Raw genomic sequence first — 288358 nt, forward strand, 5'->3', positions numbered from 1 at the left:
CCCAGATCACCCAAGTCATCATGCCATGGTCTCTAGACAAGGAAGTTATATATTCTGAGGGTGACACTGATTGCTTCCTCTGCCTTGTACAGGGCACTGAAGCTCGGGATACATCCTCCACCTCCAACGATTAGGCACTTCTCATTCCCTCCAACCTTGCAAGAAAATATTAAGGCCCCAAGGGAAATAGAGCCCTTGTTTCTTTCTTTGATCACTTTCCTCAGCTCAGGGTCAGCCCACTCTGTCTTCCTGTACTCTGCACCCAAATGAGGTAGCAATGACTACTGACTTGGTGCCACATGACAACAAGCAGCCCCCCAACCGTCAGCCTGTGCTGGATCTTTTGCTACTCTTTCTGGGTGTGCATTTGAACCCACTTCCTCTGGTTAGGGACTTCCCCATCTTACGATTCTTGGAAGGAGGCAGAGCCTGCCTCCCACTACATACTTGAAAATGCCACATTTACTCTCCTTTGCAGCTAGGGTGTTGGCACATAACCTAGACCAGTCACCCTAGATTTTGTCAGAGTTAGAGACAAAGAATCAGGGACACAGGCAGAGTCTCTCTCGTGGGCAGCACTAGCATTCACAGAAGGATAGAGCTCTTTGCAGGGCTACAGTGGTGAAAGCTGCAGACGAGTGCTCAGAGGTGCTGCAGTGGGCTCCTTACCAGACCAGTTCTGCAGCGTGGTTTGAGTGCTTGTTCCTGTCTGAAACCTGCTTCTCCAGACCACCTGCAGATTCTGGGAGCTGCCCAATATCCTTTTAATGAATTCTTTTCCTGCTTAAATCATCCAGAGTCAAATTCTGTTGCTTACAGTCAAAGATCTGGACTGATAGACAGCTATATCTCCTTCAAGAATTTGTTCTACTTCTGAGAAGCCCCTAAGGGCTTTTTTTGTCCCTAGGGAGAGTTGAAGGGGATTCTTTGTAGATGTCCATTCTGTTATGAATGCTAAAATTAGAAACAGTAAGTCTACCCACCATTGTCCCACAGTATCTCTTTTAGTATCAGTGAGCATATATGTTCTGAGCAATGTTGGAAAGCCCCTTTTAAAGATATTTTGCCCCAGCAAAAAACTTTACAACGCTTCTTGAAATAATTAGTTTCATGACATCCTTTTTATAGTAGACCTGATCTCTGTGAATACATTATTTTGAAATGGGTATTTAAAATGTGCTTTGGCAGGAACTAAATATTCAAATATAATGAGTTTAATTGATTATGAGTGTTTCTTTCGAGATGATGCAATAACTGCCTGGCATTGAGTCTGCTGCTCCAGAGTGCGCTGGCAGGAAGGCTTTCAAAATTTAGCTTGATACATTTGAAATCTGGTAAGCGATTGGTTCTCTCTCTAAGCTCTGGTACAGAATCTAGCCCTAAATGATAAGGTACTAACATTTCCCTAAAACCTGACCAAAATAGGGCCACCCCTTGCTAAAACTTTGAATTCCAGCCATGTGGGTCTATCTGGGAAGGCTCTGGGGTCCCCCCCCCCTTGCATGACTACCAGGACTCACCTTTCGTATTTATCTCCACCTGCTGTGCCCACTTCAGGACGGTCAAAAGTGGGCTGCACTTGGGTTTGTGCCAAAACTGTCTACAAAGGCTCTAAGCATCTGAGGCTTGGGGGGATGCATACCAAGTATATATGTGCTGGTAAAAGAATTTGGGGGGGTAAAGGAACTGTTCTATACCTTGATTGTGGTGGTGGTTATATGACTCTAGGCTCTGTCTAAATTCATAGAACTGTATACTAATAAGAGTAAATTTTATTACATGTAAATTAAAAATGAATTGAAAAATTTTAAAGAATATGAGTGCTATAATATCCATTTTCGTGAATTATGGCTGTGCAGTGGCACAGCATGCAGGCACAAGACCACAGTGGAAGACAATGTCTCCAGCTAATCTGAAAGTACTATGTGGCTATCAGTTCATGCTCAATAGCCACCTCAAACATGAAATTCTAAGACCTGTGAGTGACTGCCCTTTTTAGGGCCAAGAATTCAAATTTGTAAGGAGGGTAATGAGCATGGCTTTTTTTCAAGCTCCTACGGAAGGCTGAATCTGTTCCCCTTTTGTATTGCTATAGTACTATTTACTCCTAGACCCTAAAAACTGACATCTATGTGCATAATAACAGGCCTGGTAGAATCACTGAATGCCAGGAAAGCAGTTTGCACTGAACAACAGTCCACAGGATCCAAATCCCCAGTAATAGGACCAACTTTCCCTAAACGTTGTATGGAGTGGCTGGATTCCTACCATTCTCTTGCTTTGTTGGTGAAGCCCTGGTTTCATTCATCTGCAGTTGCTGTCCCACACAACTCTTGGTTGACCTCCTATCCTAACAGTTCCCGAACTCTCAACAGTTTAGAATTACCTGACACCAAGGACACCACCCAGACTAATTGGATAAGAATCTTTGGGGTGTGGAGCCCAAATAGCAGTAGTTTTTAAAAGCACTTCACGTGATGTCTATACTTCTGAAAGGGGGTGAGTTTCTATATCATGGACTGACAGGAACAAAGGAAAAAGAATACCGCAGACAAAGTGACTTAAACAACAGAAATTTATTTCCTACAGTTCTGAAGGCTGGAAGTCCAAGATCAAGGTATCAGCAGGGTTGGTTTCTCCTGAGACCTCTCTCTTTGGCTTGCTGCCTCTTCACAGGGTCATCCCTCTGTGCTCACTTGCCTCTGGTATCTTTGTGTGTTCTAATCTCCTCTACTTATAAGGACACTGTCAGATTGGATTAGGGCCCACCCTAACAGCCTCATTTTAAGTGAATTTCCTTTTTAAAGGCCCTATTTCCAAATATGGTCACATTCTGAGTTACTGTAGGGCTTCAACATATGAATGGAGGGGGTTATAATTCAGCCCATTACAAAGGAGAGGTTCCTCTAAGACTTCTCAAACTTTTTGTTATCTTAACCTCTTGGGTTTAATAGCCAAACCGATGATTCTTTGGGAGTATGGCTGCCTGCATCAGGGGGAGGAACTAGAGTTCAACAGGGCAGTCCAGGTTTCACCTTCACGAGACCATTCTCCCAGTACTAACCCCTGCTCCTCCTAGGACCAATGTTGGGCACCTCTGCTTTGTCTCCAGAAGGCTCCGAAGTGGATCAGAATAGGACATTAATCAAATTAACTCCAAGTTTCCTGCCACATCCTAGGCCATAAGGTCTATCCCTGTTGTATTTTCCCATCCTAAATTAAGCCCAGCCACATTGTCCAATACGGTTCACCAGAAGTTACACATTCAGCCAAAATGATAGCATTAAAATGTCCCAAATAATATATAAATGTCCTAGATTTGAACAATGTGAGATCTCTCCTCTTCTGAAATCCTTGGGAAGAAAATAAATTCCAAAATTACAAAGAAATTTAAGTCCAAAATCATTTCCTCCCCAATTTCTGTCTCTGCTCACTTTCAGCTAGAAGGATCTCACTCTGAGGTATGAGGAGAGTGTAAGTTCCTTTGGCAACTGCAAACTGGGCTGTCATCCCAGTTTGGAATAGGTGAAGTTCATACAGGACCTTCAAAAAAAGAATTAATCCAACTCCAAGATTCACATGTCTAAGAGTTCAAAAAGGACACATAAGATTTTCCCCACGCCAATGCCACATGTACAAACTTTAGATGAAAATAATGCAAGGAAGCAATCAGACAAACCCAGTAAGTGGAACACTCTGCAGAACCATTGGCCTGGTATCTTTGGTCAATCAGTATTATTAAAAATGGTGTCTGTGCTAGATTAAAAGAGACTTAAGGGGCATAAGGATCAGATGCAATGCATGGTCTGGATTGGCTACTGTTTTGGATGAAGCAGCTATAAGGGACATTTTTAGGTCATTTGGGGAAATATGAATATGATATGGGTGTTAGATAAGTTGAAAATTTAGTAAAATAGGAAAACAGGTTGATGACTGAAAAAAAGCAGGCTATAGAACAGTGTGTGTAGTAAGATCTCAGTTTGGTAATAAAATAAAAGCACGTATACACAAACACACACACACACACGGTGTGTGGGGAGAAACTGCAGGTTACGCACTAGGGTCTTACAGTGGTGATTTCTAGGTAGTGGAAATTTTACTTTTTTATCATTTATTATATTTCTGCTTGTCTATATTGTCTAATTTTCTACAATCCATCTGCACTGCTTCTGTATTAATAAAATGTTATTTAAAAGAAAAAATTCTTAGCCACAAACAAAACTCAGGCCTTGAAGCAGTTATCCCAAGCAGAATTATGTTGCTAGAAACTAGTACATAATAGTGTCCAGACCCACACTGTTGTCAGAAAGCAAGTGTATATCCGAGACAGTGATATCTGGAGGAAAGAAGGGTAACCATAGAAAATGTGAGAGAAAGAGGGGATCATCTTGCTTTCAGCCTCAATAGGAGGCAACTTAGAGTGTGTTAGTTGTCTAGGATAGGGTTCACAACCTCTCAATTTAAACTCTACTGGGATTTATCAAGAGATTAACAATGGCACTCAGTTTACCATACAAGGGAGAGTGGAATTCCATGTATGCTTACTGTTTCCTCTCTTGGAAAATGGCATTTGGGACAACCTGTCTTCTTGAAAAGTTAAGAGATATTCTGGGGTGGCACCCCTAATCCTCAGGTCATCATTGTTTCTGTTTGAAACCACTGACATCCCTGTTTAGAACCCCAAGCTCCTGGCATCCCAACATTGCCCTGAGGATGGGCTTGGTGTGCTGACCCAGCCTCCACACTCTTGTGAGCAGCTTCCTCCCTCTAAAGTAAAGTAAGCATAGCTCTGAGCCTGGTTCAGAATCTTGCTATAGGCGTTTCCTATTGCTGCCGAAACAAATTACCACAAAATTAGCAGCTTAAAATACACGTGTGGTCTCTTACAATTCTGGAGGTCAGATGTCCCACACAGGTCTCACTGGCTGATAATCAAGTGTCACCAGGCTTGTTCCTATCTAGAGGCTCCAGGGCAGAATCTGTTCGTTGCTCATTTGAGCTGTTGACACAATTCAGTTCCTTGCAGTTGTTGGACTGAGGTCCCCATTTTCTTGCTGGCTATAAAGTGAGGTTAACTACATTCCTCCTCTTGTGGCCCCTCCTCCACCTTCAAAGTCAGCAACATGGGTCAAGTCCTTCTCATGTCACATCTCTCTATCCCACTCTTCTTCCACTTTTAAAGACTTATGTGATTGTGATTAGACTGGACTCTCTCTGTTGTTGACCCCTGGAGAGCTCCTTTTTTTGTTAGTTTTCAAGTTCAGCTGTCCATTTTTTTTAACTTCAAAAATATTTTATAAAAATGTGGAACAAAGAAATGTGGAACAAATGTTTCAAATTCAAGCAAACTAAAAGATATAACAAAATGCAATGCATGAAACTTGACTGGATCCTGGTTTTTAAAAATGCTATGAAAAGACATTTGGGGGACAACCAGGGAAATCTTAATATGGCTTGGATGATATTATTAGATGATATTAAAATTTTATTGTGAGAATATTATTGTTCATTTCCTTAGGTGTGATAAAGGTGTTATATGTCAATTACACCTCAATAAAACTGGGCAGGGGGAAGAAAGAAATTCTGGATCTGGAAAAGCATCCACAGTTCAACAATTCTTATATACTTTCACCTCCCAGAATTGGATAATTCCACAAGGAAGTATTCTCCCATTAAAATCAATGTCTATTCCAGGCTTAACTCAATCTATTACTGTCTTGCCTCACTCTCTTGTTATGTGTTTCATCTTCCTTGTTTCTTTCTCTTGGAGTCCTAACCCCATACTTGTTCTGAACTTCTGCTCACAAGGACATGTCGTACCTGCTTCTCCACCCATAAATTTTTTGCCTTGAAACTCGTCTAAAATGCTTGAAGTAAAGGTCTCTATAAATGTATAAAATTTGAATAAATATTTTATATTGCTTCTAAGAAAAATAAAATAAAATGCTTGAAGTATTTTATAATGATATTCTTATCTCCCTTTCATAAATCAGTTCAGATGTTTTATATCCACGTAATATGGTATATAGTATTTTTCTATTGCTGTTGCAACAAATTACCACAAACTTCAAGGCTTAGCAATACGAATTTGTTATCTCACTGTTCTGTAAGTCAGCAGTCTGGATTGGCTCAACTGGTTTCTCTGCTCTGGGTTTCACAAGGCCATAATCAAGATATTGGCCAGCTGGGCTCTTATCAGAGGCTCTGGAATCTGTTTCCAAGTTCATTCAGATTGTTGTTAAAATCTAGTTCTATACTCTGGTAGACTTGAGAACCGTGTTTCCTTGTTGGCTATCATCTGAGGGTAGCCCTTAGCTCCTAAAGGCCCCTTTCCAGTCCTCACACATGGGCGCCTACATCCTACCCTTGGAATCCCTCTGATTTCTGCCATATCTCTCTTGCTGACAGCCAGGGTAGGTTCACTGCTCTTAAAAGGCTCACGTTATTAGATGGGGCCTACCCAAAAAATCCAGGATAATCTTCCTATCTTAAAGTCTGTACCCTTATTTACATCTGCAAAGTCCCTTTTGTCATATAATGTATCATATTCACAGGTTCTAGGGATTAGAGTGTGAACATCTTGGGGGGGTATATTTTGCCTATACTATGTGGGGGTTTTTTCCCAGCTGTTCTAAATATACTGTCTAGGGTCAGCTTTTGGAGAACAGTTTTCTGTGGGAATACCTCCTCATAGCATTATAGATCAGGACTCTTGTTGGTAGAGTAATTCCAGTGCATTTTTTTCTTCTCTATCTCTCCTTAGTTTCTTTGGGACCCAGACAACCTCTCTGACTTACTAACAATTAAAATATCTCTGTTTTCTAGTTACATCTTTAAGAACCTTTAGATCTGAGTGTACCTCCTTGTTCCCTTTCATATTTGTGTAGTTTGTTCTCCAAGATCACATTTTCCTAAGAAAATCTCTCTTTCTCCAGCTTAAATAGTATATCTTCTTAGATCTTTTTCTTTCACTCTGTCACTGATCTTGTTCTGATAGTAAGATCAAAGCTTATTTTTATTTTTTAATGTTTATTATGGGAAATTTCAAACATACACAAAATTAGAATACTGTAACAAGCCCCTATGAACAATAATGAATCGCTCAGCTTCAACAATTATCAACACTTTGCCAATTTCTTTCTTTTTTTTTTTTTGTATTTGCTTGTTTAATGTCTAGTACATTCCTTGATAGACTGTTAAATTCCACGAGAGTAGGGACTAAGACTGTCTTGGTCCCTCTCATAATCTCAGCATGTAGTAGGTGCTGACTAAAATGTGTTAAACGGAGGAAAAGCTCTTACCACCTGTACTATAATCTTCTGAGGGTTTCCCTCCGCCAGTAGGGGCTCCTTGTGGGCGAGGATCACATGTGATTCATCGTGTCTGACCCATACCCAGCACATATTTAGGAACCAAAAACAATGTTCTGACTTCAAGAAACTCACAGTCTAGCTGGGAAAGAGATTAGTTATCAATCATAGGGCAGGGCAGTAGCATAGTGGCTACGTTACTTATCCCCTCCAAGCCTCGACTCCCCACCTGTTGACGTTACTTCATGGGATCGCTGTGCACCTCAAACGAGCTGATCCACTGAAAGTACTTAGAACACGACTTGGCGCACAGTGAGTACTCGCTGAATGATAGCTTTTATTACAAGCAGAAAGCTCTGTGGCCGGGAATTCTGAGGGGAGTTCAGGGAAAGTGCTCCGCTGGTGCTAATTTATAATGACAATTACAATTTGAGTGTCAGGATCTGCTGACACTCCTTTGCGTCATCTCGTTCTACACAGGAAAAAATCGAGGCTCGGCAAAACTGACTCCCGGGCCGACCGCAGAGCCTGATCAGGGCCAGTGGGCTGGGCTGGGGCAAGGGATGGACCGCCATTCAACCCGGGAGGCCTCCAGCCTCAGTCCAGCCCAAAGATCAAACTATAACAATGGCACCCTCCCTGCCTGGGGAAACTTGCCCTTCTCACGCACCTTCCATGTTGGCCACAGATATCTCAGGAGAACCCTTTGCCAATTTAAATTCATCTATTCATACATTTTTTCTGGAATATTAAGCTAATCTCAAACATCATGTCATATCACTCACAAATAAATTAGTATGAAGCAATATTTTGAAAGAAATCCAGTACCTCCTTGATTTTGTGAGCAAACTGTATTCCTAGAGAAGGAGGTCTTTAAAGTTTTTTGCTTAGCCTCTGGAATTTTAATAATTTCAAGACATGTTTCTCCACCTCAATACAAGATGATGCTATATCCTATATATGGTAAGGGCTCCCATTTCTCTATCTGTACCTTGATAAAAAATCACCTGCTTTCCTAGGTTAAGCCCATAGTCTGGGTGTTTAAAATCCAAAGTCATGGTCGTGGCTCATGTCATTAGTAAATTCAGAGCCAACCTGAGACCATGTGGAGGTGGTGTATGTTTGGTGGGGTAAGTCTAGAAGTCTGTGGATGTGCCACAAAAATTCAAGAAGGCAGCTCCTCCAGAGTTTTTCCTTGCCTCTGGGACAGGATGCAATTCAAATCAAGATAGAGAAACAGCACTGATGGAATGCCACCTACTGAATGTAAAGATATAATCTCACTCCTTAGTACTCACCTGGAACTTAGCTACTTTTGCAATTAAAAGCCCCAGCCTATGGTCCTGGCTCAGAAATAGGAAAAGGGGAGCAAAAATTTTTCAGCCCTCTGATGCTGTTTTGAAGCTGCTTTGAGGTGAACCTCAAGAGGTACCAAAATATTATTTTCCTGATACCCTAATCCCTGTCTCTGCCACAAAAGCATGCACAGTCTGTTCTTGCTAGGGTTCACTTGGGCCCACCTGCTTTTAGATACCAGCCACAGTTGTAAGGTCAAAAACCTATGAGGCCTGTGCTTTCTAAAGCTGCTGTCTATTAGAAGCAGTTGTGTGCCTGCAGACGCCAATCATAATATAAACTTCTGCAAGCTCCCAAAGTCAGTGATGTGCATGGCCAGTGCTTTCTAAGGCCTACCCTTATGAAAAAAAAAAAAAGCAGCTGCAACACATGTGCATGCCAGCCACCACACTCCTGCAAGGAGAACTGTCTCCCTCAAATGTTACTCTAGATCTCAAAGGCCAGACACTGTATCCATTTCCAAAGTTTCTTGACCTGACCCATGGGATCTCTCTAAAGGTCCTATAATCAGTCCAATCTCTCCCTTTGAATTCCAAAGTAATTGAGATATATATATAGGAGTCAAAGAAGGATAGGAATATTGAGATTTACTGTTGACAAGACTGGTTTGGAGAATAAGTCTATGGCCTGCAGTCTGAATCAGGTTTTCAACTTTTTCATCCTAAGCCTAGACTTTTGCACCTTTCTGAGGGAATAGGTGGGTCTGTATAGCAGACCCTCACCCTGCTGAGCTCACCCTAGTGGGGATGACTACACATAGGGGCAGAGAGGAGGACACAAACATGCTATGAACAAGGGAGCTCTGAAAAATAGAGAGCAGGATGCTCAACAACCCTCGATGACATTTTGGAATCTCACCCAGCAGTCACTGTGGGGAAGAGGTGAAGGCGGGTGTAGTGCAGGGGGTGCTGAGGAGCTCTCTTCCTAATACTTCTGACAGGGCAAAAGTTTCTAGTTCAGGTGCAGATGGGAATACTAGAAAGGGAAATATTACATCATTAATAAATATGGTCAAAGGAGAAGCACCAAGAGAAGGGCTCCCTCCCCAAGAGGGCAGGGCTTTCTCCAGTGGCTTACATCCTCACTGCATGACTGGAACAAACTAGAACACAGTGATATGTAGAAATGGGTGCCCAGTGCTCAGGAGAAACAGTGTAACATACTGCTTTCATCCCATGAACATCTCTTAAGAGTCGTGCCTGATTACTGTGGCCATCTGGGAGAGAGAGAACTTTAAAGTCAATTTAAGCCCAGTTATTCGTGGTGGTTTTTTTCTTTTGCCCCAGATGGCAGAAGACATCAAGTCCAAATGCAAGACAGAGGATAAAAGAGAGCTTAAAACAGAGCTTGCAAACTGGTAGCCTGCTGAACAGACCCAGTCTACAGATGTGTTTGATTTGGCCTATAAGAATTAAAAAATATATTTTAAAGAACTTGCCAGCATATAAAAATTGGTAGAGTTCATATAAAAACTCAGATTTTATGGCTTCTCTGGAAAAGTCGGGAGATTCTGGCTACGTGGATGTGCATTTCTGTATGCCAAAATCAGCTGTACAAAGAAGCCATGCTTCTTTTAGGAAGAGGCACAATCTCCATGTAGGCTTTTGTGTGACCTGCCTAGCCCTTGCCTACATTTGAGCTTGTGATCGCCGATTTAAACTGACCAGCATCAGATATTGTTTGTGATCTGAAAGACATGCAAATCATCCATCTCCATAAGTTTTTAATCATGTCAGAGTGAGTCTTTGGCAATGTGGAGAGTGCCAGGGAGGTGTGTGGCAAGAATCTGACCATCCATCAGGAGGGGGAAGAATGAGAAGACATCTGTCTATGTAATGAGGATGGAGAGATTGTTATGAAAGGCAGGAGAAAAGGGAGCCACAGCCCGCAGTGTGGAGAAGCAGGCTAGGTTGGAGCAGGTGACAGCGGGAGTCAATTACAGCCAAGTGTTGCTAGGGCAACTCAGCCTTCATGAACAGCCTGGGGGCCTCTGGCCTTCTCACTGCTAAGGCAGCTGATTTAGGAGGCTAGAGCTCTGAGGTCAGGGAAGCTTATGAGGAAAAAGATAAGGTTGCAGAAGCATTGTCCTGAGGTTAGGGCTCAAGTGTTGGTAGTAGATACAGAGGGAGCCACAACGTCCCACACAGAGCCAATGGTGGCCACTCTAAAGGCCTCTGTAATTGAAAACCATTACATCTCCCCCCTTAAGGGCACCTTTTTCCAAACTATAGGTTGTAACACATTGGTGGGCTGTGAAGTTGATTTAGTGGGACAAGATCATAATTTTTTAATGAAAAGAAATAAATACAAGTTTTTAAAAAACAGAGTTGTATTACACACAGTAAATACTGTTTTGTGAAACGCTGGTTTCAGGTATGTGTGTGTGCATGTGTGCGCAGGTGCGTGTATACTGGGTTGTGATGTCGGATATGTTTCTTACTCTGTGAATTGAGCTCAGAAAAGTTTGAGAGCCCCTGCCACAGGCTAGAGTGAGTCACTGTGGCCAGCTGACTGTATGTGCCTAATTTGGCAAGTCTAGTGGATTTTTTTTCTCTTTTGTTTTTGTTTTTGCTGTTGTGAGCAAGAATGGCAGATGTAGGCCAATTATACCCTTCTAAAGAGGACTCTCCAGTATCAGAAAAAACACAGGTAATGTTGGGCCAGCTGGGAAACATGTTTTGGGGTGTGGCTTCTCAGGAGAGGCACAACTCCACCTGGCTGCTCAAGACTCTCCCTCCTGGGAGTGGTAGCACCGCAGGTGAGTATGCAAGTGAAGCCAAAAGGAGAGACTGCTCTGCAGTGCTGGACCCCAAATCTGTTTTTGTCTGGAATTTTCCAGGGTTCTAGGAGCAACATCGTTCTCATCATTTTTTGCATGGCCCGCACTGTTGGTACCCTACCCAATGGCCATACTTCACTTTACAGTCCCCATTTTTGTGAACATTTAGGGCAACCCTGTGCATCATGGGAGCTGGGATTCTCAAATGAAGACCTACCTACAAAATGCCAGCCCCCAATTTTTATTACATTCAAAAGGCATAACAACTACTCAGTCAACTTGTTATAAAAGTTTCCAAATGATAGACATAGAAGACAAAGGGGGAAAGGAGGGAGGGATAAATCAAGAGTTTGGGATTAACAGATACACACTACTATATATAAAATAGATAACCAACAAGAACCTACTGTACAGCACAGGGAACTATATTCAACATCTTGTCATAACCTATAATGGAAAAGAATCTGAAAATATACATAACTGAAATGTATATAACGGAATCACTTTGCTCTACAAGTGAAACTAACACAACATTGTAAATCAACTATACTTCAATTTTTTTAAAAAAAAGTTTCTAAATGTATAATCTCAATTTCTGCACCTAGCTGGTAACCAACAGTTTGCAGACTAGTACCAGGCTAGGGACCATACTGAGAGGGGCACTCGTCTGAGGCAACTAATCATGGTAATTCTATTTACCTTGCCAAATAGTTGGTTTCAGCATGGGCATGAGACATGATTTCTGGCCATTGAGCTAAGAGAGGATGTCTACTGGGGGCTCCTGGAAAAAGTTTCTCTTAGTCTTAATAAGGGACACATGACAGTTATGTTCTTTCTTCCAGCCTCTTGATGTTGGTATATGACCACGTGATGACTGAGTAGCTGCGGCCATCTCGGGATCATAAGGTGAAGGACCAATAGGCTGAGGATAGTGGTACAGGATGGAGGTAAAGTGGGTACTTAATGATGTTGTTGAGCTGCTGAATCACCTACTTTTGAATCCCTTCCTCTATGTATATATGGGAGATAATAAAATGGGCTTACTTGTTGATCCACTTTGTGTTGGCTTTGCTGTTACTTGCAACCAAAAGAATTCTAATTGATGCACCTTGCAGGACATGACAGGGTTAACTAGTCTGTTACAGAGTACAGAGGCCTAGCTGTACTTAGGATATTTTATTGTGAGCTTAGAATTCTCAGAAGAAATTGTTCAAATAAAAAATGGTTAAACAAAGCTGCAGTTGTGTATGGACTCACCAGACATAGCAGGTGTCATTCTAATTCTAGCATCATTTTTTTGTATTTTATTTTTTAATTAACATACAATAAATTAAAATTTTTGTGTATATAGTTCCATTTTAACACATGCATAGATTTGTGTAACCACCACTGTAATCATGATACAGAACAGTTCCATTGCCCCATAAAACTCTATCATGCTTTTGCTTTGAAGTCACACCCTCCCCCCACTCCTAACCACTGATCTTTTCTCCATCACTATATTTTTATCCTTTGAAAAATGTCATATAAATGGAAGTACACAATATGTAATGTTTCGAGATCATATTCCTTCATTCAGCACAATGCCTTTGAGATTGATTCAAGTTGTTGCATGTTCGTTTCTTTTTATTGTTGAGTAGTATTCCATTGGATGGATGTACCACAGTTTGTTTATCCATTCATTCCACAAAGGATATTTGTTGTTTCCAGATTTTGGTGATTATGAATAGAACACTTTAAGCTTTTATGTACAGGTTCTTTGTGAACATAAGTTTTTATTTCTCCAGGGTAAATACCTAGGACTAGGATTACTTGGTCATATGTTAAGTGTATATTTAACTTTATATGAAACTGCCTAATTCTTTTCCAGGGTGGCTGTACCATTTTTCATGCCTTCCAGCAACATAAGAGAGTTCCAGATGTTTCTGTATGCTTTTTTCTGAAAATTTTATAGTTTTATGATTGATATTCAGATCTATTAGCCACTTTGAGTTAATTTTCATACAAGGTGTGAGGTTTTGTTCAAGGTTCATTTCTTATACATGGATGTCCAATCTTTCCGATATCATTTGTTGAAAAGACTGTCATTTCTCCATTGAATTCTTTGCACCTTTGTCAAAAATCAATTGACCATATTTGTATGGGTCTATTTCTGTATTCTCTCTTTGGCTACATTGGTCCATATGTCTATCCTTTCTCTAATACCACACTGTCTTGAATACTGTAGCTGTATAGTAAGTCTCAAAATCAGATGGTGTGATTCCTCCAACTTTATCAATATTTTCACTATCATTTTGGCTATTCTACTTCCTTTGCCTGTCCACATAAATTTTAGAGTCAGCTCATCTGTATATGCAACAAATCTTACTGGGATTTTGATAGGAACTGCATTACATCTACAGATCAATCTAGGGAAAACTGACATCTTTAATATGTTGAGAGTTCTAGTCCACAAACATGGTATATTTCTCCAGTTATTTAGGCCTTTGGAGATTTCTTTCATCAGTGTTTTGCAGTTTTCAGCATATAGATCCTGCACATGTTTTGTTTGATTTTTATCTATTTCATTTTTTGGAGCTATTATAAGTAGTATTGTTTATTGCTAGTATATAGAAATGTGATTGATTTCTGTGTGTTGATCTTGTATTCTTGAACCTTGCTAAATTCATTTATTAGTTCCAGGGGGTGAGTGTGTGTGTGTGTGTGTGTGTGTGTGTGTGTGTGTGTGTGTTATTTGTGACTGTCTGTGTAGACAATCATGTCATCTCTGAATAGGGACAGTTTTACTCCTCTCCCTTCTTTCCTCTCCTCCCCCTCCCTAACTGCCTAGGATTAAGATGCCTAATTTGGAAGAAATATAAGAGTGGAGGATAAGTAGAGTTGTTATAGGTCATCTTCAAATTATTCAAGTTGCTTAGAAGTCATTCTACATGCAAGAGGGAGGGGATATGGGGATACATGTATATGTATAGCTGACTCACTTTGTTATACAGCAGAAACTAACACACCATTGTAAAGCAATTATACTCCAATAAAGATGTTTAAAAAAAAAGAGAAGTCATTCTACAACAAGATAATAGAAATACATATGCAGATGATATCATATACTATGAAAAATGATAAAATAATTAAAATTTTAATAATAAATATTATAAAAATACCAGTACTCCCATGTGCCAGGGATTGCTCTAATAATTGTACATAAATGAACTTATCTAGTAATCACAACGCTATCATATGGGTACTATTTTCCCCATTTTACAGATGCAGAAACTGTAAATGGCAGAGCTGGGTACAAACCCAGGTAGTCTGGCTTCAGCACTTGCATGCTTTACTATTACACAATGCAATATAAGATTCTAGAAGCGGACTCTAAGATATCTGGGAGATTAGCATTTAATAAAGGGGGCATTTCAAATGAATGAGTAAAATGTCAACTATTCAATAATTATGTAGGAACAATTGGATAGCCATTGGGAAAAATTAAAGTTGGAAATCTACATTTGTTCTGTACATCAAAATAAAACCTATATGGGACAAGTATTCAAAGGTAAAAATTAAAAGCATAAAGGTGCTAGAAGAAAACATGGAGAAAGAGTTTTATAATCTTGATGTAGGGAAAGCTTTTCAAAGTACAACACATATGCCAGCTATTATAAATGAAATGAACAATAATTTGATTATATAAAATATTTTAAATTTGTATATTCTAAGAAAAAAGTTTACAAGGTTAAATAACAAACTGAGGAAAATATTTGAGACAGGAAGACAAAAGGTTATTATCCATCATATAAAAAAGAGCTATTCCATTTTAAAATCTGGTTGTTTGAGGTTTTGTTGTTGTTGTATGAATTCTTTATATATTTTGGATATTAGTCCCTTATTGGCTATGTGATTTGCAAATATCTTCTCCCATTCAGTAGGTTGCCTTTTTGTTGTGTTGATGGTTTCCTTTGCTAGGCAAAGCTTTCTAGTTTGATGTAGTCCCATTTGTTTATTTTTGCTTTTGTTTCCCTTGCCTGAGGAAATATATTCAGAAAGATATTGCTAAAATCTATGTCAAAGAGTGCACTGACTCTGTTTTCTTCTAGGAGTTTTATGGTTTCAGGTCTTACAGTCGAGCCTTTAATCCATTTTTAGTTGATTTTTGTGTATGGTATAAAATAATAGTGTAGTTTCTTTTTCTTTTTCTTTTTTTTTTTTTGCATGTGGCTGTCCAGTTTTAACAACACCATTTAGTGAAGAGACTATCCTTTCTCCATTGTATATTCTTTGCTATTTTGTTGTAAATTAATTGTCCATATATGTGTGGGTTTATTTCTGGACTCTCAATTCTGTTCCATTGATCTATGTATCTGTTTTTCTGCCAATACCATGCTGTTTTGATTATTATAGTTTTGTAACATAGTTTGAAATCAGGGAGTGTGATACCTCCAGCTTTGCTCTTTCTTCTCAGGATTGATTTGGCTATTTGAGGTCTTTGTGTTTCCATATAACTTTTAGAATTTTTTTGTTCTGTTTCTGTGAAAATTTTCCTTGGGGTTTTGATAAGGATTTCATTGAATCTGTTTGTTTTAGGTAATATGGACATTTTAACAATGTTGATTCTTTCAATCCATGAGCACAAAATATCCTTCCATTTATTTGTGCCACTTTGGAAAACAGTATGGAGATTCCTCAAAAAATTAAGAATAGAACTACCATATGATCCAGCTATTCCACTTCTGGGTATTTATCCAGAGAATATAAAAACACTAATTTGAAAAGATATACGCACCCCTATGTTCATCACAGCATTATTTACAGTAGCCAACATATAGAAACAACCTAAGTGCCCGTCAACAGATGAATGGATAAAGAGGATGTTTTACATATATATATATACACACACACACCAGAATACTACTCAGCCATAAAAAAAATTAAAAAAGTTTACAAGGTTAAATAACAAACTGAGGAAAATATCTAGTAATCACAACATTTGCCATTTACAACAACATGGATCAGTCCTGAGGGTATTATGCTAAGTGAAATAAGTCAGACAAATACTACATGGTTTCATTCATATGTGGAATACAAAAAACAAACAAACAAAACAAAATAAATGAATAAACCAAACAAAACAAAAACAAACATGTATATACGGAACAGAGTAGTAGTTACAAGAGGAGAAGTGGCAGGGGCGAGTGCAAACTGGGTAAAGGGGATCAACTGCAGGGTGGTAAATGGGAAATAAATTTTTGGTGGTGAGCATGCTGGCATGTATTCAGAAGTAGAAATATAATGTAGTATGGATTAAACATATAATGTTATAGATCAATGTCACTGCAATAAAAAATTTTTAAATAAAAATTAAAAAAAGAGAACTATTCATAATCAGTAACAAAATACTAAATTCAATAAAAACATGGGCAAACAACACAAACAGGCTACACATTTGAAAAAGGGAGAAGAATACAAATGGCTAAGAAACAAATGAAAAGGTGTTCAACTTTACCAAAAATCAAAAACAATGAAAGCAATGACATATCACTTTGACATATCAGACTAACAAAGAAAAAATGAATGAAAATGCACAGCTTTGGCAAGGGTATGGGGGAAAATCACTCTCATACTCTGGTACTACAAATATAAATTTGTATAATTTCTTTTAGAGGGCAAGTTGGCAATAGCTATCCAATTGTAAAATGTGCATACCCATTGGAGCAATTCCATTTCCAGCATTTGTCTTACAGAAGTACATACATGTGGGGCTTCCCTGGCAGTGCAGTGGTTAAGAATCTGCCTGCCAATGCAGGGGACGTGAGTTCGAGCCCTGGTCCGGGAAGATCCCACATGCTGCGGAGCAACTAAGCCCGTGTGCCACAACTACTGAGCCTGCACTCTAGAGCCCGCAAGCCACAACTACTGAGCCCATGCGCCACAACTACTGAAGCCCACGCGCCTAGATCCCATGCTCTGCAACAAGAGAAGCCACTGCAATGAGAAGCCCACGCATCACAACGAAGAGTAGCCCCTGCTCACTGCAACCAGAGAAGAGCCTGCACACAGCAACGAAGACCCAACGCAGCCAAAAATAAAATAAAATAATTAAAAAAAAGAATTATACACATGTGCAAAGCTATTTACAAGGATGTTCATTTTAGCACTCTATAATAATGAAAAATCAGTAACAATCCAAAGGAGCACCCACCCCATGCAACTAATTTTTTAGAAAAGGTAAAGTTTTAAGTATTGATATATTAAGAAACCCATAATCTACTGTTACCTTATCCACTTATTTCTGAGGATCCTCAGGGGATTCTTATAGGGTGACTATTACTTAAATTAGCACAGCTTTGTAACCTGTAGAATGGGCATAATTGTAATAATTGCCTCATAGGGTTGTTTATTCATTCTTTCTTTCAAAAAATATTTATTGAATAGATACAAATGTTAGGTACTGTGCTAGGTGCTGGGGTACAAATATAAACAAAACAGACATAGTCCCTGCTCTCTAGGAGCTCACTGTCCACTATAAGGTGTATGTGTAGGGTATATGTATGTCTGTATGTGGTGGGGGGAACAGGCATTAATCACACAGCTGTACAACTGTCTTGGGTGCCTATGGAGTAAAATAGCAGAGTATCATGAAAGTGTATTACAGGCTTCCTTGGTCTAGTTTTTTGGGGGAGTGAGGGAAGGCTTCCCTGAAGTGATATTTGAATTAAAAAAAGATAGTGATGGACCAGGCACTTTGTACAAATGCTTACTCCAGAGATTAGTTAAAAAGAATAAGGTAGATGTATATACACTGACATAGAAAGCATGTCAAGAATACATTGTCAATAAAGCAAGTTGTAAAACAGATATAGCATGATTCTCTCCCTTTTTATGATTAAAATATCTATAGTATAATACATATATCTATCAATGTATAGATAGAAAAAGATCTGGAAGAATATATATCATACTAACAGTTGTTAACTCTATTTGAATAATTTGTTTGTCTGACATTCTGTAATCAGAAAAAAACCAATAAAGATGTATATACATAGGAGCAACAGCATTAACATTAGAAATGTTAGTATTCAAGGCAAAAAATTGTAAATAGGGTAAAAGAGATACTGATAAAAGATACTATCTACCAAGAATATCTTCCGTCATGAACATATATACCAAACGATATTCCATTAAAATATATAAAGAAATCAGAAAAACAGGTAAGTTATATTTTATAAGGTAACTTTTAAAAAAATGCCTATGCAACCCTTGCAAAAGTTGATCATGTACTAAGTCACAAAAGAAAGCATAATACATTTCTAATAGTAGGAATCATAAAAGTCACGCTATTGGACCACAGTGCAATACAACTAACTTCTAACTACAAAAACAGCCAAAAAAAAAAGTTGTCACTTCAAAAATCAAACAACACTTCTAAATAACTCATGGTCAAAGAAGAAATCAAAACCAAAATTATAGACTAGAAATTAATGAGAATGAAAGTACTACATATTAAGGTCAAACAGAAAAAATTTATAACCTTAAATGATTTTAGAAATAAGTAAGGAAGACTGAAAATGAATAAGCCACATATTTAATGTAAGTCATTTCAAAGGAAACGGCAAAACAAACTTAGAGAGAACTAGAGGAAGATATTAATAAATATAAAAGCTGAAAATAATTTATTAAGTAGAGAATAAGATGGGAGAAAGTGGTAGAATAGGAAAATAAATCTGAGAAATATGGTTTGATTGATGGATAGATGATAGCTATGTGATAAAGTATAGCAAAACATTAATGATAAAATCTATGTTGTGGGTATGCAGGTGTTCACTGTAAAACTCCTTCAACTTTGCTCCATATTTGAAATGTTCATAATTAAATAGATTAAAAACCTATTATCATCCAGAACATGAGTTTGTGAAACACTGCACTAGAAGTTTCACTAAACCAGTAGAAAGACAAAGATGTCCACTGTTGCCTCTATTTAACCTTTTTTTCCTAGAAATTCAATAAAACATTATATGTCAAGTAAATGCATATAGGAATTATAAATATGATAAGGAGGGGAAATCATTATCCACCTGGAAAACCAAAGAAAATGAACAGAAAAACTATTAGAACTTATAAGGAAGGTAAGTAAGGATGGCCAGTTACAAAAAGACATCCCATTATGCACGAAAAATATAAAGGGCTACTTCTAAATAGAGGTGGTAGTGAAGGGGAAGGGTGGTGAAACACGTCTTTCATGTGTTGCTCCGTGAACGGTACTTCCATAATGTTTGAATCTTTTACAACCAGAATGATTCACGTAGTTGTTTGAAAAGGGGAAAATAAATCTATAGTAGGCAGAATCCTAGAATGCCCCCTCCCTAGATTTCCCACCCTAATTTCTGGACTTTGAATGTGATGAGATAACTATGCCTATGATTATGTTACATTACCTGGTAAAAGAGATTTTGCAGATGTATTTAAGGTTCCCCTTAAAATAGGGAGATTATTTTGTCTTATCCCAATAGCCTTAATCTAATCACATAAACCTTTTAAAAGCAGAGGGCTTTGAGAGATTTCAAGCAAAAGAACGATTCAGTGTGCCAGTGCTGGCTTGAAGATGAAAGGGGACACGTAAGGAAAAATGTGAGCAGCCTCTAGAAGTTGGGAGCATGGGGCTCTCAGTCCTACAACAGTAAGGAATTAAATCCTGACAACAGCCTAAATGAACCTGAAGTGGATTCTTCTCCAGAGAACTCCAGATAAAAGCTAAGTCTGGGGACACCTTGATATTGGCATTGTATGATCCTAAACAGACAACTCAATCAAGCCCACCAGGACATCCGACCTACAGAACTGTGAGACAATAAGGTGTTGTTTTAAATGGCTAAATTTGTGGTAATTTGTAATGCAACTATAGAAAACAAATACAAAATACATTATATCAGCAAAACAATGATGTGTCCTCTATCAAATTTTCAAAAGTTCAAAATCTGTTAATGACCCAGTCATAAGGCAGGATAGGGAGATAACATCCCATACACCCCACGGAAATGTAAATCGGGAAAATCTTTCTCAAAGTACACTGAGCTATGCCTATCAACCTCTCCCAAAATGTGGATATGCTGTGCCTTATTGAAATTTATTGTAGTTAAATAATTATAGTGGTGAGGAAAGATTTTTCTAAATGTCCTTTACAGAATTGCTTATTAACAGTGGACAATTAGAAACAACATGAATATATGGCAATAGAAGACTAGTTTGTCAAATATAATATCCTACACCCATTTGATGAAATAAGTTTACGCAATATAAAGCCCAATAGGAATTCTTACAGAACTTTACCAGCTAATTTAAAAATTCATCTGGAAAAGAAAATGCACCAGAATAGCCAAGAAATTTGTGGGGAAAAAAGACAGAGGAGCTTGCCCTAGCAGAGATGAAATAATTTAAAGCTCAAATGTTTTTAAAAAGTATGGCATTGATGCTGGTATGGATTTTAGGACTATTGAACTGATGATTTACATTCAAACCCATATACATACTTAGGAATTTGGTTTTTATTTATTTATTTAGTTTTGGCTGTGTTGGGTCTTCGTTGCTGCGCGTGGGCTTTCTCTAGTTGTGGCGAGGGAGCTACCTTTGCTGCGGTGCATGGGCTTCTCATTGCGGTGGCTTCTCTTGTGGAGCATGGGCTCTAGGCACGTGGGCTTCAGTAGTTGTGGCATGTGGGTTCAGTAGTTGTGGCTCACGGGCTCCAGAGAGCAGGCTCGGTAGTTGTGGTGCATGGGCTTAGTTGCTCCATGGCATGTGGGATCTTCCCGGACCAGCGCTCGAACCCGTGTCCCTTGCATTGGCAGGTGGATTCTTAACCACTGCGCCACCAGGGAAGTCCCAGGAATTTGGTTTTTGATAGAGAAAGAATGATCTGTTTAATTAATGCTTAGGGCCCTATGAAAAATACTAATAAGTAATTAGTATTACAATGGAATAATATTCACCTATGAAACATACCATTGTTAGAACATTTAATGACTAAGAAAAATGTTTACCAAAAAAATTCCAGAAAATTGAAGAGCTAAATCTATAAAATTCTAAAATATTACAAGGAAATATAGAACAACGTTTCTAATCTTGGAGTAGAAAAGTCTTCTTATACAAGATTCAAAATGCAAAAGCCATAAAAGAAACCATTGATAAATTTGAATATGTCAACATTTAAAACATCTATACTCAAAAAGATCCCATAAGCAAAGTTTAAAAATAAGGAAAAGTCTGCAAAAAAATTTCCCATACCTGTAACAAAGATTTATATCCAGACTACATAATTTAATAAGAAGTCAAAAAATCCCATTGGAAGACAGATAAAAGATATGAACAGGCAAAGTCACCAAACAACAAAAGCAAATGGCCAAAAAATCATATGAAAATATTCCTTAACTTCGATAATAATCAGGGAAACACAAATAATGAGACATTTTTCAACCATCACATTGGTACAACATTGAAATGATTGGTTAATACCGGCATGGATAAAAATTTAGGGAAATGATTATTCTTATTCACTCCTGATGTAGGTGTAAACTGGGTCTTTCTGCATGGCAATTTGGCATTACCTATTAAAATTCCAAAAAGTGCTGTTTGAGCCACCTATTTTACTTCTTCATATTTATCTTACAGAAATATTTTAGCATAGCACTGTTAATAGTAATTAAAAAAGCACTGTAACAGTATAAGATTGAAAACAATTTTGTATCTATCAATAGGTTACTTATCAATAGTTAACTCTAGTACACTCATTCAATGGAATACTATGCAGTACGTAAAATGAATCAGGTAGATTTATATATATTGACATGGAAGGATCTTCAAGACATAGTAAGTGAATAAAGCAATTAGAACGATACATAAAATAGGATGCCATTTATATTTTTAAAAAGTAAAAAACACTGCTATGTATTTCTATATGTGTATATAAGAGGAACTTTACATTTTTCTGTTTTGAGTGTTTTGCAATAATGTATTCATTCATGTGTAATTAGGCAAACATTTTTTAAATGAAAAAAGAACAAAAACGAAACTAATTACATGTTAAAGAAAGGAATGCTTAATGTTGCCATTAAAATTGTTACAGGGCTTCCCTGGTGGCGCAGTGGTTGAGAGTGCCCCTGCCAGTGCAGGGGACACGGGTTCGTGCCCCGGTCCGGGAGGATCCCGCATACGGCGGAGCAGCTGGGCCTGTGAGCCATGGCCGCTGAGCCTGCACGTCTGGAGCCTGTGCTCTGCAACGGGAGAGGCCACAACAGTGAGAGGCCCGCGTACCGAAAAAAAAAAAATTGTTACAGACTAATATTTAATGGCATGACAAATATTCACTATTAAATAATAACATGCTATGATACTGTTTTTGTTTAGAACAATAAATACATATGTAATGCATAGAAAAAGGCTGGGAGGACATAAAACCAAAACATTAAGAGTGGTCCTCTCTATGTGGTAGGATTATAAGTTTTTAATCTTTTGGTATCTTCTTTATGCTTTCATATAATTTCTGAATAGTCTACAATTAAAAAAATAGAAACAACAGGTGTGTGCATGTGCGTGTAGGGGGATATTAGTTGAAATTAAGACTGCAAAAGGAGTGGGGCTGGCAAGAGAACTAAAGGGTGCTGCAGACTGAAATTAAAACTAGAGTTGTGGGGTATGTGGGATTTTAGAATTAGGAGTTGGGGAACTAGACTTTATGGGGCCTAGTAATTGACAATAGAAATTTAAGGGTTAAAATTAGGAGTAGAGACCATGGATTATTAGAATTAATTCAGATGCTGTGAGAGATTGTAATTAAAATCAAAGTCCGTATTAAATTAAAAGGTTTTTTGAAAACTATAATGGCAATATCGGTGAGGGTATGGGAATATTTGAATGAACTGGAATTCTCATATATTTCTGGTGGGACCCTAGCTACTTCATTTCTACAAATTTCTCGAGAAAAGTCTCAGAAATATCCAAATATTTAGTTACATCAAATTTCATACCTGTGTTATTATTTTTTTTTTTTTGCGGTACGCGGGCCTCTCACCGCTGGGGCCCCTCCCGCCGCGGAGCACAGGCTCCGGAAGCGCAGGCCCATCAGCCACCGCCCACGGGCCCAGCCGCTCGGCGGCACGTGGGACCCTCCCGGACCGGGGCACGAACCCGCGCCCCCTGCATCGGCAGGCGGACTCCCAACCACTGCGCCACCAGGGAAGCCCTTATACCTGTATTTTTTATAATTAAAAAAGACAAACATCGAGTCTTGGTTAAATAATTAGCATTACAATGGAGTAACATTCACCCATTAAAAATAGCATTGTAAGAATATTTAATGGGTCAATCTACCTCAAAGGGGCCTCCATAAAACTGAGATTATACACAAAATTTTATGTGTAAATATGTATATATTTGGCAGGCAGTGGATCCATTCATCAGATTCTCAATTTGGGGCATTAACCACTGCTTTGGAGGGCTGGAATTAGAACTGGAGGATACAATTACAGTTTTTATATCCTCTATGTCTCAAGAGTACTTCAGATAGTGCTTTTGTCTCTATACTTTACATGCGTTTTGTTAAAAATTCAAACCTTACCGAAGTATCTAGAGTTTCGAGTCAAAGCTCCCTTCTTCTGCACCCCAGAAGAAAAGCACGGTTAATAGTGGTAACTCCTACCTTTTTATTCCTATGCATTCACAGATGTAGATCCTCTATAAGCTCTTTGCCAATCGCACTGTCACCCCAAATAATACCAAGGAGAAAAAGAGAATGTTTATTGAGGTCTCACTACCTCCCTGAAGTAAGAGTTTTACCTGTGTAAACTCACTATGGTAGGCGCCCCCATCATCTCCCGCCCTCCACAGTGTCCCCGCTTGCCCTCTCGCCCCCCATTCTTCGCTAGGCAGCTGGAGAGATTAATTTTTAAACGTTAGTCACATCAAATCACGTCACCCTTCAGCGGTTTCCATCGTGCCTCGAATCAACTCCCAATTCCTTAGTGACCCTACTATCCTCTACGGTTGTGTTTGCTGGGCCTGGAGTACCTCAGGCGCGGTCCCCCGTAGGGGACCCGGCTTCACCGCGGAGGGAGTGCCCTCCCAGGGGGCAGGGGCGGGGCTTCTCGAGCTGGGGGCGGAGCCTCAGAACGAGTATGAGGAGAGCCGGAGGGGGAGGTTTTCGACGGAGGGCGAGCGAGGGGAGCAGGTCTGAAGCAGGGCCGCGGACCCGGCACGCTCCTGCTAGTGCCGCCGAGGTGAGCGTCTTCCTCCGGGCTGGGGGGCGGGCTCTGCTCTCGCAGCCGTCCTCTGCTCCTCGCTGGGGGATGTTCCCACGGGACCCTGCGCTGAGGCGCGGAGGTGGCGGCCTTGGGGAGCCTGCGGGAGAGGCTGGTGAAGGAACCCGGCGGCCTGCCTCAGCCCTCCCTCAACCCCGCCTTCTCTCCCCTCCCCCAGGCCTCGGCCGGCGCCAGTGAAGAGAGCTCGCCGCATCTTCGGGGGCAGCCCGGCAGCGGCCGGCAGTGCGGCGAGAGAGCGGCCGACAGTGGGGATGCGAGGTACCGGCATTAGTCGTGGCCAAGTGGCCCTAGAGAGGGAGTAAAGGCCGGGCCTTCGGCGTTTCTCTCAGGGGTTCGAGGAAGGCGGCCTCAGAGGAGGGGGAAGGTGAGGGGCTGGCAGGCAGGCTTCGCGGGTAACTACTTAGGCGTCGTATATGTAGGTTTTGGTATCTAAATGGTACTACACACACACGCGCGCGCGCACACACACACACACACACACACATTCATTTCGGCTAATTGCTTTTTAAAAACTTAACAATATGTCTTGTAGATCTTCCTATATCAGGGAATCTAAATTTATCTCATTTATAAACAGCTGAATTGTATGATTGTACTACAGTTTATTTAACTATTTCCCGATTGATGTACATTGGCTTGTTTCCCTTTTGGGGGAGGGAAGGGGCTATTACAAGCAATGCTATAATGAATGGGCTTGTGTGTGTGTGTGTGTGTGTGTGTGTGTGTGTGTGTGTATCATGTATGAGTATTTCTGTAGGAGAAATTCTTAGAAGAGTAATCGCTGGGTCAAAATGTTTATGCATTTTGAATTTTGATAAATTTATCCAAACTGCCTTCCCAAAAGGCTATACTAATTTACACTCTTCAATGTTGTGCGAGAATGCCCATTTTTCCACAGTTGTGCCAACACGAATTATCATCAACCTTTGTAATTTTGGCTAATTTAAAGGGCAAAAAATGGTATGTCATTGTTTTCATTTGCATTTCCCTGATTACTTGTGAAGTTGAACATATTTATTTGTACGATTACAAAACTAAATAGGCAAATATCGATAGTTTTCCTATCTATAAGCAGTAAGCATTTCGAAAATTTAACACTAAAAAAACCCCATTCGCAATAGCAAGAAAAAAGAATAAAAATACCTAGAAGTAAACTACAAAACTTTATTGAGGAATATAATGAAAGAACGTTTGCATACGTGAAGAAGGGGATACTGTGCTTCTGTATAAGAAGGCTCAATTTTGTAGTGATGTCCATTTTTTCTGTGTTGATTTATACAGTTCATGCAATTTCAATAAATATACCAAGTGTTTGGAACTTAATATGATTCTAAAGTTCATCCAGAAAAAATATGGCTAAACAACCGAGAAAATATTTTAAAGATAAGTAAAGATGGGGTACTCGTACTACCAGCTATTAAAATGTACTCTAAAGGAACATTATATAAATTAGAATAGACAGAACAATGCATTAGAATAGGAAAGCCCACAAATCGAGCCAGATTGGCTCCCAAGATTTATTGGAGAAACATTGTTGGCTAGACGTGGAAAAACTGCCATATTAAAAGCTTCAAGCACGCACTCCCCCCCAACCCCCACCCCCGCCTTGGAAGCTTGAATTTTTCCTGAGGGCAGACCTCTTTGTTTGGAGAAAACCACTTTATTGGATCTTTTGGTTATGCCAAGGTAAAGCCTCAGGAGTTAAAATTTGTGGCTTTGGAGCTAGAACTAACGATATGAGCCTTTAGTTAGATTAAGATGGATTCAGTAGCCTGCAGTGCGGCGAGGGAAGGAGTCTGGATATTATCGGTCTTAAAAAATTTTTTTTCCGATCTAATGGGCCAAAAATGTTATGTCATTGTTTTCATTTGCATTTGCGTGCTTATTGTGAGATAGAACGTCTTTTATGTGTTAGTCCAAAATAATATGTGATTCCTGGAGTTAGGTAACAATGGGAGATCTATTGCTCCTCTTCCAGCATGGAGTTTGGTTAATTGGTACAGCTCTGCCCGGAAGCGTGAGAATAAACAGGTTGACTTTTTAAATTTTCCTCAAGCACTAGGCTCTAGACACCTTAGATCGGGGGCGGAGGCAGTTTTCAGGACATGGCCGAGATTTGGCGCTGAGCTGTGTCATCGCGAGGTTTGGCAGCCAGCTCCGCAGTGGGTCGGAAACCTCGTGGTAGGCGAGATCCCTGCAGGACGGGAGGTTCCTCCCTTCCCCTGAAAACTCCCAGTCATTTTCATGGAGCCCCGCCTCTCTCCTTATTAGGAGCGTGCCCCAGGTCTCGCGAGATCTCGCATTTCCTAAAGACGAGGCGCGGGCGGCATCCTGCGGTGAAGTCGAAGGTCTCGCGGAGACCAAAACGTATTATCGCGATAGTTCTGATCGCGCATGCGAGAGCCGGCGGCGGCAGAGTGGCTCCGCCCCTTGGCTCTCCGTGAGTTTGTGCGTCATTTGCTTTTTGCTTCGCGTAGGGTGAGAACGGAGCCGTAGCGACTTCAGCTTTGGTGGGAGGAGGGGTCTGTGAAGGGCTGGGCTCAGGCTGTTCCCGTCGGGTAGAGGTTCTCGCGGGATCGCGCGGAGGCGGCTGCGGTTCGGCTACAGACTGCAGTAGCCGCGGAGGCGGCGGCAGCGTCTTCGGCTCATGCTGTTCCTAGCCGGTGAGTTCTCGCGGGAGCGGGGTTACGTTCTCTTGGAATCCGTTGGCGATGGCGGAGGTACCTCGGGTGGGGGGTGGCAGTGACTAGGGTCGGTTCGCCTGCTGTTAAGATGGCGGCGGAAGCTGATGTCTGTCCGGCCAGGACCCGGGACTGAGATGTTGGCTTTCCGCGTTTGTGACACCTCTCAGGTACCCGACGTTAAGGAGGTGACGATTGGCGAAAAGCCGAGGTGCCAATAAGCCGAACCTGAGGCGAAGACCACTCCGTCTCTAGTTGGTTGAGGCGACACCATTTCCCGGGCCTCAGCCGCGTGTGGGCCCGCCTTTACCCCACCAATCGGTCAACGCCTCCGTTGTCGCCGCCGCAGTGGGCGGGTTGGGAAGGGTGGGGGGCGGGAGTCCTGAAGTTCGTTGGGGAGTGGGGTGGGGGGTTAGATTTGGCAGCGGGGGAGATGGGACCAACCTACGATGACTGATTCCCTCCTCCTACCTTTTTGTGGGCTCGCCTCGGTTTTCCGCTCCTTCGGGGCCCAAATGAATCCTCTAGTTTTCTTGAGGTGGGCTGTACTTCCCCAACTCCCATGGTCTTTGAACTAAGATAGAGCGGGTCAAGCTTTGGTGCCTCTGACGTATTCCTTCCCCATTCTCCCCTAATTCCACCGTCCCTTTGAATCTTCCTCATCTACATGGATATTTGAGGCTCGTATTTAAGAGGGAGAGTCAAAGCTTTTTCCTGTCATCCCCTCCCCGGTCCTGCTAAGGCAGAGCTTAGCCCAAGTCTCCTAATCCGTCCCGCCCCCGCCCCCCCCAATTGATCCACTTGACACAGGCATTGACTAGAGACCCTTTCCTGTTCCCTGCATTTATTCCGTCTTCGTGGATGGAGTCATAGTAGCCTTCAAGCCTGTATGACCCTGATCGGAGCACAGGGCACTGATTTCTCCAACTCTGCTGCTCAACCATTTTTAGGTGGAACAATGAATGGGTTGGTGGTTGGATGATTGCAGTCTTTGTGACCTCTTCGTTCTCGGGGCCGTTAGCCTTTCCTTCCTCATAAACACCCACTCCTCTCAAAAAAGGGGGAAAAAAACTTCTAAAAAGGCTGTAGAGAATAACCCTCCAGTGAACTAACTTTTTGCTCTCCCCCCCCCGCCCCGCCCATCCCCTTTGCAAGCTTGGGAACCGCCCCTTTTCCCTGCCTTGCTCTGAGTTCCTGTGGCCTCTTGGTCTGGACATCTTTTTTTGCTGCTAACCACCTCTTACATGTTTCTCATGTAATTGTTAAGGATTTATTACTTCTTCTATTCCCCGCCCCCCCATGCTGTTTTTCTGGGAGCTGAATCCCCTAGAGAGAAAGGTAGCCTCCTGTCAGTCTCCACTACATTTACCCCCCCATGTACTGGAAAATAAAATAGCTTTGATAGATTATGTCTTGCCCCTCAATCATTGCCCTGTTCTACTTTTTTTCTCCCCCCCCCCCGCCATTCCACGATTACTATAGACAATTCCCTATCATTTGTTTCCTTTTTAGATTACATTGTTTTCTTTTAGCCCCAGAGTTGCGTATATTGAGGAGACACCAACATTTCCCACTCAAGGGAGGCAGCCTGGTATGGTAGAAATACTGTGTGCTTTGGGTTCACATCAAACTTTGTAACCTTGGGGAAATTACTTTTCGTATTCTCAGTTTTTCATCTGTATAATGGGGATAGTAGCTCTTAATAGTTGTTAGAATTAAACAATTTATAAAGTACCTGGCTTATGGTAGGCATACAGTAAATTGTGGTTACTTTTTCTTGGTGTAAAAATACGTTGGCAGATGCACCTGTGTCATATGGTAGTTTTATGACCTGGGAAAGGAGATTTTTGTTTAAAGAAACAGTTAAAGAACTGTAAATTTTTAGTATATTTCTAGGCCAGTCCTATCATTTTTGTATATTTCCCCCCCTTGTAAGCCAAACTTTTTATCTCCAGTGGTTTATTATGTTTGAATGTGATTCCTACCTATGTTTCTGGTCTAGGAGTTTTAATGCAAAATCACCTTCCTGGAATGACCCCTGGCCATAATGTTCCTGTCAAGAACCACACCCAGGTGTTCTGCCTTTAGGAAGGGATGTTTCGTCTCTTGCCTACTCCCTCCTTCCACTCCTTCAAAGTCGGTCTGTCCTGTCATTCACCCTATGAAAGTAATGAAATTTGGTGCTGTGCTTTTCACAGTAAGAAAGAGAACATCTGCTAGCTAGTTTTTAAGTGTTCCTACTGCTTTTCCCCTACCTCCTTTCTTTGGTCCCTCAGATCAGTGTGGGGATCTGTTATTTGGGCTTACCTGAGCAGGATAATTCTATCTGAGAGGATTTAGAAAGGTTGTTTGGGATACCAAGTTTCTTTTCCAAAGTGAATTACTGACAGTTCTTTAATACACTATCCCCTATTGTGTTTTTGCCATTTTATATTTTCTAATATTCTTTACTAAGTAGAAGTTACTGTATTCAATTTGGATGTTAGTTTTCCTTACTGTTTATATTTTAATTAGACCAATATTAAAATGAGTGCTTTTTTCTAATTACCTTGGATGGATGATGGGATTTGAAATAGGAATATGATGGTGAAAAGTTTACATAGGATTAAAATTTTACCATGGGTAACCATCTGTTAATTAACTATATGCAGACACTGGTTTTGCGCTTTAGGGTTTGCTTTATTTAGTTTGAGTGCTTTGGAGGTAATGTAATTTTCCCCCTTTTTCATGGGAGGACAAGAGATCGCTTTCTGTTTTGAGATTTTGCCTTGGTGTTTTTCACAGTGGGTCAAGTAGTGATTAGAAATTAAACCTTAATTTGACTTTTGTCATTCGGAACTAGAATAAATCTGGTAATGATAATCTAGGTGTGACCTCTAAAAGGTTTAATTTATTCTAGGTGGTCTCTGAGAAGGGAGGAAGGAGTGGCAATACCAGTTAAAAACTGTCTAAGGTTCAGTGGCAGAGTTCAACCTGAGTTTCCAGGGTGTTTATCATTTGTTTCCCAGTATGGCCAAAAAAGCATGTATGAAGGTGAAAAATAATTTATGTGTGCAGTTTTTTTCACAAAAAATTCAACATTGTTTTAGTGTCAATTCACAACAAGGATATAACTTCGTCTATAAAATAATCACTATTCCCTATAATTTCATTGGAATTGAGAGCTGAGTTTTCAGGGATGTTGTCTAAATGTCAGAAGAATTGCTTTAGCTTTGGTTCTGAATTCTTGTTGCTGCTCAAAGCAGGTCCTAAAAAATGAAAATTGTTATGTGAGGGTTATTGCTTAAGAAATAATAACTGTGATTATGTTTGAACGTTGATATAATGGTTAGCTCCCCCACACCCTAATAAATGTGTTGTGTATCTCTCCCCCTCCTTTTTTTTTTTTTGTAGGTCCTCCAGTAGTCTGACCTGAGTGGGTTAGCACTCCAGAGGAACCAGCAGACCAACTTGGTCAGGAAGGTTCAGGAAGCTGTTGGAGCAGTGTTGAGATTTCCTACCAGGATGAGTATGATTGGCTGTGATTTTAGGTTAGTTTTTGTGGATCTTTGTGGGTAGTATTTGTATTATACTTCCTGGAATGGAGATGGTGGGGGTGTATGTATTTCCATTCTGTAATTGAGATACTTTGGTTTCTTCCATTGTCTGGATCTGATGTGGTACTGGCTGTTTCTTGTGTTTAAATGGAGCTCATTACTAAATTAAAATTTAAATGAATTCTGTCTGTACATGATTTTTTAAGTCACTCTAAGAATCATTCAAAAAATAAAATTGCAAGATACTATGTCTAACCAATTTTTTGGAATTTTTCGAACATATAAAAATTGGATAATATAATGATCCCCCTGTGTACCCATCACCGGCTTTAACAGTTGCCAACTTGCAGCCATTCTTTTTCATCTATACTTCTACCCACTGAGGCCCCTTACTCCCTACCCCTTGGATTATTTTGAAATAAACCCCTGCTGTTCTCTTTTTATTTGCAAAATATTTGTATCTAAAAGATAAAGGGCTCTTTTAAACATCAAAACCATTACCACAACTCAGAAAATTAACTGATTTTTTTTCTTTTTCTCACTGTATTGCACTGGCTAAGACTTTCAGTATGATAAAAAATTAACTGATTTTTTAAAATATCAAATATGAAGCTAGTGTTCAAGTTTTAGTTTGAATCAGGATCCAAAGAAAGTCCATTTATCACAAAGGAAGATTGATATCTTTCTTAAATCTATTTTAATCTGCAGGTTCCCTCCCTTTTCTTTTTCTTCCAATTTATTTGTTGAAGAACTTACCCTGTAGAGTTTCCCCCACATTTGGTGATTACATTCTCAAAGTGGTATCTAACCCATTCTTACTAAATTAAAGACCCTGGAGGACCCCATTATAATGGAACAATGGCAGTAATCTCCTATATCCCAGTTGGAGTTGATACTGCTGGCCTAGGCACTATCCCAAAATAACTAGTCATGGGTTCCTTTTTCTGTGGCAGAGTCTGATTTAATTGATACCTGACTTCAGTTCCATGTCTTGGCCCTGCTTACTGCTCCACATGAAAAGTAGGCCTCCTTGTGGAAGAAGCTAATGTTTCCTAGATAATGACCTGATTGTGCCTTTGGGGTTTTTCATCATGGTTTCAATTTCCTTAGGTAGTTTAGCTATTTTTATACTATCTTATAATGTTGCTTTTTATTCTTTTGATGTTGGTATCTCAGCTGCTCTGACCCATAACTTCTAAGCTTTTAAGACTTAGTGATGAGTTCCTCTGGCTGTAATACAGTTTTTGAAATGGCAATACTAAACAATTTTTGAGAGCTTCCACTTAGACATCCTGATTTTCAGCTATTATACACAACTGTAGTTTTCCTGTGGTTATTTATTGTTTCATTTTATTTCTTCTGGAAATGCTGTTCCCCCAACATAGAGTCCTTTAAACTGTTCATTTCTTTCCTTGTTCAGCATTGGCCATCGTAGGATCTACTGCATGTCCCTTCCATGGTCAAAACCTGAGAATGGAAGTTGGGCACATATGCTCCAGTCAGCCTTTGACTTAAGCACACGTTGGGGGCAGAGCAAGGCCACTTGTGCCTACCTTTGAAATGAGAGTGATTACAAGTTGAAGGGGCAGAGAAGGTTAGAGGTCATGAATGAAAGTTTCTGAGGCATTTAGATGCAATATGATTGTGAATCATCAGTGCTATGGATCATGAGTTCAGGCTTTTCAGTTCTTTGTTCATTAATGGAGAAATCAGATCCTTAGTTGTAAATTGACTAGGTATTAAAGAAGTGATTTCTTGGGAATTACAGTGAAATCCATTTGTTCAAGAAAAGAATTTGAGCACATTATGTATAGTGATTAGTCATTTACCCTTGTCCTGAGTTTTCTGTAGTTAGGAAGTTTGAACAATATCGCTTAAACCTTGTAATCCTGAGTTTGTGAAACTAGGATAACTAGAGTTTTGGGAGAGAGCTTTGCACACAGTAGACATTTCAATATTTGAATTGTTTCCAGAATTACAAGTTTACAATGGAAATCTATTGCTGCTTTTCCCTTTTGTTGTGTGTTTTCAACCGTGGATTCAGAGTATTACTGAAATGCCAGAATTGGTTGCTTTGAATATATTTGCCTTTCACATTCTACGTTACCTCTCTTGCAGTTTGATTAAATTGTTAAAATCTGATGTGTAGCTGTAATCATATTTGGCTGCTTTACAGTGATCTCACTATCTGTAAAGTTGACAGTAACAAGCAATTGGGTGTTTTGCTATATTGTTCTCTGACTTGTTTCCTCAATGACCGGTTATCAGATGTTTATATGTTAATGTCAGGGATAATTCAGCTCAGATTCTTTGGAAGCCCTCTCATTTGATGTGTCATAAGGGTTGAGTTGCTAAAACGTGATGTACTTGTTGACCAGCTTGGTATAGAAACACTTTCAGATAGTGAAGGAGTGGTTCTCTCTGAGTAAAACAGCTGTAGGTTTTGTTTGAGCTGTTAACCTGAGCATTTTCAACTTTTAGTTAAAAGTTTTAGTCATTTGGCTTTAAAAATTACAGTGGTGACATGGATTAGTTCCAGAATGTGATTTTACAGAAAATTGGAATTTCTTTCAACTTCTTATTAGTATATCTTTAAATGGAGATTAGTATTGTAGATTGATTCAGTTTGGATTGCTGACTGGACTAGGTGAATGTGAAAATTCTTTTTCAACTCTGAGATTCTGATTGTATAATCTTAGATATTGAAAGAAAGCAGTTTTTCCTTTTCAGTAATCTTTAAGTAGTGACTGAAAGGGACAAGGAGTAGGGAGATGCAAATTATTCTGGAATGACTTCTTAGTATAATCATTTAGACTTTAAAGATTGGTAAGTGTGAACATACTGCCATGAATTTATGTACCATCTTTAGCATAACACAAATTTTAAGTCCTTATAATTAGGTACCAAGATAATTGCTCTGGAAATACTTGGGTATATTGTATTTGGTGGCTGCTTATATTTTGGAACACATTTGGAAGATTGCTTTAATGATTACTTATTTGCTACAATTATTTTCTTATTTTCCTGTCTTTATAGCGAGGTGTATTTTTCCTGGTCTTTGTTTTTTGTTTGTTTTTCTGGCCACACCGCGCATCCTGTAGGATCTTAGTTCCTTGACCAGGGATTGAACTTGGGCCCTTGGCAGTGAAAGCGTGGAGTCCTGCCTAACCACTGGACCACCAGGGAATTCCCGTCTTTGCTTTTTTTGTTTGTTTGTTTTTAAACTTCCCCTACTAATTTTCTATTACTGCATTCTGCTGATTGAATTCTTATAGGTGGAAAGAGCTTTCAGCACAGTGATGAAGAACGTAAACTCCCTGGGTTCAAGTTCCAACTCCATTGCTTATCAGCTGTGTCATCTTGTGAAAATTACTTAACCTATGTGCCACAGTTTTTAATCTATAAAATGGTAATAATAGTGTTACCTACCTCATAGGGTTTTTGAGAAGTTTAGCTGAGTTAATGCATATAAAGTTCATAGAACAGTAGTTCTGAAACTTTAGGGAACATCAGAATCACCTAGAGGGCTAGCTAAAACACAGATTGATGGGCCCCATCCCCAGAGTTTCTGATTCTGTAGGTCGGGGTGGGGCTAGATTTTGCATTTCCAACAAGTTCCCAAGGAGATGCTGGTGTTAATGGTCAGGGAACCAGTAGAATAGAACAGTGCTTGGCACAAAGTGTTAACTTTTTATTCAGGACTACTTTCCCAGTCCCTGAGTAAAACACTTGACTCTTCAGTGCTGATTAGTACTGCCTTCAGCTAGAAGCAGTTTTGAAATCCTTCATTGCAGTGGTTCTCAAAATGTGGTCCCCAGATCAGCATCAGCACCATCACCTGGGAACTTGTCAGAAATGCAGATTCTCAGGCTCTGCCCCAGTTTTATTTTTAAAGTGTGTCTTGACTTAATTGGGGTGTCTTAGACTTTTATTAACATCTCTATTGAGGTATAGTTCACATACCATACAATTCATCCATTTAAAGTATACAAGTGGTTTTTATTTAGTATGTTCATGGTTGTACAACCATTACTACATCAATTTTAGAACATTTTCATCATCTTTAAAGGAAACCCAGTGGCCATTAATCACTCCCCTTCTCCTTTCTCACAACCAACCACTAATCTATTTTATGTCTATAGATTTGCTTATTTGGGGCATTTCATACAAAATGGAATCTTACTATATGTGGGAAACTTTAATTAAAAGTTTAATTAAAGTTTAATTAAAAGTGATTAAAATGTTTTCCTTTTATTGTTAAAAAAAATAGAAAACAAATATGGAAAACTATCCCCAAACAAATATATGGTTTAATAAATTATCTTAAAGCACTTTTGTTACTACCACCCAAGTCAAGAAATAGAATTTTGCCTGTCACCCTAGAAGTCCCTCCATGTGCCCATCCCCATCACAGTATCCTCCCTCCCTCTGGAAAGTGACTACTGTTCTGACTTTATAGTAGTCACTTCTTTGCATTCTTTTATGGTTTTAATCATACAAGTGTGCATCCCTGGACAGTGTAATTTGTCCATTTTTAAAAACTCAGTTTGTCTTTTAAGTATCTGTAGCTTCCCTTTCTTCCTTTTCTTTATACTTTGTCTATTGACAAACTCAGGCCATTTGACCTGTAGAATTTCCCAGACTGAATTTTGCTGATTGCATACTCAGTATAGTTCAATATGTTCTTCTGTCCTCTATATTTCCTAAAAATTGATAGCTACATCCAGAGGCTTTATAAATTCAGATTCATTCCCTTTGGCGGTGGTGTGTTCATTTACATTTGTTAGGTTGTAGTGGTGTCTTGGATTTTTTTTCTTTTTGATGTTAACAGCCACTGCTGCCCAAAGCTTAGATCCATTATTAATTCATTGAGAGTTGCAAAATGGTGTTTTAACTCTCATTTTCTTTTCATGTATTGGCTGGAATAATTTATAGTTTATATAAGAAAGGCAGAATAAATGCTCGGGTTTTAAATTTTTTTCTGGCAACTTAACTAGTTCTGTCCCTTTGGACAAGTTAACTTAACCTATCAGTTGCTTCATCTGGGAAAAATACCTTATTTATGGGTTTATTGGGGTTAAATGTGAAAATATAAGGTGTTAGTATACTGTAGGTGGTTAAGTATATGGTAATTTCTTTAACATACTATTTCACTTAACCCCTCTGACAGCTCAAAGATGGGCAGTCACAGTGGTGAACTGATGGCCAGTTAGCACAGCCTGTCTGGATCCTTCAAGTCTGTGGTTAAGGAGGAATGGTATTTGTTCTTTGATCATTTGGGGGCTAAGTCTCTGGCCAGTGATAACTGAACGTTCCACCAGAATAGTTTTTTGCTTTGCCAAGCCTTTGGAGTCACATTCATACCCCCTGAATGGTCCTACCCAGTCTGTGGTGGTGTGCAGTACATTGATTGCCTTGATCTCCCACCCTCCAGCTACACAGCCCCCTAGTGTTTTAGTTTGTTCAAGGTTCTCCTGTAACCTTAGTAACCCATGAGTCTTCCTAATGGTTATCAGTATCACCACTATTAACATACTTGAGTAGCACTTTTTAAAATTTTTATTTATTTTTGTTTTTGGCTGTGTTGGGTCTTCGTTGCTGCGTGCGGGCTTTTCTCTGGTTGTGGCCAGCGGGGGCTACTCTTCGTTGCGGTTCATGGGCTTCTCTTTGCGGTGACTTCTCTTGTTGCGGAGCACGGGCTCTAGGTGCGTGGGCTCAGTAGTTGTGGCTCGCAGGCTCTAGAGTGCAGGCTCAGTAGTTGTGGCGCATGGGCTTAGTTGCTCCGTGGCATGTGCGATCCTCCCAGACCCAAGGCTTGAACCCATGTCCCCTGCATTGGCAGGCACATTCTTAACCACTGTGCCACCAGGGAAGCCCTTGAGTAGCACTTATAACATTTCATATATTGTATAAAATATAGCATATGGCACATAGTAAGGCCTCAATAAACTGGAAACCATTGTTGGTTTTGTTGTTATTGTTGTTAATATTATATCTTCTTTTTCCCTCTCACATCTTACTTCTCTTCAGTTCAACAAGCATTCTCTGAGTGTTTCTAAGTACAAGGAGCTAGGGACATACATTAGTATAAGAGAAGAGTATAAACCTGGATATATCCAGTATCATTGTTATAGATGCCTCTCTCTTTGTATCTATATCTGCTGCCATGTTTTACAGGGACTAGCTTGACTACTCCAGCTTAGAGTGCCTTGCAGTCTGTTGACCTAATCTGGAGCTCCAGTTCCCTGCTTCTCAAATTTCCTTAACTGTCTTGGTGAGGCCAGCCTTAAAAGGAAGTATAGTCTGGAGAGGTATAGATGTCACTTGAATACAACCTTTTACATAGAGGATTTTAGATTTTTGCTTTTTAAAAGTAAAGGCAGACTGCCTGCATGGGTGAATTCACATATCTACCTCTAGCAAAACAAATTACCAGTGGCGGTAGTCTTCTCCATGTCCAACAGAAGAGCTGGATAAGACCCTTATATTTGGTATTGTCTACATCAAACTCCTTATTTTATAGGCACAGGTTTTGGGGAAATGACTTGCCCAAGGTAACATGGCTGCTTAGGGGTGGAGTTGGCCATTGAACCAGGTTATCTAGTTTGGTATGTTTCCACTATGCTGTATCTTTCCTTGAAACTGAATTTATTATCTGTATTTCTAAATATGCCAGCAGGTGTCATCCATAGAAGTGCAAAGTAAGTGGCCCCCTTCCTATAAGAAAGTTAACCCAAAAAATGGAGGAAATTTAAGGGAGTAGAAAGGTAAATGAGAAAGTCAGAAGTTCAAAGAAGGCTTAGTTTCTTTTGCCCTTTTGACTATGGTTATTACTTTTCAACATAAGGTCAATTTGGAGCTCTTTCATGGGACAATTTGATTTGGTTGCATGTTTTCATGCATATTTATGGATGCTATAAATCTATAGATGTGACTAAATTTCCTGCTTGTAAAACTTTCAAATTAAAGTGATGTTTTCTAAGCTCATCTTTTTTTCCCTTCCTTTTCAACTGTTTTAAATTATAAAAGTGACGTTTGCTATTAAAAAAAAAGATTCAAACAAAATAAACATTTCAGTTAAAAATTAGTACCCCCCCACAAATGATGGTCTCCTTTTATATCTGTTAACAATGTGTACATATTCTTTTATAGCTTTAACGTTTACATACTATGCTTATCCATTTATGTACTATACGTATTTTTATACATTAGAATACATGGCTGGACTCCATTCTTTTTAATGGTTGCGTTGCATCCCAAAAGCATGAATCTGCTATAATTTCATCATTCCCTGTTGTTGAGCCTTGGAAATAGAATTCATCCTGAATCAAAGGGTGGTACCCATTTAATTTTTTGATAGGTACTGCCAAAATGACCTCCAGAAAGGCTATATAGAATTGCCATTTCCACCGAAGTGTTTGTGAGTGTCCTTTTCTCCACCTACATTTGCCAAAACAAGATACAGTTGGTCCTTTTAATTTTAACCAGTCTGTTGAGCGAGAAATCACATCTCCTTGTTTTGATTAGCATTTTTGTAGTTACTAATAAGGATAAGCAAATGTTTATATCCTCTGCAAATTACAAGTTCCCTTTTACTTGGTTTTCAATAAGATTGTCTTAGTGAGTTTTGGGTGTTCTTTGTATATTAGAAATATTAACCCTTTATTTTTCCTGTTGCAGATATTTTCTATGGTTTGGAATTTTTATGTAGTCAAATTCTTTTGTTTATGGTTTCTAGGTTTCACATCTTTCTTGGGAGATCTTTTCTTTGCCAAGATTACAAGAATAATTCCCTGCGTTTTATCTTCTAATACTTTTTTTTTTATTTTTGCGGTACGCGGGCCTCTCACTGTCACGGCCTCTCCCGTTGCGGAGCACAGGCTCCGGACGCGCAGGCTCAGCGGCCATGGCTCACGGGCCCAGCTGCTCCATGGCATGTGGGATCCTCCCGGACCAGGGCACGAATCCGTGTCCCCTGCATCGGCAGGTGGACTCTCAACCACTGCGCCACCAGGGAAGCCCCTTCTAATACTTTTTTTAAAAAAATTTATTTATTTATTTTTGGCTGTGTTGGGTCTTCGTTGCTGCGTGCAGGCTTTCTTTAGCTGCAGCGAGCGCGGGCTGCTCTTCGTTGCAGTGTGCGGGCTTCTCATTGTGGTGGCTTCTCGTTGTGGAGCCTGGGCTCTAGGCACGCGGGCTTCAGTAGTTGTGGCATGTGGTCTCAGTCGCTGTGGCTCGTAGGCTCTAGAGCGCAGGCTCAGTAGTTGTGGTGCATGGGCTTAGTTGCTCCGTGGCACGTGGGATCTTCCTGGCCCAGGACTCGAACCCGTGTCCCCTGCACTGGCAGGCGGATTCTCACACACTGCGCTATCAGGGAAGCCCCTAATATTTTTTAATAGTTTTTTTTAAGTTGGAATTTGGCCAAGTAGCAAACTGGGTTGGTTACTTTTTGCTCTATAGGTTTTGAGAATAATTCAGGTTGTTCATGTTTAATACCTTTAACATTTGTCTTGAACTGAAGGCATAGTGTTATAGACAGTGTTTTAAGGGATCTTATTTATTATATTTCCATTTTACACATGTTTGAGGCCCAGATTGTCCTAAAGTCACAAAGTCAGTTTGTGTCAGGGAACTAGAGTGCCTTTGCATACTATTCTTACAGTTTTAGCAAACACCTTTCAGTTATAAATGTTTTAAAGCAGCAGATTGTTCACATTGTCTGGTTTATTTAAAGAACATTGGAAATGACTGTGTGCCGGGCTGTATGTAGTGGTGTTTAAATTTACTCAAACAGAGCCAGTTTAGTCTATATGTTGGGACATAATCTTTTTTTCTAAAGGCTTTGTTTTAAAGCTTTCTTATCAGTGAACTAATTTGATCCTTGTAACAAACCTGTGAAGTTGGAATTGTTCTCAATTCTGAAAGGAGTTTGCTGCCATGTTGATAATTGCTATAAATAACTTATTAACCATGTAAAAGAATCTTTGTTCCTTCCAAATTCATTAAAAGTAGCTCAGAATAGTTGAGGTACACTTAAAATTTTTGATTCTTAAGTGGCATGGCCCGAACATTATTTAGTAGACTAACCTTTGGAGAACTATAACTAACTTGAGAGTGAGACCTGGAGCTTCCTAATCTTGTCATCAAAGTTAAGTTTATGTCCGTAATTAAGGCAGACAGTTTGGAGATTAATAAATACTTTATGTTCTTCATATGCAGATAACATGTAGAAAGGCTGGGGAAAAAAACAGCTCTTTTTGGCTCTTGATCGTGTGTGTGTGTGTGTGTGTGTGTGTGTGTGTGTGTGTGTGTGTGTGTGTGTGTGTGTGTGTGTGTGTGTGTGTGTGTGTGTGTGTGTGTGTGTGTGAGATACCCAGCATAAGACTGCTGCCCTTAGATTAATCTGGAGCTAAAAGAAATAAGACATAATAATATGGCTTACTCTTCGCCAGGCACAATCCTATGAGATAGACTGTGTTGTTTATTTTACAGAGGTTACTGACTTGGAGTAACTTGTCTGAGATTATACACCTAGTAAGTGGAATTTAAGCCCAGCTTGACTCCCAGGCTTTTCCATTCTGTTGTTGTCCTCTATTTCACTTTTACTTTCTTCCAAGTAGTATTCCTCAGTTTCTACTTTTAAATTTAAAAAAATAATAATCCTCACGTATGGTAGCAGATAAATAGTAAGTTCTCTCTTCCCGTCATATAGATATATCTTTTGTCAGAATATTTTAAGGCATTAAAACCTAGCTTTTATTTAGAAATATACTTAATCTAACCTTTTTATGAAAGGATTGTGCCTTTTCTACCTGTCTTCAGGATACAGAACTAGAGTATTTTATCCAGGAATACAGAATTCCCCCTTACATAGAGGAGGTTTAATTTTAGAGATGCTGAATATTTCTTTATAAACCTAGGGACATGAGAGAATTGGAGCTGAATAATGCACAAGGGTTGGAATTCTGTTTCTTTGGTTTCCTGTACTGTCTTTATTGTATCTGACAGTGGCCTGTCATGTGGCTTTAAGGGAAATACCGTACGCCTGTGTTTCATAAATGAAAGTGAAAACACTGTAGTGGCTAAGCACACAGTGTCTTGGAGATATTTCTGGGGGTGATAGTTCCTAATGTTTTTCAGGTCACAGATCTCTTTAAGAAGCCAATGAAAGCTATCAACTATCTTCTCAGAAAAATACCCACATAGGTGCAAATTTTCCATAGAATTTAGGATTTTTGTGGTGCTCCCTCAATATAGGACACAAAGAAATCTAAAGATTTCTCCAGGTGTCATTAAGAGGATGTCCAAATTGCTGTTGTTTGTGCTTATATTTCCTAGTGTGTGTGTGTGTGTGTGTGTGTGTGTGTATTTTTTTTCCTAGACCAAAGCATTATGCCCAAAGGTGAAAGCTGGGCTAAAATTGTTTCACTTTCGCTAAAGGTGTACTCTGCTTTATGCAACTTTAATCTCTAAAAATCCAAATTTTTTTAAAAAGCAAGAAGATTATGGTTGGTGTTACATAAGGATTTATCCTATGTAGTGTGTTGATTTTGTAATTGGTTGTGTTTCCAGCTTTGCTTTGACCACTAGGAAGCTGTAATTTGTATGTTTTGTGTACTGGCTTTTTGTTGCTTTTATATTACGATTGCTTCTAGTCTTCCTTTTTCTCTGATTTACACCTGACCATCTCATAGCACCTATCACAATGCCCTGCATGTAGCATATTAATAACTATTTGTTGAGTGAAAGATGAAGATTGAATGAGTTTTATAAATTGGTTTTCTCAGTTGAAAATGTCACTTTAAAAAAGTGTTTAAAGTGATTTGGAATTTTTAGCTTTTTTAAACATTCACTGGGTAGTCATTCATTCATTTATTAATCTACTAAGTGACAGTTCCTATGCTGGCAACAGGAATGCAAAGATAAATAGAATCCCACTCATGCAGAACTCACTCTAGTGGGGAGACTGACATGTAAATAAAGAGAGGTGTGTTGATTGAGGGTATGTGCAGGATACAGTGGGGACACAAAGGAGAGAGTGATCAGTGTTACTCTGGGGGAGGGGATATCTGAAAAAGCTTGACAGAGGAAGTGACATTTAAGCTGAGCTCTAGGGAATATATGCAGGGAGCAGCCATTTTAGCAGAGAGAACAATCTGAGTCAAGGTATCAAAGGTCTTGAATGGTAGGGAAACTGTAAAAACTTGACATGGTTAAAGCGTGGGGAGCCAAGAGGAATATTATGTAATGTCATGGCCCTGGTAAGAGAGGTAAGCAGGCACTAGGTCCTAGAGGTCTTGGATACTGGTTAGGTAAGGAGTTTACACTTGATGTTGTAGGTAGATTTTGAGTTTGAGGGAGATTGCTCTGGGAGCAATGTGGAGGATGGAATGGGGGAATCTAGCAAGATAAAGTCTTAATTTAAAATATTTCTAATTTATGAGATTTTCAAACATACACAAAAGTTTGCAAACAGTATAATGAACCCCCATGTACCTGTTACCCAGCTTCAACAGTTGTCAACACATGGCTATACTTATTTATATCCCATTCCCTCCCCCATTATTTTTAAGCATATTCCTAAATGAATCACAGATTGGCAAAGCATAATTAACAATATATAACAAAGTGGCTCTCAAGTCTGGCTGTGCAGCCAAATCACCTACACAGCTTGAAAAAAAAAGTTCCCACCTCTTATCTATTGAGTCAGATATTTATATGGCCAGACATTTTTCATTTTCAAAATAAGCTAGAGTTGAGAACTCCAGATTTAATTTTTAAGTAAATTATTTTAAAGATATTTTAAAATTAGCATTGACTTCTGATGGATGTGTTTTCCTGAACTCACTGAATGCTGCCTGTGGCTCTTCTGAGTGAAGATCATCTATTAGATAGTGGCAGGCTTTTGTGTGGTTAAGTTGTTGACAATTCACTAGAGCATATTAGTTTAAAGGCTGATGTCTTAATTTTCTGTTAGAGGTGGGCAAGACTGAGAAGTACTTCCATCTTTGAAATTGGATGTGATGAGATAGGGAATAATCCATCATTGTTACAATTGATATTTTGCACCAAATCCAGCCACAAGTAAAGATGGGGATGGGAGACAGAGCATTCTTAAAGGGTAGACTAAGATTATTCCAGAGCACCAATTTAAAATGTGTAGACAAGGAGTCTCTTCCTCTCCTCCTTAATAAGCATAACTTTCACACAGGCATTGCCGTTTTTTATTTTTTTTTCTTAGGAATGCTAGGAAGGGAGGTCTCCTTGGCATGCTGCCATTTCCTCTCTGCTGGCAAAACTGATTTACAACTTTGGTGAACCCTATTTGTTGCCTGAATTCTTTTGATGCCAGTTTCTCTCTCTAAGTAATTGGGAGTAATGACCAGAAGGATAACTCCTGGATCTGCAGCTTCCCAGGACTGTAGGGTAGAGGACGTGTAGGGGATGACTTCTCAGTCATTGGAGGTGATGCTATTCTCACCTCCAAAGTCAGTGTTGGAGGTTTCAGATTCTTCCTCCTCGGTATCCCTGCCCTTATTTTGAGTATACTGCAGTGCAGAAAAGCACCAAGAGCAAGCATGAAAACTTATCTGAGGTATAGTGTTTTCAGATTTTGAGGGAGAGACCCTGTCGACGTATTTCTGCAGATAATTTCCAGATTTGTCTTGGGTGAGGAAAGGCTATACCTCATTTGCTTTATTATTACATCTTACTATCAAATGTCCAATAAAATCTAGGTCAGCAGTTCTCAGGGTCATATTTTATGTGGCCAGGGACAGGGATATCGGTGTCTGTAGGAGGGGTGTAGCGGGGTGGACTGTGCATACATTTTGTGTACTGCAGAGTTGTGGAGCAAATTTGGTTTGAATCTAGGTTCTACCACTTACTGGGTATGTGGCTACTCTTGGTCTCAGTAAACCAGGAATGATCTTCATCTCCAAGGTGTTATAAGGATTAGAGATAATACATAATAGGTGGTCAGTAAATGTTATCTGTTGTTATTATGGTGATAAATGGGTTCTCAGAATATTTGGTGGGTATTAATGTAAATAATCAGAAACTAGACTGGATGGAAAGGCCTGATAATCAGGTGGTGTCCCCTTGTCCCCTTTTACAAATCAGTCAGTGTGATGTCTCTGTCTCTAATCAAATGGTCAATAGCAGGCTGGGTTTCAAGATTCAGCTTGCTGTTTCCTGACATGATGGACGGTCTGGGCATTTCTCACCCGAATTTACTTTCAGAGACTGCAGAGAGGCAAAAGGCAAATATAATTAAGTATTTTGCTTTGTAGGACGTTGGAGTTTAGTATTCTCTAAAGCATTACTTTAAAACCACCATAATGCTTTTCCATGATTTCAGTGGGAATTTTAGGCTGATTTTTGTTTTGTTCTTTTTGTTTTTCATTTAATTAGCCAATATTTATTGTTTCCTGTAGGAGCTTAGTGTACAGCTAAGCTGTGAACAAAACAAATAGGGAAAATGCCTTCATGGAGCAGACATTCCCATGGGTAGGCTGACTCTGATTCATCCACACTCCCATACGTGTGTGCAGCATTTCTTAACCTACCAATAATAAACCAAATCAATAAATACTGAATGCTTGCTGTGTGCCATACTTCAGGATTAACCAGCAAGAGGTATAGGAAAGAGGCTCCAAGAGCCAACAGCAGCCAATCCAAGACATTTGTTTAGAGAATATTTTTCTTAATTTGATGCATGCCCTTTGGCTCAGGGGCCACTGTTTTCTACCTTAAGAAAAATTGTACAAAAGAAAAATTCTCATTATAAATGGATACATGATTATAGAAAATTTGGAAGGCTCGGAAAAGCATGAAGCATAAATAAAACTGTGTTATCCTGCCACCTAGAGGCAACCACTGATAATGTTGTATATTTCTTCCCTTCCCAAGGTTGGTTGGTTGGTTGGTTGGTTGGTTGGTTTTCTTCCTCACGCTGTGGCATACATTTTCTCATTAATGTCAGGGAGTGATAGGTACAGGGTATAGTGTGAGCTTGTAGGAGGGACACTCAGTCAAGTTTTAAGAGATTAAGAAGAGGATTGTCCTAATTCTGGTTAGTACTATTTCTGCTGTTGAAAACCCACGTAAGTGTTCACTATGTTAAGGTGAAATAGTGAGATTCTAAATAGTCCCCTACCCTCAACTTTCTTAGGGATTTTCTTTCCATTGTCTCCTTTTCCTCTCCCTTACCCCTCTGCCTTTCAGTGAGACCCCATAATTTTCTGCTTGTATTTACAATCAGCCTTTTCAAGAGTGTTCTACACATGCCATCTATATTGCCGCACTTCTTATTGATTCCTTGACTCATTCCAGTTTGACTTCCTTTCCAACCACGCCACTGGAACTAATGCTTGTCAAGTTATCTCTAGTCCCAATTTCAATGGACATTTTCTTGGACATACCTCATTTTGACATTTGACCCAGTTGATCAGCGTTGCCATCTTGTGTCTTTCATGATGCCGTGATGAACTAGTTTTGCTTCTACCTCACCAGCCTCTCCTTTGCTGGATTCTCCTCCCATGGCTTCAAGTACTGTCTGTATGCTTACAATCACAGATTTTTTTTGTCAGTGCATACTTCTTTCCTGAACTCAATTCTATAAATATTTGCATATCTATCACATGGAAGATGCTGTGCTAGATGCTGAGAGCTTAACACTGTAGAAAATCAAACCAGTTACACTAATTGATACTTGCAATGAGAGAAATAAGTAGGGTTACTATCATTAAAAAAAGTAACAGACAGCTTTAGGCAGGTTGCCTTGGGAAGCCGCTTTGGGTCTTAGTTTAAAGTCAACTTATCAAATAGAACTAGGTGTGGGAAGAATGAGTGTGGAGCAGAAGCATTCCAGTAGGAATAGCACCTGTAACGGTCTGGAGGCCAGAAACAATTTAGAGTGTTCCAGAAACTAAACGGAAAGACTAATGTGGTTGTGCAGAGAGGAGATTGGAGAGAGTTCCAGGAGCCAAATCATGCCAGGGCCCTCTGGGTCATGGTTAGAATTTGGAAATAATTGTAGGGAAAATGTTGAAAGGTTTTAAGCAAGGAAGTAACGTGAGCTGATATATGTTTTAAGAAGATTACTTTTGCTGCTGTCTGGAGAATGGATTGGATGAAAGTGAGTATGGAAGTGGGGAGATCCATTATCCATATTTCACAGTTGAGAAAACAGAAGTGCACATACGCTGATTTGTCCATGCTCATACAGTGAGTAAGTTGATAATAGCAGGGATTCTAACCTGGGTTTCCTGGTTTGGAGCCTGTGTTATAATCTGGTGCTTCTCAAACTTTAATATATGATCTTATTAAAATACAGATTGATTCTTCACGTCTGGGTGGGGCCTGAGATTTTGCATTTTTAATAACTCCCAGGTGATATCAGTGCCGCTGATCCTTCAACCATACTTTGAATAGTAAGGCTAGTCCACCACTGTACTCAACTGCTGTTGACCCAGATTTGGAACTATAGATGTCCTCTGCCCTTAAGCTAATTTCAATATTGAAAGTCATTCTAAATTTGATCAACCGGAGGTGATTACTACAGAGTGAGTTACCCTTTAAAGAGTGACTTCCCTCAGTGTATTTTAATTGTACCCTCTTGTCTTGATGTAAACCCTATAAAACCAAGATTCCAACTTCAAAGATAAGTGAAGTTGGGGGGAATGAAGGAGTGAAAAAAGAAATGGTTAATTAAATGGAAGTATTTAAGTGTAATGGTAATCGCTACAGATGGTGATTCATAATAATTCATTAGTTTTCTGAAAGTTGATCTTTCTAACCTGAGTTTAGGAAGAAATATTTATTATGTGTAGAGATTGTTTGGTGCACAGAGTTCTGGTCTGACCCAACAAAGGCAGTAGGCTATTTCCAGGGATTTGTTTAGAATTAACTTCTTTTTGTTAGAAACTTGTTTATGTAATGGGATTTTCATCTGTTTAACTTCTAAGCATTAGGTAGAACTCATTCTCTAGTTACTGTTCCATCATTAGTGAGATTGATAATATCTCAGCTTTTCACCTTGTGTCCCAGCTTCCTCTCTTACAATATTTTTTTTGAACAATAGGATCCAACAGTGTAGAGGAATTTATCACAAATTTGTATTTTCATCTGCAAGCATTTATTGTTGTAAAACTAGTAAATAAAGTGAACAGCATGTTATTGAAGCATGGACTTGGGAGTCAGAAGGGCCTGGATTTAGATCTTGGAGCCAACATTCACTAACCAGGCAAGGTTCTGAATTTCTCTGAGCCTCAGTTTTCTATCTGTAAATGGGGAAAGAACTTGGCTTGAATGGTGAGGATTGTAGGAAAGACAAATATGAGGCCCCTGAGCAGCATGTCTCAAAGTGTATTCTTTGGGATTCTTAAATTGGACTCTCAGTAGATGCCACCTGGAGGGAAAATGTTTCTGTGTCCTATTAAGTTTCCTTTACCCGGGATTTCTTGGAGCTGTTAGTAATGTCAGTCAGCCATGTGACTGTCCTAAAGGAAGAGAAATTTGTAACATTTCCTAAATTACTGGAACCTAGTCTTCATGGAGCAAGATGCTCTAGAATGCTTTGAGAAACACTAGCCTAAGTATTATCTGGTTTGTAGTGGGCAATCAAAAAGTATTCTCCCTTCCTTCTGTGAAACCAGCTTAGAAATAGAACAGGAACAAAAAAGACTTGAATTTTCTTAATTGATGTCTCACATATCTTCCTAATTGATATCAGGCAGTGATATCTTTCTTTTTTAAACTACAGGTATTTCTTGCAACAAAATTATAGAGGCCAGGTTAACATTGTACTTGTTATGGGAACGTGTGCTTGATCATTCATTTGTTTTGGCTTGTTTTTTTTATTTGGGTGTCTATCATCTGAATCTGTTTATGAAAAATTTGGAACCTGAACAATGTGGAAACTGAAAAAGCCAAATGCACTTGCTCTCCCAGAACCTTGACAGCTAGAGCATAGGCATGGGACCTCAGCTTGACCAATCAGATGCTCACACTTGGGACAGTGCATCTAGAGCCACTGATGCAAATACCTGAGACCATTTAGAAATCATACTGCCACCAGCAGTAGCTTCTAGGCATCCAGAGTCCGGTGTTGGCAGCATAGGCACCCCCAACTAAGCTGTGTCTGTGGGAGGTCTTTGGCTGTAGTTCCAGGATGCCTAGCTTCCTTGGTTCTGTCTGTTTTCTGAATGTGGATCTCTAAGCTTTCCTATTGATTGCGTGAGCTATCAGTTACCCTTCCAGTAAATCACATTTTTGCTTTAGTTAGCCAGAGTCTATTGTTTTCAACCCAAACCCTTGAATGGTACAGAATAAGTCAAAATAGCTTTAGTTAAAGTGAGATACATATTTGTGTGAAGATTTGCCAGTGACTTCATCTACATTTTTTTAAACCAGTAAAATCGTTGTGAGTTGGTTATTTGCACAAGTTTTAGTCTGTGCTCTTGGTCTGGAGGATTTTTTTTTATTGTTGGGTTTTAAGAGTTCTTTATATATTCTAGATAGTATGTATGGTTTGCAAATATTTTCTCCGAGTAGATTTTATAGTTTTACATTTAAGTCCATCATCCTTTTTTTTTCTTTTTTGAGATGTAATTGGCGTTTAACATTATATTAGTTTCAGGTATACAACATAATGATTCCATATTTGTATATATTGTGAAATGATCACAATAAGTCTAGTTAACACCCATCACCATAGTAACAATTTTTTTCTTGTGATAAGAACTCTTAAGGTCTGCTCTTAGCAACTTTCAAACATATAATACAGTATTAACTATAGTCATCATGCTGCACGTTATATCCTCATGACTTCTTTGTTTTATAACTGGAAGTTCGTGCCTTTTGACTACCTTCATCTGTTTCACCCACCCCACCCCCCAGCCCCTGCCTCTGGCAAACACCAATCTGTTTCATGTATCTATAAGTTTTGTATTTTTGGTTTTTGAGGGTTTTGTTTGTTTGAGATTCCACATATAAGTGAGATCATACAGAATTTGTCTTTTCTCTGTTTGGCTTATTTCGCTTAGCATAATGCCCTCAAGGTCCATTCATGTTATCGCAGATGACAAGATTTCCTTCTTTTCTGTAAGACTGAATAATATTACATTTTATATATCTTTAATATATATAAAAACATAAAATGTGGTGTACATTTTATCTGTCTACAGCCACATTTTCTCTATTCATCCATCAGTGGACACTTAGGTTGCTTCCATGTCTTAGCTATTTTAAATAATGCTGCAGTAAACATGGGAGTGCATATATCTTTTCAAGTTAGTTTTTTTCATTACCTTTGGATAAATATCCAGAAGTGGAATTGATGGATCATATATTTAATCTTTTGAGGAACCTCCTTACTGTTTTCCATAGTGGCTGCACCAATTTACATTCCCACCAGCAGTGCACAAGAGTTCCCTTTTCTGCACATCCTTGCCACATGATCCATTTTGAGTTAATTTTTATATAAAATATGAGACTGAGGTCAGAGTTCATCTTTTCGCCTATAGATGTCTACTTGGTCTGGCACCATTTGTTGATAAAAATATCCTTTGATTGTCTTGCTTTTTCACCTTTGTCAAAAATCAGTTGGGCATATTTGTGTGGGTCTATTTCTTGGTTCTCTATTCTGGTCCATTGGCATATGTGTCTATCCCTCCTCTATTACTGTGTATACAGTCTTGACTACTGTAGCTCTGTGTGTGTGTGTGTGTGTGTGTGTCTTAAAATTGGATAGAATGATTCCCTCTCCTTTTTCAAAATTGTTTGAGCTATTGTAGTTCCATTGTCTTTAATATGAGTCTTCTTAGTCCATGAACATAGTGTATCACTTCATATTTTTAGGTCTTGATTTTCTAAATCAACATATTGTGGTTTTTAGCATACAAGGCCTGTACATGCTTTGTTATTTTTACGCCTAAGTATTTCAATTTTTTTTTGAGCAATTATGAGCGGTGTTGTAAAGTTTTGAGTCCACATGTCCATTGCCAGTATACAGAAATATGATTGATCTGTGTATGTTTACCTTGTATCCTACAACTTTGCTGAGATCACTTGTTAGTTCTGCGGAGTTTTTTGTAGACTCCTTGGGATTTTATACTTAGATAATCCTTTGTTACCTGCAAATAAGGACAGTTTTCTTTCTTTCTGATCTGTATACCTGTTACTTCCCTTTTTTTACCTTATTTCAGTGGCTAGAACTTCCAACACTGTGTTGAATGAAACTGGAGAGAGCAGACCTTCTTTGCTCCTAATTTTGGAGGGAGAGAATTCAGTGATTCGGTTTGTATGGTGTTGGGGCTAACTGCTACTTCCTGTAGCTGAGGCAATGTAATAGCCTTCCACAAATGACTACAGCCACAATGATGTGACAGTCACTTGCTCTAAGTAATTGGTGTGAGGTTTTGTGAGACAAAGCAAACCTGAGAGTAAGTGTACAAGTAGCTCACTTATAGTTTCCACTACATGTATCAAATTGTTGCCAGGATCCTGTTGGCCTCATTTTAGATATTTGGAGGTTGTTGGCAGAAGGCATCTTGCTTATTTTCTCTTAGATGCTGAGGTAATTCTTTTAAAAAGTAATCTGGAATCATATACCTTAAATGTGAACTTTAGAGGGGAAACATCTTTTTTTCTTCAGGAATGATCCCTACAGCAACATTTTAGAATATATTCTGGATTTCGTACCAACTCTTTCTGAATGCCCATTGGTTGAATGGATGCCAGCCATACAGACAAATACATGTTATTTCCAAAATACCGAGCATGTTGGACTAACTCTAGACCAAAAGCTGCCTAAAATTTATACTTGTGCTTGGTCAGCTTTATATTATGCCAGCCTTCTTGGAGGAGGGACATTGACCCCCCAGTGACTACTGTATAGCAAATACATTATTATAGGTAAAGAGCCCTGCAGTTCACCTCTTCCTTTGCATATGTGCTAGTTGCTAATGGAGGAAACCTTTATTTCTTCCTGTGCCTTGGCCGGAGCATCTTGATGGACCTTAGTAAAATGATTGTGTTCTGTGCTCAGGATATTTCTAGTGGGAATCTTATACCTCATTTTCTAATGAAAAAAATAAAAGTATTTTGTTTCCTTTGTTCTTATGACATAATATATCTTTATGGGTTAAAACAGTAAAAGATACAGAAAAGCACAGGTAAAACAATTCATACATAATCCTTTTGGTTAGATTAAATTAACATTTTGATGCATACCCCTTCTAAGCTGTTTTCTTTAAACATGGGTTTATACTATTTAATGTGTTTTGTAACCTTTTTATTTCACCAGGAACAGCTTTGCTGTTATGTAATTGTGTGCAGTGTTTTTAACAGCTGTGTAATAGTCTGTTTTAAACCAACCCTATTTTGGATATTTGATCCTTTTCACTTCTTCACTGTTATACATGGTCATGCAGTATGGATTCTTGTTATTAAATATTTATATACATTCTTATGATTTTCTTTGGGTAAATTCCCGGAAGTGGAATTGCTGAGTTTTCCAAAAAGCTGCAGGATATGGTGAATTTTTCCATCCTGAGGTGTGTTAAAACATTTTACTCTTACTTTCAAGTATGAGTTTGAGAGGTCAGGGTGGGGGGCATTTTAATTTTGGCTTAAGTTGGTTACAGGCTTGTGTAACTTGAATGTGGGCCAGTTTTATTTGGAGAGATTGTTTACCACTCCTTACCTGGTATCTGTGCCTCTGAGTTGGCCTGCATCATAACTCCAATTTTACTTTAAACATTTTGCATGCTCTTTGTTCTATATTGTCTATGTCCAAGCATGTAGAGCTCAAGCTTGCAGCTTTAAGTCTCACTTTTTGGGGAATTTCTTTTCAGATCATAAAACAGAAAATCGAAAACATGAAAGTAGACAGGACTAAACTGAAAAAGACACCTACTGAGGCTGTAAGTATCCAAAAGTTTGCCTGTTTTTTCATTTCAGAAAAAAATCTTTGCCGTCAGTTCACTCATATTGATCTTCCAAATATATCATCACTTATACACACACAGTGCAGTAAAACAGCAACTTGTCTTGAAACAGTCAAATTTTCTTTTGAACTTCCCTTGGTTAAAAAGGTGAATAAGCTAGTGATCAGTGGAGAGTGAGCACTAAACAGTTTATAGCTATATGTACCTGAAGTAGGCTGTCTGGCTGCTTTTTCTGTGCATTGAAAGGCAGCATGGTATAATGGAAAGAGCAAGTATGGATTCAAATTCTGTCTGTATTTGCGGGATCTTTCTCAATTTTGTTATCTAGAAAATTAAAATGGTAACACCTTTCTCACTAGATTTCTTGTGAGGCCAGTGTTTTAGCTTTCTTTATTACTGATTCTTAATCATACAGTTCAGCTTAACCTATATTAACCTGTGTATTGGATGGCCATGTCAGTTGATCCTCTGTCAGCAGTAGAAATCCCAGCTTCTGTCCAATATTCTATTGGCCTGCTTAAACTGCATTCTGAAATTAAGACAGTATTGTATTGTTATGACACTCCCATAGACCCCATGTGCTGTAGTTCAAGGAGCACAAGCTTTGGAATTAGACATGGGTTTGAATCTTACTAGATTTTTGTGTCTGAGAGTTAACTTACCTGGTTTCCACAGCTGTAAAATGGGGTTGAAAATTCCTCCCTCCTTGATGTGAGGCAGCTGCTCAGCAAAGTATCTGGCACATAATTAGTTGGTTCATTTTCTAAATACAAGCCACTTGGCTTTTTAAAAACTGTAACTACCTGGCAAGTATCACCCAAGGGTATCACTATTGATATTTATTCCAGTATTGCATGGGCAGTTCTCCTGCCCTTTTCATTCAGTGTTATACTAATGAATATGAGAAGTGCTGTCTTCGTACATCCTCTCCAGCATTGCAGATTATCTTTTAAATTTTTGTTAATAGGTGGAGAAAAAATATTTCACTGTTCTGATTTGTATGCATTAATACATATATTTCCACATTTATTGGCCTTATATTAGTTGTCTGCTCATGCTGTTTTATTTTGTATTTGACGTTGTAACGTCAGTTTCTTATTGAATATGCCATACATATTGAGTATATTCATTTTACATACCTGTTAATTTCCTTTTCATTTTGTTTTTGATATGTTTTGGCATCTAGAATTTTCGACAGTTAACATACTCAAATTTTTTGGAAACTGAAGAGCAAAAAGAAAACTTGCCTGAAGTCATTTAACTTCCAGGATAATTCAACCCTGTAGATAATCAGAGAAATTCAATTTCTTTTTCTTTTACCTAGTAGATTGTTAGAGATTTGTTGTTGGAGTCACACTTATGTACAGATTCCTGGCTTATTTCAGTTAGCATAATGCCCTCAAGGTTCATGCATATTGTCACAAATGACAAGATTTCATTCTTTTTTTATGGCTGAATAGTATTCCATTGTATATATGTACCACATCTTCTTATCCATTCATCGATGGACACTTGGGTGTTTCCATATATTGGCTATTATAAATAATGCTGCAGTGAGCATGGGGGTTCATATATCCTTTCAAGTTAGTGTTTTCATTTTCTTTAGATGAATACCCAGAAGTGGAATTGCTAGATCATATGGTAGTTCTGTTTTTAATTTTTTGAGGAACCTTCATACTGTTTTCCATAGTGACTGCACAAGAAAGATATTTATTGATCACTTTATGTATCGGCAGCTGTGCAGAGGATTTTTTCCCTAGATTTGACATCTTTATTGGAGCAAATCAATATAAACCATGGCAGTTGGTATGCAGCCATTGAACTGGCAAGTGCTTTGTTTTGCACTACGATGAGTAAGGAAAATCACACTCAGTTTGCATTTATGCAGCAGGGACAAGATGGTAAAGATATACTTTTGTCCCTGGTGCCTTCTGCAGACTACAAGGTCCATAGGGATCTTGATACTCCTGATAAAACAACGCGGTGCTGGTACGTTAAATTGATGCTGTTATGCTAACTGGGGCTTGTGAACAGAAAGCACAAACACTTTAGATGCCTTAGGCATGTGTGCCAGAGAGTGCCCTTTGAAGGTTGAGGGCCTGCCACGTCAGGAAATTTTCTAGGGGTTCAAAGCTCTGGGAAGTGTCAAAATTTCCCTTCTAAAGTGAGAGACATGTTTTTGCACCTTGTACCACACACCATGAAGAAAGAGGAACAGTGTATGGGGTGCCTCTTTGGATTTTGGAGCCAGCATGTATTACATTTAGGCATGCTGTTTTGATCCATTTACTGGATAACTTCTAAAGTGATAGTAGTGTTTGGATCTAGAGAAGACTGCAGAAGGTTCAGGCTATGATGTAAGCTGCCCTACTCCGTGGACATTATGGCCTAGTAGATCCAGGTGTCTGACTTAAGTGTCGGCCAAAGATGCTGTGGGATGCCTCTGGCAAGCCCCAATAGGAGAATCACAGCTTAAGACCTAGGGGGTAGAGTTTGGCCGTGCTATTCTCTGCCAACAGCTATTCTGACATGCAGAAAAGCAGCTTCTGGCTTGCTACTGGACCTTGATAAAGACTGAATGCCTGATGATGAGATACCAAATGATTACAGGACCCAAATGTTTGTCATGAACTGGGTGTTATCTAACCCACAGAATCATAAAATTGGATCTGCATCGTTGCAGTCCATTAGAAATTGAAGTGGTATATTTGATAGTAGGCCCAGGTAGGTCCAGAAGGTACAAGTGAACTGCATGAGCAGGTGGTTCACACTCCTTTGTTATCTGTTTCTACTACTTCACTACCTCTCCCTCAACCTGTATGACTTCAAGGAGAGGAAGAAAAAGTGCAGGTCTGGTTTGTTGAAGGGTTTTATGCCAAGAATTTTGCATGCCTTTAATTACCACAGAAATTTGAGATAGATCTTAATAATGCTTACTTTAGAGAGAGAAAAGGTTTCAGACTTAGCTTAAAAAAAATTTGCCCTTAAGCCCCTATTGTTCCACGTTCCATTTTGGCTGCTGAAAATGCCCCTAGTTTAAATCTCACAACATTGCTGGGTAAATAGGTCACGTTAAGTTCATTTTGCAGAAGAGGATGCTGAGTTTCAAAGAGGTAGCTTACCAACTACCTAATTCTAAAGTCCATGCTCTTTGTAACAGTAAGCTGTCTTTCAGTATTTAAGCTCCTATTATGTGAGATAAGTGCTTTATGCAAACACTTGAGCTTCACATTTCCAAGGTGGTTCTTAGGTCTTTTTTCTGGTAAGAAAACTGGCTAAGAGGTTGGATTTGCTCATGATCAAACAACTTTGTAAACATCAAGCGAAAAACTGAACCCAGATTTGGTTGGTTCCAAATCTAGGCCCATTCCTAGGATACCATACTGCTTTACAGAGTCAAAGAGCAAGTGTAATCACTTCCAGCTGCCATCCATTAGTAGCAGCATCTCTGTCCCAGTCTCTATCCCCCCCGCCACCAGCTCCACTTTTGGAAACTTACTATGAACTCTGAATCCACACCTTGTTACCTGACAAACAGGCCCTTTCATCAGTAAAACAGAGCAGGAATATATGGAAATGGAAACCCCAAGTAAGAATGGAGTCCTAGTTTTACACAGTTCAGAAATTCTTTGCCTCCTATAATTGGACGGTTTAATGTTGCAGAAAAATATAGCTAGTGCTAATCTTCACCTTTGTGAATTCACTAGGGCTCCTCAGTGTTCCTCTAATTGAACATTTCTTATCAGGCATTCTGGTTAACTTTCAGACTATGATACAGATTCCTTCATTTTGTTTTTATTGATATTTAGCTTGTTTCCTTTATTTCTGTTGTCTGTACACTTCCAAGTAGTTTGTCTACATCTACAGGTTCATCCAGGTTTTAAAAAAATACACAGATGGATTGTTTCATTATAAGATTTCTGTATTAATCTCAAGTGATCATCTGGCAAATTTCCACTTAAGTAGTGCGTTCTATCAAAAGTTAAATCATTGAGTGTGTTGACATAAGGGTTTTTTTTTCCTATTCTTCCTTGTTGTGTCTCCCTCATATTCCAAAACACCCTTTTGTGAATACCTGTTTGTTTTTCTCAGCCTGCAGACTGCAGAGCCTTAATAGACAAACTCAAAGTTTGTAATGATGAGCAACTCCTCTTGGAACTGCAGCAGATCAAAACATGGAACATTGGAAAGGTATGTAAACCCATACTCCCAAAAGAGAAACCAAAATGAGGTAGCCTCATTCAGCAATTACTTAATAAGCATCTAGTGTGTGTCTGGCACAGCTCTAGACCAGTAATTTTTAGCCTGTGAATGGTTGCCAAGGAAATTTTGAAAGAAATGTAAAAGGAAAATTTTGCTAGTCAAGGATGAAGAATGTTTATACAGGTGATGATAAAGAATCTCAACCACAAAATTCCTTTAGTTTGACTGACAATATGAGTTTGAGATAGTCTCAGGATTTTTACTCTTAGCTTAAAAGACTCTTCTTTAGATAACTCTAAAAATGAGCACTTCAGATAAAGTAGATTCTGGCAGGGAAAGTCCTTGTGTTTTTAGACCTCAGAGGTAGCCAGAATTCTCCTTTTGAAGACCTAGCTGTAGGAGTTTTGTGGTGTCTCCCGGTGTTAGCACATGTATGTTTTTTGTTTTTTGTTTTTTGCGGTACGCAGGCCTCTCACTGTTGTGGCCTCTCACATTGCGGAGCACAGGCTCCAGACACGCAGGCTCAGCGGCCATGGCTCACGGGCCCAGCCACTCCGCGGCATGTGGAATCCTCCCGGACCGGGGCACGAACCCGTGTCCCCTGCACCGGCAGGCGGACTCTCAACCACTGCGCCACCAGGGAAGCCCTACCTTATTCTTATATCTTCCTCTTTCTCTTCCCCTCTCCAGTGCGAGTTATATCACTGGGTGGATCTGTTGGACCGCTTTGATGGAATTCTGGCAGACGCTGGACAGACAGTGGAGAATATGTCATGGATGCTCGTGTGTGATAGGCCAGAAAGAGAACAACTGAAGATGCTTCTCTTGGCTGTGTTGAACTTCACAGCCTTGCTCATTGAGTACAGCTTTTCCCGGCATCTGTATAGTTCCATAGAGGTAGGAGAGGTTCAAGCCTATGTGATCTGTTCTTAACTAGAATTGTTCACGTCCAGAATAAGGAAATTGTTCTTTCTTTCTGATGATTCTTTCCTTTCATTATGGAGTTCTGGGGTTTTCAATGTCAAAGACAATGGTAGGATGTTTCTTGGCTAAAGATACCCTTCACAGGGTTGATGGGAAGGTTCTTTATTGTCACCTTCACCTTGCCTTTTAAGATTTAAGGAATTAATGAGAATGTAATGCATGTATTGATGTATTCTTGGGAATTTACAGGAATTGATCTTGGTCCCAGGTTATCAGAGCAGCCCCAAATTACTTTTAAAATATTAGACATAATTTGATTTCCTTGACACATTACTGCACTTACTGCTTTTCTTTTAGTGTGCTTTTTAATTTCTTCTCCCCCTCCCCAAAATGTATATTAATAGCATGCTATGTATTCTGTTTTTTTTAACATCTTTATTGGGGTATAATTGTTCTACAATGGTGTGTTAGTTTCTGCTTTATAACAAAGTGAATCAGTTATACATATACATACGTTCCCACATCTCTTCCCTCCTGTGTCTCCCTCCCTCCCACCCTCCCTATCCCACCCCTCCAGGCAGTCACAAAGCACCGAGCTGATCTCCCTGCACTATGCGGCTGCTTCCCACTAGCTATCTACCTTACGTTTGGTAGTGTATATATGTCCATGCCTCTCTCTTGCTTCATGCTATGTATTCTTAAAAAGTAAAGTGGGCACAGGAATTAGTGAACTTTTGAATTGGTCAAAAATCAGTATAAGAAGAAACTCTCTTCCTTTAGCCTAACTTTAGAGTTTTTATCACTTGATTTAGTGCCCTGTTGTTATGTGTTACTTTTCCTAAGTCTTCATTAAAGAAACAGAATCAGAACAAACAGAAAGTAAATGGTTTAAGAAGAGAAGTGGAATAACTGAATTAAAGACCTAGTGCCTAAAGTTTTAAGTAGGGGATGGCTAAGCAGTCTGTTGAAGATGAAATAGATAAGCTGCAAAAGGAAATCCATAGCCTTCTGTGGATAATCAGCAACCAGAAATACTTTGGTTCATTTCCAGCTAAATTACATACTGATTTTAACACTAACCAAATGTTTCAATATATTGGTGAATTTTGATTGTATTAAAAAGCAAAAATAGTTACTCTTGGGTTATTGTTACATACACTGTATTGTAACAGTCATAGGTGCCACCAGCTGTTGTTATTTTTAGTTTCTATATGAAGAGCCCTGTGTTTTAATTAATTCCAATTTTGTATTTGTTGTAAAGGATACAGAAGGAGCATAAAATTATCTTAGTCTATACTTTTAGTCTAGTTGGAAACTTAATGTTCTTGAGTTCTGCTATGTATTAGAATATATTACATTTGTCTCTTTTGTAATCTGTTTCTTCCTGTGGAGACACCTATGTAATTTTGAACTGTTCACATTTTTTAACTTAAATTGGACTTTCTGGCTTGCTGCCAGATTGTAAGCTGCTTGGGCATAAGGTTACATGTTGTAGGTGCTCAGATATTTATAAATTTTTTTTGTATTGTTAAACTTCTTGATAGCTTTATAAATCCATGGCATTTCAAGTTTTCAAGGTCTTGTATGCCTGATACCATGAACTTGCCCCCCCCCATTTTTGTCCCCTGTAGCATTTGACAACTTTATTGGCTTCTTCTGATATGCAAGTGGTGCTGGCAGTCCTCAACCTTCTGTACGTATTTAGCAAAAGATCAAATTATATCACACGCCTTGGATCTGACAAGAGAACCCCACTGCTAACCCGGCTGCAGCATTTGGCAGAGGTGAGTCATGGGTGAAGAGTTGGAAGGACACAGAAGTTGGACCCTGTTATTCCTTTTCACAGGTGTTTCTTGCAGTGTCAAAATGAATAGGAATCCGTAAGTTAACTTTACTGGCCTAATTGAGTAGAACTATTGGGGCCCATTTAACTAAGTTACCCCCAAATCCTAGGAAGTATTCTCAATTTTATGAAGTAATTTTGAGGGATTTCATGAATCTCTGCTCACAAAGAGAATCTCTCTTTGTTCAAAAATGGCCACTTCTCTTCTGGAAAGAAAGTTTAGAATCCGATTCTACTTGGAGGGAAATATTAGCTGCAATAAAAGATCTGGATTTTGAGTCCTGGCCTACCTTATTAGCTCTGATAGCAGTTTTCTCATCTGAGAATTTAGTTATATCTACCTTAAGAGTATTTTCAGAATAAAATAAAATGTAGGGTTCTTAGTGCTGTGCTCAGTAATTGGTCTGTGGTGGTAATGATTGTTAATTGAAGGCAAAAAAGCTCATGTTAAATTCAGCTTAGTCAAACTATTGTCCAGTGTTTGTAGAGGCAAACTGATAATGCATACTCAGGTTTGAGAGAGGTAGCCATTGCTAGAAAGCTTTCTTGGAAGAAAGTTGGTAGGGCTAACTTTTTAAAAGCTGAATAATAAATGGTTACCTCACAAGTCATACAACTCAAGTTTCAGGCTATTGTTAGGTGCATGGTTACTTTAAAATCATTTTTGTGTGATTATAAGTGTAACATGTATTGCAAAAATTCTAGGATGTATAGGAAAGTATAAAGAGAATGTTAATCACCTGTTATTCATCCAGATGGAGCCTCCCTTAGAATTTGAGCATATTTTCTTGGATTTGCAAATACAAGATTTTTTTTTTTTTTTTTTTTTTTTTTGCGGTACGCGGGCCTCTCACTGTTGTGGCCTCTCCCGTTGCGGAGCACAGGCTCCGGACGTGCAGGCTCAGCAGCCATGGCTCACAGGCCTAGCCTCTCCGCGGCATGTGGGATCTTCTCGGACCGGGGCATGAACCCGTGTCCCCTGCATCAGCAGGCGGACTCTCAACCACTGCGCCCACCAGGGAAGCCCCAAGATTATTTTTAACCATTTTCTCACGATAGTTTTTTAGTGACTCAGTTAACCCAGTGATGTGAGCCAGTTGTGACTATGCACAGATATTAGTGAACTGCAAATGTAGCAGAAGTTCTCCAGGAAGACTTGAATCAGTTAAAAGCCAGTTGGTTGATTTTTGTGAGGGTCTGGGTACACTGGTTCTCAAACTCGAGCATGCATGAGAAAGAGTCGATTTATTAAAGCATAGATTAGTCTCCCTCCCCTGTCTGCTCATACCCCTTTACCTCAATTCCTGCAACCCCCATTTCTGATTCAGTAGGCCTAGGGCAGAGCCCAGTAATGTGCATTGCTAATAAGTTTCCAGGGGATGTTGAGGCTGCTGGTCCAGAGATCACACTTTGAGAACCATTGGTTTAATCTATCCTATTGGGCAAAGTTACAAAATCTTACCAGATTCTTATAGTTCCATCTCAAAGGCATCTAGACCTTTTCCCTGATACCTGAATACATACCCATTCTTGAGCAAATCCCATCTAGTGAGATGGTGTCAAATATGACATGGTTGATATAAATGTTATTTATTGGGTGTCTACTTAATTGCCAGGATCATATGGTAACTGTGGAGTAGGTGAGGACGATGAGATTCAGAAGTTATATTATTTTTAGGAAAAGCCCATGGGCTTTTAGCCCCTGATAAAGTGTAAAATGTGATAACTGCTGTTTGTAGAGTTGATTAAGCATGGTTTATGTTCCAAACCTGGGTGTCAGCCTGAGACCCAGCTCCTTGAATCCACACCCAACTCTTCCACTTGATAACATTCAAGAAGTATATGGCTAATCCTGTGCTGGATATAGTATAAAACATGTTCTTTTCTTTAAAAAGTTCACATAGTAGTTGAGAAAGTGATATAGGGGCATAATTAAAAGGACAAAGAACTAGTTATTCTTAGTACTAACTAATAAGTACCCTTGAATCTTAAACATTCCATAGGTTTATCTTGTTGGCTGCAAAACAAACATAATAAAAATATGTGCTTAGTATTTAAAAATTTTGGAAATGTACAGAAGAAAATTTATCATAATTATGTGTCTACTCTTCACATTTTGGTACATTTTCTTAGTCTTTATGCATATTTACATAGCTGAATGCATATAGTATATGTAACTTGATATCCTACTTTATTTACTTAACATACTAGCATCAGTGTTTTCCCATATTAACTTTACATAATTTTGTAAGAAATGTTTCTTTGTATTTAATAATGGTTATATCTCAGAAATGTCACAACATCACAGACTTTCATGAATCAAGTTTGGCTTGACATGGTCTTTTAAGGATCCCAGCTTACCACAACTTTCTTATCGTAGGCACTTGATTTTTATTAGATTACAAAAGATAGATTTAGTGGTGACAGTAATAGTTGAAATATTCTAAAAAACAGTTAGTTGTGACAACAGAAGAAACAAAAGGAAAATAATTGTGGAGATACATAGCCTTTCGAGCTTATTCTGCCTTGCAAATTCAGATCCTTGGTTTGACTTACCTGTCACCCCTATGTGGCATCAAGTATTTATATATCCCTTGTCCTCACAGTTTTCAGCAAATTCCATGTTTCTTCACTGGAAGTCCTGGGAATAGCCAAGAAAATATTGAAAATGAAATGAGGAAGTACTCTTCCTATTGGGTATTAACTTTTTTTATAAAGCTAAAAGTAATTAAAATAGTGTGGTAATAACAGTGGAAAATTTCCAGAAATGGATCCAATGTGTAAGAATCACTAAGCTTAATCATTTTTAGCTTTTGATACAAAGTGAGAGATGTGCAACTAACTGTTCCTTTTACTTGAATACTTAGAGGCCCTTGTAAGTTTATTAATTGACCTAATTTCAGTATTATTGTGTCTCAGGGAACAGAGAGGCCTGAGGAGAGGGAGAGAGATGGTAGAACAGCCAGTCAGTGGAGCAGTCAGAACACATTTTTTTTTTCCATTAAATTTGCCATCTTGTATGGGCATGGTTCATGGCACCCCAAAATAATGACAATAGTAATAACAATGATCACTGATCACAGATCATCATAACAAATATAATAATGATGAAAAGGTTTGAAATATTGCAAGAATTACCAAAATGTGACACAGTGACATGAAGTGAGCAAATGCTGTTGGAAAAATGAAAAAACCAGTAGACTTGCTCAATGCAGGGTTGCCACAAACCTTCAGTTAAAAAAGCAGTATCTGCAAAGCACAGTAAAATAAGGTATGCCCCTGTGCATAGGCTCAATTTTGAGGTAAAGATCAGAGAAATCAAGTAACTTGTTCTGGTCGTTATTGAAGATGAACAGAATAGCTGTCTTAAATCTTTCCCTTTTCACTGGTTCCTCCTATATGTATATTTTAATAGTTTTTTTTAAATTAATCAATGTACTTTTTGGCTGTGTTGGGTCCTCGTTTCTGTGTGAGGGCTTTCTCTAGTTGCGGCAAGCGGAGGCCACTCTTCATCGCGGTGCGCGGGCCTCTCACTATCGCGGCCTCTCTTGTTGCGGAGCACAGGCTCCAGACGCGCAGGCTCAGTAGTTGTGGCTCACGGGCCTAGTTGCTCCGCGGCATGTGGGATCTTCCCAGACCAGGGCTCGAACCCGTGTCCCCTGCATTGGCAGGCAGAGTCTCAACCACTGCACCACCAGGGAAGCCCTATATGTATATTTTAAAAGAACAAGCTTGAGAGAGCAAGAACATACTTTTTTTTTGGTCAGTGTAGCTAAAGGTTTGTCTATTTTTGTTGATATCTTCAAAGAAACAAATTTGGTTTAGCTGATTCTGTTTTTCTATTTTGTTTCATTTATCTCTGCTCCAGTTTTACTATTTCCTTCTTTATGTTTGCTTTGGGTTTAGTTTGCTGCTGTTTTTCTAGTTCCTTAAGGTAGACTGTTAGGTTACTGATTTGAGATCTTTCTTTTTTAAATGTTGTAGGCAATTAACAGCTGTAAATTTCCCTCTAAGCACTGCTTTATCCCATAAATGTATCCCATAAGTTTTGATATGAAGTGTTTTCATTTTCATTCATCTTAAGGAATTTTCTAATTTCCCTTTTGATTTCTTCTTTTACCCATTGGTTGTTAACAGTATATTGTTTAATTTCTATGTGTTCGTGAATTTTCCAGATTTCCTTCTGTTACGGATTTCTAATTTCTTTCTGTTGTTGGAGATGATACTTTGTATGATTTTATTCTTTTTTAGAAGTTTCTTAAAGTTTGTTTTGTGGCCTAACATATGGTCTATATGGGAGACTGTTTTGTATGTACTTGAGAAGAATGTATATTCTGTTGTGGGGTGGATTGTTCTATATATATGTATATATCTGTTAGGTCTAGTTGATTTAATGTTCAAGTCTTAGTTTTCTTGTTTTTTGTCTAGTTATTAATGTTTTCCCTGTGTATTACAACTGACATCTTCATTAATGAAAAGTTAGTTCAAATTAATACCAACTTAGTTTTAAGAGTAGACAAAAACTTTCCTCCTATATAGCACTTTCCTCCCACTGTATGTTGTTGCCACAAATTACATTTTTATATATTGTGTGCCCATTCAACATAGATGTAGAATTTACTTTTTTATGTAGTTGTCTTTTAAAACACTCAGAAAAAAAGGAGTTACAAACCAAAAATACATTAATAATGCCTTTTATATTTACCTATGATATTAACTTACTGGTGTTCTTAATTTCTTCATATGGAGTCAGGTTACTGTGGTGTGTCCTTTCATTTCAGCCTGAAGGACTCCCGTTTAGCATTTCTTATAGGCAGGTCTGCTAGCAACAAGCTCTTTCAGCTTTTATCTGAGAAAGTGTTAATTTCTCCTACATTTATGAAAGATAACTGTGCCAGATATAGAATCTGATTGGCAGTTATTTTCTTTTAGCACTTTGAATATGTCTTCCCACTGCATTCTGGCCTCCATCGTTTCTGATGAAAAATCAGCTGTGAGGATCCCTTGTACATAACAAGTCACATTTCTCCTGCTTTCAAGATTATTCTCTCTGTCTTGGCCTTTGACAATTTGATTATAATGTGTCTTTCTGTGGATCTGTGTTGTTTTATCTTGTTGAATTTCATGGAGCTTCTTGGATTTATAGATTCATGTCTTTTGTCAAATTTGATGTTTTGGCCATTATTTCTTTAAATAATCTCTTTGCCCCTTCTTCTGTCTCTTCCCCTTGGACTCCCATTATGTATATGTTGGTATACTTGGTGAAGTCCCACAGATCTCTTAACCTCTGTTTACTTTTTTTTCCCTCTATCTGCTCTTCAGACTGGGTAATCTCAGTTGACCTGTCTTCAGGTTCATTGATTCTTTTTTTTTCCCACCTTCCAATATTTATTTTCAAATAAATTTGTCAGAATTTTTATAAAAGTGATGCATGTTCAGTGTTGAAAATTAAGAAAATACAAAAAAGTATAAAGAAGAAAATAATAATAATCCTCAACCACCACCATGTAGAAAAAATAACTAACATTGTGTTTCATATGCTGCTTCCCCCCCCCCCATGTAACCTATGGTGAGTATTTTCCCACAGCATTAAATATTCTTTGAAAATACTATTTTTAAAGTCTTAGCTTCTGAACCACCCTCCTGGTCCTCCATTGTTGCCCTTCTATGTCTGCTTGACTGGTGCCTCCTCTTCTGCTGCCTCTGAGTGTTAGAGTGGCCCAGGGCTCCACCCCAGGCTCTGTGTCTTATCCAGCTATCAATACATTTTGCCTAGGTGATCTGATCCAATTTCATGGTTTTAAGGACCATTGACTCCAAAAATTGTATGTTTTCCTTGAACCTCAAACTTGTATATTTACTGCCTTCTCAAAATCTCTCCTGGATATCAATTGTAATGTGTATAAAATCAAACTTTGACCTCACCTCACATTTCTTTCCCCCAGGCTCAGTCCATTCCAGATAACTGGCACCCTTGCTTTCCTGGACAGTGGCAGGCACACTCTTGCTGCAGGGCCTCTGCACAGCTACATCCCCAGTTGTCTCTATGGCTTGCTCCCTTATCTTCTCTAAGTCTTAAGAGCCACCATCTCAGTGAAGTCTTCCCTACCATCCTGTTTTAAAATTAGAACACCTACCGTACTCCCTATTACACTTTTCTTCATTTTTTTCTGTAGCACATATTACCACCTAACGTTATATATATTTAATTAAGTTCATTGATTCATTTTTCTCCCTGCTTACATCTGCTGTTGAACCACTCTAGTGAATTTTTCATTTCTGTTATTGTGCTTTTTCAGCTCCAGAATTTCTATTTGCTTCCTTTTTTATAACCTCTGACTTTTTATTGACATTCTTTGTTTGATGAGACATCATTCTCATGGTTTCCTTTAGTTCTTTTTATATGATTTCATTTAGCTCTTTAAGCATATTTAAAAAAGATGATTTAAAGTCTTTGCCTACTAAATCCAGTGTCTGGACTTGCTCAGGAATGGTTTCTATTAATTAATTTTTTCTGGTTTTATGGGGATATAATTGAATTAAAGCATTGTGTAACTTAAAGGTATACAACATGATGATTTGATACACTTAATATATTGCATAGTGATTACCACAGTAGAAGTTTGTGCGATTTGACCAACATCTCCACATTTCCCCCAATCCCCAGTCCCTGGCAACCACCATTCTAACCTCTATTTCTATGTGTTGAGCTTTTTTAGATTCCATGTATAAATGATACCATTCAGTAGTTGTCTTTCTCTGTCTGATTTATTCACTTATTAGAATGCCCTCAAGGTCCATGCATGTTGTCACATAAGGGGAGATTTCCTTCTTTCTTGTGGCTGAACAATATTTCATTGTGTGTGTGTGTGTGTGTGTGTGTGTGTGTGTGTGTGTATGTACAGCACATCTTCTTTATCCATTCATCCATAGACACTTAAGTTGTTTCCATACCTTGGCTAGTGTGAATAACTTTATAGTAAATATGGGAGTGCAGATATCTCTTTGTCCTGATTTCCTTTCTTTTGGATAGATAGCCAGAACTGGGATTGCTGGATCATATAATAGTTCCTTTTTTGAGGCACCTCCATACTGTTTGTCTTCTGTAGTGGCTATACCAATTTATATTCCCACCAACAGCGCACAAGGGTCCCCTTTTCTCCAAATACTCACCAATACTTGTTATCTCTTGTCTTCTTGAAAATGGCCATTCTATCAGGTGTGAAGTGATATATCATTGTGGCTATGATTCGCATTTCCCTGATGTCTAGTGATGCTAAGAACCATTTCATGTAACTGTTGGCCATTTGTATATTGTCTTTGGAAAAATGTCTATTCAGTTCCTCTGCCCATTTTAAAATCAGATGGTTGGCTTTTGTTATTGTTATTCAGTTATATCAACATGAGTTCTTTATATTTTGGATAGTAATTTCTTATAAGAAATTACTAAGGTTTGCAGATATTTTCTCCTATTTTGCAGGTCGTCTTTTCATTTTGTTGATTGTTTCTTTTGCTGTGCAGAAGTGTTTTAGTTTGATGCAGTTTGCCTTTGTTGCTTTTGGTGTCATGTCCAAATAATTGCCACCAAGACCAATGTTGGGGTGCTTTTACCCTGTGTTTTCTTTTAGGAGCTTTATGGTTTCAGGTTTTATGTTGAAGTCTTTAATTTAGGTTAATTCTTTTTTTTTTTTTTTTTTTTGCGGTACGCGGTCCTCTCACTGCTGTGGCCTCTCCTGTTGAGGAGCACAGGCTCCAGACGCGCAGGCTCAGCGGCCATGGCTCATGGGCCTAGCCGCTCTGCGGCATGTGGGATCTTCCCGGACCAGGGCACAAACCCATGTCCCCTGCATCGGCAGGCGGACTCTCAACCACTGCTCCACCAGGGAAGCCCCAAATTTAGGTTAATTTTTTGGATGGTATAAGATAGGGGGTCAAATTTCATTTTTCTGTGTGTTATCCAGAAAACTGGTTATCCAGTTTTCCCCAGCACCATTTATTGAAGAGAGTATATTTTCCTCATTAATTATTGTCTCCCTTTCAAATATTAGTTGACTATGTGAAGATTTACTTCTGGGCTCTTGATTATGTTCTGTTGGTCTGTGTGTGTTTTTAATATGCTAATACCATACTGTTTTGATTACTATAGCTTTGTAATGATGTTTGAAATCAGGAAGTATGATACCTGTAACTTTGTTCTTTCTCAGGATTGCTTTAGTTATTTGGGGTCTTCTTGGTTCCATATAAATTTAAGGATTGTTTTTCCTATTTCTGGGGAAAATGTCATTGAAATTTTGATAGTTATTAAAATCTGTAGATTGCTTTTGGTACTGTGGACATTTTGATAGTATTAATTCTTCCAGTCCATGAACATAGGATGTTTGTGTCTTCTTTAATGCCTTTCATCAGTGTTTTATAGTTTTCAGTGTACAGATTTTTACCTCCTTGGTAAAATTTATTTCTAAGTATTTTACTGTTTTTTATGCTATTGTAAATGGGAATGTTTTATTTCTTTTTCAGATAGTGTATGGAGATGTGACTGATTTATGTATGTTGATTTTGTATCCTACAACTTTACTGAATTTAATTCTAACAGTTTTTTGGTGGAGCCTTGAGGGTTTTCTATATATAAGATCATATCATTTGCAAATGGAAATAGTTTTATTTCTTCCTTTCTGAATTGTATGCGTTTTATTTCTTTTTCTTGCCTAATTGGCTCTGGCTAGTATTTCCAATACTGTGTTGAATAGGAGTGGTTAGAGTGGGCACCCTTGTCTTGTTCCTGATCTTAGAGGGAAAGGGTTCACCCTTTCATCCTTGAGTATGCTGTTAGCTGTGGGCTTGTCATATGTGGCCTTTATCATGTTGAGGTATGTTCCTTCTATACCCCATTTTTGAGTTTTTATTATGAAAGGATGTTGAATTTTGACATTGCTTTTTCTGCAACTTTTGAGATGATCATGTGATTTTTGTCTTTCATTCTCTTAATGTGGTATCACACTTACTGATTTGCATGTGTTGAAACATCTTTGCATCCCAGGGATAAATCCCACTTAAATCGTGGTGTATGTTCCTTTTAATATGCTGTTGAACTTGGTTTGCTGGTAGTTTGCTGAGGACTTTTGCAAGTTTGTTCATCAGGGATACTGGCCTGTAGTTTTCTGTTCTTGTAGTGTCCTTATCTGGCTTTGTTATCAGGGTAATTTTGGCCAAACAATGGTAACTTTTCAAGCAATGAGTTTGGAAGTGTTCCTTCCTCTTCAATTTTTTGATAAAAGTTTGAGAAGGATTGGTTATTCTTTAAATGTTTGGAGAAATTCACCAAGGAAACCATTTGGTCCTGGATTTTCTTTTTGGGGTATTTTTTGATTACTGATTCAGTCTGCTTACTCATTATTGGTATATTCATATTTTCTATTTCTCCATGATTTTGTTTTGTTAGATTATATATTTCTAGGAATTTATCCAATTCTTCTAGGTTATCCAGTTTGTTGACAGTTTGTTCATAGTAGTCTCTTGATGATCCTTTGTATCTGTGGTATCAGTTATAATGTCTCTTCTTTTGTTTCTCATTTTATTTATTTGAGTCTTCAGCCTTTTTTTCTCAGTGTAGCTAAAGTTTTGTCTATTTTGTTGAGTAGTTTTTTTTAAAAGAACTCTTATTTTCATTAATCTTTTCTGTGTTTTTTCTAGTCTCATTTATTTCTGTTCTGATCTTTGTTATTTCCTTTCTTCTGCTAACTTTAGGCTTAGTTTCTTTTTCAAGTTTCAAGTTGAGGTATAAAATTAGGTTTATTTGAGATCTTGTTTCTTAATGTAGGCATTTATTCCTATAAACTTCCCTCTTAGAACTGCTTTTGGTGCATCTCATTCGTTTTCATGTGTTTTGTTTTCATTTTCATTTGTCTCAAGATGTTTTTAATTTGCCTTTTGATTTCTTTTGACCCATTGGTTGTTCAGTAGTGTATTGTTTAATTTCCACATCTTTGTGAATTTTTCCAGTTTTCTTCCTGTTACTGATTTCCAGTTTCATACTGTTGGGGTCCAGAAAGATACTTGGTATGATTTCTATCTTAAATTTGCTAAGACTTGTCTTGTGACCTATCATATAATCTATGTAGGAGAATGTTCCATGTGGGTTTGAGAAGAGTGTGTATTCTGCTGTTAAATAAAATGTTATACATATGCCTACTAGGTCCATTGGTCTAAAGTATAGTTCAAATCCAATGTTTCCTTCTTGATTTTTCTCTCAGTACAATCTAGCCATTGTTGAAAGTGAGATGTTGACATCTCCTACTATTATTGTATTCTCTGTTTCTCCCTTCATATCTATTAATATTTGCTTAATACATTTAGATGCTCCAACATTATGTCCATATAATTTACAATTGTTATATCCTCTTTGAATTGACCCCTTGATCATTCTATAATGACCTTAATTGTCTCCCATTACAGGTTATGAGTTAAAGCCTGTTTTTTCTGATATAAGTAGCTATCCCTGCTCTTTTGGTTTCCACTTGTGTAAAATATCTTTTTCCATCCCTTTACTTTGAGCCTATGTGTGTCCTTAAAGCCGAGGTGAGTCTTGTAGGTAGCATATAGTTGGATCTTGTTTTTTTTTCCATCCAGCTACTCTATGCCTTTTGATTGGAAAATCAGTCCATCTACATTTGGAGTAATTATTGATAGGCAGGGACTTAGTAATGCCATCTTACTAGTTCTTTTTTTGTTGTTTTGTATTTCCCTTGTCCCTTTCTTCTCTTGCTGCCTTTCTTTGTGAATGATGGTTTTTCATAGTAGTATGCTTTCATCCCCTACTGTTCGTCTTTTGTTGTTTTGTACTTCCCTTGTCCCTTTCTTCTCTTGCTGCCTTTCTTTGTGAATGATGGTTTTTCGTAGTAGTATGCTTTCATCCCCTACTGTTCGTCTTTTGTGTATCTAATCTAGGTTTTTGCTTTGTGGTTACCATGAACCTTACATAAAACATAGATATAATAGTTTTGGGACTTCCCCTGGTAGTGCAGTGGTTAAGAATCCACCTGCCAATGCAGGGGACACGGGTTTGATCCCTGGTCCAGGAAGATCCCACATGCCGCAGAGCAACTAAGCCCGTGTGCCACAACTACTGAGCCTGCACTCTAGAGCCTGCAAGCCACAACTACTGAGCCCACGTGCCACAACTACTGAAGCCCACGTGCCTAGAGCCCATGCTCCTCAACAAGAGAAGCCACCACAGTGAGAAGCCCACGCACCGCAATGAAGAGTAGCCCCCACTCACTGCAACTAGAGAAAGCCCGAGCGCAGCAGCAAAGACCCAATGCAGCCAAAAATAAATAAATTAATTAAATAAATTTATTTTTTAGAAAAAGATATAATCGTTTTATTTTAACACTGATAACAACTTAACTTTGCATCTGAAAAACTTTACTCTTTTATTCCCGTTCCATTTTATGTTTTTGATGTCACAGTTTACCTCTTTTTATATTGTGTATTCATTAACATTATTTTAGCTCTTATTTTTTTTTTAAATTTTGTCCTTTAACCTTTATCATCCATGGATGATTGTTTAAGACAGTGTTCTCCTCGGGCTCTCAAACAGCTGCTGAGAGTGGCTACAGCTGGTTCACAGGCCACTGCAGGGTCCACAGCTGGGACTGAGGTCTGTATGCCTCCTCCCAGGTCCCTTTGCATATGAGGCTGGTTTCCACAGCTCCCATAAAGGCACTTTTCTCCATGAATGGATGCCAAATTGTTGCAGGGGTGGGGGGTGCAGTGAGAGACATCTTATTTGGCCATCTTGCTGGCATCACTCCTTATGTTGCTATAATGGGCATTTTGGATATTATATGTGGCAACTCTGGAAATCAGATTCTCACCCCTCCCCAGGGTTTGTTGTTACGATTTGTCGTTGTTTGTTTAGACTTTTCTGAACTGACTTTGTAATTCTCTGTTTTGTGTGGTCATTGAAGTCTCTATTCTATTAGCTTAGTGGTCAGCTAGTTTTATTTGCTTTAAACTCCTGGAACTGAAATATCTCCGTCTTTGCCAGTGGGGTCTGTGTGTATGTTGGTATCTTCAACGTGAATACTCACTGTCTTCAGTACTCAGGAAGTTTACAGCTCTGACTTAGCCTTCACTTCTGGCTTGCATAGAGCCTGATGTCAGCCAGAGATGTGGGAACTTAGTGCTTTCTCAGGTCTTTTCTGAGAATGTGCCCAACCTTGGGCATACATGTGGCCTTCTAGATTCCCAGGAGTGTGTGGAAAGGGCTTTTCAAAGCCCTTATTCCCCAAAGCATTGCACGCCCCAGCCTTTCTTCCCAAGCTTTTCAGTTTGTCTGTTATTTACCCCAATTGTATGCCTCTCCCAGGGGACTAATGCACTTACTCTTGAATGTTTTCAACAAGTGCCCGCCCCACCCCTGGGAGAGTTCAGAATTAGGCAAAAATGATGGATATCTCAAACGCTGTTGAAAATGCAGGCTAGTTTTTAAGCAAGATTGTATGGCTGAGGTTTTGGATTTGGAAGTCAATAATAGTGTACAGTTGAGCCATTCTCCCCTATTACCTTAAGGGCTAGTACTTGTTGATGAGTTTTTTAGACTTTGTGGTGGCAGAGTATAGTAGTAGTAAGCAATGCAGAATCTTCTACTTTGCACTTTGGCTCATGTCAAAAAGTAAGAAACTGGAGAGCATGTAATTCCACCCTATGTGAGAGGTGAGCAGGCTGAGCATGGAAAGCACAGTACAGTACTGAAGACCCAATGGATCAAGACTGACCTTTCAGCAAGCCTGACTGCAGGCATATAAAATACATTTGCTTGCAGGAGCTGTTCATGTTCTCAGTAGCATCCTCACAGAATAATGAAATTGATCTCATTGGAGAAATCACCTTTAGGCAGACCATCTTGCCTTGAGTCTTACTGAAGTTCTTGCTTCTCTTTGCTCCCTCTTTTTGTTTGACTTTAACATTGGATGTCTTCTCAACACTGTGTTCCAGGCAGCCACATACTCATAAATATTTTATACACAAAGCTACCTTAGGCACTGTTTTAACACTGTCTTTTCTCTTTTTCCAAGAGCTGGGGTGGAAAGGAGAATGGCTTTGGACTTGCAGAATGTTGCAGAGACTTGCATATGATGGTAAGTGACTCTTTGGGATATGGGTGTCTTTTGACAGAGCTGTGCGTGATCTGTTTTTGAGCCTTACTTTACAATGAATATATGGTATTTAAAGTTGCCACTTCACATCAAGACTTTTGAGGAACCTGAGATCAATTGAGATATAGCATACCTTTTCTAGAAATGCTTGGGCTCTCAATGTACTGGTGGTAAATGAAGAATCTCAGAAACAAAGTATATGATCATACCCATCTCTTGAGTAAGAAACTGCGTTTGGTGAGTCAGTTTGAAAGTGATGAAAAATCCCAGAAAGTACACTTCCTTGTACTTTTTTTTTTCTTTTTTCTTTTTTTCTTTTTTTGTGATACGCGGGCCTCTCACTGCCGTGGCCTCTCCCGTTACGGAGCACAGGCTCCGGACGCGCAGGCCCAGCGGCCATGGCTCACGGGCCCAGCCGCTCCGTGGCATGTGGGATCTTCCCAGACCGGGGCACGAACCTGCGTCCCCTGCATCGGCAGGCAGACTCTGAACCACTGTGCCACCAGGGAAGCCCCTTCCTTGTACTTTTTCACTGGAACTATCAGAACTCTGGGCAGTCTGGCATGATTTAAGAATGGCTGCTTGGAGAACAGTTCTGCCATTTTGGTTATTGAGAACTTGTAGTGTTCTGTGTGTTTTCCATGTTTACCCCTCATGCCTGTCCTGCTCATACCTTTAACCCATGTTTAGACTATGAACTCAGGCCATCCTCCCCTCTGCTTTGATATGTTGCTGTAGAACCACAAAGCACAACTGGATTATTATGATACAATTCCATGCCAAGAAGCAGCTGTATTTTCCAACAGATGTACTGTTTCTTTTATCAATTTGTCATGTATAGGACAAATGGCTGCAGTGAAATTTAGTATATTTATCTTAACAAGCCTTTTTACCCCTAGGAGAATGGTTCTTTTTCTGGTCACAGAAAACTACAAATAGAACAAATTACTTTCCCACCTTAGCTGGTATACTTTCTTTAGTGTACATTATATGAGTGGATATTGGGTAATATGAGAGGTGAATGTTGTCTGTTTTAATAATCAAAGCTATATAAATCTTAAAGGGTATTCAGTTTGGAATTCTAATTCTGAGAAAATTATTTTTCATCTTAAAGTTTAGTTGATTAATTCTGAGACTCCTTATGTATATCAAGCTTGTTCTTGGCCACTTGAGCAAAACAGTATGACATAACTCTACTAGGCTTGCGTGATGTCTGTTACCCATCTTGGTCTCAGCCTATATTAAGAAATCATGCATTCTTTTATTTATTGATATTTGGCATGTCATAGGACTTTGAAAACTTTGTGTACTTTGAAAGGAAGTAATACATATGCATGTTAAAAAATTCTAAGAGTATAAAGGGGTATACAGTAATTCTCCATCCCCAGAGGCAACCACTGCTACCGGTTTCTTTCAAAGATACGCTTTAATGGACATGCTCTTGCAGTCTTACTTTTTTTTCATGTTGCTTTTCTAGAGTTAAATAGGATTTGTTGTCAGGGTCTGGTTTATATTGACTTGGTATCTACCTGTGCAGAAAAGCAGTTGGATATCATGAGAAATGATGTAGGATGGTATGGAAAGGAGTATTTAAAGAATTATGAAGGTAGGCCCATGAGGCATAGTTTGAATAAAATATTTCAAAAGGTGATTATATTCACTGAGATTTCCATAAGAGTGTTCTTTTCCATTCTCGAACTGGTACCTAGACCCTTGTATTTGTCCTTCATCCTTGGATTCTTATTAATTATTCGGGGCAGACTTGCCTCTCTTTTTCCTCTTGAGAATAGCTGCAGTCAAAATTGATCTCTTGAAAGAAAGAACAACTGATAACTTGAGTTATCAAGTAAGGAATATGAAAGCTTTTAGAGCTCTGGGCTCCACCCTCCTGATTCTGTGTTGTTACAAGACATCTGAGCTCTGCTAAAACAAGGAGTGAAGGCACTGTAGCTGCTGACGACACTGCTCATTCTGCTGTCACACTGGGTTGGACAAGTGGCTAAGTCCGAGGGAAGATTTAAGAGAAGATGGTATCTCATTCTTTCATGTGCTTTATACACAGAAATACCCACCCAGTGCAACTACACTACACTTTGAATTCTATGCAGACCCTGGGGCCGAGGTCAAAATCGAGAGAAGGGTGAGTCTCATTCACACTTGTTCTAATAAAGTCAGTAATCCGTAGCTGGGGTCAACTTTTCTAGGACTCCTCAGTAAAAAGAGGGAATGATGTTGAGCTACGTTGCTGCCCTTCCAAGCTAAATATATCCAGCAGCTTCTCAGGAATAAGTGTTCATTGTTTGCCCAGCTCTGATAGGTTTGAATCTTACTTACGTTGGAACTGCCAAAAGACAGGACTCTGTTTATGTGGCACTGTTAGGACTGGTGTATTTTTCTCAGTCTCAGTTGAGAATTCCACTGTTTGGTATAATAGTCTAGGTAGTGATCGGCTGAACTTTCTCTACTTAAGCCAGCCTGCAAGAAGTCTATGTATTGCTTACAAGGTCCTGCTTCAATTTTCTGGACATTGCATATTCTTTGAGGAGATAGCAAAATTCACTTTGGTTTAGAAGTGGCCTAGTGAACAAGATCTTTTTTTTTCCTTTCTACTTAAAATATATAATAATAATAAATAATCTTTCTAGATTATTGGTGCCTTGAGAACAGCTCTAATGCATATTTAGAAAGAAACCATTTACATGGATTCACTCTACTGTGAATACAGAGGCTGTAGGTATTAAGTCAATACAGGTTAAAAAGGGATAAGGAAGAACATGAAATGTATCTGGCTATGTGCATTATATATTTAATCTACTGGTTTCAAAGAGGCTTTGCTGAAAATATATAAAATGAACATTTGGGGGGATTCTAAAGAATATTTTGATTTTTGAGAGCATTCAGTTGAGGCTTCAACCTAGGGGTGACATCTTGTTTTTCAGATAGCTCTTGCAGTCCTATGGCAGGGGGAAGCTAAGGTATACAGTGACTCCTAACAACTCTCCTATCTTTTTAATTTCAGACATCTAGTAACACACTACATTATATTCACATAGAGCAACTTGACAAGGTAAGAGGAATCTTTGACTATGGGTTAGTTCTTAACATTTGGTTCACTTTTTGTTCCTAACAGTTTTTTTTCTAATGTAGATTTCAGAAAGCCCTTCTGAAATCATGGAATCTCTTACCAAAATGTACAGCATTCCTAAGGATAAGCAGGTATGATATGTCTTAAAAATATCTAAAGGGTGTGGTTGTTATCCATATAGATCAGTGATATGTGCTGGGGCTGGGATATAGCATAGCAGAAAGAATGGAGTCAGACAGTGGGCAAATTAGCCTCCGTGGGCCTTAGTTTCCTCATCTTTTATGAGGCCAACACTTAAACTGACTTCCTAGGTCCTGGTGAGACTTTGAGGAAAACAGAAGCAGCCTTATTCACCATGAATATCTAATAAGTGGTGGTAGCTCAACACTTTGGATACCAAAGAAGAAAATGTTTAGTTGTGTTATTTTTTTCTGCTCATTGTAATGGTGATCAAATATTTGATTTGATTAATAACAATCAGAACTCTTGCCAAATGTCAAGTAGCCCTGTGAGTAAGATTTAGCCCTTCCTCAGAAAGTATAGTCACCTTTTCCATTGGTTTCCTAATTTAGGTCTTATGTCTCTACAGATGCTGTTATTTACACACATACGGCTGGCCCATGGCTTTTCTAATCACAGGAAGCGATTGCAAGCTGTTCAGGCCAGGCTGCATGCAATATCTATATTAGGTAAGAGAATAACACCCTATAATTAACAGGCCCTGGTTAGGCAGTTTAGACTTGATTTCCTTTGAACTTCATCTGTCTTTGTTGCTATGGGGCTTATTGTATTTACCTAGGTGGCAAGTTAAATTGTAAAATTGCCAGCATTCCTAGTGTTCACTGTATTCATCATCCTTGGGCTCCTTAATGTTGGATCAGAAAGAGGATATGATTGACATATATCACATAGGTTTAGTCTTTATTTGGGTGGGGGGGTTTTTGTTTTGTTTTTCTTAATGAGTGTTCAGATAGTCGTCTTCCTCTGGGCCCTATTTTTCCTCTTGCCATTTCATCTTCCTCTTCTTTGGGAGTATAATTTTGAAATTCATTAAATAGTACTGTGCATTTTACTTTTAACTGTAGGGTGGTACAGTGGAAAGCACACTGGTTTTGAAATTAGTCCTGGGCTTTCGCCCTGACTGCAGTTTATTAGGCACCTGTTTATCCTTTTGGCCTCAGTTTCCTCATTTAATAAGTATTTTATAAGCTGATCTGAGGATTAAATGAAAACCTGTAAAGTACCTAGCACAGGCCAGGCACATAGGTATAAAATGGTAGCTCCTGTTAATATTACCATCCTTCATTATGTAATTACTTGTTTTTCTACTCTTTAAAACTATGAGTTCCTTGAAATGAAATTCCTACTATTCTATTTGTATTCATACCTAGCATAACATACCTAGCATAACTTCTGGTATGTTAGTGGGTACCCAGGAAATGTTTGTTGAAAACTGAATGTGCTCAAATCCCATTAGTTTGCACTTCAGGAGACTGTGTTCAGTATTACCTTTGTGTGGGATTTATTGGAAGTAGATTACATGCATTCTCTCAAATTTTACTACAGTGTCCTACAAGTTTCTGATTTAGTCTGCAATAGTCCATAAATTCTGTTCTTTACAGTTTGTATAAGTGTTTCCAGTGTAAAACAGAAACACATGAAGAGACTAAAATGGAAGTCCTGGGTGTAATAGAGTTATCAAGTAGTGATGTTATAAAATATTAATTCTTCATTCTCTTTTGATTCCTGAAAATCTTTGCCCAAGACAATATCATTAATAGGAGAATCTGTCAGTTTGGTGGGTATTTAGAGCTTATCACTGTGTTTGATCCAGTCCTCTAGAATTCAGTGATTCTGCCCTCCATTGCTGGTGGGAAGGGAGTCCTTCCCCAGAACCAGTAGGTGCCAAAAGGTTTGTCATTGGGCAGTGGCTTGACCACTGCCTTCTTGCCTAAAGTGTTTATTTCTCCTTTTGCAGTGTATTCCAATGCCTTGCAGGAGTCCGCAAACAGTATCTTGTATAATGGGTTGATAGAAGAGTTGGTAGATGTCCTTCAGATAACAGATAAGCAGCTTATGGTAAGTATTTATTAATATTTTCCTGTGTATATCAGGCTCATATGTATTTATCTGATTTTTGGTTTTTCCCAGAGGTTAAAATGAACCCCGAGAGGGAAGCTTAGCCCTTTCCTCTTTGGATATTTTGCTGCAAATTTAACAAACGCAGGATTTTCAATGTTATTCTCAACAGACCTCCATCTACTCCAAGCAATTACCAGTAGAATAACTTAAATTTTAGAGTGGGTATTAGCAACTTGGTTCAGTCATCTACTTCTTATTTAACACATCCCATGTTTACTTTCTGTTTTCAAAGGAGATTAAAGCTGCTTCTTTACGAACATTAACATCAATTGTCCACCTGGAGAGAACTCCCAAGCTCAGCAGTATTATTGACTGTACTGGAACTGCCTCCTACCATGGATTTTTGCCTGTACTTGTGCGGAACTGTATCCAGGCCATGATTGGTAAAGTTTTGGTGGTTATTGTCCTAGCCACCAAGAGGAACCCTACCCTTTGCTTTGTCTGCCTTTGTTTAGCATCCTGCCAACTTAACACCAAATTCTGAGCTTGTTCTTTCTCTCTCTCTCTCCACTTCCCTTGTAGATCCTTCCATGGATCCATACCCTCACCAGTTTGCCACTGCTCTCTTCTCTTTTTTATATCATCTGGCCAGCTACGATGCTGGTGGCGAAGCCTTGGTCTCCTGTGGAATGATGGAAGCCTTATTGAAGGTGCTCTACTTGTTTTAAAAAATACATTTGTGGGGAAATCAACTAAGAGGGTACAGAGTTGTGAATGGTTTGCAGTGAGAACAGTTAGCATAAGAAAGCTTAACCCAGAAAATGTTATACTTAATTTCTCAAGTTTGGCCTTCTAGTTATCTTCATTAACAACTTTTAAGAGCAGCTATTTCCATTATTTAGAATTGCTCATAGTCCAGCATGATGTGATAGGAGGCCCTGGGTACTAATTAAGATATTGACACATCTTATCGTGACCTTAGGCATGATAGGCTTTGCCATGTGCCTGGGCACTGGGCACCAGCTCTTTTCTCCCTGAATATTTTACTTAATCCTGAAAGGTAATTTATGTCCCTATCACCTCAGGAGGTTGAGTCTCAGAAGTGATAGAGCTATCATTTGGCAAGCACCAAAAATCAAACATATATTTTTTTCCTTCTATACCATGCTGCTTCTCTGAAACCCTAGACTGCATGTTTCCAGAAGAGCACATTATTTACAGCTTTGTGTCTTTTCATTTGATTGGTTTTACCTTTTTCTCTCCCTCATAGGTCATAAAGTTTCTTGGTGATGAACAGGACCAGATAACATTTGTCACCAGAGCTGTCAGAGTGGTTGACCTCATCACCAATCTGGACATGGCAGCTTTTCAATCCCATAGTGGACTTTCTATCTTCATTTATAGACTTGAGGTATACAAGGAGCAGTTCGGAGCACTTTGCATATACTTGTATGTAGTGAGAGCTGAGCCTAGGAACTATCCTTATAACCCTAAAGAGCCATTTTATCCCTCTTTTGTTTTTAGAAACCAGTTCTGTAATCTGCCTGTGATATTCTTTTGTTATAAATATTTTTAATCTCCGTTATTTATGTAGGATTATCTTACTGTTTTCCCCTTGATCGTAGCATGAAGTGGATTTGTGCCGAAAAGAATGTCCTTTTGTGATCAAGCCAAAGATCCAGAGACCCAGTACTACACAAGAAGGAGAAGAAATGGAAACTGATATGGATGGTAATTAAGTTACTATAAGCATTGGTTCATTATCTTCTTTTTCCCAATAAAGTGTGAGCTCCGTGAGATCAGGTTACTGTTTTGTTCACTGCTGTAATCTCCAGTAGTGCCTGATACGTATATCATAAGTGTTTAAATATGTGTTAGGGAAAGATAAGGAGAATGTAGACACTAAAATGGGACCCTGTGAAACTACCTGGCCATTTTGAGAAGGAAAGGGAGAGGTGAAAAAGTTGTTGGGTAGGGAACAAATTTTAAATCATAAAATCTGAAAGATAGAAGACAAGGTATTCTTAATCTTGGGGTGCATCAGGTAAGTCCATTTTTAAAACTTCCCCCAGTTCGTAGCTCTTAATAGTACCAAAAATAAAAAACTTCCACAAAACAGCTTTCTTAGAATTTAATCTTATCTTGACCCAGGATGTCATTACATATATCTGTTATCATGCTAATAATAAAGGTATTAGAATTTTTATAATGCTTTCATTCTTTACACTAAATATACCTAAGTTTTCATTCCTTTTTTTCCCGAACACAATTAACTATGTGCATTGCTGCCCCTAGAAGCCCCTTTACCCAATTTCTATCTCTAGTCTACAGTGGGTGACTTGGCATTTGAGGTAATGGGTGTGGTCATGTGGTCCTGAGTGCTGATTAAAATGTGACATCTCCTAAATGGTGGTGTAGAAGACAATTTAAAGACTCACTGTTCACTATAAATCAGTGGTTGTCAAACTTTAGTAAGCATAAGAATAAATTAAAGTGCTTGCTAAAATAAAGATTTAGTGCAATGCTTGATTTAGTAAGTAAGACCAGGAAATCTACATTTTTAAAAACTAATCTTGGTGATTGTGATATACTCGTAGAGAAAATTGTATATTCACTGAAAAGCAGGTTAGAAAACCATGAGTTTGTGTTTCCTGTGTATAAGTAGGCACATGTATGTATGTTTGTGTATGTATAAAAAAGATCAGAAGAAAAATCCACAGTTGGTTGAATCCGCAGATGTGGAACCTCAGATATGTAGGGCTCACTATAAAGTTATATGCAGATTTTTGACTATATAGAGGGTTGGGACCCCAACGTTTGTGTTGTTCAAAGGTCAACTGTATTTTCATTTTGGGTTTCAATATTCTAATCCTTCTCCATTTTGATATCATTCATCTCACCTTACGGAAAAAAATTGTTCTCAAATAACCTTCTCTTTGGTGGTGCCTTTTATTCTAATTTCTTTATCATAACTTTTACTTTAGTTGCAGATGTGACTATGGAAAGTAGTCCCGGCTCATCCATCCCTATGGAGCACCGGCTGGATGTTGAATTAAGGGCATCAAGTTCCAGCAGCACTAGCATCTCCTCTGGCCCTGGCCCTCGTCCTGGTATGTAGACGTGGAGAGACACAGCCGATAACAGTGATTGAATTACTAAACTAGTGAAGCAAGGTGCTTTGGGGGAGCTTAAGCAGTACATTTGGAGGTTTGCTTCTTATGACTGTGACTGTTACTTTGCCATTCTGGTATTCATTTTCTTGTATTAACATTTATTTCATAGCATTTTATAATTTTCCAACTATTCATACTTTGATTATTTTATCAAAACATCCATGTTTGAGGGCAGATAATATTCAAAATAGTAACTGAGGATCAGAGTTAATCTTTTTACTTTGTAATTTTTCTTTTTTACTTTAGACTTTTAATTTTAGTATAGGTTTTGTGTAGTCCTTGGTGATTTATTTTTTCCAGTTTTAAAGCTTAGGTAAATGTTCTTCCCAACATCCAGAGATTTCTCTTCGCATGTCTGCTAGTGTTGCTATAGTGCATGTGGATCTAAAAATTTGTTTTATGTACCTGCTCATTGTACATAATGGTGAACCAGTATAATCCTCTTTCTCCCTTGCCAGGAGTCCAGTGTATTCCACAACGAGCCGCACTTCTGAAATCCATGTTGAATTTCCTCAAGAAGGCCATTCAAGACCCTGCTTTCTCAGATGGCATACGACATGGTATTTGATTCTAGATACTTTCTGGAGGGGTGTTTGACTCTCTCAAAAATTGGTCCTTTTCATACTTTTTAGGAAAAGGCCATGCCATTTTGAATAGCTTTTAGTCCTTTAGTGTCACTTTTCCTAGACCTAAGGATTGTTCGTTCAACTATTTAATAATGATTCACCTATTTTTTTTCCTTTTCCAGCTTTTGAATCTGTGTTCACTTCCAGCCTGCTACCCCACTCTGTCTCTCAGTGTCTGTATTCTTTTATTCTTTGACCTACTGTTAAAAGGTTATTGCGTGGACAAGGAATAAATAATAGAATATTAGGAGGAGACAAGTGGAGGCCATTAAATTGGAATCAACATAGACTTTGCCACCGTGTGGTATATGTAATATATTGATCCATCATCCCCACCCATCAAACTACTACTGGTCTCATCATATTCTTCTTGATGTTTGCTTTTCTCTTAGTGATGGATGGTTCTCTGCCTACCTCCCTGAAACACATCATCAGCAATGCAGAATATTATGGCCCATCACTTTTTCTCCTAGGTAAGTGGAGTTAAATTTGTTCATACCAAGCTGGAATAACCTAGCAGTGTTCTCTGTGTGTTTTATATCCTTGTAGAATTTTACTATCCACATTTGTCCACTGTGTGATTATGTATCTTTCTAGTTGGTGATGAAATAGAGAAAGGTCAGAGTCCAGTTTCAAATAAATATCCATTTGCAGTGTATTGTGTCGGGCAAATGTGATAACTACTACACTACAGAACTCTTTTTTGCAGTGTATTGTGAATCATTTGTAATCAGTAGTATTATTGTACACTTGGATTTTTGTGCTACACTTACATTGCAGGTGTGATAGGAAACATGTCTTTATTCAATGGTTAGTCCCTAACCTTGGTCTAAAAAGCCCAATCAGAATGGTTTCCATTCTCAGAATTAAATGTCAGACCTGTAAGCTATAGTATAGAAAATTGTTTCTTACTGTAGAAAATTGTTTTGGAACCTGTGGGTACTTTGTAGTTACTTATAGAAAATGTCCTTGCATTTTGACATCACCACTACTTTGAGTATTGCTGTTGTTAAAACCTCATATTTATTAACTGGCATTTATTGAGTGCCATACATATTCAGGACAATACACGAGATGTATATGCTTCTAGAATTCTCCTTAAAACTGCAAAGGAATTTAGTGGGAGGTGTAGAAATAGAGAAAGCCTCCTTGTACCAGTAGCACACATATTTTAATACTTTGGGGTGTCTAGAGGGGGAAGTTTTGGCTACTACAGACTCAGATGCTTAACTGCCTTGCCGAAGCAATTTAGGAGTTTTTTTGTTTATTAACTTTGTATCCTGTGACTCTACTAAATGCTTTTTATTTTATTTTATTTTATTTTTTGTTCCTGAACTCAGAGGGGAAAGCATTCAGTCAGTATTTCACCATTAAGTTTGAGGTTAGCCAAAAAAAAAAGTTTGAGGCTAGCAGAAGATTTTGTGTTGACTGTTTTGTTCCTCTTGATCAGGTTGAGGAAATGTTCCCTTGTGTTACAGCAACTCCATTTTGACATGGAGAGGCTCCCTCCCAAGGTTAGTTTCAGGTGGAAAAACTCCTGACAGTAGTCCTTTGGTATGATCAAAAAAGGATTTGTTAACACAGTTGGAGAAGTCCCAGGTCAAGGGACAGGGAAGGATGGCTCTCTTTGGGAGAAAGCCCCAGAACAGAGAAAAGCAAGTGCACAGGCCTTTATTTATAAAGGGGAAGTTTAAAAGGCAGCAAGAGGATACATGTTCTTGTGGGTTGGGGTGGGGAGCAGGTGAGCCCTCTCAAGATGATGAAGGAAGCAGTAAATGAGACTTAGAGCATAAAAGCAAACGTCAGTGTAGGTCAAAATTCCTTCTTTAAAGTCTTGATTCATCCCTGGCGTTTGAATTAGCATAACAACCTCCCAGGTTCCCTGTAAATAAACTTGTACTTGAAAGGGACCAGATTTGCAAAGCCAGCCCAAAGTAATTAGTCCGGCAATTATTTTAGCTCCATAAATAATAGTGTAGAGCCTTTCACCCCAGGCAGAAGGAGATGGCCAGGAAAAGAAATTAATGGGGGTTTGAGAATCTCTTGGAGTATTTTAGTAATATAATTGGCTGTTTTGGTTTGTTATTTTATTTGTTGAACTATTCTGGATATCTTCCTATATTATTAACCCACATGCAACAGGAGGTCCCCTTCAAGGCACAAGCTCCACTTCGAAATACCAGTAGGTAGTTTAATGTAATGTATTATCAATTGTCATAGCAAATAGATTGCTTTGTCCCTCATTAAGGGCTTCTAAGACCTGAGTTGTTTGGTTTATGTGGTCGGCCAGGAGTTATGCCATTATCTGGGTAGCCTCTATGAGATGAATCTGTTACAGAATTAAAAAGACCTAAACACCTTGTGTCTATTACACCAAAGCTGGTGATGAGGCCAAATATAATAGGTAAAAAGATGTCTCAGTGCTCCCTTTTGTAGCCAGTTGATGTTGCAGCCTAGGGGGAGGGCATGAAGGGGAAGTCAGTGAGGAAGCACCTGGTGAGGTTGTGGTGTCCTGCTGCAACAATTCCATGCTAAAACCCACCAAATAAAGATTCTGACTCCTTTCATATCCTACCTCTGGCTCTTCTACCCCACTTTTATACCCAGTTGTGTCCCCTTTAACTTCCTCAACTGCCTTTTCTTCTCTCTCACCTCCTGTCTTAGCCTTGCCACATTTTAATCTGTTCAAGTCTGCATATGCTCTGTTCCTAGCCTAGCTGACACTAGTACCAACATGGTTATTGTGGACTCCTTAACTGGAGAGGGTGACAGGTAGTCAGTATGAATATTGAAGACCTCCAGAGCAGCAAGAGTTATTTGTATAAGTGGTTGCGTCTCCTGGGGCACCTGGTAACATTGCTGGAGGTTTAGTGCTCAAGTGACATTCTCTGTTACTATTACAAAAAATGTTGTCCATCAAGTTGAGGAAGAAGGAAATGTGGGGTCGTCATAGGGGAATAATAGAGAGTGAAGTATGAGACTGTCCGATGAGGGGAAATCAGCTCATGGGGCCATGGAGTTGTGATGAGTATAGCAGCAGATATGGGACCAGTTAACATTTGAGGGTGTCAGCATCGAGTCTGGGACTATCAATTATGCTGAAATCATTATCTAGGATGCTGGGTTGATGGGAGTCCTGGCCTAGCCCCAAAACTTTGATGGAAAGTTTTATACATTGGAGAAGTACTTAGAGAAGTGACTGAATATCAGTATTCCTTTGTCCCCAGGAGTTATAATGTAATTTCTTACAGGAAAACTGTGGACTGATTGAATACCCCAAACAAGTGAAGTCACAGCATAGACAAGAAAGGGCCCAAGGAGTTTGGCATTGAGCTGGAGTGGTAGAATCCCAGACCCAGGCCAGCCAAATGAGGCATTGCCAGGCCAACCAGAGTCTGGCATAATGTTATGCTAGAATGTTGCATAATATTTTCAACCCTGTGGTCTCCGGGCCTTGGCATGCTAGAGGTGCCTATATATTATAGGGGCCACGGGCATTGTTATCCCAGATTATGTAGTGGTTTCTCAGTCAGTATCTCCGTAATAGCATGGATTCAGAGCTAGCATCCTATTTAAGAGTGTTGGTACTGGGAACTAATTTAAGATCTTCCTTTCCTCTTTGGAAGAACCATAAAGTTGTAGACGTGGGGCCAGCCAGGCACCAAGACCTCCATTTCCTGCAAAGAGGGATCTCCAGTTAGTGAACCTTTAAAACTATTGGGTTAGCCAAAAAGTTACTTCAGTTTTTAAGTAAAAATAAAAGACATATTTTTCATTTTCACCAAGAACTTTATTGAACAACGTATTCACCCTTTTGTTCTACTACCTTCTGCCATTTTTCAGGCAACTTCATAATTCCATCTTCCCAAAACATTTTATCTTTTTGAACAAAGAACTGTTCCAGGTGCCTTTTACGGTCTTCCAGAGAACTGAAATTTTTCTATTAACAGAATTTTGTAAAGACCAAAATAAATCCGAAGGTGCAGTATCTGGTGAATACGGCGGATGAATCAGAACCAGCCAAGCTGTAACAATTTTTGCCTGATCATCAAGGAAACATGCAGTCTTGCATTATCCTGATGGAAGATTATGCATTTTCTGTTGACTAATTCCGGATGCTTTTCGTCGAGTGCTGCTTTCAGTTGGTGTAATTAAGAGCAGTACTTGTTGGAATCAATCGTTTGGTTTTCCGGAAGGAGCTCATAATAGAAGACTCCCTTCCAATCCCACGATATACACAACATCACCTTCTTTGGATGAAGACTGGTCTTTGGTGTGGTTGGTGGTTGTTCATTTCGCTTACCCCACGATCTCTTCCGTTCCACATTATTGTAAAATGTCTACTTTCATTGCCCGTCACAATTTGTTTAAAAACAGAACATTTTTGTTAGTTTAAGTAGAGAATCGCATGCAGAAATACAGTCAAGAATTGTTTTTTTGCTTAACTTATGTGGAACCCAAACATCAAAGCGATTCACATAACCAAGCTGGTGCAAGTGAATGTCAGTGCTTGATTTGGATATTTTGAGTGTGTTGGCTATCTCCCGTGTGGTATAACATTGATTGTTCTCAATTAATGTCTCGATTTGATCTCTATCAACTTCAACTGGTCTACCCGACCATGGAACATTCTTCAGCGAGAAATCCCCAGCATGAAACTTTGCAAACCACTTTTGACACGTTCATCAGTCACGGCACCTTCTCCATAAACTGCACAAATCTTTTTTTGCATTTCAGTTGCGTTTTTACCTTTCTTGAAATAATAAAGCATAATATGCCGAAAACATTGCTTTTTTTCCCTCCCATCTTCAGTATTAAAATGGCTACACAAAAATTCACCAATTTTGATAAGGTTTTTTTTTAATGCATGCTGATAGGACAGCTGTCACAATACAGTCTAACAAAATTGTTTCGAATTAAGTTAAAGACAGCTAAGCTACTAGAGCCATCTTAACGGAAGAAAAACTGAACGAACTTTTTTGCCAACCCAATATATTGGGCAAGGTCTTTGGCAGAGACCTTTCTCGTGGCATACAGAATAGTCTGTTTGGGAGTGTGAGGGCCCTCAATTTCCAGTGAATCCCAGTCTATTATCCACTCTCTGTGTAAGTGCCAGTCTATATATTGCACCAGGATCAAAAAGGGAAGGGGTCTTTAAGTGAGGGGGGATTTTCTTTGGGATCATAGATTCATATATGGGGAATGTCCCCTTTTGTGGCCAGAAAAGGGAATGGAGAGGTCCTCATTGCGTTTAATTAGGATGCCCTATGAATTAAAAGGTTAAGAGTTCAGAATAAAGTGGGCAAAAGAGAGACCCATTTAGGAGACCATTGTCCATTTTGTAAATTTAAGAGAGCATCCTTGAGTAGGCCATTATGTTTCTCTGTTAGCCTGCTGTCTGCCAACAGTAAGACAGATTGGAAGCTCAAGTGATGCCTTGTTTTTACAGCCCATGTCCAGACTGAATGAGCAGTAAAATATGTACCCTCATCAGAGTCAGTGTTACCAGGAAGCCCAAAGGGAACTAACATTTTGTGAGGTCTATAATAATACTATTGTTAGCAGTAGCATGACAGGAAGGATAAACCAAGATCAGGCCTGTCTTAACAATCAATCTTTGTTGAGGGCATAGCAATTTGCGCCAGCATATTGAGGCAGTGGCTTAACAAAATGAATTTGCCAGTCAGAGAAGGGGTGTTCATTCCTTGGTATGGATTTCCATTGGCCATAATGCCAATGACAGGACAGGACACAAAGACCACAATGAGAGGCCATAGTTTGGGCTAAGGCCAGTGTCATGGGGATGCCATGGTGTTTAGCCCATATTTAAGGGTCTGGGGACTGCAGTGACTGGACATCTCATGGACCCACTGAACCAAGGACAGGTAGTAATATCTGAGCTTATTTAAAAAGTGTGAGCAAGTTAGTCAGCTGTGGCATTAAAATGAACTTCTTCCCTGGTGGCCTTAGCATGAGTTGAGACACAAAACTTCAATTGTAATATGCAAAGTATGAGCAGTAATATATCCCCAATGTGGAAGGCCCCATAGGGCATGATCCTGAATGGGATAATTACTTTGAGCCCATTGACCAGAAATAAACAGTGAGGCCATTAGCTACCACCCAGGAATCTATAAACATGGAAAATGGACATAACCATTATTGAAGTGTGTTCTCCAGTGCCAAAATGACTACAGTCAGCTCTCAAGTTGAGTTGACTCTTAAGTCCCATCCTTTATCAAGAGTGACGCAGTCAAGGGGTGGAAAGCAGCAACTCTCCAGCAGGCTCTATCACGTGTGATTGCCATCCATAATATAAATGAAATCCCCTTTTTACTGGATTTTCTACTCAACAAAGGTATGTCCCTGTGCTTTTATGTCCTATTCCAAGTACCCTAAACAGTCTTGAAAACCAAGGTCACTTGGTTAGGTAAATTATCTGCAGGACAAAAGCCTGAGGCTCTAAATTCTTGGTGCTTTTTTCATATTCTGAATCTTAATTTTCTTACTCCTCTTTTTTGTAATTGCTATCCTTATATTGTTTTATCGACATCTAAACTTTTAAAATCCTCTGCCAAAATGGACAAAATAAGACCATTAGCTTGCCTTAACTTCACTTCTTTTTCAGCATTCTCTTTGTTTTCTTTTTAGTAACCCTTGGCTTTCCCTCTCTTCGATGCATTTTTTAATTTTGTTAGAGTACCTCTTTGGGTAATCTTTAGGGTGTTATACTTCCTTTAAGAAGTTTGTGGACGTTTCTCCACTGTCTTATGTTACATATTGTAAATAACCATGTTGTTAAACTGGTTCTTGTTCCTTTGTAGGTAACTTCATTTTCTCTTTACCCTTGAAGTTCACAAACTTTACCAAGATGTATTCATTTATTTTATAAATTTACTTATTTTTTTGTTTTTTGTGGTTTTTTTGGCGGGGGGGGGCGGTGGTTGGCTGTGTTGGGTCTTCATTGCTGTGTTCAGGCTTTCTCTAGTTGCAGCGAGCGGGAGCTTCTCTTCGTTGTGGTACGCAGGCTTCAGTAGCTGTGGCACACGGGCTTAGTTGCTCCGCGGCATGTGGGGTCTTCCCAGGCCAGGGATGCAACCCGTGTCCCCTGCATTGGCAGGCGGATTCTAAACCACTGCACCACCAGGGAAGTCCCTACCCAAGGACTCTTAACATTGCTGATGGTATTTTTAAATTGCTGAAAGGGCTTTTTAGAAGACATTTTGTCCATTTTTTGTCCATTATTAACCACTGCGCCAATAGGGAAGCCCTACCAGGATGTATTTAGTTTTATTTCTTTTCATTGTTCCCTCATAGCACTTGGTTAGGCTCTTTTAAAAATCTAAATATTTTTTCCTGCTTCAGGGAAATTCCTTTGGTTCCTTTTAACTTACATGTTCTCTCCTGGAAACCCTATGGTTTAGCTAATTAGACTACCATATTGATCTCATGTCACTTACTTTCTGAGAGAATTTCTTTATCATCTTTCAAGATGCCTATTGCATTGTCAAATCTTTAATTCCTTACAAATGTTTTTGATCGCCAACTATTACCTTATTTTTAAGAGACCCTTTGTCTTAGATTATTGCTGTTTTATGGGTTTTGTGGTTTCTAGAATTTTTTTTTTTTTTTTTTTGCGGTACGTGGGCCTCTCACTGCTGCGGCCTCTCCCGTTGCGGAGCACAGGTTCCGGACGCGCAGGCTCAGTGGCCATGGCTAACGGGCCCAGCCGCTCCGCGGCATGTGGGATCCTCCCAGACCGGGGCACGAACCCGCGTCCCCTGCATTGGCAGGCGGACTCTCAACCACTGTGCCACCAGGGAAGCCCTAGAATTTGATTTTAATCATAAATTTTTTAAGAGTTGTTTCTTTTAGGAGTTAGTTGCTTGGTTCCATCTGGAACTAATTGGTTTTAGTGTGTTCATTCGAATTCTTAATCATCTATTAATTTTAAAAGAGGGCTTAAACTGTCCCCGTTGCACAGTAGCATTATGACATAGCATTATATTAAATAGTTAGACCTCCTTAAAATAACAGACTTGATGTCTTAGTAACCTCTAATAGAACACTAATTTTAGTTTATGAATACTCAATTTTAATAGCTCCTTAGAATTTAGACATTTGTACGAATGGAAGTCTATTGAAGGGTCTATCATACACCAATAGAAACCCAAAAAAAAGGACTTAAATTTTCCATAAGTTTATAGCTCATCAGAAATACCAAAGGCCATTGACAACTGTTGGTCCCAGTAATTGTCATATATCTGCCATTTCAATAGCATTTGATGAGAGGTGCTCTGTTGACCATCATGAACTGAAAATCCTCTGGTTTCTTTTAGATCTCAGGCATCAGCAATTATGAGTTTGTTTTATACATGGTTTATGGATATTGTACGTGCATGTGCCTTCCTTGTCAGGTTTTAAAATGAAACTTTTAAAAATCTCATTAAATGAGTTAGGAAGCCTTGTTTTAATTGCTCCTAGAAGGTTTAATAACACTCACATCTAAAATTGTTGGCTTGGTTCCTTTCTGTTACTTGGCAGTATTTTTTAAAAATTCTTGTAATGGTCTAGTCTGCTTTGCTATCATTTCTTGATAGTCGATTTTTATGACATTTTCTTACAAAAGCATTGCACTTCATTGTTAACACGCAGTTTGTAAAATTTTATTTGTTCTGAATCCAGTTAAATCTCTTTTTTTCATTGCTAATATATATTGCTCTCTTTATTAGATTTCCCTTAAGTTTGTAAGCTTTTTCAGTCTTTTCAGAGGGCTGGTTATTGGTTTTAATTATTTGTGCATTTTGCTTGCAATTTCACTAAATTCTACTTTCTTCTGTTTTTTCTAGTTTCTCTTTTGTTTACTTTTTAATGAATGCATTAATGCTGTACTGTTTTCTCTTGCATAGAGTTTTTTCCATATTCTTTTTGCCATATTTGCATTAATGGTAGTCTTAAGGCACGTTTGTATATACTGTCAAAAATTGGTCAGATTAATACGCAAGGACTCTTTTTTTTCCGCGGCATGTGGGATCTTCCCGGACCAGGGATCGAACCCGTGTCCCCTGCATTGGCAGGCGGATTCTAAACCACTGCACCACCAGGGAAGTCCCTACCCAAGGATTCTTAACATTGCTGATGGTATTTTTAAATTGCTGAAAGGGCTTTTTAGAAGGCATTTTGTCCATTTTCATCAGTAAGTTTACATTCACTTTAACCCAGCAAACACACACTGCCATCTTACATTTTTTCCTGCTTAAGCAGACAAAAAAGGGTATATTTTTAGGTTTATCAATTCTCACCATTATGGACTGGTTTATATGCATGGTGGTACATGTATTTAGTAGAACAGTATGCAGCCATTCAAATTGAATGAGTTGTAGTGACGTGGGAAAGATAAAGGAGATTATATGGTGCATATTACAATTGAAAAAACAAGTTAACCTCATTCTTATCAAAATATGCTCATAAAAATCTTGAAATTTTCAGGTTTTATTTATATATTTTTTCTTAAATTTTATATATTTAAGGTGTACAACATAATCTGATATACATAGTGAAATGATTTCTACAGTCAAGCATTATCTCCTCACATAGTTTCCCTTTTTTGTGTGATGAGAGCACCTGAAATCTACTCTCTTAGCATATTTCCACTACTCATTACAATATTACTAACTATAACTGTCATGCCTATACATTGCCCCATAAAAATCTTGAAGAGTAGTCACTAAATTCCTAATGGTGATCAATCTCTGATGGGCAATATTAGTACTTTTACTAAGCTCATGCACGCGATTAAATTGTTGTACATTGAGCTCTGGGTTTGTTTTTTTTTGTTATTTTGTTTTGTTTGAGCCTTTGAAGTTTTGCTTTTAATACCTGTGAAGAATCTCTCAGTTTCTTATATCTTTCATCCTTTTTTTAGCTACTGAAGTGGTGACTGTGTTTGTATTTCAAGAACCATCATTGCTCTCCTCACTCCAGGACAATGGATTGACAGATGTCATGCTGCATGCACTGCTGATCAAAGACGTGAGACCTTTCTGCTGATCTGTAAAGAATGTTCCATGCATACCCCTTTCCATAAAATATACAGACATATACACACACACACTTGAAAAGCAGTCTTATGGCATGAAAATCCTATCTTTTGTTTTCTACGTGTAGTATTGAAATTATTGGAGGGTGTGGGGAAGGGATAGTTAGGGAGTGTGGGATTGACATGTACACACTGCTGTATTTAAAATGGATAACCAATAAGGGCCTACTGTATAACACAGGGACCGCTGCTCAATATTCTGTAACAACCTAAATGGGAAAAGAATTTGAAAAAGAATAGATACATGTATATGTATAACTGAATCACTTTGCTGTACACCTGCAAACTATCACAACACTGTTAATCAACTATACTCCAATGTAAAATTAAAAGTTTTTAAAAAAGAAAGAAACCTTTGGACCTGGTCATCAAGATCCGTTTGATCTCTCTGTGTAGTACCCCTGGCCAAAGTTTCCTAACTTTGTACCTGGACTCTTTCAGATGTCTTCAAGCTCACTTTATTTTCTCTCTAGGTTCCTGCTACCCGTGAAGTCCTTGGCTCCCTCCCAAATGTATTCAGTGCACTCTGCTTGAATGCCCGAGGTCTTCAGTCATTTGTACAGTGTCAGCCTTTTGAACGTCTCTTCAAAGTTCTTCTGTCTCCAGATTACCTCCCAGCCATGCGGAGGAGGAGGAGTTCCGATCCTCTAGGTAAGTAAGGATTTGCCTTTAAATAAATAATTGGTTGGCTGTTGTGCCAAGAGTTAGGTGATTATCAAGCCACCAGTTGGCAAGGAAACCCTTCCTTGACCTCACTTCATCATGTGTCTGGCTAGGTGTGCTAAGCTTAATGGGAATTATCACCATATAGTCTATTGCAGGGAGAAAAGAATACTTCATCCTTAACCTCTGCTTATAATATTTCCATGCTTCTCAACAGTTCACTGTTAAATGTACTGTTACAATGCTGGTGAGAAATAGGTATTAGAAAACCAGCAGTAGATTTTCAGGTCCACCATCTAGTCTTCAGCAACAGGAGATCCTGGTAATCTTCTGTTCTAATATCCAAGTCCCTAAGATAGTCACAAATTAATAGATTTCCTTCTCAGTGTATTTGAGACCAGATCATTGAGGTGTAGCAAGAAGGAGGGGTTCCAGAAAGAATCCAGTTTTCAAAAATGTGCTTTGTCACCACTGTAGCATTTTAGCCACTACCATTCTTTACCGGGGCAGTCAGGGTTAATGGTTTATGGTTCTTTCGTTTCTCGTTCTCTCTTCACCCTACAATACTAGTTCAGACCTTGACAGTAGAGATTACTACGGTAGAATGTAGCATACATGGTTACTTTAAAATGTGTTTACTAGACTGATAAATTTCTTTCCTCCTCCCCAGTGATTTGGTTGCAGAGGTTGGTGTGAATTCATTTGAGAAAGCATGGCATTAGAAAATCACAACAACCAGTTCAGTTTCTTCTTTCCTCCTTACATTGGCACCAAAAAAAAAAAAAAAAATAGCCCAAGCTCTATTTTCTTCAGTCTTTCTAACAATTCCATTTTTGACTTTAAGGGGATACTGCCTCCAACCTCGGGAGTGCTGTTGATGAGCTCATGAGACATCAGCCAACCCTCAAAACAGATGCAACGACTGCGATCATCAAGGTGGGAAGTGATACGGCTGTGACCATGGGCATGAGAGAGCAGTGAAGTGGGAGTTTTTAGGAAAAGGCAAGACCTACTGGAGGTCATTTGGATTCTTAGACTGTGCCTATAAGAGGATTATTCTGCCTCATTTTCTCCAAGTCCTTGGGTTGGTCCTTTACCCCACCCCCCAAAAAAGTCACTTAAGTATTGCTTTCTTATACAGGATATTAAGAAGTTGCCAAGGCTTAGCTTCTGTTTGTAAAAGCATATTACCCTTTCTAATCTTTGTTGCTTGGTTTTTGTTTTGGGTTTTTTTTTTTTTCCACATTTACTAGCCCTGCCGGTTGCCTCTTAGGATTGTTGAAACTGGTAAATGAGTTACTGGTGGTTGGTGAATTAGAACATGGGGTCACATCAATCAGTCAGTCACTTAACAGCCATGTGACCCTGAAGAAGTTATTTAACTTCACAGAACTTCAGTTTCCTTGTTTGTAAAATGAAATTAATGACTATATTCCAGGAATAGTGTATATAAAGTGTTTTGGCACTTCTGTATATAGCACATAGAAAGTGCTCCAAAAATGTTAGTCATCTCCCCATTCCTTAATTACTAATAAGTAATCTTGTTTCCTTTGCCTTTCAGTTACTTGAAGAAATCTGTAACCTTGGAAGAGACCCTAAATACATCTGTCAGAAGCCATCAATCCAGAAGGCAGATGGCACTGCCACTGCTCCTCCCCCAAGATCTAATCATGCTGCAGAAGAGGCCTCTAGTGAGGATGAGGAGGAAGAGGAAGTACAGGCCATGCAGAGCTTTAATTCTACCCAGCAGAATGAAACTGAGCCTAATCAGCAGTAAGTGTTCACAAGACAGGTTCTCTAGCCTTGTGATCTTGAGCATGTTGTTTTCATCTGTAAAAATGAGGGAGTTGGATTAGATCCAGTTATAAGGTTCTTCTGGCCCTAAATGTCTGTAATTTATCTTTCTTTGACCCTTGTGTGTCGTTTGTGCTTTGGTGTTTGTTTTGGTTGCTTTAGCAAGCTTTCTTTTTTAAACGCTGTTCATGAAATTCAATCAGAATTCAGTATATCAAATTAAAAGGCCTTCTTCAGAGGATTTCCCTTTGTTGATTTGGTATTCCATGTCATTGACTGCTTGATTGTTTTCCATAAGTGAGCATACATTAAACACATTGCACTTTTGAAGCCTATCTCCTAAGAAGTTCTTAAGAGTTACAGGGATTTGTTGTTGGTTGGTCTCTGTTTTTGTTTATTTCATCTGTTCATTCCAGATACATCAGAAGGCTTTGGAATGTACTATATGATTGTAACTAGGCACAGTAGATTTTCCTTCTATTTATTTGAGGTTTGTTCTACATGAAAATTGATTACCTGGATGGTGAGATGGGGATGGGGGGGTGAGCTTAAAGACTGCTGGTAGACCTGGTTCTTCGAGCTTACAGTGTTCGCATGCAAGGGATGAAAAGCAACTGCTGTAGCTGTAACTCTTAATCACCTTCATGCTCGAAATGGGCATGATCCCTCTGGACAGTCATGCATTCTTTAATAAGTGCTCTTTTGGTGTATATATAGAAGTAGTTCTGAGAAAAGCATGAGCATTTTATTTAGGTGTGGATTTGAATGGGTTTGAGCTCATCTCAAAGGGTGGCTTGAGACTTAAGAGAAGATTATGGTGGAGTAGACAGCAGGAGCGAAGGTCTAGAATCCAAAACAGGTATGCCCTCTTGGAACTCTAGAAAGTAATGAGCCTGTTGGTGTGAATTTTTTGGAGGGGAGGCATTACGTTTTAAGTATGTTGCTTTCTTGGGCAGATATATTTTCATTGTCTGAGAAGGCAACCCTGCCTTCATCTAGCACCATCTTCTGTTTTGATTAAAATGTTGTCTTTCTGAGAGGAGGTGTTTTAGAGTGCTGGTAGTAACATAGTGAGTTCAATTTGTATAAACTGTCAAGCTGTTCACTTAAGTTTGTGCACCTTTTGCTTGTATGTTGTGTGTCAATAAAATGTTTACACGCGCACACACAAAAAATGTTCTCTTTCTGGAAAAGGAGGGTACCCTAAAAGAAAGCAGGACTTTATTTGCAAAGGAGTCGGAATCTTAGTGCTTTTTTGCCACATCCTTGATTGTCAGCCGTCCTGCTGGTATAGGATTCCTGTTCCTGGCTACAAACTAGGGATGGATTTCTTGAATGTTAGTTATGGTGGTGGTTTTGAGTCAAGCTGTGTACATTCATCTGCATATAACTTTTCTACCTGGATTTCTTAATACCTTTTGTCTAACATGCCCAGATTTTAAGCTGCCTTGGTAAATTGACATTTTCTCAAGCCCTCATATGTCTTCACTCTGCATGCTTTTCTTGGAATATCATGAGTCACTGTATATTCTATTCATATTTATCCCCCATCCCCAAATTATCTATCTCCTTCTTTTCCATCTACCAGATTCCTACAAGTCTAGCTCAAATGTCTTATTCTTGTTTTTTTTTTTAAAGTTTATTTATTTATTATTTTTGGGTGTGTTGGGTCTTCGTTTCTGTGCGAGGGCTTTCTCTAGTTGCAGCAAGCGGGGGCCACTCTTCATCGCGGTGCACAGGCCTCTCACTGTCGCAGCCTCTCTTGTTGCGGGGCACAGGCTCCAGATGCGCAGGCTCAGTAGTTGTGGCCCACGGGCCTAGTTGCCCCGCAGCATGTGGGATCTTCCCAGACCAGGGCTCGAACCCATGTCCCCTGTACTGGCAGGCAGATTCTCAACCACTGCGCCACCAGGGAAACCCAAATGTCTTATTCTTAAAAGAACTTTTTTTAACCTCTAAATAGGAAGTTCATCTTTTGTGTTCTCCCAACAGTTTTGTTAAAAATCATTTATATATTCTAATGGTTTCCCCCACTAATCTATATAGTTCTCCAAGGCAGGAACAATGTCTCATTCAACAGTGTATCCCGATCACTTTGTTTATAGTAGGTAATCAGTTAATAACTGTTTATTTATTGAGTTGATAAAATGAATCAAGAGTATTAGATTAAGGAGTCCCTGAGTCTTAAATGCCAAGCGATCTGGGCCTAATGAAACATGAACAAGAATGAAGAAATAGTTAAAATCTAGACCCACAACATTAATACTGTATCATAGTATTAGTCATATGTAGCTTCTAAGCTGCAAAGGACTCTAATAGTTGCTGTTCCATGGTATTGATGTTCTTCTGCATGGTCTGGGTGTTCATCAGCACCTCATTCACATAACATATCTAAGAATCTCACAAATATTGACACATGTACTTTTCCACTTCTGCCACCTTCACAAGCTTCAATTGGGTCATTACGTGGATTATTAGGGCTGGAAGGGAACACAAAAGACTATCTAAACTCAACCTACATTTTGAAAGCCACTACCTATTATAGGTAAAATTCTTTTATCTCCTTATCCCAGGTAGTTGTTATGGTGGGAGTTGCTATGTACTTTCTGCCAATATGGGAAAGTGGCTTTGAAAAATTTGCAGTGTGTGCCACCCCTCTCCCCAAAAGTCTTGTTTGTATCCTTCCCCCACCCAACGCAAAATTCTTCAATGGGACTCCCGAACAAATTCTGGTCTCCCATGCCCACATCTGTTTTCCAATGCCTTAAATACACACATGAGTAATTTTTTCCATTAATTTTAATTGAGGTATAATTCCTATACAGTAAATGGTACAGATTTTAAGTTTCCTATTTCCCTACCCTAAAATGGGGCAGCTACCTATCTTATTTCTGTCATTCATAGAATAAGTTTGCCTGTTCTGGAACATCGTATAAATAGAATAAACGGAGTCTTATATGTATATCATATCTAATGTATGTACTTTCTTGTTTCTGGCTTTTGTTGCATAGCGTATTTTTGAGATTCATCCATGTTGTGTCTATCAGTATGTTGTTTTTGTTGCTGAATAGTATTCCACTGTATGAATATACTACAGCATTTATCCACTCGCCTGTTGACGAAGTTTTGAGTTTGTTTTTTTTTCCAGACTAAGACAGTGTTCTTCTCCCTTGGTTTTGTCCCCAAAATCAGCAGCTAGCATTGAGTAAAATGATTGATTGTATTTGATCTTGAGACACGTGGTTTTGTGCTACAAATCTGCAATAAGGAAACTTAGGCATTACAGTCTATCCCAAATACATGGAGTTCTGTTGTACATTCAAAGGCATTCACCACAAGTAGTTCTAAATACTTGGCTTTTGGCCTCTTTCTTCTGCCTTCTGAATTGTTTGAGCTCAGCAAAACTGATATTGCTGGGGGTGAATATACTTGCCAGTAAGTAACCAAGGTTTTCAGTTGGGGCACCATGGTTTATTTTTGTGATTGATTCCATTTATTTTGCCTAACTTAACCACCTACCCTGAACAACTTGAAAGAAAATGGGTTATATATATCCATGTGGTCTTTGGAACTTGAATAGCAACTGTCTGGGCTTTAAAGGCATCAAATGCAGAGAAGCAGTTGTTCCCTGAATTGTGGCCCACTGGGAGGGCTCTTTTGCCAAAGGCAGCTGTGTCTCCTCAGGAGTGGTAAGAGAGACCTGATTTTCCTCCCCCCACTCCACCCCACCCCCGAAAAACCCCAAAACATGAGATCTGTTGTCCTGTACCCGTGTACTATGACGCTCAATTGGAATCCTTCTCCTCCACATCTGATTAAGGGCTCCAACATCATAAATACCCATGTAAAAGTGACTAGAGTTAAAATTAAGTTTGGGAATGTGTGTCTGTTTTGGAGAAGGCGGCGAGGCGGCAGTTTTTAATTTGACAGTTAAGATAAATTTGTTTCATTCTTCATGGAAATGCAGTCTTTCATTGTTTCAAAGATGCTATGGGTCAAAGTTTCATATCAGGTTAGGATTAGAATGACTTTTCTTAAAACCAGTGGTAGGGGGATTTCTACTGAAGAAAGTTGATCATTTTTACTATTCCTATATGATGCCCTGAGCCTAGAAGCCAAAAAGATGAGGGTGGGGAGAAAAGTGGTTACTGAACAAGTTCATTCCTGGAGTTTAAGAACCACTGTTGGTTTGTTTTCTCTCTTGTTCCCTCCAACTTCCATCTAGCAAATGAAGAAAGTACATTTCATGATGGTGCTTTGAGTCTTTACCATTATATTTGGCTTCTGCAAAGGGGCAGGTATCTCCCTGGGCTTAGAGCCATACCTGTACTTCTTAGCTGTAGAGATGGATCTCTTGAGTTCTTCCCAAGGAAGTGCAGTCAAGCTGGGGCGGATAATTGGTGTAAGTAGCAGGGAATGTGGCAGTGGTTCTGCGGAGGAAGTTTACAGTCAGGGAAGGGTTTGCAATCTTCCCATGGAATCATTTCACTCCTGGCTTATGTATAGGTCCTCCCTTTGTACAAAGTTCTTCCCCAGATTCTTCATTGAGCATGTTCACAACATCCTACCCAAGCCCTAGCTCGAGATATTTTAGCTCTAAAGCCATTCGTCATGCCTCTCCACTCTCTTTGCCTATTGCCTAGTCTCTGTTTTGCTGCCACATATCCCCATGCCTGGCAAACCTTTGTTCACATTTTATCTTGCTCAGAGACGAAATTATTTTTTGCCAATTTTTCTGCCTTCTCCCCCTACCTCTCCCTTCTTCTATCTCTGCCCTTTTCTCCCAAATTTCTCCCAAGGGCCTATATCTAAAATGTTCTTATTCAACTCAAGTTTTGTCCTTTTCTAGGGTTTATCTTTTAGGTAGATTTTGTTTCATTTCAATATACTTTGTGGGGTTTTTCCCTCTGTTTATTTCTTACAAAAGCCAAGGTGTAGCCATTGGTCTAAAGGCTGCATTTTCTGCAGCTAGGGCATTATTGCAGCCTTCTTATCTTCAATGCATCATTGAAGCATCTGAAGCAGAAGGACCTGATCACAATTTTGGGGTCGTTCAGGAAAAGGTTGTTAGAGAAGGAGACCTTGGGTGTTGCCTTCATCTTTGACCAACTTTGACTTTTCTGAATGGTTTACCAATCTAAGCATGGAATCTTGACCAAAATTAAATTCCATTTCCTGCTCTCTATAACATTAAATCTGATGCAAGAACACGGTAAGATGTTTATGTATTTGTTTCTTTGCCTAGCTCCTTTCTTCAAGCAAATATTTAAATAGTCTCTTAATTGAACATGCTTATTTTTAGTATTTTCATATTGATGAATTCCTCCTATAATAGTTTGCCTAAAATAGAATAATTTCTTTTGAGATATGTATAAGTGCTGAGTTTGTGAAAGCTTGGTTTTTCCTTTTGTGCTCTCAACCTACTCAGGCTAGGAAAGCTACCTTCAGAATTGATTTCAGCTCTTTTCTTTTTCCTTCTTTTTTTTTTTTCTGTGCTATATACTAAAGGCTATAAGTCTAACTGAGAAAGGACTAGAATTTCACGGTTTCCTTTTCTTCGCTTTGTTCTCTTGCATTGGTATTGTGAATTTCTGTGAAACTCACTCTTTTCTCCCTTAACAGGGTTGTTGGTACAGAGGAACGTATTCCTATTCCCCTCATGGATTACATCCTTAATGTGGTAAGATTAATGGTAGGGCAATCTGAGTAAAGGTGTGTGCTCTTCTGGAAAATGTGTGGGGTTACCAAATAGTCTGATGACTTGTGTTTATTTTCACTGGGGCCCTTCAAGTGCAGAGAGCAGCGGGGAAAGATGTATAAACCTTGTTCTGTGTGATTTGCCAAAAATTAGCTAACAGTCCCTTTTTTAATATTCCCAATTTTCTGTTCATTCCCCTTTGGAATCGAAACAGAAGGAGAATGGGCTTTGTTAGACCAGTCCAGTATTATGTTCTTTGAGTGCATCCCAGCATATTTTTTTCCCGTTACTTGCCATTTTTTCCCATTAACTTCTCTTTTACCAATAATAATAATAATAATAATGTGGTGTTTTCTTTTAACTTCTGTGTGTCTCACAGGAAAAAAGGAAGAGTTTGAATTTTCCCAGAGTTATTTACCTATAAGGGGAAGCCCATTTAGCATTTGTTCTAGCCCAGTAAGCACTTCCAGACTTCCAGAGATGGTTTCTCTTTTGCCTGTGTGTTTGTTTCCCGTATTTTACTTTCTTACCCTTACAAAATGCTCTGTTTAGTCTGAATCACTTCCAGAGTTCTAGATTTCATTTGCATTATGAGCACATTTGAAGAAAAGTATCCGTGATGTTTGCTTCTAGGGGAGAGGCAACACATTATCTTTAAGAATCATTAAATGAGCAAATTAAGAAATTAGACCTGATTCTGCCACTAATTCATGGTGTGGCCCTGAGCAAGTCATTTAACCTCTCTGTGCTTCTCAGATTATGTGACTTTAGGTGTGGCTGAAAAGATACATTGGGAAGAAGTTGTAATTCCTTATTTTCTGGATGTTTAGGGGTCATTTCATATACCTATTACTGCTTACCTGAGGTTTTGATATTCTAGAAAATACTGATTTCATGACTATAAGGTTACCCCTGTCCTAATTCCAAGCTGGCATTTTAGTTCCAAGTGTCAGGCTCTAACTTTTTTTTTAAATTTTTATTACCTAGATGAAATTTGTGGAATCTATTCTGAGCAACAATACAACCGATGACCACTGCCAGGAATTTGTGAATCAGAAAGGACTCTTGCCTTTGGTTACCATTTTGGGTCTTCCCAATCTGCCCATTGACTTTCCCACATCTGCAGCCTGTCAGGCTGTTGCAGGTGTCTGCAAATCCATATTGGTAAGAAGCATCTGGCCGAATATTTTCATTTCTTTTAGAAATCAATTTTGCAATACTTCTGTATACGTGTTTTTACTGTGGTCTCCCCTTCAACTAAAACATAATGAAGAAATTGGCGGTTATGTACTGTAAGTGGATTTTGTGACTAATAATAGTGTGCTACGTTATTTCTCATTGAAAAGTCAAAGTGTTTGTTCTTTGTTCCTGAGTTTGGTATATAGTTCTAACATATGAGTTTTTTGGAAGGGAAAATAAATCTGCAAGAAAGCTTTGGAAGTGGGTTTTAACACAGTCTGGTTTGTTTAGCCATGTATTTTTTTTTCCTTTCTCAGGCTTGATAGTTGTGTATTTTAAGCATGATTGACCTGTAGTTCATTGCTCAAATTTTGCCCAAAAATGAAGTTGCTTTATTTAAGTAGTGGTAAAAGAGATATAACATGATATTTACCGCTTTAACCATTTTTGAGTGTATAGTTTAATAGTGTTTAGTACATCACATTGTTGTGAAACCCATCTCCAGAACTCTCTTCCTCTTGTAAAACTGAAATTCTGCACCCATTAAACAACAACTTTCAATTCCCCTCTCCCTACCAGCCCCTGGTAACCACCATTCTACTTTCTGTCTGAATTTTGACTGTTCGAGGTATGTCATGTAAGTTGAATTCATGAAGTACTTGTCTTTCTATGACTGGCTTAATTTGCTTAGCATTTTCTCAAGATTCATCCATGTTGTAGCATATGTCAGAATTTTCTTCCTGTTTTAAGGCTGAATAGTCCAGTGTATGTTTAAACTGCATTTTGTTTATCCATCCATTCATTCATTGATAGACATTTTGGTTGCTTCCACTTCTTATGAATAGTGCTGCTACGAACATGGGTGTGTTCTCCAGACCCTGCTTTTTTGTATGGTGAAAACACTTAAGATCTACTCTCTTAGCAAATTTCTAGTATATAATACAGTATTATTAATTATAGTCACCACGCTATACATTAGATCCCCAGAACTTTTTCATCTTATAACTGAAAGTTTATACCCTTTGACCAACATCTCTGCAACTTCCCCCAGCCCCTGGCAACCACCGTTCTACTCTCTGGTTCTGAGTTTGACTTGAAAGTGAAATCATACTCAAGACTCTGCTTTCAGATATTTTGGTTATCTACCCAGAAGTAGGATTTACTAGATCATTTGGTAGTTCTGTTTTTAATTTTTTGAGGAACTGCTATACTGTATTATTCACAACATCTCTACCATTTCACATTCCAACCAGCAAAGCACAAGGGTTGATTTCTATGCGTCCTCACCAATACTTGTTATTTTCTAGTTTTTTCATACTAGCCAACCTAATGGGTGTGATATGAGATCTCGTGGTTTTCGTTTGCATTTCTCTGTTGATTAGCGATGTTGAGCATCTTTTCATGTGCCTGTTGGCCATCTGTATGTCTTCTTTAGAAAAATGTCTGTTCAGGGCCTTTGCCCATTTTTTTTTTTTCCCGGAACAGTACATTTTATTTGACAACAAACTCCCCAGTTTGTCTCAGTTGTGACATATAGATGGCTTTAGATTGCTTTTTTGGTGGTCACCCATGCTGAACAAGATTTTTCAATCTTCCAAACAACCAAGGCTCAGAGATTCTGCGTATCACTTCAGTTCACAAATCCAAGTGTGTCCTCCATTCATTGGAGCATTTTGGCATAGATTCCCTTTGAGGTAGAAGGGTGAAGATTCCCTTTGAGGTAGAAGGGTGAAGAGATGAAGCCGTTCCTCCAAGTTTAAAGAGGTAAGGTGTTGCTGGCTGGTGCTTCTCAGAAGGCTGGCACATCTGTGTGTTTCTTGCCTAATTCTTCTCATTGGCCTGGAGCCTCTCTTCACTCTTCTCTAGATAGCCTGGCACTATTTTTTCCCCTCAATTGCCTGATGCTTTCCTTCTCTCATCAGCCTAGAGCTTCTGAGGAAAAGGGAGAGCCCATTTTTTAATAGGGTTGTCTGTTTTTGTTGTTGAGTTGTAAGAATCCTTAATATATTTTGGATATTAATCCCTTATCAGATAAATTATTTGCAGATTATTTTCTCCCATTCCATGAGTTGCTTTTCACTCTGTTGATAGTGTCATTTGATGTGAAAAAAGGTTTTTATTTTGATGAAGTCCAGTTTGTTTTTTGTGGGGGGTTTTTTGTTGTTTAGTTTTTGCTTTTTACTTTTCATTGCCTGTGCTTTTCATGTCATAACTAAGAAATCACTGCCAAATCCGGTGTCGTGCAGCTTTTATCCTATGGCTTTTTCTAGGTATTTTATAGTTTTAGCTCTTATATTTAGGTCTTTGATCTACTTTGAGTTAATTTTTTGTATGGTGTAAGGTAAGGTTCAGTTTCATTCTTTTGCATGTGGGTATCTAGTTTTCCCAACACTATTTGTTGAAAAGATTGTCCTTTCCCTATTGTACCCTTGTTTTGGCAACCGTGTCAAAAATCATTTGACCATATATGCAAGGGTTTATTTTGGGGCTCTCTGTTCTGTTGGTGTTGATGTCTGTCTTTATGCCAGTACTACACTTTTGATTACTGTAGCTTTGTGGTAAGTTTGCAAATCTGGGGATGTGAGACCTCTAACTTTGTTCTCTTTTAAGATAGCTATATCTATTTGGGGTCCCTAGAGATTCTGTATGAATTTTAAGAGAGATATTTCTGTTTGTGCAAAAAAGCCATTGGGATCTCTGTAGGAATTGGATTAAATCTGTGAAGCTTATTTATTAGCTGAGTTGTGCAATGATAAGTAATTTCTGCTAAAAATCAGAAATCCAATTTCTTGCGGACTTGGAAAGATCCATAATTGTGACATCTGCATTTGATATTTTATTCTGCTTTCCTTTTTGCAAATATTTAATTAAGTGCTATTTATGAGAGAGAGGGGGGAAAGGGCTGCTCCATCTTTATCCTACCTGTAAGATACCGTGTGAGGGTGGATAGATTTATTTAAAGCCATAGGAAAAGCACATAAGTTCTCCTATCTTTGAATGGCAAGTGATAGTGTTCACTGTCAAGATTTTTCTTCCTACTCAGAAAGAAATTGCAGGGGCCATATAATACTTGAGTTGTCTCCAAAATAAAATGCCTAGCTGATGCCTATCCTAGAATTGTCTCTCTTATTGTGGTAAGAAAAAAACATTTGTAATAGTGGTTCATTTCCATGCTTTGGAACCTTGCCTAATAACATTGCTCCCTGTTGTGCAAAATTTGGAATTAATCTTACAGCATGGAGTCCTTGCTGTAACAGTAGTCCAGTTTGGCCATCACAATCTTTTAAATTTGATTGGCCTACCACCTTTGAAAGCCTCTCATTCAAGAGAAGTAATGTGTTGCTCTAAAAGGCGTTTAGGTATGTCATACCTTCGTTCATGTTTTGGCTTCACCATTTACCAGGTGCAAGACCATGGCCAGGTCTGAAATTTGTGAGACTTGTCTTCCACTTCTTTCACTGTGACTATTAAGACATGCATATGAAGTTCATTGTACATTAATGCTATAATTATTCTTCTTATTTCAGACACTGTCACATGAACCCAAAGTCCTTCAGGAGGGTCTCCTTCAGTTGGACTCCATTCTTTCCTCCTTGGAGCCCTTACACCGCCCAATAGAATCCCCTGGGGGCTCAGTGTTGTTGCGAGAACTGGCTTGTGCTGGCAATGTCGCTGATGCTACCCTCTCAGCTCAAGCCACACCTCTACTGCATGCGCTCACTGCTGCCCACGCCTACATCATGATGTTTGTTCATACTTGTAGAGTTGGACAGGTAAGAATTATGTTGGCTTAAAGTCGGTAAAATACCTAGGGTATATACGTGGCATCTTAGTGTACTTAGAAGCAGTTCTACGTAGGCGAGCTGCTGGAAGAACAGTTTTAGGGTGAGTTCTTTTGGGTGGATGACTTAAATTTATGCTTCAAGTTGCTGTCTAGTTTCACTTCCCCTTAGTATTTTTTTCATTGGAAGTTGGGTGACCATATAACTTGTTTTGTGAACTGGACCTTCTTGAGAGTGAAAGAGATTGAGATAAATACAGGTATTAATAGATCTGTAGCATCCATATAGGCCTTAGGGATGTATAGTCACCCCTTTTAGCAGACAAGGCTCAATTGGATGCTCATCTGACCGTATTACTTCCTAATCTTTCTACAAATGCCTGTAGGCTTGATAATAAGATGGCAAGAAGGAAATGTGACCACAGAACATTTAAGTTAATGGTGATTAACAGATTACTAAAGATTTCCTAAATATCAAACCTTATGTTTGCACTCCATGTGAGGATCCTCTTATGGTTCCAGAAAGTTGAAGTTTGGGGGCGGGGGGGTTTGTTTATTTGTTTTTTGAGTGCTCACAGTTTTGCCACCCTTAGTTGTCAAGTAATCAAGTCTAAAGATTATTGGTGTCGTATTTTTAGCAGCCCTGTTTTATGCTGTTGAGCTAGGAGTGTGTTCTTTGGATCAAATTAAGTGAAAAGCACAATTATAAACTATTTAGAAAATAATTAAATTACACAGAAAAGCTTTAGGGACTGATTTGATTGATTGATTGAAATAAAGAAATAAACAGGAAATAACAAGCCCCCTCACCATCTAAAAAAATTGGTAAGCTGCCAATGAGTCTATAAAACTGTTTCTTCCATTTAGAAGAACAGAGTTGCCTGTGACTCCTGTTTTTCACTTTACAAAGAAGAAATGAGAAGGGATGTTAGAGACATATTGTAAATATTGTACAAGAATACCCTCTGGAACTATGATCTCTTAAGTGTGGAAATTTTGATGAAGTACACAACTCTGAGAATAGTAAGGAAGGAAAAGTAGAATCCCTTATCCCTTGTAAATAACTAAAAGTTGATTTTGAATATAAATGTTCAGAGGGCATCCCAAAGATCACCTTTTTTACTTTGGCTACAGAGTGAAATTCGTTCCATCTCCGTAAACCAGTGGGGCTCTCAGTTGGGTCTGAGTGTTCTGAGCAAGCTGAGCCAGTTATACTGTTCCCTGGTGTGGGAAAGCACTGTCCTTCTCTCCCTGTGTACCCCAAACAGGTAAGGAAATGGTCATCTCTTTTACTATCTCTGTTGTCTTTGCTAACAGAAAAACTAAGCTTAGTGAGCCTGGGGTATTACTTTGGTCAGGGATAGAAAGGTAAAGAGTTCAGAGGCCTCCTTGTCTGTCTTAGTTCATTCGGGCTGCTATAACAAAATCCACAGATTGGGTCCTTATAAACAACAGAAATTTATTGCTCAGAGTTCTGGAGGCTGGAAGTCTGCATGGTTGGGTGAGGGCTGTCTTCCACATTGCAGACTTCTCATTGTATTCTCACATGGCAAAAGGGACTAGGAATCTCTCTGGAGCCTCTTTTATAAGGCAGTAGTTCCATTCATGAGGATTCTACTCTTAAGACTTAAGCACCTACCAAAGGCCTTACTACTAATACATCTCATCAGACATTAGGATTTCAGCATTTGAATTTTGAGGAGACACACATTTAACCAATAGCATTGTCCTTCCCACTTATAAGCCAAAGGACTTCCTTACAAATGTGTCATCTTTGACCTGATATCTCAATTATGCTGTGTCAGCATGGTGGGTGTTTACAGTTTGGTCCTGTTGTTAGCCAGATATAAAGAGTTGAGTTGGAAACCTGTTGAGTACTACCTCAGGAATTCCGTCATTGCAGATGTTTTATTAGGTTAACTTACCTGCTATAGGAGGGGGATAGTGTCAGCCAAGCAGGTCAGAGACCAAGCACAACATTAAAAAGATGAGTTATCAGAGGTTTTTTTGCTCACTGTTTCTCTTCTTGCAGCCTGCCATCTGGGTGTGAATTTGGTCAGGCGGACATGCAGAAACTGGTTCCAAAGGATGAGAAGGCAGGTACGACCCAGGGCGGAAAAAGATCAGGTAACTCCAAGAAACTAAAATCCTAGCCATTAATTCTCTTAAGTTCTGTCTGTCTCTGTCTTTATAGGTCTATCATCTGTAGTCTTCAGTTTTTTCCATTCATTAATTTTTAATTATTTATTTTAAAATTAAACTATTTTCAGTTATTTTTTCTATTAAAAAATACATACCCACAATGATAAAAATTAGAAAATGTAGTAGAAAGAAGAATCACCGATATTTATACCACAAAAAATATTTTGGAAATATCTGCTAATCTTTTTCCCTGAAGGTATGTTTTATTAACATAGTTGTGATTATCTTAGATGTAATATTTTACAGGTCTCTCTTCACTTAATATTAAGTGCCATGTAAAGGTACCATGAATTAACCATTCCCTGTTAAGTTTCTAATGTACTATTTTGAAAACTGAACATCTTTATATGTAGTTTTTTTGAGAATGTAAGATTGATTCTTAGAAATTACAGTAACAAAGATTATAGTGGGTCTTTAATTTTTTGTATGCTTATTTTTCAGAAGCTTAATTTCTTACGTTAAAATGGTAAATGACTATTCTAAGTGGCTGTGGAGCACTTTAGACCCACACTGTCCAATATGGTAGCCACCAGCCACGTGTAATGTGGCTATTTTACATTACTACTTGTAATGTGGCTAGTACAACTAAAAAACTGAATTTTCTTTCTTCTTTGCTCCCTCGCTCTCCCTCCTTCCTTCCTCTTGTCCTTGTGCGTGCTGCCTCACACTCCCCCCCACCTCCACCCACCACCCACCCCTGTCTGTCTGTCTCTCTCTCTTTTTCTCTCTCTCCCCTCTTGTTAAGCGGAGGGTGTTATGGGTTGAATTGTGTGCCCGCCCCCAAAAATTATATGTTGGAGTACTAACCCCCAGCACCTCATAATGTGACCTTATTTGGAAATAGGGTTGTTGAAGATGTAGTTAAGATGAAGTCATAGGTTGGATGGAGAAAACTGAATTTTTATTAATTTTTGTTGTTGTTGTTTGGGGTTTTTGTTTGTTTTTTGCGGTACGCGGGCCTCTCACTGCTGTGGCCTCTCCCATTGTGGAGCACAGGCTCCGGGTGCGCAGGCTCAGCGGCCATGGCTCACGGGCCCAGCCGCTTCACGGCATGTGGGATCTTCCCGGACCAGGGCACGAACCCGTGTCCCCTGCATCGGTAGGCGGACTCTCAACCACTGCGCCACCAGGGAAGCCCCTATTAATTTAAATATAACAACTATTAACTCTATTCAGTTGTTGGAGGACTTTTAAGTATGTTTGGAAAACTTGGGTATGTGAATCTTTTTTTCCCCAGTAAATTATATGAAATATAAATATAGATCGATTAATGAAAACTTAATGTCTGTATTGAGATGCTCTGTAAGCATAACACTGATACCTGTTTTTTTAAATACTTAATTTAAAAATGTATGCTCAGTCATTTTTATATTTGATTACATGTTAAAATAATTTTATTATATTGGGTTAAAGTATTAAAAATTATAGCTGTTTTTTACTTTTTAAGTGGTTACTAGAGATTTTTTAATTACATATGTGGTTCACATTATATTTCTCTTCGACAGTGCCATTTTATAAAATAGCTTTTATGTTATATTACAATAGAAGTTGCAAAATGCAGTAAGCAGAAATTATATTGGGTGGGCCAAAGAGTGCCTTCATTTTTTGTTTTAAGTAAAAATACAAGACACATTTTTCATTTTCACCAAGAACTTTTTTGAACAACGTATGCACCCTTTTGTTCCACTACCTTCTGCCATTTTTCATGCAACTTCATAATTCCATCTTCCCAAAACTTTTTATCTCTTTGAGCAAAGAACTTGTTCCAGGTGCCTTTTACAGTCTTCCAGGGAATTGAAATTTTTTACATTAAGAGGATTTTGTAAAGACCGAAATAAATGGAAATCCGAAGGTGCAATGTCTGGTGAATAGGGCAGATGAATCAGAACTTCCCAGCCAAGCTGTAACAGTTTTTACCTGGTCATCAAAGAAACATATGGTCTTGGATTACATTGATGGAAGATTATGCGTTTTCTGTTGACTAATTCTGGACACTTTTCGTCAAGTACCGCTTTCAGTTGGTCTAATTGGGAGGAGTACTTGTTGGAATCAATCATTTGGTTTTCCAGAAGGAGCTCATAATAGAGCACTCCCTTCCAGTCCCACCATATACACATCACCTTCTTTGGATGAAGACCGGTATTTGGTGTGGTTGGTGGTGGTTCATTTCGCTTGCCCCCACGATCTCTTCCGTCCCACATTATTGTACAATATCCACTTTCATCGCCCGTCACAATTTGTTTAAAAATGGAACATTTTTGTTACGTTTAAGTAGAGAATCGCATGCAGAAATACAGTCAAGAATTGTTTTTTTCGCTTAACTTACGTGGAACCCAAACATCAAAGCGATTCACATAACCAGGCTGGTGCAAAAATGAATGTCAGTGCTTGATTTGGATATTTTGAGTATGTTGGCTATCTCCCGCGTGGTATAACATTGATTGTTCTCAACTAATATCTCGGTTTGATCGCTGTCAACTTCAACTGGTCTGCCCGACAGTGGAGCACCATCCAGTGAGAAATCTCCAACATGAAACTTCGCAAACCACTTTTGACACAATCAGTCACAGCACCTTCTCCATACACCGCACAAATCGTTTTGTGCATTTCAGTTGCGTTTTTACCTTTCTTGAAATAATAAAGCATAATATGCTGAAAATGTTGCTTTTTTTCCCCCTCCCATCTTCAGTATTAAAATGGCTACACAGAAATTCACCAATTTTGATAAGTCTCTTTTTAAATGTGTGCTGATATGACAGCTGTCACATAAAATCTAACAAAATTGTTTTGAAGGAAGTTAAAGACAACTAAGTGCTACTGGAGCCATCTTATGGGAAAAAACGAACGAACCTTTTGGCCCACCCAATACAATCTTCTGACCGTAATGCAGCAAACCTAAAATTAATAAAAGTAGCTTTTCTAGAAAGTTTTTTTCTCCTATACTCTGCATCAAGGAGAAAATGAATTTGATAAACTATTAAGAAAACAGTGAAGATAATTCTGTGTATAAAAACCTATCACAGAGATAAACCCATGCACATATGGTCACCTTATCTTTGATAAAGGAGGCAAGAATATACAATGGAGAAGAGACAGTCTCTTCAATAAGTGGTGCTGGGAAAACTGGATAGCTACATGGAGAAGAATGGAATTAGAACACTCCCTAAGACCATACACAAAAATAAACTCAAAATGGATTAAAGACCTAAATGAAAGGCCAGACACTATAAAACTCTTAGAGGAAAACATAGGCAGAACACTCTATGACATAAATCACAGCAAGATCCTTTTTGACCCCACCTCCTATGAGAAATGGAAATAAAAACAAAAATAACCAAATGGGACCTAATGAAACTTAAAAGCTTTTGCATAGCAAAGGAGAACCATAAACAAGATGAAAAGACAACCCTCAGAATGGGAGAAAATATTTGCAAACGAAGCAACTGACAAAGGATTGATCTCCAAAATATACAAGCAGCTCATGCAGCTCAATATCCAGAAAACAAATAACCCAATCCAAAAATGGGCAGAAGACCTAAATAGACATTTCTCCAAAGAAGATACACAGATTGCCAACAAACACATGCAAGAATGCTCATTAATCATTAGAGAAATGCAAATCAAAATTACAGTGAGGTATCACCTCATACCAGTCAGAATGGCCATCATCAGAAAATCTACAAACAGGGCTTCCCTGGTGGTGCAGTGGTTGAGAGTCCGCCTGCCGATGCAGGGGACGTGGGTTTGTGCCCCGGTCTGGGAAGATCCCACATGCCGCGGAGTGGCTGGGCCCGTGAGCCATGGCCGCTGAGCCTGTGCGTCTTGAGCCTGTGCTCCGCAATGGGAGAGGCCACAACAGTGAGAGGCCCGCGTACCACAAAAAAAAAAAAAACTACAAACAATAAATGCTGGAGAGGGTGTGGAGAAAAGGGAACCCTCTTGCAATGTTGGTGGGAATGTAAACTGATACAGCCACTATAGAGAACAGTATGGAGGTTCCTTAAAAAACTAAAAATAGAACTACCATATGACCCAGCAATCCTACTACTGGGCATATACCTTGAGAAAACCATAATTCAAAAAGAGTCACGTACCACAGTGTTCATTGCAGCTCTATTTACAATAGCCAGGACATGGAAGCAACCTAAGTGTCCATCGACAGATGAATGGATAAAGAAGATGTGGCACATATATACAATGGAATATTACTCAGCCATGAAAAGAAATGAAACTGAGTTATTTGTAGTGAGGTGGATGGACCTAGAGACTGTCATACAGAGTGAAGTAAGTCAGAAAGAGCAAAACAAATACCGTATGCTAACACATATATATAGAATCTAAAAAAAAATGGTCTTGAAGAACCTAGGGACAGGACAGGAATAAAGACACTGACATAGAGAATGGGCTTGAGGACACGGGGAGGGGGAAGGGTAAGCTGGGATGAACTGAGAGAGCGGCATTGACATATACGCACTACCAAATAGATAGCTAGTGGGAAGCAGCCGCATAGCACAGGGAGATCAGCTTGGTGGTTTGTGACCACCTAGAGGCGTGGGATAGGGAGGGTGGGAGGGAGGGAGACACAAGAGGGAAGAGATATGGGAACATATGTATATGTATAACTGATTCACTTTGTTATAAAGCAGAAACTTACACACCATTGTAAAGCAATTATACTCCAATAAAGATGTTAGAAAAAAGGTATGCTTAAAAATTGTATTGAGATTGCTAAAGATAGAGAAAATGATAAGGAACTAATAAAAAAAGCAAACATAAGTTTTGAAACAACAAATAAGGATTTATATGACAGCTAATTATTGTATTGTGGAGGAAGGGGACAGAATTAATAAAATATACACGAAAATGGATGAAACCAAATGTTAGAATCACAAATTTTGTCAGAGTCTTAAATATACCAACTTTAAGTCAAGGAAAGAATAAAATAATTTACTAAAAACCAAGAACGAAATTAGACTCACAGTCAAAGAATTGCCTTGCATAACAATTTAGATACATTTTTTCCCAGCAGTTTCTTTCACACATTTAACAAAGGTGTCTTCATTTCCACATAGTTTTTCCAGAATATTACACAGAAAATTTGATGTGTTTTATAGTTTGCCTAATGCTGATTCTTAGGTCAAGAGCACACGCCCCCCTCCAGAAAAGACTCATCTCACATTCATATACAAAAATCTTAAATTCTAGGAAATATATTTCTCCAGTGGTAATCTGTGATGTCCAAATTGAGTTTATTAACGAGCTCTAAAATTCTAGCAGGGTGTGCGCCTTGAGTGCATGGGGTCACCACACACACTGTAGTTTATGTGAAGTTTCTGGGTCATGCAGTGTGCCTACAGTCTTCCAAGGTAGTCCTTGAAAGTTAAGACTTTTAACATGCTCTCATTGGAAGATGTCAGTGTTAGCTACTTAGAAGGACTCCAGGGAAAGAAGTACAGTTTTGTGGTTTTTTCTTTTCAGATTTAGGAAGTTGTGGACACTTAAAGAGTAACAAGCACTATAGATAGCTCTTTCTTTGGACTCTTCAGAACAAGGAACCAGGTGAGTGCTGGCTCAACATGGTCTTATTGCTCCCCTCTTATGTCTACAGATGGGGAACAGGATGGAACCACTGGAAGTATGGATGCTTCTACCCAGGGCTTGTTGGAAGGCATTGGGCTTGATGGTGACACGCTGGCTCCTATGGAGACAGATGAACCTACTGCTTCAGACTCTAAGGGCAAATCTAAAATTACACCTGCCATGGCTGCCAGAATCAAGCAAATCAAGCCGTTATTGTCAGGTGAGTGATTCTCTTCCTTCTGCTCCCTTTTAGAGCCTGGTATGGCTGTATTGTTTCCTTTAAGGAAGTTTTAAACTTGGTGGCTCATTTTCAGGTGTCTGCCATGTGACAGGCTCTGTACTAACTGTTAGGGATACAGAGATGAGAGAATCGCTTTCTGAAAGCCAAGTCTACCCCTCCTTTTCTTCCTGCTCACTCTTCTACTACTGCAAATAACCTCTGCTCCTACCGTTTCCCTGAAATGTCTCACCAAGGTATCTGTAACCTCCTTGTTGCTAAGTCCATTGGATACTTTTCAGTCCACTTCTCACTTTTCCGCAGCATGATGGTTGACCTATCACCTCCTTCTCAAAATACTCCTTTCTTGGCTTTTGTGGTATTAATATTAAGCCCTCCTGCTTTCCTGTTACCTGTCTGGCTACTGCACTCAGTCTCCTTTTCCTTTCTCTGTCCCTCAGATGTAGCTGGCAAGTGACATAGTTGATCTGTGTTGTAGTAGTTACTTTGCCAGCTCTGTGGAGACTACAGTAATATGATGCAAGACCACATTAAAGATGTGCACTGGGGACTTCCCTGGCGGTCCAGTGGTTGAGACTCTGCACTTCCACTGTGGGGGGTGCAGGTTCAATCCCTGGTCAGGGAACTAGGATTCCGCGTGCTGTGTGGTGCAACCAAAACAGTGAATAAAGATGTGCACTGATCTGTCTTTGCCATCTTTTGCCCCTTAATGTAAAATCAGTGGGGAGCCTATTTTCTATGTTCTGTACCTCTACCAATTTTGTACATTTGCCACTTTCTGACACCTTAATGTGAAGGAAAATGTAGACAACTCCTGGGAATTGGGGGCTCTGCCCAAAAGCAAGCAAAACTTGGCCTTTGGTGTTTCCATTTGTTACTTTAAACCCCCTTGAATTTTATGTTCTGTTTTAACTTGTTTAATTCTGCTCCTTTGTTTTAATTTGAAAGTCTACTGCCACTTTCCCCAAATTGAAGGAAAACTGACCATCCAAGAAGATACTAATGTTTATCTCCCCTTTCTTTGTTAGACCTCTGTGACCTTGGCACATTCTGGGGTTTCTGTGTGGGCCCAGCCCATGCTTTTGATGTCTGTTTCTCTGTGGTTACTGGCCTTTTGTTTTTCTCTTTTATCCTTGCTGACTACCTTTGAGCCACTTTGCTGTCTGTTCACTTGAAAACGGTGGTGGAAAAGTACAAACTTAATGTGTACATGCATTAGGCTTTCAGAGTCTAGGCCCACCCAACCTCCAGCCAGGCAGTGCGAGTATCTGTAGCCTGATCCCTCATTAGGATTGGGAGATCCTAATTTGGGTGGATTGGGAAAAAGAAGAGACCTGTTCCTTTCTTCTTATGTTGTATATCTCAGAGCTTACTGAGTTTTTGGGGTACGATATGTGGCACCAGTTCAAGTAGAGCCTATTTGTTTACAGTGGGTTCATATATACATGTATATAATTAAGAGATGTGCTTTGATTCAGACCTGAATCGTGATGAAATAATGTTTATTTCAGGCATTCTGTGACAGCGTTTTCATTTGTGATTTTAAGAGTAATAAATATTCACTATAGAAAAAGTACAGAGAAATGTTTTAAGGAAAGCAAGGAAATTACCCAAATATAATGTGTTTAGATATATTTTCTTTCCCTTTTTCTGTACATCTCCTTTACATGTTTATATTTGGATTCTGCTTTTTTTTTTTTTCTTTCTTTTTTTCGTTACGCGGGCCTCTCACTGTTGTGGCCTCTCCCGTTGCGGAGCACAGGCTCCGGACACGCAGGCTCAGCGGCCATGGCTCACGGGCCCAGCCACTCCGCGGCATGTGGGATCTTCCCGGACCAGGGCACGAACCCATGTCCCCTGCATCGGCAGGCGGACTCTCAACCACTGCGCCACCAGGGAAGCCCCAGGATTCTGCTTTTTTGGTTCAGCAGTATATACCAAAAAGCATCCTACAAAGATGAAAATTTGAAATACTTGTAATCTACCTAACACCTTACAAGATTTTTATAAGAAGACCGCTTTTTAAGTTTTTATGCTTTTCCTAACAATCTTTTTTCCTTTGGGGACCATACATTTAATGTTGTGATGAGACGTTACTAGTATATTACAGATGTTCTTTTCTGGTCTAAGTTGTTAGCATTTTTGCCATTTTTAAAGTTCTCTGTAGGCATTTTAAGTGACTCCATAATTCAATACATAGATATATCATTTACTTAATAAGTTCATATTGTGTATTGCTTTCTACAAAGGTGGTTTCAGTTTATATCTCCTAACAGTGTGAGTGCTTATCTTGTTTGTCTTTCATATTTATTATATATTGAATGCCAACATACTTCTCTGTCTCCTGCCTTCAAAAGAGGCATTTATTCCCTGTGGAGCTTCCTTTTCAGATATCATATGTAGAGACAAGTCCAGGCGTTCCATAGAATGTTTGAGTGGGAGGGAGTAGTCAGTCATTAAAATGTATTAACAGTAATGTGTCTGTTATAATGAAACCATTCTGAAAGTACTATACAGCCTTATTCTGACTTTTGGGTTCCAGCTTCCTCTAGATTAGGCAGAGCACTGGCTGAGCTATTTGGACTCCTTGTTAAACTTTGTGTGGGGTCTCCTGTCCGCCAGAGAAGGAGCCATCATGCTGCCAGCACCACCACAGCACCAACACCCGCTGCTCGATCAACGGCCTCAGCTCTCACTAAGCTCCTCACAAAGGGCTTATCTTGGCAGCCTCCACCATATACACCTACTCCACGCTTCAGGTGAGGTTCCGCTTGAGATGCAGAATCTAATTGGTTCCTTCTCCACTTGAATGTAGAGTGAGCCACTGAATTAGAGGACTTGGAGGTCCCTTGTTTTACTCTTAAATGTGTACCCCAAATACTGTTTAAGCTACTTGTTTTGGTTCTGCCTAGTCTAAGATATAGAAATTTTAAAAGCATTTGTAATCAAACTGCATTCCAATAACCTCGTATTTACTAGTAGGTGGGAACTGTCACCCTTTTTTGCCTTAGAAATTTTTTTTTTTTTTTTTTGCGGTACGCGGGCCTCTCTCTGTTGTGGCCTCTCCTGTTGCGGAGCGGACGCGCAGGCTCAGCGGCCATGGCTCACGGCCCCAGCCACTCCGCGGCATATGGGATCTTCCCGGACCAGGGCACGAACCCGTGTCCCCTGCATCGGCAGGCGGACTCTCAACCACTGCGCCACCAGGGAAGCCCTGCCTTAGAAATTTTAATATCCAAACTAGTCACCCAGTGCAATATTAAATTTTACTTTTGACTTTTACTTGAATTTCCCATCGCTTCTGTGTCTGCCTCAGAGAAGGTTAACTTTTTGCTTTTTCCCTCTTCCAGGCTGACATTCTTCATCTGTTCAGTTGGTTTTACATCCCCAATGCTGTTTGATGAGAGGAAGTATCCCTACCACCTCATGCTGCAGAAATTTCTCTGCTCTGGAGGCCACAATGCTCTTTTTGAGTAAGGATCATGTTGCTTTACAGAGAAGCATTGTTTGGAGTTTGGTCTTTTCTGTGTGCCTTAGCAGCCCACAACTTTCTAAGCCACCTATCCTGTGACAGTGAGATACATAGAGACAGCCATTGGGTATACCCTTTCACGTTTCAGGAACTAACTGTATGTATCTCCATCTTCCTGGAGGGTGTGATTCAGCCTGTCCTAGGAATGTTTGTAAGGGTCTCTGTTTTTCTTCATTTGGCTTGTAATGTCTGGTACATATTTTTCTAATAGACTTGTCCTTTGCTGCTGTTTCTCTGAATATGATCATTTTTCTGCTTCTTTTGATCAGAAGATTCTAAGCTAAGTTTCACTTTGGGGTTTTTGTTTGTTTTGGCTTTAAAAGTAAAGCTAGAAGTGGTAGTAATTTTGCCATATATGCGTATAACAAATATATGTCAATAATATATCAATAAAGCTGGAATAAAAACCCAAATAAAAGGTAAAGCTCTGTATTCAACATCTTGTAATTACCTATAAGGAAAAAGAAGTTTTTATATATATATATAACTGAATTGCTGTATACCAGAAACTAACACAATATTGTAAACCAGCTATACTTAAAGTAAAAAAAAACGGGGGGGGGGGGGTAAAGCTAATAAATGTTGGACAGACTGGAAGCAATAGCTCCAAGAGGAGGGACTGGGAAGCTTTCGAATGTGTCCCTTTCTCTCCCAATCCCCAATCTAAAATACTAATATTCTATCTCTATACTTTCTCTTATTTGAATTTAGAACATTCAATTGGGCTCTGTCCATGGGAGGCAAAGTTCCTGTTGCAGAGGGATTAGAACATTCAGACTTACCTGATGGCACAGGAGAATTCCTAGATGCCTGGCTAATGCTGGTGGAAAAGATGGTGAATCCCACCACGGTGCTTGAATCTCCACATTCACTGCCTGCCAAATTGCCTGGAGGTGTTCAGAACTTTCCACAATTCAGTGCCCTCCGCTTCCTTGTGGTAACTCAGAAAGTGAGTAGTTAGCATTCTAAAACTAAGAGCAATTTCTCATGCCAACTGGGTAGCTCCCACTCTGTTTTGTCCTCCTTAGTGAAATAACTCGATTCGGTAGAGAACCACTGGCTCCTACTCCCAGATAGGGCTGCCTTGCAGAATGGGATAGAGACCACTTGATAATTTTCTGTGGTGTAAACATTTGAACTGTAAACTTCAGATTGGTACTTCCAGGTTGGGTTAAATGCCCCTTCTCTGTACTTCCTTGGGCCCCCCCAACCTCAGTACTGCCTAGGATTTTGTTGTTGGCACTGACTGTGGAAGGACCGTCTCATAAGTCTTTGACTTATTCTTCCTGGGGTTTTGAATTGAGACAAAATGATCTTTACACAGCCTTTCAAATGACTTACAGGCAGCCTTTACTTGCATCAAGAACCTGTGGAACCGGAAACCCTTGAAGGTGTATGGTGGGCGAATGGCTGAGTCCATGCTGGCCATCCTGTGCCACATCCTCCGAGGAGAACCTGTCATTCGAGAGAGACTGAGCAAAGAGAAGGAGGGGTCTCGAGGAGAAGAGGATACAGGACAAGAGGAAGGTGGCTCCCGCCGGGAACCTCAAGTCAACCAGCAACAACTACAACAGGTGGGGTTCTGGCCTCACACTCCAGGATCAAGACTTTGCCCCGGAGAGTATACTGCTTGTGGGGTTTCTAAGTTTCTTAATGCCTGGTCCTGTTAGGGGATAGGTTTAAATTTGTTCCCTCTTTTACTCTTTATTTTTTTCTCTTGAGAAAGCTGGAGAATAGTTTCAATACTCCTAATAGGTAAAAGATTTGTGTCCCCCCAAGCATATTGTTTAGTATTAGAAGTCTTTTACATATTCTCAGTAGGCTGTGGTTGCCATGTTCTTTGGAGGCAAACTGTCCTCAGCTACTTTCTCATTAATCTATAAAGAGAAGGGATATTGTGGCCCAAATTTATTTTCCATCAAGAGCTTTCGGAAACCTTAGTCACCTACAAAACTTTTGTTTTCATTTTTAAATTTTAAAATATTGGAGGCTAGAAGTGTGGGGGGGGGTGCACTTAGATCCTCACATTTCAGTCTCAAACAGCATTTAGCATACTCCTCTTGCAATTTGTGTGTATGTATGTGTTCTCTTTATATCTAGAGTCCTGTTCAAACATGTCTTCTATATGTACATGCAACTTTTTTTATTATAATAGTTAAAAGTGCTCACTTAAAGAAAAGTTAGAAATATAGCAAAATACGTTTTAAAGGCATTCTTAATATCACCACACAGAATAGTCATGTCCTTTTTTTCATCACTTAGTTCTATGCCTAATTTTTACATAGTAACATCATACAGTATGTAGGCTTATACTGCTGTCGTTAAGAAAATGGGTCTTTTTTACTTCTTAATCATTCTTTTACTGCTGGATATGTTGATTTTCTTATTATTTGATGTTGTAAAGCTGTGATGTATAGTTTCTTTTTCTACAAATTTTTCTATGCATCTCATGATTATTTCCTAGTTGTAGATTTCCTGGGTCAGTTTTTCAGGCTCTTGTTCTGTTGCCAGTTTGTCTTTAAGAAAAGTGGGACCCAGTTTTGCTTCTGTGTGTGAGTCTCAGTCTTTGAATTAGAATAATCTTCCTAATGATAATAACCATCTAGGTGAATTTTCTTAAAGGATGGAACTGAGAATCACCTTGGCTCCTTGCCTCAATGTGTAGCTCTGTGTAAATAGTATGGAGGCACCAGGCAGAAAGGATCATTCATGTTATCTAACTGCCTTACCTTATAAATGTTCTCAGTTCATATGAAGTTAGGAAAACTTGTTTACATCTTAAAAGGATTCCTCTTTTTAAAATGCATTTGGATTTCTCTTTTACCATGGTTCTGAGATCCTGCCTTCTTTTTGTAGCTCATGGACATGGGCTTCACAAGAGAACATGCCATGGAGGCCCTGTTGAACACCAGCACCATGGAGCAGGCCACAGAGTACCTTCTAACCCACCCTCCCCCGATCATGGGAGGAGTTGTTCGGGTGAGTTGGCTCAGGGGCTCTAATCTTTCATGGCATTGGTTTGGCTGCTGATGTGCTTTACTTCTCCGTGCCGAAATTTTCTTTGTATGCTAACTCTAATAGCTCTAGAATATAAGGAGCAGAAGCTTTCTGTCTCCTAGTCATGCAAATTACTGGACTTTGCAGAGGAACTCTTAAATTATGCATAATCAGAAAGTAATAGGAAGGCTCTCTTTTGTGAGATGCCAAATAGGTGGTCACATTGAAGCTCCTTTCCTATATTTAATTTTGTTGTGATTTTTCCCTCTCGTTCTCATAAGTGACCAGGTAAGCCTAATTGAGTTTGACTCTAGAGAGCAGCATTCAGAGCCCCTTCTCTTCCTCTCTAAAGCTTGAACACAGGATGTCTGGTTCCTTATGAGTTGTGTGTGTAGTTCCTTGGAGTGTGTGTAGTTGCTGGAATTTCTGTTGTTGCTCTTTAGGATCTGAGTATGTCTGAAGAGGACCAGATGATGAGAGCAATTGCCATGTCTCTGGGACAGGATATCCCAATGGATCAAAGGGCAGAGTCACCTGAGGTAACTAGGAAACGGGGCTTCCAAGAGGGTCTGACACATTAATCTTAGTATTTCTATGAACATTCTGCTACTACTGCAGAGTAATTGGTCGAATTAAAGTGTAAACAAAGACATGTGTGAATACTCATTCATCCCAACCTTGCCATCAGTAATCTACATTACATTGACCTGAAGCTTTAAGTGAAACAGATGAAGCATTAATATTTATTGTCAAATAAGAGGCCCAAAATGTCCTTGGTAGTACCCATTAGGCCAAACTTGGCTGTCTTTATTACCTAGGAATCTAGGTAATAATTACTTCAGTTTACCATACCTGCAGAGAATGCAGCACAATGTCTACCAATGCTATTTGTGGGGGGTGATGTAGGATGATGCACATAAGTTGCCAGTGCTTTGAGGATTGGAGGTGTCCTTCGCCTGTCTTGCCTTAGCCTGTGTGGCTGCCCTCATACTCATTGCCACACTAACGAATGTATCACCTGCTTGAGGAGAAGGTAGAGAATATTCATATGGTAGGGCAGATACATTTTTAGAGTCTTCTCACTTTCTTCCTTCCCTGCCTCCAGGAAGTTGCTTGCCGGAAGGAGGAGGAGGAACGGAAAGCTCGGGAAAAGCAGGAAGAGGAAGAGGCTAAATGTCTAGAGAAGTTCCAGGATGCTGATCCATTGGAGCAAGATGAACTCCACACTTTCACAGACACCATGTTGCCAGGCTGCTTTCACCTTCTTGATGAGCTCCCAGACACAGTGTACCGGGTGTGTGATCTGATCATGACTGCAATCAAACGTAATGGAGCAGACTATCGAGACATGATTCTGAAGCAAGTAGTCAATCAGGTAAGTTCTCCAGGGGCCAGAAGAGGGGAGTATGTAAAATGGTTTTCCTGCCATCTATCAAAACCTGGTTTCTTTTTTTATTTTTTTAATCAGTATCTTTGCATTTTATCTGATATGGATGTATTCTTTCTTTGAATTCTGTAGATCTAGTAATCTAGCTCTTTCTTGAGTGTTTTCCTGCAAAACATGAATTAACTGCTTCACACACAAAATATCTTTGAAAGAAAAAAACAAAGCTCTCTTTTTCTAGGTATCTCTTCTTAGATTCATCTAAAATGTCAAAAATGTCTCTCACTCTTGAGCCAAGTTAGGCCCCCTGGCCTAAATAAATGTTTTTCCCTCTCCTCCTATGCAACAACCATTTTGACAGATGAGTCCCCATCCTAATGAGTAGTTGTGACCTATTGTCTTTTTTTAAGCAGTATTTTTCCTCATTATGAAATTAATGTATGCTAGTTGTTGAAGTAGAATAAGAAATAAATTACCCTAAATTCCCACATAGCCAGTTAGCATTTTGGCTTTATTTCCTTTACTATTTTTTATGATTTATGTATTTAAATCATTGGAATCTTGTTTTATATATTTTTTTAAGTTTAGAGACAGAGGAAGAAAGTAAGTATTGTATGTAAACATAGCTTTAGTGTATGGAAACATCACAAGAGTAAAAGGCAAACTGAATAAACCTTTTTTCTTCCCCCCACAAGATATGACCAATGTTTAGTTATCTTTAATCTATATTAAGAGCTTATAGAAGTGATTTTAAGCAAACTAAAACCTTAATAGACAAGAGCAATTACATAAAATTCATTACAAGAAATTTTTAACATGCATACTAAAGCAAGACCAATGTTTCTAACTGGGATTTTTGTTTTCTGTTTTTAATGATAATTCTGGGGCGGGTGTAGTGAAAGATTTTAAGTTGGTAGAACCTTTGTGGGATTGACTCTATATATGCACCAGAAAATTTTTTAAAATATTCATTTTCTTTAACTTCTAATTTAGACTTCTTGTAATCTAGCCTAAGAAAATAATTTTTTAGAGGCGCTCCTTTAGTAGCATACATCTTTTGATACAGACACCCTATAGTAAATATGTTCATATTTACCCCCCTCCTTCAGTGAATGTATTAGAGGTGGAGGGAGTATTTTACAAGGTTGAGAATGTTTTGACATACCTCATCATACTCAATCTACAGTTCTTGACTTGGCCACTTTTCTGCTTTCCTAGGTGTGGGAAGCTGCTGATGTATTGATCAAAGCCGCTCTTCCCCTGACAACGAGTGACACAAAAACAGTGTCAGAGTGGATCAGTCAGATGGCCACCCTGCCCCAGGCCTCCAATTTGGCTACTAGAATCTTGCTTTTAACACTGCTTTTTGAGGTAAGATTTAGACCTTTTGGTCCTTGTGATTCATTCATCAAAGAATCATCAAACACTTACCATTTGAGACATTGAAGAAGGTAGAGAGAAATGTAGGACATGTCTGCATTTCATAGCCTACAGCTTCTAATAGACTTTAATGTACACAATTAAGTACAAAATACAGCATTCTATGCCACGTGAATGGCATAAACAGTTTTATCTGAGTTCGGGGGGGGCAGTATGCATCACTTCTGGATAATGAGAGAAGGGCTTCTCAGAACAAATGTTAATTGAATTGGGTCTTAGAGGATTGGGGGATGGGGTGTAATTATAAGAGTACTTAGAATGACTATTAGCAGTTAAGTTGTGGAATATTTTTGGCTCCTCTGAGGAAAACAAGCAGCCAAAAAGAATGGGGTAGGATGTGGAAATTTGGTAATAGGTGTCAGATAGAATCTGACTCTTCTTTCCTACCTGGTCAGTCAGCAGATTATTTGAGGTAAAGCATGGCTTGGCCAGGACATGTTCTTGTTCCAGCCATCATAGGAATTAGGAGGCACCTAACCTTGAACAAGTGATTCTTCATTCTTAGCTTATCATGTTTAATGGTAAAACCTGGATTTAATGGAGTAAACCCTTATAGCAACTCAGGAGTTAAGTCCAATATATGTGTCAGTCTGTGTGTCTAGTCTCAGGGCTTTCCTTTGTGATAAAAGTGGTGATTCTTATTATATAGCACTTGTGAATAGATACTTGTGGGAAATGTTGCAAAGTACTGAATGCTGGGGGTCCCCCAAAACATTACAATATAAAGAAATCACTCATGAGCCCCCCTTTTTTAAAAACTCACAAATGACAGCCTAATATTTTTCTTCTAGTCTTTTTTTCTGTACATTTAAACAGTTGGGATCAGAGTATTTAGAAAGTTTTGTATTCTTTTCTCTCAGTATTATGTTACAAATATTCTCCCACGTCATGTATATATTATTCCATTTTTTTGATGTCCCCTAGTTTAAATAACTACCTATTGTCAGCCATTTAAATTACTTCCAGTGATTTCCTGTTACATCAGTAACACTTTATGTAGCCCTTGTAAGGGGAACCATTAAGTATGTTGCTGTGTTTAATTATTCCATCTTCCTTGGAAGGTTATAAAGGTTCTCTGTAAATCAGAAGCTTTTCAACTAGTGTAGGTAACAGTTCTTAATGATATTAATGATGCTAGTAACAGTTTCCATATTAAGCACATACTAATGTACCAGCCACTGTTTTGGCACAGTGTATCACAATTACCTTGGAGATAGAAATTATTCCCTTTGACCCTTGAGGAAACCAAGGCCTAGAGAATTTAAGTAACTAATCTCGGACCACATAGCTGGTAAGTGGTGGAAATGGAATTTGAATTCAACCAATTCTATTAGCGTTCGCTCTTATGTTCTATACCATGCTAATCCTTGATACTGAGTAGAAGCTGGTATTTGTTTTATTTTTTTTCCTTTGATTAATCAATCAGGAGTTGAAGCTACCTTGTGCTTGGGTGGTTGAATCTAGTGGCATCCTTAATGTCCTAATCAAACTCTTGGAAGTGGTTCAGCCCTGCCTACAGGCCGCCAAGGAACAAAAGGAGGTCCAGACCCCAAAGTGAGTGACCCTGTAATCTCTCTTGTTTTCATTTCTATTGCCCTGGGGATTTGGGCCCTCAAGCTTAGGGCTTGAATCAGGGAGTTTTCTGGGTCATGTACGGGCCAAATCTTGGATACCTTTTGTGGTTTGAAAATTGTGAGGTACCTGATGAAATCAAGATAAATTTTCCCATGTTGTGCAGGTTTCTGGCTTGCCCAGAGTAAATCATGTTCTCCTGTTTTAGGTGGATCACCCCAGTGTTGCTTCTGATTGATTTCTATGAAAAGACAGCCATCTCCTCAAAAAGGAGAGCCCAAATGACTAAGGTACGTAATATGGTGTATGTGGTGAGCAGAACAGCTCAGCTTCTTGAGGCAAGAATAGACCAGAAGAGAATATGGGATAGTGGTAAAAAAAAAAAAAAGTAAAGCTCTCTGATCAAGGCATAAATCTCTTGAGGGATCTTGATAGCTAGAGTTTTCTTTTGAATTGGGAGTTAGAATTTTTTTTTTTTTTTTTTATGGAGCTGCTGGCTAAAGGGTCTAAGAACTTACCCTGGAAGTAAATGTTAAAGAAGTGTTCTGTCTCCAGAGGAGGAGTGGCTCTTCTTTTATGTGAAGGACTGAGTGTGCAAGGATTCCTCCAAAAGCAAGTGCTCCTTATACGCAAATTATATACGCCACATCATCTTAGTACCTTCCCAGAAACAGAAGTTTTGCTCCAGTACATCTGAAATGTTTACCTTTTGTGGAAAATAGTTGGAAACAAAAGGAAAGCAGAGCATCACAGGATAAGGGTATTTATAGAGTGTTTTGTGCCTATGGAGAGGCTTAGGAATGCGAGGGTTAAGGTATATAAAAACTTCTCTCTTGGTTTGCAAAACATTTAAAATGTCCAATATATTTCTTTTTCTTGGGTTCGCTTTAGCAATGAACACTGATGAAATTACTATTCCTTCTAACAATCAACCTTGTAAGGAAGTACAATGAAACTTTGTGTTCTTGTATTTAGTACCTACAGTCCAACAACAACAACTGGCGCTGGTTTGATGACCGCTCTGGACGTTGGTGTAGTTACAGTGCAAGCAACAATAGCACTATTGATTCCGCCTGGAAATCTGGAGAGACAAGTGTGCGTTTCACAGCAGGCCGAAGAAGATACACTGTCCAGTTCACTACAATGGTGCAGGTACATGCTCACTCAATGCCATAAACTTGGTTGAAAAGAGGGGAAGGTGCTGAGTATGCCTTTCCGTTTGCTTCTTCCTGAACCAGCAGTCCTGTTATAAGAACAGTATTACCACTCCTAAATGGGGTATAGTTTTCAGAGAACTGAGTCTTCTTACAGCCATGTGTTAGGCCATGAGTCTGTGGCAATTTGATACTGTCCCACCTGGAAATGATTTTAAGTGTTCAGTCAAGGATTAGGGAGTGGTTGGGGATGGAGTCTGCTCTATTGGAAAGTTTATAATTTGCTGTAGGGTCTTGTGTATGCCACTTTTCTTCTGAGGACCTTCAGGCTTTCTCTCTGTAAATGATAGGGGTGGGATAAATTGCCAAGGTTCCTTCCTGTTACAGCATTTTGCTACAGAGTTCCAGCTCTCCCACCCCCCTTACAATTCTTTTTCCAGTAGAGATGTTTTTGCTTGAATTCCTAGGTTAATGAGGAAACAGGGAACCGGCGCCCGGTGATGCTGACACTCCTGAGGGTACCACGGCTGAATAAAAATTCTAAAAACAGCAATGGGCAAGAACTAGAGAAGACATTGGAAGAAAGCAAAGAAATGGATATCAAACGTAAAGAAAATAAAGCCAATGGTATGTACTTTTAGTTGTGAATCTTTCAAGGAGTGTCTTACACAAAGCTAGTGTGCCTTTATGGCTTAAATTCTGGCCAGATTTCATCATGAGTGATTTCTTATCCATCAGATTGCTTGGTGACTTAAAGATACACAGTCCTCTTTATGTGCCTTTTCATCTGGTCTTTGAATTGGTATTTGGTCTGTTTCTCTTAATAGGACCTTAAGAGGGAGAGGATGGGAGGAAATGTCAAGTTAACTGTCTGAACACTTACTTTCCCATTTATAGATACCCCCTTGGCCCTAGACAGTACAAATACTGAAAAGGAGACAAGCCTGGAAGAAACAAAAATTGGGGAGATCCTGATCCAGGGCCTGACAGAGGATATGGTGACTGTTTTAATCCGGGCCTGTGTGAGCATGCTAGGGGTCCCTGTGGACCCAGACACTTTGCATGCCACCCTTCGCCTCTGCCTGAGGCTCACCCGAGACCACAAATATGCCATGATGTTTGCAGAGCTGAAGAGTACCCGCATGATCTTGAATTTGACCCAGAGTTCAGGCTTCAATGGGTTTACTCCCCTGGTCACCCTTCTCTTAAGACACATTATTGAGGACCCCTGCACCCTCCGCCATACCATGGAAAAGGTGAGTTTTTCTGGTGTCCGATGCTGGTTTAGCTTTACATAATACCTTGTTCTCCTTGCTCTCAGAGCAGATAGACTTCCGATTCTTCATCAAGTATATATAGCTAGGTGTTACAGATGATATGCTCTGCCCAGCAAAATTTCCCAACTGTGTGCTCAGGTGCTTGCTTAGGTATGGTAGGTCACTCATTATCCCATTGAGTGACATTTAAAAGGTACTAGAAAATACATTTTTTACCCTTAAATTTACTATAGTGATAGCTCTTATCTAGAAAGTCCTCTCTAGCAATATAGGTTTCTTGAACCAAAACTTTTTTTTTAACATCTTTATTGGAGTATAATTGCTTTACAATGGTGTGTTAGTTTCTGCTTTATAACAAAGTGAATCAGCTATACATATATCCCCATATCGCTTCCCTCTTGCCTCTCCCTCCCTCCCACCCTCCCTATCCCACCCCTCTAGGTGGTCACAAAGCACTGAGCTGATCTCCCTGTGCAATGTGGCTGCTTCCCACTAGCTACCTATTTTACATTTGGTAGTGTATATATGTCCATGCCACTCTCTCACTTCATCCCAGCTTACCCTTCCCACTCCCCGTGTCCTCCAAAACTTGTTAATAAGGAACTAGGATACCCTCTACCAAGTTCATGTTTTAAAGGTCATTCTCTTATAGGAGTACTTCACCCAAGAGCCTGTTTTCCAAACGTTGTGTTTTGGGGTTGTAAAAGTACAGTTGACTCTTGAATAACACAGGTTTGAATTGCACAGTTCCACTTATATGTAGATTTTTTTTCCAATAGTAAACACTATAGTACTACCACAATCCACAGTGGGTTGAATCCACAGATAAAGAACCTCAGATGTGGAGGGCCACTGTAAGTTATTCGTGGATTTTCGACAGCATGGAGGGTTGGTGCCCCAACCCCCATGTTGTTCAAGGGTCAGCCGTAGTAAAATTTTTGGAATGTTTATGACTGTGATAAGCTCTTTACAAATATGCATTGTGCACATGAGAAAACTGAGGTCTATTTGTTTATTTTAGGAAACATATAAAGCAGTAGAAGAAATAACAAAGCAGTTAGAAAAATAAAAACCTTTATGTCATCAACTTTAAGACATCAGCAGAGGGATTGGGGGCTAACATCTCACCAATAAGGCTTTTTCTCCACAGTACTTTTACAAACTCTTTCCTACTTCTTTCTCAGCAATCATCAGGTGAATGCTACTGACTTCACTTTCAATTTCCTCTCTTGGAACATTGTTTCCCAAGTTGATATATAGTGTTGCTATTTGTATTTTTGTGCATAGCTTTGTCACATTTAAGGTCGTTTTTCTTATAAATGCTTAGAAATTGGATCAAAAGGTATATATTGTTTTTTAGCTTGCTTGCCAGAAAGGTGGTGCCGCTTCATACTTCTATGCGTATATGAGTATATATCTCACATTCTTCAGACAGTTCTTCTTTAGCCAGCCTGTTTGATTTCACCTGACATGAGCAAAACCAAAAGGGCTGTTAAAGACAGCATGTACACTGATCCAGGGTCAGGAGACAGCCCAACAGAGAAGAAACAACTATATACAGACAGGATTCTGACTTAAAAACAAACATACTTAAAATGTTTAAAGCTTATACAACTTTTTAAAATGCTATGAAAAAATATAGGTTCTTTTTGGATGACAGAAAACTTTGTAAGCTTAAAGGCAATTTTATTTGGGGGTGTGGGAAACAAAGGAAGATCAGTGGCAGGTTTAACGTATCAAGTAGCAAAATGTAAATGCTTGATAATGTCCATTGCAGGTACGGGTGTGAAGAACCAGGCATACTCTTACTTTTGGTAGGAGTGGAAATTGGTGCAACCACATTGGAGGGCAATTTGGTACTGTCAGTTTAAGATATCCTTTGACCTAGAAATTCTGTGGCTAAGAATTTATCTGATAACTAAAGTCAAGTATGCCAAGTACATATACAAGAATGTTCACTGTAGAATTACTTGTAATATCAAGACTAGAGATCTAATGTCCAGCAGAGGACTGAATAAACGATGGCACATAGTGGAATTACACTTTTCTGTATTTAAAAAATGGGAGTTATTTTACGATTGCAGCCTGGCAGGCAAGATGTAGAAGTTGTTAGGCTAAACGGAAGAGCATGACCAATTTGGTAAGAAAAGCATTGAGTCCAAAAGATTTTTACCTTTATGAACATAATTCACAAAGCAATAGATCGTGGAAAATACAGTGGAACTATTTTCTTTATACTTTCCTATACTTTCCATGATTTAACAAGTCATTTTATGAGAACAAAAGCATGACAATGTCTAAGCCCTGTGGTATCAAAGCAAACAGTCCATAAGTAGTTTGATATCTCCTGGCTGTCATTATCCAAGACTGATTATTGACTTTGAAACATAAAGAAAGCATTTAATTTTGTTCTTATATACTAAGTGGATGTCAGTATTACATATTTTTAGAGTTTGAACCATTCTGGTTTAAAATCGGGATGGCATTTGGGAAGGCTAGGAGCTAGCACTTAAATTTGGGAGCCATAATCTGGATGATCAATGATCTATATACGTTACCCATTTTATATAAAGGTCACGTATCATCTAGTCTAATAGTTGATAATTTTGGGGGTATGCTGAATGCTGTAACTTTTCTTGTAAGCCACATTTTTTGAATTGGGAAGGAATAGGACCTGAAAGACCAAGTGTATCTTTCTCCCAAAGATCAAAGGCTGTCATCCACTGTCTTGAGGCAGAACTTGGTTGGTATTTTAATCCTTGGTAGCTCTTCCTGGAATGCAGTTGTGTTTTAGAAAGTGGTCTTTAATCAGCAGTGTTCTCCCTTTCTTTACTAGGTTGTTCGCTCAGCAGCTACAAGTGGAGCTGGTAGCACTACCTCTGGTGTTGTATCTGGCAGCCTCGGCTCTCGGGAGATCAACTACATCCTTCGTGTCCTTGGGCCAGCCGCATGCCGCAATCCAGACATTTTCACAGAAGTGGCCAACTGCTGTATCCGCATTGCCCTTCCAGCCCCTCGAGGCTCAGGAACTGGTAAGTTTACCCTTCTCTTAGCCTTTGAGACATTGAGGTCTGTGGCTTAGTATAACTCCAAAAATTTTCTGTGAGGAAGCCTATAACTTGGAAAACCTTAGGCAAGCATTGGGACATTGGCTGGTTGATCAAGTGGGTCAATTCAGGGGTAGTTCAGTAGCTTCTCTGGTCCTTGCCCTGTGGTAATTCCTGCCAGAGATTCCAAGGACTCATTCAGTCTAGTCCTTGCCTTCAAATAACTTAGCTTGATGTGACAACAGTGAATGTAAACAGTGAATGGTTTACAGATAGAGTGATAATTGAGGGACAAATGGACATGTGACTTATGTGATACAGTAGGAAGAATCACAGTGTATTCTTGCCAAAAATGTTTGACTTATAATTATGAGGAAACAATTAGATAAGTACGAATTGTGAGACATTCCATAAAATGACCTAGACTCTTCCAAAATATTAATGACGTGAAAGGGAAAAATGCAAGGATCTCCTAGATAAAAGGAGATGAGAGAAAACCACCAACCTTGATGGGATGCTGAATCTAGATAAAGGAGATTTGGAGAAGTTAGAACAGTTACTATATATTAGATAATATAATTGTATCTGTGTTAAATTTCTTGGGTATTATGGTATTCTGGCTATGTAGAAAAATATCCTTGATCTTAGATGCAGGTAGACATATTTAGGGGTGGACAAATGGTGATTCTAGATGAAAAGTATATGGATTGTTTTGTACTAACCTTTCAACTTTTCTGTGGGGTTGTGGGGCTTTGGGGTTTTTTCTGTTTGTTGGTTTGTTTGTTTTTTAAATTAAAAGTTGGGAAAGGGGGCTTCCCTGGTGGCGCAGTGGTTGAGAGTCCTCCTGCCGATGCAGGGGACACGGGTTCGTGCCCCGGTCCGGGAAGATCCCACATGCCGCGGAGTGGCTGGGCCCGTGAGCCATGGCCACTGAGCCTGCGTGTCAGGAGCCTGTGCTCTGCAATGGAAGAGGCCACAACAGTGAGAGGCCCGCGTACCGCAAAAAAAAAAAAAAGTTGGGAAAGGGACTACTTATTTTGGCAGCCCCACCCTGGCTCTGTGCTGGGCATTTCTCATGTATGGTCTCCTTTAATCCTCAAATTTTCAAGAATGAGAAAATTGAGGTTTGTTGAAATAATTTGGCCATGATCCTATAACAGAACTGGATTTCAAAACCAAGTGTCCCCAACTCCAAAGCCTATACTCTTTTTTTCTTTACTATTTGATATTGCTGTATGAAATCCTGTGGGATTTAGGGAAGGTAAAAGCCAGATTTTCTAGTAGACTACTTGAACATTGTTTGGAAGTGGCCCCCCCGCTTCTGAGTCTTTATCAGTAACCAAATGTAGGTACCCGTTCATTATTAACTAATTTTTCCCTGTCTCACTTTGGCTTAGCTTCAGATGATGAATTTGAGAATCTTAGAATTAAAGGCCCTAATGCTGTACAGCTGGTGAAGACAACCCCTTTGAAGCCCTCACCTCTGCCTGTCATTCCTGATACTATCAAGGAAGTGATCTATGACATGCTAAATGCCTTGGCTGCATACCATGCTCCAGAGGAAGGTATGTAACTAGCCCACCTGAGGAGGCTGGGCACTTTGTTTAGGTCACTTCAGCTAACTCATGGCTTAGTGAGTACTCAAGTATTTGCCCACTCTCTGGGAATCAAGATGAATAAGACACATAGTCACTTCTCTGAAGAAGTTAATAGTCATACAGTATGAATGATAAGGATAAGGAGATTGCCAGAATCTTTTGTATGAGAGTACATCCCATACAGAGGAAAGAATGAACAAAGATTAAAAAGGAGAGGACTTCCCTGGTGGCGCAGTGGTTGAGAGTCCGCCTGCCGATGCAGGGGACACGGGTTCGTGCCCCGGTCCGGGAGGATCCCACGTGCTGCGGAGCGACTGGGCCCGTGAGCCATGGCCGCTGGGCCTGCGCGTCCGGAGCCTGTGCTCCGCAACGGGAGAGGCCACAACAGTGAGAGGCCCGCATACCGCAAAAAAAAAAAAAGGGAGATAATAAGCAGGTTGAGCAGGTTGAAAATAAAATACCAAGAAGTCTCCAATGTTTTCACTCTCAGAAACAAAACATAGTTGTTGCCCAAAGATCTGGGAACAATATTAGAAGGTGTGGCTAGGCTTCCTGACCTCTGAGACCACCATCCCTATCTTTTGTCCTTAGTTAAGGTGCTGCTTTTAAGTATTGGGAAAGTCATGAATGAATTGCCTGGAACTCAAGTTCCATTCCAGTCAGATCCTTCTGGATTTTATTCAGGACATACTTATTTGATAGGTCCCACAGAATTGCCAAAAGTTGATGAATAGTGCATTTAACAAGTCAAGAAAATCTGAGTCTTTACTTTAGTGCTTTTCATCCATACATTACTCTAATCCTTATAGAGCTCCTTGCTTTACCCCACCTCCTAAACCCTCCTTCCCCCCAAAATAATAATAATAATAATTTAGCTATATATAGCAACCATTTATTGACCTCTCACTGTACTAGGCAAAATGTCAGGTATGTTCACTTAAGCTTAGTAGTGACAGCTAAGGACAGTGAGGAGAGTAAATTGCCTGTGGTCACAAAACTAGTTACAGAATGAGGCTTTCAACCATGCTCTCTCTACATTTCTCATTCTTAAATCAAAGCCTAGCAATATTACCTTGTAAACACTTGTAGCAACTTGGAGCAAAATTGACCAGGCTACCAGATGGTCATTAACATTGCACAGTCTAAAGAGTTTTGTTTTTATTTTTCTAGCAGACAAATCTGATCCTAAACCTGGGGGTATGACTCAAGAGGTTGGCCAGCTCCTGCAAGACATGGGTGATGATGTATACCAGCAGTACCGGTCACTTACCCGTCAGAGCAGTGACTTTGACACACAGCCAGGATTTTCCATTAATGTAAGTCAGCTCCAGCCTTCTATCTGCCTTCTCCCTTTTCAGTACCTACTACGGGATATAGGGTTATGCCAGGGATATTTCAAAGGTATTAATTTTGATGTATCTATAAATTATCTGTTGCCTCAAAATGAAGATCGGGTTGTCCCTGGGATTTTCTTTTTTCTCCTTGGATTAGAAATGTTTCTTTAATTCATTTTTCATTCTCATCTTCCCCCGTTCCCTTTCCCCTCAAGCTTCCAGTCGCTGTTTATAATGATGGCTTCCCACGGATTATAGTATACAGAAGGAAAAGGTGGTTAAAAGATAAAGAGAGTCTATAACATTTACAGCCAGTACCCTGAAAAGGAGTCCTGCCATTTGGGGACAACTCTCTTTGAAATTAATAATGGCTCAGGAGTTTTCTTCCTCCATAGAGTCAGGTCTTTGCTGCAGATGGTGCCTCCACTGAGACTTCCACATCTGGGACAGCCCAAGGAGAAGGTAATGGTTTGCTTTTCTCTTGTTCTTATTTCTTGAGAAGACAGCTTGAAGAAACAGAGTGTCCTGGGCAGACAATAGGGGAATACAGGCATAATTGTCACGTTTACTTGCGTAAGTGAACTTTCTCGGGGGTGAGCACAGCGTTCTGTAAACAAAAGGTCCATCCCAGTTATCTGAGACCAGATTAAGTCTTTATATTCTTCAGGAATTCAGGAATACATGCAGATCTCCTTAGAGCTAGCAGCTCAGGACTGTAGGCCCCATTGCCACCAGCTCTAGAAATTACAATGCTTTCTTTAGGGTCTTCAGAAGACTGCCATTTGATTGCCCCAGTGAGAGCTGGTGCTATAGGCACAACAGTGATGTTAAAGAGTGTCCATTAATGACCCAGAGCCAAGTAAATCAAAGACCCTGGGCCCAAAAGCCAGCTTTCTATATCAACATTTCACGTGTGCCTACGTTTTCTTATTGGGATCTATTCCATTTCATAGTATATGGCATCCTGGCCCTGCACCCACTCCTCATTATATGCCAAAGTTAATGGAACTTGCCATTAAAAAGAATGAAATTTGCAGCAACATGGGTGGGCTTCGAGGGCATTATGCTAAGTGAAATAAGTCAGACAGAGAAAGACAAATACTGTATGGTATCACTTATACATGGAATCTAAAAAAATAAACTAGTAGGACTTTGCTGGTGGCGCAGTGGTTAAGAATCCTCCTGCCAATGCGGGGGACATGGGTTCGATCCCTGGTCCAGGAAGATCCCACATGTCGCAGAGCAACTAAGCCCATGTACCACAACTACTGAGCTTGCACTCTAGAGCCCACGAGCCGCAACTACTGAGCTTGCACATCACAACTACTAAAGCCTGCGCGCCGCAACTACTGAGCCTGCGTGCCTAGAGCCCGTGCTCCACAACAAGAGAAGCCACCACAATGAGAAGCCTATGCACCACAACAAAGAGAAGACGCCACTCGCCGTAACTAGAGAAAACCCGCGTGCAGCAATGAAGACCCAACGCAGCCAAAAAATAAATAAATTTTTAAATATATGTGTGTATCTTTAAAAAACTAGTAAATATAACAAAAGAGGCAGACTCAACAGATACAGAGAACAAACTAGTGGTTACCAGTGGGGAGAAGGAATTGGGGAGGGATGGTATAGGGGGTAGAGGATTAAGAAGTACAAACTATTAGTTATAAAATAAGCTACAAGGATATATTGTACAACATGGGGAATATAGAATAAATAAAGTTAATGGAACTGTAACTTAACTAACCCAGTAGTGGTTGCTGTGGTAACATCCTTTAGTTCTACTCTTTAAACCTCTCCGTATATTTCTTTTGGTAGCGTCCATGCTAGCTTATAGAACTTTGGTGCCAGTGACACTATTCTGGCTACAAGATTTATATGGTTGATTCTTACTTTCTAGCAGTTTCAACAGAGCCCATTGGCTACTTGCCAAGAATTAGAGAAATGTCATGTGGAAGCAATTCTAATGAGACCTTTCAAGAGCTCCTCCTTGACAGGAAGGATCTTTGAAATCTAAGTTGAGATGTACTTAATGCCAGTTTAGTCCCTGGAGGATAAGCTTAAAAGGCTAATAATTGGTAAAATATTGGTTAACTCATTTTGGTGGACTTACTGCTCATATGTAGTGTATAGTGTGGGTGATGGTAGTATCATTCAAGGGAAGCATCATTGCCCACTATGTGGCAGACTATAGTAGACACCAAAATGAATCAGACTCATTCCCTGCACTTAAAGAATTTTGTCTAGTGAGGGTGACATGCAATGCTTTTAGTACAAGATAACTGCTGGAATGGAGGCGTGCTGGGATAAGATATAGTGGGCACGTGATAATGATAGCATGTCAGTATGCCTGGATGAAGCAGGAAAGCATTTATAGAGGAGATCATCTTTTGAGCTTAGCTAGATTAAGTAAATGTGTGCCACACAGACATGTGGGAAGAAGAGGTAAAAAGTGTATACAAGGCATGTTTGGAGAACTACTATTAGTACAGTATTTCTGGAACATAAAATGTATAAGAGGAGGGAAATGGCGGAAGATGTGCGAACAGTTGGGTAAAGCCTGTCTGTTGTAACTATATCTGTAGAGCACATCTGAGACCTGTGTCGTATTAGCTATCTGTCTTTCCACTGCAGTAGGAGGAGGGCATTCAATTTGTACTAGTGGCCTGAAGTATCCTTTCCACCTAAGACTTGATTTTGCCAATATTCCAGTGTGGAATTGAACCAGTGTTTGCTCTTTCTCAACAGCTTCAACTCCGGAGGAGTCTCGGGATGGGAAGAAAGATAAAGAAGGGGACCGGGCGTCTGAGGAAGGCAAGCAGAAAGGCAAGGGCAGCAAACCGTTAATGCCCACCTCCACTATTCTTCGGCTTCTGGCAGAGTTGGTGAGATCCTATGTTGGTATTGCTACCCTGATTGCCAACTACAGCTATACTGTGGGCCAGTCTGAGCTGATCAAAGAGGTAAGATTTCTAATTTCTGCTTAATATTTTATACTGTTAATCATTTGGATACCTGCTATGTGTTGGATGTTTTGCTAGGAGCCCGTGCATGCTAACCCAGTGATGAGAGAGGCAGAGGCCTCTTAAGACACATTAAAGAGCTAGGCCTTTTTTTCCATGATGTGGAGCCATCAGGCTCATTTGCAGGGAGTGAGTTGATGTAGTTTGTTAATTTGTTTTGTAGAAAATCACTTGGTCTGCCTTATTAGAGACTGCAAAAGGCAAGGTTGGAGTCAGAGAGACCAGTCAGGACGCTGATATAGTAGTCTAGGTAATACAGGACCTTGATGAAGTTGGTGGGGGAAATGAATGAGTTGAAGAGATGTTTTAACAGTAGAAATGGACGAGATGGGATTTGGAGGATAAAGGTGAAATCAAGGACTCGAGAGATGTTTCTTGTTTTGTTTTTTTTATTCCTTTTGTTAGGGGAGGAAATGGTTTGAAGAGAAAATATAGAATTTGAGAGGTATCTGTGGATCACCTAGGTAAAGGTATCTAGGAGACAGGAGAATAAATGAAGTACACAGTATTGGAGCTTATCTTCCAGATGTACTCACACCTGTGCAAAGACACCTGATGTGGTAATAGTATTGGTAATAAATAGAATATAAGAAAAGCCTAAATGTTCATCAGTAGAGCATGGGAAAGAATGAAGTCATATTTTATATGTCCTGATACAGAATTATCTTCAGGTTGGATTTTTCAAGTGAAAGGACACTTTAAGAAACCATATCATGTTCCCATATATGTAAAAGGGGTACCCAAGGAGGTTTTTTTCATAAAGGAGACCTTGTTTTGGAGGTCACATAGTTATTTTATGGTTAGTAAGCAGTAAAGGGTGTGAGAATGGAACAGGGGCAATAATGTTGCAGACAAAGAATCTATGACAGCAGCTGCCATTTTTTAAGCTATTTTTATCTTAATGCAAACTTTTAAAATGCATACAAAAATACACAACTCCTAAGTGATTCACCAGTTAATTTTTCTTGGATGACTACCACTAAATTCAACATTAGAAACTCCACAAAAACTAATCCCACTCACACCTTTGCACATCTCCCCTTCCCCTTTGAACTTCCATAAGGTCACCATTATCTTGTGTTCGTGAATTGGGTTTGTGCTTTATATAAGTGGAATCTTACAGTATGTTCTGTGTCTGGCTTCTTTTGCTTAACATGTTTGCAACTACATCTTTGTGTGTAGTTTTAGTTTATTTTCATTGCTGTATAGCATTCCATTGTGTGAATGTAACACAGTCTTATCCATTCTAGTGCTTATTGACAGTTGGCTAGTTTTCCTTTTGGAAGTATTAAAAGTAGTGCTGCTACAGTCACTCTCATACAAATGTCTTGGTACATACATAAGTTCGTGTCTGTGTGTGTATTTATACACACACACTCAACACACGTTCATACGTGAGTTCATATATTTCTGTTGGGTGCTATGTGCCTAGGAGTGGAGTTGCTGGTCTGTTCAGCTTTAGCAACTGATAACAAATTTTCCAGAGCAGTTGTGTCAATTTATATTATCACCAGCACAGCATATGGGTGTTTGGATTATTTCACCTCCTTGCCAATACTTGGTATTCCTGTTTTTCATTTTAACCATTCTAGTAGGTTCATACTGGTATTGCATTGTGGTTAAAATTTCCCTGTCTTTATTGGCCATTTGTATATTCTTTTTTGTGAAGTGTCCAAGTCTTTTATTCTTGTTTTCTACTGAGTTCTTTATATATTCTGGATATAAGCCCTTTATGGAATGTGTGTATTAAGTATACATTAGGCGTTTATTTCAAAGCTTATACTCATTTATGCCAGTTGTAGTTATAATAGCATACTTATGGAATAAGACACTTAATTGCAAATTTATTAAGTATCTGCTTTAATATGTATCAAGTCACCCACTTACTGGTACTGGGTACTCATAGGTGCTTTATAGATACTATTGATAATCCTCACCTCAGCACTGCAAGGTTGTTGGTATTGCTCCCCTTAACAGAGAGAAGAGAAGGCTCAGAGAGGTCAGTAACTTGCCCAAGGCCACACTTCAGAGTAGCAAGACTAGGATTAGAGCCCAGGTCTCTGGTTTCAAATCCAGATTCCTTCCACTCAGTCATGGTTGCACGAATCCACTCAGTTGCCCAAATTGCAAGGCTTTTTTTTTTTTCAGTTTTTACTGGTAATGTTACACTTTTTTTCAGAAAACTGTTTTAACTTTGTATTTTATTCACTACTGGGAAATTTTTATTTCTAATAGTTAACAGGGTCACCTTATCTTACTACCCAGAGCCTAGAATTCTTCAATGCATTTTTTAAAAATATTTATTTATTTATTTGGCTGCACCGGGTCTTTGTTGCAGCACACGGGCTCTTTTAGTTGCAGTATGTGGGCTCTTGGTTGCAGCATGCAGGATCTAGTTCCCTGACCAGGGCTCGAACCCAGGCCCCCTGCATTGGGAGCTCGGAGTCTTAACCACTTGACCAGCAGGGAAGTCCCTTCAATGCATTTTTTAAATTGAGGTAAAATGCACATAAAACTAAGTATCTTAAAGTATACAGTTGAGTGGCATTTTACATTCAGTGTCGTGCAACCATCATCTCTATCTAGTTCCAAAATCGCCACTGCATTTTGATCCAAAATCTACTTGAATGACAACAGAACTAAGTTTCTTTCTAAGATAAAGAATTATCAGGGCAGAAATCATTTTTAGAGGGGGAGGGAAAGTCTGACTTAATTTCCTTCCCTGTTATTGGGCCTTTTTTGATATTTTAAGTAACACTGCATTAACTATTTCTGCATATCCATATCTGTGACTGTGCTGTGTGTTTCTCATTCAACCCCTGCCAATTTTTAGCCCAGGGTCCTGGGCACATTGTAGGTTTCAGTAAATACTACAATTTAATTAGAAACGGGAGTAATTGTAGCACTGAATTAGGGATCAAGGTTTGAATCATCGCCATTGACTTAAGTTCTTTGGCAAGCCACATTTCTTTAGGCCTCAGATTAATGAAGATGTGTAAGCTTGTGAAAAATGAATGGAATTTGGAAGCATAAACTCAAGATTTGTTACTCACTTGGCTTGCACCTTTAAGTCTTGGTTTTTTCGTCTATAAAGTGGGCCTGATAATCATTGACTGGATGACTCCAAGGATCAGTTCTGTATGCGTGTACCTTGTTGATGTGCAAACAGTATGGCGTAATTGTGCTTGTGAGTAAATGTCACGATTAATGACTTTTCAGGACTGCAGTGTGCTAGCTTTTGTCCTGGACCACCTCCTCCCACATACCCAGAATGCAGAAGACAAGGATACACCTGCCCTGGCCCGCCTATTCCTCGCAAGCCTGGCTGCCGCAGGGAGTGGCACAGATGCCCAGGTGGCCCTTGTGAATGAAGTAAAAGCAGCCCTGGGAAGGGCACTGGCTATGGCTGAGAGTACAGAGAAACATGCCAGGTAAAATCCGTGCCTGACTTAGTGCTAATAACCAGTAGCATCCCCTAACTTCATTCTTGTCCCATGGATTCCTTGCATTTGAACAAGAGTTCTGGTCATCCTGGCACTGTACATTCTCTGGTTCTCTCAGATAGTTCTAGTGCTACCAAATACCCAAAGTACTAATGACACTTGGAGGAGGTGGGTAAACGGCTTAGAGAAAACAAAGGGATGTTTTCATTATATTTCTAGGGTCTTCAAGTAAGAAGTTGAGGGGGTTATTCAACTTTACTTTTTCAAATTATGTTTAAAGAAAATGAAGAATGCCTCCACCCAGGGAGTGAGTTCTTTCTTACTTGTTTAGATGTTACTTCCAGAAGGAAACACAGAAGAAACCAGGAGGGTTATCTGAGGCAAGTTAGTGAAGACGTGGCCTAAGAATGGGCTGTATTCACGTGATAGAGATGTCAAACTTCTCTCCTAGGCTTCAGGCAGTGATGTGTATCATCAGTACTATCATGGAGTCCTGCCCCTCCACCTCCAGTTTCTACAGCAGTGCAACAGCCAAGACTCAACACAATGGCATGAACAACATCATTCGACTCTTCCTGAAGAAGGGACTGGTTAATGACCTGGCCAGAGTGCCTCACAGCCTGGACCTGTCCAGGTAAAATTATTCCTGACCTCCAGCACCAGGCTTTTGCCCTCTTCTTAATCGTGCTTCATACTTGTCCATTTGCCTAGTATTTCATGTATCCTTGACAGATAAGTAATTAGCAGCCAGTGTGATAGGAAGAGTTTGGATGTAGGCGGGAACCTGAGTTCTTAGTATTGTTGCTTTTAAGCAAGGCACTTTCCTTTCTTTGGGCCTTAATTCTCTCATTTGCCACAAACTCATGAGTTGGTCTGTATCAGTAGTTTTTTCCCAAGCTTCCCCCCTCTTAATTATTGTAAGAAGATTATTATGGACCTTGTATTACATCTGGTTATGTCCTCTGAGTCTCTGTTATTCTAATACAGGTCCTTAATTTTTTTAATCTTCATTTTATTGCTGTTGTTCATGAACAAATTTATTGAAGTGATCAGACCTGTAGAATGTTTTCCTAGATTTGGTCCACTTGGTTCCACGAAGTGTAGTTTAACTTGTTGCTTTTACTCCCTGTTTGCTGTAAGCTTAGAGGTAGAGGCTTAATGGAGCAATTTAAACATTATTTGGCTAGGATATATCATAGATGATGATGTACATTTCATATTGTATCATGGGGAAATGCATCTCTTTGAACTACCATTAATCATGATAAGATTGACCACTAGGGTAGAGTGATAATCATCATTGTACTGTTATATTTTCCTCCTTCTTACCAGAAAATAACAGTGTTATTACTTCAGCACTGTACAAATGTCTAGTTCCCTATCAACCATATACCTAATTAATGGTCTTAACACCAGTTGATAATCCTTGCCTGTGTCTTTTAATTTCTTAGAGGATTATTGATGACAACTTTGTAATTTCTGTCATTCCTTCTACATTATTAGCTGCTATATTTCTGTGATTCTAGCTCCAGTTCAAGAGGGAAAGTTGGTTACCCTATAATACAGTTCCTACTAAAAAGCCAGGATAAAAACTTAATTTTTTCCCTTCAGTCACCAATTTTCAGAGTAAAGTCAAAAATGGATTAAACTCCACCTCAAATACGAGCTCTGGCTTTCTATTTTCTGTGTAGTATTATGGACTCATGAATTTTCCTTGATTTTTAAAATCTGATTGAATTACTTGGATCACTACAGTTATCCTTCTCTTCATGCTCATTCTTCATGTTCTTTTTCATTACACCTTTGGGCTTGTGGGACCTCTTCAAACTGACTTCTTTGTTCATTTGATAACAACCTCATCAGTTTTTTTAAATGTTTAAAAATTTTGAGCTCACAGTATAATGAGCACTATATGTCTCACCTAGATTAACCAGTGGTTAGCATTCTGTCCTATTTGCCTTAGTTCCCCCCCCTCCTCTTTTCGTGAGGTAAATCATTTGAAATTTGTTATAAACGTGATGCTTAACCTCTGAATACTTCAGCATGTGTCTCCTAAGAACAAACATTCCATTACATAGCTAAAATACTGTCATCACCTCTAAGAAGCTTACCATTAATATAATAATACTCACTATGTACTTCATATTCATCTATCTCCAATTATTCCAAGAATGTCTTTATATCCCGGAGGAGAGTGTGTTGATCCAGGATCCAGAGAGCATCATTCATTGTATTTGATTGCCACGTGTCTCTTATTTTTTTGACATTTGACTGTTTTGAAGAGTCCAGAAGGTCGAATGTCTTATAGAACATCCCATAGTCTGGATTTGTCTAATTGCTTCCTTATGGTTAGGTTCAGGGTAAACTTTTTTTGGCAAGAATACTACATAGGTGATGTTTGCCTTTTTCAGTGCATCACATCAGGAGACGCATAATGCCACTTGGTCCCATTATTGGGTGATACTAAGTTTGATCACATAGTTAATGGTTAGAGTTCCACTTTGTATTAACAAATTATCCGTGAGGTGATGCTTTAAGTTCACGTGAAGATCACGTGAATATCCTATGCCCTGAAGATTTTTAACTCACTAGTTTTAGCATTCACTAGTGGTCTTTACCTAGATCACTTAACATTGCTGGTTGCAGTGATAGTTTTCTGATTCTCTCATTCCTGTTTATTAGCTGGCATTCTTATATAATGAAGACCTTTTTCTGCCTGCATTTGTTTCCCTGTGGCTGCAGATTATATTTAATGTGTTATAATCTATTACCATCATTATTCTTTTTGATGCTAAGGTTTGGCCTGTGGTAATGACCCCATTAATTCTTTAAAGCCTTCTTGCTTTTGAAGGCCTTCTGGCACAACAAGATGTCTCAGGCTCACCTTGTACCTTCCATGTCCCATTCCTGGGATCAGTTGTTACTCTGATGAGCCTTGGTTCCTTTTAGTATGGATTTCTGTGCTCAGTTCATCTCTGTATCTTCCTTTATCTCAGTCCCAACATGGCCAACACAGTCAATGCTGCTCTGAAGCCTTTGGAAACACTTTCCCGGATTGTGAACCAGCCCAGTAGCCTTTTTGGCAGCAAGAGTGCTTCTAGCAAGAGCAAGTCTGAGCAGGATGCCCAAGGAGCTGCTCAAGACTCTAATAGCAACCAACAGGACCCAGGTAGGGAATCAGCCAATGGACTGGAGAGCTGGCCGGGTGGGTGTAGTTATTTTATGGGCATGGCATCACAACTGTTCTAGCTTGGTATTGTTTCCCTGGGAACTTGCTGGCCTTCCACAGATCTGTCATAGTGGCGTGGGAATCTGCCCCACAAAGAATTCCTTAAAATTGCAGCCTTATTTGGCTATCCTCACACGTAGCCTTGTCTTTTCCTTTGTCACCCATTCATGTATTCTCTGAGAACTTGTAAATTTGCCCAGGGAAGGGACCTTACTGTCTTACGCTTGTCTCATGGTGCCCTGCACATAGGCACCTTTTGATTATTTTGCTGGTTGGTTGATTGTTTCAGGCGAGCCTGGGGAAGCAGAAGTGCAGGAGGAGGATCATGATGTCACTCAGACAGAGGTGGCAGATGGGGATATCATGGATGGGGAGGCTGAAACCGACTCAGTGGTGATTGCTGGGCAGCCTGAGGTGCTCAGTTCACAAGAGATGCAGGTAGGGAGGCAGATCACCCAGCATACCCCTGTTGTGGTGCTGAACCAAACCCCCAAGTGGTGTGGGTGGGTGAGTACTTTAGATCCTTGCCTAAATTCATTTGTCTATTTTGCAGAGGAGCACAGATGATAATGCTTAGTAGATGCTCAGTAAATGTGTTTGAATTGTATTAAATGAGGGGTGGGTGCAGAGCCAGGATGCCATATACTATCTATAAAATGGAGTAGATCCCAACAAGAAAACATAGGCATGGGTGAAATGTTGATATAGAAAGCTGGCCTGAGCCCTTTGGGCCTAGGGTCTTTGATTTACTTGGTTCTGGTCATTAATGGACGCTCCTTAACATCACTGTTGTGCCTATAGCACCAGCTCTCACTGGGGCATTCAAATGGCAGTATTCTACAGACCCTAAAGAAAGCATTGTAATTTCTGGAGCTGGTAGCAATGGTAAGAAATGGGGCCTACAGTCCTGAGCTGCTAGCTCTAAGGAGATCTGCGTGTATTCCTGAATTCCTGAAGAGTATAAAGACTTAATCTGGTCTCAGATACCTGGGATGGACCCATTTGAAGGGCAGTCTGAGTGTGGATTGGCAGCACGTGGTAGTTGCTGTGCTCTTAGCACCAAGTGTGTGGTGTTTCTGTAACATCCTCTGTCACATATTATCCTAGAAATATATGCCCCCTTGCTGGCTTTTTTTAGGGTTGAGCACCAGCACAATGATAGACTTGTGTGCATCCATATATATGTTCTATTTCTCTCCAGGTTGAGAATGAGCTGGAGGACCTGATAGATGAGTTGCTTGAGAGGGATGGCGGATCTGGGAACAGTACAATTATAGGTGAGAGCCCCAGAACTGAGTATAGCCTCTTCCTTTGCCTCAGTCTCTCTCGGGAGGACCCTTTTTCTCATCATCTGCTTGCTCAGCTCTGCCTAAGGGCTCATAGCCAGCCTAGATTGCTGCTTGTCTTGATGTTGACAGTCTTACAGATGAGAAATTCACAAGCCATCTACAGACCTGTGGCTGGTCTGAAGTGTTGCCTGTGTCGGGGAGGTGGAGGGGGTGGCCATCAGTATAGATAATACATCAGGCACATCATAGAGGCCTAGAGGAGGCTACAGGCACATCAAGAGTGTTTATTCATGGAGGCCTAGAGGAGGCTATGGAGGCTGTAGGGTGAGAAAGTACTTTCCTTTCAGTTCTTCAGTGAATCCAGGAGCTTTCTGCCTCTAAGTCTCAGTAGTGTAAAAAGAGTGATCATTCCCTAAGGATCTTTTACAACTTTTACAGCTGAGTTGTAAAAAAGTTGCTTTTTACAACTCAGGAAAAACAGCAAAGGTACTCTACTGTCACCTGGCTCCAAGGGTATGTTACTTGTTTTTATTTTATTGATGAAGAAAATCAAAGGATAAACAGAAGTAGACATGTATTCTTAAACTTGACAAGGCTTTTTCACACCCATTATCCTCTGTGGTTTCACAGTTAGTGGGATTGGCAGGGCAGATGTGATCATCCCATTTTACGTATGAGGAAACTGAGACTCAGACAGGTAAAGTGACTGGCCAAGCTCACCTAGCTAGTCAACAGCAGAGAACCCAGGTCTTCCTCATCCAGAAAAATAGTGGATATCTGCTGGGTGTACATAGCTACTTTAGGCCCACCCAATCTGGAAAGGGAAGTCCTCTGTTGTTCAGTGAAGGCTCTGCTCTGTAACCTTCAGTGAGCAGAAGTGGAGAGGATGAATCACAAGAGGACGTGCTGATGGATGAAGCTCCTTCCAACCTCAGCCAAGCTTCCACCTTGCAGGCCAACCGAGAAGGTGAGAGTGCCGAGGCCGGAAAGGCCTCCCTTCTTGCCCTGCACGTCTGACAGACACTATACTAGGGTTTTCCTGGAGGCAGCTGCCCACATGTGCAGAATAAGGAAGCATCTGTCTGCATGCGCTGACATACACCATCCACTTTATCCTCAGCCAGTTTTTCAAATAACATGTTAACTACTGCTTGCCCAAAAGTTTGTCACTTCTTACTTGGTTCGCTTTCTTCTCACCCACCTGCTATCATCGCTCCAGATTCCTTCTTACCAACAGGATGCAGTCAGTAGCAAAGTAGGGCTGGAAAGGCAAGGGGGCACCAACAGACTTGGCCAAGTCCTAGACCATGGCTCCTCAAGCACCACCCTATAGCCAGCCTCCACATTCAGCCGCATGGCTCAGCATATTGATGCATTGGTTGGCACTCTCAGGAAATCGGGGCTGGCTCACTAAGTCTGTACATCACCCCAGATCTGGTTCTTCCTCTCCTAGAGTCAAATACCCCATCGCCTTCCCACTCAATCTGCTGGCCTGCACAGTAGCCTGTTTTCTAGCTACTCAGTATAGTCCTCCAATGTGCTCCCTTTGTTTTAGATTCCATGAATATCCTGGACCCTGAGGATGAGGAGGAGCACACTCAGGAAGAGGACAGCAGTGGCAGTAACGAGGATGAGGATGATAGTCAGGATGAAGAGGAGGAGGAGGAGGAAGATGAGGAAGATGATCAGGTGAGGGGGGACTGTGTTTGGGTTGGTTCAGACGTCCTCTTCCATGGGAACACACAGCTGGAGAAAACCAACAGTCTGGGTTGCTAGCCTCAACGCCTCCCTCCCTCATGTGCAAATGTGGCCATGACACCAGACTTCAGAAAATCCTTACCTCCAGCAATTCTCCATCTCCTATTTTCCCCTTAAGGAGGATGATGAAGGTGAAGAGGGAGATGAAGACGATGACGACGATGGCTCTGAAATGGAATTGGATGAGGATTACCCTGATATGAACGCTTCTCCCTTGGTCCGATTTGAGCGCTTTGACCGGGAGGATGATCTCATCATTGAGTTTGACAACATGTTCTCCAGTGCTAGTAAGACACAGGGGCTCAGCTGGGTTTTATCTCTTGCTTCTTATACCCTGAACTAGAGCAGCTATCAATCTGATACAGAAAGCACCTCTTTTCTTATGCCAACTTCCTGGGGCAAGGGATATCTGAATCCATCTCTCTCAGTAAGTGTATACCTAGAAGGAGGAACTGTGAGAGGCTCCTTTTGTTCTCTCCACCTCAGTAAACAGGCAGCCAGCCATTTTAGAGCCTGGACAACTTGATGATTTGCTTGAATTAAAAAAAAAGTGAGACCAAGGCTGACTGCATCAGGCACCCATGTGTACGCTACAGTGATAGGGCAATCACTAATCCTTATGTCTGTAACACTGGATCTTGAGAGTTTGGGTAGACACCTTTGAGCTTGGCATTGGGGAGTAGATTTGAACACATTCACTCTGTTCATCAAAAATGCATCTTTTCGGAGGAGAGAGTGAATCTCTTCTCTCTTCCCCCATCAACGTCAGAGTTCCCTTTTAGCATCCAGTTCTTAAAACCAAGCTGTCTTGAGAAGGCAGGTCTTTACTCCCAAATCACAAGCATGATATAGCAGAAAACACTGAACTGTTCTGGTCTGTTGTCTTGGCCAAGTAGTCTCTTACCTCTTTGAGCCTCAGTTTGTCACCTTTGAGCCTCAGTTTGTCACCTGTAAATGAAAAATGTGAAAAGAAAAAAAAAATGGGGTGGATTACATAATTTTCAAGATACTTTCTATTTTGTGATTTTCTTTGCATTTTTGTGATTTCCATCAATCTTCCTTATTAAGTTGAGCCTCTGTCCATTCAGCAAATTGAACAAATATTTGAGGAGTGCCTACTGTGTCCTAGGTGCTAGGGATACAGCAATAAAAAAGAAAACAATCCTTTTCCCTCATAGGAGCTTATGGTCTATTAGGAATTATGAGTCAGCAGGCATTACATTGTAGTATGGTAAGAAAGCACAGAGTAAAGGGTTTTTAGACCCATTTGTAGAATCAGAAAAAGTGATATCTAGGCCAAAAACAAAAGTGCAGGTGAAGAAGGGGGAGAGGAGTCGTCAAGGTGGAGAGAACAGCATGTTTCTGAGGGGCCTACAAGCATCACTGTGGCTTAGTATAGAGAATGGATTGGGAGCAAGTACTATTTAGGAGGCTGTCGCAGTATCTAGGTGAGAGATGGTGGCATAAGCCATGGTAGTGTCAGTGATCGTAGATAAGGCGTGGGAATGAGGGAGAAAGGACAAAGCTCAGGTTTCCGTGTGAGGAAGTAAGGCCCAGGAGACATGGTTCTGCTTGAACAACCACAGAAGAAATTTCTTTTTGGCACTGACCCCTTCACATACTGTCCTTGCAGCAGACATCCCCCCATCCCCAGGAAATATCCCTACCACCCACCCACTGATGGTACGCCATGCAGACCACAGTTCCCTGACGCTGGGCAGTGGCTCTTCTACAACGCGTCTCACCCAGGGCATTGGGCGCAGTCAGAGGACCCTGAGGCAGCTGACGGCCAACACAGGCCACACCATTCACGTTCACTACCCTGGGAATCGTCAGCCCAATCCTCCTCTTATACTCCAGAGGTGAGTTACAAGGAAGATTGTTGGGCTCAGTGAGCTTCAGCATTGTCTTGACCTGGGGGGATAATGCTCTTGTCACACACACAGATAATGTATTTGTTCTGTTTCTTTGTGGATTATATGTGCAGCCTTTGGGAGAATACCAAATTGTATAACATGTTTTTCTGCTTAAGTGTCCTGTACATACAGTCAGCAGTCACTAAGCATCTCATACGCCAAACACTTAGCACTTAAGATATGGTCAGGACAGGATCCCTGCCCTTTAACTTAGAGTTTCTCCCACTAGGGAGAAACAATTTTAGAAGTGAAAGGAAGGAATATAGTTATCATAATGGTCAATGCACAGACGGTAGTGGGTGTATAAGAGAGATACTATACCCTAACACAGTGCCTGGTATTATCAGTGACGCTCACTCTGTTCCAGGAACTATGGAGTAATATGCAACCTTAGCCCAAAACAAGTTTGCAAACTGATGGAGTAGTTAGAAAAGTAACTAAGACTTATGTGCAATATGATCAGGTCCATAATAATGTCATGCATTTCGTAGAGGATACAGAAAGGATCTCACAATAACAGTTTGCAGTGTCCCTGTGGATGTACAGTGACCATGGTACCCCACCATCACCCTACAGGTTGCTTGGTCCCTCTGCTGCTGCTGACATCCTTCAGCTGAGCAGCAGCCTTCCCCTACAAAGCCGAGGCCGGGCCCGCCTCCTAGTGGGCAACGATGACGTCCACATCATCGCCCGGTCTGACGATGAACTACTGGATGACTTTTTCCATGATCAGAGTACAGCTACCAGCCAAGCAGGCAAGTTTATGTGGTGAAAGAGAGGGTAACGTTTGTCTGGTTCTTTTTCCCTGCTGAGGGAAAGCAGAACAGTATCTGCCCTGCCTGGAGAAATCCCATTTTATAGGAACCAGAACCACTCAGTGATTTAGCCAAGGGCAATAAAAACCGTATTATATCTGGATACCTATGATGTTCCAAACCTTGTGATAGACATTGGGTCCTGTTAGGGAAATACTGCAATTTTTGGATCAATTGATGCATGACAATGCCAAGAGTCTCACTCTCCTTTGTTTCTCTACAGGGACCCTGTCCAGCATCCCCACAGCCCTGACCCGTTGGACAGAGGAATGCAAAGTTCTTGATGCTGAGAGCATGCATGACTGTGTTTCAGGTGTGTGGCAGTTTGGTTATCAGGGCAGTAGTGAGTCTTCCAGGGCTGGGACAGTGCATGGAAAGTTGTTTCCCTGGTTCTCTGTGGCCCCAAGCTCTGCCTCTTGGCTTTCTCCCCCACCTCCCCTGAGCAGCCTCCGATCTTTGCTTCTTTGGTCCAGTTGTTAAAGTGCCCATTGTCAATCACCTGGAATTCCTGAGGGATGAGGAGCTGGAAGAAAGGCGGGAGAAACGCAGGAAACAGCTAGCTGAGGAAGAAACAAAGATAACCGACAAAGGCAAAGAAGATAAGGAGAACAGGGATCAGAGTGCACAGGTGATTCCCAAGAGCTGGGAGGATTCATCTTTGGCTATGTCTGCCTTAACTTTCCCACGGTTTTAGCATACATGTGGCTGGCCCCAAGAGTCATTGAAGATTCTAGGACGTTCACACTGAAACTGAGAAATGATCCACTTCAAATTCACTGTACACTTGAATGGTTTTTAGGGGAAAAGAAATCAAACCCAGAGGGAAAATTGTTTCTCCGGTGTTTTGCTGGGGAAAACTGGAGCCAGAACCAGAGCAGCTCCTGACTCACCAGTTACACTATACAGTCTCTACTTTCAGTGACTACAGCTAGACAAGAACAATGACCTTGACTAAGCCCATGCTCTTAATGGTTCAATTCCGTTTCGGTGGATTGCCTTCTTAAGTGTCAGGGAAACCTTACCAATATGATTCCATTCCAACATTTGAATAAGTTGGGCTTAGGCTTCAGATCAGAGAAAATGTTCCTACCCTGAACCCCATGACCACATGTCATTTTCTAGGGCTCAATTTGTGAAATCTCTAACATGATTTTGGTTTTTCTGAAACTTCTGGAACCTTGAATAGTATAGCTTTGAAATAAATGAAGTAAATGCTGATAAAAATACGAGGAAACTAAAAAACTTGAGTGAAAGACTTTATTATACCGCACTCAACAGGGCATCAGATTTAAAAGGATATTGTAATGTTCAATTAATGATAACAAGCTTGATCTAACAAATATACCTTTGTATAGAACTTTTGCCTAATAAATAGTAACATTGTTTCAAGCACATGTAAAGGGATAGGAAATAAGCCTGGCATATGATTGAAAAAGCCAGAGTGTACAAAATGAGCTCAAGGAAGGGAAATATATATAGATGAAACTTTTAAGAATTTCTTGCTTATCTCAACGATTGTGTTCAGGTCATGTCCTATGTCCAAGCCCATCTCCAATGTGGTTTTTATTATCCTTTCCTCTCCTTGTTTAGTCAGCCCCCTGACAGTTTCTCCCTTGTCCCCAAGCAATCCTTGAGCATGAGTATGTATTAGAGAAACTGGAGGTATGTTTGCATGCTCAAGTGCCCATCTTCCATCCAGGTCATATGTGTCATATGTGGGAGATGGCAACTATTTTAAAGTTGACCTCTATCTCATGTGCTTGCAAAGTCCCACATTGGTCTGTCCCTTTTCTTTGCAGTGTACTACATCTAAGACAAATGACTCCACTGAACAGAACCTCTCAGGTAACTCTCCCTCCCTTTTCCCCTTCTTGCTAATTGATTGGTTTTTTATCCTGACCCAAATAGCTGGCCCAAGTGGGCTGAAGATGAACACTGGTGCTCTGTGGGATGAGGTAGTAGATTGTATAGTTTTAGGGTCATACCCCATCTTGGAGATAACTATACAGTCTACTGTCTTTCCCACGGTGGTGCACTTCCCCTCCGACGTGCTGTGTTTTTAGGTTCTCATTCTGATTATGCTGTACTGCGTTCTGGCATGTGTAGTGAGGCCATGTGTCCTGTCCCCTTTACTGACCCCCATGGTGTGGTGCTTAATGAGAACACCTGATGACAGTGGTTCCTAAATGCTAGTCCTCAGTGGAAATGAACAGAATAAGGGAGGTTTAATGAGTTTTTCAAAAAGCCGAGTTTGTTCAATTTAAAGGACTATTATAAATTACAGAGATTATGTATTTCCTACTTTTTTGGTATCAAAATATTTTTATTAAATGATATTAATGGGATTTTTTTCTTGGCTAAATTAAAAGTTGGTGATCCTGTGTTAGTCTCTTGTCTCTTTATTTTTTCCTTTTTCTATAAATTTCGTGGGTCTGTGGAATCTAAAAGTCTAATAATGTTGCCTTGAGCAATCTGCTTTTGGGGAAGGTAGCTCGGTGGGCTAACTGGTATTACTACTATATGCTTTCTATTTCTCCTAATTTTCCTAACGTCAGTAGCCATTTTGTGATTCTAATAACTGGTCCATATGGTATTATATGTCTCCCCCACCCCTATTTCCTCAGAACTTTCTTCTGCTTCCCTATACCTTCTGTCTCCTTTGGCACTTGAGTTGGGAAATAATTGTACCAAAGCCTACACAGTATTTTTAAAGCAGTGAAAGAGGGTAGGTGTCCTGGTGCCCTGAATCTGGTAGAAGGTCTTTGAAAGGGTCTGTCATCAGGTAAAATGGCCTTTTGCCTACTGCCCTTGCTAGAGGATTCTGTTCATGCCGGGGTGAGGTAGTAAGTTGTATTGTTGTGGGGTAGGGATTTTAAGCCCCAATTAGAAGATAACTATACAACTTACTACTTTCCCTGGTGTGTTGCATATTCACATTTAGTCTTAACACCATTGCCTCCATCAGACAGAGTTGTAGATGTTCCTTGGATAATCAGGACTGCAAGAAAAGGGAGGTGGAAGGGGACAGGTGGTATTTAGGGTGAGGCAAGTATTATAAAGTGACTTGAACTCTCCCCCTTCCACCCAGGGCACAGAATGGATTTAATTCATAGGGATCTACAAAGAGTCAGATCTTTTGGTTCTTGGGACTAAGATAGCACTGTGCCTTAGCCCTCATCCTGAGTATACCAGAACAGCCACGAGCTGTTCCTAGGAGCAGTTGGTGACTGGGGGGAATCCTGCATCACTGACTGAGTGGGATACTTGTCATGCCACATGTGCTGATTGATTGAGTGGCTCCCCCGGTCCTTGGCTGATTGCCTTTTAACAACCCCATTGTCGTTCTTTCCGAGAAAGATGGGACTCCCATGCCTGAAAGCTACCCAACAACCCCATCTTCAACTGATGCAGCTACATCTGAGCCCAAGGAGACCCTTGTCACTCTGCAGCCCTCACAACAGCAACCAACACTGCCACCCCCACCAGCCTTGGGAGAGATTCCTCAAGAGCTGCAGTCCCCGACTGGAGAAGCGGGAAGCTCTACCCAGCTATTGATGCCTGTAGAGCCAGAGGAATTGGGTCCCACAAGGCCAAGTGGAGAAGCAGAAACAACTCAGATGGAGCTATCCCCAGCTCCCACTATAAGTGAGTAGAATTTCAAGGTTTGCGGGTAGGGGTAGAACGGGGGAAGAATGGACATCTTTGTAGTTTCTCTTTACTCTCTTACTTTAGAGAATTTCTAAAGTAGAAGCTCAAGCCCTCATAGTAGGGTCTCACATTGCACATTACCTTTTTAGCTAAAGTTGAGGTTTCTTCTCTGTGTCCTCAAGTGATTATATATACATCGGAGTGTCTTAATGATACTAGTGATGGTGCCAACAGTTTGAGGTGATCACTCTGTTCCTGGCTATCATGCCATGCTTATTTTATTATTTAACTTCTTTAAAAAACAATCATCCAAAGTAGAGGGTGTTATCTCCATGAATAAACTGAAACTCAGAAGTGAAATAATTAGCCCAAGGTCACTCAGTAAGTGGTTGAGCTGTGATTAAAATCCAGATCTGTGTAACTCTGAAGCTTGCTTTTCTTAACATTTCCAGGAATGGGCAAGCACGTGACCGCACACTTAGCAGCTCTCCCATCCTGGCAACACCATTTATCTCATGGCACTATTTCCCACTGGTTTGAAATGGGGCCTCAAAATTCTTCTCAGCAGTGTTCCAACAGGGTAAACAAGCCTGTTTGCCGTTCCTGCTCTTTACTATACTGCCTGTGACGTGCTCTGGAAAAACCTTAGGGTGTAGGGGGTTTTGCCTTAAAGGAACCTTGTTTGTTTAGACGAGCAGAACCAAAGAGCTTGTGTAAATGATGCCTGCAGGAAATCTGAAAGTGACAGGATCCCTTACCTTGGGTGCCTAGAGAAGATGTTTCACAGGCATGCTTGGAACACCATAAATGTTCAACAGATAATAGAAAGGGCTTGAGATGAGTTTTTTAAAGCAAATGAGATTGAGGGGGGAGCATCAGGCCAGCGTGAAGTGAAGGTGAAGAAGTGAGAAGTCTGATCTGGCTGCTTCTTAATTCAGCCTCCCCCTCTTCGAAGCAGAGATCTAACCTCTCCATGTGACTTCCTCCTAGCCTCTCTTTCCCCAGAGAGAGCTGAAGATTCTGATGCTCTGACAGCTGTCAGCAGTCAACTGGAAGGCTCTCCCATGGACACCAGCAGCCTGGCTTCCTGCACCCTGGAGGAAGCTGTGGGTGACACCTCAGCACCTGGCAGTTCTGAGCAGCCCACAGCAGGCAGCTCCACTCCTGGGGATGCCCCACCAGTTGTGACAGAAGTGCAAGGCAGGAGTGATGGGTCAGGGGAACCTACCCAGCCCCCTGAGGACAGGTAAGCACTGTGTGAGTGAGAGGAGGGCAGGGTGTGTTGGTGGGTATTTCAAGCCACGTTCATACTTAGTAACCAGTACACATGCTTTGTATACTGGGGAAATCAACTTGGCTTCTGTGAGAAAGGGGGTACTATAGGAATATTTTATAAGTGGGAAAATATAATACAGAGAACCTGAAAATGATTTCCTTTAGCTCTACCCCTGCATCCTCTGAGAGTTCTTCCACCAGAGATTCTGCCGTGGCCATTTCTGGAGCAGATTCCCGGGGAATCCTAGAAGAACCACTGCCTTCAACAAGCAGTGAAGAAGAAGATCCTCTAGCAGGTGAGCTTCATGTGTGCTCAGGCCATCCTGGGGCTGTTTAGGCTTCTAGTAACCCTTGGCATGGAAATGCCCACCAGTCGAACCGTTCCATCCAGATGGCGGGTGGCATATATATGGGGGGAGGGCCTGCAGTAAGAGGAAGCTGATGCTACACAATGGAATGAGCCCAGGCCTTTGGAGTCAGACTGATCTTAGCTCAAATCCCCTCTCTGCCACCTCCTACTTTTGGGACCTGGAGCCATTAACTTCCCTGATCCTCATTGATACTGAGAGGGTGATGATAGCTACATGGTGGGGTCTTGAAGGTTAAGTGACAGTGCACACACAGAACTTGGCATATAACAGCTGTTCTGAGCCTAGGGAAGGGTGGGTGGGCCTTCTCTCTGTCCCCTGTGTCCTTGGCATGAAATGAGGACAGAGAAAGCTGGTCTCCCTCATCCAAGGCCATGGGTTTCTTTGATCCAAGTACATCTTTAGGCTTCAGTAGAAGTGAGAGTCCCTTCACATCTTGCATATCCCCTCAGGTATTAGTCTTCCCGAAGGCGTGGACCCCTCTTTTCTGGCCGCTCTCCCTGATGACATTCGCCGAGAAGTTCTACAGAACCAGCTGGGCATTCGTCCACCAACGCGGACTGCCCCCTCGACAAATAGCTCAGCTCCTGCAGTGGTGGGGAATCCTGGTGTGACCGAAGTGAGCCCTGAGTTCCTGGCTGCCCTGCCTCCAGCCATCCAGGAGGAAGTATGTGAGCGGGGGGGCTGGTGGTGCCAGGCTACCTGGCTGTGGGTATGCCCCCATTGACTCTTCCTGCTCTGTAGGTACTGGCACAGCAGAGAGCTGAGCAACAGCGACGGGAACTGGCACAGAATGCCAGCTCAGACACCCCCATGGACCCTGTGACCTTCATCCAGACTCTGCCCTCAGACCTGCGCCGTAGTGTCCTAGAGGACATGGAGGACAGCGTGTTGGCCGTGATGCCACCTGACATTGCAGCTGAGGCTCAAGCCCTGAGGCGAGAGCAAGAAGCCCGGCAGAGGCAGCTCATGCATGAGCGGCTTTTTGGGCACAGCAGCACCTCTGCACTCTCTGCCATTCTTCGAAGCCCGGGTACAGAGGGAGGCAAGTGGGAGGGCTCTGGAATGTCTGGCTTTGGCCACATGAGACTCTTTGTTCCCCTTTGTATTACTTGGACCCAGCTCAGCACACACCCCCTCCCCAATTTCAGTTTCCTTTTTCTTTCCTTCCAGCCTTCACCAGTCGCCTGAGTGGCAACCGTGGGGTCCAATACACTCGGCTTGCCGTGCAGAGAGGCGGCACCTTCCAGATGGGGGGTAGCAGCAGCCATAATAGGTACCCTTTGCCTGTCTTTTTTTCCTTGCCATACCACCTTCCATGTCTACTACTAGTCCAACTCCCTTTATTTATAGGTGGAGAGGCTGAATGACCTCTCTAGGATGTTTACTTGAATGAATTGGGGAAGCCAGATCTTTGGACTCCCCCTTCAGAAAGCCACACTTCTGGTTAGTGTAGCTACTGTAGACCATAATCACAAAGTAAGGTAGGCAGGCAGCAGGCTCTAGCTGTGGTTACAAGGAAAGCCACCTGCCTCCCACACAAATAGGAAAACAGTGAGAACCGCTTGCCTTGAGATTACAATATCTAGGCTGCAGAAGAGTTCATTATTAACGAGGCCAGAGCGTAGAGTGATGAGTCCCTATTCAGCAGGCAACCTCCTGGTAGTCTATAGAAAGTCAAAGTAAGCATTGTGTCCTAGGACTTTATGGGCAGTCCAATTTTAGCAGTTGATACAGACCTGGGCTGCAATCTCTGCTCTCTTCTCAATCGTTGTGTGATGGTAGGACAAGTCACTTAACCTATTTGAGCCTCTTGCTCATCATCTCAAAATTGGGTGGTTCTCTAGTCTTTACAGGAGCCCCATGAGGAAGCTGTTACAGATATTGTAGGGTGTCTGGAACATAGTAGGCACTCAAGGAGACAGCTGTTGTTACTATTAAGAATCCTTAAGAGTCCTTGGACTGGACACCCTCCCTGCTCGAGCCTCCTGGATGTATCCAGCTCATCCCCCTCCCTTAGGCCTATGCCTGATCCCAGAGCTCTAGCCGAAGTATTACCCAGAAACCATGCTCTGTTCCAGGCCTTCTGGCAGTAATGTGGACACTCTCCTACGCCTCCGAGGACGGCTCCTCCTGGATCACGAAGCCCTCTCTTGTCTCCTGGTCCTACTTTTTGTGGATGAGCCGAAGCTCAATACTAGCCGTCTACATCGAGTACTGAGAAATCTCTGCTACCATGCCCAGACCCGCCACTGGGTCATCCGAAGCCTGCTCTCCATCTTGCAGCGCAGCAGTGAGAGTGAGCTTTGCATTGAAACACCCAGGCTCTCCTCAAGTGAGGAAAAGGGCAAAAAGTCAAGCAAGAGCTGCGGGTCAAGCAGCCATGAGAACCGGCCCCTGGACCTGCTACACAAGATGGAGTCTAAGAGCTCCAACCAGCTTTCCTGGCTCTCAGTATCCATGGATGCAGCCCTAGGCTGCAGGACTAATATATTCCAGATCCAGCGTTCAGGGGGGCGCAAACATACTGAGAAGCATGCAAGTAGTGGCTCCACTGTCCACATCCACCCCCAGGCTGCTCCTGTTGTCTGCAGACACGTTCTGGATACACTCATTCAATTAGCCAAGGTGAGGAGCTTGGAGGAACCCAACTCCTGGGGATGGAAGATGGTTGTCAGCCATAGTGTAGTGAAATCTGAACTCTGAGGGAGCTACCAGGTCCTCATCATTGGTGCTGAGGCCTGTATTGTTTCTGGGAGGTTGTCCAGTAAATAGTTTTGTGGGGTTTTTGTGTTCACTCTTCACAATTTTTATGCATTGTCTCATTCAGCCATCAAACAACCCTCAGTGGTCTGCATGGTTCCCATTTTACAGATGAAGAACCTGGGATACAGAAATCTTTAGTGGCTTTGTCATGTGGCTAGTAAGTGATGGAGCTGGCTGGACCTAGAACTTAATTCAGTCCTTTTTTTATCTTTTTTTTTTTCAGTCCTCTTTTTCATAAGCTTTGCTGCCATTTGTTGAGGGCCTGCCTTATACCAGGCACTATGCAAAATGCCTGGTAATCTCAACAATTTTGCACAGCCGTGTAGGTATCCTCCCCATTTTGTAAGTATAGAGATAGATGTTCAGAAAAGTTTGCTAATCGTCTGTCTCCCTACAGAGCTTTTGTTAGTTTCTCTAGGCTGCTTCACAACATCAGTTGGATAAAACTCCTATGTTACATCTCTCCAGTGTTACTAAAGCTGTCCAAAGGAGTGGAGAGTCTAGGAGCCAGTTGTCTTTCCTTGTCACAAGACATTTTCTGTGTAGACCTCCTAGACCAAGCCTGTCCTTCTTTTCCTGGCAGGTGTTTCCCAGCCACTTCACACAGCAGCGGACCAAAGAAACAAACTGTGAGAGTGATCGGGAGAGGGGCAGTAAGCAGGCCTGCAGCCCATGCTCTTCACAGTCCACGAGCAGTGGCATTTGCACAGACTTCTGGGACTTACTGGTAAAACTGGACAACATGAATGTCAGCCGGAAAGGCAAGAACTCCGTGAAGTCAGTGCCAGTGAGCGCTGGTGGTGAGGGGGAAACTTCCCCATACAGCCTCGAGGCCTCTCCACTGGGGCAGCTCATGAACATGTTGTCACACCCAGTCATCCGCCGGAGCTCTCTCTTAACTGAGAAACTCCTCAGACTCCTTTCTCTCATCTCAATTGCTCTCCCAGAAAACAAAGTGTCGGAAGCACAGGCTAATTCTGGCAACAGTGCTTCCTCCACCACTGTTGCCACCTCAACCACATCTACCACCACTACCACTGCTGCCTCCAGCACACCCACTCCCCCTGCTGCAACCACCCCTGTCACTTCTGTTCCGTCCCTGGTTGCTGCCACGACTGTATCCACCATTGCTGTAGCCGCTTCAACCACAGTGACTACCCCCACGACTTCTACCACTACTGTTTCAAGTAAGTGTGGATATAGGCTGGGAGCTGTGGGGTGTGTACACCCACCTCACCCCCAACTCTGCCCCACCCAGGTATTCCTCCCTAAATGACAGCGATCAGCGTGGTTTGTGTTTGTGAGAGCCAAATGTGTTAATTCTCACCCTCATTGGTCCAAGTTCTCTCTCTCCATTTTCCCCTCCCTCCCCCCTCCACCACTCCTGTGGAGACCACTGAATGTGGCTTCCCCTAGGCTAAGCTCAAAAAGGAGGATGGGGAGAAAGTCCCTGTCTTTAAAGAATCCCCAGTCTTTCTAGCCTAGTTGAGGGAGCCAGTTCTCAGAGGAAGCAGTTCAAGAGCAGGCAGGATACAGTGGGAATCAGGGTAGAATCAAGTAGCCAGGCCACCCCAGGAAGTGAAGGGAATGAGCCCTGTGGCACACTAATAATCATTTGAAGAAACAGATTTTGAAGGAAGGGGGGCTTTCAGAGGGCCCTCTGATGGTAGGGGAACAGTTGTGAGAAATATCTGGGATTCTTTGTCACTTTAGAAGGTACAGTCATAAGAGTCCTTGGTATCCCAAGTCATTTGGATTTGGCTATGTGGGGTGGATCTTCATTTTCACTACTTTTCCATTTTGAAGCCCTGGGCAGTGCAGCGATTGGCTCTGCCACTTAAGTCTCTGGCATGTGAGTTTCAGAGGCTTACAGTGTTCTGTTTCCTCAAAGCTTCTACTACTACTAAGGCCAGCAAATCTCCAGCGAAGGTGGGTGATATCGGCAGCAGCACAGACTTTAAGATGGTATCCTCTGGCCTCACTGAAAATCAGCTCCAGCTCTCTGTGGAGGTGAGTCCAAGCTCTTCTGACCTCCCTCTGGTTGGGGGAGAAAGAGTTGACTGGGGTAGATAATGTTTTAATTCTCAAGTTGGGGTTCACCCCATCTCCTTTCTTTTTCCCAGGTGTTGACATCCCATTCTTGTTCTGAAGAAGGCCTAGAGGATGCAGCCAATGTGTTACTGCAGCTCTCTCGGGGGGACCCTGGGACGCGGGACACTGTTTTGAAGCTGCTACTGAATGGAGCCCGCCATCTGGGTTATACCCTTTGTAAACAGATAGGTAATAATAGGAGTAAAGCACCCTGTTTTTCTGAAACCTTCCACTTAGGTGTCATCTCTTTATGGAAGCCTTCCCTGAACCCCCAGGCTAAATCAAACTCCTCTATGCATCTGTAGCACAGCCCCATGAGCTCTTCTGTCACAGCACTGAAAATACTAGGTTGTCATCTGTTTTCCTCTGCCCAGTTCTCTGAGAGCAGGGCTGGTCTTCTCTCTACATTCCCAATCCCCGGCACACAGCTGGTAATTGGTGCTTAGTGAAGGAAAATGAGCACCCATAGGACCGACATTGCTTTTCCATTCTGGGCACTCATAAGAGCCCTATGATGAGCCTGCTGAGGCAGTTCGCCACCTCAGAGATGCACCTATGCTACATTCAGGCTCGGGAATTGAAAGAATAATACCCTCTGCCTTTGTGCAGTTTTGAGGGTACAAAAATTCTAAGAATACTTGCAAATTATCTAGTTTCAGTCTTCCTGTTTCACCAAGAAGAAAACTAAAACCCAGGTGACGGGGTGATTGAATCAAGGAGTGGGGCCAGATTTGCTTTCAGCATAGAGACTCTCTTTGCTCTCTCCCACCTCCCATCCCAATCATGGGTCTCCCTAGATCTCAACCACCTGTGTAGTTATCTCCTTCTCACAAACATCCCTGGAGCTGAGGTGATAAGAGAGTCAATTAAACTGTGTGACCTAGGATCTTCTTTGTTGCATGAGAATTACAGAGTTCTTCCAAAAGAGGCCTCTGATCTTTCTTGACTGCCACCATTTATTCAACATCCATAGGTTAGGCAGTATCCTAGGCACTCTGCTAGACAGTTATCTCCTAATTCTCAAAGCAGCCTTGTGAGGTTAGGCAGTATGAGCCCCATTATTAAGATGGGTAAGCAAATTGGGAAAGAGGTTAAGCAATTTGCCTGAGATTACCACAAAAACCTAAGAAGTTTGAGAGGTATACGGGCTTCAAAAGAGATACTTTTTCCCCTCTGCACTGAGCTGTTATTTCTTGTAGATTCAGCAAATTCTCAAGGCCAGATAAACCAGTGGCCCCTGAGCAGTTAGTTGATCTGTGAGCACACATAGTAAAATGAACAGAGCAAAATTTCTGCTTACTCCAGGTTCAGTGCAGCTGAGCAAAGCACCTAGGAAGTTTTCTTGGAAAGGTTTGGCTTTTCACTGCTTCATTAGGGAAGTCTCTGAACACTTGCTGGCTTCTCTGCCTGCCCAGGAACCCTTCTGGCTGAACTACGGGAATACAATCTGGAACAGCAGCGGCGAGCCCAGTGTGAGACCCTCTCCCCTGATGGCCTGCCTGAGGAGCAGCCACAGACCACCAAGCTGAAAGGCAAAATGCAGAGCAGGTAGGTGGCAGCTGCCCATTTGGCTGTGGGGTTGGGATCAGGGACATTCTGAAAAGTGGCTCTTCCTGGCTTCCTGGTTATTTTTTCCCTCTTCACTGGACAGATTTTGTTTCTGTCCTGTACACACCCGGCCCTCTATTTCCTACTTGTGTGATTTTCTTCTGAGATTCCTTACCCCCTGCTTGACACAAGAAAGCCGTGCCTGCTGTGGGTGTTGATGCTTTGATGCTCTCAGTATACGCAAGCCACCTCTACACTCTCCAGGTTTGACATGGCTGAGAATGTGGTAATCGTGGCATCTCAGAAGCGACCTCTGGGTGGCCGGGAGCTCCAGTTGCCTTCTATGTCCATGTTGACATCCAAGACATCTACCCAGAAGTTCTTCTTGAGGGTACTGCAGGTCATCATCCAGCTCCGGGACGACACACGCCGAGCTAACAAGAAAGCCAAGCAGACAGGCAGGCTAGGTATGGAACTGGGGTGTCCAGTTGAGGGGCAAGGTTGGTGGTGGAAAAACAAGAGACCCTGGAGGGCAGGACTTAATGTCATGTCTCCTTCCTGTTTGATCTTTTCTAAGGAAAATGATGATCCTATCTTAAAATGTTGGTGGCTGCATTCTGTATCTCACTCAAGCCGTCTACATAGGAAATTTCACTAGGGCAAGTGGGAATTAAAGGGGAGTGGAAATCTGGCAAGGAAATTGGGGACAGATCTTTTGGTGAACAAGATTTAACTCACTGAGTTTGTCTCCTCTCTGCGTCCTTGAACACTCTTGGCTAAAATATTGTAGCCATGTTGCCTCAGCTATGGCATGCCAAATCCAATGTCTTTCCCCCTGTCCCGCAGAACTCTCTCACCTGCCACCATCCGTCTGCCCAGCCCCATGTCACCTGCCCTTATCTGTAAAGGTAGTTCTTAGTGCCTTACGATGAGCATTCTGAGACTGCCTGAGCTTAAAGCTCAAAGGCAAGGTGCCCTGTGGTGGCCCAGGAGATGGGAGAGAATATTGAGCATTCTCTCTTTCTACAGTTTACATCTTACCTTCTTTTTTCTTTCTCCCAGGTTCTTCCGGTTTAGGCTCAGCTAGCAGCATCCAGGCAGCTGTTCGGCAGCTGGAGGCTGAGGCTGATGCCATTATACAAATGGTACGTGAGGGTCAAAGGGCGCGGAGACAGCAACAAGCAGCAACGGTTAGCATGATGCCTGTGGCCCCTCATTCATTTGCCTCTCCTCCCTCCCCCACCACATCATCAGTGGGGTTTCATTGCCCTTACCTTGTATGCTTTTGCATTAAGTTTGCTATATGAATGCTTCTGGGCAACAGGGTTACTTTCTCTTGGTGCTTTCTTTACTGTTTGTTTATTGGTTTGGTTTGGTTTGATTTAAAGCTTGGCCATCATACCCCACTCCCAGCTATCCAGTCAACAGTGGCGCTTTTGCAAACTGCATAATGCTAAGTGTCTGGGTTCTGAGGGGATTCATGATAAAAGATTTTTCGGTCTCATGGAACAATGCAAGTACCTCAGAGACACGTCAGGAATCCTGCCCTTGAAAGTCCCCCAAGCTTGGTACACATCCCAAACAGCCTCTTCTGGCTATGGCTGATCCCTCCACCCTGGTCTCTGCCTCTATTCTTCATACTCCTTTGGCACCCAGGCACTTGGGCACTTTTAGGAGGAAGCCTTTTCAGGTTCCTAGGTAGTCAGTTCATTGTTGGGATCTCAGCACAGAGTGGCTGTAGGGAAAGCCTGGCATCATGTATATATGCTGTGGCACTCATTGTTTTCCTGTCCTTGTAACAACATGCAAGTTGCCTTCCCAAGACCCGGGAAATAAGAATATCTTGAGGCCTATTTTTTCTTTGTCTGTAATTACTATTATACAGTGTGATTTCATTGAGCATGCTGGGAACAGCCTAGAATTTAAGGGCTGTAGTTCTGGCAGGGTAGAAAGGGATAGAGAACTATTATTCTGGAGTATTTTTTCTGCCTAGTCTCTTTCCCACACCTGATAGGACAGATGTTGGCTTTTTTAAAAAGCCAATCCCACCCATCAAAGATTGCACTAATTCATTGCCGTTATTTCCCCTTTTGTGAGCAAAAAGGAACAAAGAGTAAACCTACCTTCTGCCCATCTGAGTTTTATATATAGGTATATATACGTGTGTAAACTGTCCCTAGAAGTCTTGAAGTCCAGGAGGATGGTGCCTGACTGGACACAGGCCTGGAATAGAGTGGAGGCAAATGGGGCATCCAGGGAGCTCTTTGCAAAAACTTGCTAGCTCAGGGTGGAGGACAGCAAAGGAGGTGGGAAGGCCATTGTTTTGTCCTGGAGAGCTACCTAAGGAAACTTCTTTCCATATGGGAAGACATGGGAGGCTTCTTTCCAAGCTTATGATATGTGAGAGATTGTAGGACAGCCTCTCGCCTGTCCCTGAGGAAAGCAGAGTTGCACCCTTTATGTGACTTTGTCTCCCTTTTATCCAGTCGGAGTCAAGCCAGTCAGAGGCATCTGTCCGAAGGGAGGAATCACCCATGGATGTGGACCAGCCATCTCCCAGTGCTCAAGATACTCAGTCCATTGGTCAGTACTACTTCCCATTTCCAGCCCAACAAAAGGGAGAACCAGTCTTCATGGAATGGCTGCTGGATCCCCTCCTTCCAACATACATAAGCTCAGTGTTTTCCAGTTTGTTCAAGTGAACCCTGGTTTCTGTATGTTGATAGGCCGGTACCAATCAACTAAGATCACTAACCATCACCACCTGGTCCTCATTGGAGAATCATAGCACACACTGCAATTTCTGTAGTAAAGAAACAAGAAACTGTGATGATACTGTGTGGAGACAGCATACGTTTGAGTCTTGTCTCCCCATTTACTATCTCTGGGACCTGAGGCAAACCTCTCTGTTTCCTCATTTAAAATAGGGATATTCATAGTTAGGATTGAGTTAACACGTGTATATATAGCATTTAGAGCAGTACCTGGCACACAGTGGATGCTATTATTATCAGCATTTCTCAAGGTTAATTTCATATAGAATGCTTTTTGGCACCCTTTTAACACATTCCTGTGGGATAGTGTTGTCATAGGACATCCAGTTTTTAAAATATATTAAATCATTTAATAATCCATAGGTTTTCTGGGAGCTAGTAAGGCAATGAGAAGACCAATGCTGTCTGGTAGAATTTTCCTTCAGTAGCCGTTAGCTACATGTAGCTATTGAGCACTTGAAAAGTGTCTAGTGCAACTAGACAAACTTTTTCTTGTATTAATTTTATTCAGTTTAAGTTTAAATGCCATCCAGTATAGGACTAGAGCTTGCTTTCAGATGTCACTCAATTACTCAGTGGCCAGTGGACCAATTTACTTGATCTGTCTAATGGCCTGTGCATTTGGTCTGAAGGAAGGAAAAGCCTCAGGGGCTTCCCAGTCTCTCCTCTCTGTGCCCACTAGGCTCAGATGGAACTCCACAGGGGGAGAAGGAGAAGGAGGAGAGGCCACCTGAGTTACCCCTGCTCAGCGAGCAACTGAGCTTAGATGAGCTGTGGGACATGCTGGGAGAGTGCCTAAAGGAACTGGAGGAATCCCATGACCAGCATGCGGTGCTAGGTGAGTTGTGGCCTGAGGGAGAGCCCAGGTCCGCTGATCTGCTCTGGGGCCCTTTCTGCCAGCTTAATTTTCTTCCTTCCAGATTACTCTTCTCCGTCGGATCTCCATAATAGGAGTTTAAAGAAGAGGATTTTTTTTCTCTGACTTCATTGTCAGAAAAAAGACTAGCCTTCTCTTTTGGTAGCTGGTATCTTTTACTTTTTAGACCGGGGGAATCTTTATAACTGGTTGCCTATCCCATTTTTCTCTGGAAGCTCTGACTTCCTCTGTGGCACCATTATATTTCTCCTGCAAGTTTTCTTTACTTTTTCATGTAGTACTTTTGAAATTTGATTATGAGGGGGGAAGAGGTTTGTATGTTGAAGTTTATAAAGTAAATTGTCACTATCCTATCGTTCCTACCCCCAGTACTACAGCCTGCCGTCGAGGCCTTCTTTCTGGTCCATGCCACAGAGCGGGAGAGCAAGCCTCCTGTCCGAGACACCCGTGAGAGCCAGCTGGCACACATCAAGGACGAGCCTCCTCCACTCTCCCCTGCCCCCTTAACCCCAGCCACTCCTTCCTCCCTTGACCCATTCTTCTCCCGGGAGCCCTCGTCTATGCACATCTCATCAAGCCTGCCCCCTGACACACAGAAGTTTCTTCGCTTTGCAGGTACAGAGAACTCTTAGGCCGCCAAATGTAGAAGGCTTCATTTTTTTTACAGGGTCAATTCATACATTTTGTTCTTAGCTGATTTGCAGGGTGAGAGAGAGAGAGAGAGAGAGAGTGAGTGAGTGAGTGTGTGTGTGTGTGTGTGTGTGTGTGTGTGTGTGTGTGTGTGTGTGTGTGTGTGTGTGTGTGTGTGTGTGTGTGTGTGTGTGTGTGTGTGTGTGTGTGTGTGTGTGTGTGTGTGTGTGTGTGTTGGAAAGTGAGGCTAGTGAGGTAGGGACTGGATCTGGAAGTCCTTGTGTGCCACACTACGTTTTTTTCCCCTGAAACAAGGAAGAGAGAGTTGCTGGCTGGTTGGCTTTCATTCATTCTTCTGAGACCCGTGATGTGCTGATTCCTGCTGTCCTTTCTCCCCCCAGAGACTCATCGCACTGTGTTAAACCAGATCCTACGGCAGTCCACCACCCACCTTGCTGACGGGCCTTTTGCTGTCCTGGTAGACTACATTCGTGTCCTCGACTTTGATGTCAAGCGCAAGTATGTGCCCTGGTGTTGGGGGGATGGGAACTCTCTAAATGGTATCTCCTCTCCCAGAAAGGAGCCAAAATTTCTCCTGGGATGATGTTTTCAGGGAAAGAAGTTTCCCTTGGTGGCAGCCCTTAGAATGGTGCTGGGGGGTCGGGGGGCGGGCAGAGACTCATCTGTGCCATGGACAATCATTGTACCTAAATACTCCTTGGCCTTCTCCAACCCAGTCTCCATTCTTCATCAGAGAAATGCAAGCCTTTGTTTAATCACATGATTTCTAAAGTCCCGGTCCTTCCTTTGGGGTAATACAGGAGGTGTAGGTAGCCACAGCAGGGCTCGTGGGGGGGCGAGCCTCCACAACACTCCTGTCATTTTTTACTCTTCTCTTCCTTCCTGTGCACCTACACATGCTTACCTGCTTATTGCAGAAATTCCATGCCATAATGTCTGTGGGCCCCTATTCGATGGAGATGGGAAAAATTTAGAGTTGGTAGTGAATGACCTGCCTCTCCCAAACACTGGAGGGATCAAAGTGTCTGGAGGATGAGGGGAACATCACTGCGGATCTTCATCCTAATCAGGCAAACAAAAGTTTACTCTGCCACTCCTAATCTTACTTTCCTTCCTTTCCTACCTCCCAAGATATTTCCGCCAAGAGCTGGAGCGTTTGGATGAGGGGCTCCGGAAAGAAGACATGGCTGTGCACGTCCGCCGTGACCATGTGTTTGAAGACTCCTATCGTGAGCTGCACCGGAAATCCCCTGAAGAAATGAAGAATCGATTGTAAGAGCCCAGAGCAGAGAATAAATAGGATGGGAGGGTTGGGACCCTCCCTACGTGGTAGTGAAGGCTTACTTGGGGCCCAAATGTGCAGGGGAACTTAGGGAGGTGCTGCCCTCCCCAGTAGGAATTCCTAAGAGGAATCCAGCTTAGATAATCTCACTGAACTGTCACCCGTCTTCTCCACCCAGTCTCCCAGCTACTCCTTCACAATCGCTCTCTCAGGTCATGCTATGCAAAAGAATGGATTTGTCCTGGGCTTTCTGCACATCCCTGTTTCTGCTCTCTTATACAGGTATATAGTGTTTGAAGGAGAAGAAGGGCAAGATGCTGGAGGGCTCCTGCGGGAGTGGTATATGATCATCTCTCGGGAGATGTTTAACCCTATGTATGCCTTGTTCCGTACCTCACCTGGTGATCGGGTCACATACACCATCAATCCATCTTCCCACTGCAACCCCAACCACCTTAGCTACTTCAAGTTTGTCGGACGCATCGTGGCCAAAGCTGTATATGACAACCGCCTCCTGGAGTGCTACTTTACTCGGTCCTTCTACAAACACATCTTGGGCAAGTCTGTCAGGTGAGGATGTGGCACAAACCTGGGACTGTCTTCAGTCCTGGAAATCTGGTCCCTTTTCTTGTGTCCCATCACTAGGCTGCCTGTCCTCCACCCCAACCCGTGACCCTAATTTTGTTTATCTAGATATACAGACATGGAGAGCGAAGATTACCACTTCTACCAGGGCCTGGTTTATCTGCTGGAAAATGATGTCTCCACACTAGGCTATGACCTCACCTTCAGCACTGAGGTAGGTCCGGAGATCCTGACCATAGCACATCCCAGCTAGTCTAGGAAACCCATTATGGGGTTGTCCTTGAACTGGCATTGGATAACCTCTAATGCTTCTAAGGAAGCATCTTGATGTCTTAAGTCACATTCCCCGTTCCCCATCTGGCAGAGAACAGTGGGTATTTGCATGAGATGGCACAAACAGAAAAACCAGAATTTGTAAAACAATCCAGGCTGTTTCCTAGTTTCCTCTATATTTTGAAAAAATGCTCTAGTACATTATTCTTCATTCCCAAAGTCAGTTCACTCTAGAAAAATTGTACAAATAGACATAAATGAAAAACAAATTTCAAGGTTACTCTTCGCCCAAATTGCTTTCCATAAAGATTCTGTTGTGTTACATTATGTATGTTATCCATGCCCTTTTCCCTTTTACTATTGATAGTTTCCGTATGTTTTAGGACCAAACCCTTGGCCTTTCCCTATTAGGGATTTATGAGCTCATGAGAAAAGTCACTGTTTTTTATGACCTTGCTTCATCTCCTTGCCCAGGATTCAGCAAAGAGTTTAGGGTGTGTTTCCAGGTATCTATGTAAGTTCCATCCTAGACCAAGCCTGATTCATATTATTGGTTTTGGGTATTCTAGGTCCAAGAGTTTGGAGTGTGTGAAGTTCGTGACCTCAAACCCAATGGGGCCAACATCTTGGTAACAGAGGAGAATAAGAAGGAGTATGTACACCTGGTGTGCCAGATGAGAATGACAGGTAGGGGAAATGTCCGTTAGACCCCCTAGTTGCTCAGTATGGGGCAAGGTCAGGCCTCACTCATTTCACAGACATTGTTTCTTCTCTTCCCCTATGCCAGCCACAAATGCCTTGCATAAAAGGAGTCCAAAAACCTGACCAAAAAATATTTCCCTTCATCCACCCTCATATGGGGGCCTAGAAACAGAGTGGTAGGTGAGGTAGGCAGATCAGTCAGCATCCTGCCAGATTGGGGATCTCTGACCTCTAACAGTTGTATGAGTTCAGATGCCACGTGGCTTGTTGGTTCTCTCCCCAGGAGCCATCCGCAAACAGCTGGCGGCTTTCTTAGAAGGTTTCTATGAGATCATTCCAAAGCGCCTCATTTCCATCTTCACTGAGCAGGAGTTAGAGCTGCTCATATCAGGACTGCCCACAATCGACATTGACGATTTGAAATCCAACACTGAATACCACAAGTACCAGTCCAACTCTATTCAGGTGAGCTGCTGCTGGCATCCCTTCCTGTATCCTTAAGCAGTGTTAGTTTATATGACACCAAATAAACCAGTACTCTTAGGGGAAGGGAGTTTTGAGTGACAGCTTACCTGTACCTAACTCTTCACTCTTCTGGAGTTTCAGTTTTCAGGTGATCTCCTTGCTCATCTTGTGAATGGAGGAACTGAAACCTGTCTCACAGAAGAGACTTGCCTAACATTCCAAATCCCATCCCCCTTTCTTCGAAGAACTCTCTACCTAACACTGGCTTCTTATGTTCATTCCTGTAGATCCAGTGGTTCTGGAGAGCATTGCGTTCTTTCGATCAAGCTGACCGTGCCAAGTTCCTCCAGTTTGTCACGGGTACTTCCAAGGTGCCCCTGCAAGGTTTTGCTGCCCTTGAAGGCATGAATGGCATTCAGAAGTTTCAGATCCATCGAGATGACAGGTCCACAGACCGCCTGCCTTCAGCTCACACATGGTAAGAGGAAGGCTTTGTTCTCCTTTTCAGCATTTAGATTGAATTTGCATATTTGCTACTTCTAGGCCCCTACCCGTGGTCAGGAGCGCAAATCTGGCCCCGGGTACCCTGGACCTGGGGTAACTCACAATTTGGTGGGTTTTGTGGAGAAGATGATATTTGAGATGAGAAGCTGGCCCAGACTCACAGTGGGGCTGGGGTGACATTGCAGGTGAACACTGCCATGTGAGAACAAGGTGTATTCCAGGGCTCAACGTAGCCAGAGCAAGGAGTTGCACGAGCAGAATGCTAAAGAACTCGGCAGGGGTGACCAGTGACCCTGAATACCTCCTTGGAGCTTTCATGTAGGGCCGTGGTGTTTAAGGAGGAGTGACAGGGTCAGATTATGTTTTAGGTGCCTGGTGGCCAGTATTGGGGCCAGATTAGAGGAGGGCAGACAAGGCTAGGACAGGATTGGGAGTCTACAAGCAGAAGTCAAGTGGGCACCATGGGAACACAGATTTGGTTATCATCTTTTGTCATGAATTGATCTTTCTTCTTTCCCTAGTTTTAATCAGCTGGACCTGCCTGCCTATGAGAGCTTTGAGAAGCTCCGCCACATGCTACTATTGGCCATCCAGGAGTGCTCTGAAGGCTTTGGGCTGGCCTAATAAGGCCCCGCCCACCACTGTGGGGTTTTTCTACCATTGTTGGACCTGGGAATGGGGGGAAATGGAATAATGAAAACAAAAAAGAACCAGAAAGAAAATGTCAAAAACCAATAAGTGAAAATCCACCAACTCACCATGTGTGTGTCCCAGCTGCCCCATCTTCCCCAGCGCATACCCGTTCCCCCTTTCCTGCTCATTCTCTCTCCCCGCTCCCTTTTTCTCACCTCCTCTCCCCGTTCCATGCCGTCCAGGATCCCTCACCCATGTATTGAAAAGGCAATAGCCTTTACAGGGACCCGTTTGTCCCAACTGTTTGAACAGTGTGCTCCTCAGATTCTGTGTTCAGAAGGATTTGCTGCATTGAGACTTGAAACCTTTGGATAGGGGAAAAAATTATATATATATATATTTTTTTGTTCTGTTTGCATTTCTTAATTTGTGCTTGGAATGTGTTGATGTGCACAGCTAATGATTCAATGCGAGACAAGATTGGCGTCTGTGTTGTGGAGGTTTCAAATAAAGAGCACTCTTCATAACTCACTTTTCACAATGGAGTTTTTTTCAAGTTTAAAAAGAAATAAACCCTCTTGAGCACATGTTAGATGGCTGGAGAAGAAATCCAGTGGACTCTCCAGAAAGCCATCTCTGTCACCACATGGGTGCATCCTCCTCCTTCAGAGTCATCAGGAACTGGGGGGATCTTTTTCAGAATGGGATCTGCACTTGGGGGTGGTGATGGTGTTAGAGATTGCAGCCAAGGACAAAGCATCGCCTTGCTCTAGGGGAACAAACCAGCAGGTTGTAAGAGAATTCACTCAACCCAACTGAAGGTTCTATTTCCTGAGCCTTTATAACAGTTTCAAGCCTGGAGCTCAGTTTAAAATTTTGATTTCATTTATTAATGTTTTAGTTTATTTCTAACAAATTTTATAAGCAAATAATTTGACTAGCTCCCCAGAACAGTCTTTCCATCCTTTTTGGTTTTGTTTTGTCATCTGCTTGTTTGCCAGTCTGTTCACAGATCGCCCAACAGTCTTTTGTGGTTTTTTTTACTCCATCCAGCACTTAAAGTTGATCTAAGGACTTTGATGGTTCCAGCCTTCAAAGAAAAAAGTAATAAAAGTTCAGTTAGAAAAATAACCTCAAGTGGTACTTGCTTTGTGTGGTTTTTCTCATTCTCCAAGGCTCTACTTCTCTTTTCCCCTTGACCATGTCCCAAAGTGTGGATCTAGGAAAGCAGTGGTGTGTCTGTCCTTAACCTGATCCCTTTGTCCTGATGCAAATGGCAGCTAATCTTTTTTTTTTTCCTTCCAATGTTCACACTTGTCTGTTCCTGGCCCTCCTGACCACTGAGAAGACAGATGAATCAACCCTGTCCGGCCTATTGAGCTTCTAGTCAAGGGATAGAGACAGATCAGTTCTGAAGGGGATCTGGGTGCCCAGCACAAGTACCTGGTCTAGCCTGGGAGATCAGGAAAGGCTTTCTATTGTCAGTGGCATTTGGGTTGAATCATAAGTCTGTGTGAGAGTGAAGATTAAGAAGAACAGGGTAATCTAGCTCAATGCAGCAAGAGTCCAGTTGATAGGGCAAGGCTTGAGCAAAGGATAGTGGCCTGAGATGAGGCTGGGAGTCCACCAGGGCTTTAAAATAAAAGGAACAAATAAGCAGAAATACAGTAGAATTGATCAATACACTTAAGAACTGGTTCTTTGAGAAATCAAAGTAGAATAAAGCTCTGACCATTTAAATTTGAAAGGGGTGCAAGGGTTGGGAGTCGGGTGTGGAAGTTCGGAGTACAGATGGAATAATCCTGAAGGAAATAAATGAATCTAACTCAATGGCATACCACAAAAACCTAATGTGACTGAGTATGATTTGCCTATGGGATATTCATCACCTCAATGTCAAAAGAGAAAAACCTTTTGACAGTAGATGAAAGGCATTTGCCAACAGTAACTATTCCTGGTAACTTGTAAAGATACTACCTTGATAAGGTAGCATCAGACCAACAGTCAACATCACACTGCAAGCATAAAGTGGTCAATTATCACCATTAACACTGTTCTGCAAGTTCTAGCCATTTCCATAAAGCAGGAAACAAGGTATAGCTGTTGAAGAGAAACTATTTTGCTAAACCAAGAGAATCAAAAGTTATTAGAGCTTAAGTGAGTCCAGCAAGAGGCCTGGTTATAATGAACAAAACATTCGTGTAAACATTTATTGTCCAACAAGTATAATCTGATAAATTAATATAAAGAAATCCTATACAATAGTAAAAATATCCATTGCATATATCAACATACACAATCTCAAAGATAAGCAAAAATGTATGAGACCTGCCTGTTTAAAAATTGCAAAACAATACTACATACATGTGTACCAAGAACATGAAAAACCACATGTATGAAGAGTATGGAAGCCCATGCATAAGTATGACAGTACTGCATGATGTTCAGGATGAGCTATGGGGGACAAAAGGGGATGCAGTTGGGAAGAGGTACATTACCCAGAGGGCTTAAATTAAATGTTTTATTTCTTAAGCTGGGTGGTGCTGGGTACATAAGTATTTCTTATAATACTATAATACTTTATAACTTTTCTACACCTGAGGTATTTCAAAGTAAGTTTTTTGAGATGGACAATTTAATAGTTCCAAATGAATTTGAGGCAGGTATCAGGGAAGTCAATAACAGGCCTAATTCTACGTGAAGGCTAATTAATAGCTGCTTTCATGATATGATTAAACATGTCTCTTTTTGCCCCCTAATAATTCCCTCCACTGATGTGTGTGTTACAATTACTACTGGTTATCTCCTTATTAAAATAGTCCCCTTTTCTTATAATTAGGGTGACCATATAACTTATCATCCAAAGTTGGGCAAATTTTAAAATAAAAAGGGTGTTATTAATTATGCTGTGGGACTTCCCTGGTGGTCCAGTGGTTAGTACTCCATGCTTCCATTGCTGGGGGCGCGGGTTCAATCCCTGGTTAGGGAACTAAGATTCCTACATGCCACGTGGCACAGCCACCAAAAAAAAAAATTATGCTGGGCCACAAGTGCAAACAAACCCAGATAAACTGGGATGTATGGCTCTATACTTATGAAACATAATATGTCTTGGCTGGAGAAACAATTATTACCCAACATAAACATTTTTACTGAGCGCTTACCATGTACTGACAACACTGAGAAGTCACTGCTTTCCAAAAACTCACTGAAGGGAAGGGGTTAGGTGTTGGGAAAGTTCAGGGAGCAATGGATACACAAAGACTCGATAGGCAGGGGTAGCAGGATTAAACATTTTCTCAAATACAAGCAATGACCAGTTAGAAAACAACAGGAAATAGATTCCCTTCACAACAGTAACATAAAATACCTAGGAATAATCTTAAGAAGCAGTGTTTGGGATCCATGTGAAGAAGGATGCTGCAAAACTCGTGTGAGAAGCATAAAAAGAGGCAAATAAATGAACAGGCTTACTGTCTTCATTTGCAAGTATAGCTGGCCTTGAGACTTTGGAAAACAGACATGCTAAGCAAGGTGGAAGCTGAAATGAGCAGACCTGACAGAGAATGGCTTCAAGCCATGACTATTCAGTGTGCTATGGTCTACTGTAAAGAGAAAATGAAGCACCAAGAACCAGTTGGGGAAGGAATAGCTTTGTCAATGTTAAGTTTGGGAAACTTGCCTAAGTATTGGAAGGGGGAGAAATAGAAAGTTTGCTCTGCAATTCACACTAAATAAATTCCAAATGGAAGATTCAAGTGTGAAAAACGTGAACTTATTTTTGGGGGCAAATAACAAGTGATCTGGGATATGGAAAATCTAACACTAAAAACTACAAAAGACATTATAATGGAAAAGACTGATATATTTGACTACTAAAACATTGGCAACACCACGAGAAGAATTAAAAAGCAACGGCAATCTAGGAAAAAATACATCTCTAACAGGCAATGGGTTAATCCTTACTGTATATATATTTTTTTATTTACAAATCACTAAGAGACAAACTCCCCAACAGAAAAACATCCAAGGACATGAAAAGGCAATTCAGAAAAGAAGAAACACAAATGACAGATGGCCAACAAACACAATGAAAAGATGCTCAACATCACTATTATAGAAATGCAAATCAAAACTACAATGAGGTATCACCTAACACCGGTCAGAATGGCCATCATTAAAAAATCTACAGGAACTTCCCTTGGTGACTCACTGGTTAAGAATCTGCCGGCCAATGCAGGGGACACGGGTTCGATCCCTGCTCTGGGAAGATCCCACATGCCGTGGAGCAATGAAACCTGTGCGCCACAACTACTGAGCCTGCGCTCTAGAGCCCGCGAGCCACAACTACTGAGCCTGTGTGCCACAACTACTGAAGCCCGTGTGCCTAGAGCCCATACTCCACAAGAGAAGCCACCACAATGAGAAGCCTGCACACCACAACAAAGAGTAGCCCCCACTCACCGCAATAAGAGAAAGCCTGCACGCAGCAACGAAGACCCAACGCAGCCAAAAGTAAATAAATAAATAAATTTACTAAAATAAATAAATAAATAATAAAAAAAAAACCTACAAACAGAGACCTCCCTGGTGGTCCAGTGGTAAAGAATCTACCTTGTAATGCAGGGGATGAGGGTTCAATCCCTGTTCAGGGAACTAAGATCCCACATGCCTCGCGGCTACTAAGCCCACCCACCACAACTACTGAGCTCGTGAGCCTCGACTAGAGAGCCTGCGTGCCACAAACTACAGAGCCCATGTGCTCTGGAGCCTGCACGCCACAACTAGAGAAGAGAAAACCTGTACGTCGCAACTAGAGAGAAGCCCGCGCGCCACAACAAAAGATCCCACATGCCTCAACGAAGATCCTGTGTGCCGCAACTAAGACCTGATGCAGCCAAAAATAAACAAAAACATTTTGTTTAAATCTACAAACAATAAATGCTGGAGAGGGTGTGGAGAAAAGGGAACTTTCTTGCACTGTTGGTGGGAATGTAAATTGATACAGCTACTATAGAGAACAGTATGGAGGTTCCTTAAAAAACTAAAAATAGAACTACCATATAACCCAGCAATCCCACTACTGGGCATGTACCCAGAGAAATCTATAATTCAAAAGGATACATGCACCCCAGTGTTCATTGCAGCACTATTTACAATAGCCAGGACAAGGAAGAAACCTAAATGTCCATCAACAGATGAATGGATAAAGAAGATGTGATACATGTATACAATGGAATATTACTCAGCCATAAAAAAGAACGAAATAACACCATTTGCAGCAACATGGATGGACCTAGAGGGTATTATGCTAAGTGAAATAAATCAGAGAGAAAGGCAAATATCGTGTGATTTCACTTATATATAGGATCTCAAAAACAAAACAGACAAGCAAAACAAAACAGAAACAGGGACTTCTCTGGTGGTCCAGCGGTTAAGACACCATGCTTCCACCGCAGGGGGCAAAGGTTCGATCCCTGGTTGGGGAACTAAGATCCTGCATGCCTCACAGCGTGGTCAAAAAATAGGAAAACAAAAAACAGAAACAGACTTACAGATAACAGAGAGCAAACTGGTGGTTGCCAGAGGGAAGGGGGGTGGGGGTGGGGGTGGGGGGGTGGGGGGGTTTGGGCGAAATAGGTGAAGGGGATTAAGAGACACAAACTTCAACCTAGAAAAATAAGTCACAGGAAACTAACATACAGCATAGGGAATATAGTCAGTAATACTGTAATAACTTTGTATAGTGACAGATGGTAACTAGACTTAACATGATGGTCATTTTGTAATGTATTTTAGTTCCTGACCAGGGATTGAACCTGGGCCCTCAGCAGTGAGAACTCAGGGTCCTAACCACTGGACCACCAGGGAATTCCCTATCTGTATTATTATTATTGTGGTGATGGTGGCGGCGCTGGTGGAGGCAGTAGCAGCATTTTTGCTGTCTTTTTCATGGTGAGCATGTATTTCCACAATTAAAAATAAACAGCCTCGTCAAGAATATACAATGGAGAAAAGACAGCCTCTTCAATAAGTGGTGCTGGGGTCTTCCCTGGTGGCGCAGTGGTTGAGAGTCCTCCTGCCAATGCAGGGGACACGGGTTCGTGCCCCGGACCGGGAAGATCCCACATGCCGCGGAGTGGCTGGACCCGTGAGCCATGGCCGCTGAGCCTGTGCGTCTGGAGCCTGTGCTCTGCAGCGGGAGAGGCCACAACAGTGAGAGGCCCGCATACCGCAAAAAAAAAAAAAAAAAAAAGTGGTGCTGGGAAAACTGGACAGCTACATGTAAAAGAATGAAATTAGAACACTCCCTAACACCATACACAAAAATAAACTCCAAATGGATTAAAGGCCTAAATGTAAGGCCAGACACTATAAAACTCTTAGAGGAAAACATAGGCAGAACGCTCTATGACATCAATCACAGCAAGATCCTTTTTGACCCACCGCCTAGAGAAATGGAAATAAAAACAAAAATAAACAAATGGGACCTAATGAAATTTAAAAGCTTTTGCACAGCAAAGGAAAACATAAGACGAAAAGACAACCTTCAGAATGGGAGAAAATATTTGCAAACGAAGCAACTGACAAAGGATTAATCCCCAAAATTAACAAGCAGCTCATGCAGCTCAATATCAAAAAAACCCCAAAAAACCCCATCCAAAAATGGGCAGAAGACCTAAATAGACATTTCTCCAAAGAAGATATACACATTGCCAACAAACACATGAAAGAATGCTCAACATCATTAATCATTAGAGAAATACAAATAAAAATTACAATGAGGTATCACCTCACACCGGTCAGAACGGCCATCATCAAAAAATCTACAAACAATAAATGCTGGAGAGGGTGTGGAGAAAAGGGAACCCTCCTGCACTGTTGGTGGGAATGTAAATTGGTACAGCCACTATGGAGAACAGCATGGAGGTTCCTTAAAAAACTAAAAATAGAACTACCATATGACCCAGCAATCCCACTATTGGGCATATACTCAGAAAAAAACCATAATTCAAAAAGACACATGCACCCCAATGCTCACTGCAGCACTATGTACAATAGCCAGGTCATGGAAACAACCTAAGTGTCCATTGACAGATGAATGGATAAAGAAGATGTGGCACATATATACAATGAAATATTAGCCGTAAAAAGAAACGAAATTGAGTTATCTATAGTGAGGTGGATGGACCTAGAGACTGTCATACAGAGTGAAGTAAGTCAGAAAGAGAAAAACAAATACCGTACGCTCACACATATATATGGAATCTAAAATTTAAAAAAATGGTTCTGACTAACCTAGGGGCAGGACAGGAATAAAGATGCAGACGTTGAGAATGGACTTGAGGATACGGGGAGAGGGAAGGGTAAGGTGGGACGAAGGGAGAGAGTGGCATGGACTTATATACACTACCAAATGTAAAATAGATAGCTAGTGGGAAGCAGCCACATAGCACAGGGAGATCAGCTCGGTACTTTCTGACCACCTAGAGGGGTGGGATAGGGAAGGTGGGACGGAGACGCAAGAGGGAAGAGATATGAGAATATATGTATATGTATAGCTGATTCACTCTGTTATAAAGCAGAAACGAACACACCATTGTAAAGCAATTATACTACAATAAAGATGTTAAAAATATATAAATAAATATAAATAAATAAATAAACAGCTTTGGGACTTCCCTGGTGGTCCAGTGGTAAAGAATCCGCCTTGCAATGCAAGGGATGCGGGTTCGATCCCTGGTCGGGGAACTAAGATCCCACATGCCACGGGGCAACTAAGCCCGCAGGCCACAACTACTGAGCTCACACACCTCAACTAGAGGCTGCGTGCCGCAAACTACAGAGCTCACGCACCCTGGAGCCTGCACAACACAACTAGAGAGAGACAACCTGCATGTCACTAGAGAGAAGCCTGCACTCCACAATGAAGAGCCCTGTGCCCCAATGAAAGATCCCACATGCCTCAAAGAAAATCCCACATGCTGCAACTAAGACCCGATGCAGCCAAAAATAAATAAATTAAAGTAAATAATAAATAAAACTTAAAAAAAAATAAACAGCCTAGGGAATTCCCTGGCGGTCCAGTGGTTAAGACTTGATGCTCTCACTGCAGGGGCCCAGGTTCGATCCCTGGTCAAGGAACTAAGATCCCGCAGCCTAACCTACAAGGACCTACTGTATAACACAAGGAACTCTGCTCAATATTCTGTAATAACCTAAATGGGAAAAATTTGAAAAAAATATATATGCATGAATATGTATAACTGAATCACTTTGCTGTACACCTGAAACTAACACAACACTATTAATCAACTATACTCCAATACAGTATAAAATTAAAATTAAACAGCATACCACCTAGTGGGAGAGCAGCCTGAGGGCCTGGCCCTGTGGACTCGGCCAGAGCCGCAGCCCCAGGTAAGCGGGCATCAGGAAGGGAAGGAGGGAAGGAGGGAAGGAAGGAAAGAAGGGAGGGAGGGAGGAGGAGAGGAAGGAAGGAAGGATTAAAGCATCCCATCCATATGATATTACTTATATGTGGAATCTAAAATATGACACAAATGAACTTATCTATGAAACAGAAACAGGCTTACAGACATAGAGAACAGACTTGTGGTTGCCAAGGTGGGGGGATGGATTGGGAGTTTGGGATTAGCAGATGTAAACTATTATATATAGAATGGATAAACAAGGTCCTACTGTACAGCCTAGAGAACTATATTCAATATTCTGTGATAAACCATGATGGAAAAGAATATTAAAAAAAGAATATATATATAAAACTGAATCACTTTGCTGTACAGCAGAAATTAACACATTGTAAATCAACTATATTTCAATTAAAAAAAAGAATGAGGGAGTTCCCTGATGGTCCAGTGGTTAGGACTCAGCACTTTCACTGCCGTGGCCCCAAGTTTAATCCCTGGTCAGGGAACTAAGATCCTGCAAGCCACGCGGCATGGCCAAAAAAAAGAATGAAATTAGCTGTAGTTTTTATGTAGGTGCCCTTTATCAGATTAAAGTAGCCCCCAAATTTCTAAGAGATTGTTTATTGCTTCTTTTTTATTTTATTTTATCAGAAATGGATGTTGGATTTTGTCAAATGCTTTACTGGCATCAATCAAGATGATCATATGGTTTTTCTTTATTAGTTCATTAATATGGTGAATTACATTGATTGGTTTTCAAGTGCTAAGCTAACCTTGTATTCCTGGGATTAAAACCCACTTCGTCATTATGTATTATCTTTTTCATATATTGTGTTGGATTTGATTTGCTCGAATTTTCTTAAAAACTCATGTATCTGTGGGGGTTTTCTCAGCTTTATTGAGGTATAATTGACAAATAAAATTGTAATGTATTTAAAGTGTACAATATGATGATTTTATACCTATATACATTGTGAAAGGATCCCCACAACTGTCTACTTCTCTCTTTTTTTTTGAAGTAACATTGGTTTATAACATTATGTAATTTTCATGTGTACATTACAATTTGACTTCTGTATACCCTAGAGCATGCTCACCACCAAAAGTCTAGGTTCTATCCATCACCATACAATTGACCCCCATTACCCATTTCTCCCTCTCCCCACACCTGTTCCCCTCTGCTAACCACCAATCTGTTCTCTGTATCTATGAGTTTGTTCTTGTTTTGCTTGTTCATTTATTTTGTTTTTCTAAAATATTCCACATATGAGTGAAATCATATAGTATATGTCTTTCTCTGTCTGACTTATTTCACTTAGCATAATACCCTCATCCATGTTGTCACAAATGGCAAGATTTCATTCTTTTTTAAGGCTGAGTAGTATTCCATTGTAAATATATATACCACATCTTTTTTTATCCATTCATTTGTGTATCTATGTTTATGAGGGATATTGATCTGTAGTTTTCTTTGATTTTTTTATTTTTAGAGCAATTTTAGATTCATAGCAAAATTTAGAGGAAGGTACAGAGATTTCCCATATACCTCCTGCCCCCACACATGCATAGCCTCCCCCATTAACAACATCCTGCACCAGAGGGGTACATTTGTTACCATTGATGAACCTACATTAGCACATCATAATCACTCAAAGTCCATAGCTTACATTAGAGTTCACTCTTCGTGCTGTGTACACTCTGTGGGTTTGGTCAAATATGTAATGACATGTATCCATTACAGTATCATACAAAGTATTTTCACTTCTCTAAAAATCTTCTGTGCTCTGCCTCTTTATCCCTCACTCCTTCCCCCTAGCCCCTGGCAACCACTGATCTTTTTACTGTCTCCATAGTTTTGCCTTTTCCAGAATGTCATATAGTTGGAATCATAGCTTTTCAGATCAGCTTCTTTAACTTAGTAATACACATTTAAAGCTCCTCCATATCTTTTCATGGCTTGATAGCTCATTTCTATTTAGCACTGAACAGTATTTCGTTGTCTGGATGTACCACAGTTTATAAATCTATTCACCCACTGAAGGACATCTTGGTTGCTTCCAAGTTTTGGTAATTTCCACGTGCAGTTTTTTGTATGGACATAAGTTTTCAATCCCTTTGGGTAAATACCAAGGAGTGTGATTGCCAGATGATGTGGTAAGAGTATCTTTAGCTTTGTAAGAAACTACCAAACTGTCTTCCAAAGTTGTTGTACCATTTTCCATTCCCACCAGCAATGAATGAGAGTTCCTGTTGCTCCGCATCTTAGCCAGCATTTGGTGTTGTCAGCATTCTGGATTTAGGCCATTCTGATAGATGGTAGTGGCATCCCATTACTGTTTTCATTTGCATTTCCCTAATGACATAGGATGTGGATTATCTTTTCATATACTTATTTGCCATTTGTATGTCTTCTATGGTGAGGTGTCTGTTAAGGTTTTTGGCTCATTTTTTAATTGGGTTGTTCATTTTCTTACTGTTGAGTTTTAAGAATTCTTTGTGTATTTAGGATAATAGTCCTTTACCAGATATCTCTTTTTCAAATATTTTCTCCCAGTTTGCAACTGGTTTTTTCATTCTCCTGACAGTGTCTTTCACAGAGCAGAAATTTTTAATTTTAATGAAGTCCAGCTTGTCAATTCTTTCTTACATGGATCATGCATTTGTTGTTTTATCTAAAAAGTCATTGCCAAACCCAAAGTCATCTAGATTTTTCTCCTATGGTATCTTCTAGGAGTTCTATAGTTTTGCATTTTACATTTGGGTCTGAGTTAATTTTTGTGAACGGTGTAAGTTCTGTGTCTAGATTACTTTTTTGGCATGTGAATGTCCAGTTGTTTCAGCACAATTTATTTTATTGTGATAAGAACTCTTTAACATGAGATCTACCCCATTAACAATTTTTTAAGTGTAAAAATTATTATTGCTGACTATATAGGTACAATGTTGCACAGTAGCTCTCTAAAGATTATTCATCTTGTTTGACTGCAACTTTACGCCCATTGATTAGTAACTCTCCATTGCCCCCTCACCCCAGCCCTTGACAACCACCATTCCATTCCTTGATTCTATGAATTTGACTACTTAAGATACCTCATATGAGTAGATTCATGCAGTATTTGTCTTACTGTGACTGGCTTATTTCATTTAGCATAATGTCCTCAGAGTTCATCCATGTTGTTGCATATTGCAGTTTTCTTCTTTTTAAAGCCTCAATAGTATTCCATTGTATGTAAAATATTTCTATTTATTTAGGCTGCACCAGGTCTTAGTTGCGGCATGCCAGGATCTTCACTGCGGCATGTGGGATCTTGGTTGAGGCATGCGAACTCTTAGTTGCAGCATGCATGCAGGATCTAGTTCCCTGACCAGGGATCAATCCCAGGCCCCCTGCATTGGGAGCTTGGAGTCTTACCCACTGGACCACAAGGGAAGTCCCTCTATTGTATGTATATACCATGTTTTCTTTATCCATTCACCTGTCAGTGGACATTTAGGCTTTTCACACATCTTGGCTATTATGAATAGTGCTACAATGAACATAGGAGTGCTTATATCTCTTTGAGATACTGATTTCAATTCTTTCAGATAAATAATCAGAAGTGGGATTCTTGGATCCTATGATAGTTCTATTTTTAATTTTTGAGAACCTGCCATACCATTTTTCCATAGTAGTTGTACCATTTTGCATTTCCACCAACAGTGTGCAAGGGTTCTAATTCCTCCCTATTCTCACCAACACTTGTTGTCTTTTGTCATTGTTGTTGCTGTTGTTTTTGATAATTACCATCCTGACAGGTGTCAACAGCCTGTTGAAAAGACTATCTTTGCTCCTTTGTCAAAGATCAGTTGACTACATTTATGTGGGTCTATTTCTGGTCTCTCTCCTCTGTTCTATTGATCTGTTTGTCTATTCTTTTGCCAATACCACACTGTCTTAATTACTGTAGCTTTATAGTAAGCCTTGAAATCGGGTAGCATCAGTCCTCCAATTCTGTTCTTTACCTTCAGTATTGACTTGGCTATTCTAGATCTTTTGCCTCTCCATTATACATTTTAGAATCAGTTTGTTGATATCCATAAAATAACTTGCTGGGATTTCTTTGTCTGGTTTTGATATAAGATCAGGGTGATACGGAACTCATAGAATATGTTGGGAAGTATGCCTTCCTTGTGGTAGGCAGAATTCTAAGACAGCCCCTAAGATTTCCAGCCCCTGGTGTACACATACTTTCTCCCGGTTATTTAATTAAACATGAATCTAGTTACTGCTGTGAAGGGATTTTGCAGATGTAATAAAGGTCCAAAATCAGAAGGACAAAAAGTATTTGACACACTGTTGATGTCCCAAAGACAGAGGGGGGCCACATGGCAAAGAATGTGGGCGGCCTCTAGGAGATAAAAGCAGCCCCAGATGATGGTCAGCAAGGAAGTGAGATCCTTAGTCCTACAAGTGCAAGGAACTGGATTTTGCCAACAACAAGAATGAGCTTGGGAGCATATTTTTCACCAGAGCCTCCAGACAAGATCTTGGCTTGGCCAGCACTTTGATTTCAGCCTTGTTATACTGAGCAGACTCATGTTATACTGGACTTTTAAAGAATTTTTATTTTATATTGGACAGTGTTGTGTTATACTGGACTTCTGACCTACAGAAACTGAGATAATAAATGGATATTGATTTAAGCCACTAAGTTTGTAGTCATTTATTATGCAGCAACAGAAAATTAATACATGACTCTTCTATCCCCTGGAAGAGTTTGTGTACAACTGCTATTATTTCTTCTTTAACTGTTTGGTCAAATTCACCAGTGAAGCCATCAGGGCATGGGGTTTTCTTTGGTAGGAAACTTTTAAACTATGAAATAAATTTCTTTGAAGACATATGGCTAGGGACTTCCCTGGTGGCACAGTGGTTAAGGATCCACCTGCCAATGCAGGGAACACGGGTTCGAGCCCTGGTTCAGAAAGATCCCACATGCCGCGGAGCAATTAAGCCCATGTGCCACAACTACTGAGCCTGCGCTCTAGAATCCGCGAGCCACAACTACTGAGCCCATGTGCCACAACTACTGAAGCTCATGTGCCCAGAGCCTGTGCGCCGCCACAAGAGAAGGCACCACAATAAGAAGTCTGCGCACCGCAATGAAGAGAAGCCCCCACTCGCCACAACTAGAGAAAGCCCACGCACCACAACGAAGACCCAATGCAGCCAAAAATAAATTAAAAAAAAAAAAGACGTAGCTATTCAGATTGTCTTTTTCTGGAGTGAGCTCAGTAGCTTGTGTCTTTTAAGGAATGTCTCTATTTTATCTAAATTGTCAAATTTATGAGCATAAAGCTCTTCATGACATTCCTTCAACATAAATCGTACCAATGTTTTCTTAGGTCAGTCTCCCAAGGCAATAGAAATAAAAACAAAAATAAACAAATGGGACCTAATCAAACTTACAAGATTTTGCACAGCAAAAGAAACCATAAACAAACCAAAAAGACAACCTTCAGAATGGGAGAAAACATTTGCAAATGATGAGACCAACAAGGGCTTAATTTGCAAACTATACAAACAGTTCATACAACTCTACAACAAAAAAACAAACAACCCGATCGAAAAATGGGCAGAAGACCTAAATAGGCATTTCTCCAAAGAAGACATACAGATTGCCAATAGGCACATGAAAAGATGCTCAACATCGCTAATTATTAGAGAAATGTAAATCAAAACTACAATGAGGTATCACCTCACACCAGTCAGAATGGCCATCATTAAAAAGTCTACAAAGAACAAATGCTGGAGAGGGTGTGGAGGAAAGACAGCCCTCTTACACTGTTGGTAGGAATGTAAATTGGTGCAGCCACTACGGAAAATTGTATGGAGGTTCCTCAAAAAACTAAAAATAGGGGCTTCCCTTGTGGCGCAGTGGTTGAGAGTCCGCCTGCCGATGCAGGGGACACGGGTTCGTGCCCCGGTCCAGGAAGATCCCACATGCCGCGGAGTGGCTGGGCCCGTGAGCCATGGCCGCTGAGCCTGCGCATCCGGAGCCTGTGCTCCACAACGGGAGAGGGCACAGCAGTGAGAGGCCCGTGTGCTGCAAAAAAAAACAAAAACAAAAACAAAAACTAAAAATAGAGTTGCCATATGATCCAGCAATCCCACTCTTGGGCATATACCCAGACAAAACTATAATTCAAATGGATACATGCACCGCTATGTTCACAGCAGCACTATTTACAATAGCCAAGACATGAAAACAACTTAAATGTCCACTGACAGATGAATGGATAAAGAAGATGTGGTACATATATACAATGGACTATTACTCAGCCATCAAAAAGAATGAAATAATGCCATTTGTATCAACATGGATGGACCTAGAGATTATCATACTAAGCGAAGTGAGTCAGAAAAAGAAAGACAAATACCATAGGATATCACTTATATGTGGAATTTAAAATATGACACAAATCAACATATCTTTAAAACAAAAACAGACTCACAGATATAGAGAACACACTTGTGGTTGCCAGGGCAGGGGGGCGGTAGGGGAGGGAAAGAATGGGAGTTTGGGATTAGCAGAGGCAAACTATTATATATAGGATGGATAAACAACAAGGTCATTCTGTATAGCACAGGGGAACTATATTCAATATTCTGTGACAAACCATAATGGAAAAGAATACATATATATATATACATATATATATATATATATATATATATAACTGAGTCACTTTGCTGTACACAACAAATTAACACAACATTGTAAATCAACTATACTTTAATAAAATTTTAAAAATAAATAATATCCTTTTATTATTATCTTAATTTCTGTAGGATCTGTAGTGTTGTCCAAAATCTCACTCCTAATATTAGGCATTTGGGTCTTCTCTCTTTTTTTCCTCATCAATCTGGCTAGAGGTTTATCAGTTTTATTGATCTTCCCAAAAAGCCAACTATTGGTTTCTTTGCTTTTCTCTATTTTTTTTTGTTTTCTACTTCAGTGATTTCTGCTCTTATTTTCTTTCTTCTGCTTACTTTAGGTTTGATTTCCTCTTTTTTTTTTTTTTTTTTTTTTTTTTTTGCGGTACGCGGGCCTCTCACTGCTGTGGCCTCTCCCGTTGCGGAGCAGAGGCTCCGGACGCGCAGGCCCAGCGGCCATGGCTCACGGGCCCAGCCACTCCGCGGCATGCGGGATATTCCCGGACCGGGGCACGAACCCGTGTCCCCTGCATCGGCAGGCGGACTCTCAACCAGTGCGCCACCAGGGAAGCCCTGATTTCCTCTTTTTATCATAATTTCTTAAGGTAGAAGCTGAGGTCATTGGTTTGAGACTACTCTTCTAATAATAAGCATATAATTTTCTTTCTAAGCACTGCTTTTGCTGCATTCCATATATTTTGATACATTATATTTTCACTTTAATTTCATTCAAAATACTTTCTAATTTTTCTTAGGATTTCTTGTTTGACCCATGGTGTGCTGGTTATCAATTTATTGCCTCTCAACTTCAAATTCACCCTTTCTGCCTCTTCTGTGATAATGAAGCAATTTTAACTGTTTTTCCTTTGACAGCTGGCACTGAAACTTTCTCAGTAGAGGGTGCTAGAGAGATATTGCAAGAGGAAAAGGGGTTTTCTTCCTGACTCCTGCATGTTCGCTTGACAGGCTCCTTCTGCATGGCTTTTTCTAGAATCAGTCTCCTGCAGTGCTCACAACTCTTCCAGTGCCTGATTTCTACCATGCATGGTGGTCAGTAGTACCCAGTGATCAGCAGCTTTCCTCTCCCTCCAGAACTCACCCTCAGGCAGTTTGGTAGCAAGAAGAATGCTTCTGGATCTTGATGCACTCACAGCTTCCTCAGGGCCTGGCTCTTGCGGTGCACAGAGGCCAGCAGCACTCAGTGAACAGCTTTCTCCTGCCTCCCAGCAGGCAGATTTCTGGAAAGTTCCACCAATGCAGCACCACAATGACTTCTCTGCCCTGCAGTGAACTACAGTCATGCCTCTCCAACAAGATCTGGATCTCAGCCCCAGGGGCATTCTATGCCAGCCTAGGGATAGTGACTAATTCCTTTGCCACACTGCATGGCTTATTGGATCTTAGTTCCCCGACCAGGGATCGAACCCGGCCCTCGGCAGTGAAAGTGCCGAGTCCTAACCACTGGACCACCAGGGAATTCCCTTGTGACTACTTCTTATATCTGCTATTTCTATATTCTTTCGAATTCTCTTCACATCTCACTAACCAATCCCTCATTATTCCAATCCCCTGTTATAGGTAATTCCTTATATTAACTTTCCCTGTTCAAATTACTGTGTTACTCCTCTCTCCAGATAGGACTCAGACTGATACAGAATTGTTACCAGGAGTGGTGCCAGGAAAGAGATCTGCAAAGATGGGACTTTGAGATTGGTTTGTTCACACCTCTGGCTTATGCACGGTGCTGAACTCCTTGCCAATGAGAGATGGATGCTAGTAATCCATGGCATGCCGTTGCATCACAATTAATCAACCTATGGTTGATTGTGATGAAGTGCCAACTGAAGCACATTCCCTGGAAGCTGAAATGGCTGCTGCACTTGACTATTATGGCCATGATCATGACTATGAAGACCGTGATGGGGGATAGATTATTTTGAATGCACTTGAGCGCTTACAAAGAGAAAAATAACAAGCTTGGGTCTGTTAATTTCTCAGCTCAAGTCACAGCCTAAGAACCAGAAAACTTTCATGATGCCTAGCAGCAGGGCTAATATTGCTGAACATCAGACACAACATTTAATTGTATAAGTTGTTGAATTACGACAGTTGAATTCACAGTCTTGACAATTTTCCATGTGAAAGTTATGGTATTGACTGTTAAAGAATGGGATCCTGAAACTTGGAATGGGGACATCTGTTTGGTCCCAAATGAAACTCACAGTCTTGAACTACCAAGTCACTCTGAGCCTTCCTTACTAATGGAAGTAGCTTGCCCTTCAGTGTCCGAAACTAACCTTTCTCTCCTTGAAAATGCTGTGATAAACTCACCTGGTCCAGGTGCCTTGAAAAGGGATACTCATTCTCCTCAAGACCCACCACAACCACCCCTACTGCTGATAGACACATGACTGAGGTCAAATCTCAGCATGGTCCAGGGGAACAAGTGCACACTATGACCAAGTTGGAAAGTGCTTATACACCAAAATAATCACAAGACTTTGCTAATATATATTGGCAGAAATCTGGGGAATATATGCAGAAGAGGACTCTAAGGGTGTTAGATGAAGGACGGCAGAATATAACTCTAGATTAGGCAGAATTCATTGATATAGGTACACTTACTAGAGATTCTGGATTTAATGTGTCAGCACATGCTCTAAGGGTTTACTTGGTTGGCTAACTGAAACTGAGACTCAATTGTGGCCTACAGTTAATGAGGTTGAGATGCCAGAGGTGTCCTGGCATGATATGGAGGAGGGAATCCAAAGGCTTTGGGTAATGGGAGTGTTGGACAGAACTTATCATGTATGACTTGAATGCAATCCCCAACTATGTTCCATGACAAGGCTCAGAAGACACTACTTTCACCGAGACATTGAGAAAGCATTAGTGAGAAGCGCACATGCAAACTTGGAAAGCTCTGTGGTTGCTCTCTTCTGTAGGCCAGGAATGACGTAGGGGAAGAATGACCCTGAAGACAATCCAGAGATCATCAGGGCTGCCCTTCTGATCACAGGCCCAGAGTGCAAGGGCCCTGGGGGCAGAGTAATTTCAAAGGAGGAGCCGCTGGCACACTGCCCGGCACCGCCTCATGTGGTGGTGGGTTCTGCTACTGCACTCGGCACTGGGCTCCCCAACTGCCCCAGGTGCAGCTCCGGCGGCCTGGGGTGGTATGGGCTACATCCAGAAGAACCAAGGGGACATGGTGCCTCCACCTTGATTTCAAAGGACTGGGCCTCCTGGCAGAGCTGCAGGCTCAGGACTCCAGATGCAAGAGCCATGGGGCCGTGGCACAGAACAACCTGGGAGCTGGCTGTCTGAAGCCTTGCGGGCCCAGCCCTTGCCCAGCAAAGCCACACCATTGTGCTTCACCCCAGTGTATCTGGAAGGTGGGCCACCACCCCAGTGGGCCTGGAGAGCAGAGCACCTGGCCAAAGAAGACTTGCTCAGGACCTTGTCACTCCTTTCTTCTCTCCTATTTCTCCATTTTGGAATAGGAATGTCTACCTTATGCCTGTCCTAACACTGTATTTTGGAAGCACATAACTTGTTGGGTTCACAGCTGGAGGGCAATTTTCCTCAGGATGAATTGTACTTTGAGTCTCACCCATATCTGATTTAGATGATATTTAGATGAGACTTTGGAATTTAGACTTTAGAGTTGATGCTGGAATGAATTAAGACTTTTCAGGCTGTTGGGATGGAATGAATGTATTTTGCATGTGAGAAGGACATTAATTTTGGGGGGTCAGGGGCAGAATGCTATATACTGAATATGTTCCCCCCCCCCCGCCGTGTTCATATGCTGAAACCTAATCCCCAATGTGATAGTATTTGGAGATGGGGGCCTTTGGAAGGTGATTAGGTCATGAGAGTGGAGCCCTCATGAATGGGATTAGTGCCCTTATAAAAGAGGCTCCAGAGAGATCTCTAGCCCTTTTCACCATGTGAGGACACAGGAAGAAGACAGCCATCTATGAATGAGGAAGCAGGCCCTCACTGAATCTTCCAGTGCTTTGATCTTGGACTTCCCAGCCTCCAAAACTGCGAGAAGTAAATTTCTGTTGTTAATAAGCCACCAGTCTATGATATTCTGTTATAGCAGCCAGAACAGGCTAAGATAGGCTTCCTGGCTTCAATGGTGATGATGGAAACCCAGAGAAGCTGAGGCCAAGTAGCAGCACTTAACTGCCAAAGACAAAGTGGGCACATCTGTAAAGGGCAGCATGGATGTACAGGCAAATTGATCATGATGTCCCTAGGAATAAAATAGATAGATAAAATAATAAAATAAAATAGATAAAATAAATAGCCTACTAGATTATCACTCAATCTATATGATAGGAAAAGTTCTAGATCTAGTGGCTAAAAATCTGACTCAAGTCACCACAGTGGAGAGTCAGCTTCTCACTGTTTTCAGAAGTCAGTTCACTGACCCAGAGCCCCTTGATTGAAGGAGATGCCAGGTCCACTCGAGGAAGGAGCCTGTACCATTACTGTAAGAACATACTGTAAATCTTCCTCCAAGCCTTCCCCAGAGGGACCTGTGGCCATTTAATAGAGTGAGTGAGCACTGGGGAAAAGGAAATACCCAGACCTTATGAGGATTACTAAATAGTGGCTCTGATTTGACACTAATTTCTGGGGACCTGAAATGCTACTGTGGCCCAACAGTGAAAGTGGGGGGCTTTACGATGGTCAGGTGATTGAGTCTTAGCTCAGATCTGATTCCCATTGAGCCCAGTTGGTCCATTAACCCACCTTGTAGTTATTTCTCCAATTTCTGAATTTATCCCTGGAATAAACATACTTAGAAACTGGCATAATCCCCACATCAGCTTGCTGATAATAATGAGAGCCATTATGGTAAGAAGAGCTAAATGGAAGTGAATTTCCACTCCCTTCAAAGTTAGTAAACCAGAAGTGGTAACGCATCCCTAGGGGAATGCAGAGATTAATGGCCCTGTAGAAGAAGTTAAAGAAGTAGATGTGCTGACACCTCCCACATCTCCATTTAACTCACCAGTTTGGCCTGTGTAGAAATCAGATGAATCTTGCATAATGACCATAGACTATGATAAATTTAATCAGATGGTGACTCCAATTGTAGCTGCTGTTCCAGCTATAGTATATTTACTGAAACAAATCAACATAACCCCTGGAACTCGGTATGCAGGTATTGGCCTGGCTAATGACTCTTCCTCCATACCAATTTTCAAGGACTTCCAGAAACCATTTGCTTTTACCTGATAAGAACAACAGTATAACTTCAAGGTGTTGCCTCAGGGCTATGTCAAATCTCTCGATCTCTGCCATAATACAGTCTGCAGAGATCTCCATAACATTGACACTCAACAAAACATCACACTGGGCTACTACATTGATGACATGTTGATTGGATCTGGTGAGCAGGAAGTAACAAATACTTTAGATGCCTTAGTAAGAATGAAAGTGTTGGTTAACTTTAAGGGTCAATATGGCTGGGCCAGTGCCCAGATATTTGGTCCAACGTTATTGTGGATGTTTCTGTGAAGGTGATTTTTTTGGATGAGATTAACATTTAAATTGGTGGGGAGTTCCCTGGTTGTCCAGTGGTTAGGACTCCATGCTTCCACTACAGGGGGCACGGGTTCTATCCCTGGTGGGGGAGCTAAGATCCCGCATGCTGCGTGGCGTGGCCAAAAAAAAAAAAAATTGGTTGACTCTTAATAGAGCATATCATCCTCCACAATGTGGGTGGGCCTCATCCAATCAGCTGAAGAACTAACCTTCCCGAGCTAGAAGGAATTCTGCCAGCAGATGGCCCTCATACTTGAACTTCAACATTGGCTTTTCCCTGGGTCTCCAGCCTGACAGCCCACCCTGCAGATTTTAGACTTGGTAGCCTCCATAATCATATGAGTCAATTCCTCAAGATAAAGCTCTCTCTAATATATACACATCCTTTTTGTTCTGTTTTCCTGGAGAAGCCTGATGAATACAGTTGTATATAAACCCTGCAAAAATTCAGGGGCCTGCTGCCTCAATGAAGTCTCTAGGAATAAATGGTCTAGAGCATGTTGAAAATTCCCTCCAAGGGGAAAGACAAGCTGCCACACTTCACACCTTCTACCACAAAGAGGTATAATTCTTGTGCTATAGTCTGAATGTTTGTGTCCCCCCCAAAATTCGTATGTTGAAATCCTAATTCCCAGTGTGACAGTATTAGGAGGTGCTTTGGAATGTACTTAGGTCATGAGGATGGAGCCCTCATGAATGGGACTAGTGCTCTTATGAAAAAAACCCCACAGAGCTCCCTCACTCCTTCTACCATGTGAGGTTACAGTGAGAAGATGGCTGTCAATGACGAAGCGGCCTGTTACCAGACACTGAATCTGCCAGCGCCGTGATCTTGGACTTCTGGCCTCCAGAACTGTGAGAAATAAGTGTTTGTTCTTTTTTTATATAAATTTATTTATTTTATTTATTTTACTTTTGGCTGCATTGGGTCTTCGTTGCTGTGCACGGGCTTTCTTAGTTGCAGAGAGCGGGGGCTACTCTTCGTTGCTGTGCGTGGGCTCCTCTTTGTGGTGGCTTCTCTTGTTGCAGAGCACAGGCTCTAGGCATGCAGGCTTCAGTAGCTGTGGCATGTGGGCTCAGTAGTTGTGGCTCGTGGGCTCTAGAGCGCAGGCTCAGTAGTTGTGGCACACGGGCTTAGTTGCTCCACGGCATGTGGGATCTTCCTGGACCAGGGCTTGAACCCGTGTCCCCTGCATTGGCAGGTGGATTCTTAACCACTGTGCCACCAGGGAAGCCCCTAAGTGTTTGTTCTTTATAAGCCACCCAATCTGTGGTATTTTGTTATAGCAGCCTGAACGGACTAAGATACTTTTGCAGGCTTCTTTGGATTTTGGAAGGAACATTTGAGTGTGTTACTTTGAACCTATCTACAGAGTTGCCCACAAGCTTTCCAGTTTTGAATGGGGCCAGAACAAGCTAAAGCTCTGCAGTTCAGGCTGCAGGACAAGCTGCTCTTCACGTTGGACCTTATGATCCAGCAGATCCAATGATACTCGAAGTGTCTATGACAAAGTAGAATGCCATATGACATTTCTGGTAAGCACTAATGAAAGAATCACAGTGTTGGCCTCCAGGATTTTAGAGCAATTTGAGCCCTCTTTTGCAGATAACTATTCTCCTTTTAAGAAACAGCTGCTGGCTTAGTACTGGACCTTGGCAGAGACTGAACACCTAACCATGAGATAGCAGGTAACCATACAGCCTAAGATCGCCACGTAGGTGTCTTGTGTGATCCACACAGCCATAGGGCCACAAATAAGCCATGTGTAGCAGCAATCTAATATCAAATGAAAATGGTATAGAAGAGACCAAGTTGGGCAGGTCCAGAAGGTCCAAGTAAGTTGCCTGAGCAAGTGGCTCAGACTCTTGACACCAACTCCTATTGTATTGCCTCCTCTCCTTCAGTTGATGTCTATGATGTTATGGGGCATTCCTTATGACCAGTTAACTGAGGATGAAGAGACTCAAGCCTGACTTACATACGCATCTGCATGATATGTTGGTACCATCTGAAAATGGACAGATGCACATCACAGCTCTACTCAGGGGTGACCCTGAATGACCATAGTGAAGGAAAATCCTCTCCAGTGAGCAGAACACAGAGCAGTATGTTCATTGTCCACTGTGTCTAGAGTGAGAGATGGCCAAAAGTATAGATCTGTGCTGATGTGTGGTCAGGGATTTGGAAGGAACAGGACTGGAATATTAGTGACAAGGAAGTCTAGTGAGGAGAGAGGTGAACAGACCTCTGAATGGACACAGACAGTGGAGATATTTGTGTCCCATGCGAATGCCCACCAAAAGGCATACATGCAGAGGAGACTCTTAATAATTGGGTGGATAAAATGATGTGCTCTCTGCCTATCAATTAGCCATTTTCACCATCCTCTCCAGTGTTTGGTAAAAGAAACAATGGGCCCATGTGTATTAGTCTGCTCAGGTGACCATAACAGAAGTACCATAGATGGGGTGGCTTAAACATCAGAAACATATTTCTCACACTTCTGGAGGCTGGGAAGTTCCACCATCTGGGTGCAGGCCAACTTGGTTTGTGGTGAGATCCCTCTTCCTGACTTACAGGTAACCATCTCCTTGCTGTGTCTTCACATAGTGGACAGAAAGGGCTCTCTCATGTCTCTTCTTATAAAGACACTAATCTGAAAGTCTTCAAAGCCATTCCACCTCTCAGTTAGGCTAGCTGCTTCTAGATGATGTTGTATGTGGTAAGACCAGTTAATTCCATAGGCATGAACACTTTGCTACACGTCCTTTGCTGTGAACTGAGTTTCTGGATTAGCTTTGAAGACTCAGTTATGATGCTAGTCGGGAAACAACACCCTAAAAGGATGGGATTCTGTTTTATAGGATGCAGTATATACTTTGAATCAGAGACCATTATATGGTGCTGTCTCTCCCCATAGCCAGTATAAATGGGTCCTGAAATCAAGGGGTAGAATTAGGAGTGGTCCCTCTAAGTAGTACATCTTATAACTCACTCACAGAATTTTTGTTTCCCATCTTGGCAACTTTGATCTCTGCTAGTTTGTATATCTAAGTCCCTCTGATTTTTTAAAAACATTTTTATTGGCGTATAATTGCTTTACAATGGTGTGTTAGTTTCTGCTTTATGACAAAGTAAATTAGTTATACATATACATATATCCCCATATCTCTTCCCTCTTGCATCTCCCTCCCTCCTACCCTCCCTATCCCACCCTTCTAGCTGGTCACAAAGCACCGAGCTGATCTCCCTGTGCTATGCGACTGCTTCCCACTAGCTATCTATTTTACATTTGGTAGTGTATATATGTCCATATATACACTACCACTCTCTCACTTTGTCCCAGCTTACCCTTCCCCCTCCCCGTGTCCTCAAGTCCATTCTCTAGTAGGTCTGCGTCTTTATTCCCGTCTTCCCCTTAGGTCCTTCATGACTATATATATATATATATATATATATATATATATATATATATATATATATATATTAGATTCCATATATATGTGTTAGCATATGGTATTTGTTTTTCTGTTTCTGACTTACTTCACTCTGTATGACAGGCTCTAGGTCCATCCACCTCACTACAAATAACTCAATTTCGTTTCTTTATATGGCGGAGTAATATTCCATTGTATATATATGTGCCACATTTTCTTTATCCATTCATCTGTCGATGGACACTTAGGTTGCTTCCAAGTCCTGGCTATTGTAAATAGAGCTGCAATGAACATTGTGGTACATGACTCTTTTTGAATTATGGTTTTCTCTGGGTATATGCCCAGTAGTGGGATTGCTGGGTCGTATGGTAGTTCTATTTTTAGTTTTTTAAGGAACCTCCATACTGTTCTCCACAGTGGCTGTATCAATTTACATTCCCACCAACAGTGCAGGAGGGTTCCCTTTTCTCCACACCCTCTCCAGCATTTATTGTTTGTAGATTTTTGGATGATGGCCATTCTGACTGGTGTGAGATGATATCACATTGTAGTTTTGATCTGCATTTCTCTAATGATGTTGCGCATTCTTTCATGTGTTTGTTGGCAACCTGTATATCTTCTTTGGAGAAATGTCTATTAGGTCTTCTGCCCATTTTTGGATTGGTTTTTTTTTTTTTTTGCGGTATGTGGGCCTCTCACTGTTGTGGCCTCTCCCGTTGCAGAGCACAGGCTCCGGATGCACAGGCTCAATGGCCATGATTCACGGGCCTAGCCGCTCTGCAGCATGTGGGATCTTCCTGGACCGGGGCATGAACCCGTGTCCCCTGCATCGGCAGGTGGACTCTCAACCACTGCACCACCAGGGAAGCCCGAGTTGTTTGTTTTTTGATATGGAGCTGCATGAGCTGCTTGTAAATTTTTGAGATTAATCCTTTGTCAGTTGCTTCATTTGTAAATATTTTCTCCTATTCTGAGGGTTGTCTTTTCATCTTGTTTATGGTTTCCTTTGCTGTGCAAAAGCTTTTAAGTTTCATTAGGTCCCATTTGTTTATTTTTGTTTTTATTTCCATTTCTGTAGGAGGTGGGTCAAAAAGGATCTTGCTGTGATTGATGTCATAGAGTGTTCTGCCTATGTTTTCCTCTAAGAGTTTTATAGTGTCTGGTCTTACATTTAGGTCTTTAATCCATTTTGAGCTTATTTTTGTGTATGGTGTTAGGGAGTGTTCTAATTTCATTCTTTTCCATGTAGCTGTCCAGTTTTCCCAGCACCACTTATTGAAGAGGCTGTCTTTTCTCCATTGTATATTCTTGTCTCCTTTATCAAAGATAAGGTGACCATATGTGTGTGGGTTTATCTCTGGGCTTTCTATCCTGTTCCATTGATCTATATTTCTGTTTTTGTGCCAGTACCATACTGTCTTGATTTCTGTAGCTTTGTAGTATAGTCTGAAGTCAGGAAGCCTGATTCCTCCAGCTCCATTTTTCTTTCTCAAGATTGCTTTGGCTGTTCTGGGTCTCTTGTGTTTCCATACAAATTGTGAAATTTTTTGTTCTAGTTCTGTGAAAAATGCCAGTGGTAGTTTGATAGGGATTGCATTGAATCTGTAGATTGCTTTGGGTAGTAGAGTCATTTTCACAATGTTGATTCCTCCAATCCAAGAACATGGTATATCTCTCCATCTATTTGTATCATCTTTAATTTCTTTCATCAGTGTCTTATAATTTTCTGCATACAGGTCTTTGTCTCCTTAGGTAGGTTTATTCCTAGGTATTTTATTCTTTTTGTTGCAATGGTAAATGGGAGTGTTTTCTTAATTTCATTTTCAAGTCCCTCTGATTTTTATGTGTCAAATTGACAGGCCCATGGAGTGCCCAGATAGTTGGTTAAATATTATTCTGAGTATGCCTTTGAGACTGTTTCTGGATGAGATTAACATTTGACTTGGTAGACTGAGTAAAGCAGATTGCCCTCCCCAATGTGAGTTGGCCTCATCCAGTGTACTGAAATCTTGAATAGAACAAGAAGGCTGAGTGATGGAGAATTCACTCCCTCACTGCCTGACTATCTTTGAGCTGGGATCAGTCTTCTGCTGAAAAATCAAATGCAGAATCTCATCCTGTGACTGGCTGAATTACAATGCAAATTGAATTCCTAGCCTCTCAGGGTGTCTACTATTAAACTGAGGGCACTGATGGGGAAGGAAGAGGATCCTGTAAGATAGAATGGGTACATGTGGGAAGACCCTAATGAAGCTGGGGGCATTGTGCCCTAAATTCTGATGAGTCTTCTCTGCCAGTGGGAGAGGCCTCTACCAGGAGGCACATCAATGAATGGGAAGGTGAGACATTTTAGGCTCTATGCCAATGAAACTACAGGCAAAAAAAATGGGGGGAAGCGGAGTTAATTTACTGGCTGGAATGATTGATCTTCATTACCAAGGGGAAATTGATTTGCTGCTATACAACACAGGCAAGGAGGACTATGTCTGCAACCCAGAGGATTATTAGTGTGCCTCATAGTACTTCCTGTAGTGTGCCTCTTAGTACTTCCATGCCCAATAGTAAAAAGTAATAGAGAACTACAGCAACTAAAAACTGGCAGGATGATTGAGAACTCAGGAATAAAAGTTTGAGTCACTCCATTAGGTGAAAAAGCATCTGAGGTTCTGGAAGAAGGCAGGGGGAAATACAGAATGGATAGTGGAAGAAAGAAGAAAGAAGACATCAATGGTGATTACAGCCTCATGATCAAATACAGAAATGAGTACTATTGTAGCTTTGCCAATTTTCTTTCTGCTTGTTATATTTATGTATTTATTTTTATATGCTAGCCATTTTCTTTTTCTCTCTCCTTTCCATTTTTATTTTATATCATTTTTATTTTATGTACAAATAGTTGTTGGAAGTTAATTTTACAATTTAGTCCTTAGATAATAGAATATCAGTGGAACTGTGACTAAATTTGAGGAATAACTAACAGCCAGTAATGGATACAATGACTTTTGGAACTGTGTGGTGTCTCCTCATTTGGGGGAGAGAGTGATAACTTCCTCTCTTACGAGAAGAATAGTTATATCTTGTTAGGAAGAAATAAAATTGTTTTGTTGTGCAAGAATTCAAAAAGGGTGCACACAGAAGCTGAGTAGTCAAAGCGGTAGACTGTGCCACTTACTGATTTTTGCCTCTTGGCTTCAAATCCACTCCTTATGCCTGCTCTGCGCAAATGGATCTGGTCCATTTAAATCTTTTCCTTTGCCAACCCGCACTGAAGCTTTGCCAGTAGAGGGCGCTAGAGAGGCATTGCAAGGTGGAAAATGGTTTTGCTTACTGGTTCTGGGGTGCCCATTCAGCAGGGTCCTGCAGCACACACAGCTTTCTCCAGCACCGGGGGCCTGAAGCACCCACACATTTTCCAGTGCCTGGCTCCTGCAGTGCGTGGTGACCGCCAGCACCCAGTGGCCAGCAGCTCCTCCCTGGAATCCCCCATCAGCCAGCTCACTAGCAGTTTGCCCCCGGCTTCTGAAGCACTCACGCAGCATCTTCATTCTCCAGTTCTTGCAACGCACATGCATAACAACCAGAAGTGCCTAGTGGCCGGCCACTCCCTCCACCCCCCCCACCCCCGCACCCTCCCTCAGGTAGTTTTGTATCAGAGTGCCTCTGATGACACACCTCCCCATGAACAACCTTCTTTGGCACCCTAGAGGGTGGATTTCTGCCAAGTTCCAGAAAGCAGATTTCCAGCAAGTTCCACCATTCAGAGAACCACGACCATATTATCTCCAACAAGGACTGGATCTCAGTTTGGGAGGAGCAAGGGCAGAGTAAGGTCTTCCTTGGGTGCTGTATTTCAGCCCTGCTCATGCTCTCCTCTACCTTCTTGAACGTATGGATTATATTTGTAATAGCTGTTTTAGTGTCCTTTTGTCTATTGGTTCTCTCATCTGGGTCATTTTCTATGAATTCTTTTTCTCCTCATTATGGGTGTATTTTCCTGCTTCTTTGTTTTTCTTTCGGTACGCGGGTCTCTCACTGCTGCGGCCTCTCCCGTTGCGGAGCACAGGCTCCGGACGCGCAGGCTCAGCGGCCATGGCTCACAGGCCCAGTCGCTCCGCGGCATGTGGGATCTTCCCGGAGCAGGGCACGAACCCGTGTCCCCTGCATCGGCAGGCGGACTCTCAACCACTGCGCCACCAGGGAAGCCCTGCTTCTTTGTTTTATTGGATGTCAGACATTGTAAATTTTACCTTGCTGAATGCTTTTTTTAAATTTTTGGTACTTAAAAAATTGGGGGACGGGGGTGGGCTTTGTTCTAGGACACAGTTAATCAATTTAATACTTTTGAGGCTTGCTTTTAAGTTTTTTTAGGCAGGACCTGAAGAGCCTTTGGTCCAGGGCTAATTTGACTGTTAGTCTAGAGCTACTTTAGTACTGAGGCAATACGTTTCTGAGGAGGTTTTTCCACTCAGGCTGATTTGGAAATGAACTATTCCTGCCTCTGAGGACTGTTCCTCCAGATCCTTTTCAGTGGCCTTTCCTTGGCCTCAGGCAGTTTTATCACATAGGCGTGCTGATCGGTACTTGGTTGAAGACTTGAAGGGAACCGTCTGTAGGTCTCCACAGCTTTCTCTCTGTGCGCAGCTCTCTCTTCCATAGCACTCTGACCTGTCCTGCAAATTCTAGCTGCTGTGACCTCCACAAACTCTTAACTGTGTCTTCTAAACTCAGGGAGACCACCAGGCTCCTTTTGAGTCCTCCCTGCCACATCCTTACACTGCACATGGAAATTCTCTCCAGGTAATTATATGGTTTATTCATGTTTCCCTTCTCTGAGGAAACATGGTCCCATGTTTCCTGTTGTCTCATATCTATAAACCACCATTCCATATTATTTTATCTGGTTTTTTAGTTGTTTAAGGCAAGAAACTAACTCTAGTCCCTGTTCCTGCATCATGGCTGGAAACAGAAGTCCCCAAACTCTCTTTTCTGACCCATCTCCTGAGATGTTGCCTTCTGGAACTCACACTTAGTCATCAGCAGAATCCCTCCATCCTCAACCTCTTCTCTGAAGGTTGAGTTTGCCTTCTCACTCTAGTGGGAACATGAATCTTCCTGGACAATAATGCAGTCCTCTTGAGCAGTGAATTCGCTCCCACAGCTCTCAGACCACAGATCTAGGAGGCATAAATGTCCTTGCACTTCACACACAGCCCCCAGATCATGTTCCCTTCCTACTCAGGAAGTCCTCTAGCTCCTCCTCCAGACTGAGGCACAAGCTTCAGTCTACAAGGCCTTCTCTGCATCTTTGTTACAGTCATCTACCACACCCCTCATCACTCCTCTTTAGGTTTTGAGGTTTTTTTCCCCTGGCTCACTGTCACTCTCTCCAGTTCCTCTCTTGTTCAGAACCTTGGTGATTTCAAAATCTACATGATGGTGGATTCAAAATACACATTCCAAACCTCTGGCTTCTCTGTTCCATGAGCTCTTCTTCTCCATTAATATTGTGCCCACCCTCCTTCAGCCACCCACTCCCATCATTATACCCTAACCTGTATGGATAACATTAAGTGCAGTCTCTCTACAATATCAATTTCAAGGTTCTCACTCTTTGGGACTTCCCTGGCGGTCCAGTGGTAAAGAATCCGCCTTACAGCGCAGGAGACATGGGTTCGATCCCTGGCCGGGGAACTAAGATCCCACATGCCACGGGGCAATTAAGCCCGCACGCCACAACTACTGAGCTTGCACGCCTCAACTAGAGAAGAGAAAACCTGCACGGCACAACTAGAGAGAAGCCTGCGCACCACAATGAAGAGCCAGTGCGCCGCAACGAAAGATCCCACATGCCTCAACGAAGATCCTGCATGCCGCAACTAAGACCTGACGCAGCCATAAGTAAATAAATAAATAAACAAACAAACAATAAATCTTTAAAAAAAAAAGGCTCTCACTCTTTGACCACCACCTCTTCTTCCAACTCACTTTCCTTTTGTATTAGTCAGGGTTCTCCAGAGAAACAGAACCACCTCTTCTTCCAACTCACTTTCCTTTTGTATTAGTCAGGGTTCTCCAGAGAAACAGAACCAATAGGATTTATATAGAGGGATTTATGATAAGGAATTGGCCTATGCAATTATGGAGGCTGACAAGTCCCAAGATCTTCACGGTGGTGACTCAGCCATCTGGAGAGCCAGGGGAGCCAATAGTGTAGTTCCAGTACAAACCTGAAGTCCTGAGAACCAGGAGAACTGTTGGTGTAGTTTCAGTTCAAAGGCCAGCAAGCTCAAGACCCAGGAAGAGTAGATATTTCAGTTCACAGCCAAAGGCAGGGAAAGGTGATGTCCCACTTCAAAGGCAGTCAGGCAGGAGGATTTCTTTTTTACCTGTGGGGAGAGTCAGCCTTTTTGTTCTATTCAGGCCTTCAATGGATTAGATGAGGCCCACTCACATCAGAGAGGGCAATCTGCTTTACTCAGTCTACTGATTTAAATGTTAATCTCATCCAAAAACACCCTCAAAGAAACACCTAGAATAATGTGTCACTAAATATCTGGGTACCCCATGGCCCAGCCAATTTGACATATAAAATTAACCATCACAAGTCCACCCCTTGTCAACTTGACACACATACACATCTCCTTAAGTCATACTTAATCTCCAAATGAAGGTAATAACAAGGTCATCCTTCTACCTAACATGATTCAGCTATCCTGCGTACACCAAAAATGCACTAACTCCTTCCCCAAAAGAGGAGGTAAAGTCCTTGGGTGATGTTTAGTCTTCTCCTTGATATCCCATAACTTAAATACTATGATGTAAAGTTAACGATACTTAAATACTATGATATAAAGTGAATACATCTTATGTTCCATGATAAGAGAATACAAGCGGGAAGAAAAGGATATTTCACACACACACACACACACACACACACACGTTCATAACAAAATGTCTTATTCCATTTGGGCTGCTATAACAAAAATACCATAGCCTGGGTGGTTTACAAACAATATTTACTTCTTACAGTTCTGGAGGCTGGAAGGTCCAAGATGAAGGTGCTGGTAGATTTAGTGTCCAGTGAGGACCTGCTTCCTGGTTTATAGATGTTCATCTTCTCACTGTGTCCTCACATGGTGGAAGGGGCAAGGGAGCTCTCTGGAGTTTCATTTATAAGGCCACTGATCCCATCCCTTTCATAAGGGCTCCACCCTCATGACCTAATTACCTCCCAAAGGCCCCACATCCAAAGTCCAACACACTGGGGAGAACGAACTTATGGTTACCAGTGGGGAAGGGTGGGGGGGAGGGATAGATTGGGGGTTTGGGACTGACATGTATACCCTGCTGTATTTAAAATAGATAACCAACAAGGACCTACTATATAGCACAGGAAACTCTACTCAGTACTCTGTAATAACCTAAATGGGAAAAGAATTTGAAAAAGAATAGATACATGTATATGTATAAGTGAATCACTTTGCTGTACACCTGAAACTAACACAACATTGTTAATCAGCTATATTCCAATATAAAATTTAAAAATTATTTTAAAAATAAATAAAATTTCAAAAAAAAGTCCAACACATTGGGGATTATGGTTGCAACATATGAATTTTGAGGGGCACAAAAATTCAGTATAGCACAAAATAAGGAGGAAGTACTCACAATTACAGTCGTCATTTCTGTAACTGGTCATGCGCTTGTAGCTGGTATTCATAACCACCTTCTTCCACAACCCATCCCATATTCCTTTTGCTTTTAGCAAGAACCTCAGCTTGTTGTGGTTCTTTACCTTCATTCTTGAAGGATCTGGGCCATTAGTGGCCCTGCCTGAATTGGGTTGTTATAGTTTTCCATTGTCCTCAATCGCAGGGCATGGTAATACTAAGGGATCACCTGTATTCCAGACATACTCTTCCTTACCTCCATTGTGAAGTAGTTTTCCAATGTCCCCTTGGTAGTGAGGATTCACGCCAGCCAGCACAGTAATTCACTTCTTTGACTGTTGATTCAGAGACACAAAAGGACCAAAGAGGTGGGCAGCAGTCTTAACTTTCATTTCAATGGAATTACTGTTGCATCTCCTTGTGGAAGCATTCCTCCCTTTTGAGCTAAGGCCTCTGGGCCAGCAGAGCACACGGTGTGGGAACAGGAAGCACCCCATGGTCCAGTCAAGTTGACACATAAAATTAACCATCACACCCTTCAACCCCATTAGGACCCAGAATTTATTGATGCCAGTACCTTTTTCCTGTTCCAGACCTCTCTCATGTCCTCACTTTCCTCCTTACCCAGCTTAAATTCTATGGTCCATAATTATGTTTGATTGTACCTCTCTTACTTCATTGGATTCACTACAGCCTATCTCCTAATGAAAATATAGATCCAGGCAGTGATCACTAATGATTGCCACATCCCAAAAAGAGACATACTGGATATCACCAGATGTGAAAACTATACTCCATTCTGTGTACCTGTGTCTGACAGTGTGTTTTAGGAAAATTTCTATGGCTACTTCTGGGTGTGTGTGACCCCAGTCTGCATGCCCCTTTGTTTCTCAGCACCTTCGCTTGTGTATGTACCTGTGTGACTGTGTCTGTATAGGTTTGGTTTGGCATTGCTGTGTGTTAGCCTGCATGGGCTCTGCTCATACCTGTGCTCACGGGCTGTGTGTCCACATGGCATGTGGGTCTCTATGGGATTTGTGTCTCTTTGTGAGTGACTAATGGTCACTATACTGAGTGTCTCTGGGTGACTATATCTGCAGGTGTCTGTGTTTGCTGTTGCCATGTGCCAGAGTGTGTGTGCCTATGTCTGGGTTTGTGTGCCATGGGTGTGTGAGCAACGCATGGTCACTGTACGTGGGTGTGTCTGGGTCACTCAGGGGGCTGTGTCTGTACCTCTGACTGAAAGAGAGAGATAGCAAGAAGATTGTGATCTAGAATCTTCTCCCCTCCCACTCCTATAGGCCAAGACATGCACTGCAAGAGTCAGGTGATCCACTGGGTGGGAAGCACCTGCCACCTGTGATAAACCATAATGGAAAAGAATATGAAAAAGAATGTATAGGGAGTTCCCTGGTTGCCTAGTGGTTAGGATTCTGGGCTTTCACTGCCATGGCCCGGGTTCAATCCCTGGTCCGGGAAGATCCTGCAAGCTGCGTGGTGCAGCCAAAAAAACCCAAAAAACAGAAAGTATATATATATATCTGAATCATTTTGCTGTACAGCAGAAATTAACATGTAAATCAACTATACTTCAATAAAAATTCTTTTAAAAAAAAGAAAATGGATTCTTAGGTATAACACCAAAATTACAGACAACAAAAGAAAAAATAGATGAATTGGGTTTCATAAACATTAAAAACTTTTGTGGATCAAAGACGATTATCAAGAAAGTGAAAAGACAACCTACGGAATAGGAGAACGTGTTTGCAAATCATATGTCTGATAAGGGTCTAGTATCCAGAATATATTTTTTAAAAGTCTTACAAGTCAATAACAACAACAACAAAATCTGATTTTTAAAATGGGCAAAGGACTTGAATAGACATTTCTCCAAAGAAGATATTCAAATGGCTAGAAAGCACACGAAAAGATGCTCAACATCTTTCATCATTAGGAAAATGCAAATCAAACCCACAATGAGGTACCATTCCCAATATGACTGCTATAATTTTAAAAAAACAAAAAAAAAACAAAACAGAAAATAAATGTTGGTGAGGATGTGGAGAAATTGGAACCCCTGTACACTGCTAGTGGAAATGTAAAATGGTTCAGCCACGGTGGAAACAGTTTGGCGGTTCCTCAAAAAGCTAAACAAACAAACAAAAAAGCTAAATATAGAATTACCACCTGATCCAGCAATTCCACTTCTAGGTAGACACACAAAAGAACTGAAAACTCGTACTCAACAAATAGATATGCATACATGTTAATAGCATAATTATTCACAGTACCCAAAATATGGAAACAGCCCATATATTCACCAACAGATGAATGGATAAACAAAATGTGGTATATACATACAAAGGAATATTATTCAGTCATAAAAAGTTATGAAGTACATACTATATATGTTACAACGTGGATGAATCTTGAAAACAGTATGCTATGTGAAAGAAGCCAGACATAAAATGTCACATATTGTATGATTCTACAATGGGTAAATACACAGAGATAGAACACAGATTGGTGGTTGTCAGGGGTTGGGAGGGTAGCAGGGATGGGATGGGGAGCAACTGCTTAATGGGTACAAAGTTTACTTATGAGGGTGATGAAAATGTTTTGGAACTAGATAGAGGTGGTGGCTGCATAATATTGTGAATATACTAGTTGTCACTGAATTGCTTACTTTATAATAGTTAATTTTATGTTATGTGAACTTCACCTCAATTTAAAAAAGAAAGCAAAAAAAGAGGGAAAGAGGAGGAGGAGGAAAGAAGGGGAAGGAGGAAGGAATCTAACTCTCTGGTGGGGCCTGGGGGAGTGGGTTTTCCTTCAGACATTTTTTCCAGCTTTACTGAGATGTAACTGACATACAATATTGTGTAAGTTTAAGAAGTACAATGTGATGGTTTGATACACTTATATATTGTGAAATGCTTATCACAATAAGGTTAGTTAATGCATCCTTTACCTCACATGATGACCATTTTGTTGTTGTTATGGTGAGAACATAAAAACTACTCTCATAGCAACTTTCGAGTATACAGTACAGTATTGTTAACTATAGTCATTTCGCTGTACATTATATCCCCAGAATTTACTCATAAGTGAAATTTTGTACCCTTCGACCTTCAGACATTTTCATCACAGTAATTCATGAACATGGGAATAAGTCCCACAGTCCTGAGGGACTTTTGGTGAAAAACAAGGTTTCTGCGTGACCCTGCTCACCCCATATTTCAGGCCCAGAGACAACCATTTATACCTCTTTCTGGTTTTAGTTCTTCCAGTGCTTTCTCCCATAACTCTAGAGCAGCACTGTCCAATAAAACATTCTGAATGATGGAAGTGTTCTATTTTTACACTGTCCAATATAGTAGCCACTAGCCATATATGGCTATTGAGGACTTAAATGTGGCAAGTGTGACTGAGGAACTGAATTCTTACTTTAATTTTTTTACTGTGGTAAAATATACAAAATAACATAAAATTTACCATCTTAACCATTTTTAAGTGTACATTTGAGTAGTATTAAGTACATTCGCATTGCTGTGCAACCGTCACTACCATCCGTCTCCTGAACTCTTTTCCTCTTGCAAAACTGAAATTTTGTACCTATTAAACAATCAATCCCCATTACCCTCTCCCCCAGCACCTGGCAACCATCATTCTACTTTCTGTCTCTATGAATTTGACCACTGTAGGTACTTCATATAAGTGGAATCATACAGTATTTGTCCTTTTGTGACTGACTTATTGCACTTAGCATAATTTCCTCAAGATTCATCCATGTTGTAGCATGTGTCAAATACTTTTAATTAATTTTAATTAATTTATTTGCAAATAGACACATGTAGTTAGTGGCTACCATATTAGACAGTGCAGCTCTAGATAATATTCTTCCATCACTTTGTCTCAAACTCGATATAAACTGTTCTAGAGTAGAGAAAAAGGAAATTCCCCAATGGACTTGTTATGGCTCAAGTAACTCTATGTACTAGGAATTCACCTAAAGAATGTTGATAGAATTTTTTTTATTTAATCCAAATCATTTATTTAATCCAAAATTAAAATAAATTGGTGGTAAGGAAATAGATGGTTACATGACACAAGATAAAAAGCCTAATTCTATATTTAAAAAAAAATCAAAACTTGGGAAGTCCCTGGCGGTCCAGTGGTTAGGACAGGGTTCAATCCCTGGCTGGGGAACTAAGATCCCACAGGCCACTGGGTGCAACCAAAAAAAAAACAAAAAAAAATCAAACCTTTTGATAGTATTGAAAAATACCATCACCTCGTGTTGTGTGCATGAGCACCATAGGGTCAGGGATGCAGCAGCTGTCAGGTGGGTGGGGAGGAGGACGAGGCCTCAGCTTGAGGGACCCCGCAGCCCCTCTGTGCCTATGTCTGGCAGAGCTGGTGTGAGATGAAGAGGCAACCCTTCCCAGCAGCCCGGATAATCAAGAGTTTGGGCCGGACCTTTGAGCACACACCAAGATAGTGAGGAGTCAGACGAAAAGCACAGACTATGGCGCTGAAACGAATTAATAAGGAACTTAGTGATTTGGCCCACGACCCTCCGGCACAATGTTCTGTAGGTCCAGTTGGGGATGATGCTTCATTGACAAGTCACAATTATGGGACCTAATGACAACCCATATCAATGTGGTGTATTCTTCTTGACAATTCATCTTCCTACAGACTACCCCTTCAAACCAGGTTGCATTTACCATAGGAATTTATCATCCAAATATCAACAGGAATGGCTACATTTGTCTCGATATTCTAAGATCACAGGGGTCACCTGCTTTAACTACTTTTAAAGTTGTTGATAGAATTTTATTCCACACCTACCCCCACTCCAGGAAAAGAGAAGCAGAAGTTATATTTATTGTGTTAGGATTGAGGAAGTATGTCTTATGACAAAAGGTACAATAGCCTTTGAAGATGAGCTGTGAGCCCACATCTGCCTTAACATCCTTGGGGTGGGGAGAAGGGCCTTTTGATGAACAGAAAGCAGGTGGGAGAATTATCATGAGCGCTGAGCTGGGCTAGAACTACTGCTCTGATGCTCTGCCAGATCCATTCATTCATGCATGCATGTACATCACAAATGCTTATGCATTGCTTAACTCTGTACCCGGCCATGTTCTGGCTGCTGGGGACACACAACACAGTAACCAGACAAAGCCCCTGCCTTCATGAATGTCACTTTCTCACAAGACAGAGACAAATAATAAATGAGCAATAAAAATAAGAAACTCAGATGATGATACTGAGTGCAAATCAGAGCAAAGGGAGAGGGAGTGCCGGGTCGTTGAGATAGGGAGGCCTTGTTATTTTATATGACATGGTCAGGGCAGATCTCACTGAGGAGGTGACATTCAAGCGGAGACCTGAAGGAAGTCTGGATTATTAGGCTGACTGCTTCCTATGGTCTAGTTTAACATGTTCTTCTGACGCCTGGAGATCTATAAACTGGTAGTTGGATCTAGAAATTGACCTTCTACACGTTCAGTTTTGGGGCAAGAATCCTTCATAGGTGGTGCTGTGAGGTCTTCCATCAGGAAGCATGTACGTCCGGTTCTCTCTTGTGATGCTGTGGCCCTAGATAGTCATTGCCTGGATCCACTGCTTCATTAGTGGTGTGCAAAGTGATGAGAGTCCATCATTCCTTCTTCAGTATAAGAGTTATTTTTAAAATCCTTGTTACACAGAGATTACTTTCAAACAATTCTGCCTCCCTTTGTCCTAAAGCCCCTCAGTTCAAAAAAAAATTTTTTTTATTGAATGAAAGACTCTTTAAATTCTATAGTGCTTTATAATTTTCAAAAGTTTCACACAGGGACTTCCCTGGTGGCACAGTGGTTAAGAATCCACCTGCCAATACAGGGGACACGGGTTCGATCCCTGGTCCGGGAAGATCCCACATGCCACAGAGCAACAAAGTCCGTGCGCCACAATTACTGAGCCTGCACTCTAGAGCCTGCAAGCCACAACTACTGAAGCCCGCGCACCTAGAGCCCACGCACTGCAACAAAGAGTAGCCCCCGCTCGCCGCAACTAGAGAAAGCCTGCATGCAGCAACAAAGACCCAATGCAGCCAAAAATAAAAATAAATAAATAAATTTGTATAAAAAGAAGTTTCACAGCCATAATTTCATATAATCCCATAATACCCCTTTTTTCCCCTACCCCTATATTATCCCTCCCCCCAAAGCTCCTCAGTTTCAATGCTCATGTTACAAGAGTCCCAGTTTGGTCAAAGTCATCTACCAACTCTCATTTCTGTGGAATTTTAGCTCCTAGATTGCTATGCCTCTCTCCAATATCACCCCTCCCTTGAACCTTACTGATTTCATTTCCATTTAAATGACCCTTCCATTTCCACACAGAGACTTGGCCTCTCTTCCTTGACTTTCTCTCCTCCAGTGATCTTCTCAGTCACTCACTCCCACAGAAATAACCTTGACATCATCACCCAAACTGGAAAATGTACAATATTAAGTTCATGCATCCCACTCTCAGACAACTTCTTCCCATTGCTTCAGCTCATTCCCTCTAGTACCCCAACCAATCACGCTAAAAAACAGACGCCAAAACATCTTAAAGACTTTGCACCCATGGATACAGACACCTAGGCATATCAGAGACAAGTCACCATGAAAACATTCCCCCAAATCTTTATGACTTCAAATCCTGACAAAGATCCGTGAAAATCTCAGAAACCTCCCACATGGACTGAACCCCCAAAATTCATAACCCCCTAATCCCCCAGGTGCCTCACACCCTGGGACAAAGACCCACCCAAAAGTACAGGAATTTCAGACCACCTGGGGTACAGACCACCAATAGCACAGACCTCATCCTCCAAAACACACCAGCAAACAACTTAGATACCTCATACATTAGACACATAGTCCCCAAGAGTTCTGAGACCTCCAACCCTGACACAAGCCTGCCTGTTTAAACCTCAGAGGCCCCAATCACCTCTGACACCTCACACATAAGACACAAATCCTCAGAGAGCTCAGAGGTATCTCACACCAGTGATCTTCTCAGTTGGTGATCTATCCCAAACAACTTAGAAACTACACACCCTGAAACACAGATCCACCAAAAGCTCATAGGCCACATATGGTGGCCACAGACCCCAAGCCTACACATCTCATACCATGGACACAGAATCCCAAACAGATTTGAGACCTTACGCCTTGGGACACAGAAACCCTGAAAGAACACAAACATCAGATCCTAAGACAGAAAACTTAAATCAGTTCAAAGATCCTCATTACGTGGCCCATCTCCACAAAAGCATCATAGAGAACTTAACACCCAGAGACACAGCCCTAGAAAGAGTACAGAGACAGCACATCCTGGAAACAGATCCCAAACAGAGGAGAGACATCTCATTCTATGACAAAATCCCCCAAACACCTGTAGATGCCACACATCCAAGGATACAGACCCACAAACTGCTTGGGCACTATCATCTTGAACAGAAACCCAGACAGCTGAGTGACCTCACATTCTGGACATAGGTACTAAATCAGCACAGCTCAGAGGCCTGAAACATACCTCTGAACAGGAACCAGGAATGAAAACCTTAAAATCAGAGCCTCCATACTCAGGGACACAGACCCACAGAATATCGAAACCTCACCATCAGGGAGAGTCTCACAAAAGTTTAGAGTCCCCACACCCTGGATAGCAAAAGCACAAAGGACTCAGAGGCCTCAAACCCAGGTAGAAAATGGACAATCAGCTTGAAGAATTCACAACCTAGAAAACAGGACACCAGGGATTCCCTGGCGGTCCAGTGGTTAAGACTCCGCGCTTCCAGTGCAGGGGGCAAGGGTTCTAACCCTGGTCGGGGAACTAAGATCTCACACGCTGCTCAGCGTGGCCAAGAAAAGAGAAAAAAAAAAAAAGAAAACAGGACACCAAACAACTTAGAGACCTCGTACCTTAGGACACAGATCCCCAAAAAGCCCAGAGACCTCACACCTGACACAGAAGAGCTCAGAGATTTCACTCTGTGGAACAAAGACGCAAGTAACTCAGATACCACACACCATGGTATTGAGACTCTACATATCAAACTATAGATTAGGGATTTCCCTGGTGGTCCAGTGGCTAAGACTTCGCGCTCCCAATGCAGGGAGTCCGGGTTCGATCCCTGGTCAGGGAACTAGATCCCACATGCCACAACTAAGAGTTCGCATGCCACACTAAGAGTTTGCATGCTGCAACTAAAGATCCCGCATGCCAAGACTGAAGATCCCGCACACGGCAACGAAGATCCTGCGTGCCAAAACTAAGACCCAGCACAGCCAAATAAATAAATAAGTATTAAAAAAATAAAATAAACTACAGATTAAAGATATCATGACGTAGACGAAGGCCCTCAAGCAGCTCACACCCTGGGACACAGAGCCCCTAAACACCTAGTATCACCGTATGATAAAATGCCCCCATCAGCATTTGAGATTTCACAACTTGGAAGACAGACTCCCAAAATTACTTGTACACTTAACATCCTGCAAAGAGACTAAAAAGCTTATTGACCTCACATTTTGGACATAATTGCTAAATCGGCTCAGAAACCTGACACATGGCTAAACACCACCTTGGAACAGCAACGTGGCCTCAAATTCAAGGAGAGAACCTCAAAAATACAGAGATGTTTATAGTCAGGAACGCCAAGCCTCAAAATATCAAACACCTCACAACCATGGAAATGGACCCACAAAGACTTCAGAGAACTCATGCCATGGTCAAAAACAAATCAGCTCAGAGATTGCACAAGCTAGGAAGTGTGAGATGTCACACGTTGAGAAGTAGAACCCCAAAGGGTTCAGAGGCCTCACAGCCTGAGATACAGCCTAGAGACCTCACACTCTCAGACACAGACCCCCAGGCATCCCAAGGAATTCACAGCCTGAGACAAAGAAACACAAATATCTCAGTGACCTCACATCCTGTGGCAATGACTCCCAAACATCTCAGAACCTCAGACTGTGGGTCAGCAACCTCCAAATACTTCAGAGGGCTCATACCCTGGACATATAGACCAAAGTACTCAAAGTCTTCACGTACTGAGAAGCAGAGCCCCAAACAGTTCATGGACCCTGCGCCCTAGGACACAGATCCCCAAAGAACTAAGAGATCTCACACCTGGGACACTGCCCCTTAGCCAGTCTAGAAGCCTTACTCTGTCCCCTGCAGGTAAGGGGACAGTGTAGGTGGTCTGGTGTTGTGGCTGCTGTCTCCCTCCTCCCACCATGGGGCCAGGGAGGGAACTTTCTCCAGATTCTCCCTTATCCTTCCGATGAGAGTTTGGTGGGGTTCCTGAGGTAAAAACCTGCACTTCAGCCCCCAGAAGCTTCACACTCTCTCCCTAGCCTGCACTCAGCCTCCGGCAAACTGTCAAAATTTCTGGTTTAATGTTCCTTTCATCTCATATAGCTTCCAGTGGCTTCTGCCCCAGGTGAGCAAATGCTCTGGTCCTGTGTCTCCCTGCAGGCACTAGTTTCTCTCCAGATTTCAGGATGACCATCTGTCCTGTGATCTCAGTTCTCTGATGAGTTCACACTGTTGTTAATTTGCTCTCTGTCCAACTTATTTCTTGTTGTAAGGATGGGAGCTTCTTTTCTTCAGTTCCTTACATGTCCAAGTTGAAACCAGAAGTCTTTTCATTTATTTATTTATTTTACTTTTGGCTGCGTTAGGTCTTCGTTGCTACACGCAGGCTTTCTCTAGTTGTGGCAAAGGGGGGCTACTCTTCGTTGCAGTGGGCGGGCTTCTCATTGCGGTGGCCTCTCCTGTTGGTGGAGCACGGGCTCCAGGCACAGGGGCTTCAGTAGTTGTGGCACACGGGCTTAGTTGCTCTGTGGCATGTGGGATCTTCCCGGACCAGGGCTCGAACCCATGTCCCCTGCATTGGCAGGCAGATTCTTACCCACTGTGCCACCAGGGAAGTCCCTTTTTCATTTATTTTTTATCTTAACAGCTTTCCTCTTTCTCATCTATTTCTCTTAAGCCATTATCTGTTGTGTTTATTTGTTCTTACATTCCTTCTAGTTTAGTCTTTGTTTCTGAAACGAGTTTTTGTTTTGTTTCTAATTCTTTAATTCTATCACTTCATTTCTGAATTTTTCTCTTTTTTAATATTTATTTATTTATTTACTTTTGGCTGCGTTGGGTCTTCATTGCTGCACACGGGCTCTCTCTAGTTGCGGCGAGCGGGGGCTACTCTTCATTGCGGTGGCTTCTCTTGTTGCGGAGCATGGGCTCTAGGTGCGCAGGCTTCAGTAGCTGTGGCACGGAGGCTCAGTAGTTGTGGCGCACGGGCTTAGTTGCTCCGCGGCATGTGGGATCTTCCCGGACCAGGGCTCAAGCCCATGTCCCCTGCATTGGCAGGCAGATTCTTAACCACTGCACCACCAGGGAAGTCCGATTGCTGGATTTTTCACGTTCTGATTTATGCTGTTTTTTCATATCTTGTATCACTTGTTAATCTCTTAGCTCATTTGGAAATACCAGTATGGAATTTTCATTGGTTTCATAGGCATGTCTTTCTGGCATTCTCTCATTATCCATAGGGATGTTATTCTGCTCCTTATCCTCTTTTTTCTTATAATAACGTTATATGGGATTTGACCTCCTCTCTTTTATATGAAATCAATTTTCTTGAATGTTTAGAAGGGAAGCATGGTTCAGGATGGCTTTTTTAACTTCATGGCTCTATAGCTCCCTCTTCTATTTTTTGTGAAGAGCTCAAAACTATGGGTAGTTGCTCTCTGAGATATTGGGGTTTCTGTTCTCCTCCCTCACTTTTATCTGGACCTTCTTTTTCCTTTAACACTATGTTCCTCCTACTCACATTGGATTCTATTCCCAGTGTTTCCAGTGTGGTTGTTTTGACAGTTCATAGGACTCAGACTGTTCCTCCTTTTCAGAATTATTCTTTATCTTTGTGTATGTATGAAAGTTCTATTAATAAATTTTTTTAAATCCCTATGAGAGAGAGAGAGTTGGGGCGGGGTGTGTGTGGTGAGAGAATGAAAACACTAGAATATTATTAATAAAGAATAATGTTAGGGAATACCCTGGTGGTCCAGTGGTTAGGACTCTGCACTCTCAGTGCCAAGGGCCCAGGTTCAATCCCTGGTCAGGGAATTAAGATCCCACAAGCCTTGTGGCAAAAAAAAAAGAATAATGTTAATGTTGGGGAAGGTGGACATCAGGTAGATGGACAGTGATGGCAGGAAGTTTTCCACTGCACACCATTTTTTTTTTTTTTGCCACACCGTGTGGCATACAGGATCTTAGTTCCCTGACCAGGGATCAAACCTGTGCCCCTGCATTGGGAGCACAGAGTCTTAACCACTGGACCACCAGGGAAGTCCGTCTACTGCACACCTTTTAATCTTCATTTTTGAAGTAAATGCATATCACCTATTCCAAATTTAAGTAATTCTTTAAATTGTGCCTACAAAAAAAAAAAGACCTCAACCCATAAGGACAAAAAGAATTATAGAAGAAAATTCTGGAATGTAATTTGGTATGTGGGAGGCATATGGATGAGTGGTAATAGATATAGCAGACCAGAGAAAGCAAAATTATATACTAGCAGTTGGGAGGATAAAAATCAGCATAATATTGAAAGTGGAATCACCAAAAGACTCCAAAATTAACAGTATCAGGTACCTCTGGAAGTAGGAGTGCATCAAAAACACGAAAAAGTGCTCGACATTGTTAATCATTAGAGACATGCAAATCAAAACCACAGTGAGATTTCACCTCACACCTGTCAGAATGGCTATCATCAAAAACAGACCACAAATAACAAATGTTGGTTAGGATGTAGAGAAAAGGGAAACCTTGTACACTGTTGTTGGGAATATAAATTGGTGCAGCCATTATGGAAAACAGCATGGAGCTTTCTCAAAAAAACAAAAATAGAACTATCACATGACTCAGCAATTCTACTCCTGGGTATTTAACTGAAAAAAAAGCAAAAACACTAATTAGAAAAGATACATGCACCCCAATGTTCATAGCAGCATTATTTGCAATAGCCAAGATATGGAAGCAATCTAAGTGTCCATCAACAGATGAATGGATAAAGAAGATGTGGTACATATACACGATGGAATACTACTCAGCCATAAAAAAGAATGAAATTCTGCCATTTGCAACAACATGGAGAGACTTGGAGGGTATTATGAAGTGAAATGTCAGACAAAGAAAGACAAATACTGTATGATATCACTTACATGTGGAATCTAAAAAATAAAACAACTAGTGAATATAACAAAAAAGAAACAGACTCACAGATACAGAGAACAAACTAGTGGTTACCAGTGGATAGAGGGAAGGGGCGGCAAGAGAGGGGTAGGGGATTAAGAGGTAGAAACTACTATGTATAAAATAAATAAGCTACAAGGATATATTGTACAGCACAGGGAATATAGCCAATATTTTACAGTAACTATAAATTGGGTATAACCTTTAAAATTTTTGAATCACTATGTTGTACACCTGAAACTTACATTGTACATCAACTATACTTCAATATAAAAAATAAGAACTTAGACCCAAACATCTCCAGTTCCACTCCATGAATCTGGAAGGATATAAAATACCTGAACAACTATTAATAATTGACATAGGGACTTCCCTGATGGCGCAGTGGTTAAGAATCTGCCTGCCAATGCAGGGGACATGGGTTCAAGCCCTGGTCCAGGAAGATCCCACATGCCACGGAGCAGCTAAGCCCGTGTGCCACAACTACTGAGCCTGTGCTCTAGAGCCCGCGAGCCACAACTACTGAGCCCACATGCCACAACTACTGAAGCCCGTGTGCCCTAGAGCCCTCGTGCCACAACTACTGAGCCCACAAACCACAACTACTGAAGCCCGTGAGCCTAGGGCCCGTGCTCCACAGCAAGAGAAGCCACCGCTCGCCTCAACTAGAGAAAGCCCACACACAGCAATGAAGACCCAACACAGCCAAAAAATAAATAAAATTAAAAGAAGAAAAACACCCACCTTTAAAAGAAACATTTGACATATACAGGACACCAGAGCCAATGAAAACAGAATAAACTTTTTGAAATGCATATAGAACATTTACCAAAATTAGCCATATCCAGAGCTATAGAGTAAGCTTAATAAATTTCAAAGTATTGAAATAATTCAGAGCACATTCTCTGATCATAGTAGAAATATGTGATATCATAAATAACAATATGATAACTAGAAAATCCAGAACTGCTGGGAAATTAAGTAGTACATCACTAAATAACAGAAGGGTCAATGTAGAAATCAAATTAGAAATTAGAAAACTAGGGGGTACAGCCAAAGCGGTCCTTAAAGAAATTTTTATAATCTTGAGTGCATATGTTGGGAAAAGAAAAGCCTGAAATTCCAAGGCAGTAGCAAAAAAAAAAAAAACAGGAAGTACAGAAAACAAAATGGACTAATGGAGTGTCTGGCTCATAGTTAACATTCAAAAAAAAAAAAGGAAGTACAGAAAACAAACACAAACAAAGTATAGAAAACAAATGTACAAAAAATATATATTAATAACCAAGAGTTGGTTGTTAGAAAACTTATTTTAAAAATTGATAAGGGCTTCCCTGGTGGTGCAGTGGTTAAGAATCCGCCTACCAGTGCAGGCGACACAGGTTCAAGCCCTGATCTGGGAAGATTCCACATGCCACAGAGCAACTAAGCCCGTGTGCCACAACTACTGAGCCTGTGCTCTAGAGCCCACAAGCCACAACTACTGAGCCCACGTGCCACAACTACTGAAGCCCAGGTGCCTAGAGCCCATGCTCCGCAACAAGAGAAGCCACTGCAATGAGAAGCCCACGCATCTCAACGAAGAGTAGCCCCTGCTCGCAGCAACTAGAGAAAGCCCACGCAAAGCAACAAAAACCCAACACAGCCAAAAATAAAATAAATTAAAAAATAAAAAAAATTGATAAAGACCTAGAAAAACTAATCAAGAATAAAGAGAGAAGATATTAATAACAAATATCGGGAATAAAAAGGACATCCCTACAGGGGACCGCCCTGGCAGTCCAGTGGTTAAAACTCCATGCTTCCAGTGCAGGGGGCACAGGTTCGATCCCTGGTCAGAGAGCTAAGATCCTGCATGCCGTGCAGTGTGGCCAAAAAAATAATAATAGATAAATAAATTTTTTTTTAAAAAGGACCTCACTACAGATCTTATAGACATTGCAAGTATTAAAACATGGTTATGAACAATTTTATGCAAATAAATTTCACAATTTAGATTAAAATAGGTAAATTCCTTGAAAAACACAGCTCTCCAAATGAACATGAGAAGGTATAGACAATCAAGTTTTGGTCACAGTAAGCTGAAATAAAATGAGGTAAGATATATCCCCTTATCCTCCATTTTCTGTAAATAACCATGGAGGCTTGATATTTCCTCCTTAAATGTTAGATAGCATTCACTGGTGAAGCCATCTGGGCCTAGAGTTTTTTGTGGGGGAATGTTGTTGAATCCAACTTCTTTAACAGTTATAGAACAATTAAGAGTTTCTATTTCTTCTAATGTCAATCTTAGTCATTTTATTTTCGGGGAACTTGCCCATTTTATGTAAGATATCAAATTGTTCAAGTTGTTTATTGTATTTACTTATTATCCTTCATATATCTGTAGGATATGTAGTGATATCCTACTTTTTATAGCTGGTGTTAGTAATTTGAATTCTCACTTCTTTCTCTTGATCAGTCCTGCTAGAAAATTTTCAATTTTTTTGACCTTTGAAATGATTAGTAAAACTTATTTCACGAAAAAAAATGTGCCTACATACTGTCATACACTGCAGGTAGGAATGCAAAATAATACAGGACCTATGGAGAAAAATTTGGCAGTATTCATTGAAATTACAAATGCACATATACCCCTTGACCCAGCAATTTCATTTCTGGAAATGTACAAAACAATGCATATGTGATTATTCATGACAGCATTTTGATAGTTAGAAACAGAGGACAACTCAAGAATAAGTAAATTATGGTACATACACACAAAGAAATGCTCAGGAACTGTAAAAAGAGAATGAGAAAGTTCTCTATGTATTGATTTGTAAAGATTTCCAGGATATATGGTTAATAAAGCAAGATGCAAAACAGTGTATCTAGTATGCTACCTTTTGTGTAAGAAAGGGGGAATATGTATTCATACTTGTTTGTACATGCATAAAGGTATTCTGGACAGATACTCACTAAACTAATAAAGATGATTACAGAAGAAAACCCAAGCTCTTTGGCCTGGAATACAAATCCTTCAAGGATATGCTTTGAAGCCAGATTGCCTGCCACTTACTTTGGTCAAATTATTCTTTCTTCACCTGCAACACAGGATAATAGTACCTATCCTCATAGGGTTATGAGGATAAAATGGACTAATGGAGTGTCTGGCGCATAGTTAACATTCAATAAACGTTAGCTCATTTATCATCACAAGTATCTGGCTCTAGCCTACCTTCCCACCCGTGTCCTCAACAACTTCCCTACAGCTGTGGCTTTCAAGCCCAACTGTGTATTAGGATCACAGGGATTTTTAAAAAAATACTGAGGCCTGGGCCCCACCCCCACCCCAGACCATACAAATCAGAATCTCTAGGGAAGTGGGTTAGTGGAGCCCAGGCATTGACATTTTTAAACGACACCCCAGATGATTGTGATCATGCCTACCAGCTTATGGATTCCCTCAATGCACCTGACACACGTCAGGCTCATTCCTGCCTCCACGCCTTTGCTCACACTATTCCCCGTCCCACTCCCACCCCGACTTGGGAAAACTTCTTCTCCATCCCACATCCCTGCCTGTTGAATTTCTGCTCATATTCCAAGACCTAATTTAGATGCCCTCGCCTCCATAAGGACCTTGCTTTTCTCCGCACACTCCTCCATTTGATGATTTCCTGCTGCCTACAGGATAAAGTTCTCCCCCACCACATATTTATTCCCTGTGCTTGTACCATACCAAACTATTTGCCCTCCTGCAGCCGCACTTATGCCTCAGCCTTTGCAATGCTCTTCCAAACCCCCAGCCTCAACCACACACTTAACCAACTCCTACTCATCCTTCAAGACCCAGCTCATGCAGCACTCCTGTGAAGCCTACTCTGAGCCCCTCTGCTAGTCTCCCTGAGGTAGAGTTAGGTATTCTCTGCCCTCTGTTCCCTCACACTTTGGACTTATTTCTAACACTCAGCACATTGTGTTAATTGTCGTATATTTGTCTGGGTTGCCAGTTAGTCTGAGCTTCTGGAGGGCAAGGATTGTGATTTTTCCATCTCTCTTACTTCCCTATAGCACAGACCCTGAACAAAGGAAGTACTTAGAGAATGTTTGACGAATTCTATTACTCTGTGGGGGTATTCATTCTGAAAATTGCTGGTCTTCACTTCCTTCAAGTTAAAGCCCTGATAACTGAACAAAATAATCTAAGACTAGTATGAACATCACTGAGGAAACCGGTTTATATCACCTATTTCATTTTAGCCCATTTCTGTCCATAGACTCTAGGGCTAAGATCTCAATACCTTATTTACATTGTATTATCAAGCCAGGCTTTGAGGTCTAAGATCTCATTAAGATTAACAAGCCAGCCTTTCAGTACCACCCCCTCAACCAATTCACTGCCTGACAAATTGTTTTGCTTAGTCAATTGTCCTCACCTAGGCTATACATTAAAAAATCAGCTGGAGGGGCTTTCCTGGTGGTGCAGTGGTTGAGAGTCCGCCTGCCGATGCAGGAGACACGGGTTCATGACCCGGTTCGGGAAAGTCCCACATGCTGCGGAGCGGCTGGGCCCGTGAACCATGGCCGCTGAGCCTGCGCGTTCGGAGCCTGTGCCCCGCAGCGGGAGAGGTCACAACAGTGAGAGGCCCGCGTGCCGCAAAAAAAGAAAAAAAAAAAAATCAGCTGGAGAGCTTTTCAACATCCTGCTGCTCAGGACGCCTGGCAGGCCGGTTACATTAGAATCTCTGGGGGAGGGTTCCAAGCATCAGTGTTTCTTGAAGCTCCCCAGGCGATCCCAAAGAGTGGTCAAGGTTGAGAGCCACTGGTAGATTTAAAGCCATACAGCTCTCACCACCGGCTCTGCCCTTTTATTTTTTCCTCCTTCCTACCCTTGTCTCCACGCTCCTCTCCTCTCCCTCTCACTGGCTTGTTCTCCAGTCGTTCATACTTATTGCGTTGATACGACCCGCATGGCAACTGAGTAGTGGAAACCGCACTGAGCTGGGAAAGCCTGCAGCGAGCCTGGACCTCTGCCCCTTTGTGGTCTTGGCCCTTCACTCTGGATCTTTGTTTCCTCTTGAGTCGAATGGGGGATCATAACACTTGTTCTGCCTTCTTAAGAGGCTTGTGTGAGGAGCACAGGAAATATTGGACCCTAAAGTTCTTCGGGTGCTAGAGAGCTCTGTGGAGATGTAGGGAATATCTAGAGCTGCACGACCAGCATAGGGGCCACACAGTGTTAATACCACTCATGCGAAACAAGACTATATCAGGAATTCCCTGGTGATCTAGTGGTTAGGACTCTGAGCTTCCACTACAGGGGGCACAGGTTCGATCCCTGTTCAGGGAACTAAAATCCTGCAAGCTGCGCAGTACAGCCAAAAAAAAAAAAAAAAAAAAGACTATATCATGTTTGCAAAATAATGAGACATGCATGGACATGAAAAATTCCTAATTCAGGACAGTGGTCACTGGGGGAAGAACGGGATGCGCCTGGGGAATTGCTGAGGGGGATTCAACTGTACTGTTAATGCTCTCTTTAAAAAACCAAATCTGGGGAGTTCCCTGGTGGTCCAGTGGTTAGGATTCGGTGCTTTCAGTGCCGTTCAATCCCTAGTCAGGGAACTGAGATCACGCAAGCCGAGGGGCGTGGCCAAAAGGAAAAATAATAAAATTAAATAGATAAAAAATTAAAAGCCAAATCTGAAGTAACTATGACAAAATGTGAAGGTTTGATAAAACTGGGGGTGTTTTCTACCAAATGTAAAATAGCTAGTGGGAAGCAGCCACATAGCACAGGGAGATCAGCTCAGTGCTTTGTGACCACCTAGAGGGGTGGGATAGGGAGGGTGGGAGGGAGATGCAAGAGGGAGGGGATATGGGGATATATGTATACGTATAGCTGATTCACTTTGTTATACAGCAGAAATTAACACACCATTGTAAAGCAATTATACCGCAATAAAGATGTTAAAAAAAACTGGGGGTGTTTTATACTATTCTTTACTTTTCTGCACATTTGAAAAGAAGATAATAAAATAACTATACAACAGAAAGATATAAACATTTTTAAAGCAAAATAAAATACATTTTCTCAACTAGAGAAAGCCTGTGCACAGCAATGAAGACTGAATGCAGCCAAAATAAATAAATAAATAATTAATAAAAATAAAAAACTATTAAAAAAAAGAAGCCATTTTATCACACCAGTCAGAATGGCCATCATTAAAAGGTCTACAAATAACAAATGCTGAAGAGGGTGGAGAAAAGGGAACCCTCTTACACTGTTGGTGGGAATGTAAATTTGTGCAGCCACTATGGAAAATATGGAGGTTCCTTAAAAAACTAAAAAGAGCTCTCACCTTCTGAGATGGCCTACTCTGTCTATGGAGTATGTATTTCCCTGAATAAATCTGCTTTCACTCAAAAAACAAAAAACTAAAAAGAGATGCCATATGATCCAGTAATCCCACTCCTGGGCATATATTCAGAGAAATAGCAGCACTATTTACTATTGCCAAGACATGGAAGCAACGTAAATGTCAATCTACAGATGAATGGACAAAAAAGATGTGGTATATGTATACAATGGAATATTACTCAGCCATAAAAAAGAATGCAATAATGCCATTTGCAGCAACATGGTTGGACCTAGAGATTATCATACTAAGTGAAGTAAATCAAGAAAGAGAAAGACAGGGAATTCCCTGGCAGTCCAGTGGTTAGGACTCGGCACTTTCACTGCCGAGGGCCCAGGTTCAATCCCTGGTCGGGGAATTAAGATCCCTCGAGCCATGCGGCATGCCAAAAAAAGAGAGAGAGAGAGAGAAAGACAAATACCATATGATATCACTTATATGTGGAATCTAAAATATGACACAAATGAACTTATCTATGAAACAGAAACAGACTCACAGATGTAAAGAACAGACTTGTGGTTGCCAAGGGGGAGGAGAGGTGGGGGAAGGAAGAACTAGGAGTTTGGGATTAGCAGATGCAAACTATTATATCTAGGATGGATAAACAACAGGTCCTACTGTATAGCACAGGGAGCTATAGTCAATATTCTGTAATAAACCATAATGGAAAAGAATATGAAAAAATATATATGTATGTATAACTGAATCACTTTGCTGTACACCAGAAACTAACACAACATTGTAAATCAACTATACTTCAATAATAAAAAGAGAGAGAGAAGCCATTTTAGGCCTAAACCATTTTGTGATCTAAGCCTGGCCACAATGCTTGCCCTTGAACAGGTCTCAGTAATAATGATCTTAAGGGAACAAAAGAACAAACTGTTGTAAGGCAAGAGAAGTAATAATAGCAAAGATAATAAATCAGTTGTAAAGACTCCCAGTTCTGTTTCAAGGGTAAAGATTAGCCAGAAGCACTTTCTTGAGCTGTTTTGCAGAATTCAAACCCCCTCGGGTGCTCAACCACCAGATCAAGTGGAACCTAAAGGATGATGATGCTGACCTTTGCTGATGTCATGACTTCAACTATAGCTTGGACTCTGATGACCTTTGCCCCAATTCTATGCTGAAATCTCTTCTGCTCAAGCCCCTCCATGTGTATGCATACACCACCCAATCCCCTTCATGAATATGCATGCACCCTTAGCTTAAAACTTCCCCAATTTTGCTGTTCGGGGAGATACCGCTTTGGAAAAAATCCCCAGTGTTCTCCTTATTTGCTGCAAGTAATAAATCCTTCCTTCTCCTGCTCTTTGACTTGGTTGTATCTTTTGGCTTGACACCCACCAAGAGGCGAACCTAGTTTTTGAGCAACATAATTGCTCTTACACTGACCAACTCTCTTACCTGCTTTTTGTAATTTTTCACTTCCCTCACTCTACTTGAGCCCCTGCTTCCTTCTCCTCCCTCCTCTCTCATTCTCCCTTTAAAACACGCTGCACAAATTGGAACGGAGCTCAGCTCTTTCCCCTACTGTCAGTAGTTACTGAACAAAATCTGTTTTCACTGCTTTAACTAAAGTCCAACTTTGTTGATCTTTGACACTCTCCACCGTCACCCTCCCTCAGAGACTCAGGGACAGAGACCACGTCTGTTTTGTTCACTGCTGAATCCTAAGTGTCTCCAAGAATGACAGGCACAACAAACATTTGCTGAATGAACAAATAAATGTTTGTTAAAATGCATATAGTAAAAAGACCCTGTTGGGCTGCACCCCGCAGACCTATAAGCCCTGTGCTTGCCCAGCTTCAAGACTGAAGAAAGAGCCCAGAGTCTGAGACAGGGACATCAGTGGTTTAATGGATGGGGGGATCTTACATGTCTGAAGCAAGGTCCTGGAGCGACATCCCACCGTGTGCTGCGGATGGCGGGCAGGACATAGCTGCAATCTTTGCTCCGGGGGAAGAGGAGATTGCCAGTTATAGGGGGAATTGACGTCAGGTTGGCTCATCGGTTACCAGGGAAACTAGCAGAGGAGCATGCCCCTCATTGCCCCACTGATAAGAACATTCGTCAGTAGCTGGGGCCTGGGGCAAGTATGTAGGAAGATCAGTCATGTGAGTAGGGGATAGGTGAAGCAGGCACTGGCAGAGCAGGGGATGTACAGAGAGCAAGAGAACAGCCATCTTCAGTGGTCTGACCATACAGACCCCAAGATTGTGAGACAGGAGACCTAGATTTTAGTCTTATCATTTGTCTTGGTTAACTTGTTACCTGAATCAAGTTTCTTCATCAGGACTTCCCTGGTGGCGCAGTGGTTAAGAATCCGCCTGCCAATGCAGGGGACACACGTTTGAGCCCTGGTCCGGGAAGATCCCACGTGCCATGGAGCAACTACGCCCGCAAGCCACAACTACTGAGCCTGCGCTCTAGAGCCCACGAGCCACAACTACTGAGCCCACATGCCACAACTACTGAAGCCCGCGCAGCCCGTGCTCCGCAACAAGAGAAGCCACCACGAGAAGCCCATGCACTGCAACATAGAGTAGCCTCCGCTCGCTGCAACTAGAAGAAAGCCCGCGCGCAGCAACGAAGACCCAATGCAGCCATAAATTAATTAGTTAATTAAAGAAAGAAAGAAAGAATCTGCCTGCCATTGCAGGGGACATGGGTTTGATCCCTGGTCCAGGAAGATCCCACATGCCACGGAGCAACTAAGCCTGTGCACCACAACTACTGAGCCCACATGCCACAGCTACTGAAGCCTGCGTGCCTAGAGCCCGCGCTCCACAAGAGAAGCCACCGCAATGAGAAGCCCGCGCACCACAACAAAGAGTAGCCCCCTCTTGACGCAACTAGAGAAAGCCCACACACAGCAACAAAGACCCAACGCAACCAAAAATATGTAAATAAATAAATGAAAAGGTGTTTCATTAAAAAAAAAGTTGCTTCATCAATTTGGTCCAACTACTATCTGTGTAATCTGGGGCAGGATATGGAACCTCTCTTTTTCTCCGTTACCAAGCAATTCCTTCTTCACAGGATTGTTGCGAAGACTGAAATGGGGTGAGAGAAACACAATAGTGTGAGAGAAGATGCTCAGGAAACGAGTTCCAAGCTTGACCTTTTACTGGGTCTCTATTATCTGGCCTCTTACCCAGAGCCTATAGCTTGTGCTCTTAGGAGTGCAGACTCTGGAGCCAGACTGCCTTGAGTTTCAAGTCCTGCTTTGCTCCTTACTAGTTATGTGACTTTGGAAAGTGGCTTAACTTCTCAGCACTCTCTTCATCTGTAAACTGGGGATGATTGTAATCCCTACCTCATAGCGTTGTTGTGAGGACTAACAAAGTAAATACACTCACTTTGAGTGTATTTACTTTGTTAGTCCTCACGACAACACACACAACACCATATATAACATCATATATAAGTGTTAAATAGTGTGACCGGGCCTAGGGATCCTCATTCATAAGAAGCATCAGGCTTCAAGGTCCCTGGAGCCTCGGTGACTTCACACCTGCAGCCGGAGCAGCCGAAGGCTTCTTTCCCTTTCCTTACAGGGGTCTGGGGGTCAGAGGTCAGAGTCATTAACCCAGTCTCCCACTGGGCCATTTGAATCTCCTTCAGTCTTCACTGCCTGATCGGTGGTCTGAAGTCACTCTTCTAGGCGCTGGCTGGTCGTGTCTGGGATCTTCCTCGACCTCAGTGGCCAGTGAGGAAGCAGCGGTTTTCCTAGGCCACAGAGACGACTCCACAGCAATTTTCAACCCTGCCCTGCCCCAGGGACCCCCTTTTCGACTCAAAGTCCCCCAGAGGGTGGTGTGAGCGCCTGGAACTGACCGAAAGACTGGGGGTGGGGTCCGGCGCGGTTACTGTCCAAATTTAGCTTTTCTTCGGGGGGATGATCTGGGGTCCACTGGACCTAAGATTGAGTCCCTTCTAGGGCATGGAGATGTGAGGACGGGATCGAGAGGGCTTTCCTCCGGGTCTAATACACCCACCCCCTTCCGTCTTCTGGTTTTCTGCCTCCCCAGGGGCCCGCAAATTGCAATCCGGGAGAAAGGAGCAACCACTAGTGCCTGTCTACCTCTGAGGGCTCTGCGCCTGCCTAAACCGCCCCGAGCGGCCGCACTTCTCCTCCTCCTCTCTCTGTGACCTGTCGCTGTCACACGCCGCTTTGTCCACATCTCCTAACAGCCACCCCCTATGAGTTGGGCCGCAATCCTCCCCTCAATCGCACCTCCAGCTCCTCAAGGGACTCTCCGACCCCACTGGGAGCTCATGAGGGGGCCGCGCATGCGCGGACAGCACCTCCACGGAGGCCAGTTCGACCCCGCTGGAGGGCGGGGGGGGGATGGCGCATGCGCAGATGCTGTGCACCGCTCCAGAAGGGAAGATGGGCTGAGTGGGTGGTGGCGAAACTATACTTGTCCATCTCCGAGCCCCCTGCCGCCCTCCTTCCTCTCCCTGGGTCCGGTCTTCCCACACTCAGTCAGGACTATAGGACAGCCCCGTATTGGAATCTTAGTGTGAATCCTTCCGTTTAGCTAGCAGCCCCTCTAATAAAGAAAAAGAATGAGTAACAAGCATATTGAATCTGTTCACTTGCTTAGAGTGGGTGCAGCCTGTACATCGCCATCCAGTACTTGGTTCCAGAGCAGGCGACTCTTCTTCCCCACCTGGGAGTGGCAGAAATAAAAGGGGAACTTGTCCCCTGCCGATCCCCTTCGCTGGACTCTTTGGGTTCCCTCCTAACGAGCCCCTTCGCCAGTCTCTTTGGGGGCCTGAGCCACCTTTGGGCTACCTGTGCCGACGGATCAGGGTCTCCCCCATTGTGTCCCATATCCCCGCCAATGGGACAGTCTCACATGGCGCAGGTGGCCTAGGGTGGAGGGCACAAGCACTAAGCACGACAGTTACTATTGACTGACACCTTTTATACCAGACATGATACACTAGGATAAAGCGAGTATTCGTATTCCCACTTAATTGCGGAGGAAACTGAGGCCGGAAGACGAAGAAGACTCGACCCAGATCCCACAGCCTCCAGCCGCCCCTTCAGTGGGTGCATGGTCAAGACTTATCACAGATAGGGCCTCTAAAGTCTCGCACCCGGAATGGGCACCCCTGCCCCCGCGGGCCCCCCACTTCTGGGTGTCGCCCAGTCACACTGGCGGGGGTTTCACTGGCACTGCCGCCCCGCCCGGGCTGACTCATCTCCCTCACACCCTTTATTCTGTTCCGAGTCTTTCCTAACTCGACCCGGGCGGGCGCGGAGGGGATTTGGGGGCCGGCAGAGTTGTTGGAGAAACTAGTCTAAGTCCTTAGCTGGAGAGCTGGGAGGCCCTGAGAGGGCCAGCCCCTTTGAGGGCCAGCCCCTGTGTTCGCCTCTGACCAGGAGTGGGGCGGGGGTGTTCCGCGCCGCCTGGAGGAGGGATGATGAGGAGCCCGGAGGGAGAAGAACGCTTCCACCCGCATTGCCGGAGCCTCCCTCCTCCCGGCTCCCGCCCCCTGCGGGCGGCGGCTGTCACTGCTCGCTCCGGCGCCAGCTGGCTCCTGGTTCTCCTGGTTCTTCATGCGTACTTGCTCGCTTTCCTGCCTTCCCACCGGCTGTCCACATCCCTTTCCCTTCCTTCCCCACATCCCTTTCCCTTCCTTCCCCACTTTCTCCCTTGCTCCCGTCCTCTTTGCCTTCCTCGACCTCCATATTGCCAGAATACTGTTGTCTCCCTCCCACTCCTCCCCTCCAAACAAACAAAAAACAAACCCAACTGGTCCTGTGATGGCTTCACTAAGCCTGCAGATGACTCCCAGCTTTTTAGCTCGCCTGCTGGGTGGATATGTAAACCATGAGGTAATTCTTCCAAGTCTGTGAAGGGAAGGTAGCTACAAGTGGAACTGATGCTGTGTACTGATCACAACACATCGATTCCACCAAATGATGCAGGTTTATTGGGATGTCACACATATGCATTCATTCACTCAGCAAACTGCCGTCTGTTCTGCGCCAGGCCCTGTATGGCAAATGAAGGATAAAGAGATAAGAATACATCCCTGATCTCTCAGGAGTGTAAGTATTGTATTGGTTCAGAGGTGGGCATAGAGAGCCGTGGGAGCCTGAAGAGGAATATCTCACCATCCTGGAGGTTATCTGTGGGGTAGGGGTGCCATATTTAGCAACTAAAAATAGAGGATTCCCACTCAGATATGAATTTCAGATAAATAACAAATAATTTTAATTATTAACAAATAATATTAGTATACGTATGTCTCAAATATTGCATGGGAGATACTTATGCTAAAAATTATTTTTTGTTTATGTGAAATTCAAATTTCATTACTGAGCATCTTGTATCTCATCTGGCAGCACTACTGTGGGGGGTATCAAGTCACTCGTCATTGCTGGAAAGTACAGTGTTATACAGGCTGAAGTCAGACAGTCAGAATGCAGCAACTTATGGAGAGCCCTAAAAGTGGGGGAGAACCACTCAAAGGGTTTAAAGCAAGGAGGGGGTAACATAATAAAATTTTAGTTTTAGGAAGAGGTTTCTTCTGGCTTCTTGGAGGATCCTTTTAAGAGTGACAACAGTGGGATCTCACTAGTTATAATAGTACAGGCAAGAGATTTTGGACAGTGATAGTAGGAAGATGGGAGAGAGGAAGTGCCAGATTTAAGATGTATGTAGGAGTTAGATCAACAGGATTTGGCAATTGATTAGATGGAGTGAAGAGGGCATCATTCCCAGCGTCCAGCTTTGGAGTCTGGAAAGATGGTATTGCTACCAACTGAGATAGAACAAATGTTGGAGGCAAGGACTGAGTTTAGTTTAGGACATGTGTTGGAGGTGCCTAAGGGACATCTGGTGTAGGGGGCCAGCAAATAATTGGCTATCTCATTCTGAAATTCGGTGGAAAAGGTAAGCCTGGAGATTAGGAAGTCTTCAGCAGAGAGGCGATATTGAAACCAGGAGATGGATGAGCTCCCCAGAAAAGGAACTCAGGCAGAAGGCCAAGAAGAAGCAGGAGGAACCAGGAAAGTGAGGTGTCATGGAAGCCAAGGGGTGGTTTCTAGGAGAGGGAAGTGATCGACCATGTCAGATGCAGCCAGAAAGTCCTGATTACACAAAGGCTGAATAATGACCATTGATTTGGGCACAGGTAAAGTCATCATGACCTTAGGCTGGCATCAAACAGGCTCATTTAGACATCAGACCCATTTCTTCAAATGATAAACACTCAGCTAGCATGCGTCCTCAGCATGCTCTCAGATAAACATCACAGTCATTCTCACATCCCACACACTCCTTCAGAATTTAAGCCATTCATTTGAATTGTGCCCCAACTCACTCGGAAATTACAGGCACACCTTCAGATGCTCTCCATACTCATCAGCTGGGGGCCTTTATATTTGCCAATGTCACCTCAGAGTCGGAGCTAGTGCAGCTCTGCCTTTGCAGGGATAACTGCAGGCACCCACGAGGGTTAAATGGGTTATCCTGTGGTTTTTATCTCCCAGGAGTGAAGACCACTGTTGTTCTTCGCTCACCTCCTGGTAGAGCTAATACCCCCTGGGTAATGCTGGATGTTGCTGGTTCTGGTGTCCCTGACATGACTCTTTGCTCACCTCTGGCCCTCATGCACCCTAACTGATGAGTGTGTGCAAAAGTTGAGTTTGCGCTGTTTCCTTTTTTTTTTTTTTTTTTGGCGGCGCCATGTGGTGCAGCACGTGGGATCTTAGCTCCCCGACCAGGGATCGAACCCATGCCCCTGCAGTGGAAGCGTGGAGTCTTAACCACTGGACCACCAGGGAAGTCCTGTTCCCTATTTTCTAATTATCTTCAGAGAGAGGCGCGAACAATAAGAGAGGGGATGCTCAATGGCACAAATCCCCAAGGAAGTGGGAGGGGTTGGGATCCAGAGCCCAGTGGGAAGGGCAAGCCTCAGACAGGACCTCTCTTCTCTGAGACCCAAGGAAAGAAGAGTGTGGGTAGAGACAAGGTTGGAGGTGAAAAGAGAGGATGTGTTCACCCAATAGCCTCTGTTTGCTTTAAATGCAGTAGTTCTTAACCCAGGGTCCACAGCCCTTTCAGTGTCTGTAGAGAGAATTCAAGGAGCCCATGGACTTGGAGGTGGGAGTGGGAATTGCATCTTTATTTTCACTATCACCAACAGATATATAGCATGTCCTTCTAGGGCATGTGGGTAACGAACTACAGTAGTATTAGCAGTACCCGTGGCTTTGTAACCAATAGAAATCAGATTTTCATAGCATATCATGGCTGTTGCAGATCTCTCAAAATTACATCACTATTTGAAATCATGGTAGTCACTAGATCTGTTGATAGAGTTTGGTATTTAATGTATTAATAAAGAAGCACTTATATAACTACATTACAGATGTCTTTCTTATTTTGGTAATAGTATTTCTTTTGTAATCTTTATTTATCTCATGCATGCATTATTCTGGGAAGGGGTTCCTTAGACTTCACCAGATTGCCAGAAGTGTTCTTAGCATAAAAAAGGCTAAGAGACACTGCTCTGAAGAGTAACAGTAGCTAACATTTACATAGCTCTTCCTAAAGGCCCTGTACTGTTTTAAGTACCTTTTTCTTTTCCTTATGTAGTTGTTAACTCATTTATTCCTAACAACCCTACGAGGGAGGTGCTTTGATTACACTCATTTTATGGAAGAGGATAATGAGGCACAACAGTAAAGTAGCTTGCCCAAGGTCATCCAGCTAGTAAATGATGAAGCTGAGATTCAAACCCAGACCTCTGGCTTCAGAGCCTTTGTTGAAAAGTCAAGGAGGTGAATTGGTAGAATGCCAAGGGGTAAATGGGTTGAGGGCACTGGTGAGAATGGTAAAGAGAGAGGAGGAATGAGAGAGGGTCTACACTGTCCAGAAGAAAAGTAGGAAGAGGCTGCTGGGCTGGAGAAAATAGAAAGGTCCACAGATCAACAGGGTTCAAGGAGATAAAAGAAGTGGTGGAGAGGAGGAGACCTGAGGTGACAGGGAGAACACGGTCCAAGTGAGAGACAGTGGTGTGTAGATGTGGGGGAGTCATTCCAGGGCATGACAAGGTTAATAATGCGGTTTAGACAGAGGTGGTTAAAGTAGAGAGGAGGTGAAAGTCCCTGGAGCTGAGCAGATGAAAGAATCATGAAGTTGGGCCAGCAAATTCTTCCAAGATTGGCTGATCGATTGATTGATTCATTCCTTCATTTGTATTGAGTGTCTAGTACACGCTAGGCAGTGTTCTTGGCATTAGGTAGCCAAGAGGTAAACCAGCAGGACAAGACCCTGCTGCCATGGGGTTTACCTTCCAGCACAGGGAGAACAACACAAATACACACACAGACGAGGCCAGGTTAGACAAGACTCAAAAGCCTCTGAGGCACAATTCCACAATGCCAAAAGTTCTGAAAAGTATAGGTTGTTTTTTCATACTTTGGAGCCCAAACTCGTTAGGTGACAAAACCTGATCTGAAGTAGCATGACGTTATTTGTAGTCTTGAGTCACTCAGCGTGAATTTTCATACTTTTGACTCTAGAAATTAATGTTCAATTATAAGTGATGCTCCAGACCTTTCTAAGTAGTTATGTAATATAGACTATATGCGGTATATAGAGTTATGTAATATAGGGTACATGTCTTCCTTTCTAAAATTGAAAAAATTCTGAATTCCAAAGCATATCTGGCCCCAAGTTTGGAAAAAAGATGATGGGCCTGTAAGTGCTATGCAGAGAATTCAAACATGCAATGTGTTGATTCAAAAACTGGCCCCTGAACAGGGAGGGCAAGGAGAAACTGAAGAAAGAGGCAGACCACTCCGCATTGGTAGGTGGCAGATTTAATGAGCAAGGGAACTTCCAAGGTTTGTTTTGGGTGGCTGAAAGGCGAGTAGATCTCCACACCCACCTGCCAGAATCTTAAAAGTTTATATAGAGGCGTTAAGGGGGTTCAGTCATGTATTCAGTCCAGATGGTCTCAACACCTTACTCTTTCAAGACTGCGTCCTTAAAACAGTTCCACCTGTGGGAATGGTGGATCTATTCCAAGGACAGAGGAGGGGGTAAGGAGTCTCCCAATGCCTGGGTCCAGCTCTGTGGTCAACCAGAGGTCACGTCCTCTTTTTAATATGTCTAAGCATAAGTCCTAAGGAATGCAGATCTCTTTATTAAATAAGTCTTTTTTTTTTTTTTTTTTTTTGCGGTACGTGGGCCTCTCACCGTTGCGGCCCCTCCCGTTGAGGAGCACAGGCTCCGGACGCACAGGCTCAGCGGCCATGGCTCACGGGCCCAGCCGCTCCGCGGCATGTGGGATCCTCCCAGACCAGGGCACGAACCCGCATCCACTGCATCGGCAGGCAGACTCTCAACCACTGCGCCACCAGGGAAGCCCAGGTCACGTCCTCTTGATGACATCTTCCAAGCCAATGGGATAGTAACTAGGTGGTTTACAGCTTGAGAGTTCCGGGAGGGGAGGTGACATTTAAGCTTAGCTCTGAATGACCAAACAACAACAACAACAACAGCAACAAATACAGTCATGCAAAGATCGGGGGAGGGCATTCCAAACAGAGGGAATAGCTAATTCAAAGATAACACAGGGGGGAGGGATAAATTGGGAGATTGGGATTAACATATACACACTACTTACTATATATAAAATAGATAAATAATAAGAACCTACTGTACAGCACAGGGAACTCTACTCAATACTCTGTAATGGCCAATATGAGAAAAGAATCTAAAAAAACAGTGGATATATGTATATGTGTAACTGATTCACTTTGCTGTACACCTGAAACTAACGCAACATTGTAAATCAACTATACTCCAATAAAAATTAAAAAACAAACAAAGAAGAACACAAAGAGGGCACTGTGGTTGGAGCATACTGGGCTCAGTGAAGAGTGCTATAGACTGCTGGGGGGCTTCATGTTGTTAGAAAGATTGTGAATCTGGTATTAAATCCTTTGATGAATATGGTGTAGTGACCATGAGTGTGGCGGTGGTCAACATTTAGGAGGCCCAGAGGGAAGTCTTCCTGGATGGGAAAACACAAAGGGAGATATTTCAGATAGATTAAACATACAACCGAATGAGGCTGAAAATGTAGACTAAGGTTATGGTCTGAAGACCTTGGTTTGGGGAGAAGTATACTTCCATAGAAAGAAATCAGATTAGATAGATTAGGTGGGCTCAGGATTCTAATTGGGATACTGGTTAAAAGATGTTCTAGGATGTTCTGGGTCTTAAATGACAGTCTCTCGTTGAGGTCCAATCTGAAATGTTTCCAATCTCATCTGGGCTTTGGGGTTTAAAATAGGTTAGACAAAAAAGACAGTAGCAAAGGCTGACCTGATGAAAGATGTTTTTGGCTTCTCTGTTTATGCCTCTTTGGGTTTGTGCTTCTCAGCAGCTGTCTCAGAATGTCTGTCTCCTAGCTTCTCTCTTAATGGCTCCCCACATCCATATCTCTGAGAATCTGTCGGTCATCTCTGTTCCTCTCAATCTCTTCCTCGACATGTTTCTCTGTACATGGCTCTCAGAATCTCCATCTTTGGATATCCATGTCTGGGTTCTAGAATCTGGTTCTTTGTCCCTTCCTTCGTGTGTCTGTACTGTAATTATCTCTTTTTCCAATTGAACTTTTTCCAACTTCCCTCTCGTAAGGCATGAACCTTTTATTATTCCTCTGGTTATCCCCAGTGCCCCGCACAGAGCCCGGCATATAGGAGTCTCTCAGATATAAACATATGAATGTTGAATGGAGGCTTTTTCCGAGGAGTAAGGTACACATGCTCAATCTCCTGTCCCCCTCCCCCCAGCGGAGCTGGCCGTCTGCCCAAAGGCCGGAGGTTGTGGTGGTGCGATGCTGCTACTCGTTGTTTTCTCCCCCGGGTGAAATAACTCTCGGCCGGGACCTTGCCTGGGCCTGCTCTCGGGTCTTGGACGCTAGCCGCCGGCACTCGCCGTTTGTCCTTAGCCGCGGACAGCCAGTCTCGCCGGCCCCGCCCCGCGGCTCTGCCTCGGCCAACCAGCGAGCGCCCGGCAGTCCTGCTTGTAGAGAGGCCGGCGCAAGATGGCTGCTGCGTGTCGGAGCGTGAAGGTAACCGGGTCTTCGTCCCTGCTTCTTGCCCCGCTGCACCTGCTGGGACGGCGCGGCCGTAGAACTAGGGGGGAGAGGTCGGTGCTGGCAGAAAGGGTTACTCTTATCGAGGCCTGCTGTTGCGGCGGTTGGCCTCGGGAGGTGAAGGTCAACTCTCTGGGGCACGTGCATGCGGGGTGTCTGGATGGGCTTCTGGGGTATGAGACACCCAGAGGTCCCATCGTTAAAGTGAGGAGGCACATCTGGGTCAAACCGCAGGGGTGACCAGGAGCCTCCCTCGCAGAAGCCTGGAAAATGGGCAGATGCAAGGGTGGGGGTGGTCTGTACAGTATAGTTGTTGACCGTGCCCCTCTTCACAGGGTCTGGTCGCCGTAATAACCGGTGGAGCCTCGGGCCTCGGCTTGGCCACGGCGGAGCGACTGGTGGGGCAGGGGGCCACTGCTGTACTTCTCGACCTGCCCAACTCGGATGGGGAGACCCAGGCCAAGAAGTTAGGGAAGAACTGCGCCTTTGCCCCAGCGGACGTAAGTGGGATTACCTCACCTCTCCCATGGGGTCCCTTTTCATAAGGGTACCGTCTATGTGGGCAGTGGACCCATCTCCTTTTCCCTTTTGGCCTGAGCCATTTTCAAAACGCCTGCGGTAAGGAATTTCTAAAGCTGGGTTTCACAACGGAGGGGTTGGGAATTGGCCATATCAGAATCTCTTCAAGGAAGTATGTATAGTTTGAAAATGCATATTGTGCCCTGTAATTTTATATTTACAAAGTCAAAAAACTTTTCATGAAACAAACTACAGGAAGTAAAGCTTGACGAAATTATCTTAGCAGGTACGGGTACAAAAAAGCTAGTTTATCTTCATATCAATAATTCTCAAAACTTCTCTGATCCACAGCAGTTGAGAATCTCCAGGGGTATGTGAATTTATCAGAAGAGGGTATGGATTTCAAAAATGTTTTGAAACACTGCTCTGTATTACCTAACATTTTCACCTTTGTCCCACTCTTGAGTTTTCTTTCTCCTGGCCTCTCCCTTGCTTACACAATTCTCTTGTCACTCAAAGAGTGAACCTGCCTTGCCCTCCCCTCCTCAAGATTTAGTGGTATGTGTGTGATGGGAGATGAATACCTTCTCCACTTCTCCCTTTGAAGGTGACCTCAGAGAAGGACGTGCAAGCAGCCCTGACTCTAGCAAAAGAAAAGTTTGGCCGTGTGGATGTGGCAGTCAACTGTGCAGGCATTGCAGTGGCCAGCAAGACATACAACTTAAAGAAGAGCCAGGCCCATACCTTGGAGGACTTTCAGCGAGTTCTCAATGTAAGGCCTTAGAGGTTCTCCAGGGGTAGTAGTAAGAAGTATTTGGCTGTGGGTGTCCCCAAAGCTTTTAGGGGACAAAAGACTGCTTCTGCTTTAGGTCCTACACCATGTTTCTACTGGTCCTCCAGGTGAATCTCATAGGCACCTTCAATGTGATCCGCCTGGTAGCTGGTGAGATGGGCCAGAATGAACCAGACCAGGGAGGCCAACGTGGGGTCATCATCAACACAGCCAGTGTAGCTGCCTTTGAGGGCCAGGTGTGTGAGTAGGGGCAAGGCTTGTGCCTTGGTGACTTGTTGGGGCCCCTTCCCCCTGTGACCTCCACTCCTTCTCCAGGTTGGACAAGCTGCATACTCTGCTTCCAAGGGGGGCATAGTGGGCATGACACTGCCCATTGCTCGGGATCTGGCTCCCATGGGCATCCGGGTGATGACCATTGCTCCAGGTAGACATATCCCCTCCCTGCCACACCTGGGATTGGATGGGATCTGTGGGCAATTGAGAGGGGAAGGTATTTACCATCTAAACAGCAGCAGCCTTCTATCTCTGGGCATAGGGAAGCACCACAAGTAGGGTTAAGGTGAGGAGGGACCAGGTAAATATGAAAGCGAGGGTGGGTCTCTGACTCTGGTTGTCTTGTCTAGGCCTATTTGGCACTCCGCTGTTGACCACCCTCCCAGATAAAGTGCGCAACTTCCTGGCCAGCCAGGTGCCCTTCCCCAGCCGACTGGGTGACTCTGCTGAGTATGCTCATCTGGTACAGGCCATCATCGAGAACCCATTCCTCAATGGAGAGGTCATCCGGCTGGATGGGGCCATCCGCATGCAGCCTTGAAGGGGGAAGGCAGAGAAAACACAGGCTCCTCTGTCCCTCCTCTTCCTGGAGTACTCTACTCCAGCTTGGGAGGAAGCCCAGTAGCCATTTTGTAACCTCTGCCCACCAGTCACCCTTCGTGCCTAATAAAGTCTCTTTCTCACAGGGGAGCGAGCAGCACTGTGTGCTGGGGGAACTGGCATGGGGAAGAAAGGTGAATGGGTGAAGACTCTGACAGGGTTGCATGCTCAGAGCCCAGGGGTGGGGCGGGAAAGGCAGTACCTCACACCTTTTGTGTCCTATTACAACACGTGGCCTTGATTTTAGTGAATAACTTTATTACCTAGGGTCAAAGGTGGGGGTGCTGGCTCAGCTCTCCCACTGGGAAATGGATCATCTTCCTCTCTTGACTCAGCCTCTGTGAGCTTGATTGATGGAGGAGGGAGAGATGACCATCCAGAGCTCAGCGGCTGCTGGTGTTGAATTGCAAGTGATACTGGGCTGTAGGTTGATTGGTGTAGATTATTGAATTCAGATAGAAATCCAGAGGCCTCAGGTGATGAGCCTTCCCTCTCTCCCTGGCCCTTGCCATCCGTCTCCACCCTCCCTTGGCATTCATCCCTGCTGCCACCCCCTAGAACTCACTGGTCTTTTTGCTCCTTAGCCAGCTGCTGGTTGAAGGAGCCTAGTACCCTCCGAAATTCAGCACACAGCTCCCTCTCCTGCTCTTCTAGCTCCATTGCTGCCTGGGCCAAGCACATGGGCTGGCTTTCCCATTTGGTATCCAGTGCTTGTTCGGTCTGGCGCTGTGCCTCCTTTTCATGGTGTTGCACCTCCTGTACTTTCCTGATGGCAGCTCTCTGCTCTAGAATCACGCCCTTCCAGCAATAGGGCAGGACCCTGTGGGGAGCCATAGGGTTTTGGGCGACCTGGGGGTTCTCAGTCAGTACTTCACTTGTGATCTGGTTTTGGTTCTCCATGAGGTTGTCCTCCTGTTGGTGCTGATGCTCACGGCGCTGCTGCTTAGCCATCTTAGCTACCTGGTGGGGCCCCCGAATGTGAGCATTTGGATGCCCAACCTCAGGGAACTCTCAGTCACAGGGGAGGGGGAGACATGGCCCTACTCTCCTCCATCTCAGGGAGAGAAGGAACAGATACTGCATGGCCTTTGAGTGACTTAAGGTGGGGGAAGGGGTGAAATGGGCAGGGAACTCCCCTGCCCTCTGGAAGCCCTTAGACTAAGAGGCTGGGGAAGGGAGGGCAGTGTTCTGTTCTCAGGTCATCCTGAGTCTGGAGGTGGGGAAGGGGACCGTCTGCCCTAAGAGGGCCCTTGGGTGAAGGGGGAAATCCTCAGGTAGATGAGAGGGCTGGTGTTGATTCAAGAAGGGTTGTGAGGGGAAAGATGTGGCTGAGGTTCCCCAGGACTTTGTTCAGGGGACTGGGGAGAGCCGGGTGCACTGGATGGCTCTGGCCATACGTACCTGGGCCTTGTTGGCGTTGGCCATGGCAGACATTATGGCCTTGTGGCAGCAGTCCTCCAGCTTGGCCAGCTGGGTGGCCTGCAAGTCCATGGCTAGGCGCAGCTGTTCACTGAGCATATCTACACAGAGAAATATGGTCAGGGCACTGTACTGGCTTGCTGCATTTCTGGTTCACTCATTCAGCCATTTGTTCAGCAAGCTTTGTGGATGTATGTGTATGTATGTTTTGGAAGGGGGTAATGTCCTCATTGGAGGGATGTGTGGAAGGAGGTACTCTTTGGGGCCAGGGATAACCAAAGTGACAGCAACAAGAATTTCTCAGGTCCCTCACTGAAAGATGCCTCCAATGGACCGGAGTCTCAATGCAGCTCTGTTGCTTCTGGGCTGTGTGACCTTGGGGAAATCATTTCATCTCTGAGCCTCAGTCTAAGGGCCATGTGTTGGGTTCTGAGGATACCAATGAATTAGATCCTGTCCTCAGAGAGTTCCTTGTCTAATGGAGGAGATGGATCAAATGTAGATCATCATACCACAATGTGGTAAGGGCAATGACAGAGATGTATGTAGGGCATTAAGAGAGCTTTGGGTGAGAGGAAGGCTTCCAGGAGGAGGTGATCCTTGAAATACATGTTGCATATAGTCAGAAAGGGCAAAGGGCATTCCAGGCTGCAAGCACAGCATGAGCAAATGTATTGAAACTTTGCTTCAATCCAGCCACACCAGTCTCCTTGCTGTTTCTAGAACATGCCAGACGTTCCTGCCTCAGGGATTTGCAATAAACGTTGCTCTTGTCTCATGCTCTTTTGCCTCCCTCAGGTCTTTGCTCAAATGTTACTGCCTCAGTGAGGCCTTCTGTCTCTCCTACCTAAAATTGCCACCTGCCTGCCCCCAACATTTATCCTCCTTCTCTGATTTATTTTTCTCCCTAGCATTTGTCACCATCCAATATACCCTACATTTTACTTAATTATTTTTGTCTATTGCCTGTCTCTCTCCTCACTAGAAGGTAACCCTTGTGAAAGCAGGGATTTTTGTCTGTTTTATCCACTACCATGCCCTAGCACCTGCATCAGAGCCTGGCACATAGTGGGTGCTCAGTAAATATTTATCAAATGAATGAAGGAAGCCAAGAAACAGCATGGTTTGTATCTTAAATTACAAATAGTCTGCTCTTCCTAGAGCATAAAATGCAAGTGACTAGGGAGCTCTACAGGGGCCAGACTAAGGACTAAAAACTTGACCCTGAAGGTGGTGGGGAACATGGAAGGATTTTAAGTAAGGAGGGTGACACAGATCTGCATTTTAGAAAGCTCCTTTTGGTGGCCAGTATAGAGGACAGTCAGGCTGGTGGGAGACAGTTGATGTAGGGAAGCCATCTTGGAGGCTAAGGCAGTAGGCCGGTTGGGAGGGCTCAAACCAGGCCAGTGATGGAAAGGATGGAGGGGAAATATATGGAGGTTACATCAGCAGTACTTGATGGATTGGATGAGGGAGTAAGGGAGAAGAAAGACTTGGATGCTTTCCAGGGTCCTGGCTGGGATGACTCCATGCATCGTGTGGCCACCACTGGAACTAGATACAGAATTTAGAGCAGGTTAGGGAGCACTGATGAATTGTTTAGGAAGCTGAGTTGGAGGTGGTCCGCAGGCACCTGGATATCTGATTCTGCAGGTAAAGAGTCCTCAGCACAGAGGTGGCGACATTTTAGCTGAAACCAGAATGAGGACCGAGGGTGCCTGAGGCAAGTATGCAGGGTAAGGAGTGCGCCAGGGACAGAGTCTCAAGAAGGAAGAAGTAGAAGGAAGAGGAATCCATAAAGGGCAGACAGAGGAGGAATGATCGGAGAGCTACAAGCAGAATGTGCTGTCACAGAAGCCAAGGAAGAGAGAGGTTCAAGAAGGAAGATGTGATCATAGTCAAGTGTAGCAAGAAAGTCCCAGTCAAGGAGAAAAGACTGAACAGAGCCTCTTGTACCTGATAACACAAAGGGCATTGATTTTAGTAAGAGCAGTGTCAGTGAAGTTGTGTGGGGAGAAATGAAATCTCAGGGGTTGAGGTGTGACTGGAAAGTTCAGAAGGAAAGAGCAAGTGGAAGCAGATTTTTCAGAAAGTATGGTTGTAAAGGAAAACAGCTAGCTCACAGCATCTAGAGGAATCACAGAGTGGAGGGAGACTTTTGTTTTTTTCCTAAGAAGGGTTAGACACAAGCATGCTTACAGCCTTCACAGAAGGGGCCAGTGGAAGGGCAAGTGTTGAGAACCCAGCGGGGAGTACCTAAGGGAGCACAGCCTGTGTGGGAGGCAGGGGGAATGGGGTCCAGAGCATAGGTTGAGGGGTTGGCTCTGGAGAGGCACAGGGACACAGATTTCAGAGACTGGAGGGCGGGGGAAGGGAGGATAGGGGTGCCTTGTTTCATTTCACTCTTCGTAGCAACCCAGAGAGGAAAGATAAGCCCCATTTTTCAGATGAGGTCCAGAGGTGAAGTAAAATGCCCAAGGTTACACAGCCAGCAAGTAGTAAGTTGGGATTTGAATCCGGATCTCTCGAGGAATCAGCCCATGCTCCTTCCATGACATTACACAGACTCTCTCCCAGCATTCTGCTGTCCCTGTTGCCTTGCTCTACCTTCTCGTAAACCTGCCTGCTGCCATTGGGCAGCTGGCCCCTGGTTCCACTGCAACTGTTCTGACAAAAATCACCAAATACTCCTAATTTCCAAATCTCATTTACCAAATCTCATTTTCAAGTCTCATTCTTTTCCTATCTTAACTTCTCTGGGGCATTTGATGTTATTGATGACTCCCTCTCTGAAACTTCTCCCTTGGCCTCTGAGTTCCCAGTTTCTCATGGTGACTGACAGCAAGTGTGGCATAGCAGTCAAGAGTGCAGGCTCTGGAGCCAGCCTGCCTGAGTTCACTTCCTGCACTTCCCGCCTCCATCACCCACTAGCTGTATGATTTTGGGCAAGTTATTTAACATCTCTGTTCTTCAGTTTCCTCCACCGAAGATAGGGATACTACTAGTACTTGCCTCATAGGGTTGTCGTGAGGATAAATTGAGTTAATACATGGTAGAAAGCTTGACACAGTGTCTGGTACACAGTAAGTGCTCAGCAAAGGTTAGTTCTTCCTTTTGCTACCTGCTCTGCCTAGAATGACCTTTTCTCATTCCCACTCTCTACCTTGCCGAAATTGTACCCAACTTTCCCAAACTGCTTCCTGACAGCGGGCCTGTGCAAACCCCCTACCCTGCCTCCTTTCCTTTGTGAGAACTGACCACTCCCATATTGATGTTTCCTCCGTGTCCTATATATACTTCTATCACAGTATCGCTCATAGTACCTAATGCAGCGTTAAAGTATAGATATGTGCTGGTAAATGACTTGTGCATGTATCTTTTCCTCTTACTCTACACTGATTTTCTGGAAGGCATGGTTCTGTGGGTTCCTGGAGGGTAGGGTGCCTTTCTTGTTTACTTTGGTCAATTGTTCATTCAACAATGATTTATTGAGCTCCTGACACTGTGGCAGACAATGTACTAGGCAACTGGGATATAGGGGTGGAAATGAGATATGTGGTTCATCTTCAGTGAGCTGACATTTTGGAGAGAAGACAGACATTCCACAAATACTTTCAGATACTTAGTTACCTCTGTGATAAGCGGTATAACAGAACAGGGTGCTATAACAGGGGTGGTTTTAAAGGTGAGCAGTGTGAGTAGATAAGAGATGGTCCTTGCCTGTGAAAGGCTTACTCTAATGGAAAAGGGGGACATAGCCACAGATGTCATAGTAATATTGATAATAGCTACTGGTTATTGAGCACTGACGCTTGTGCTTTACTTACAGTATCTCATTTCATTCTCATACGAGCTCTTTGTGGTATGGATTCATTTCCTCATTTTAAAGATAAGGAAACTGAAGCACAGAGAGGAAAATTCATTTGCCCAAACCAGCTAGTAAGCAGCAGAGCCATTAGGTTTGTCTTCACTGTGCTGCCTCCAGGTAATGGAGTGCCAGGCTGATTGGGGATCAGTGGCTATACTGTCAGTTGATGAAGGAAGTCAGGGAGGTTGGGGCCTGCTCAGTCTAACCTTTCAGCATCAGCCCCTATGGGTAACTGGACCTCCCCACACAGTTCTGGTCTTCTGGGCGCTGTATCCAGCTCAGGATGACTCCCCACTAGGCCTCAGGTCACAGCCTGGAGGGCCCCGCTGCTTACCTGCACAGTTCTCCTCAACTCTGGCTTGCTGTTGCTCTTGCAGCGGCTTCTCCAGGCTGTGCATGAACTCTTCCTGCTGCATTCTCAGGCATATGGCCCTGTCCAAATCTTCCCCAGAGAAGCACTGCAGGCTGGTTGGGCCCGAGTGGGGATCATTGTCACCAAGATGAGCTGGAAACTCCCTCCAGAGTCGGTCTGAATCCCAAAAGTCAAGTTTACGCCTTTTCTTGAGCTGCTGCTTCTGCTTCCGAAACTTGCATTTTCTTGGCCAGCCGACCTGTCCGTTCTGCCTGTTCCTTCTGTAGTATCTGAGCCACCACATCATATTGCACCTGGTTGGTACCTGGGGGTGGTGGGTAGGGGCATGGAGAAGGCCCCACGGGAGGGACAGAGCCCACTCAGCACAGCCACTGTTCCCAAAGGTCAATCTGGTTTGTCTTACCACACCCCAGGCCTCAGGCCCCACTCCGAAGCAGAACTGCCCTGCCTTATCCCACTCGGCCCTTGCTTTTCTTATTTGGCTGGTCCCTGGCCTTGGGCTTTTACCATAAGCTGCCACCTTGCTCTGCTTTTTTGCCTTCCTAAGCTTTTTCTCTTCCACCTGGCTGTTCAGGGCTTCAGCATCCACCTGATCCCAAAGAAATGAGTTAAATCAAGGTACGGGCCCAGCAGTGGGCCTCGAATGCTCTAACATAGACTGCTCAGAATTTACGTGCTTCAAAATCCTCCTATAGGATCTCCAGTACCTACTGGATAATGTTCTACCATCTCAGCATGATTTGTAAGTCCCTCAGTGGTCTAGCCTCTTCCTCTGTCTCCAGCCTCATCTCACCCTCTTCCCCTCTCCCACCCTCAGAAGCTCTGCTTACAGTTCCCTGCACATCTTAGGCTGTTTCATACTGATAGCGTTTGCTCCAGCATCTCCCTCCACTTGGAACACTCCTTCCTCCCCTCTTTACCCAAACTCCTATTCATCCCTTAAGACCAGCTCAGACTTCACTTTCCTGACCCCTCCAGCAGGTGCTACTCCTATAGAATCTAGGGCCCACTGCCCACACTATAATGAAGTTTGCCTCTATTGATTATCTCCTACACCAGACTGTGAGCCTGCTAATGCCAGAGACTGGGCCTTAGTCAGCTTTGTATCCCTACTGCCCAACCCAGTGCTTGGCACAGAGCAGGCCCTGAGGAAACGCTTACCAACTAGATCTCGGTCACACCACTCATCCACCCAGCCAGCAATCTATTTTTTCTTAAACTGTCAATATTTTCTCTTTATTTTGATTATAATTCATTTAAAACATTTCAAAATAGTGCAAAAGGGAATACAGTTTAGTGAAGAGTAAGTGTCCCTCCCATCTCTGTCCCTCAGGCTGGTTAACAGTTTCTTTCTTTTAAATATATTTATTTATTTTATTATTTATTTGGCTGCACTGGGTCTTAGTTGCAGCACGCAGGATCTTCGTTGCAGTATATGGGATCTTTTAGTTGTGGCATGCGGGATCTATTTCCTTGACCAGGGATCGAACCCCGGCCCCCTGCATTGGGAGCACAGAGTCTTAGCCACTGGACCACCAGGGAACAGTTAACAGTTTCTTATGTAGCCTTCCAGAAAGAGTTTAGGCATATGCATGCAATACCAAATATTCTTTTTTCTTTTTTAATATATTTATTTATTTATTTATGGCTGACAAAATATTGGCTATTGGGTCTTCGTTGCTGGGCGTGAGCTTTCTCTAGTTATGGCGAGTGGGGGCTACTCTTCATTGCGTCTTGTTGTGGAGCATGGGCTCTAGAGCACAGGCTCAGTAGCTGTGGCACATGGGCTTAGTTGCTCCGCGGCATGTGGGATCTTCCCGGATCAGGGCTCAAACCCATGTCCCCTCCATTGGCAGGCAGATTCTTAACCACTGCGCCACCAGGGAAGCCCCCAAATATTCTTTATAGACTTCTTTCGGCTCCATTTGCCTGTCTCTTGAGAACCAGGCCACTTGGCCCAGAGCTGACTGGAGAAGTCAGCTGTCACTGGCTCCTCTAACCCCAGTCTCTTCCCCTGCACCCCCAGTCCCCTTTCCCAGGCTCTTCCCACACGTGGGGGTGAGTGCCTTTTCACCCTCCTCCTTCCTTTCTAGCCCTACAGTCTGCTTGAATCAGGGAGGGGCTGTGATGGGCACTGCTATGTTCCTCTCCAGGTGTAAGAGTGAGGTGGCCCCTGGTCCAGAGAAAGTCCTTGCTGCCCACTCACCCGCATTTCTCTGGTCCACACATTGAAGAATTGGCTCTGTTGCTCCTTTTCTTGATTTCTTCTAGCCTCTATGGCTGCCACCTCCTTGGGATGTGGTGGTGGGTCTACCTTATACATCTGGAGCAAGAGTGAGGTGAATGGCCAATCAGTGCTAACCATCCTCCTTGACTACACCCCCACCCCCATTCCATTCTCCCCACAGTATCTTACCAGTTATTGATTCCTACTGATTTTACTTCCTGACATATTTCATATCTGTGTTCTCCATCTCTGCTGTCACCACCCTAATTCAGGCCTCACAAGCTGGTGCCAGACAGTATTCCCAGGAGCCTTACTGGCCTCCCTTGCTCTAGTGTTATGCTCTCTACCTCTTTCTCTGCCTTGGCTACCAAAGTGATTTTTCTGAAAGCAAATCTGACCATGGCACGCCTCAGCTTAAAACCCTTAAAGGCAGCTTTAAAGCAAATGGTTCCCCAGTGTTTACAAGATAAAGTCCAACCCCCTTTGCCAGATTTATGAGTCTTCATGATCTGACCCCTGCTCACCTTTCCAAGTCTCAAACTCATTTACAACATCCCTTTTACATTATGTTCTACTTAGTTTTCCCCGTTTCAGTAAATGCCACCACCACTCCCCCTTTATTTTTATTACTTATTCTCCAGTCAAATGAAAGGCTAGAGGGCTTAAATTTGCCTGTGTTCCTTCATGTTTTGGGAGGCCCAGTTCTGGCACGTGAGCCAGCCAAAGCCACAGCCCAAACCACTTCTGCTAACTTAAATCTGATCATGTCTTGCACCTGCTTAAAATCCTCCACTGGCTTCCTACTGCACTTACAATCAGATCCAAACTCCTTACTGTGGGCTTTCAAGATCTGGTTCCTGCACACCTCTCCAGTTCATCTCATGCCTCCCTATCCCTTGCTTACGGTGCTCCAGGCACACTGGCTTCCTATCAAGTCCTCCAACACTACAACTGTTCCCACCTCAGGGCCTTTGTACACCATGTTCCTTTGTTTGGAACACCATTCTTCAACTCCTTGTATAACTAGTTCCAGTCTCTCTCTCTCTCTCTCTTTTAACCATTTTGTAACTAAAATATTTGATGTATACAGGAGAATATATATATAAGCCATATGTAAGTTAGGAAGCATGATAAAAGAGACCCATGAACCAACTCCCCAACTTAAGAAATAGTGAATGATCAATACTATTGAAGGGTCTTATGTCTCTCCTCCCTCATCCTTACCCTAAGAGATAACCACTGTCCAAAATGTTACCATTCCCTTACTAATATGCATTAATGTACTGTGTGTGCGTAACTCCCTGAACAATATTTTAAAACATTTTCTTGTCTCAGAATTTTATGGAATATCACACAGTATGCATTCTTCTGCATCTTGCTTTTTTCACCCATGTTCATTCTATCATTTAACAAATATTTATGGAGTACCTACCGTCAGATGATCCTTTAAGCATTTGGGAGACATCAAGGAGCAAAAGTGACAAAAATCTGAGTCCTTGTGAAAGTTACTTTCTAGTGGGGAGTACATTAAATAGTTTGTAAGAAGATAATAAGTGCTTCAGGAAAAAATATAGAGCAGGATAAAGGGAATTGGAAGTGCCAAGGAAGTGGGGGGTGTGTTGCAATTTTAAATATGGACATCAGGGGAGGCATAACTGAGAAGGTAATATTTGAGCAAATACTTGAAGAAGGTGAGAGAGTCTCCTATGCAGATAACTAGGAGAGCACTGCAGGCCGAGGGAACAAGTGCAAAGGCCTTAAGGTGGACAGAAGAGGCACACGTTCAAGGGGACAGCAGGGAGGCAAGGAGGAGTGGGAAATGACATTAGAGAGATTGGGTGGGGGGGTGCAGAGCATGTAGGACTTTATAGACCATTGTAAAGGCTGCGGCTTCTACTCTGAGAGAAATGGGCAGCCATTGGAGGATTTTGAGCAGTGGGAGTGATGTGTCCTGTCTTTGATTTTTAAAGGATCTTTCTGGCTGCTCTGTTAAGAAGAGACTGGAGGGGAGGGGAGGCAAGACTAGAGGCAGGGAGACCAGACAGGAGGCTATTACAGTCGTTCAGGCAAGAGATGATGATGACTCACACCAGGTTGTTAGCAGTGGATGTAGCAAGAAGTGGTCAGATTCTGGATATATTTTGAAGGCAGAGCCAACAGAACTTCCTGATGGGTTGGATGTGCTGTGAGAGAGCAGTGTTAAGAATGACTTGAAGGATTTTGGCTGGGGCAGTCAGAGGAGTTGCTATCAACTGAATAGTCTGTGTGGGGAGAACAGAATGGGATGAGGATCTGGAGATCAGTTTCGAAGTGTTGAGTTTGAGAGGTCGATTAGATACCCACTGATAGCATACATATAGTATGGTAAATTTTGTTATTGTTCAAAAAGATTTGCTGTTGGGAATTCCCTGGTGGTCCAGTGGTTAGGACTCTGTGCTTCCACTGCACGGGACACAGGTTAGATCCCTTGTTCCCTCGTTGGGAATTAAGATCCCAGAAGCCCCATGTGGCCAAAAAAAAAAAAAAAAATTGCTGTTCCTCCTTACAGAAGGATTCTATATCCTTATCTTATTGTCCTCAAGGTTAGCCACATCATCTGCTTTGCCCTCTGCAATGTGAGAATTGACATGTGCCATTCCCAAGCAGAACTAAGAGCCATTACATTATAGCCACTTTCTCTCTTCACTCTCTGCTGTGGGACCGGCAATGTCCCAGGTGAGCGCTGCCCCTTCAGCCTCAGTCCTGGAGTGATGACAGAGCAGAGATGTAGCCAACCCACAGTGGACAAGAAGCAGGAGTGAGAAATCTTTGTTTTTATGAACTGCTGAGACTTAAAAAAACATTTTTTAAGAGTTTATCTGAGCAAAAAACAAACCGGGCAGTGCCAAACCAGAAGTGGTTAAGAAGAGTTCAGGGAAAGATCTTTAAAGAGAAGAGATGGAAAGCAAGGAAATTATTTGATTGGCTATAGCTGAAGCGCTTGATTTATTTGAGAAAGCCTAGGTGGCTGTTTGGATTGGTTGTCCTTAGGTTTTTTTTTTTTAAACAGTTTTTAAAAAATAATTTTATTATTCTGCTTCTGTATAGCAAGACCTTACCTAACTGGAATTTAGTTAACCAGCAACCTCACCCACCCATAACATAGCTTGAAACTAAAAATAAACAAAAATAGATCACTTAAGGCTTTCTCAGGGCCTGTGTCAGAAACAATTTGTTCTTACGTAGCACATATTTTTACTAAGCTTTATATAGCCTATGATTTTCTTTTTTTTATTGTCATCACAGTTAACATTTACTGAGTATTTACTGTAAACATGCAATTATAAGCATGTTGTATTAGTAACTCATTTATTAGGTTGCACCATATAAAAATGCTGATATTTGACTATTTTTGACCTACTAGTATTCTTCTTAATATTTCTATGAAGTAGATATTATTTTTTTTCACAACTCACACACACACACGTTTAAACAGTTTTTTAAAGGTTACTTTCCATTTACAGTTATCACAAAATATTGGCTATATTCCCCATGTTGTACAATACATCCTTGTGCCTATCTTACACCCAGTAGTTTGTACCTCCCACTCTCTCACCCCTATATTGCCCCTACCCCTCACTGGTAACCACTAGTTTGTTCTCAATGTCTGTAAGTCTGCTTCTTTTATGTCATATTTACTAGTTTGTTGTATTTATTAGCTTCCACATATAGCTGCTGAGATTTTGAGGTTGTTTGTCACCTCAGCATAATTTAGCCCATCCTGACTGATATAAGGAATTTAAAGCTATGAGGCAGTGAGAGATCTCTAAGGGACTGTAGATAGTTAAGAATGCCTCAGGGGAGACAGGGAGAGGAGGAGCCAGCACTGGAGGCTAAGGAGTGGCCAGTGAGGTGGGAGAAAAAATGGGAATGCCTGAGAAGCCAAGTGAAGAAAGTGCTTTTGGGAGGAGAGAGTGGGCAACCGATGATGGGTTAAGTAAGATGAAGACTGAGAACTGACTAATTTGAAGGGGAGGGTTGCTGATGACCTTGATTAGAACATTTTTGGTGGGGCCTGACTGAACTGGGTTCAAGAGAGACTAGGACTCTAGTCAAACAACCCAGCAGCACAAACAACCCAGTTTATTTATTTTTTAATTGCAAGAGGAAAAGAGAAAGAACTTGTAGATTAAAAGAGACATATATACAGGTGGAAAAGTTTCCCTAGCATATACCTAGGAGCGGAAGTGCTGGATCATAGGGCATAAGCCTATTTAAACTTTACGAGATAATGTTGTTTTCCAAGGAGATTGTACCAATTTATACTTTCACTATAGTGTATAAAAACTCTAGCCACTCCACATCCTCAGCAACACTGGATATTACAGACTTTTTAATTTTTGCCAACTTGTGGGTATAAAATTATAATTATCAGTTTTAATTGGAATTTTCCTTATTGCTAATGAGGTTGCAACATCTTTTCATGTGTGTTTTGTCCATTTTTCTTTCTCTTCTGTGAAGTGCCCATTCATATCTTTTGCTCATTAAAAAAAATCAGTTTGTCCTTTTCCTATTAATTTTAGGAGTTCCTTTTGTATTCTACACACTAATCATTTCTTAGTTTACCTGTGGCAAATATCTCCAATTTGTGGCTTGTCTTTTCACTTTATTATTATTTTATAATAATTTTATGGTAACAGTTGATACACACAAAAGAATATGGTTAACACATGTAAGTTATGAAGTATAACAACAAAATGAACACCTGTGAACCCTCCACAGAACCCAGAAAATAGAACAGTATCAATACTTTAGAAGCTTTCTGTGTGCACTTACCATCTTTTCACTTTATGTTGTAATTTGGAGGAATTTGAATGTAGTCAAATTTACCAATCTTTTCCTTTAAAGCTCAAAAGTTTTTATTATTTAAGAAATCCCCTGAGGTCATAAAGATATTCTCCTATATATTCTTCTAAAATTTCTAAAGTTTTGCTTTTCTCATTTAAGTTTTTAATCTATTTGGGAATTGCATTTTGTATATGGTGTGAGAAGTAGGGATCCAATTTGATTTTTTTCCCCCCAAGCTCCATTTCATCTTAAATGGAACAGTAGTTCCTGTCAATTATATGAGATTGCTGTCCTTTGGTCATTTTATCCCCTCAGCCTGATCATGACTGTTTCTCCCAACTAAACTTCATTTACTAGATTGCATCAACCAAGCTTTCTCACTTTCCTGGACTTGTCCTAAGACTTTAAGACTCTTCCCAGCCTCCAGACATCATTTAAAAAATAGTTACAGGAATGGCTGTGGCAGCCACCAGACCCTTTTCATGTCTAAGTCTAAGCACCAATGCCAGCCTACTCATTCCATCTGTCACCACAATATAAGGTCACACTGAAGGGGAAGATTCCACAGACAGCCTCTTGGACTGCTAAGGCCATGGCTTAGTAAAAAGCAGGTATAAAGTGATGGGGGATGAGGGGATGGAGGAGAGGGATAGAAACATGGGAAACAGAGGGGAAGGGACAGAAAGGGCAGAGTCAGGGGCAGAGGCAGAAGAGAGGAAGGAGGGCAACAGGGCGGTTGATAGGGGTGGAGGGCAGAGAGAGAAGAGGAAGGGAGGAAGCAAGGGACGGCAGAGGGGGATGGAGAGGAGGGAATGAGATGGGGGTGAGGCATGGAGAGAGAGAGATGAAGTGGGGAGAAGGGAAGAAGGATAGAGGTGGAGAGCATTGGCTTAGGGACCCTGACTCCCAGGGGTTCACACAAAATATCTTTCTCAGCAAGGAGTCCCAATTTTGAAGCTCCAGGTTGGGTCTAGCATCAGGTCCAAGACTATAGCAGCTATAGCGGCAGTCTCTGAACTCTGCTTGGAGAAACAGGAGGGAGGCGGGGGATAGGGACAGTACCTCTGGCCATAGTTTTCCCCAGCCCGTATCCCAGTCGCTCCAGAGTATCCTCATCTCCATCCACGCCCCATCCCCCTTCACACCCCATCCCACCTATAACCCCACCCCACTCCACTTCCAACCCTACTCCACCCTCAGCAAGATCTGAACTCTAACACGGAATCCTCCCGCTGGCCCCTCCTTCTTGTACAGCGCTCCGCTCCCTGGGGTCCTTCCAATTCCCGACCCCGTTCTTGTTTGAGCCTTCCCGCCGGCCAGGCAAAAGCCGCAGCCGAGCTCCCACCTTCCTCTTGCCCTGGAGGGCATAATCCTGCTGTGACTCCTGGCTTGTCTCCGCAAGGATCTGCTCCTTCAGGTTTCCCTCATCCCAACAGCTGCAGATTCCTCCCGGCCCCGCCTGCCTCCTCCAAGACTATGTTGGGTGTAGCGGCGGTTTGCGTTGCCGTGCGACGAGAAAGTGGGGAGGAGCCCAAACGCCTGTCGTAACCTCGCGCCCTGGCAACGGATCTAGAAAACCTCCACGTCAGCCCGAAGGCCCCGCCCGCGCCGGAAGCCGAAAATCCCGTTAGGCCTGGACTTATTATCGCGAGGTTTGCCGTCCGCCCGGCCTGCACTGCGGTGTTTCCCGCGCGGGCTATCCCAGTTCGCGGGCGTACGGCGCGGCCTTTCTAACAGCCGCCGGCGCCGCCACGGTCATGGGTTTCCTGAAGCTGATTGAGATCGAGAACTTTAAGTCGTACAAGGGTCGGCAGATTATCGGACCATTTCAGAGGTTCACCGCCATCATTGGACCCAATGGCTCTGGTGAGATAAACCCGGCTGCGGCCCTGCTTAACGTCCCAGCCTGGACCCCCCTATCCGGCAGCACAGTAGTACAAACCAGCCTGTGCAGCCTGAAATGTCGCGAACCCTAACAGGTTCCTTGCCCTCCTGAGGGGTTCGACCTGGACCCGCTTTTCCCGCTCGGGTGCTCTGACGCGAACCTCTTCCCCAGGTGTCAGTTGCCCGCTCTTTGTGCGACCCCCTTCCCGGCCCGAGTGGTACGGGCCGAAGTGTACGTTACCCCGCCCACTGCCCCCTGCAGCCAAATGTGGCGCGTCCGGAGCCGGCTGCCAGTCGCTGGCCACGCAGTTCCTCCCCGGAGCAGCTGCATCCGGCCTCCACGCATTGTTTGAACCCCCCGGCAGATGTAGGACCGCTCGTGGCCCTCCCGTAGCTTCCGGGCCAAACGATGTACTTCTGCTTCATCCCAGTGCCCCCTCCCGCCTCGCGTTGGTACACTCCAATTCCCTTTTTTTTTCTTTCTTTTAAAAACTCTTCTCTGGAGGCGGCACTTTTGAATTTCGGACTCCGTGCTCGCGTCTCCGGAATGCTTGGGGTCTCGACTCCCCGGCCTCAACTGAGAGGTCGGGATGCCTCGAATTCGAGGCATGCCTTTCTTACCACTGAAACCATCAAAAGTCAGAACTCATTCGCTCGTCAAATTTATTGAATGCTTACTGCTTTATAAGGAGTTATTCAGTCAAGGTGCTGTGGAAACAGCGGAGAACAGAATAAGCCATGCTTTCGGAGAACTTACATTCCAGAGGGGAAAGACGATAATAAAGGAGGAAATAAGTTATTTTTCGGCTGTGATAAGTGCTGTGCAGGATTGATGTGATACAGTGATGTGATAGAGTGACTTGGATGGCTTTTTAGGAAGAGTGGTCATTAGTTAACAATACTGTATTGTATATTTTGTATGTTTAAAAGTAGATCTTAAAAAAGTCACAAGAAAAAAATTAACTGTGAGGTGATGGATGCTAACTAAACTTATTGTGGCAACCATTTTGCTATATATACAAATACAGAATCATGTTGTACACCTGAAAGTAATAGTGTTGTATGTCAGTTATATCTTGTTAAAACTGGGAGAAAAAATAAAAAGAAAGAAAAAGGAAGGAAAGGAGGAAAGAAAGGGTAGTCAGATAAGGCTTCTATTTCATATCTAAATTCCCCATCTCTAAATTATACACCATGGAGTCCTCCCATCTACGGACATTAGAGGTCTGTTTGGAATCCTGCTGTGTTCCTTCACCTCAGAGGTGTTCCAGCTAAATCACTTTCTAGCCTGAGGGGCTGCTCTTGCTGAAGTAGCTGTAACTGATGACCTTCCCTGGAGTCTTGCCTAGATATGGCTCTCTTTTAAGCAGGGTTTCTCAACAGCAGCACTATTGACATTTCCAGTGAGATAATGCTTTGCTGTGGGGTCCGTGCTTGTAGGATGTTTAGTAGCATCCTTGGCTTTTACCCACTAGGATGTTTAGTGGCATTGTAAGGTGTAGGATGTTTAGTGGCATCCTTGGCTTTTACCCACTAGGTGACAGTAGCAACCCCACCCCCACCCCCTCCAGGTGTGACAATCAAAAATGTCTACAGGGCTTCCCTGGTGGCGCAGTGGTTGAGAGTCCGCCTGCTGATGCAGGGGACACGGGTTCGTGCCCCGGTCCGGGAAGATCCCACATGCTGCGGAGCGGCTAGGCCCATGAGCCATGGCCGCTGAGCCTGCGCGTCCCTAGCCTGTGCTCCGCAACGGGAGAGGCCACAACAGTGAGAGGCCTGCGTACCGCAAAAAAAAAAAAAAATGTCTACAGATATTACCAGATGTCCCCAGGGGGGAGGGGCAAAATCACTCCACCCTCTCCCACCTCATTTGAGAACTACTGGCCTAGACGGCTAATGCTTGGGGTTCCACTGCAGTTTCTTAGGATTTTGGTGTGGTGGCCCCTGTGGAAAGAGCTGAGATGCACCTCTTGGCATTCAGTCTCCTCAACATGGGTAAATTTGTATACCCAGGTATTCCGAAAAGGCCCTTGGTCTGACTGGCCCTCCCGTACCCTGTGTTTTTTTTTTTGACAGGCAAGAAGTAGATTTATAGGATGCTTGTGAGGGATACAAGTGGGAAGGTGAGGGAGCTCTGCTCCAAGGATTAAGTTGAGCTACATTTTTATAATCAAAGGAAAGTGGGGGAGGGGGAAGAGACCGCCTTCTTCCTCATTCTTCGAGTAGATGTCAGGCTTACATCCGACCCCATTCTTCAGTGCCCAGCTCCACAAAGCATTCTTTGATTCCCCTCAGTGAATTTCTCTCTGCCACATAGTAGACACTTGGCTACATGTTAACGTTTATTCTGTTTTGTATCTTCATCACTGGTCTATGGAGTGCCCCAAAGAAGACATTCCTTGAAACATTATATCGTTGTTCAGGTCATAATGCTTGTTATAAAAATGTTTACAATATTGAATGATTGCGAGTAGGGAGGCCTTTGGTTGTGAGATGTTCTTGCCATCCTTGGAGAGCATGGGAGAAGCCCAAAAGTTGGAAATGGGTGCCTAAAAGGCTGACTCCTGGTCAGCATGATGTGCTAGTCCTGCTGTGATGAGGGAGACTAAGCTAAGAGTCCAGACCTGGTTAGGATAGGATTGCCATTTATTGAGCATTCACTGTGTGGCAAGTACTTTATTTATTAGGACACTTTACATTTAAATTCTCACAGTGACCCTAGGAGGGAGATACCATTATCTTTGTTTTATAGATGAGAAGACCCAGGCACAAAGAGTTGTGATCACTTGCACACTTGATTCTCAGAGCCAGGATCAGAACCTGTGCCTGTCATACCTGTGCTCCTGCCACTCCCACAGAGAACTATGTGCCAACCATTGTTTTAGATGCTTTTACCCATGAGTCTTGGTTTTTCAGATTTTCCAGGTGAGGGAAAGGAAGGTCAGCTAAGAAGTGGTGAAACTAAGATTAGAACCTGGTCTGTTGGACTAGAACCCAAGCTCTTTTTTTTTTTTTAATTTTATTTATTTATTTATTTATTTTTGGCTGTGTTGGGTCTTCGTTTCTGTGCGTGGGCTTTCTCTAGTTGTGGCGAGCGGGGGCCACTCTTAATCATGGTGCACGGGCCTCTCTTGTTGTGGAGCACAAGCTCCAGACGCACAGGCTCAGTAGTTGTGGCTCACGGGCCTAGTTGCTCCGCGGCATGTGGGATCTTCCCAGACCAGGGCTCGAACCCGTGTCCCCTGCATTGGCAGGCAGATTCTCAACCACTGCGCCACCAGCGAAGCCCCTAGAACCCAAGCTCTTAATCACTGTCTTGTACTGCCTCTGTGGAAGGACCTGGGCTGCCATTTTTATAGTTGGGTAGAAGGGTTTTAGAAATCAGGTCCTCAGTTCAAGGTCAGATAGCATGTTGGGGGGAATCTTGAGATAGAATTTATAGAGATTAAACTATTCCCTACCCCCAACCCCAGTCTAAATTTTTTTTAATATATTTTTTTCTGAGTCTAAAATAGAGAAGGTAAAAACTGTGACTCCACTACTGAAAAGATAATCATGTTTAATGTTAAAAACCTTATTTATTTGAATAGTGAATATATGCACATGGTATAAAATTCAGAAAATTCCAAAGGATGTACAGTAAAAAAGAAGATTCTCTCCCTTCCCTGACTTGTTACCTATTTTCTTTCCCAGAAATGATCACTGTTATACTGTTTATATTTTTATGCCTTTCCCTCTCCCCAAGTTTTTTATTTTTATTTTTTGGCTGCATTGGGTCTTAGTTGTGGCATGCAGGATCTTTCGTTGCAGTGTGCAGGCTCTTCGTTGCGGTGTGTGGGCTTCTCTCTAGTTGAGGCGCGTGGGCTCATTAGTTGCAGTGCGTGGGCTCTCTAGTTGTGGCATGCGGGCTTAGTTGCCTGCGGCATGTGGGATCTTAGTTCCCCTACCAGGGATCAAACTGGCATCCCCTGCATTTCAAGACGGATTCTTAACCACTGGACCACCAGGGAAGTCCCCCCAAGTTTTGATTATGAAACTTTTCAAACTTACACCTGTGTTTTACTTAATCATTTGAAAGTAAATTGCAGACATAATGACGTTTTACCCCTAAAGGATTCAGCATTCATCTACTAAGATCACTCTTCTCCTGTTTACCAGTATACCATTATCATACCTGAGAGAATTAATTTCCTCATGTCATCAGTTATCCAGTTTATATTCAAGCTTCCCAAATTGCTCCCCAAAATGTCTTTTTGGGATTTTTTTGGAACCAGAATCCAATCAAAGTTTGTGTGCTGCCTTTGCTTGTCTCAGTAATCTCTGTATCCTGGAATGGTTCTCCCTAAAAGACATTGACTTTTCAAAAAGACCAGACCAGTTGTCTTGTAGAATATCCCACATTCTGTGTTTGTCTTAAGGTTTCTTCATGGTGTCATTTACCATGTTTCTCTAACTGCTGTATTTCTTATAAACTGGAAGGTAGGTCTAAACGTTTGTTTAGATTCAGGTCAAATATTTTTGGTAAGATACTTCATAGGTGATGCTGTCTGCTTCATGTATCACTATAGGAATATGCCTTTTTAAAAAAAATTATGTTAAAGTACACATAACATAAAATTTACCATTTTAACCATTTTTGAGTGTACAGTTCAGTAGTGTTAAATATATCCACATTTTTGTGCATCCAATCTTCTGAACTTTTTCATCTTGCAAAACTGAGACTATGCTCATCAAATAACAGCTCTGCATTTTCCCCCTTCCCTCAGCCCCTGTGTGTTTTTTTGTTTTGTGTGTTTTTTTTTTTAAACTTGGTTGAGATCAAACTATGTTGAGTTTTGTATCATGCTTGTTTCTCCTGTTGTGGGTATTTTCCCATGTCATCAAAGGTTGTAGAGGGACTTCCCTGGCTAATACTCCACACTTTCAATGCAGGGGGCGTGGGTTCGATCCCTGGTTGGGGAACTAAGATCCCACAGGCTGCACGGCATGGCCAAAAAAAAAAAAATGTTGTAGAATGATTTATTCTGTGAATATACTATTTCCTTAGATGGGGTTCTAGTTTTTGGCTGCTGTAAGTGGTAACTGCAAAGGAGCTGTTTTTCTAAGCCTTTGATCCAGGGCTTTGGTCAGGCCTAGCCTTTACAGGGGCAAAGCAGTATTTTGTCCTCCTGTTAGTCTGTGCACTGAGTGATTAGGGAACATTTATGTTCTTGTCAATGTCTCCTTTATTCCTTTTCCTCTCCCCTTCTTCCTGACTTCCCCTCCTCTACTTTGTCCTGTCCTCTCTTAGGTAAGTCAAATCTCATGGATGCCATCAGCTTTGTGCTGGGTGAGAAAACCAGTAACCTGCGGGTAAAGACCCTGAGGGACCTGATCCATGGAGCTCCTGTGGGCAAGCCAGCTGCCAACCGGGCCTTTGTCAGCATGGTCTACTCTGAGGAGGGTGCTGAGGACCGCACCTTTGCCCGTGTCATTGTTGGTAGGTGAGGCTGGCCAGAGGTTCTCCTTGGGTCCACGGGCATCGGGGGGTGGCTAGACTAGTTTGTTGGGGTAGGAGGGAGGCCTAACCCTCGGCTGACTCATGCATTGTCTTGTAGGGGGTTCCTCTGAGTACAAGATCAACAACAAAGTGGTCCAGCTACATGAGTACAGTGAGGAATTAGAGAAGTTGGGCATTCTTATCAAAGCTCGTAACTTCCTCGTCTTCCAGGTGGGCATTTTTAACAATTATTGGCTACCTGCTTTTTGTTCTATCCCCACTGGACCTGCTCCATCTCTGGCTTCATCATCTCTCCCCTGAACTAATGTAACAGCTTCCTCACTGTGCTTCCCGACTCCAGTCTTGCCCCTTCCTGTTCATCCCCTAGGCCAGGATCATCTTATGGGAGCACAAATATGTTTCTTTCCCTCCTCTCCTTAAAACATTTCAGTGATTTCTCATTGCCTTCTGATGGCAGTTCTCAAATTGTAGTCTCCAGATCGGCATCAACTGGGGACATGTTAGAAATGCACATTCTCAGGCCCTACCCCAGACCTATAGGGGCAGAGACTATGGGGTGGGGCCCAGCAATTTGTGTTTTCCCAGGCTCTCCAGGTTATTATGATGCACACTAAAGTTTGAGAACCATTGCCTTAGCATGAAATCCAACTCCTGTCATTCATGAAACACCACCCTTTGGTTCTTGCTTACCTCACTAGCCTCATATGCCATTACTCTTCCCTTCTAGCCCTGCCCTCCAGCCTAATTAAGGCTTTTACAGTTCCCCAAATTCACCTGCTTTCTTTAGCCTGCAGGCCTTTGCAATATTAATTTTCCTCTACGTGAAATAACCTCATCTCTCTTACTTTCTTTTTTTTATAAATTTATTTATTTATTTTTGGCTGTGTTGGGTCTTCGTTTCTGTGCGAGGGCTTTCTCTAGTTGCAGCGAGCGGGGGCCGCTCTTCATCGCGGTGCACGGGCCTCTCACCATTGCGGCCTGTCACCATTGTGGCCTCTCGTTGCGGAGCACAGGCTCCAGACGCGCAGGCTCAGTACTTGTGGCTCATGGGCCTAGCTGCTCCGCGGCATGTGGGATCCTCCCAGACCAGTGCCTGAACCCATGTCCTCTGCATTGGCAGGCGGACTCTCAACCACTGCGCTACCAGGGAAGCCCCCTCTCTTACTTTCTTGGTTAGTTTCTTCCTCATCTTCCAAACTCATCTTAGATGTCACCTTTGGGAAACCTTCCTACATAGGTACCCCTACCAGTCTCCTACACTCAAGCTTCATTTAGTTCTTTTTCTGTGCTACTGCTGTCACTGCACGTAACACACGGTGTTGTCTCTGCTTCTATCTCTTCTGTTCCCCATGTACCTCAAAAGGCAGGGAATATGTCCTCAAAGCTCAATGGTGAAATGTGGCACCCAGTGTGGGGAAGGGATCAGTGAACTTTTTCTGAATGATTGAGTCGGAGTGGGTAGCGGGAACTGGGCTGGCTAGGGTCTAAGTGGGGAGAGTGTTTTGACCTTTACTAGGGCGCTGTGGAATCTATTGCCATGAAGAACCCCAAAGAGAGGACAGCTCTTTTTGAAGAGATCAGTCGCTCTGGGGAGCTGGCCCAGGAATATGACAAGCGAAAAAAGGAAATGGTGAAAGCTGAAGAGGACACGCAGTTTAATTACCATCGCAAAAAAAACATCGCAGCTGAACGCAAGGAGGCCAAACAAGAAAAAGAAGAGGTAGGTGGCCAGGTTGCCTCTGGGCTCTGAGAGGCCAGATTGAAGCCAGTGCCTTACTGATGCACCCCTGCCTCCACACCCCTATTTGCACAGGCTGACCGCTACCAGCGCCTGAAGGATGAGGTGGTGCGAGCTCAGGTACAGTTGCAACTTTTCAAACTTTATCATAATGAAGTGGAAATCGAGAAACTCAACAAAGAACTGGCCTCTAAGAACAAGGAGATCGAGAAGGACAAGAAGCGGATGGACAAGGTAGAGGATGAGCTGAAGGAGAAGAAGAAGGAGCTGGGCAAAATGATGCGGGAACAGCAGCAGATTGAGAAGGAGATCAAGTAAGTGGCAGGCCTGGGCATGTGACATGTGGAAAGCCAAGAGGCTGTGCTGTTTCCTTGGGCTCCTCTGAGCCCAGAGCCCAGTGCCTGTACTAGTTTCTCTATCTTCCCCTTGACTTGCTTTGGCTAGAATCAGACACATTTGTTGACTTGCATTTTAGACAAGTAGAGTATTTAAGTACTCAGACTCCGGGTAGATAGGTACTCAGAAGATGAGAACTTGAAAGGGGTGGTGGCTTTGCCAAGTGAGAGGAAGTGATGGGAAGCCACTCGTGGCTGGTAGTCTCTTCCTAGAAGAGGAAAACTGGAGCTTGAAGTTTAAAGGACAGAAATTTGAAAAGGTTAAGTCAGATTACGTGAACACAGGTTACTCTTGGGAGTTGTTACTGAGGGGCCTGGCCTGGCTAGGGTTGAGGCAGGGGTGGTAGCTTTACCTTATAGAGTGGCTGGAATGAATTTCTAGGGAATAGCCCCTGTTTTGAGGATCTGTGGGGCATCAGGCCCTTGTTCTTTTAGGCACTTCCCTGAGGCTTGGAGTTTAGGCCCCCTTTGGATTAAAAAGCCTTGGAACCCTCCCTTCTCCCACAGTGCTAACTGGTTTCCCCCTCCCCTCTGGCAAAAGGGAGAAGGACTCAGAGCTGAACCAGAAGCGGCCTCAGTACATCAAAGCCAAGGAGAATACCTCCCACAAAATCAAGAAGCTGGAAGCAGCCAAGAAGTCCCTACAGAATGCTCAGAAGCATTACAAGAAGCGTAAAGGTGACATGGATGAGCTGGAAAAGGAGATGCTGTCAGTGGAGAAAGCCCGGCAGGAGTTTGAGGAACGGATGGAAGAGGAGAGTCAGAGTCAGGGCAGAGATTTGACCCTGGAGGAGAATCAGGTAAGCTCTAAGCGAGGGTTGGGGGGGCGGGAGTAGAGAGATCGCTGGGCTGACATGGACTGACTTGGTCATCCCTGTCCTCTTTCCCTGTCCCTGACACAGGTGAAGAAATACCACCGGTTGAAAGAAGAAGCCAGCAAGAGAGCAGCTACCCTGGCGCAGGAGCTTGAGAAGTTCAATCGAGACCAGAAGGCCGACCAGGACCGGCTGGATCTGGAAGAGCGGAAGAAAGTAGAGACAGAGGTGGGCATGCTGTACAAGATTAGGAATGATGGTCCAGAGAAAAGGAAGTAATGATAGCTTAACAGTAATGACAATAGCTAACATCTAGCAAACACTGTGTGCTAGACACTGTTTTTTACATGTATGCAGTCATTTAATTCCTCATTTTCCAAATGAGGAAAGTACAGCACAGAGGTGAAGTAATTTGCCTAAGGTTATTAAGTGGCAGAACTGGGACGTGAACCTGGGCAGTCTAGCCCACACTTTTTTGGTTTGAGCCTGTCTTGATTGTTGAGGAAGTTAGCCCAGGCTGGGTAGAACACCTATGAGAGGGTTTCATAGGGCCCAGGGTGACCCCATCAGTTAGCAGAGCCACATTGAACACCATCTGTGTGTCTGCTTTTTTTTTTTTAAGATTTAATTTGATTTATTTTTGGCTGCGATGCGTCTTCGTTGCTGCCGTGCGGGCTTTCTCATTTTGTGGCGAATGGGAGCTACTCTTTGTTGCGGTATGCCAGCTTCTCCTTGCGATGGCTTCTCTTGTTGCGGAGCACGAGCACTAGGGTGCTCGGGCTTCAGTAGTTGTGGCTCATGGGCTTAGTTGCTCTGCGGCATGTGGGATCTTCCCGGACCAGGGATCGAACCCATGTTCCCTGTTTGGCAGACGGATTCCTATCCACTGCACCACCAGGGAAGTCCCTGTGTGTCTGCTTTTTAATGGGCCTCCTGCACTAGTGACCCATTGTCCGTGACTGTTGGGCTCTTGGATGAGCAGGCACATGGGGAGGGGGATGAGCCAGGGCCCCATGGTCTTGGAGTTAACTTACTCAGCCTATGGTGATGTAGTGTATTTGTCTTTCTCCCAGGCCAAGATCAAGCAAAAGCTGAGGGAGATTGAAGAGAATCAGAAGCGGATTGAGAAACTGGAGGAATACATCACAACTAGCAAGTATGTGGCCTTGTAACCTTCCCTCTTACTTCCAGGCCTGTTCTTGTGAACCCTTCCTGTCCTACCTCTCTCCAGGCAGGACCCACAGAGTCCCTCTCGGCCAGGAATATTTTCTGGCCAGCCAGGGTAACCCTTGTGTTTCCTTACTTTGTAGGCAGTCCCTCGAGGAGCAGAAGAAGCTAGAGGGGGAGCTGACAGAGGAGGTGGAGATGGCCAAGCGGCGAATTGATGAGATCAATAAGGAGCTGAACCAGGTGATGGAGCAGCTGGGGGATGCACGCATTGACCGCCAGGAGAGCAGCCGCCAACAGCGTAAGGCAGAAATTATGGAAAGCATCAAGCGCCTGTACCCTGGCTCTGTGGTAAGAGTGGAGAGGGAACTCATTTCCTGAGCACTTACTTTCACACTCACTGTCAGATAATTTTCACAGCAGCTCTGTGAGGACAGGATTGCTAATCCCATTTTTACAGCTAGGGAAACTGAGGGTCAGAGAGGTTAAATGACTTGCTCAAAACAGCATAGCTTATAAGTATAAGAACTGCAATTCAGGGACTTCCCTGGTGGGGCAGTGGTTAAGAATCCGCCTGCCAGTGCAGGGGACACAGGTTCGATCTCTGGTCCAGGAAGATCCCACATGCCTCAGAGCAACTAAGCCCGTGCGCCACAACTACTGAGCCTGCGCTCTAGAGCCTGAGCGCCACAACTCCTGAAGCCCGCGTGCTTTGAGCCCGTCCGCAACAAAAGAAGCCACCGCAGTGAGAAGCCCGTGCGCCGCAACGAAGAGTAGTCCTCGCTCACCACAGCTAGAGAAACCCTGCGTGCAGCAATGAAGACCCAACACAGCCAAACTAAATAAAATTTAAAAAAAGAAAAAAAAACTGCAGTTCAGACCCAACTTGTTCTGATTCTTAACCTCGTGTTCTTTGCATCACACCAGTTGTATCTTCCTGAAAGTTTTGTCTTGCTTGTGTCCACTCCTTTGTGGGAGGTGGGGAAACTGGAGAGGGCTTTGGGAAGGGAAGGGGCCACAGGGCAGGAATTAGCTCCCAGGAAGTAGCTCTGTGCAGGCTTCAGTATGAGCTTCTTTGGCATGTAACAACCAGCTCATTCACTAGGCTTTATCAGATCTCTTGGCCTCTTAAACCAAATCCTGAGTCCCCAGATTCCCTAAATATTATTCCTCTATTGCTGTAATTCCATCCCTGGGTTCAACTTAATTGAGTTCCACAACTATTTCCTGATCTTTCCTATAGACACTGCTGGGGAGTTGATAAGGAGGAGTTAGGCTCAGTCACTGCCCTTAAAGATCTCACCCTTTATCTGATAGTTCTTAGGGAACCATGGTTGATTTGGGAGACATGGGGGAAGTGAACTGAACAAAGAGATTTACTTTGCTGGGTGTTTGTGAGAATTTGATATAATGCATATAGGGTCTCTGGCATAATGCCTGGGGTGGCAGTGGTCTGCGAAATGGTAAAAGTGAGGTTTAGAAAGATGATTTTTGGATTCAGACATGACTGCTTGAAGTTGTTGTTGCTTTAAAGCCAGAGTAGGTTTTTCTTCCGTAGTGTGGGGGCTGTGTTCCTGATAGAAATTCTGACCTGCTCCCACCCCCTTCCAAGCTGGGAATTGGGGTTCCCAAGCCAGCTCCCAAAAGCCTCATGCTTCACTTTTCTCTTCTGACTTTCCCTAGTACGGCCGCCTCATTGACCTCTGCCAACCCACACAAAAGAAGTATCAGATTGCAGTAACCAAGGTTTTGGGTAAGAACATGGATGCCATTATCGTGGACTCAGAGAAGACAGGCCGGGACTGTATTCAGTATATCAAGGAGCAGCGTGGGGAGCCTGAGACCTTCTTGCCTCTTGATTACCTGGAGGTGAAGCTGGTGGTCATGGGGTCAGGGCAGTGTGAGAGGGCTGCTCCTCCTAGCCCTCCGTGTTCTGCCACTTAACTGAGCTGCTTCTCACAGGTGAAACCTACAGATGAGAAACTCCGGGAGCTGAAGGGGGCCAAGCTGGTGATTGACGTTATTCGCTATGAGCCACCTCACATCAAAAAGGCCCTGCAGTACGCTTGTGGCAATGCCCTTGTCTGTGACAATGTGGAGGATGCCCGCCGCATTGCCTTTGGAGGCCACCAGCGCCACAAGGTATGGATTCCCTTGCCCATATTGGAGCTGGACAGGCTTAGTATTGGCAATTCCTCTGTTTAGCTTCTCCCCTCTCCTCTCTTCTCCCTGCTGTGTGTAGACAGTGGCACTGGATGGGACCCTGTTCCAGAAGTCAGGGGTGATCTCTGGCGGGGCTAGTGATCTGAAGGCCAAGGCCCGGCGCTGGGATGAGAAAGCAGTAGACAAGTTGAAAGAGAAGAAAGAGCGGTTGACAGAAGAGCTGAAGGTAAGCCATAGGCAGGGCTGTCCCTAGGAATGGGGGTCCGAAGCCCAGGCCAGCCGGCCACCTTCTTACCACCTAGCCCCTCTCGTCCACTTTAGGAGCAGATGAAGGCAAAGCGGAAAGAGGCAGAACTACGTCAGGTGCAGTCTCAGGCCCACGGACTGCAGATGCGGCTCAAGTACTCACAGAGTGACCTAGAACAGACCAAGACACGACATCTGGCCCTGAATCTGCAGGTGGGGCCTGGCCTTCAGCCCTGTTTGCCAAAGGCCATCCTCACATTCCTGGCCTAGGTTTTTCTGGGGGTGGGGAACTTGTCCCACTTCCTTTGGGGAACTGCTTTGGGGAACCAGCCATAGCATAGAGTCAGACAAGCAGGGGTTCAGATCTTGGCTCTGTATGACATTAGGCAAGTTACTAAACCTCTGTGTTGTATCTGTTCAAATCTTTTGCTCATTTTTGTATTGGGTTGTAAGTTTTTTGAAAAATATATTCCAGAAACAATATCTTTGTCAAGCATATGTATTGCAAATACTCAAAAAACAAAACAAAACAGGAAAAAAAACAAAATAAACCTCTCAGTGTCAATTTTTTCATCTTAATCTGTAAAGTGGGAGGTAAAATTATAGGGTCCTTACAAAGATTGAATGAGTTAATATATGTGAAGTATTTAGAGTGATTCCTCATAGCCAGTGAATGTTCAGTAAATGTTAGGTGCTATTAACATAACTAATTCATTCAACAAATATTTGAGTTTCTTCTGAAAGTTTTCAAAGTGAGCTACAGATATTTCAGTCCCTGTGAGTGGGGGTACTTTTATAGATATATTAATGTGTTTGATTATGGGTGCTTCCCCAGCTAACCCTGGAGGTGTTATGCAATATGTAGTATATGTATCATTTTTCTAAAATCAAAAAGTCTGAATTCCAAAACATATCTGGCCCCAGGGGTTATTGATGAGGGAGTGTGGGCCTGTAAGTAATGATGTTTACTGTGTGCCCAGACTTTTGGATTGAAGTTGGCTGACTAGAGACCAGGGAGGAAGCCATGTGATGGTCCAAGTGAGAGATGATGCAGCCTTAACAGCAGTGCTAAGTCAGGTTCTCTCAGCATGTGGCGAGTTAGCCCTTTTTGTCCATGGGGCCAGTATACTCAGGGTGGCTCTTTTTCTCCAAGGATCCTGGTCTCTTTTGTCCTCTCAACCCTGTTTCCTTCAGGAAAAGTCCAAGCTGGAGAGTGAGCTAGCCAACTTTGGGCCTCGAATCAATGATATCAAGAGGATCATCCAGAGTCGAGAGAGGGAAATGAAAGACTTGAAGGAGAAGATGAACCAGGTTGGTAGAGGATGAGCCATGCCAGCATGTGCATCAGGGCAGGACTGAGGCTGGAAGCAGCACTCTGACCCAGAGGTCCTTTTCTCTCCCTTGCTTCTCCCCTCAGGTAGAGGATGAGGTATTTGAAGAGTTTTGTCGGGAGATTGGTGTGCGCAACATCCGGGAGTTTGAGGAAGAGAAGGTGAAGCGGCAGAATGAAATCGCCAAGAAGCGGTAGGTGGAAGTGTGGTTAGAGGGGGAGACTGGGGTGCCCTTGAGCCCCTAGCCTGACATCTGGGAAGTCAAATGCCATCGTAAGGCAGGGAGCAGCTTTTACAGCGATGGGCATTTATGGTAGGTCAGCCTTAACAGGGACATCATGGAAGCATGTGGCACAGTATAGGGATTAAGAGTACCAGCTTTAAATGTGGTTTACCTGGGTTAAAATCCCAGCTCCATGGTTCATTTATCTTGGGCAGTGACTTGACCTCTCTAAGCCCTAGCTTCCTTATGCGTCAAGTGGGATAATTGTGATACCTATCACATAGAATTGTTGGGGTGGATCAGAGGTTGGGCTTAATCCTTATAAAGTATTTAGCATGATACTTTGCACCTACTAAGAGCAATAGGTATTAGCTTTTTTTTTTCTGGTTGCGCCATGTGGCTTGCAGGATCTCAGTTTCCCAACCAGGGATTGAACTTGGGCCATGGCAGTGAAAGCACTGAATCCTAACCACTAGACCACCAGGGAACTCCCAATAGATATTAGCTTTTATTATTGTCATTGTCCTGATGGGTGATGTGGGAGAGGAGGACCAAAGTTCTAGGTTGGAAGAATAGTAAGAACAAAGCAAGTTTCTCCTTTCTTTCCCACTTTAGTTTATTCATTTGTTCAACAAACCTTGTTTGAATACCTACTTGTGCCCAGTTGTCCTGTGCTAGGTATTGGAGAGGGTGGGGAGATGAGGGTAAGATAGATGAACATGACACAGTCTCTCTGAAGGAGGTCACCCCCTGGACCCAGGGCTTCAGTCAGCAGTTCGTCTAGCCCATCACCCATACAGTAACTGTTCATTGCTCTCCTACCCCCAAGTCAGGCTCAAGGGATACAGAATTGAATCAGAGACTGTTCCTGTCCTCAGGGAGTTTTGGAGTAATGAGGGAGACAAACAAGTAGATCAGCAGTTTCAGAATGATGCTGTACTTGAGGTAGATAGAAAATACAGAGGAAAATGTTCAAGGAGCTGCAAATCAACAAAAGGAAAAATAAAAACCTAGAGACCCAGTAGAATAATGGAGAGAGGATGTATTAGCATTTCATGGAAAGAGAAGCTCGAATGGCTAATAACTGTGAATTGATGTTCCATCTCATTCCTAATTAGAGAAAATGCGAATTAAAACAATCTAGCAGTATTTGGTGAAAATAAGTCTACACGAGCCCAATGACTTAGCAAAGCCACTCCTGAGTCTATATCCCAGAGAGGGTCTTAGCCACAGGGTGACAAAGAGACACATTCAAAGTTGTTCATCTTGGCATAATTTGTAATAGTGGGACATTGGTGGCAATGTAGACGGCCATCACTGCAGAGAAGTATAAGTTAAATGTGATGACTATACAGACTATGGAATACTGTGTAGCAGTTCAGACAAGAACTAGATTTACAGGCAGTAATAGGATAAATTTATAACACTGTACATTTGTATAAATTTAAAAACAAAACAACATTTTACAAGGATATGCATTTTTAAGGTTATATACGTATGTATGTGTGTGTATGTATGTATGTGTGTGTATGTATGTCTGTATGTCACTTTGGTGTACATGCTCACTGTAGGGAAGATAATAGGAGTAGAAATCAGATTGAACCAAAGGAGAAAAGGGAAAGGTCTTGTACAGACAGCGATCGTAAGTGTTTTATGGACTATGGGGTATGATTACACCAAAAAGGGAGGAACCCAACAAATTGTAATAGAAACTAAGAACCTGCTCACAATCGTGAAGAAAGGTTTTATAGACCAAGGAGTGATGAACTGGAGACCTGTAGAGTGAGTAGGATTTAGCCAACCAGGCAGTAGACAGAAGAAAGGAGTTCCAAGCAGTGAGAACAGCATGCGCAGAGGTGTGAGAGAGCATACTATGTTCTGCAAACTAAGTATTGAATGTCTGGAGCAGAAAAATGGGGTCAGGAGGAAGGCGGAGGTGTTGGAGAGGTCAGCAGGGGCCAGATCACAGAAGGCTTTGTGAGTCACGCTTAGGAGATTGAACTTAAAATTGCATAGCTCAAAATTATAGAGTTAATTACATTCCATTTGGATTATAGTGACTAATAGGTTTAAGCTGCTAGCATGACATCTGGCAGCATCTGTCACACCATATTGGGGGGTGGAGGGACAGTTGGAAGTTAGACCGGCCTGTCCTGCTAGTATCTGCATATGCTGGTTACATACTCTTGAGTTTCTATAGAGATGGGGAGGAGGGAACTAGCAGAAATCTATTTTCTCCATTTTTTTTTTTTTTTTTTTTACTACCCAAGCTCTGCCCCTTTAGAGATTCTGGAATGTTGGGGCAGGGGTGTATGCGGGGGTTTGGGGGTAGTTGGAAAGAGTGAAAGCCCATGAACTGAATATGAACTGAATACAGCCAGTATACCTGGAGATGGTGATGATAACTAAAATTTGTTGAGTGCTTACTGTGTACCAGGCATGGTTCTAAAGACTTTATACATATTAACTCCCAATAACTCTGAGGTAAGTACTATTATTATTTCCATTTTTCAGGTGAGGAAACAGGCATGGAGAGTATGACTAACTTGTCTGAGATTCATTACTAGTAAATGGCAGAGTTGAGATGCCAGTCCCCTTATCCCACCACATTATATTGCAAGGATGCCAGGAGAAGAAACCCAGGTTTTGGTGTTTACACCTGGGATCTAATCTCACTTTGCCAGCTCTGTGGCCTTGGGCAAGGTCTTTTACCTCTTGGCCCAAGTTTCCTCATTTGTAAAATTAGGATAATAATGCCTTCTTGTGGAGCTGTTCATTAGAGGATTAGAGGTAATGTATGTAAATTACATAGAAGCTTAATAAATAGGAATTATCATAGCTGGTGGGTTCAGGTGGACCTTTTTGTGCCTCCTTCTAGGAACTCAGAATGGAGGCTCCAGTGTTTAAAGGAGGATTCATGGAGTTTGGCCCAATCTCCTCTGCCTTGTGCCATATCTACAAAGCGAGGCCAAGGAACTTAGTTCTGTAACTTCAGGGGACAGTTTTATGTGGATGAGCTGAGTGGTGACTAAAATTCAGCAGTAACTGTGTCCCTGTGCCCTAGGCCTAGTTCTCCTTTCTCCCCACAGTTTGGAGTTCGAGAATCAGAAGACTCGCTTGGGCATCCAATTGGATTTTGAAAAGAACCAACTGAAGGAGGACCAGGATAAAGTACACATGTGGGAGCAGACAGTGAAAAAAGATGAAAATGAGATAGAAAAGCTCAAAAAGGTAAGCAAGGAGACCATGAAAAACTAAACTAAAAGCTAAGAGGAAAAATTGGAAGAGATAATATCCATACTTTATAAAGCCCTCTTCTAAATAAGAAAAACACCAAGACCTAAATAGGGAGAAAAAATGAGTAAGTGGCACAAACAGTCCAAGGAGAGATTCAAATAACCCATAAACACGTATATATAATTTAGCCTTAGTAGAAATCAAAGGAATGCAAATTAAAACAATTATGTGTAATTTGTTTCCTATCACATCACCCAAGATTTTTTTTTTTTAAAAAAAGGATACTGGCCATGATGCACAAAACCAGCATTCTTAGGCCATATGGCACCATGCATTGAGAGTCTTCAGAATACATTTCTCCTCAGTAATACATGAGGAAATCCAAAATGCTGGCACATAGGTTGATGTTTTTGTTTTTTGTTTTGTTATTTATTTATTTATTTATTTGGTTGTGCCGGGTCTTAGTTGCAGCAGGCGGGCTCCTTAGTTCTGGCATGCGAACTTAGTTGCGGCATGCGTGTAGTATCTAGTTCCCTGACCAGGGATTGAACCCAGGCCCCCTGCATTGGGAGTGTGGAGTCTTATCCACTGCACCACCAGGGAGGTCCCCCAGGTTGTTTATTTTTTAATTTTTAAAAAATTATTATTATTATTTTTTTAATATTTTGGCTGCTTTGGGTCTTCATTGCTGCACATGGGCTTTCTCTAGTTGTGGCAAGCAGGGGCTGCTCTTCGTTGCGGTGCGTGGGCTTCTCATTGCGGTGGCTTCTCTTGGTGTGAAGCACAGGCTCTAGGCGAGCAGGCTTCAGTAGTTGTGGCACACGGGCTCAGTAGTTGTGGCTCCTGGGCTCTAGAGCACAGGCTCAGTAGTTGTGGCACATGGGCTTAGTTGCTCTGCGGCATGTGGGATCTTCCCGGACCAGGGCTTGAACCCGTGTGCCTTGCGTTGGCAGGCGGACTCTTAACCACTGTGCCACCAGGGAAGCCCTGTATATTATTTCTTATGAGCCATTTGAGAGGAAGTTGCAGATATGTCCCCTTCTGTGACTTTCAGATCAAAATGAAAACATTCTCCTTTAAAAAAAAATCAGAACATAATAGGTAAGATGACAGTCCCCTTTGACTGACCACTCTCAATCCCAGTCCCCTTACTCTTCCTGGGGCTAATCTCACGTAGGGTGTATTCTTCCAGACCTTATAGGCATTTACTTAAATACTTTTTTTTTTTTTTTTAATTTTTTTTTTTTTGCGGTATGCGGGCCTCTCACTGTTGTGGCCTCTCCCGTTGCGGAGCACAGGCTCTGGACGCGCAGGCTCAGCGGCCATGGCTCACGGGCTCAGCCGCTCCGTGGCATGTGGGATCTTCCCGGACCGGGGCACGAACCCGTGTCCCCTGCATCGGCAGGCAGACTCTCAACCACTGCACCACCAGGGAAGCCCTACTTAAATACTTTTGCATTCATATATATGTACTCATGGAAAGTACACAGTATTGTTTTTGTGGGTGTTTTAAAAACATTGATGTTATTGCTCATGACAGTAGTCTTGGTGTGGAAAAGATGCTTAAATAACATTAAGTCAGAATATAGACTTTTAATTACAATCTAGTCTCAACTATGTAGACCTGTCCATAAGTAATGCTGAGGGGAAATAGGCTAAATGTTAATTGGTTCTCTCTGGCTGGTGGGATTACAAGTAATTTCTTATTTTCCTCCTACTTCATACTTTTCCTATACTTTGAAGTTTTCTACAGCAGGCAACTTGTATATTGGGGTAAGGGGGAGGTCAACAAAATAATTTGGAAGAAGGTAAAAGAACTCAGAGGGGTGATGGGGTTTGTAAAAGCAGAGCTCATTGAAGACAGATTCCAGCAAACTGTCTGGGGGAAAGGGTGGGGACAATGGGAGAAGATCCCAAGGTGAGCTGGGGAAAGCCTTCACTTCTTGTCCTGTTCACCGTGCTGGGACCAGGAGGAACAAAGACACATGAAGATCATAGATGAGACCATGGCCCAGCTACAAGACCTGAAGAATCAGCACCTGGCCAAGAAGTCAGAGGTGAATGACAAGAACCATGAGATGGAGGAGATTCGTAAGAAACTGGGGGGCGCCAACAAGTGAGTGGGTTCAGGCCTGGGCCTGGGGGAAGTACGTAGTACGGGCAGCTTGCTGGATTTGGGTCTCACCTATCTCCTTGGATCTTCTTAGGGAAATGACCCATTTACAGAAGGAGGTGACAGCCATTGAGACCAAGCTTGAACAGAAACGCAGTGACCGCCACAACCTGCTACAGGCCTGCAAGATGCAGGACATCAAGTTGCCACTGTCTAAGGGCACCATGGACGATATTAGTCAGGAAGAGGTGAGTATTAAGGCTGGTGGTGGGTGTGGGCTGTGAATAACATAACCAGGAATGGGGGATGAAGGTGGCTAGGGAGGGCAGGTGAGAGAGAGAAAAGGATGGTGGTTGCAGGTGGTGAGAGACAAAAGGAGGGACGCAGGGGAGATGAGGCAGGGTGAGGCTGTGAAGGCAGGTGAGGTGAAAGGTAATAGCCTTGGTGTGAGAGGGAAGTTGTTGGGGGTAGGGCTGCATGTCAGTAGGTGGTGAGGGAGGTAAGCCAGGAGAAGAGGAAGTCATTCATTAACCTTAGGGACTTGAGCTAAGATAGTTCCAGCAGGTGATGGATACTGGTAGGAGTGGGAATTGAGGGACATTAGCCAAGAGCAAAGGAAGATGGAATTGAGGGACCTGAGGGATGGTAACTTAGCTGCAGTGAGGGAGGTTGGCCAAGAGAGAGTTGGGTAAGGGACATCAGCAATACAGAGGTGATGAAGCTTAGTTATGGGAAAGGGAGGGACACCAGCCAATAGAAGAGCCAAGGCATTTTATCCACTGGAAGTGAAGCTTGGTAGCAAGGGGGTGGGAATGTTAACTGAGAGGAGGTTTGCAGATATCTTGTCTTTGACCTGAACATGTATTTCAGTCCCACATGTCTTTCTCCCTCCTTTCTTCCCAAATAGCATTTCCATTTAATTCAGCAAAATATTTTGAACACTGGCAGTGTGCCAGGCATCATGGTAGCATGTGATATAATTACTCCTAATCCTAAGCACAGCCCTGCCAGGCAGGCATCGTCCTGTGTTACAGATGAGGGTTTGTGTGTTTAAATGAGGATTCAAGCAACAGCATGGCTTGCCCAGGGTCACACGGTTAGTCAGCGGTAGAGCCCAATTTTGAACTCAGATCTTTCTGCTGTCAGAGCTGCTTTTCCTTTTGCCACAAGTACTTTCTAGCAAGGTGCTTCTCAAAGACATCGAAGGCTGCAAAGGAGCCCCTCAGCCCCCTCTAGAGGAGCAAGTGCTCTTATGGCCATTCGGGTCCATTTGACTCTCCCTCTCGCCATTGCAGGGTAGCTCCCAGGGGGAGGATTCAGTGAGTGGCTCCCAACGAACTTCCAATATCTATGCACGAGAGGCCCTCATCGAGATTGACTACGGCGACCTGTGTGAGGATCTGAAGGTGAGGCTCAGCCTTGGGGAGTGGGTACATCCTCCCAGCTGTCCAGAGAGAGGGTCAGCTCATCTGGGGGCCCTGTGGAGACAGACCATGTCTGGAAAGAGGGGCGAGCTGGCAAGGCGGGGCGGGGTGGAGTTGTGATCCATGGCTTCCCCCAATATGCACACACAGACACAGGCACATCTTCCGCCTCCACCCCCAGCTGCCCCCATCCCTGCCTGTTGCCAGTCTTCCCCTTCCACCTGTGTACACATCTCAGCCCAGATACACGGAGAACAGGCTCCTGTACAGTGAACAGATAGACCTCGGGGGTTCCTCAGGGCTCTGTCCCAGGCATCCTTTCCTTCTCATTTGGCGTGCTCTCATCCTGGGTGTCTCCTCTACTCCCCTGGCTTCAGCTGCCATCTCTGTGCTAGGGCCCACAGGTACCTCAAACCCCAGCCTTCCTCCCCAAATCGGCCTCTTCTCTTCAGTGCCAGCCCCAGGTTCAAACCAGAAATCTGAGCCTTGTCCTTAACTCTCTCTCTCACTTTGCATATTCAGTGAATTACCAAGCCCTGTCAATTCTACCTTCCAGATATCTACTGAATTCTACTTTTCTCTGTTTCCACTGTCTCTGTAGTTCAGGCTGCTTTCACCACTCACATGGACTACTGTAGGAGCCTTCTAAATAGTTTCTGATGCTTTCCAGTCTTTCCTTATAGCCAGGCAGGGGGACTTGATTTTTTTTTTTTTAACCTTTTTATTATGGAAAATTTCAAACAGATACAGAAGTAGAGAGAATGATACAATGAACCCCAGGTACCCATCATCCAGCTTCAATAATTAGCAACATATGGTCAATCCTGTTTTTTATACCCTTCCCCCTCCTGATTGGCACATTTTAAATCAAATTCTAGATATTCCATTCATAATTACCTCAGTATATATCTCTAGGACTCCTTTTTAAAAAATGTAACCATGATATTATACCAAAAAATTAGCACTAACTCTGTAATGTCACCTGATATTCAATAAATGTTTAGATTTCCATGAATGTCCCATAAATATCTTTTTTAAAAATATTTTTTCTGGGCTTCCCTGGTGGTGCAGTGGTTGAGAGTCCGCCTGCCAACGCAGGGGACACGGGTTCGTGCCCCAGTCCGGGAAGATCCCACATGCCGCGGAGCGGCTGGGCCCGTGAGCCATGGCCGCTGAGCCTGCGCGTCCGGAGGCTGTGCTCCGCAACGGGAGAGGCCACAACAGTGAGAGGCCCGCATACCGCAAAAAAAAAAAAAAAAAAAAAAAAATTTCTGTGTTTAAATCAGGATTCAAGTGAGGTCCATGTGTTAAAGTTGGTCTCTTATGGTCTATAACATTTTTTTATCCCTTTTTATTTTTTTCTTGCTATTTATGGAAGAAACTGGGTCATTGGTCTTGTACAATTTTCTATACTCTGAATTTGGCTGATTGTGTCCCATGATGTTTTTTAACATGTTCTTCCATCCTTGTGTTTCCTATAAACTGGTAGTTAAATCTGTGGTTTGATTGGATTCAGATTCATTTTTTATTTTTGGCAAGAATATATCATAAGTGGTACCATGTACTCATGAACTTCCTTTTGCATCGCATCAGTAGACACTGAATGTCAGTTCTCTCTGTCTTTGTAATGGTAAGATTGATGAATGCTCAACACTACCTATGAAATATTCTTGCCAAAAACTCAAACAAGGATCTGATTAAGCTTTTATGTCCACCAATTATATGAAACACTGGTGCCAGAGGAACATGTTAAGTAAAAGCACAGGGATGCAGTTAACTAAATCTAGACTGTGGGAAACTCTAAAGGACAAAAGACCTGGTCTCTTCCATAAATAAATGGGAAGAAAGAAATGAACAGAAAGGGAGAACTTTTATAGGCTTATGAGACAAATCAACCAATTACAATGTGTGGCCTTCCCTTGAATCCATTGCAAAGAAAAGAGAGGCAGGGGAATTTATAGATTAAATGAGATTTAAGAGACGTATCAGCCAATTGTAATGTGGGCACCTTATTTGGAACCTGCTTTGAAAAAAACCTGTAAAAAAATTTTTATGTTAACACAATTGGGATGATTTGAACACTGACCAGATAGTTTATGATGTTCAGGAATTGCTGTTAATATCTTTAGGTGATAATGGTATTGTGGTTTTATTTTTAAAATGTCCTTACCTTTTACAACAGTGGTTCTCAATGGGTGGGGTAGATTTTGCCTCCCCAGGGGACATTTGGTAATGTCTGGAGATACTCTTGTCACAGCTAGTTGTCGCAACTGGGGCAGAGGTTGCTACCAGTATCCAGTGGGTAGACAACAGGGATGCTGCTAAACATCCTACAGTGCACAAAGGACAGCCCCCACAACAACAAATTATTTGGCTCAAAATATCATTAGTGCTGAGATGCAGAAACCCTGTTTTAGAGATACATACTGAAGTATTTATGGATGAAACATTTGAGATTTGGTTTAAAATAGTTGAATATAGAAAGAAATTGGGTATAGATGGCAGAGTATTGGCCATGAGTTGATAATTATTGAAGCTGGGTACGTGGGGTTCATTGTATTATTCTCTGCATTTCTGTGAATGTTTAAAAATTTACGTAATGTAAAGTTAAAAAAGGAAAAACAATCATGATCACCATGTTCAGGTGTTGTTAGCCCCATCAATCTTATAAAGTTCCCTATCAGCCTTTCACAGCTGGTTTTAGCAGCTATTAATGAACGATCATTGCCTACATCTATTAAGGGCTGCAAAATGGTAATTTTCTGATTCTTTCATTCCTCCTACATTTATTAATTTGATTTCTAAAAAAGAACTTTCTCACATCAACTGTTTAGTTCCCTTGAAATTCAGTTAGTACAGAAAAGGTAGAATAAATACTTAATTCTTTGCCTTTATTTACCAGCTTTCAGAATGAGTTGGTTATCTTTGTAACCTTTAAAGTTAGTGACCAGTGAGGTTTCTAATTTATATTTATTATAAACTTAAGTGTTTAAATGTCTTTTGGCATGTTTCAGTCTATTTGGAGTCATTTTTCTTTTTGATATTCAAATTGTCCCATTCTTGGCCAGAGGGAGCCACTTCAAGTTGAGTTTTGCTATTGTTCTTATTAGATTTTTTATTATGGAAAATTTCATATGCAGAAGTAAAATAGTACAGTGCTGTCTCATGTGGCCATCACCAGTTTCAGCAGTTAGCAACTCATGGCCAAACTTGTTTCATATGCACCCCCCCACACTCCATCCTCCCCTTCCCACCCCCAGGTTATTTAAAAAATTCTGGCCACCATGTCATTTCATTTGTAAATATTTCAGAATGTATCTCTATAAGAGAAAATTCTTAAAAATATTTAGAATCATTATCATACAAAAAACCCAATTACTTAACATTGGAGTTATATATTATTATATAATTCCTTAATAATAATATTATGATTAGTATTCACATTTCCCTGATTGTTATACACACACACTCACAGTTTGCTTGCTTGAACTGGGAGTCAAGTAAGATGAAAGAGAGATAGATGATTGATATAGTGATTGGTTGATGATGTCTCCTAAGTCTCATTTAATCCAAAAGTTCCCCCTCTGTCTGTTTATATTTTTCTCTGCAATATTTACTGTTGTTGAAGAAATTCGCTCATTTCTCCTGAAGGATTTTCTACATTCTGTACTTTGTTGATTGTATCCTGTGGTTTTTAAAATGTTCCCCCAGAACAAAGCAAAAAAAAATAAGTTCTGCTGTCCCCCATAGTTCCTGTAAGTGGGTAGTTAGATGTAGATTAGTGCTGTTCAATAGAGATACAGTATCGCCCACATGTGTAACTTTTAAAACATGAAATTTAGTTTAATACTATATTTTGTTTGACCGAGTATATCCAAAAGAATGATCATTTCAATGTGTAAACAGTATAAAAATTATTGATGAGAAATTTAACCATCTCTGTACTAAGTCTTCAAAATTCATTATCTATTTTAAGCTTCCAGCACATCTCAATTTGGATGCTAAATTTTACTCAGAAATACTTGATCTGTATTTAGATATCCTAAAATTTACAATTGAAAAAGGAGAACCACATACCCAAGTTGTTCCAAATATACTTAGAAGTTTTGTAGTAACTGAATTGAGTATCAGTTTTTAAATTTAAATTAGCTAGCATTCAGTAAAATTAAAACTTTAGTTCCTCAGTCACACCAGCTGCATTTTTCATGCTCAGTAGTAACATGTGGCTTGTGACCACTGTATTGGACAGCTCAGATCTAGAGGTTTGATTAGATTCAAGTTTTGGGGTTTATTTTGGTCAAGACTACTTCATATGACGTCATTACTTCCATCAGGAGGTTTATAATGTCTGGTCATTGGCTCTTTTTGTGTGGCTTGCAGCCATGATGATTATTGCCTAGATCCATTACATAATTTGTCAGGGGTTGCAAAATGGTCATCTTATTCTATCATTTCTTTATTAGCTGGAATACTGTAAAGAGATTTCCTCCGTCAATTATTTGGTTACCCTGAGGTAGTTTGTATAGGAAAGGCAGGATATATGGCTTGATTCTTTCCCTTTATTTACCAGTTTATAAAATAATGAGTTGGTTCTTTGGCATTCTCAAGATTTGTCCACTGAGTTGTTTTCATGTTATTATGAACTTAAGGATTTAAACACATTTGATGTGTTGCACTCTGTTGTGGTTATTATCCTTCTCATTGCATAAAGGTGTTGTATCTTCGGCCAGTGGGAACTCGTTCAAGTTGGCTTCTGAATAATTTTGACACAACTCTTGTAGTCTTTTTTTTTTTTTTTGGCTGTGCCGCGTGGCATGTGAGATCTTAGTTCCCTGACCAGGGATTGAACCCGCCCCCCCGTATTGGAAGGCAGATTCTTAACCACTGGACCACCAGGGAAGTCCCCTCTTGTAGTCTTTGATATCTTCCTTGCTTTCTGGTATGTCCAGGCTCATCCTTTACGTTTCCCACCCCAGATCTGGAATTAGCCATTTCTCTGAGAAGCTCTGACTTCTTTTAGTAGGGAATGCTATTATTTAGCAACTACCATCTGGACACTGGAATGTTCATGACTGCTTGGTTGCTCGGTGCTTCTAGAACTTTTCAGTAGACTGGGCTACAAAATGCATTTTTTATTTGAGGGAAAAATGTATCATGAGTTCATATTGATACTTCCAATTGAAATTGTAATTTTCACAGTTTAACATTGATTTTATGTTTGAGTTTCCAATTATTCTTGCTAAAAATCTGGTTTCTAGCAAGTATTCAATAGTATATTTACTTTAGCCTATCATATATGTAGAAACTCATAATAAGATATTATTAGTAACAATTCAATTATTGAATGCTATTTAAGATTTCCTTGATGCTAATGGCTCATTAAGCTAATGGCTCATTGAGCATGGATAGTCGTGTTCCTATGTTTTAAAGTGATTTGAAAGAATCTTCTGAGTGTTTAACCAGCTAATATATAGTCAGACTTCTTTTGTTTAGTTTTCAATTTTTAAAGGATTTTGCTTTTTACTATTCTCCTTTATTTTTTCCAAGTTTAATTTTGAAACTTTTCAAACCTACAAGAAAAACTGAAAGAATAGTACAGTTGAACACCCATATGCCTTTCACCTTAGATTGACCAATGGACATTTTCCCAGTTTGCTTTCTCTCTTATCTCTCGACTCTCTCCCTCCCTCTGTACTGCACACTTTTTTTGTTTTTGCTGAACCTTTTGAAGGAAGTTGTAGACTTCAACTCTAAATTCTTCAGCATGCTGGAGCAAGGGATTCTCCTCCATAACCACAGTTCAATTTTATACCTAAGAAAATTAATAATTTTATGTCTAATATTCCACCCATATTCAAATTTTCCTAGTTGTTACAAAGTGTCTTTTGTAGTAGTTTGTTTTTTTTAAGCTGTGACCCAATCAAATTCATGCATTGCTTTTGGTTGTTCTGTCTCTTTAGTTTCTTTTATTTAGTTAGTTTCTTTTAATGTGGAACAGTCCCCTCACTTTTTTTCATAACATCGGTCTTTTGAACAGTCTACATGTTGTCTCGAAGAACAGGATATGTTATGGGTACATTATGGATATGTCAGTTTCCTTTCATTACTCTGTTTAATTTGTTCCACCTAACCTTGTGTTTCCTATGAATTGGAAGTTTGAACTATTTTAGAGGCTTGATAGATTTGGGTTAAGTAATTTTTTGGCAAAAATATTTCACTGTGTGCTCCCCCTCCCCGCCAGCTGTGCAGCGTGGCTTGCCAAATCTTAGTTCCCCGAGCAGAGGTTGAACCCAGGCCATGGTAGTGAAAGCACCAAGTCCTAATCACTGGACCGCCAGGGAACTCCCCACTATGTACTTTATATTGCATCATGCCAGGAGGCACATAGTGTTAGGGTATCCCACTATTCATGATGGTAGGTTTGATCCTCAGTTAAGGTATCAATTGCCACATCTCAGTGCTAAGCATACACTTTTACCTTTGTAAGTAATAAGGAATCTTTAAGGTGATTCTTTGGCATCTTGTCAGTATCTTGTTCCCCAACAGTTTTTTTACCCAGTGGCTTTCACATTTTGATTCAGTTTAATTTTGTTTTATAATTATGTAATTCTTCATTTGATTCTGAAACCATAAGTATAATACAAGGTATGTGAAGAGAAGTTTAGCTTCCTTTCCTGTCCAACTTCACCCCCCTTCCTGTATGTGTGACCATTTTAGTTTTTGGATTATCTTTTTGTTGTTGTTGTATTTTTAAAATACAAATATATTTGTATGTAAATTATTCACATTTCCTCTCTTAGATAAAAGATAGCATTCTATTGTGTACCTTTATACTGTATCCACGAATCACTCCATACATATATAGAGAGAGAGATGTTCAGAAAGGCTTTTCTAAAATATATATATATATATATATTCATGTCCTTCCTGTGCTTGAAATCATTCAGTGGTACCTCACCTTCCCTTGGGATAAAGTCCAAATTTCTTAAAAGGCCTGTTATCATTGGGCTTCTTCATGTGCCTCCAGCTTTGTCTCTTTGCCTAGCGGACAGGCACGTGTGTGCTTACACACACACACACACACACACACACACACACACACACACACACACACACACACACAGTTGCTACTGTTGCCATGTTGAATTGCCCTTTGCATATTTGTTTGGCCTTTTTGTTTTTCTGCTGTGCTGTGTGGCTTGTGGGGTCTTAGTTCCTTGATCGAGGATTGAACCTGGGCCCGGGCAGTGAAAGCGCTGAGTCATAACCACTGGACCGCCAGGGAATTCCCCTGTTTGGCTTTTGAAGTTCATTAAAGTTGATTACTTTTTTGAATTTCTTTGATTTCCTTGAATGAACCATGAATAAACCCTGGTCTCGCATGTGATACTCCTGTCTGCATAGAAGACTGTTCCTTCTCTCTGTCCTCACCATTCATCCTATGGGCCTGAGCTTAAAAATATTCCTGGAAGCCTTCCCTAGCCCCAGTGTCTGAGTTAGGTGCCCTTCTTGTGTGCTGACCCGTCACCATCTGTTTATCATTGTTTGGGTATTCACCATACAATGTTCTGATTGTTTGCTTATATGCATTCCTCTGTTAGTCCATGAGCTCTATGAACACAGGAGCCATGACTCACAGGATATGAGTGGCCAGTGCCTGGCATTGGAAGGCATTCAGTAAATATTTATTGACTAAAAGTGGCAGAAAGGCACAAGCCCAGACATGCATCACAATATCCATAAGACCTAAAACCAAGTTCAAATGGAATTTGCTCAGGTGTGGTGATCTGAGCAGAAAACGTGAGTTGCCTTATTCGTTGTAGAGCTGTAAGTGGAGTCCAGACCAGCCTGTGTGGGAGCCTCTAGGTCACCCTGGGATGGCGCTGGCTCATGGCCTGGGCTGAGAGCCAGAGAGGGGCACCACCAGCTGCTCCTCCTGAGAGATGGAGAGGTTGACAGGGCCTGGGGGAAGGGCTAGAGATGAGAAAAGCGACGTCAGCCTGTAATTTCTAGGGACGGTGGGAATGGTTACTGTTGGCAGGACCTGATGAGAGGAGCAGGGTTAGGGAAAAAGAACCTGCCTTCTGCGTGGGAGTAGGTCCCCAGGCCCCCGCCCGGATCAGGTATCTCTGTAGGGGCCTGGCCCTTCTTGATGTTGCTGGGCCTGGGATTTGCAGGATGCCCAGGCCGAGGAGGAGATCAAGCAGGAGATGAACACACTGCAGCAGAAGCTGAATGAGCAGCAGAGTGTGCTCCAGCGTATTGCTGCCCCCAACATGAAGGCCATGGAAAAGCTGGAAAGTGTCCGAGACAAGTTCCAGGAAACCTCAGACGGTAAGGGTTTCCTCTTCTTCTTGGTTCTAAGATGAAGGCAGGAGGCTAGAGGTATGGCAAGGGCCTGTTATACATCACAACAGCTCCTGTTTTTACGTGCTTTCTTGCTCGAAACTCCCAAGAGCCCTAAACAGTAGGGATTATCACACCTGTTTTATAGAGTAGAAAACTGCTGAGGTTTAGAGAGAATGAGTGACCTGCCTGAGGTCACACAGCTCGTTGCTGGTAGAGCCCAGGGAAGAATCCATGTTATGTGGCTGCGAGCCCATGTTTCTTCCTTTGCACTATGTGGCTGGCCCACTGGATACAGGTGATCGTGGAACTGTCTTCCTGGGCCCCTCCGCAGGCATTCCTCTTCATGTGGGATGTCCCTGCTCTGTGGATTGTCAGTTGTAGGTCATTTTTGCCAGGGCATGGTCCTCAGCCTTGGCAGAGCCTGGGTACTGAGGGGTCACCTGTCTTTCCCTTGTGGCAGAGTTTGAGGCAGCCCGAAAGCGAGCCAAGAAGGCCAAACAGGCATTTGAACAGATCAAGAAGGAACGCTTTGACCGCTTCAATTCCTGTTTTGAATCAGTGGCCACCAACATTGATGAGATCTACAAGGCCCTGTCCCGTAACAGCAGTGCCCAGGTAGGCTGGAGCCCCTTACCCAACTAGCCCCTACCCATCCTCATTTGCCCTTCCCTCTAGGCTTCCTGTCCTCATCCCCATCTAGACCCAGACTCTTGACCCATCTCCTTTCCCCCTAGGCATTCCTGGGCCCTGAGAACCCTGAGGAGCCCTACTTGGATGGCATCAACTACAACTGTGTAGCTCCTGGCAAACGCTTCCGGCCCATGGACAACTTGTCAGGGGGGGAAAAAACAGTAGCAGCTCTGGCACTGCTCTTTGCCATCCACAGGTATGGCTGTGCCCCTCCAGGGCAGTTGGTGGAGACTGTACTGAGGCCACTGGAGGCTCTGGGGTCCAAGGATATGCAAAGTTATGCCAAGGTGAAGATGATCTGGTGGACTCTGGATTGAATCCCTGTTTCCCTACCGACTACAGCATATCTGGCCTTGGTTTCCTGGACCTGTCTTCCCAATCCAACCTCATCCACTCAGCATGCCTTCCCCTGCATGTATTCAGTCCCACCTCCAGGCTTTTGCTTACATGGTTGCTGGCTCATAAGCCCTTTTCATGCAAATCTAGCTTGGCCATCACCTTCCACCCCTTCACATCTCATTCTCTTCCTCCTGTTCCTCTAGGAAGCCTGCTTCAACCACTGTGGCATACCCTGACCTCCCCCTCCTGAATGCCAACAGTACTTGAATCTGACTCCCCCCCACAACTTAGTGCTTGATTGTACAGCATCATTCAGTGAGCATTTCTTGAGGGCTGCTCTGTACCAGACCTTGTTGGGGGATTAGGGACACAGATGAGTCAGACATGGTTTTTGTCTTCGAGGAGCTCATGGTCTACTGGAAGCCAGATGTGTAAACAAACAGTGAGCTAAATGTTGTAACCGGGTGAGCGTGTGAGCGGTGGATGCACAGAGGAGAGCCACCAACCCAATCTGGGAAAGCCTTTCAAGGGCAGCCAACACTTGAGCAGGAAATGCAAAGGATAAGTAGAAGTTAGCCAGAGAGACCAGTAGGCATTCCAAGGCAGAGGGTACAGCTTGTGCAGAGGCAGGGAGACATGGTGTGAGTGGGTGGGGTAGACCTCCAGGTAGCTTGGTCAGTATGGCCAGAGCCTAGGACAGCTTTATCTCCCCAGCCAACCTGGAGGCTCCAGAGAGGATCATGTCTTCTGTTCTGTGGGACCCTGGAGCGCAGGGCTGGATGCAAAGGAGGACTCAGTTGGTATATTGGGCTTTAGGGGCTCAGGCAACATTCCGACCTGGGTTTTTTAATCTCTGAAGAAATGGAAGGGGGTGCTGGCCTGTATGATGGGCTCTGGGGCTGTCATGCCCCGCCCCTGCCCCCATCAGTGTCAGCTCACCTACTGGTTCCCTCCCAGCTACAAGCCAGCCCCCTTCTTCGTCCTGGATGAGATAGATGCTGCCCTGGATAACACCAACATTGGCAAGGTGGGTGCAAGGAAAGTGGGGCCCGGGAGGGAGGCCCCCAGGTCGGGGCTGGGTTTCAGGGAACAACTCCTGAGTGCGCCCTAGCCATTCCTGCAGCCTCTTCTCTGTGCCTGGGAGGCTGGGCCCAGGGTCATCCGCACTGTGCTAGTCAGTGGCCTCCTTTCAGCCTCTCTTCCCCCAACCCTCCGCCCCGTACCCCACCCCATCTGCCTCTGGTTCTGACTGGATAAGACAGGGAGTGTTAGGGCTTCAGCCCTGCTAAGTGCTCCATGGCCCCTCCCACAGGTAGCAAATTACATCAAGGAGCAGTCGACTTGCAACTTCCAGGCCATCGTCATTTCTCTCAAGGAGGAGTTCTACACCAAGGCTGAGAGCCTCATTGGAGTCTACCCCGAGGTAGGGCGGTCCTGGCTCAGGAGCCAGCCCCACTCCCTGCCTGACTTCCCAGGGCAGGAAGGGAAGGCTGCAGTGGAGGGGCACAGGGGTGGGGGAGCATAGGGACTCAGGTCCTGAATGGCCATCTGGGCTTGTTGGAGCCCTGCCCTGGAGGCTTAGCCAGCTCAGCTGGGCAGGGCCATTGCATTTGGGGACAGGTGGAAAGGCGAGGCAGAGGCAGCCAGACAGCAGAGAAAAGGAGGAGAGTGCAGAGATAGGCAGGAAAGGCACATGGGACTGAGCACATCCTCTCATACCCAGAGAACCATTGCCTGGGCTTTGGGCAGGTATGTAGGGAGGAGGGTTTGAGGCCCCACAATCCTGGGGCACTTGACACCTCTTAATTCTCTCCTTACAATTTTATTTTTCTTTTTCTCCCTTCTCCTTCAGCAAGGGGACTGTGTGATCAGCAAAGTCCTGACCTTCGACCTCACCAAGTACCCAGATGCCAACCCCAACCCCAATGAGCAGTAGCAGTAGTTCTGCCCTCCTGCCTGGTCTGGATCCCTAAGTTACGCCTCTCCCAATCTCTGGATATTTGGCTCCCAACCTTTCCCTACCTCCTGTCCCTGTTTGGTATAGTTATGGGATTTAGGCACTGCTGTCAAGCATGAAGAGGAACAGAGGTGATGTTAGTTCTGGAGCAAAAATTCCTGAGCTTCAGGGAGCATCCTGGCCTCTGGAACGAGGTGCTGAGCTGAACTGAGCTGAACAGGGCCATCTGTCCATCCCCCCTTCCGCCACCCTGGACCTTACCCCGTCACCCATAATCATGGATTCCTTGGGCCCCCTGCATTTTGCTTGTGTGTGGTATGTACATGTGTGTATATGTGTCCACATGTGCGCATGTGGGTGTGTTTGCAAAATAATAAAGATATTGGAGACCCATTTTAGAAGGAGCCTAGGCTGAATTTGATTCCAAGAGAGCTTAGTATGACAGCACCCCGGCGCTGGGCATAGTTATTCCAGACCTCAGGATTCAGGCCGTTACGTGAAACCACCCTCATTCACTCATTAATGCTTTCATTCATTTCCTGTGTTCATCAAATACATACTGAACACCCTCTTTGTCAGACTCTATGCTAGGAATACAGAACTGAATCAGACATGATCTCTACCCTCCTACTAAGGAGATGCTAGTGGGTTCATGAGTTCCTGTGGTTAGCTGAATCATGTATAGGTGCTTTGAATTTGAGAAGAGGATGATCAGCTCCAGGCTTCCTGGAGGTCACATTTGAGCTGGACCTTGACAAGTTGGTAGGATTTGGTTGGGTGCTAGGAGCAGAGCCTAGGCTCTAGGGACAGTTCTAGTCCCATTTTTTTATCACTTACTAGCTTGACACTGGGCAAGTCATTTGACCTTTCTGTGCCTGTTTCCTCAACTGTAAAATGGGGCTAACAGTATTTACCTACCTCGTAGGATTTAATGATGTCAAACTCCTCACTGGAGGCCTTATCCCTGCTTGGAGCCCACTAGGTGCCAACCCCTCAGAATCCAAGCCTTCTCATGCCTAACCCCTGAGGGCTTCTGATCCCAGTTGTTAGGGACAGAAGGAGCCTCCAAATCTGGGAAGTGTTGAATGCCCTGGTTATTGGGAAAGTTCCAGGGCATTGATGGGGTTTACCTGGTAAGTGGAGGACCTAAGGAACCCTATCGCTTCAATCATGTATGATAACTGGGTGCCTAAGCCCCAACCTGGGTTGTGAGGAAGTAGGGGAGAGGTAGCCTGGGCCGCATCCTGGCTGTGTGTAATGTTCCTTCTGGGAACTAACCGCATTAGTTGCAGGCACTGTGCAGAGGCAGTGCAGTCTGCTGCCATGAGGTCGGTCTTTGCTTGTTCATGTATACTGTCAGACCATCACCTTGTCCGATCTGTATATTACATTTTTTCTTTTTAAAAGTTAAATCAGTTCTAATTATCCAAGTAATGCATGAATCCATTTTCTTTTTAAGAAATTAGATTGTTGCAAATAAAGCTAACTTCATTCGACTACCATTCCCCCTCCCCCTCTCAATTCCTATAATGTCTGTTGTACATCCATCTTGACTTTGTTTTAAGACTTACGTATGAATTCATTGAAAATACTGTGTTTAATGCAGATGGTATATTGAATCATTCTGCAGTTTTCTTTCTTAGCAATGTTTTTGAGATATATGCATGTTGCTAAATGTAGATGCAGTTCATCCTTAGTAATTGTTATGTAAATTGCCATGAGGTGACTCTGCCACATTTTATTTACCTATTTCTCGTGTGATAGACAGTAAGACTTCTGTTTTTGCTGTTATAAGGATACTACGCAGGAGCATCGTGTGTGCGTGTGTGAAAATTTACCTAGGGTTGATTCCTACAAGTTGAATTACAGAATCGTAGGTTATTTATATTTTTGTTTTTAATAGATACTTCCAAATTGCCTTTCTGTACTGTTTACTCAGTATTTTTCTTGAGGTTGTCTTGGGTCTAATATCGTTATCTACTTCATTTCATCCTGAGTAGTGATAACCGTGAAACCATGGGTGAGATGTGCTAATAAGTATGTATTTTCTAATACATATTAAAAGGGATAGCTATCAAAACAAAATAAATTTGTCTGTGTTCAACCAAAGAAGTCACATACCACTAGTGGTATGTGTTCTGTAATTTGGGAAATGCTGGCATATGTGGAACAGCACAACTGGGGAGTCACCCTGGTTCAAATACTAGCTGTAGAAACTTGAACCTGTTAGTTCACCTCCTTGAGCCTCAGTTTCCTAATGTAGGAAAGCAGATAATATACACCTACCTTGCAGCGGTGTAAGGAAGATGAAATGAAATATATCTGAAGCAATTTGGCTGGCATGTAGATTATCACAGGACTTTAAAGGTAGCGATTGCTGGGCTTCCCTGGTGGCGCAGTGGTTGAGAGTCTGCCTGCCAATGCAGGGGACACGGGTTCGAGCCCTGGTCTGGGAAGATCCCACATGCCGCAGAGCAACTGGGCCCGTGAGCCACAACTACTGAGCCTGCGCATCTGGAGCCTGTGCTCCGCAACAAGAGAGGCCGCGATAGTGAGAGGCCCGCACACCGCGATGAAGAGTGGACACTGCTCGCTGCAACTAGAGAAAGCCCTCACACAGAAACGAGGACCCGACACAGCCAAAAATTAATTAATTAATTAATTAATTTTTAAAAAAGTGATTGCTATTCTTCCCACTTTGCAGATGAGGAGACTGAGGCCCAGCAAGGTTAAATCACCCAGCTACCAGATAACAGTGAGGGTTTGAACCCACACCCTCCAATTCAGTCTTGAGCTTTCTCCCCTCTAAGGGTGGTTATCAACCTTACCTGCGAAGCTTTTTCCTTTTCCTTTTTTTTTTGGTTGCACCACGCAGCTAGCAGGATCTCAGTTCTCTGACCAGAGATTGAACCCGGGCCATGGTAGTGAAAGCCTGGAATCCTAACCACTAGGCCACCAGGGAACTCCCTCTTTTTCCTTTTTAAAAATCAAAGCAATATATACACCAGTTAGAAAATAAAATAGTACAGAAGGGCTTATAATGAAAAGCAGCAGTTCCCTGCTGCACCCCCATGTCCAAAGGATGTGGAGCTCCTTGCTCTGGTCCCACCCCTGGAAATCTAATTCAGTAGGTGTGGATGATAATCTGAGTAACTAATCCCTATCTCACGAGGTAGAAAGCATTACATGAGATGCCTTAGGATAAGACCCTGGCACATAGGAACAGAAGTGCTCCAAAAGATTTAAATCCTGAGGATCAGAGAGGTGAGATGACTTGTCTGAGATTCCAATGGTTCGCTGGCAGAGCCTAGACTTCCACTGGGATCTCCTCTGTGCTTGCCCAGTGCTTTCCCTTGTGCCACACCACCTCCTATCATCACAAGGCAACACGTGCTCAGTGCAGGCTGTGCCCAGAGAAGAGCAGACACCATGGTGTGTTTCCAAGAGCCAGCTGGATCTAAGTAGAATCCCTAGGGCTAGTTGGAGGACACTTGGTTGACTCCCTTATGTTCTGGACCCGGTAGCCTTAGTCTCGGGACACAAACATGAGTCAAATCTTTCTCCTGTCTTTGAGGAACTCACTGTCTAGTTGGGGAGGCAATTCATAAAGCAGTGTGATCAGTGCTCTGACAGGAGCATGGATGAAGGAGGGGCATCTAGCTTAGATAGAGGTTCAGGGAAGACGTCCTCTAGTCTAGGAAGTGACACCTGAGCTGACTCTTGGGGGACTGGCAGGAATTAGCCAGTTGAGGAGGAAGTGGAAGGAGTTTCCAGTTAGAACAGTATGCACGAAGACCTGAAGGCAAGAAACATCCTAGCAATTCAGAAATACGGAAGCATAAGGTTTCCTGGGCTGGGGAAAAGCAGCAGGAAATGAAGCTAGAGAGGTAGTCAGGAACCAGATTTGAAGAGGGTCGTAAGAGCCTGGCTACAGAGCAGATTTACCTCGTAGGACAGTGTGGTTCTCAAACTGGCTGTGCATCTTGGGGCATCCTGGGCCCCAACTTCTAAAAATTCAATTTCCATAATTGGAGTGGGGGCCTTATAGAGGTCTGCACACAACTCCAGGGTGCAGCCAGGTTTGGGGATTGTGGGTTGGAAACAGCAGGGGAGCCGTGGAATAGTTTTAAGCAGAGGAGACTCCAGATAAGATGTGATTTTAACAAACCCCTTTCTGGCCAGCCAGTGTGGAAATAGATTAGGTTAGATGCTCAAGCTGTATGCTCCCATGCCTGTAGTTTCCTTGTTCAATTCTCACACTGTTTTATATTTGCTTGTTTTGTCTCTCTGAATAAGCTGTAAGCACCACAAGGGTCAGCCTGGGGTTATCCTGCTACTGGTATATCCCCAGCAAAAAGCACAGTGCGTGACCCCAAACAGGCACCTAATAAATAGTTTTTGAATGAATGAATGCATTTGTGAGGGAGAGAGGGGAGACATTAGTTAGGGAACAGTTGAAAATACTAGGCCCACTCAAGGGCAAGGGCAGTGGGAATGGATTGGAGATGAGCTGTTAAAGGAAGATGATGAAGCAGACTTGGTGACTGATTATTGGATGTGGAGGGTGACTGAGAGGATAGAACGAATACTCGTTAATAGCCAAGATTCCTACCCTATCTCAGTCATTCTTCTTCCTTACCCATCTGACTCAGAATCTCCTTCCAGCCTCCTCAGCAACTGGAATTCCTCAAGTTAGGTAAACATTCTTTGTGTGCTGTGTGGTCTCCCCCCGCCCCCCCCCATTGATTCATTCATCAAGTTCAATAAATCTTGGCTAAGCACCTCCTGTGCTTTTCCAAGCCAGGACTCTGACTCCCTCTTTCCTACCTCAGATGTTTTTGTGGGCTTCCCCAGATAAGACTTATATCCCTTATACAGTAACCTAAAGGGAGATACCCAGATGTCAGACCTGTAAGTGAATTTAGAATTTTGTCTAACCCCTTCCTGAGGCTCTCAGAGGGGAGGGAACTTGCCCAAGGCCCCTCTACTAGGAAGTGTTGGAGCCAGAACTGGAACCTAAGTTCCCTTTCCACATTGCCCCTAGAGCCTTGATTTCTCCCATTGCAGATCAGGACAGGGAGAGGAGGCCATGGAGAAGGTGGGACTTAGGTTGGCCTTGAAGGTCGATGTACTGGACAGCCCAAGAAGCAGCTTGCCAATTACACTGCCCCCTTCTGGAAGCCCTCAGCAGACCTGCCATGCCCACAGTCCCTTCTAAGGGGTTTCTTAAGCATGAGTTGCCATGTTCTGTACCATGTGACCTCACAGTCCTGGCCACAGATGGTTAAGTTGGGGTAGTATCTTACTCAAGGACAGCCAGTCTCTAAGCTGGCCAGTGGCCTACTAGGTGGACTGATGTAAGAACTCTGCCTCCTAGTGATGGGCTGTATCGGATGGCAAATATATGAAACAATCAGATGCTTTTTCAGGGAGGTTGAATGTGAGGCATTCAGAAGAAGTGAACAGTTAATTAGAATTTATCAAGGCAGGAGTGGTGGTGGATGAAGGGTGTCAGAAACTGAACAGTGAAAGCAAGGAGAAAGCTGCAGAAATAATGAGACATCATTAGAATGTGGGGCCACAGGTAGCAGAAGCCATGAAGCAGCAAGACAATGGGTCAAAAGGGCACAAGCCATGAAGCAATAGGAGCCACGATGTAGCAGTAGCCATGAGGAACAGAAATCATGAGACAAAACCCTGAATCTGTGAGATTAACGAAGCAGCATACGGCTTGAACAGACAAGATCCATGAGGCAGCAGAAGCGATGAGACTGCAAGAGCCACAAGGTAGCTGCAACCACGTGGCAGCAAGGCATCAGGAATCAAAGAGGCAGCAGGATAGACAAGGCAAGCAGAAATTACAGCACATAGAAGCCCTGGATTAATTGGAACTGAAGCCCCAGAAGCCAGGAAGCTGTAGGAGCCAGGAGGCCCAGAAGCTTTGAGGCCCTGAAGGCCATGGGCTAGGGAGGAGGGGAGCAGAGAAAAGGTAGTCAGTAGCAGTAGGAGGAGTATAAATACTGCCAGAAAGAAGTTGAGTCACCATTTTGGGAAGCACTAGAGAAGGGAGCAACAGATGCCTGCAGCTGAGGGGGTGACAAGATAAGCCAGGCTCTAGAGCTGCTTTGGATCATGAACCATTTTCAAGTTTCTGTTCTGTGAGGCTGCCTGTGTAGCTGTTTTTGTCTTCCTTATTTCCCTGTGAATGCTTCAATAAATCTCCATCACTAACCTGAGTGTGTCTGTTCCTTGTAATCTAAAAGAGGTTAACTCTGTGGCGTGCACTTTAGATGGGTGAAAAGCAGGGCAGAAGGTCTTCCAGGTGGGTTTGAACCGAGACACAGAGGTGGGAATTTATTCATTCTTCTCTCATACCCTCACTGGCACAGGCACTTTTCAATCATTTACTCATTGGCTTCTTTTTCTCATTCATTCATCTGGTCATCATTCATTTATTCACTTATTCATGTATAACTCATTCATTCACTTATTAACTTATTCATTCATGCATTAATATAAGCATTTGCTCATTTCTTTCCAGTATTCACTCGGTCATAACTTTTTCATCCATTTGTTCAGCAAGCATACATTGAGTTCCTGCTGCATGTCAGGCCCTGTGCTTGGTTTTGGAGATGAGATATACTCCCTGAACTCCAGGAAGTCACAGTTTACCTGGAGACTCAGATAAGTAAGCAGATAAGTGCACCAACTGTGACAAATGATCTAACAGAAGTCTAGATGAGGCAGAGTAGAGAATATAAGACCATCGGATTGTTCTTCCTTAGGGTGGGGTGGGATGGAGGGAGTAATCAGGAAAGCCTTTATAGAGAAGGGGGTACTTGAACTGAGTCTTGAAGGAAGAGCTGCTGTTTACCATGGAGAAATGGGGGAAAGAATATTCCAAGCAGAAGAGCTGCCTAAGCAAAATTACATAAAGAGTGTGAAAGCACATGGATTTTGGGGGGAGCAGTGGAAGAAATGGTGGAAGCCAGGGAGTCAAGCTTAGCTTTGATTCTATGGGCAATGGGAAGCCATAGAAGGGTTTGAAGCAGGGAAGTGACAGAGTCAGATTGGTATTTTAGGAAGATCACTCTGATAGCTGCTTTGAAGGATGGTGGGGGCATGAAACATTGACCTGAATAACATACTTGAAGAAACAACATGTAAGTGTCATAACTAGAGGGAGGTAGAATTTGAGCTGAGCCTTGAAGAATAAGGAAGACTCCAACTACTGGAGATAAGGAGTAATTTTTTTTCCAAGCAAGGAGATGAGCATAAGTATGGCAAGCTTGGGCTAACGAATATTCAAGTTTGACTGCAGTAGAGCTACATTTAAGGGAGAGGCAGGAAGGGAGACTGCAAGGTTTCTCAAATATTTGTAAATTCTGCTGCCATTAGGTCTGCAGGGACAAGGGAATTTGCGGGGAGGGAGTAAGTTGTGGGGAGGAGTGTCCTTTTTCTGCTTTTAAAAATTAATTTTAAATACACTTTCATTTTAAAATTGAAGTAATGCATGCACGTTGTTCAGAAAACAAATCAATAAACTCAAATTAGTACAAAAGGAAATGAAAAGAGTCTACTGACCCACACATCCCCACCACCGTTCTACCACCTTTAGTTATTAGCAACCACTTTTAGTTATTTCTTCTGATTTTTATCTCCATATCTAAATACTATGCCATGTGATTTGTCTTTTATCAGTTTCAGGCATTACCCATTGATGTCCTGCTATGACAGATGAGGATTTAGATAATTTACACCAAGTTCAACTCTTGTCCTTCCTGCTTCTAATATAATTTAGTTTCTCTATTAGATACTTTTCTGAATTTAAGCAACATTGTGATTCCTTGTTCCATGAGACAATTTTTCTTGACCAGAATTTTGTTAGCTGAGAATATCTTTTCGCTTTCTTCCCCACAGTTCAACCTCTCAACTTCTGTCATCTGGTCTTTTATGTGTCAAAGTTGGTAACATTGAATTCTGTTCTGTAAACATGATTAAGGCTTTTTCTGTGTGTTTTGTCTACAGTTTAATAGTTTGATTCTAAAAGTTTAAAAGCAATAAGCAGTTATTATATTAATATGACTAATTGTTCATTGCAGAGCCAATTATGTACTTTTTTAAAATAAATTTATATTTTTTTATTTTTGGTTGCATTGGGTCTTCGTTGCTGTGCGTGGGCTTTCTCTAGTTGTGGCGAGCGGGGGCTACTCTTTGTTGTGGTGCGTGGGCTTCTCATTGCGGTGGCTTCTCTTGTTGAGGAGCATGGGCTTTAGGTGCACAGGCTTCAGTAGTTGTGGCTTGCAGGCTCTAGAGCGCAGGCTCAGTAGTTGTGGTGCGTGGGCTTAGTTGCTCCGCGGCATGTGGGATCTTCCCGAACCAGGGCTCAAACCTGTGTCCCCTGCAATGGCAGGTGGGTTCTTAACCACTGCACCACCAGGGAAGTCCCAATTATGTACTTTTATAATTTTTTCCTTGTAGCAGTTTTTCATTTTTCCTGAAGTTTCTAATTCTTTGCTTCTCTTTCACTATTTTACTTTTTCATATATTCCATTTTTTTCTTTCCCAAAATCTCTATCACATTAAGTACATCAAGTCCACCCCCCCACCAAAAAAGAAAAAGACCTTCTTCTTGGAGCCCTCCATCTCCTTTCTCAAATCTGTACTAGTTGCTCTCTAGGCCTGATGCATGGCTGTCATTTTGAGACTTTCCTTCACAGCTTTCCTTGGTTATATCTACTGTTTACTGGTTCCCAGCGTTTTTGTTTTGTTTATTTTTTCCATTGTTTTGATAGTATACATCCTCAAGTAACTTTCTCAAAAAAGGTTGTGTCGGGGGTAGACTTCCTGGGTCTTTGCATATCTGAAAATATCCATATTCCATTCTTATACTCGGCAGAAGTTTGTTTTGGGTTTTTTTGTTTGTTTGTTTTTTGGGTTTTTTTGGCCATGCAGCATGCAGGATCATAGTTCCCTGACCAGGGATCAAACCCATGCCCCCTGCAGTGGAAGCATAGAGTCTTAACCACTGGACCACCAGGGATGTCCCCTAAAGTTTGAGGTTCAACATCATTTTCCCATAGAACTTTGAAGGCGTTGCTCCACTTTCCTCTAACATCCAATTTTGAGGATAAGAAGCCTAATATTAGTCTGAGTCTAATTGCTTTTACATAGTTCTACCCATCTCTATTTCTTCTCTCCTGGGATCTCAGTGACATGAATGTTATATTTTTTCTTATACTGTCACAGGTCCCTGAGTCTGTTCACTTTTTTCCCAGTCTATTTTCTCTCTGTTTTCTAGATTGGGTAATTTCTATTGTTCTATATTCAAGTTAACTGATTCTTTCCTCTGTCCCCTACCTTTTGCTGTTAGCCCATCCATTGAGGTTTTTGTTTGGGTTATTGTATTTTTCAGTTCTAAAATTTCCATTTGATTCTTCTTTATATCTTCTATTTTTTTGTTGACAGTTTCTGTTTTTCCACTTGTTTTAAGCATATTCCTAATTGTACATTGAGGCATTTTTATGATGTCTCCTTAAAAACCCTTGTCAGATGATTTTTAACATCTCTGTCATCTTGGTGTTGGAGTCTATTGAGTGTCTTTTCTCATTCAAGTTGAGATTTTCTTGGTTCTTGATAACATAAGTGATTTTCTATTGAAGCCTGGGCACTTTGGGTATGGTGTTAAATACGGGGATTTTTTTTTTTTCCTTTTTTTTTTTTTTTTTTTTTTTTTGCGGTACGCGGGCC

At 42.1% G+C, this 288358-nt stretch overlaps 4 protein-coding genes and 2 non-coding genes across 16 annotated transcripts; 4 read left to right on the plus strand and 2 right to left on the minus strand.

Annotated features, from left to right (window-relative positions):
* The first annotated feature begins 24649 nt into the window (after positions 1–24649).
* On the plus strand, positions 24650–168016 carry HUWE1 (HECT, UBA and WWE domain containing E3 ubiquitin protein ligase 1). 8 transcript variants are annotated; one of them, XM_060138841.1, is made up of 85 exons: positions 24650–24701; positions 24901–25001; positions 30818–30954; positions 51819–51887; positions 56004–56102; positions 56805–57011; positions 58670–58822; positions 71958–72020; positions 74101–74178; positions 75058–75105; positions 75186–75254; positions 75713–75812; positions 77102–77202; positions 77498–77648; positions 77788–77915; positions 78476–78616; positions 78831–78936; positions 80190–80315; positions 80837–80938; positions 81397–81477; positions 90930–91036; positions 91577–91754; positions 92611–92702; positions 93328–93539; positions 99183–99240; positions 100246–100422; positions 103965–104210; positions 105353–105486; positions 106251–106345; positions 112029–112220; positions 114781–114997; positions 115589–115711; positions 116482–116719; positions 117114–117344; positions 118627–118749; positions 119211–119306; positions 119873–120142; positions 121370–121522; positions 123018–123145; positions 123372–123453; positions 124139–124315; positions 124785–124944; positions 125215–125573; positions 128431–128626; positions 130039–130206; positions 131410–131555; positions 131969–132035; positions 134319–134533; positions 137813–138024; positions 138488–138670; positions 141033–141205; positions 141555–141703; positions 142467–142542; positions 143423–143521; positions 144110–144243; positions 144431–144599; positions 145946–146174; positions 146805–146983; positions 147267–147356; positions 147490–147671; positions 148843–148888; positions 150401–150688; positions 151682–151937; positions 152132–152262; positions 152787–153001; positions 153079–153367; positions 153508–153610; positions 154416–154962; positions 155684–156287; positions 156992–157110; positions 157224–157380; positions 158607–158739; positions 159004–159206; positions 159802–159929; positions 161226–161322; positions 162196–162351; positions 162760–163005; positions 163422–163539; positions 164173–164313; positions 164606–164893; positions 165017–165122; positions 165751–165868; positions 166167–166348; positions 166636–166826; positions 167374–168016. In XM_060138841.1, the coding sequence occupies exons 4-85, from the start codon at positions 51843–51845 to the stop codon at positions 167474–167476; spliced, it is 13278 nt and encodes a 4425-aa protein (XP_059994824.1). In that variant the 5' UTR covers positions 24650–24701; positions 24901–25001; positions 30818–30954; positions 51819–51842; the 3' UTR covers positions 167477–168016. The 8 variants fall into 8 exon arrangements, with proteins under 8 accessions (XP_059994824.1, XP_059994829.1, XP_059994828.1 ...); XM_060138846.1 differs by having other exon boundaries at positions 159802–159884; XM_060138845.1 differs by having other exon boundaries at positions 147517–147671.
* A 16002-nt stretch (positions 168017–184018) lies between these two features.
* On the minus strand, positions 184019–184090 carry TRNAE-UUC (transfer RNA glutamic acid (anticodon UUC)). Its single transcript has one exon. It is a non-coding gene; the product is annotated as a tRNA-Glu (tRNA).
* Positions 184091–218282: 34192 nt separating this feature from the next.
* TRNAE-UUC (transfer RNA glutamic acid (anticodon UUC)) lies at positions 218283–218355 on the plus strand. The gene has a single exon. It is a non-coding gene; the product is annotated as a tRNA-Glu (tRNA).
* An 11626-nt stretch (positions 218356–229981) lies between these two features.
* On the plus strand, positions 229982–232408 carry HSD17B10 (hydroxysteroid 17-beta dehydrogenase 10). The gene is made up of 6 exons (XM_060138164.1): positions 229982–230114; positions 230474–230638; positions 231265–231429; positions 231558–231686; positions 231766–231874; positions 232074–232408. The coding sequence occupies exons 1-6, from the start codon at positions 230088–230090 to the stop codon at positions 232262–232264; spliced, it is 786 nt and encodes a 261-aa protein (XP_059994147.1). The 5' UTR covers positions 229982–230087; the 3' UTR covers positions 232265–232408.
* A 242-nt stretch (positions 232409–232650) lies between these two features.
* Positions 232651–246493, minus strand: RIBC1 (RIB43A domain with coiled-coils 1). Its single transcript, XM_060138165.1, is given in 8 exon segments — positions 232651–232794; positions 232889–233283; positions 233725–233843; positions 237945–238198; positions 238200–238287; positions 238491–238572; positions 240190–240306; positions 246383–246493. Coding segments are annotated over 7 exon segments (1143 nt in total). The 5' UTR covers positions 246383–246493; the 3' UTR covers positions 232651–232706.
* Positions 246494–246715: 222 nt separating this feature from the next.
* Positions 246716–279009, plus strand: SMC1A (structural maintenance of chromosomes 1A). Of its 4 annotated transcripts, XM_060138503.1 has the most exons (25): positions 246717–246903; positions 252212–252400; positions 252519–252631; positions 253938–254141; positions 254235–254473; positions 255096–255354; positions 255457–255597; positions 256443–256525; positions 256680–256887; positions 258220–258405; positions 258499–258678; positions 258779–258925; positions 259021–259158; positions 260140–260256; positions 260363–260469; positions 263589–263730; positions 265707–265852; positions 265944–266097; positions 267145–267255; positions 275451–275607; positions 276083–276237; positions 276357–276508; positions 277609–277678; positions 277964–278074; positions 278504–279009. In XM_060138503.1, exons 1-25 carry the CDS (start codon positions 246795–246797, stop codon positions 278585–278587), a joined length of 3702 nt encoding a protein of 1233 aa, XP_059994486.1. In that variant the 5' UTR covers positions 246717–246794; the 3' UTR covers positions 278588–279009. The 4 variants fall into 4 exon arrangements, with proteins under 4 accessions (XP_059994487.1, XP_059994486.1, XP_059994488.1 ...); XM_060138504.1 differs by lacking the exon at positions 267145–267255 and having other exon boundaries at positions 246716–246903; XM_060138505.1 differs by lacking the exon at positions 253938–254141.
* Positions 279010–288358: the final 9349 nt, after the last annotated feature.

This window comes from Lagenorhynchus albirostris, chromosome X (genome assembly GCF_949774975.1).
Source record: "Lagenorhynchus albirostris chromosome X, mLagAlb1.1, whole genome shotgun sequence".
NCBI lineage: Eukaryota > Metazoa > Chordata > Mammalia > Artiodactyla > Delphinidae > Lagenorhynchus > Lagenorhynchus albirostris.

Coding starts and splice junctions, on each gene's coding strand:
- SMC1A (XM_060138503.1), top strand. CDS start 246,795: ATGGGTTTCCTGAAGCTGATTGAGATCGAGAACTTTAAGTCGTACAAG. Junction 265,853..265,943: donor AAACTGGGGGGCGCCAACAA/GTGAGTGGGTTC, acceptor GGATCTTCTTAG/GGAAATGACCCATTTACAGA. Junction 275,608..276,082: donor GTTCCAGGAAACCTCAGACG/GTAAGGGTTTCC, acceptor CCCTTGTGGCAG/AGTTTGAGGCAGCCCGAAAG.
- HSD17B10 (XM_060138164.1), top strand. CDS start 230,088: ATGGCTGCTGCGTGTCGGAGCGTGAAG. Junction 231,687..231,765: donor TAGCTGCCTTTGAGGGCCAG/GTGTGTGAGTAG, acceptor CTCCTTCTCCAG/GTTGGACAAGCTGCATACTC. Junction 231,875..232,073: donor GGTGATGACCATTGCTCCAG/GTAGACATATCC, acceptor TGTCTTGTCTAG/GCCTATTTGGCACTCCGCTG.
- HUWE1 (XM_060138841.1), top strand. CDS start 51,843: ATGAAAGTAGACAGGACTAAACTGAAAAAGACACCTACTGAGGCT. Junction 138,025..138,487: donor AGTACAGAGAAACATGCCAG/GTAAAATCCGTG, acceptor CTTCTCTCCTAG/GCTTCAGGCAGTGATGTGTA. Junction 146,984..147,266: donor TACAGCTACCAGCCAAGCAG/GCAAGTTTATGT, acceptor GTTTCTCTACAG/GGACCCTGTCCAGCATCCCC.